Source organism: Mesocricetus auratus, unplaced genomic scaffold, assembly GCF_017639785.1.
Source record: "Mesocricetus auratus isolate SY011 unplaced genomic scaffold, BCM_Maur_2.0 Super-Scaffold_100004, whole genome shotgun sequence".
In the NCBI taxonomy this organism is placed as follows: domain Eukaryota; kingdom Metazoa; phylum Chordata; class Mammalia; order Rodentia; family Cricetidae; genus Mesocricetus; species Mesocricetus auratus.
In genome coordinates this window covers 2,763,164-2,981,446 of record NW_024429189.1, presented here as the reverse complement: position 1 = coordinate 2,981,446, position 218,283 = coordinate 2,763,164, and the positions used below count along the sequence as shown (strand labels likewise).

At 48.8% G+C, this 218,283-nt stretch overlaps 4 protein-coding genes and 2 long non-coding RNA genes across 10 annotated transcripts in view; 4 read left to right on the top strand and 2 right to left on the bottom strand.

Moving 5' to 3' along the window:
• Nucleotides 1–24,999, top strand: part of Ddx31 (DEAD-box helicase 31) — a 70,719-nt gene extending 45,720 nt beyond the window's left edge. The window contains exons 18-20 of one of the 3 annotated variants that reach the window (XM_040745125.1): nt 4,383–4,494; nt 10,041–10,206; nt 23,153–24,999. In XM_040745125.1, the coding sequence (XP_040601059.1) occupies nt 4,383–4,494; nt 10,041–10,206; nt 23,153–23,321 (447 nt within the window). In that variant the 3' untranslated portion in view covers nt 23,322–24,999. Of the gene's footprint in view, nt 1–4,382; nt 4,495–10,040; nt 10,207–23,152 lie in introns of those variants that run through there. The other 2 variants (XM_040745126.1, XR_005877088.1) reach the window with 2 other exon arrangements.
• Nucleotides 25,000–27,256: 2,257 nt separating this feature from the next.
• Nucleotides 27,257–34,011, bottom strand: Barhl1 (BarH like homeobox 1). The gene is made up of 3 exons (XM_013124709.3): nt 33,517–34,011; nt 29,621–29,843; nt 27,257–28,234 (listed from the first exon to the last, which is right to left on the bottom strand). The coding sequence occupies exons 1-3, from the start codon at nt 33,980–33,982 to the stop codon at nt 27,940–27,942; spliced, it is 984 nt and encodes a 327-aa protein (XP_012980163.1). The 5' UTR covers nt 33,983–34,011; the 3' UTR covers nt 27,257–27,939.
• An 11,160-nt stretch (nt 34,012–45,171) lies between these two features.
• On the bottom strand, nt 45,172–166,140 carry Cfap77 (cilia and flagella associated protein 77). The gene is made up of 6 exons (XM_005085431.4): nt 165,724–166,140; nt 98,005–98,104; nt 96,834–97,059; nt 73,828–73,933; nt 69,615–69,716; nt 45,172–45,677 (listed from the first exon to the last, which is right to left on the bottom strand). The coding sequence occupies exons 1-6, from the start codon at nt 165,916–165,918 to the stop codon at nt 45,555–45,557; spliced, it is 852 nt and encodes a 283-aa protein (XP_005085488.1). The 5' UTR covers nt 165,919–166,140; the 3' UTR covers nt 45,172–45,554.
• LOC121140311 lies at nt 96,395–108,444 on the top strand. The gene is made up of 2 exons (XR_005877087.1): nt 96,395–96,490; nt 108,098–108,444. It is a non-coding gene; the product is annotated as an uncharacterized LOC121140311 (long non-coding RNA).
• On the top strand, nt 109,867–116,350 carry LOC121140310. Its single transcript, XR_005877086.1, has 4 exons — nt 109,867–110,752; nt 111,410–111,562; nt 114,299–114,395; nt 115,578–116,350. It is a non-coding gene; the product is annotated as an uncharacterized LOC121140310 (long non-coding RNA).
• A 6,603-nt stretch (nt 166,141–172,743) lies between the features above and the next one.
• Nucleotides 172,744–198,482, top strand: Ttf1 (transcription termination factor 1). Of its 3 annotated transcripts, XM_013124753.3 has the most exons (12): nt 172,744–172,820; nt 177,935–179,308; nt 180,373–180,599; nt 182,193–182,378; nt 183,490–183,568; nt 186,058–186,188; nt 186,939–187,173; nt 190,800–190,889; nt 191,917–191,982; nt 193,611–193,696; nt 194,804–194,981; nt 197,140–198,482. In XM_013124753.3, the coding sequence occupies exons 2-12, from the start codon at nt 177,942–177,944 to the stop codon at nt 197,156–197,158; spliced, it is 2,664 nt and encodes an 887-aa protein (XP_012980207.1). In that variant the 5' UTR covers nt 172,744–172,820; nt 177,935–177,941; the 3' UTR covers nt 197,159–198,482. The 3 variants fall into 3 exon arrangements, 2 of the variants coding, with proteins under 2 accessions (XP_012980207.1, XP_021091787.2); XM_021236128.2 differs by lacking the exon at nt 172,744–172,820 and having other exon boundaries at nt 179,092–179,308; nt 180,378–180,599; XR_001197427.3 differs by lacking the exons at nt 194,804–194,981; nt 197,140–198,482 and having other exon boundaries at nt 186,939–187,166; nt 193,611–193,682.
• The last annotated feature ends 19,801 nt before the right edge of the window (nt 198,483–218,283 follow it).

Sequence of the window (218,283 nt, the reverse complement as noted above, 5' to 3'; positions counted from 1 at the left end):
TGTTTGTAATGTTCCTGTAACTACTTCCCACTACTTCTTGAGGCTCCAGCTTAGCTCCACAGTGTCAGCAGGGAGTTTGGGAGCTATGGAGGGTGTCCTGTTGAGAGTGGGTGAAGAGCTTCTCAGCTGATGCCTCTGGCCAAGTCTGGTCCTTTGCAAGCCTCAGTTTCTTCATGTGTAAAGTTGAGGTGTAGCTATTCTAAGGAGAGTAGAGGGCAATGTGGGAAGCAGTCTTAAAATACCAAGCATACTATGAAGTAGGGAAGGCTACAGTGTAGTTGCCACACTTTCCTGGCAGTGCTGCATAAATAGATAAGCATCTGCCTGCCGTCCAGAAATGAGAACTGACTAGAAAGTGACAACATGAGATCCTAAAAGTCAATCAAACTTAACCTTCTGTAGACTGTTTCTGGGAGCAGCTTTGGTTTGAGTCTTTTCTCCAGGGAGGTGATGGTTCTGTCTATCTGAATGGTGCGCCCCCCCCCCCCAGGGAAGGGACAGAGCAGCTGCATTTCCCTTTGCCTTTCAGCTGGCTGTGACATTTTTTTTAAAGATTTATTTATTTATTACATATACAGTGTTCTGCCTACATGTCATAAGAGGGCATCAGATTGAATTGTAGATGGTTGTGAGCCACCATGTGGTTGCTGGGAATTGAACTCAGGACCTCTGGAAGATCAGTCAGTGCTCTTAACCTCTGAGCCACCTCTCCAGCCCATGGCTGTGACATTTTTAACATCTGCCCTTGTGTGATCTTGCAGCATCAGTTTCTTCTCCTCAAGCCTTTCCTGACCAGCCTCAAAGTCGTCCTGAGCCTAAAGTCATTGTCAAGGCCTGGGCGAGAGTCAAGCCAGCCTGGACTCTATCCTTGCCTCACAGCTGGTACCTCTGTGACATTGGGAGATTTTCTATCTCCTGAACTCAGTCTTCCTGTCTGTAGAAGGAGAGTGAGAGTGCCCATATTTGAGGGTTGCCTGAGGCCTTAAGGAAATGAGGTAGAAAGATCTTGGTGTACTTCCAAACCATGTGAGTTCTCTAGAGCAGAGACCATCTCCCCAGCTCGCCCAGGCTTCCACCTTTTGGTAGGAATGAGTTGTATGCTTTTATAGTTTTACAGTTTGCTGCTGCTTATTTGAGGGGGAATGCTAAGTAAGATTGAGTTTTCACTGATGTTGCCAGATATGATTAACTTGGAAAAATAAATTCATCGCACTGAACTTCCTGCTGGTTGAGACTAGCTTTTAGGATCAAGTTTCAATTTGACTCAAAAGAATGAATGCTTGGTGTAAGTTGCTATATTGTTAATCACATAGATACCTTGCCTGGAAGGGTGCAGTGGGTGCTGGGTCCAGCTTCTGTTATGTATCTCATGAAAACCATCCCTGTCCTGGCTGTCCCTCCCTGCAATGCAGCAGGTGCACAGGTGGCCAGCATACAGATGGTGCACCTCGTTACCACGCCCGTCTTCTTCACCAGCTCCGCTCAGGCCCATGGTAAATGTCCCTTTGGCACACACAGTTTTGGGCTTCTGTGAACAGAAGGAGAGCGAATGAAGCATCTGTAAAATGTATATTTCATATTTAGGTGTATGAAATATATATACAGCTGCGTCTGGGTGTGAGTGTTCACCTTCCTACAAAGAGAATAAATTTGATCTTTCAGCTTGACTGGGAGGCATTCAGAAGGTTCTGGGGACCATGGGGTGAAGCTTAGCTTGTCAGGAAAGTGATTAAAACAAAATTCTTCCATTTAGTTAAATATATTTTGGAAGTTGGCTGTTCAGCACAATGCTTCCACTGTGTCCACCTCCCTGCCCACCACTGCCATCACCTAAAACTTTTCACAGACAGAGTGGTCCCGCCTAGTTTTCTCCAAGGCATCTGTTTCCTGGCTGCTGGGGATTGTGAAGTTTCCATGCAGGGTGTGCACCCTTCCAGCATGTTTTTCTCCCAAGTTTTTTTTTTTTTTTTTGTCCTGTGAGCTCTGCTTGTAAAATTCCCCAAACTGTCGCTGGCATTGGGAAGTGTTAAAATCAGATCAGAGCCTCTAGCTCATCCTTTCTTCATGGTCTTTTGTCTCCAGGATCAGTGGGGTGTTACAGACGGAGACACACCAAGAGCCAGTAGAGGGCTGGAAGCATGTTTTTCTCAACTGCCCGTGGTCGGCTAGCTGCAGGTTGGCTTCATTAACCAGTAGCCAGCTTGTGTCTGTGAGGGTGGGAGAGGCAGTGCTGCCTGCTCCTAAGCCTCGGGGCTCTGACCCACTCTCATTACAGGAGCGTTTACCTGTCTAGGGCTGAGGTGGCTCTGCCGAACTCTGCCCCATTCTGTCTTCAGTTTAAATTTAGACTGTCCTCCCCACAACCAAAATTACCTCATGCATTCTCAGGAAAGTATTTCTGGAATTGGGGGTAAAACATGTTTTTCCTAAATGTATTGTTTTCTGTCATTAACTTTTTCTTATGTTCACTACAACTGACCTCATCATTTTAACTGTGTAAGCCTGATTTTTATCATTTTTCTACACATTTCACTTGTATATACACTCACATTATATATATGTGTAATTTTTTTTTGGTTGGGAAGAAAAGATGCCTCATTTTAAAACCTAAAGGGGGGAATAAGAAAAGCCCTTTGTAATATATTGCCATATTATCACTAAATCCCCTGACAGTTGTGACACAGAAGCAAGTCACCTGTCACTTAAGCTTGAGGTCTCTTTAATTTTCTCCTGGAATTCGCACCAGGCTGTCTTTAATTTGAGGCCTTTATTGGAATTCTGAAACCTCTCTGCCTCCCTGGCTCTCAGATCTATTCTGAGAGCTGTTACAGAATGTATACAATAACCAACAGAGGGATTCAGAGAGGGCTGCAGCTCTGTTTATTTAACACTCTAGAGGGATTTTTGTGCTTATTCGGTCCTGGCTGCCCGGCTTTCAATATCGCTTTGACAACCATTCTGCCCTTCTCATTAATTTTAAACAGTTAAAACACAGGAAAAAGAGGGAAAAGTTTTCATTATTAAAGTGCTTTACTTTTTAATAACAGAGGATTCTGTCCGCCAGGGGAAAGGGCATCCTCACTAATTTCACATTCATATTAAAAAAAAAATGCAGGCAAGGTGACAGTTGTGCTGCTGAGGTGGCTTAATGAAAGCAGGGCAGCGGAAAGTTTGCGTTTCACATCAGTGAAGAGGTGAAAAAACCCTCGCTAATGACAACAGCAAATGTCCACTTTGGTAGTGCGGCTTCTCAGTGGCGCTTCTGCTGACATTGTAGTGGATAAAACCCTTAGGGGTACCGTGTACTGTGAAATCAGCTAGACTGTCATCAGCCAAACAGGTAGCAGGATGATATGACTACACCAAAAAACATTTTCATGTTGTTAAGTCTCTATTAATGCAGAGAAGAGTGTCTATCCAAAAAGAGCTTTTCTCTCCTCTCCCTTTTGTTCTTCCTCTTCCAGTCGTAAAAGTAAAGGAGGGAGACATGAACCAGACACAGTGTTCACACCTGTCCTCTGAGGGTGGAGAGGGGCCTGGGTTCTACACAGGAGGGTGGAGTCTGGGGCTCAGTAGCCCCTTTACATGAGTAGCTGCACTTGGGTGACCTGCCTCCCTAGGCTACAGAGTCTCCTCGTTCTGTGTTTGTTGTAAGATAAAGGAAATAAAAATCACTACTTTCTAGAAGGAATTTTTAAAAGACATCTTTTCTCTGGGACTTTTAAAAGATGAAAATGGTCTTATATATTATTAATAGTTTTCAGTGGCTACAGTAGTGTTCCTGGCTGCAGGGACTCAGGCAGCCTTTGAATGTGGCTTACTGAAAAGCTGCCTTCTTAATAGGCCTCAGAACTCAGCTTGGTGGTGACAGGCTTCTGGAGCAAACCTGAAACACTGGCAACCAACTTCCAGGAAAGGGAAGCAAGCTCAAGACTCAGGGATGGACATAAAGCCTTGTAAGGCTGAATTTTAAAAAATGCCTTTTCCACTGAGAGCAGGGATAAGGGAGAAAAGTCTAAGGGGAAAAGAGTTATTTAAAAACAGCGTATGTTCACTGTTTAAAATGCCAGAATTAGGCTTGGAAAACTCCAGAGTACCTCTAAAGGTCTTTCACTTTGAACATGAGTGATAACAGGTCATGAAGGAAAGTAGGCAAACAAATAAATAGACTTGGTCTGCTCCCTCTTCATGTTGTCCTCATCTTTGCTTGACTTTAACATCTTTATAGCTCCCTTCTTTCCCTAGTAATATTGAAAGGATTACCCTCGTTGGCCCCTGGGTGGTTACCGTGTGATTTTACTGTTATTAAATCTATTATAAACTGCTTCATTATTCCTGACTTCAACTTTGTCTCTCCTTTAATCCTTCCGTCACCCTCCCAGAAGTCCCATGCCACTGACTCCCAGGAAATCCGAGAGCGAGCAACAGTATTGCAGACAGTATTTGAAGATTACGTGCACTCCAGTGAGAGGATGGTCTCTTGGGCAAAAAAAGGTCAGTGGAATTCTCAAGAGATTGGGGGTGGGGTAGCCCCACGAGGCGCTGGCTTCACCCCTCACCACACACATGGTTGAGAGGACGTCCAGGGACCTCTGTGTACCAATCAAAGCCTTCATTCTGCAGTAATTCTGCAGGGTTTGGAATCGGGCTCGGAAGGATTTAAAGTGATATTAAATGCTAATTTCATACATCTCCATCTTTTGCACAAATGAGGCTTTATCTTGGCTTATGTCAGGACTAGAGCTCTGACCCAACAGCTTGGATCTTGGGGATCTGTTTTTCTCTGTCTTTGAACACCAGGCAGCAGAGATGTTGGCAGAAATAGTTGTAGGGATGGAAATTGATCATCAGGGCTGGAAGCAGTAGATCTAAGGAGTTCCTGTGTGAAGGTACAAATGAAAATGAGGATGGTTGTGAGGACAGGCTGTAGACCATGAACCTGGGTGCTTTCACAGAAGTGATGTTGATGTAGTTCTTCAGACCCTTTGTAGAATAAATTAGCTCTTGGGATGCTCACGTTAAAGGTGGAATTGACAGTTCACCTTGAGCAGTGGGAGTGGTTGTAACCGCCTACTCTTTTTCCTAGTGGAATGTTCCTGTTGCTCATTTGTGCTAATAAGACCCAAGTTGGAGCCAGGCAGTGGAGGTACATACTTTTAATCCCAGCACCAGGAAGCAGAGACAGACAGATCTCTGTGAGTTCAAGGCCAGCCTGGACTGTTATACAGAGAAACTCTGCCTCAAAATCAAATAAACAAAAAGACCCATGTTGGAGGAGTACATAGTACTTTCTGGGAGTTCCTTGAGATTTTTTAGAAAAAATGAATCTTTTTTTAAAAACAGGAAGTCCTTCTATAGAGCAGGTTGGCCTCAAACTCATAAGCAGTCTCCTGCCAGCTGAGTGCCGGGATTGAAGGTGAGGCAGGGTTGTGCTACAACCAGGTGTTAAGCTTGGGATCCTTCTGCTGTTTGTAGTCTCCCAAGTGCTGGGACCACAAGCATATACCACTACTCCCAGCTAGAAGTATCTCTTAAAAAAATAATGTACTTGGCAGTGTCACTAGAATTTGGCACTCTTCCGGATGCTTCAGTGCATGACGAGGTGGGTGGAAAGTATCCTCTGCTTTGTAAACTAATGTCTTAAAAGGAGCAGCTGTGAGATAAGGAACACAGTAAATGAGTGTTTTGGATAGTGGTACGGACTGCAGAAAGGACAGCAGGAGGAGGCAGGTGTGATGAGTGGGATGTAGTTAGTAAGAGGTCAGAGTAAGCCCCACCGGGAGGGTGATACTTCAGCAAAGCCAAGTGGGATAAGTGTCCATATTCTGAAGGAAGGGAGCTGGTATAGGCATGAGGGTGGTTAGCGAGGGCAGAACCCTGTAGGACTGGAGGCTGCTCTGAGGTCTGTAGAGTTATCCTGAGTGGGTTTGAACTAAGGTGTAGTGGTTCAGTGGGCCAAAGGGGTTTGGCTGTTTGGCTAATTTTTTGGTTTGGTTTTGGTTTTGTTTAGGGAGAGGGGTAGTTGAGACTGGGTTTCTTTGTCTGGCTATCCTGGAACTCACTCTCCACCTGCCACTGCCTCCCGCGTGCTGGAATTAAAGGCGTGCACCATCATGCCTAGTTTGACCATAGGTTTTAAAAGATCGCCTGACTGCTATGTGAGAATTGACCCTGGGGTAAGAGTGACAGCTGGAGAGTGGACTCCAGTGAGTAAGCAGTAGATGAGGAAAATAGCAGCAGGACTGGAGATGCAGCTCAGTAGTTGAGCACTTGCACAAGGCTCCCAAGCTCTGTCCCCAGCACTAACAGCAGTATCAAAAAAACAAACATGTTTTCAGATAGCTATTATTAACCCTCAGCACAGGATTTGGTTGTCAAAACACTTCAAACAGAGCTACATGTAATGGAAGTCTATCATTGCCAGCCATATAAAACTCGTATATGTCCTTCTAGTCATTTCTCAAATAATAACCTTGTCTTCAGCATTTTCTGAAAGTGAATTCAGCAATCCTCCATAGTTCCCAAGAACCTCCCTGTAGAGGAGCCAAAGATAGTCACTGTGATTGTGACCATTGGAGGAAGGCAGCTGACGCAGCTGAATTTGAGTTGATACTGACTTTGCTATGAACAGAAAGACGTCTGCCCACACCATCCACTTTGTGTCAGTGGTATTCCCATACCTTGGCACGACTGCCCTATGTAGGTACCTGGACAGTCCCAACTGCAACAAGCAGTTGGTCAGAGATTGTGATTGAGGTATTGTCTGTCATCAACAGTCTGTTGAAGCTATAGGAGCAGAGCTGCTTCCCATGTTTTGGTGATATTTCCATACGAGAAGAAAATGTGTAGATTATTTCTCTGGTTTGCCAACTGATTTTCACTCCAGGTTTGTAAGGGCTGGAACCACCTGCCTCACCCCTTAGACCTTAGTCACCTACCCAGGGACACAAAAACCTTCACTCCTGTTACTTAGGTTTGTGACTGGGAGGTTTGGGAGAATGTGTCTGCATCTGCTGCTCTAAAGGAATTGACCCATGACGCATGAAAAGCCATTGTACCCTTTAAATTGACACTACGTTTTGCATATCAGTTTACATATACAAATTCCTCAACCAGCTTGCTTTCCTTTTGTGACATTGCAGAACCTGCCTCGTGAATAATTAACAATGCAGCTGGCCTTGCCTTTGTGGTAAAAAAAACCAGGTAGAAACTGGGCCAAGTATGCATTTGTTGCCTTTTGCATTTTTTTATCCCATCGTCATTAGTAGTCAGCTAATTGTCGCCAGTCTCTACAACAGTCACTTCTTTTCCTCCTCTGTGTGTCACTTAGCTAGGGACTCAGGCTGCAGAAGCAGTTGTAATGTATTCTCAGTCTAGACTCTGAAGGAAGTTTTGGAGAGCAGAGTGTTCTGCCTACACATGTCCCTGTTCCTGTTGCCTGTCATCCTCATCTTCTGGCCTCGCTGCAGAGTAGGGATTATGTGTGGCCCTTATACCTGTGCTTGGGGGGGATACTTATTAGTGGTAATACTTTTACCTCCTCACTTCAGTGGGATGGCATTGGCCGGGCATGTTGCCAAGTGATGTGTCTTTTAAGAGAACCTCATCAAGGCATTTCTTTTCTCACATCCTTTGGCTAATGTGCCTATTGGTCTAGGTCTGTATACCTTTGTGGTGGACCAGATGGGACTTAAGATGGGAGGCAAGAGGAGTGTCTCCAGCCTGCAGTATTGTTCCTCTGCCTTCTTACCCTAGGAGCCATCTGTACGACATTCCCATTCCTGATCCATATGCCCAGGGTGTCCAAGTGCATTATTTTCGACAGATTCCCTCTAATTCATACACCTTAAATAACTCCCTGGAAATACGAGCCGGCAACTAAAATGCTCAACTTTCATTGCCTGTAGCTCCATCCGTCACTCCAAATAAACGTCTCCTAGTTCTCCACTTTCTGCTGTGCTGGTCCCACAGCCCTATTCCTTCTGTACATTCTAGACACTGCCAGCATGAACCACTTCCTGCCCCTGCTGTCTCAGAGTTAGCCAAACATGGAAGTCCATGAAAGTGTTCAGGGACAGCCAGCTGTCTCTGTCACCAGTGGCACTAGAACCTGGAGAACACAAAGGCTTAATTAAAATATGCAGTGTGAAATGCTGCCTGGGCTGATGTCTGGGCGGAAGCATTTCCTGCCATTGCTCAGCAACTTGTTATCCCTGTAAAGCCTCTAGATGGGCACCTGCATCTCTTGGGACAGTTTTCTATGTTCTTGCTTCCTGGAAGTGTGTGCTATGGAGGAGGAGGAGGGTTGTGAGCCAGACAAAGACCCAGGGCTCAGCTGCTTATGTGAAAGAGTAGCAGGAAGTGAAATATGGGCTGACTTTGGGGTGACCCAGGCTCTTGGATTGGCTTGGCTTGGTGGGATGTTTTAGAGGTAAATATTGGGATTGTTGGAAGAAAGGGAAGTAGAGGAGTTGGGTCTTGGTGGTCACTGCAGTGCCAGCAAGTTGCTCTCTGAGAATGTGAGTAGCTGTGGGTGGGGCCAGTGTGGGAACCCTCCAGATATTGCAGACCATTTGAAGTGTTAACGATGCTCTTTGAAAAAGCTGGTCCCTGGTTATTGGAAGGGAAGTGAGCACAGATTTAAGAGAGAGGTGCAGAGGAGTTGCTGTGCTTATTATTTCTCATCGATTGGGAAAAGGAGTTCACTTTGCTCAGTAAATAGAGCTTTGATGGATTCCCAGGATCCTTCCAGGAGATGATCTGCTAAAATGACACTTTTTATTACTGTTCATAAACGGCAATCTCCAGGTGCTGCTGGGATATTACACTTAAGCTGTGGGCAAACTTGCCAGTCCAGTGGCTCAGCCACCCAGGTGAGGGAGGCTGGTGCTTGATGGTACAGGACTGGTTCCAACCGTCCTGTAGAGGAGCTGGGTGTGAAAGTAAAACAGTAGTGATGGGCAGAGTACACTGCAGGTCATCCCTCTGCTGGAGAGAGGGGAGGCAGGATGCTCACTTTCTCTTACTGTGAGATACTCAAGGAGCCAGATACAGTAAAGTCTGTCCTCACGTGGGATGCCTGGCTAAGGCACATGAGCCCCACCAAAGATCTAGCACCTAGGAATGGAGCCCAGATCTTCTCTAGCCTGAGCTGGGATCTAGAACAAGGGACCCATTCCTCCTGATTTTGAAGTGGGGCTGCAGCTTTGCAGCTGAGCTTCCCAGACTGGCGGAAGTACCCAGGACAACTGTTACCTACACTATTTCAGTTTTTATGATGCCCTTTCTCCTTGGCATGTTTGTGTGCACTAACTATTCAGAAATTACTGATTTTTCCCTAATGTAAGTATCTAAGAATTTTCATAAGAAAATGTTGATCACTTAGTTTGTACATTCATTCTACTATATTTAACAAACATATCAGGTACATGCTACATGCCAGGCACTGTGATAGGCCTTGACACTGTGTGTGACAAAAGAGAAAATGGGCCCTGCCCTGTTGGACTATTGCAAACTCTTCAGTAAAGGCAAGTTTAATAGGTTTTTTTATTTTAATTTTTAAATTTAAATTAGAAACAAGGTTGCTTCACATATCAATTCCGGGTCCCTCTCCCTTTCCCTCCCCTCCTTCTATGCCCTCCCACCATTTAATAGGATTTGAGTGATAATTTTGGCTATAATTTTTTGCTTAGGGATTTTTTAAACTTTTATTGTTTTAATTATGTGTATGCATGTATTGTATCTGTGCACGGTATGCATAAGTGAGTGCAGTTGCCTAGGGAGGTATCAGATCCCTTCAGAGCTAGAGTTACAGGCTGCTAAGAGCTGTCCAATCTGGGTGCTGGGACCCAAACCAGTGAGCATCTCCCCAGCCCTTTAGAGATTTTTAAGAACATAACACAGGTGTGGCTTCAGGTTGCCTGTGTGGATGTCCTGGTTCTGTTCTCTTTCTTGGCAAGATAGAGTAGGGTAACATAGGGGTTAGATAGCTCTGAAGCTTCAGAACCCCATCCCTACTTTCTCCTCCCCCTTTGTTCTAGCTCTGCAGTCCTTCATCCGCGCCTATGCGACCTACCCCAGGGAGTTGAAGCCCATTTTCCATGTCAGATCCCTACACCTTGGGCATGTGGCTAAGAGTTTTGGACTAAGAGATGCTCCTAGAAACCTCAGTGTCTCCACTGTGAAGAAGAAGGCAAGCTTGAAAAGGTAAGATGGGAGTTAACTATGTGCAGCTCTGTTTACATTAGCAGGTGAGGTCATCTGGAAGGCTGATGCCAGCTCTTCTGTCGTGTGGAAAGGGGTCACTTGAACAAGGGGAAAAATCATCCCTAATCTTGAAAAAAATTCAGTTAGACACAAATGCAATGGGGATTATTGAGCAGAAAGATATGTCTGTTGAGTTGTACTCATGTCCCAGTAGAGTAACTTAGGAGGCTTCTGGTGTGTTCCATATCATTAGCTCTGGTAACAACAGTTTCTGTCCTTGAAAGCTATGGGATGGGATGGGATGGGCCTGGGGACTTAGAAGAGCAGCCTCTACCCTACCTGTGCTGATGCACCTCAGGTGCCAAGTCTTATAGATGCAAAAGCCAGACACCTGGTCTTTCCTCAAAAGCATAATTGCTTTGTCCAAAGAACCTAGGTGGAAGGAATGTCAGGGTGAGCAGAACTGACTTCAGGTCAGTTGTCGCTGGAGTCAGGGACTAGACTTGTCTCCAAGTCTAGCCCCACAGTGCTGAGCTGACTTAACTAAGATTGCTTTCAGATTGTCCCTGTTGTCCCCTTTCCTCCTTGAGGAATGGTGTTCTTTCAGCAGCAAGCCCAGCCTCACACCATAGCCACAGCACTGGAGACCCTGAGAGTGCTCTGTAGGGGGTCTTGAGATAGGGGGCACCTCTGTTGGATGACCTGTGTGGGGAAAACACAGTGAATAAGTAAATGTTGGAGAATAGAAACTTTTCTTCCCTGGCCCGGGCTTTGGTGTAGAGAATGCTCTGGGTACTTACTGCATTGTCTTAGGTACAAATGCTATCATATTTCTGCCCTGACTTAGGCAGCCTCATGCTTTGCCGGGAAAAGTCTGTCCCAATCTTTTCACCAGAAAGCACTCATTTCCTCACGGCTTGGTCAGCACCTGGCTTCAGAGGGAGGCTACCCAGTGTAGGATAGTGGTCTTAGAGTTGAAGGACTTAGACTTCACTTCCAGCTCTGTTCTCATGGGGTCTTGGGAAGTAAATGACTCAGTGGCAGCGTTGACCTTACCTTGAGAAGCCACAGGGGAGAGGGTGACTGCCCCCTCATGTCTCAGCTGACCCTAGCTGGCAGATGGGCACCAAGACCACTACACCCTGTGAGCAGCTGATTGAGTAGAGCTTTATTCGGGGAAGAATGGACTGATTAGCTGCTAAAGAGCATGTAAGATGGTATGGGGCAGCCTTTGATGTCTGGCTGGCGCAGCAGGGGGCCAGGCAGTGAGTGACAGCAGTGTGTCACAGGATTACTCTGAGTGGCTAGGCTGCTCTCTGTTCTTACCGTGTCACCACTCTGTAACAGCCCTTTCTTTTGAAGGCCTTTCTCACCATGCACCCCGCCCCTGACTTTCCAACACAGACGGGCACCGAAGAGACAGTAGGTACCTTTTTGTATTTGGGAAAGTGTTGTCACTCCTGGAAGAGGAATGACTTTGCAGCTAATCTGCACATGAACCGTGTAATTGTGGCCAGGGTGAGTGGCAGATAGAACCTGACAGATTGCCCACACTTCTCCGTCAGGACTCAAGCAAATGCCAGTTGCTGCCTTTTGAGGACTGGAAAGAAAAGTCCATTAAACCCCACAAGTTGCAAAGAATTGGGCCTGCTATGGCCATGATTATTGTTCTGAGATGAAGGTCTTCTGAAATCTGCCTGTCAAGAAAAAGTGGGCTCTTTCTGTCACGTGCAGATGAGTGCAGTGTGGCACTAAGTCCTCAAGTGCTCTGCTTCCCAGCTTCTGTGTTCACTGCCAGAAAGAATAATTACATGGTATGCACAAACCCATGATGTCTGCTAGCAAAGTCCAGCCGGCTGTGAATCCATCATCCATCCTCAAACAGGAAACGCAGGTGCCGGTCAAGTGAGAGCAAGGCAGGGCAGGGGACTAAATCCCATGCAATGTCAAAGGGATTTTGTCTTTCATGTACATGAACTCTTTCCCTCTTCACACACATCTACTTTTCAGAACAAGAAAATAAGTAACATCTCCAATGAGATCTCAATATTCAGGTCTCTGTCAGCTTCTCCGCCCTCAGTTCTGAAAGGGAACAGTAAACATCTCTCTACACATGGAAATACAGTCATACTCACAAAACCATTCCTGGCACCTACACACAAACCTGTCAAAACAGCCCCCACCCCAAACATCTACATAGACATGTACACAGGAGCTCTTGGTAAAATATTGAATGGCTCCTTAGCAACATTCATCACAAAAACAGCAGTTCCCGGGAAGCAAAAGTGGTAACATAGTCCTCTAAAATTGCCATCTTCCCTGGAGACATGGAGACTGGGACCTGTCTGCTGTGCAAGGACAGTTGGACTATTGGCTAGGGTGTCTGTCTAGGCACACGGGAGTGAGGTGAGTCCAGGGACATGCTTGTTGGGGCTGGTGTCACTGACAGTGTGGGAATGTGAATGTGCAGTTTCTAAGTCACCCACCGCAGTGAATTATCCCATACACCCAGCACCGCTTTGCCACAACAGCCCTTCCAGCTTCTTCTGTCCCCTCCAGTGTGGTCATCAGAATCCAATCTCTGTCCCTGCTCTCAGCTCATCGCCTTTACAATTAATAGAGGAATGGCAGTTTCAACATGGTTAGCTGTTACTTACATAATTTTATTTTACTTGTATCAGTTCTCTCAGTCCATCCTAGCCAAGGTGTTACCTAGGAGTTCCCATTTTATCAAATAAGGTGAGCATTCTAAAACCTTTTTGGTCCTCCTGGATATGGCTGTGCTTGGTCAGGGAGAAGAGCTTGCTGAGGGCTGGCTCTACTAGGCCAGCCCAGCACAGCTAAGCATTTCCTTAACTTTTATACTTCTAAGGCCCTGTAAATCTTTCATGTCTCAAGTAAACATCCGGATGGAAATTACACATGGCAGGCAATTCCTTGTAGAGAGACTTGCCCCTACCCAAATTAGCACAAATGTCTCATCATTGGAGCTCACACTGAAGACTTCACAATTTTTGGTGTGTGGCACTATTCCTATTAACAGCTTTCACTGTGCTGGTGTGTCATTGTAAGCGACCAGTAAGTGGTCACCCTATGCAACTGTACGTGAGCTTGAGACATTGGCTCTGTTTGTTTTCCACTAGCTGTTTCCCCTGCCCTCCCCTAGCTTATTAAATTTATCAGAGTGTCCCCCTACAGGTTGGCTAAGTCACTTGCGTGCTTGTGTGCCTTTGGGCAAGCAACACTCTCTCTGCACCTCGTTTCGTTTGCCTCCTGAAGGCAGGCGCTTGAGCTTCATAGTATCATGGTGGAGGCAAACCGGATGCTGAGTCTGGAACATGGCTTCAATGTCTGTGTGAAAAACATACATTTGCCATTAGGACAATACCGTGACTATCTAGCCCTTTTGCTGGCCTCCAGTATCAGAGTATTCCTGTGACTGAGGACCAGCGTGTGTGTGGAAGTAGCTACAACCTTCCAGCACTCTGGAACAACCTTGAAAGCAGAATCAGGTCCCCTGAAGATGAGCACTAAGAAGCTGCAGCTGCATCACCCTGGGAAGCAATCCTCATCATTAGTAGCAGCCTGCTGCCAATTTTTACGTGGCATTTACAACCTCCCTAATATCACTTAATTAGCTGAAGGAAAACCTGGAATCCTGCCCATTGTAAAATTTTTCTCAATTTCTTTGAGCCAGTTATTCTGCAAAAAAACAGATTGACCAAATGTGAGATGAGAGGCTGGGCACAGCCACACTTGGAAGCACAAGCTTTTCTCCATGTATGTCTGCTACACCTGAGTTAGTGCTCTCCTGGTCTGTCCTGCAACACACAACCTTGGTCCCTTGGGTCTCTTCTCTTGACTTCCAAAACTCTGTGTTCATGAGGATCAGCTCTTGACTTCTGAGCCCCTGGATAGAACCTTTCCATGCCCCCTGTGCCACCGCTGTGCAGGCAGCCCACTCGTGCCCTTAAACCTTCCCTTTTGTTACATCCTGGTCCTTTGCACCACTTCCCCGATGGTCCCTGGTGGCCTCTCAGCCTCAACTGATATTCTGCTGTCACTTTCGGGACCTGGGCCTGGGCTCTCTCCCTTTCCTCTCAGACAGATGTCCTCACTTGTTCTGACACAATGATGCCGTCATCTATGTGTGTGGTGAATGTCTCTTGAAGCGCCTCAGCAGAAACCACATCAGGTTCATGTTCACCGTATGCCCAACACACTTCTGTCACATGGTAGGTACAGAGGACATCCTTTGGATTTAATGAGGGGAATCATTCTAGAACTCTGAGGGAAGAGAACAGGAATTCTTCTACTGTGAAGGGGGGTGAGCTCAGTTATTATTTAGTGAACTGTGAAGATGACCAACCCTACTTGGAAAAGCAATTTCCTCAGAGAGCTTTGCAGACAGATGGACATAAATGGGAAAACAGAATCTATTCCTAAAGTCTGCTGAGGAGCACTGTGGAAAACCCAGGATCCTAGGTCCCACCCCAAAGACCACAGTTTGTCGTAGATGTGACTACAGACGTAACTTGGGGACTGGAAAGGGTGTCCTTAACAGTGTAACAGGTGGGGCTCTAGTCCGTTTGCCATAGAACTGACAGCAGAACTGCTATGCAAAGGGCCTTTGGCCAGGCAGTAAACTTGGAAGAACAGGCTGGGTGCTCCAGGCAGTAAACTTGGAAGAACAGGCTGGGTGCTCTAGAGCGCTTGTCCTGAGGTCGTCAAGAAGGTGGCTGAGGTACTGGAGAGATGGTTCAGCAGTTAAACACTGTTCTTCTAGAGGACCCAGGTTCAATTCCCAGCACCTACATGGCAGCTCACAACCATCTGTAACTCCATTTCCAAGGGACCTGAAACCCAAGGCAGAGCACTGATGTACATAAAATTTAAAAAAGAAGAAGGTGGCCGAATGAGTGACTGGGCTCTTCTAGACAGAGAACTAACTGCACAGGGCACTGAACCTATCTGTTAGAAGCTCACAGTATGTTCACAGGCTTGTCCAAATGGACTGGCTGCGTGGGCCCTCTTCTCTGCAGCTCTGTACTGTATGCCCTGCTGCCCTGGACTCTGGGGTAATTATGGTTCTGCACACACAACCTTTACATCTGCCCTTTTGTTTCTACCACATTTTTTCTATCTGGCATTGTGCAATTACCAGCTTTCTGCCTCCTTGTGGAACAAGCACACCCTCATCCCCACCCGGCTAATGAGGCGATTAGAGGGATTCACGGTGACCTTGAGCTTCCTCCACACCTGAGTCACCTGCAGACAGCAGGAGCCATAGGGTATGCTTTCTGTCACACAGTCAGGCCTGACAACAAAGAGTAGGAGCCCAGTCAGCTTCTCCTGGGAGGATGGTGGAGATGGTGATGTTTGCTGTTGGAGTCATCCATGCACTGGAATTAGAAGCTGCAAACTAGACATACCAGACAAGACAGCATGCTGCAGGGGAGTAGTTCTCATTAAACTGTACCTCCTCTGGCCTACCTAGCTCCCGTCATTTGGAAAGTCAAGAGAGAACATGGTAGCCCCCAGCTCTCCCCTGCTACTCACGGTGTAGTTCTCCTCACCCTAAAACCTTCCTGTAAGAACTGATTTCCTTAAGCCAGCCCTACTCCTACTGAGCCACCTCTGCAGTAGGAGGGGGAATGTTCCAGCCTTCCCTCAGTCTATTCTCTAGAGGTCAAGGCCTTCCCCTCTGGTCTTGACCTGTATGGAATATCTCCAAGTCCAAGTTTTTTCAGATGTCACCTTTATTCTGGCCCTCAACTCCTATAAGTAACAGTCCAAAAAATAAGACTAGCACTGGGCGTTGGTGGCGTGCACCTTTAATCCCAGCACTTAGGAGGCAGAGGCAGACGGATCTTGTGAGTTTGAGGCCAGCCTGGGCTACAGAGCAAGTGCCGGGATAGGCTCCAAAGCCACACAGAGAAACCCTGTCCGGAAAAATAAATAAATAAATAAACAGCAACTAAAAAGATTAGCTTGTTGAACATCAAGAAGAGGGGTGCTGCTGGGTGCAGGGGAGCGTGCCTTTAGTCCTAGCAGAGGGTGATAGATATCTCGAGTTCATGGATAGCCAGGGCTATGCAGAGAGAGCCTGTCATGAAGGGGAAGAAGGGCATTGAGAACCAGCCCCCCAGATCACCAGTGTGCTGCACCCAGCATGTGAAATGTGAGTTCTTTGACAACCGCAGTTGTCCTCTCGTGAGGACTCATGCTCTCTGCCAAGTCTATTCTGTCGTATACATTATCCTATGGAGACCCCACCAGACACTGACCAAATGAGAAATGGAACCCAAGCTAAGCTATTCCCCTCTGTATTTTTACGTGTTCTGCTGGATAGAGTCATTCTTGTAACAAGTGTGTAGCCCTGTAAAAGGGACTATGCTTTTTTCTCTTACTGTGTGTGTGTGTGTGTGTGTGTGTGTGTGCGCGCGCGCGCGGTCGTGGAAGTCAAAAGACATCTCTGTGATGTCAGTTCTCCTCTCACTGTGTGTGGGTTCGGGGCAGTGATTCAGACTCAGGTCAGCACAGCAAGAACCTTTACCCAGAAAGCCATCTTCCCAGCCCAAGGAGATTTTTGTTTTATGTGAGATCATTCTTTGTGTAACCAAAGAAATGGACTTAGAGCAGGAGACAGGTTGTATATAGAAAAATGGAGTTTCACACTAAGCATTGAACCCTAGGGTGGGCTTTATGGCTCTGCTTGTGGGGAAGCCGGCAGTAGGCTTGTAAAGAGATACTTGTGGGTGAGTTCTGGCTCTGAAGTGGTGTCAGTTTCTCTGGGTCCAGAAGTGGATAATACCATTGAAAAGGCCTGGTTCTGGAGTTGGTCCTTCCTGAGTAGTCCCAACTTGGTGACAGCTTCTATAAAGTGGGAAGGACAGAAGATTATTGCCTAGTGTGGGGAGAATTGTGAATGCCTGGCCTCTAGGGCAATGCAAAGTGGCCGGGAAATTATTTCTTCTCTTCCCCCATCCCACCCTGATTCCACCCTGGCCTGGCCTTCCTCTCTTTCTTCTGATGAGTGGGTATGGCCTATGTGACAGTAAGCCCTATGTCTCAGTGGCTTGCCACTTTCAAGAATGCCCACTCCCTAGTGGCCTTGGCACACCATTAGAGCTCCTGAAAATAGGCCAGGATTTCCACCAGTGGATCTCAGTGAGACTCCAATGTTGTGTTTGCACTATTTGCATACAGAAACATGAGGTGCTGGTGTCCCTAATCAGCCAATCCTTGGTCCACATGAGGTCAGATATCAGGTGGTGGCCCCTTATCTCCTCCCCTTCCTACTTTCCCATATTATTCCCACTAATAATAGTCACACTTACTCATCTGGTTCATGAAAACCATTCGCACATACAGTAGAGACTGCCTAGGTGTACTTCTGGTGTATGGTCCGTGGTAAATGTCTGTAGGAACCGTGGCTCTATGTCCACCCACAGCCAAGCACTGGCCCTCTGCCACAAGCGGTCTGTTTTCACCTTCTTGAGGTTGCCCGAAGCTGCACTGCTCCCAACATGGTAGAGCTGGAACCCATCCTAGGCCTTCCAAGTCCAGGTCAAATCTGACCAGCTTAAGGGTTCCTTCCCCCGTGCTGGGCGGTGGTGGCACACACTTTAGTCCCAGCACTTGGGAGGCAGAGGCAGGTACATCTCGGTGAGTTCCAGCACAGCCAGGGATGCACAGAGAGAGAGGGAGAGAGAGAGGGAGAGGGAGAGAGGAGAGAAGAGAGAGGAGAGGAGAGAGGAGTTGCTTTCCTCCTACTCTCAGGGTCAGGGTCTCATAACTGCCCTACTTGAAGGTCATTTTGTGAACCCATCCTTTTGGCCCAGTAGAGAATTGTAGGTATGCTGTCGTCTGTAAATGCAGTAAGTAGACTGAGGTTATCACTCAGGACACAGAAGTGTTAGACAGGAGAGACCCAGAGGATGGGCCCTGGGTTTGGCCCAAGATGCTCCCTAAACTGCTTAATCTTGATATTCCCAGAATCTCACCTTAGCAGTTTTATATATGCTTATTTTCCAGGTATGCCTACTTCTTATCAATAATCCTTAATTTTTTTTTGTTTGTTTTGTTTTGTTTTTCGAGACAGGGTTTCTCTGTATTGTTTTAGAGGCTGTCCTGGAACTCGCTCTGTAGACCAGGCTGGCCTCGAACTCACAGAGATCCGCCTGCCTCTGCCTCCTGAGTGCTGGGATTAAAGGCATGCGCCACCAACGCCTGGCAATCCTTAATATTTTTATGGAGAACTGAAATAACACCAGTACTCTTCCATGTTCCTGCTGCTTGTTCTCTATGCTCAGGCCCTTTCTGAACTCGCAGCTCTGACTTCAGGGCATCAGCTAGGTGAGTGCCAGAGCTGGGTTCCAACCACTGCCGGCAGGTTCTACTCTACCCACTCCTCAGCATGGTCACCTGGACTAAGTAAGCTCAGCGTTCCTACCGCTGAAGGATTCTTTCTGGTCCAGCTCTTCCCCTGAGTCACCAAGTAGGACCTCTCTCCTCTCCCACATGGTACATGAGTCCTGGCATCAGCAGACATTTACCAGTCCCCCAGGTGACACTCTTAACATTGTACCTGCCCCTAGCTAAGGACTCCAAGTTCTGGTCATTCCTCGGTAGTCTTATTCTTTGATGAATGCCAAATGTTCATGTGTCTTAGATATCTTTTGCTGTGATAAACCTATGACCAAAAGCAGCTTTCAGTAGAGAGAGTTTATTTCAGCTTACAACTTGTATGTAGTCCATCCCTAAGGGATGTCAGAGCAGGAACTCAAAGCAAAAGTCTAGCCACGGAGTGAAACAGAAACCATGGAGGGCGCTGCTTCCTGACTTGCTTCTCATGACTCGCTCAGCCTGCTTTCTCATACTGCCCAGGGCAGCACCATTGTGGCCTGGGCCTTTCCACATCAATCCGGGTGATTCTAACCTTCATCAAGTTGACACAATACTAACCAGCACTCCGTGCTTAGGACCAGCTTCTGCTCTCATGCCTGCTACTGCAGCAGGGCTCACTAAGACCGAAGCTCAACTTAGATGGATCCTGAGAACCAACGATGAAACCTTGGGTAGCTAGCCTGCCAGTCAACATCTCTGCCCAAATAACCCAAAGCTGGACCCAGATATGTTGCCTTCCTTCCCATCAGGTCGGATATTAGACGACATGCTCTCCTTTAAGAGGCAAGGTGGTCCTCCCACACTGGCTACTGCTTCACCTGAGCTTCATGCTGTTCTAGGGGGAGGTGCTCCCTTCTCTTTCTGTCATCTGAAAGCCAGCAGAATCCTTGATATGATATTCTGCCATTTCCTCCTCAGTTTAGCCAGGCACTGATAGAGAAATGTGCAGTCAGCCTGAGGTCATCACTGCCGTCTGGATTGTATGCTTTCACTCAGAATCTCCCAGATTAGAAAGCAGTTGGAAAGGAAGAATTGATCCTTTGAGCTATCTTAATTACAGTGCAATAGAACAAGACTTGAGAAACCAACTAAGGCCAAAAGGCAGTGACGTTTTTTATAAATAGAAAACCAAATACTTTGAGATTTGAGCATAGGACAAACCACACTATTTCCTGTAAAGAGAATATACTGATTTCCCCCCTCATTATTAAAAATATATATATATATATACCCATTTTAAAACCAGAAAGTAGAAGCCAGAAGTTACTCAAAAAGTCAGTCTAAGATTAGCTTGGATTTACTCTTGAATGTTATGGGTGACTCTTGGGAAGAAATAGTTGTATTCACACCTTAAAGCAGCATAAAACCAAGGTGGAGTTCAAGCATTATCCATCAAGGAGAAGGTATATTGGATGGTTTTAAAGACTTTGCTGTTCATGGCCGTAAAGGTATTTAAAAATAATAATGATGGGGGCTAGAGAGATGGCTCAGCGGTTGAGAACACTGGCTGCTCTTCCAGAGGACCCGAGTTCAATTCCCAGCACCCACATGGCAGCTCACAATTATTTGTAACTTCAGTTCAAACCAATACACATAAAAAATAAAGTTAAATAAATTAAAAAAATGATGATGATGATGATAAAATAGTGATAGGTTTGAAGCACACCTTTTCCTGTCCTGAGCCAGATATGGTGGTGCATATCTTTAATCCCAGCACTCAGGGGGCAGAGGTAGGTGGATCTCTGAATTTGAGGCCCTGCTGATCTATACAGTGAGCTTCGGGACAGCCAGTGCTACACAGAGAAACCTTGTGTCTCAAAAAATAAATGAAAGAATGGATGAATAAATGAAAATAATAAATCCTGTCCTGCAAAAGAGTGCTGTGAGCAAAGCCCTGGGTTAAATTGCTTTTTACCTAGGGAACTGCCTGTTGAGTTTACAGGTGACATGGAGAGAGGGCTCTGCAGTCCCCCTTCAGGGTCTTGGTGCAGTGGGATGATAACTACTTAGGTTGACTGCCTTACTAGCAGTGTAGTGGCGCCTGCTTGTCCTGCTGAGTAATCCAGCCTGGAGAACAGGGTCTTCAGCCTTCACTGTGAGGGAGTTCCCTGCAGTTAGATAAACTGATCTGTTGCTTGGTAACCATGAGATTTCCACAGTGGATGCTCAGGAAGCCTGAGTCAGAGGGTCCAGGTATTTGGAGGGCAAGAATTTGGCAGGATCCTGGGAGAAGAGCAGCTTATCAGAAGGCATGAATGCTGGATGCATGCTTGAATTTAGAGGGTTTCACCTTCCCATCTGTAGTGTACCTTCTGGGCTTTGGACCTAAGAACAGAGGAGGAAATTGGGAGCTGACCATGGGAGAAGTGCATCTTGTTGGCATGGCTTTTGTGACAACAGTGAGGCCCTGCAGGGTTGCTTACCTTAGGTACCTGTTTGTTTGCTGTGTGAGAGGGCTGCTGGGTTTGCCTGAGACAGCCAGATACGTGAAGATGAGCGGGATAACCTACCTGTTAAGCATGCAGTGCCACTGAGCCTACCCAGCCCGAGACACACTTTCTAGAGGCGGCCTGTCATTGTAGTCCCAGGGCTTACCTCCTACTGCCCCATCCAGCTCTACCTGTGAACAGACAGATCTGGGACACTGCCGGGGGCCCTTGGTGTTGTCGATGGAGGTATCTGCACTGGGCAGCTGGAGGCATGGGTATGATGCTCTGGGCTGCTTCCCACAGCCAGCACTTGCTCTGCAGGCAGTTCATGTATCAGTCACCAGATAAGACTCTGGTTACTACTGTTTTCGGTGATGGCAGGACCAACTATTTCTTTGCTGGGGAGAATATTTTGAAATTTTGCATATCTTGAAACTCAGGTTATTACATTTAAAAATTATACGAATTGTGAGCAACTGCTTCAAACAAGAGGGAAGAAAAAGCGTTCCTTCCTGTCAGAACCTTTTGCTCTGTCTGCCATGTAACCTGACTAAAAATAAACTATAAGCACAGGAAGTTGCAACCTTTGCTGTGGATTAAGTCAGTACCCCACAACCACAGTCTGTCTACGTGCACAGGCCTGGAAACCCAGCCCTGGCCAGGGACATGGCAGTTCGTGAGAAGTCAGGGTCAACAGTACTGCTCATGGGGGTCGGAGGGTGGGCTGTAAGTAGAACCTGCCTCCACCCCAAGCAGACCTGGCAGCAGTTTTCAGTCTGCAGGCCTCAGTTTCCCCTGTATAACTCTGATTGTGATTCCCACAATAGTCTCTGAATGGCTGGCTGGCACTTAATACCTCTATCTAACATCTATGTGGCATTAGCAAGGTCTCACCCTGCAGTTAACAGTGCTTCCCTGTGTGATGCTAGTGGTCTTGAGCCCTGCCCCAGCACACTTACTGAATAAACTTCCAGCCCTAAATATGCTAACATACCTTTCCCTCAAATCTTTTTACTTAGCAAGGTTAACTCTTCCTCATTCAGGGGGAAAAACAGGATCTTCCAACTTCAGCCCTATGCTCTGGATGAGATTATAAACGGCTTCATCTTCATTATAATGGTATCTTCACAGTTCCTAATAATGTTAATAGCACAGTGCAGGCTGTGTCTAATTCTTGGATTTTAAAGGACTTCTGTTTATTTTGTCCAGTCTCTGACTACCACAGTACAGAACATGCTGTCGGATCAGAGAGCAGCCAGAGACCCTTCTGGAGCTCCTTACACTAAGTTTTCCTGGGTCTCTGTCATGTGGGGTGCTGAAGGACTTGCCAGAAAGCCAGTATGAACTTAATTGGTCATTGCCTCCAAGTTGATGCGTTTTATTCTTATGGTTCCATTTTCACTCTTCAGTGTACGATTGAATTTCTGCAAGTTTCCTCTTCTGATCAGGTGGTTATCTTTCCTGAAGTTTCTGAGCTTATGTACTGAAGCTGATGTCAGGTTTTGGCATCTTGTGGGTCAAGACAGGTTTGCATTCCTTCCAGCCCAGATCTGTGCAGTGGCTGTGCTCATGGCATTTGGGCTTGGGATTTGAAGGATCAGGGTGGTGTCTGCTGTCTAGTGAGTGCTGCGAAGTCTGCGTAGATACCCTGCCTTCGAGGCTGGCCTAGCAGGGCACTGTGCCCACAGTCTGCCAGACCACAAGGGTTCAACCCTGACGCCCTGAACATGGAAGCTTTGCAGCTGTTTTGCGCTGTCGAGTTTCTGTGGGCTTTCCCATCCACGGGCAAACTGCTGTCTCATACACCTCGTTTGTCATCAGAGCGTGAGAGTGTGCATTTCTTCTCTCTCCCCACCCTCATGAAAACAACAGAGAACAAAGCCTCACTTTTAAAAATGCCATGATATTTTGCCACCGTTATGAAAATCTGTCAGCACCGTATCTAATCTTCTGGTGCATAGAATATCAAAACAAGTGCTACTGAAGAGATTGCTCTTCTGCTAATACAAAAATGTCAGCCTCCTGGTCTCACAGCCAGCTGCTGTCAGCCTCCCTCCAAATGGGAAGGAAAAACACTAAAGTCTCCTTCTGCTGTTACTGTTCCTTAGGCCTGACCCTCGGAGGAAGACCCGGAATAGGCACCAGTTTGTGCTCGCTGAAGTCCTGCAGTCAGAATACTCAAGTGGTCTGGAGGCCAGCAGCATGAAGGGTGGAAAGCAAGGCAAACAGCGGGGCTTTCAGGTGGCACCCAGCAAGCCAGCACCAGGGAGAGAATGAAGCTGCTCCTACACCCATCCAGAAGGCTCACCACCAGCAAGCAAGCTTCTTTTGGTTGTTGTTAATCTCTACAGGTCAGGGTGGATCACCAGGCCCCCTGGCTTTAGATTGGTGTCCTGATCTTATCAGGGAAGCTTCCTGCACCTTTCCCTGAACACAGACCCTCACCTGTTGGAGGAGGAACCCTGATGGAAGCCAGCAGGAAACCTGCCTTTGCTCAAGCCTCTTGCAAGATTGTGCATAGGGACAGCAAAGCATCTCATGAGTCAGCCTGAAAGTGTGGCTCCTGGTGAGTTTGCCAGATGAAGCTGCCACACACGTATTGCATGAGTTTTGTAAGGTGGACTGTTAAAAATTTGCACAAAAGGATAAAGTCTTTGTTGAATAACCTTTTTCTTAGTGTCCACATATTCTGTCAGGAAGGGCTGAGAGAGCTTTCGCTTTGGGTCACAAACTCAAATGTTTTGACAGCAACGCTTGTGTCTTCCATAAGCACGGCATATCGCCATGTGCATTGCCTCCCCTTTCATGTCCACAGAAGACTCACTCTCTGGCTAATTGACTTACTGTTGCCTTTTTATTATTGCCTTTGAAGTCAAAAGGCACCAGCACCCGAGCTTGCTTTTTCCCATCGGAGCCTGTCTTCTCTTCAAGGTCTGAGGTCTTTGTGTTATGACCTAGACCCAGAACCCCCACGCGCCATTGTGTTTCCGGGAGGTTTGAAAGAGGACCCCTGGAGTGTATTGATTTCCTAATAAATGTAAGATTTGGACATTACAGAGGACTCACGAGAGAAAGGGTTAAGCTCAATGTGCTCTGTTCGGACACCATTCTGTGCCTGCTTTCCTCCGGGTTCCTGTGTGCCCAGGCCATTTGAAGCCCCAGGGCAAGTGTTGTAGTACCACTTTGCCCCTCTTCTGAAGGCAGGCAGGGTGGAGGCTGTCTCAGGGAGGAAGATCAGTTAACACCCACACTAGGAAAAAACCCTGTGCAGGGGAGCACAGCCTGGCCAGGACTGGCCGCCACAGACTCGGAGCCTGTGGACGCCGTTTGGAAGGAAGCTGCAGCAGGTGTGGAACTGACTGGACAACTTGGACACCTTTCTTGGATTTGCAGTGACTCACATGCTTTTGATGGGAAATGAGGGATCAGATTATGAAGAGTCAACCAGCTGTGTGAAAACAGGATTAGTGCCTGTAATCAGGGATGGCCACGCAACAATCTGTGTCTGCCTCCCAGCAACAGGCCCTAAGGGCTCAGCTGCAGGGCTGTGAGGTGTGCTGGGACCTTACTGAAGTAGCAATAACTCTAACCCTAAACTTGGAATTCATACATGCAGTTTTCCAGCCAGTAGGGGTGTCCTCAGAGGTGTTGGTGACATCTGCTTAGGTAGATTTGCTACATCGGCAACATATTACCCCGTCATCAGGAAACAAACTCAGGAATTTACGGTTAATGTTCTCTAAATTTAAACAACCTTAAAATGAATCCCTTATGGATTTTGATAGGATGTACATCCCAGGTATAAGTTGGACACAATGTTAGCCTAATTCCAGTGTACATGGTCTGATTTTGTGTATATTTTTAACCATACCTTTGTCTAAGGTCCCCGGTTTGGCATTTTCCTCACATCATCTCGCTTACCATATTAAAGTCTCAGGAGATTCAGATACCAAAAGGGAGTGCGGTGGTTGTAGAGTGCTTGTTTTGGGGTCCAAAGCCTTCCCTGGTTGCATCCCATGACGAGGGCAGCGAGCTCTGGAGCAGCTGTCTGCAGTGAGACATCATGGATATCCTCCACTGGCACAGAAACCAGGGCCAAGCAGAGCCCCGCTGAGGACTGTTCTGATAGAGGACTGCTTTGATTCCTCTACTCCCTGACGGGAGAAGAGGGGAGTGAGCCTCCAAGTGCACAGCGCGAATGATTCTGCTCTGCCAGTGCCTGAGTCCAGCATTTCACACAGCCAGCCGAAGCCAGTCCCAGAGATGGGAACTTCAGGCCTTTCCAGTGACAAGTTTCCCTGACTGAGAAGTGATTAACGGGCCTTTCCAGTTTGCCTCCATGACTATCAAACTTTCTTAGTCTGCTAGACCATAATAAAATATAAAGCTAAGTTGTTGGGGTAGCGCCCCCAATTAAAAAAAAAAAAGCAGTCTAGTTTCCAGAAGCCTTGCAGCTGAGGGCCAGCTGGAAAGGCTAACCTCTTAAACTTGGTTGCCCCCACCGTTTGGATTTAGTCCAGATTTAGAAGGGTCTGCGTTTCAGAGCCTGCCTTTTGTTTGGTCTGCTGGTGGGTCCCTCATGGTTTTTTTTTTTTTTTTTTTTCTGTTTTAAATGAGGGCACCCAGCCCCTGGGTTAGGAACAGAGAAACCAAGTTAGCCTTCTAAATGGATGGGAAGCGCAAGCCCACCTCACTGCAGAGGTTGTGGAGTTATTATTGCAGATGGGATGTGCAGGACAATTTAAAATATTGTAATTATAAACTTGTAGGGAAGCCTTGTTCTTCATTAATGTAAGATATGAAATGGCCTCTGCGGTACAAGGACAATTACATAGTCAGAATGTGTCTGCGGTTTACACTGCACTGTGTAAATGTGAGGGTGGCTGCTCCAGCCTGCCTCCTCCACTCTCTCAAAATGAAAAGCACACCACCGCAAGTTGTCCTTTGATAGATTTTTAATATGATTTTAAAGAGTTTTGTTTGGTCTCATTCTTATTCAATGAGATTAATTTAAAGCACTTATCCCCTGGGTTTAAGTCAATCCGTGTAGGATTTGGGCAGGGTTTGTTGCTTGGGGGGTTTTGTTTGCAGGAGGCTATGAGAGACTCCTTTCCCACTTCATTAACCCTGAGTTGGGGACAGTCCCCCCTCACACCCCACCACAGCCAGATCGAGGGATTTACCAACCCGCATTCACATGCAAAAGAACTTGAAAGCCGAGGGGCTCCTTGACTTAATTAGCTGCTGTGCATTTTGCAAAATTAGAATACTACCCCCACCATCCCAGAAAAGAAAAGCCTGGGTGTGAGGATCCTGGGAGGTGGGGAGGAAACAGTAGCCGAGCTGGCTGTGGTTGGGGCAGAGGGGAATGCTTTCTGAATACGCCCCCCTCCTTTCACTGCCAGGTTCTCTCCCGGAACAGTTGGGCCAGGAATGCTGGGAGGGTACTTTGCTTGCAAGCATCCAAACTCCTCCGCATGTCCATCTTGTAGGTCAGTGTGCTGCAGGTGGTGTGGGGGAGGGCAACACCTGCGCCCATATCCCGGGAGACCGAACGGTGTCAGGAGATGACCTTGACCCTTTGAACGTGATCTGGAGTCTGACTCCCCAGAGATGTAAGAGAGGCGGCTGGTGCGATCTGCCCACTTCCCCGCTCCTATTTGTTCCAGGGTAAGGGCGGGGCGGGGAGGGGTGTTAGAGGTTGGAGAGCAAAAGGTTGCCCGAGGTGGTATCAAGCTTTCGAAGGCCCGTGGGGTCCTACCAGGCATTAGAGACTAGGAGCTGCGGGTAGCTAGAGCGGAGGGCGCGGGGCCGCGGAGGGTGGGGCAACAGGGAACAGCCTCGGAGTCCATCTGTCTGCCCCGCGCCTGCAGGGCCGGTCACCAGCTGCCGGCGCCCTGGTCTGAGCCAGATGAGTCGGCTCAGTGAGTGCCTCGTGGCCTGACACGCAGCAGAGGGAGGCCAGGAGCAAGCCTTGCCCGTGGTCCCCGTGTGGAAGCGGGACGAATCAGATGGAGAGGCTGAGACCTACAGACTCGCCTCTATGTGGAAACCAGGAGGCCCCTGGAAGTCCAGTCGGGGTCTCCTGCGCATGACCCCAGCACCAAGGAACCGGGGAGCAGGGCAAGAGGGAGACAAAACTTTTTGCGAATGTAGTGTAAGATGCCGTAGTTGCTTATGAAGAAAGGGGTGGGAGAGGGCCAGGCGCCTGGTCATTTGTAAGAAGTTTATTTCCACTTTTAAAAAAGAGAACCCAAGAGGCCTGGTTGCCCCGGGACCTGGGTGGAGGGGTGGGGCGGGGGGCCCGGATGCATGGGCAAGCCCTCTCGACCACTTCTGCCCCACCTGGCACTGGGAGGGCACAGGCCACAGACTCACTGATTTACAGACACTGTCACGGGCTCATGGGTCACGAATAAATAACTTCATATACACTTTGCACACCGTTATGTACAGCTCTGCCGCTAGCCCGGGGCTCGGAGATTAAAGGAGATGGGAGGGAAGCTCCGTACAGCACTCCCACCCTGTCCCACAGAGGTGCGGGAAGAAGGGTGGACCCAGGGCTGGGGCACCGGAGAGAGCCGCTCTGTCGCTGGCGTCCCCTTACCTGCTGCTGAGGGACAGGGGCCACGTAGGGAAGCCCGCAAGGACTTGGGGTTGGGTGGGAGGTGGGCAGGGGCGCGTATGTACATCCGGCAGGTGGAAGTGCCTCTGGGGTTGAGCCGCCGGGAGAGAGGACGCCACGGAGGGGTAGCCTCAGTGGATTTATCCCCCTCGGGGACACTGGGCTGCGGCGCTGCGGGGAGCCGGGGAGCCCTGCCCCGGGGCGACGGGAGGGACCCGCGCCCAGCCTGAGCTGGGAGTCCCGGAGCATGGCGCGGGGCGAGAGGACGCCTCACCGAGGCTGCGCGGCGCGTGGGAGGACGCCGGGCAGCGGAGGCAGCGGCGGAGGAGGCTCGTTGGCGCCTTGGAGTCCGTGGATGAGGATTCGGGGCACCAGAGGTCTCTGCAGGGCAGGCGGCGGTGCGCTGGGGCCTCTGTACAGATAGAGAGCGGCACCCGGGTCCAGGTTGGAAACGAGACTCTGTGGGTAGAAATAAGGCGACGGGAACATTCTCTGGAGCGCCGAGTAATTGCCTGCCTCCGCCAGCAGCTCCAGCCCCACGGCTGTCTGTCGCTTCCATTTAGTCCTGGAAACCGAAATCAAGGCAGAGGAAGGCGTCAGGATTAGGACACTCCACAAACCTTGCCCCTTCCTAGTGACTGGCACAGAGAGCCATAGGGTGGCCAACAGGGAGCGTGCTAATTTGGTAATAAATAACGGAGTGCCCAAGGCAAATGCCTCATGCCTCATCCCCTCTTCCACTGGCTTTCCTTGACTGTTGTCCCCATTTTACAGATTAAAACCTTGAGGTGTGAGCCAATTTTCATGATGGTCTGCAAGTGGCAGGCAGAGCCCCTACTCCAAGCCAGATTGTCTGCCTCCAAGATGCACATACAAGCTCACAGGTCCGGGTACCCTCTGGATATGCTTCCCCCGGGGAGGCTAATGAAAGTGGAGCGACAGAGTGGTGAAGCTGGGCTACGGGGTAGCCAACCCTTCCCAGGGCTAGCCCCAGAAGCCTGGGGGACTCCAAGCAGCGATTTCTCTCTAAGAACGCACACACTTTCTCTCCCAGCTCTGCCTACACTCAGGCCACCTAGGTTTGAGGCCTGGGGCCAGCTAGTCCCAAATCCCTCTGACCCAGAAGTTGGGAGGCCTAGGGCAAAGCAGATGTGAGGAAGTTAAAACCAAGGCCTCTGCACTCACCTGGGGGTGAGGCTGGGTATGCTTGTCTGGGTTCCATGAGGTGGGCTCAGGCACACTAGACCTGTTTCCCTCTCTGAATAATTCCTCATTGTCATAATTGTGTAATTACTGCAACGAGTCTTAATTATTGATGCCTGAAGCCTTAATCGGTATTTATTATTAATGGGGCTGTGTGTTCTGAGGCTTGTTTATGGAAGGCACCATTCCTGCCTCTGCTGAGTTTGTGAGGGAGTGTGTCACTATGCAGACTGACATGTCTGTGCATGTATCTTACCGGTATATTTAAGTCCTGTGGATGTCCAAGAAGGAGATTAAGAAGCAAGTTCAAGACCAGTGTCCTAATAATAATTTCCTTGTCTCTCCCAGAGGAACTGGGGTGAGGAAAACCCTTTCCTGGCTGTAAATGTTTGAAGGCCAATGGCCCCTAGGACAACAACCTCAGGACCTTTCTGCTTTCTGGAGACTTGGGCTGCCACTCTCCCCCTCATGATGTAGGCTTTCCATCCGAGGAGCCCAGAGGTCCCAAAGCCTAGTTTAGGCCTGGTTTCTTGCGGACTTGGACTGGGGTGGAGCCGGGCTTGAATCTCTATTAGCCTCTGTGCCGATTCACCTGCTCTTGGATGCCAGTCTGGTCCTTTCTGTCCCTCACTGTGGAATTTAAGGCAAGGTCTTTTCTCAAAGACTCGGTTTCGCTACTTTTACAGAATGGGAGAGACCCAAGGTTCCAGGAGTCCACTCCGCACCCCGCCCTGCAGCGAAACCTCACCTGCGGTTCTGGTACCAGGTCTTGACCTGCGTGTCAGTGAGGTTGAGCGAGGCGGCCAGCTCCATGCGGTCTTGCACACTCAGGTATTTCTGCCGCTCGAAGCTACGCTCCAGTTGCGCCAGCTGATGGTCGGTGAAGGCGGTGCGCGCTTTTCGTGGCTTTTTCAGGCGCACGGGGGGACTGTCCCTAGAGCTGGAGATCTCGCGGTCGCCCTCCTCCTTCACTGCGGAGACACAGAGGGCATGTGAGGGCTCGGTAGTGCTTGCGCCCTAGCATCCTACTCCCCACTCGACAAGACGCAGACCTCTGAGGTCCCGAAGCACCAAGCGCTATCGGTGCCAGGATTCCCTGCCCTCAGTAGGGTGTGAACTGTGGATGAGAAGGAAATGGTGTTAGGAAGTACCAGGGGCAGAGCCGCTGGCAGCTCCCTGAAGAAACTTAACCACCATCACACACACACACACACACACACACACACACACGCACACGCACACACGCACGCACACACACACGCACACACGCACACACACATGCACACACGCACACACACACACGCACACACGCGCACACACACACACACACCAGGAGAGAGAAAGCCAGCCTCGGACAGACTGGCCTAGTCTGCCACTGGCTGAGAACTGGTTTCTGGGTGGTTGCCTCCTCCGCCGCGTTTGGAAGCAAAACCCTCACAGAGGAACAAAACCCTTTTCGCTCCTCAGTACCCCCACCATCTCGAAGAGCATATAATTGTGCCCACATCTATCCGACTCTGGTTTGGCCAGGAATCTGTAGCAGTTGATTCCTAGGCCACTTCCGAAGTATGCATGAGGAAGGCTAGGGTCCGGGCTTCTGTGAGCGCTGGGAGAAATACTCATCGTCCCTGAGCATGAAGTACTGCGTGTATCACAGAGGTCGGGGCTTCCTTGTGCCCACTGCGGCTCCCACCCCACCTGTGTACTGATCCTGTGACAGTCCTCAGTCAGGAAAACAGCCATCTACTCCTCAGCACTGAGGTCCACCGTGGACCAGACAGAACCAGAACGGGATTAGTTCATTTTCCTCTCCTTTCGTTGGGGTTGACTTAACAGAAAACACATTTAATCGGAAGAGCCTGGCATTCCCATCACCTCCTCTTAAGGTGAGACTGGAACGGAATAGTCCACTTCTCCCAATAACATTTTAGGCTGGGGCTTCCGCCCACCCTACCCCCTGCTTTCCTTATTTTCTTTTATAGTGAGTTTCATTGTGCGTGGCATTTGTCATGACAGGGTTCAGCTGAATGCGAGGTGATTTCTCTCGGTAGGAAACAATAATCCGGTTAATTGAGCCACTGGGGAGGGAGGCTTTTCAGCCGGAGAGGCTGGACTTCCAGGCAGGGAGGGAGCCTGGAGCCCGAGCACCCGTGCACTTAGGAGTCCTGGAATAACTCTGCCCTCAGTGACAAAGATGACTTTTCTCCCCAGAAAGCCTAAAGCTTATCCTTGTTCAAGCCTCAAACTTGATATCAAAGAAATCTTACTTTACCTCTCCCGCCCCTTTAATTACTTGGACTACTTATAACAATCCCTCACCCCGGTGAGATGGCCAGCCACTTTTTATTTTCTTTTAACTTTAGTCCTTTCCTGTCTCTGTCTACCTTGTGTCCATTTCACAAACTGACCTGCATCCCATCAGTCTAGGGCTAACGATCTTTCCTGTGTGGAGTAAAGCCCTGGCTTGCTTTCTCCGAGAGCCTGGGCTCCAGCCAGTGTACTGCTGCCACCTGTCTTACTTCCAAAACCCCGTTCTGTTGAAGAAACCTTTCAGGGCAGAACCTTGTGATGGGACTGGCCTGTTCCCCACCCCTGCCTCATTCCGTCCTTGAAGGAAATGACTCAGTATTCTGTGGCTAGGTGGTGATGGGCTTAAATGCATCTACCTGGTTCCTGTGTCTGTCTCTCAAACCAGCTCCCTAACTCTGCAAAAGTCACTCCTGATTGAGAAATGTGCCAGGCCTAGCTTTGCTCTGCCAATGTGCCCCACCCCACCACACACACACACACACACACACACACACACACTTCACTTCACAGAGTCTTAAGTGCAAAAGCAGCAGCCTGTGCCTAGAAGTGGCTGCAACTTTCTGCAGCAGCGTCCTGTGCTCCAAACCTGTTTAAGTGATAAGAAGACAGCCGGCTCTCTGCCCTCTCGTCATCTCCCTGCTCAGATATCATCAGGGACAGGAGAAGAAAACTGATATTCCAATTATCTTAAACGAAATGGAATCTCTCCTCAAAATCCTGCTTAGGGGCAGAAACATAAAAGGAGGCAATTGTTCATACAGGCAGGGCTAGACCCGATTGCTCTTTGCTCTAACCATGAAGCTATGTAGAGCTGGTTGCAAATTGTAAGGAATGAAACACACACACACACACACACACACACACACACACACACCAGATACATTTTATCTGCCTTTCACTCATACCCCTTTCTCCAAGGTGAATTCTCTTTGCTTCTCTAAACAGGTGGGGAGGGGAGGCCTTCTGGGGCCAAGTTTCCCAAATGCCTTTAGACCTCTAGACCTCTTCCTGAGTGCTGTGGTTGAAACTGCCAGCTTTCTGGAGATGATGGGTCCATGCCCTGGTTGAAGGAGACCTAGCCATTTCCACTGGGGGGAAGAAGAAATGAGATGTGGACTAGAACCCCTGAGGGGCTTCAGTTTGGAGTGCAGGTCTACCCTCAAAGGAGTTCTCGGTTGGGAGGAAGAATTAAGTGACTAAATAGTTGTGTAATTTAGCACAAATGGATACCAGGAGATGCAGGCAGCAATGAAGCCGACTTTATAACAAAGTATTGATTCAAAGAAGGGGTTTGGGGTATTAATTGTAATAGTTGCAAAGCCAGGAGCAGTCTCCACCAGGCCCTAGTTTTCTGCTGGTTGGCATAGAGCTCATCCCCTGCTCCCTCTGACACCCAGGGCCTCTGCACTTAACTTCTTCCTGGAAAGAACATTGTGCCCTGGACCTTATAAACAGCTAAAGTCAGGATGGAGCTTAAATATAAGAAACAAAACTAAAGAATGTTCTCTTTCTTTCCTCTCTCCCTCTCTTCATTTTTTCTTTCTTTTCATCTTTCCCCTTTCTTTTTAATCCCATCTCAGCTCCTTAGTTAAAACAGAATGAAAAGGGAGTCACCTCAAAGGTCCCCAAAGTGAAAATGGGAGTGATGGGACCTGTCAGTTGGGCATCTCTACGTCTGAATGCAGCCTGGTGATCACGACTTAAGACCTGATTCAGAGAGAGCTGCTGTGTGGAAGGACGTGGGGGGCCTTCCCCTCAGAACCAGCCAGCTCCCCAGGCTGCTTGTTCCTTCTTCAAACCGATCTCTTCACATGCAGGATCGAAAGGCCTCAGACTACACTCCCCAGTGGGTGGGAAGACCCACTTTCTCTTCTTGTTGGGAAACTGAGACTAAGGGCCAGACGACTATTGCTGTAGTAAGGGCTCTGGCAGGGATTTTCTGCCAGGCTCTCACTCCAACAAAACAGCACCCTCCAAGCTTTGCACTGGGGCAGGCCCTCCTCCCCGGGAACTTCAGAAGTGAGGCTCCTGTCCGCCAGCACAACTGGTGGAGGAGTTATGGCCCCGGCTGGGAATTTAGAAAGTTTGCCTGGTACATCTGGTGAGGCTTGCTCTCCCTTACACCCAATATCCCCCTCAGCTTCTCCCTGCCACACACACTGAATTCTTTGTTGCTCCAGGGTCCAACCTTAGGGCTGGCGACTAGACCAACTCTCAGCCTGGGCCTTGGGAACCCCTGAGGTGACTGTGTGCCTTTCTCCAAGTGTGTGCTCTCCAGTTCTAAGTGTCAAGTTTTAGAAACACCCGTCTCCCGTTTTCACCTTGTTTTCTTACCTTTGTACTCAGAGTCCGACGAGGCGCTGCTGACACTTTTGTCCAGTTTGTCGCGAAAGTCCTCCCCGGCCTTGGCTGCAAGGCGGCCCCCAGGCTCAGGGGCTGCAGGCTGCCCGCTGCTAGAATAGGGTGCACACGCCGCGAGAGGTTTGCAGTCGGCAAGGATGTCCCTGATCAGAAAGGAGGAGGTGACGGTTCTGGACTGGGCTGGGGCTGAAAGCTGCCCTGGTTGCAGGTGAGAGTCCAAACCTGGGCCAGATGCTGCACTGGGTCTCGAGGTACTGGTCTCCAGGCAGTCTCTTCCGGGCGAGGCTGGAGAAGAGCAGTCGCTGCTGCTCTCTGAGCGTGGACTCAGCTCCAGGGGTGAACGGCAGTCCCCAAGCAAGGGGTCCCCCTTGGGAAGGGCGGGGCTGCTCGCTCGGTGGGAGAGAATGGAGTCAATCCCAAAGCCATTGGAACCTTCCATAGCCAAACTGCGACCTGTCCTCCCCAAAAGCTCCCCACCCACCCCCAACCCCAGCCGCCGCTGCCCCCTGCCCCTAGCTGCGGGCTGGCATGGGGAAGGCGGGCAGGGAGCCTGTGAGCACCTTGGATGGAGTTCAGCCTTGGGGGAGCCCGGGAGCTCTGGGCCAACCTCCTCTGCGCATTACATCCAAAAGGGTTCAACGCGTCTTCTGCAGCACCGCACCGAGCCGCCGAGCCGAGGGGGGTGGTGGTGGGAGTGTCAGGGAGGAATGGGAGGAGGGCGCACCAAGTTGGGGAGAGCCAAAAGGTAGAAGACGGCCCGAGGGCCCCTTTGGCACAGAAGAAATGCGAGGCTGTTGGAATCTGAATCAAGATCGTTTTTTTAAAAAAAGCAAAATCCAAACGGCACGTTTCCTCCAGGCAAATGGTAGCCTACGGCAGGGGTCAGCAGGGCGTCTAGCAGTGGGCCCCGGCCGCGCTACTGGCAGGCAGAACAGAGCGCACCTGGAGGCCTCAGCACCGCGGACAGCGGCCGCGGCCTGCGGATCATGAAGCTCCACCTGGCCTCGGAGATCTTGCGTGTGCGCTCGGCCCCGCCAGGACCCGTCAGCACCGTGGACAGCGCCCTGCAGCTCCCACGGCAGCTCTCACCTGTCCTCGGCGCCGGCTTTCGCCGCCCCCCCTTTGCTTTAAAAAAAAAAAAATCGAACTTGTGTCACTTTTACTTTGGGGCTGGCTGGCTTTTTTTTTGTTGTTTCTCTCTCTCGCTTTTTTTTCGTTGTGTTGTGTTTTTTTTTTTTAAGGGAACTCACCCACGTGTCCCCGGAGTGATGACGCTGATTGGCTCCGGCCGATTTTGGGGGTGATGTCACGGCTCCACAAGCCACGGCCCGATTCTTTCCCAGTTTGATTAAAAGAGACACTGAATTAATTACAGCACAGACCTAACTGTTTACCGGCGGTTTCCACACAGTTTGCTTTCATTAGGTCGGCGATGACGCCCCTAATGAAGATGATTAGTCGGGGGGGGGGGGCAGGGGCCGGTGGGAGGATGGCCAGCACGGTTGCGTGGCCTGTAGTTGGGATGCGCGGCCTTGAAAGCCTTCTCCAAAGCCTGTCCATAATTATTCAAGCTACTCGACTGTACCGCGGTCGGTCGGAGATCCCTTTCCTGTCTCCCATTTTTCTTCCTAATGGGGAAAAGACCTGTGTGTGTAGGGAATCCCTTTCCTAGTAAGAGAAAGAATTTAAAATTTTGTTTTCGGGATGTTTTGCTTGGGTTCTAGATCTCTTTTTCTTACACACACACACACACACACACACACACACACACACACACACACGATATGACAATCCTCTCCTGGCCTCTGGGCCTGCTGTCCTGGAGCAGAAGGTTAAGCCTGATGTCTTTCAGAAAAGAGTCCGAGCGCTGCAAGAGTTGAGCCGTGGGAAAGATCAAATTTAGAATGTTAAGGGGACCCATAGATATGACTGTGGCCCGAAGAAACAAAGAAGGCGGCGACCTCTTCATCCCCAGCCGGTGGCCTCCCTGGGGCTCGTGTGTGTGTGTGTGTGTGTGTGTGTGTGTGTGTGTTGTACCTCTAGACACAACAATGCAAGTTTTGAGCTGACAGGAACATGACGAAGATGTCTAAGGCCAGCTTGGTAGTCAGCGCTCAGACGTGGCTAGCCTGGGTTCTATTTTCAAGGCAGTGCTGACAATGAAATTACGGTCTTTCCCCTCCTTATCTCCCAGACTCTTCTACCGCGCTCTCGTTCCCCGCCTTTCTTGGGTCAGCCTCTGGTAGTGTCAGGGGCCTAAGACGGCAAAGTAGCTGCAACGGGTGAGGGCCTGGGTTCTCTACCCTCAGCCTCAGGATCGACTGTACCCTCGTCTGCGAGGAAGCAGACGAGGAAGCAGACGAGGAAGCACCTGAGCAGCAGGGGCCCAGCCGCCAGAGTGGCCTGCCCAGCAGCTAGCGGGGAGCCCCGACTTTCCCCTTAGGCGCACTCCTACCCCTCGCCCTGGGCCCCTGGGAAACTACTGGAGACTCGGCGTCCAAGGCTGCCGTGGAATCATCGTGGAATCGTTAAGCGCCGCATCCCGCAAATGCGATCTCCGGCCGGCAGTGGCCCCTCGCAGCGCGCAGAACGGAAACTTTGTTCTCTCCCGGGCTGGGCCGGCGGTGGCCTCGTGCCCCGCTCCCGCGCGTTCCCTCTGCTCCTGCCGGCAGATTGGAAGCGGCCTCGCCGCCGGCCGGGCTGGGAGCGAGGACCCGCTGCTCCCGGGGGACGGCGGAGGGCCAGGCTCGGCTGCAAGCTGTCGGGGAGGCGGGAGGGCGGGGGCCCCTGCACTGGGTGCCTCCCGCCAGGCCTTGCTTGTCTTTCTTTTCAGTTTGGTGGATGGGGGTGAGAGTCATAAATCACCGTGAGCCGGTGTCTCGGGGGCCTTCCTTGCCAGCCTCTAGCTTGGGCTTCTCTCCTGCTTCAGGCGGGTCCCTCCTCGGTCGCCGGTCGCCTACACCTCCGCTGATTCTCCCCTTAGGAAGACTCTCATCTTTCGTAGCACCTAAGTCCACATGAGTCGCAGACATCCCTCTCTTTCGGAGTCTGTGAACCTTGCTGATGCAGCCAGCAAAGAGCCGCGGTTTCTTAGATATGCCTCCGGCCTCGTCTGTCTCAAGGGCTCCTAGCAGCTCCTTCTAAGTGAGACTTAGGACCCAGCAAAAAGTGAAACCTAGAGCTCACAGATCAGAGCGCAAGCAGGCAGAGAGGAAAGTCCGATCTTCTTAGGGCAAAGGGAAAAATAAACAGGTCAAGATTAAAGCTCTTGAAGCCCTTGCCAGCCTCTTTATACTTCTCGGAGGCCCAAGAACATTTAACAACCAGTTAACATAACGTCATTAGTATTGAATTATAATCTATAGCAACATAAACCATGCTGCGTGGACTGCTTCATTTGGAATTTAGGGTCTCTTTCACCTGCCTGCTTCTTTCCAACTCAGGGTGTTGACCAGAGGGGTACCCCTCCTTCTCTATCATCTATCTGGGAAGCAGCCTGAAGAAGATAGAGGGAATCTTTACCAAGAGGCCCAGAGAACCTGGATCCAGTGCACTCTCAAACATGGAAGCCTGCTTGGCAGGGATGGGTGGCAGGACTTTGGGTCCTAAGTGGTTGGTGTAAGCATCTGTAAGTTTCCCAGTCTCTGAGCCCCCAGCACACAGTAGGAAGTTGACCTGCTTCCCAGACACCTAGTCTCCAACAGTTCTTGGCCCCCTCCCTGAAACTCAGGAACCTCGAAGGAAGGAAATGGAGTGATTTGATGTGTATTTCTATGGGAGCAGTCACTGTTCCTCCAGGACCCAGACTGTCACCCCAGCATCTAAATCTCTTCTTTCAGGCTTCCCACTCTGGACTCCAGATCTTTTCTCTCAGCCCCCCACTTCCTCTAGCAGTTCCTTGTTTCAAATTCAGGTCCTCACGTGCTCCCCCCCACCATGTGTGAGATTGCCTCTCATAAATTCTGAGACCCTCAAAACCCAAGACAGCCGTATCAGAGAGGTGGGGCCAGGACAGGCAGGGGTAAGGACAGAGCTTCAGAGGCTAGGTCCCCCGCCTGCCTCTGAACTTTGTCTCTCTTGCTAGGAGCTCCTGTTTCCCTTTATACAAAGGTACACCCAGAGTCTTCTCCTAAGACTGGAGGGTGGGAGAGGCCTGTGGGTGTTATGAGGCAGCCTGACTGTAGATTCCGGCCTTCTCCATCAAGGGCCTCAGATCTAGGCTTGGCTTTGGGTCAGGGTGAGACCTGGATGCTTCCCTTGCCTATTCCCACCTCCATCCCCCTCCCTCTCTCTTCTCCCTCCCTCTTTCCCCAGCACCATTCATCCCTGGGATTGGACACAGGATTGTTTCTGCTCTTTTTGCTTACCTGGCTCTGCAGGCTGAGCCATGAAGAGATGTTTCATGTGTCTTCCAAATGCCCCTGAGGTCTGTGCTAATATATATATAAACAGCAGTCATTCAAGCTTTGGAGTTGCTGAAGAAAGGGGCCGGATGATTTTGAAAACTGACTCAAGAACAGGCCAGAGGGATTGGAATCCTAACTCCAAATCTCAGACTGGGACCTAGTGACCCAGGCAAATCCTCATTTAAAATGTTTATTTTATCCATCCTGAGTTTTAAATTTTATTTTAAGTGATTGCACTTTAAATATTGTCTTGGTTGCTGAGTTATTTTGGCATTCTCTTAAAATCTGCAGGCGCTCTATTCTGGGACCCTGAGAAAAGTCACTTTTCAAAAGGAAGGCAGATTGCTTTCTGAGCCTCATTTGTTTGGTTTTCTGACTTTCATTTTGTTTAGTCTTTCATCTATAAAACGAGGCCAATGACACCCCACTTTCTAGGGTTCTTCTGAGACATCTTCGCACTTCGTTCTGATCCATTCATAGTTATACATCTAATCACAGCGAGAGCTGCTCCTGCGGGCAGACTAGGGCCCCAGGCTCGGCTCCCCAGCCCCAGGAGACATCCGTTCACTCCTTTCCCCAGGACTCCCTACCAAAGCCAGTTCTTAGGGCGGAGGATTGGGGGTGTACTTTCGTTCGGCCTGGGGGTGTCTCTGTGCTCCCAGGCAGATGGGTCTGAAAGGCTCTGGACAAACAGAAGCCTTGAGGCCAGACTGTCCTCAACCCTTTGTGTTTGTTTAGGTCAAAGCCCCGGGAGCCCCTGAAAGCAGAAGGAGAACACATTCCTTCCTTTCTCCCTCCCTCCATTCCCACCAAGTCTGTGCTTCATGCCAGATGCCGGCAAGTCACAGAGGGACCCATTCTTGTATGGTCTATCTAAATCCCCACTGAGCTGGGGCTCCGTGGTAATGAATTTGCCTAATATGTGTGAGGCCCTGGATTCCATGCCTAGCATGAAAAAGACAAAAATGCTTTGCAGATTTCTCACCTATAGGTTCAAGTTTGTCACTTCCCTGCATCCAATGTGAGGAACCAAAATCAAAAGCCAACCTGGGGCTGGAGACATAGCTCAGTGGTAGAGCACTTTCCTCTCATGGGCAAGCCTCCGGGTGGGGTTTTCAGGGAGCTAGCTTAGGTTTCCCATTTGCTTGTCCGCACGCACATACATACAGCACATACATCCACCATATGTGTTTTCTTTCCCTTTATTGAAAGCCCAAAGCATCAAAGGGTTTTCCCAGGGAAAGGAAAGGAAGAAAGCAGGATGTTTTGGCTCACAAGGAAAAGTGAGAGAGAAGGTGAGAGAGAAGGTTCTAGGCTAACAACACGGGGCAGCATGGTCACAGTGCAGGCCCATCTCAGCACCAGAGCAGGGGTTTGCTGGCTGCTATGGGGCAGGGGTCTGTTTACACCCCTCTGTCTGTGTTTTCCAAGCCAGCACTTAGTTGGGGTTCTGGGATGAGAAGACTAAGGGCTGGGTGGAGAGGTAGATGCCTGTTGTCTGGGCGTGTTGGGGGTGGAGGACAGCAAGTCCAAAAACATCAACCCGGGCTTCTCAGGGAAACCTTATCTAGGAAAAAAATATACTCAGTGGCTTTTGAGACAGAAAAATATACTCAGGATATGGCCTTGAACTCAGGCAGATCCACCTGCATCTGCCTCCTGAGTGCTGGGGTTAAAGGTGTGACAAGCTCGGTTTTTCACGTTGTGTATTTTTAAATGCATGATACCTGGGATTGAACCCAGGGTCTCAGGAACGTCGGGTCAGGCAAGTGACAGACATCCCACTGACCACAGTGCTATAGAAGTTATATTTCAGAAACAGAAGAGTGTTGTCTGGGGATGGGGGCTGCAGTTCAGTTGGTACAGTGTTTGCTTAGTGTGCTTGAAACCCTGGGGTTTGATCTGCAGCACCCGGTAAAACCTACCGAGTAAGGTGGCACATGTCTGTGATCCCAGCACTTGGAAGTGGAGGCAGGAGGACCCGGGGTTCAGGGTTAACTCCTGGCTAAACAGAGGGTCAAGGCCAGCCTGGGTAAATGAGACCATAGGCTACAAAAGAAAACTATTATCTAGTTATTCCAGAGGGGGAGATGTGGGGGGAGGTGTTCCGGGGTCAGCATAAGAGGAGATGGGGTCTCCCCACGATAGAAGCTTGTTCTGGTCTTGCTGCTGAGTGACAGTCCAACCCCCACAGCTCCTCCTGATGTCCCCAGGCGTTCTTCAGGACTCTGCATTCTTTGTGAGCCCTTCTTCCGGGGCCCCATCTCAAGGCTCCTGTCCTACGGGCCCAAGCCTTCTGCCCTTCCTGCTAGGTGTACATCTGTTTGGCACTACCTGCCCACCTCAGAAGGCAAGCCAGAATTTTCTAAGAGTCCAGGTTGGATCCAGACCTCATGTCTCCCTGTGGCTCCTAGAGACAGTGTGTATACACCAGGGCCAAGAAGCCAACTGGGAGGAAGAATGCTCCCAAATTCTAAGGAGGGATAGCCAAAACAGGGGCTCAAGGCATACCTTCAGGACACCCACCCTGACACAGAATTGTTGAAGGATCTGGTATGGAAAGCTAAGTTCTCCCATTTTTATATATCCCTAGTTGAGAAGCCATTTTAGAGGCAGATTTTAGGATGATATGTTGACCTCCCTTATTAAGTGAGCTCTAGTTTCTGTGTGTGTGTGTGTGTGTGTGTGTGTGTGTGTGTGTGTGAGAGAGAGAGAGAGAGAGAGAGAGAGAGAGGAGAGGAGAGAGAAGGTGTGTGTACCTGTGTGCTGGGAGGGAATAGGTCAAAAATTAACCCCAGATGTCAGTTATTTGGGAACCACCCACCTTGTTTTTTGAGACCTAGCCAAGTAGGCTTGACTGTTTGGCCTGCAAGCTCTACTGGGGATCCACTTGGATCCATCTTGTCAACTCTGGGGTTAGAGGATAGCAGGCCCATGGGCTGGGTGTGGTGGCATACACACCTTTAATTCCAGCACTTGGAAGTCGTTGGTCAGATGGCTGTGAGTTTGAGGCCAGCCTGATCTACATATCAAGTTCAGGACAGAGCTACATAGTGTGACTGTCAAGGAGCAAACAATTTTCTGACTATGCCATCTCCCTGGCCCTGGGTTCTAGTGTCTTTTGATCATGAATTTGCCACGTGTGAGATTGTTGGAGGGACTGCGGTAGAGAGAGGTTAATGAAGTCAACAAAACAAATTCCCAGCCCCTGCAAGCTAGAGCCTTCAGGGCCTCTTTCCCAGATCAGCAGGCGCAGGCATCTGCATGCCGACCCCAAGCCAGGCCCAAGTGGGCACAGGGCTTTGGCTAATGTGGCAGGATACTTGAAGCAGTGGGATCAGACCAAAGCCAGACACGGAGCTCTGCGCACAGGCTTAAATAAGTGGAGTCCACGATGCTGGCCGGGAAGCTCTACAGACTCTGCCTCTGGATCTCCAGTGGGTGGCGCTGTAGGACAAGTAGCTGAGGGTCTTCATTGAGTTCACTGAGCTCCAGCCCTGATCCTGAGCACGGCCCATGGGGACAGCACCCAGGCATCGCCACAGGCCCCACAAGTGGCACAGTGTGCAGAGCAAACAGTAGCTGAATAAAGGAAACACTTAAACACGTCAGTGGGCGCTGGCTTAGTCCAACCGTTACCTCAGTGAGGTCCTGGGGAAAGCCACCTTGGCACTGCCAGCTACTCTCTCAATGCTCAGTAAGGCTAACCCCACCCTTAATAGGCCAAAGCCCATTTTTTTGGAGGGGGGAGAAGGAAATGCTTTGGAAAATTATCTGGTTTCCTATACAGCTGCTTCTCTTGTTGGAAGCTGACTCGATCCCAGCTATCCTTTCCTTGTCTTTTGAACATGGGCTCATCCTACATCCAGCATCACAGGACTTACCCCGTGTGTTTTAGTGCAAGAAAACAGAAACTCATGTTCATCCACAGTTTGTCGTGTTTCCACATCCTACACGTTCTTTAAGGGCCTACTGTCTAACTGGGGCGGGGGTGGAGCAGCGTCCTGCCTCGCACTCAGGCTCAGAGGTTAGCACACTCACTCCAGATCATGCCGGCTGTGTGTTCTTAGCCACAGCGGCCCGGATTTGCTGGCTCCATGGCTGACCCCATCTCTGGCTCACTCCTGCATCTCCATCCAGCTGGGGCACTCAGGATAGCTTTAGCCAAGTGAGTCAGGAGACTAATTTCCCTCTGGGAGTGAGAACAGAGTTCGAGCTCATAGGTGGGGTAGGGTCCTTCACAGCCTTCCTGTACCATGCTCCCAAGGGGATCAGGATGTGGCCGCCAGTGAGCTGCAGCATAGGGGTGTATGTGTGTGTGTTGCATGCGAGTATATATGTGCATGCATGTGTACTGCATGTATATGTGTGTATGTGGTGTATGTACCAATGTGGAAGCCTACTCAGATCCCCTCCAGGCCCAGGGAATCTCCGATCAGTGGCCACTGTGCAGACAGCCCTGAACACCTATCCGGTGCCTGGCCCATGGGATTTGGCTCTGGCATCTGAGATCCCCGATGGCGGTGGTGTGGACTCTCTGGAGGGAAGACAGCGGTGAGCCACTAAAGCAGCTGGAGTGGGGTTGTGTGCTGCAGACATTCACACAGACCAGTGTGAATTTACCTGGGGCTGTGGGAGCAGGGACTCGGTGAGATCTGACAGACAAGGAAGAGGCAGGTGACGGTGCGGTGCGGACCTCAGGTGCAGCAGCCAGAGAAGAAAAGGAGCATTATGCCTGAGGCGGAAGTGAGCAGGTGGGGGGGGGGGAGACCGAGGAGGAGGGGCCAGAGGTGGGAGGAGACTCAGGCAGGGAGTGAGTGAGTCAGTGATGGGCCTGGGGATGTCCCACCTGGACCTTGGCTTTGCCTTCAGAAGCCACAGAACTTGAAAGCCTGCTCTAGAGCAAGGCTTCTGAGGAGCTGGGAGGGGGGGCAGCTAGGAGCTTTCTGAACTTCTCTGAGTTGGGGTGCAACTCAGAGGGAGGGGTGGAGCTGGAGGGAGAGAAGGCTGCTGGGCTTCAGCTTTGTAGACATCCACAGGATCCAGGGGAACCACACCACATAGTTTCCTTTCCTTTCTTTCTCTCTTTTTCCTGTATTTGTTTTGTTGCTGTTGTTTTGGTTTGTCCAGACAGGGTTTCTCTGTGTAACAGTCCTGGATGTCCTGGAACTCACAGAGATCAGCCTGCCTCTGCCTCTCTAGTGCTGGGATTAAAGGCGTGCGCCACTATGCCCAGCTTTTCTTTCTGTCTTTTGCTGGGGGTGTTATTTAAAAGCTGCCTGAGAGAGAAAGACACCATGCAACAGAGCTCACATGGAGAGGTTTTTTATTAGGGGAAAGGGAATAGGAAAAGGGGGAGGGAGGGTGGGAGACTGGTCTCTGGGGACAGGGGCAGCAGAAGAGAAAGGGGAGATGATAGAAAGGGAGGAAGGGAGAAAGAGCGATGGGAAGTGGGCGGGGCCCCTTTAAAAGGGAACGCGGTGATTGTGCTCAGGGGGTGCTCCTAGCGGCTGCAGCTGAGGATGTGTCCTGTCAGAACATCAAGGCAGGCCAGTACAGATGCCTGAGTACTAACAGGGAGTGTTTTTGTTTTGAGACAGGGTTTCTCTGTGTAGCCCCAGCTATCCTGGAACTCACTCTGTAGACCAGGCTGACCTCGAGCTCACAGGATCCTCCTGCCTCTGCCTCCCAAGTGCTGGGATTAAAGGCGTGCGCCACCACCTCCCAGCTTCTTCTCTTTTTCTAAGACCTTGTTCCAAATAGCCCAGGTTGGCCTTGAATTTACTATGTGACTTTGATTCTCATGCCTCTGTGTCCCGAGAGCTGGGATTACAGGTGTGTGCCTCTATACCCATTTTATCCCAAGCTGGGGATGGACTTCAGGACTTTTATCCCAAGCTGGGGATGGACTTCAGGACTTTTATCCCAAGCTGGGGATGGACTTCAGGACTTTTATCCCAAGCTGAACAAGCACTGTCCCAACTGTCCTACACCCCAGAATCTCTCGGTGCATTAGACATGAGAGATGAAGGGACCCGAGCAAAGCGAAGTCTGAGCCTTACAGCTGGGTGCCTGGTGTCACTGATGGCGTGTGAAGACAGAGGAGGAAGCAGTGAGTCCTGAGAACTCCCAGTTGCCTGGGGCTGGGGGAAGGGTGAGTGGGAATGGCTCATAGATTAGAATGCTTGGTCACTAAGGAGTGGTGCTACTTGGCAAATATTAGGAGGTGTGGCCTTGGAAGAAATGTGTCACTGGGGGTGGGTTTCGGGGTTTCAAGTACTCAAGTCACACTCAGTGTCTTTCTTCCTGCTGCCTGCAGATTCGGATATAGAACTCTTAGCTACATCTCCAGCACCATGTCTGCCTGCATGCCACCATGGTTCCCGCCATGTCATCAGTGGGCTGAACTCCTGAACTGTAAGCCAACCCCAATTAAATATTTCCCTTTATAAGAGTTGTTGTGGGCCTTTAATCCCAGCACTCCGAGGCAGAGGCAGGCAGATCTCTGTGAGTTTGAAGCCAGCCTGGTCTATAGATAAAGTACCAGGACAGGTCATGGTGTCTCTTCCCAGCAATACAACACCGACTATAACAGGCTCTTAGCACCTCAAAACCTGGCCTGTCTGAGGGAGGGATCTGTGGGCTTGGTGTAGAGGTTGGCATGCCTTGAAAGTCTCTGTGTAGCAACATCCATATCCGAAGTTAGTTCCCTTCCCTTTGCAGTTTGCTTTCAAATAAAGGTTTAAGGCGAAGAGGGCAAGTCATCTTTTATATTTAAAATAAATTCGTTTGTATTTGTGGGGAGAAGCCAAAGACACTGGGGAAAGATGGGATTCTGATACCAAGATATTCCACCCCTGGAGTCCCCCAGTACATCCCCTCCCCGCCCCCCCCCCCATACACAAGGTGCTCTCCTTTGGAAGGGTGAGCGACATCCAGGTAGTCTTAAGACCATGCTGGTCTGTGTGATTGACAGGTCCATAGCACTAAAGGTGGGGGCTGGCCCTGAGTAATGAACACAGGCTCTTCCTGCTGTCGGGGGTCCCAGAGAGAGAATCGCGCCATGTCGAGACCCCAGACATCCCCAGAAGGGCAATTAAAACTCATGTTTGGAATATGAAATGAGGGCTTTCAAAGCCTGCGGGGGGTCACTCTTTCTGTAGGAAATACACAGGTTGTTCTTGGTACCTGGTAGACAGGACTGTGAAATTGACTCATAGCCTGAATTTATTTATTTATTTTAATACTTCCTTGTAATTTTGGTTTATCTTGTAAAGTAAGGCTTGTAAAGAGGCAGAGTGGGTCTCCTGGAAAAGGAGGAGGGGGTCACAATGGAATGAGGAAGGGGAAAAGAGGAGAGGAGAGTGAGGAGGAGAGTCAGGAGGAGTATGGTGGCTCCCTAGGCAGAGGGAAATGGGGAAAGACAAGACAGAAAGGATGGGGGCTCGGGGTTCTTATAAAAAATAAGTAACCTAAGAATCTGAGGTCCCTGTGTCAAAGAGCTGTGTCAGAATATGGGAGTGTCTTCCTGGAGTTTGGGGGTGAGAAATGAATTCTTTGGGGGATTTTTCTACTGCATCAAGAAGGCTCCCTCTGTAGGGAAGGCTAGGGGTGGGTGTAGTTGCCCATCCTCAGGGTTCCCTGGCGCACGGCGTACTCTTCCTGGTGGGCCTTAAGAGCTCGCTGGCGATCAGCCTCGGTGGGGAATGTAGCAAGATGGGGACCCACCTGTGGACAGAGGGAATGACAGGTGCTTCAGGCTCAGTCAACTGAGAGGGTCCTGTGCTCCCACATCCCTCCCAAGCCTCAGCCCAGAGCAATAATGAAAGTAGCTGTGACCGGGGAGGGCAGGACAGTACCAGCCCTAGCTCTGGGCCTGAAGGAGACAGGGCACAGGTACCAGGGACAGTGGCTGCCAGGTGGTAGCTCTTAGGTTCTTTCTAGCTCATTGCTAGGGAGGATATATGTCTAATAGATGTCACCCAACAGTGACTGGAGCTGACATTCACTAGGGCCCGGCAACCTTCACCTGGTGACTTTCTACCATTTAAAACACTGCTCCAAAAAGGGCCAGAGAGGCTCAGGGAGTAAAGACACTTGCTGCCAAGCAAGCCTGCATTCCACCCCAAGGAGGCACAGAATGGGAGATGAGAATTGGCTCCAGCAAGCTCCTCCACAGATGCACTATTCTCTCTCTCTCTCTCTCTCTCTCTCTCTCTCTCTCTCTCTCTCTCTCTCTCTCTCTCTCTCTCTCTCTCTCTCACACACACAGATCATTCTTTCCCCAAGAGGACAGTCTAATTTGTCCTCTTCTATGTGTCCAACAAGACTCCCAAGAGTGCCAGAGCCAGAGCACAGGACATGTTGCCTTGCAGTGCAGCAGAAAAACGGCAAACAGAAGCATGAGGGAGCACTGGGCATGAGGTTCAGTACCTGCCTAGCGTTTCAAGATCACCTTCAGCTACACAATGAGTTTAAAGCTAGCCTGGGCTACATGACATGGTGTGTGGTCTCAGAGCAAAGCAAAACAAAACAAAATGTAGGAGGGAGACAAATTCCCAAAGTGACAATTTCTGTACTTAAGACCCCGTCATGGGACACTGGGAAGTAACTCAGGCAGAGTGTTGGCTTGATTGCAAGGCCCTGGGTTCATAACCAGCACACAAAGTGCAAAACTTTAAAAGGGAAGGAGGCACTGAAGAGAGGGCTGAGTAGTTAAGAGTACTGGCTGCTCTTGCTAGGTCCTGAGTTCAGTTCCCAGCACCACATGTTAGTTTACAATTGTAACTCCAATCCTAGGGAATCCAACACCCTCTTCTGGCCTTCTTGGATTCCAGGCACTCATGTGCTGCATAGGCATACATGCAGGCAAACACTCATACACATAAAAACAAAACATTTAGCCAGGTGATGGTGGCCCATGCCTTTAATCCCAGCAGTCAGGAAACAGAGGCAGGTGAATCTCTGGGAGTTTGAGGCCACCTTGGTCTACAGAGTGAGTTCCAGGACAGCCGGGGCTGCACAGAGAAACCCTGTCTTGAAAACAAAAACAAACAAACAAAAATAATAATGAGTTGAAATAAAAAATATAATTTAAATCTACAACCAAAAAGACGCAGGATTTTAGGCCATCAGCTGCTCAGCTTGCTCTCCCCTCTCCAGAAGCAGTGGCAGCTGCCCTTGGACTAGTTAGTTCAAATGCAGGGAGACCCCACCCAGGGGTGCAGCATCCCCAACCTGGCATTCCTCCTTGGGATACCCCCAGGGCAGGAAGAGTAGGCTCCAGCTGTCCACTGATAACGTCCATCCGCGTGTTTTCTCCCTCTTTCACACATCCGAGTCTGTAGAGCACAGCTCTGGGGCAGACACACTCAGGTCTGCCCTTCTGGAACTGACGGCCCTGCGGGGGAGCAAGTGTCTCCCAACAACTTCCAGGTGAATGCAGCGATAACAGCCTGAACCCGAGGCTTGGTGAGCTCAGAGGAGAGGGCCTGGAGAGACGACTTGGTGGAGCTGGAAGGATGTGCAGGGCTTTCCTAGGCAAAGTGAGGGTGTTCCCACCTCCCCAGCTCAGTTACTTCTCAAGTTCAAGATGGGATGGAGTGGCTGGAGTAGAAGGCCAACATGGCTTTGTTCTGTCAGGAGCACTTGTGGTGTCAGGCTAATGCAGGGCCTCAGACATGAGGTCCTCATCAAGGACCCAGGCCAGGTAGGTGTGTGTCTGGATTAGAAGTCTCTCTCTCTCTCTCTCTCTATCTCTGTTTCTGTCTGTCCGTCCGTCTCCTCGTGTGTGTGTGTGTGTGTGTGTGTGTGTGTGTGTGTGTGTGTGTGTGTGTGTGTGTGTGTGTTCCACTACGGGCTGGTGCTTGCAGAAGCCAGAGGAGTTTGTCGGATCCCCTGGATCTGGAGTTACAGGTAACTGTGAGTTGCTGGGAATTGAACTTGGATCTCTTAAAGAACAGCAAGCTCTCTTAACTGCTGAGTCATCTCTCCCTCTCCAGCCCCGCCACCTTATTTTTTGTGACAAGAGACACGGCCTGCCACTGCACCTAGAGCTCACCAATTATCTAGAGCAGGGGTCTGCCTGCTTCTGAAGCCCCCCCCGCCAGAGGCTCGGGTGACACCCGTGCACCACCCCACGGTGGCTGGCTCTGGTCCGCATGCTTGGCCACAGGCGCTTTACCCACTGAGTCATGTCCTCAGGATCATCTCACAGCCTTCGTGCGGCAAATGGTGCGTGAGGGAAGGAGGATGAAATACCAGACAGAAGGAAGGAGAAGAAAGAATGTCGTGGGAGGCTCTGGCTTGATGCCCAACATTCAAGGAAACCAGTCCTCGGAGCAGAGCCGGGGCCAAGGAACTGATGGCAGAGAAACCCTTCGCTTCCGAAAGACAGCTAAGCATCTCAGGAGAGCTGAGGGGTCATCCTGTGGCTCATTCTTAGGTCCCCCAGCCTTTAGGAGCTCTGTCCCTAGTGACTGTTATCAGTCCATTTTGCCCTTTAAAATATAAGCATTTTATTCCTAAGTGTGTTTCCATAATAGTAATAACTTATGCACAGTTTTACAAACTGCTTAACATTATGCAAAATAACTTTCCATGTTGTTATATGGAAATGTTATAATGTCACTGTAAAAATAATTTTCCTTCTACCAAGAAGGAAATCCCAGCTGTTGGGCAAACTGAGCTAGAAGGAGTACAGACCTGAAGCCAGCTGGGAAAATTAATGAACCCTTGTTTAATTATTATTAATGTTAAATATTTATTTACTCTTATTTTATGAGTGCCTTGCTTGCATGGATGTGCATCATGTGCATGTGGTACCTATGGAGGCCAGAAGAGGGCGTCAGATCCCCTTGAACTCAAGCTATAGGCAGCTGTGAGCTGCCATGTGGGTGCTGGGAATTGAAGCCTGGCCCTCTGCAAGAGCAGCAAGTACTTTTACATGTTTAAATTAGTACTTATTTATGTGGGGGGGTTGCCTACATGTATATCTGTGCACAACATGCATGTGCCTGGCGCCCTTAGCCATCAGAAGAGGGCGCTGGATCCCCTGGAACTGGAGTTATAGAGCTGCCGTGTGGGTTCTGGGAATTGACCTTGGGTCCTCTTTAATCACCGAGCCATCTCTCCAGCCCTGCAGCAATTGCTCTCACCCGCTGAGCCATCTCTCCGACGCCTGATCTGTGTTTTAAAATAAATACATATGGATGCTGAGATGGGTAAGGGGTAAAGGCACTTGCCGCCGAGCCTGGTGACCTGAGTTCCAACCTGGGTCCCCGCAGAGAGGTGAGAGGAGAGAACCAGCCTCACAAAGTTGGCCTCCACTCATCTCCATCACACACATACACACAATAATAAAGCCACATGTGACTTTATAACACCGGAAAATAAAAGATATTTTTGAAAGAAAAAAAAAGTAGGCGTGGCTGGGCACATCTAACCCCAGCACTCAGGTGGCAGTGTCAGGAGGATAGAGTTCAAAGCCAGCCATGACAGGAGATGGCTTCCCCAATTGTGCTCCAACATAGTTCTTGAGACAGGCTCTCTCACTGACCCTGGAGCTCACCGTTTCAGCTAGGCGGGCTGTCTAGGGAGCTCGGGGGACCCACCTGTCTCCACCTCCTCAGCAACGGGATGTCAAGTACCTGATGCCACACCTGGCTTCTTCATGTGTGTCCAAGGATTCAAACGTGGTACTCAGGCTTGTTGAGCAAGTAATTTAGCCACTGAGACATCTATCTCCCCAGCCCAGAATAGTATTTCTGTTTGCTGGTTGGTTTTTACAGTGTGTGTGTGTGTGTGTGTGTGTGTGTGTGTGTGTGATGTTCCTGTGGGTACAGGTGTATATGGTGTGTGTGTGTGTGTGTGTGTGTGTATGTGATGTTCCTGTGGGTACAGGTGTATATGGTGTGTGTGTGTGTGTGTGTGTGTGTGTGTATGTGATGTTCCTGTGGGTACAGGTGCACGTGTGGTGTGAGGGTGGAGATGGAGGTGACAGGATTGCCTGAGTGTGGGTGCTTAGGTGCTTCCCGCGTTTTGTTTGATGCAGGGTGTCACTGCCCTGGAAGTTCCCCCATAGAGGCCAGGCCAGCTGACTCCAGCTTCCAGGGGTCTGCTCGTCTCTACCTGCTTACTATCACCTGGCTTTTATACACAGGTTCTGAAGGTCTGAGGCAAACTATCTTTCCTAGCTGAGCCGTTTCCTCATGCCTGACAAGAAGACACAGAGGCCTAGATGGAGTAGAATTTGTAATGCTGGACCTTGGCCCAGAAATGCCAGGGGCCACAGAGCCTAGAGGAAGAGGCAGGATGGGCCCTCCCCTGGAACCTCTGGAAGAAGTCCGTAGCTTGCCTTTGGAGCTTGGTTTGGTTTGTTATAGGATCCTCAGGATTCCTCAAGGCATGGCCTTCTTTCAGCATGAGACCTGGTCCTGGAGAAGTGTTTAAACAGGGTGGACCCAATAAAGAGAGGAATGTGTGGCCTCAGGTGGCTAGTGAAGGTGGATCTGGGAGTATTGGGATGGGAAGGTCGGCTCTAGAAGGGAAGTAGTGTCAGCAGAAGGAAGAGTTAATGTAAACCACCTGGGCTTGGACCCGCCTGAGGAGAGAGGCTCAAGGGACCTACTTAATGGTCAGCCTGGTGGCTCGGAAACCAACTCAAGTAAACAAGCCTCTAGAAAGAGAAGGGGGACTAAGGGTGTGGCTGAGCTGGTAGAGTGCTTTCCTAGCATGCATGAGGTTCCCCTTAACATTGTATACACTGGGCATGGTGGCACACTCCTGTAAATCCTAGCACTGGGAGGCAGAGGCAGGAGGATCAGAGGCTCAAGGTAGGCTTCAGGGTTAAGCTCATGTCTTTTTCAATGGCTCCCCTTACACAGAGCCACTCGTCACCCTGGAGGATTCCATTAAGCAGCAGCCTGGGAGCCCCTGCACGGTCATGACCCTGAGGCCCCGTGTGGTCAATGATGAAGAACAGTGGAGTCAGGAATTCCTTCTGAGATGCTTCTAAATTAAGCCATCTGCAGTCTGTCTCTGCCTGGAGCTAAGAAACTGTAATGGCTTTGGCAGGAGACAGCTTTGCTGAGTGGAGCTCTGAGCCACTCTGAGGTCAATGCAGGTAAATAAGAAGCATTGCCACGGTTCGCTAGCAATATGGGGAGCGGCAAAATGGTCAGCAAGGGTGTGGCCCTGCTTAAAGGCAGGGTACAACACAGATCTAAACATTTGTTCAGAGATGGACCCGAGAGTCTGCAGCACAGTGCGCATAGAGGAAGACAGGACAAGCCTTGCCTGCACTGCCCAGGGGCACAGTTGCCAAGCACACATTGCTGATTACAGTTTACACCAGGAGACAGGAGAATCTAACTTTAAGGGGTTAGGCAGGGTCTCTAAAGAGGATGACGAACATCGGCCAGGGGAAGGAAGGAGAAAAATGTCCCAGACAGGAGGGGTTAACCTAAGGTCTAAGGTGGGAGGAATTTGGGCAAATTAAGGAAAATGAAAGCAAACACGTGTGGCCTGGATCAGTGAGCCCAAGCAGGGAGCTGATGGCAGACGCCAGGGCAGATTTGTCCCCAGTGTGTGTAGGGGTCACCATCCCCTCACAAGCAATGCCTTTGTTCTGTGCAGCTAAGTCGAATAAAAGAGTCTCAGAAATTTAGGGCTGGTGGAGACTTCGGGACTACCGTACTCTGCAGGTGCAGAACTCCTGGCCCAGAAGCAGAAAGCAGGTTTCTGAGTCTCCGGTGAGCCTGGGGAGAGCTGGGACCAGAGCCAGGTTCCCTGTGCTCTCTGGTCTCCACCGCGCCCTGCTTCCCCTGGGCTCCGCCTACCCCTGCTTCCCCTGGGCTCCGCCTACCCCTGCTTCCCCTGGGCTCCGCCTACCCCTGCTTCCCCTGGGCTCCGCCTACCCCTGCTTCCCCTGGGCTCCACCAGGTCCTGCTTCCCCTGGGCTCTGCCTGTCCCTGCTTCCCCTGGGCTCCGCCTGCAGGCCACTGTACTCTTCTCACAGGCTCTGGGGAGCAGGTTCCACCCTGGGTGCCTGCCTCCCTTGTGCTGTTGATGTTTCCGTAATTTTTCCCTTGGCTTCACTGTTTTCATTTTGCCTGCTTCTGGCACTTAGCAGTCACCCTTGCCCCAGTTCCTACAGCTGTCTGCTTGGACAACTATCCTGCCATCTGAATGTTTTTCTACTGTCAGCACCCCGCCAGCATCATCGGTAATTCCTGTCTAGATCTCTTTTAGCTCCTCTTGTAAACTGGCTATTTTTTACCATCCCCTCATTCATTCATTCATTCACTCATTCATTCTGTTTCACTTTTACATCCCGATCACTGTTTCCCCTCTGTCCCCTCCGCCCTTTCTCTTCAGAAGAGGACGGGCCTCCCATGGATAGCCACCAGCCATGATATATTGAGTTGCAGTGAGACTAGCACCTCCTCTCCTATTAAGACTGGATGAGGCAACCTGGGAGGAGGAAACTGTCCCCAAAGCAGGCAACAGAGTCAGAGACAGCCCCTGCTCCCACTTTTAGGAGTCCCACAGTCAGAAGACCAAGCTACGCAACTATAGCATACGTACCATTTCCTTCCAGAAAATGTTTTCTGAGACTATAATTGCATCCTCTCCTCCTTGTCATTCTCTTTTAAACCCTGCCCCCAATATCTAGCCAGGGAAAGGTCTGTGTTCCCTGTGGCCATGGGAGAACGGGCGGGAGAAATGAGCAAGAGGCTGCCGGAGTAGAGGCCTCCGTGGCCAGCGGACCTGGGGACATGGGACTTGGATGTGATAGATGGCAAGAGGAGCTGCAATAGCAGTGTCTGATATTAAACACAGGGATGTTTGCTGCTTGGTGGCAGTGAATACCACCTGCAGTCCCAGCAACTGGGAAGCAGAGACGTACCGAAGGTTTGATACCAGCCCATGCTACCTAGTGAGACCTCATCACAACTAACGTGGGAGGTTGACCAGATGGTGCAGTCAGTAGAGTGCTTGCTGCCCAAGCAGGGGGACCTGGATTCAGGTTCCCAACAGCCACATGAAAGCCAGATGTGATGGCGCTCACTAGCCAATCAGTCTAACTGGAATGGTGAGCTCTGGGTTCAAGGACAGACATCTCAAAAATAAGGTGAAAAGCCACAGACCTCCATACAAGAGCACACACAGACACAGGCAAGTGTGCCCCCCACACACAAACTTTCTTCTGCTAGTGGTTGGTGAGTTGGGGCCTCTTTGGGAGGTGTTGGGACTCTATGGTAGGACTTGTTCACACCCTGTGAGTCTAGACAGACTCTTCAGAGTGTCCACTAAGAGTTATATATCAGCACTCGGGAGGCAGAGGCAGGCGGATCTCTGTGAGTTCAAGGCCAGCCTGGTCTACAGAGAGATTCCAGGACAGCCTCCAAAACAATACAGAGAAACACTGTCTCGAAAAACCAAAAAAAAAAAAAAAAGTTATATGAGGCAGCTTCATAGTGACATGGGATGAACACTGGAACCCAGAGCACCCCCCCCCCATGGGGATCAGGTCAATGGAGCCTGACAGACTGAGGCAGTAGATACCCTATCTGCCTAAGTGAACGCTGCAGAGGGTCTCTCCAGTACGCAACCCCTCAACCCATACAGCTGCTTAAATCCCAGTGAACCAAATCAAATGAACTCATGCATTCAAGTCACCAGTGTCTCCGCCCACACTGCACAGGCTGGGTGTCCACATGGCCAGTAGCCACTGCAGTAGATAGGACTCTATAGAACAGCCCCTTCCAGATTTATCTGAATCAACTTGTAGAAACTTCAGAGCCACGAGGTTGTATGAAAATCATCACAGAAAATGGCTACAGACTAGGACACAAGCATGATGCCATTTAAAGATCTATTTTTAGTTTATGTGTATGGGTTTTTTTAAATTACATGTGTATCTGTGCATTCAGGGTTGGCAGAGGCCAGAAGAAAGTATCAGATCCCTGGAATTAGAATTGTGAGCCACCATGTGGGTGCTGGGAATTGAACCCAGGTTCTCTGGAAGAGCAACCAGTGCTATTAAAGGCTAAGCCATCTCTCTAGCCTCACTTTTATATGAAAAATGGAAGACGTATAAAGACATGCAGTGTCAGCTAAGTACATACGATCTTTAGCTGCCTGGATGCACCTGCTCAAGGTCAAGGGAAGATAGCATTTTGCTTTCTCCTTCTCCTGCCTACTTCATATTTTTTTTAGGCTGAGCCTCTGTTACAGATGGGAAGTTTGAGCAATCACAGCGGGATTCCTCTGGGGACCAGGGCAAGCAGGATTGGCCATAAGCACCAAAATGTTGTCTTACAGCTGCTTAGACAACTGTGCCAGAGACGAAGGGGCTGTGGTGGGTTTGTGGTGGTGGTGGTGGTGTGTGTGCGCGCGCGCGTGTGTGTGCGCGCGCCTGCCCCTCCCATGCTTACAATGGTCAGGAAAACTCAAGCCCACAAACATTTCCACTGAGCCCACTAGACTCCCAGGCTCTGACCCATACCCATTGTTGGGCCCCCTGACACTTGGCTCCTCTCCTTAGCCAGACACAGACTCCAATTGGATACCAAGTTTTCCAGGGACAGGTCTGAAGCCTAATAAGGCAAACAGAGGCTTGAAGGAAACAGCCAGAGTAGGAAAAGAGAAAGAAAGAGAATCTGTTGAAGAATTCCGGGTGGGGTTGGGGGTGGGGGGGGTGACAGCCACCAAGGTTTAGTTGAGTTTTTTAAGTGACAACTGCTCAGGTGACTGGGAGAGAGATCCTGCCGTAAAGATTGAGGGGCTGTCTGCTCTAATGAGAGGCACTTGAAAATTATGGATCAGTCCCAGGCCAGTAATTTCTGTCAAGTTCAGGGCAGCTGGAGGTCAGAGGCCCCAGCAGAACACTAGTCTGGGCAAGACCTCTGTGTCGAGCAGGCTAGAGCCTCCCCTGTGATGTAGCAGGTTGTGGTTTAAGTAATTAATGAGGAGAACAATCTCTCCTGAGACATCTGGTCCCCTAAATTGTTATTCTGCTACTGGCTCCAAAAATAGATGGAGCAAGGACATAGAATCCGACCCTCCCTGCTGACACATGCTGAGGTTTCAAAGAACATCCGACCAGGCTGTGCAAGCAAGCTTCCTGCCTCCCGACAAGGGCTCTGTTTACTTCTGAACCACACTAGTCTTGACTCACAAGTGGAGGTGGGTTGAGAGAGGACCACCCTCACTCCACAGAAGAGAGGGACCAGCCTGCAGAGGTCCCGCCACTAAGTGTCAAAGTCAGAACAGAAAGGCAGGTCTGTCTCGGTGTCTGCTGATTTTCCAGGCCAGGAGAAATCCTGGGCAATTGTGCCTTTGCAAATGAGACTCTGGAGTCAAGGAGGGGATTCAATGAGACTTGAATTCGATCCCCAGCACCCACACATGAGTTGGGTGTGGCAACACTCCCCTGTAATCCCAGCACTGGGGAGGCAGAGATAGGCTGCCAGGCCTAGGATTAGCTAAGGCCAGTCTGCAGCAGATAAAAACAAAATTGCACAGCAAAGGTGTTAGCTGTTGCTGGCAGATAAATACTTTGACAGCCTCGATCACAAGTAGCAGTCTATGTCTAGACTTGCCTCGGACTTTCAGGTCAGGTCCTGCTGCCAGTCCGGCACATGAGGCCTGCTATGTAAGTGAGCTCTGAGGGCACACCGGGCTCCTATAATCACAGGTCAACCAACACCCTGCTCTGGCTTCCACAGGATAGAGTCTGCACAACAGTTGCTCTTCAGTCTCAAGGGAACTGTTTGTTTCAAGAGACTTTTGAAGGGCTTGGAAAATAGCTTAGACTCCAGCTCACTCCCCCAAACCCATGGTTTTAGTTTTGGGGTTTGTGTTGTTGTTACCCTTATTTTTGTTTTTTAAGAAAGTGGTACACGTTCTTATGATCTAAGGAATGGGGAAGCAGAGACAGGTATATCCCTGGAACTTGCTTGCAAATCTAGCCAAATGTGCAGGTTCTAGGCCAATGAGAGATGCTGCTTTGAAACAATGAGAAAAGAAAAGAAAGGGAGTCAGTGTCTGAGGAACAACACCCATAGCCGCCCTCTGCCCTCTCCGGGCCCCTGTGCACACGCCCTCTGCCCTCTCTGGGCACCTGTGCACACGTGTGTGCACAGCCCCTCACAGATGTGCACACACATGCATAAGAGGGAGAGGCTAGAGACCTGACTATTCAAGCAGTTCAAGTGTAGAAATCAATTATTTTGACCTATTGTAGGTTATAAACCAGTCTTATTCTCTTCCCACCCCCAAAGACACACCTGGCCCAATAGTAGTCACCCCCCCCCCAGCCTCTGCAGTCACCATCAGCTTCCTGTCCCTATGGACTGGTATGGTTTGAAGTTTGTCCACCTGTGGTTATTAGTGGTGGTGTTTTTATCTCCTGGCATGAATTTTCAAAGTCTGCCCAGGTTGGAGGATGGACATACTTCATTTCTCATGGTTGAGTCATACGTCTTTGCATAGACAGGCCGTGTTTCCTTTACTTGTGTATTAACAGATGGATGCTTGTGTTATTTCCATTATCTACTGATCTATGTATTTACTATCATGGATGCTGTTAGGAATCCCTGTGTACAAGTCTTTGTGTGACTGTATCTTTTTATACCTCTTTGGTATACATAAGAAGATAACTGCTGTGCCCTATGGGACTCTGTTTAAGGGTCTAGCAAACTGCCTAAGTATTTTTGCAAGGTGGGGCGGGGCATTTTTTTTTATTTCTACCTGTAACACGTGGTTGCTCTGGTTTCTTCCCTGTCTTGTCAGCACTTATATTGCCTCATTCATTATAGCCATGCTTATGGGTGCAAGGGCAGCTCATTGAGACCCTGACCCACATCTCCCTACTGGCCAGGGATGCTGGGAATCTTGTGTGCTGATTGGCAGTCTGGATGGCATCTTCAGACAGTGTTTGTTCAGGTCTTGTTGAATTTGCGGCATTTATGTCTTTATTATTGAGATGCCATATATCCTCATCTATCCATGGGTGCAAGTCTCAGGGAAGACATGATTTACCTGCCCTTAACTCACCACATAGTCAAGGATGACCATGAACTTCTGACCTCCAGTGTGGATTCACAGGTGTGTACTACCAAGCCCAATTTTCCTTTCATTGTCCTGTTAGTGATATTTGAATGATAACATTTTTTTTTCAATTTTGGTGAAGTTCAGTTTATCTGTTTTTTTTTTAGACACACACACACACACACATATTGTGGTTTTTTATTTTATTTTGTTTTTTCTTTGTTTTGCTTTTCTCAAGACAGTGTTTCTCTATGTAGTCTTGGCTGTCCTGGAACTTGCTCTGTAGACCAGGCTGGCCTCAAACTGACAGAGATCCACCTGCCTCTGACCCCCAAGGACTGGGATTAAAGCCCTGGTGTAGTGAGTTATATTTTATTTCCTTTTGCATGAAGAATCATCTTGATGGGACATTAAAAGAAAGAATTTAGGAGTACAACTAGTTAACAGATGTATTTAAATGGCTCCTCACAGCACCCTCTCAAGGCAACAAAAACGGATGCAGACCTCTCCTTAAGTAGCTTCAAGTCACCTGTCCCTGGGACAGCCATTGTGTGTGGCGGGCGGGGTGCTCATCCCTCCTTGGCAGGATGGAACATAATGATTCAAGAGGCAGTAGGAGGCCAGCAGGGCTTGCCAAAGGCATGGATATGGACTCCCCAAGCCTTGTTAGTTACAGAACAGTCTTAGTTGGTATGGGTGCCAGAATAAAATCAGGACCAATGAATGCTTCCATAAATTTCTTAAAGGAAAGTGTTGTGAGCCATTAAAAAATATATATCTGCCTCTAAAACTGTCACAGTCAAGCTGGGTGGTGGCGCACGCCGTTAATCCCAGCACTCGGGAAGCAGAGGCAGGTGGATCTCTGTGAGTTAGGGACCAGTCTGGTCTACAAAAGCTAGTTCTAGGACAGCCTCCAAAGCCACAGAGAAACCAAAAACAAACAAACAAACAAACAAACAACAACAACCACAAACCTGTCACAGTCTTGAGCAGACTGTGGAGCAGGGGTGGAGAAGCTGTGACCATGCCCTTGTGAGGAAAGACTGAGGTCCCCTCACAAGGTGGTCCTGCGCACATCCTCCAGCTATCCTCATGGTCTTGCCACCCAGCATCTACTTTCTCTGATGCCTCCACCATGGCCTCCCTCCACGGGAACCCCAGAAACATCCATCATCTTGGCCTTGCATCTTCTCTGCTCTTTGAAACACCTCAGCCCAGTAAGAATGTCACACTGGAAGATGCCACTTGAGTGGGGGATAAACATGACACACAGAGAGGTCCCTTTCTGTCCCCATTTCTGTCTCCACCTCAAGCCCCCCATCTAACACACTCATGCGCGCGTACACACACACACACACACACACTAGCATACATGCTTGCACACACACCCTGGGATGCAAATGATAACCACCCACCCATCACTGTGAAGCTTGACAGAAAATAATGAGAAACACTAAATCTTTTATAAGGTCAACACTCGCCTTAGCCGAGCAGCTGTCAAACAAGAAAAGAATTTAGCGCTGGAGCCACGAAACTTCCATCGGCTCATTAAACCCAACAGGGCCCGGGCCTGGCGTGGCGGAGGAGACGAGGGGCCTTCCGTTTTGTGTCAGTAATTTGCGGTGGAGGAGGCAGAAGAAACAGCCAGCGCCAAAGGGGCCTGGGGGGCGACTGGGGAATCGTTAGCGCGCCAGGATCGGCCGCAGCTCCTAATTGGAAGCATTGGGCATTATCAACGGAGGATTTGCCTCAGCTCCCTGACAGCTCGTGGGCCCAAAATGATCGCCCACTTGTCAGCGTAAAAGACCATTAAAAACAAACCGTTTTGATTTAATTGGAGGCGGTGCACTGTGGGACCAGGTGAGGAGGCTCAGCAATCGGCTCACCGGGCTACACCCCTTCTCCCTCTGCGAGCTGGGCCAGGCCCAGGAGCCAATGTGGGTTGTGTGTGAGTGTGTATGTGTGTGTGTGCAGACTTTTCGTCTTTCAAAAACTGTCTGAGAAAGGAGTGAATGGGAGACAGGGAGAGCTTCACAGCAGCAGGGGGGGTCTCTTTTCAATGGGCCTGTCAATAAACACAGTGACAAGCTGAGTCTCTGAGAAGTGGAGGGGGTGTCCCGCTTTTCAGAGGCCGCATGGGTAGGAGTCTGTTGATTCTATTCTTTTGAGGGGGAGTGTCCCCAGGCCTCCAGACACGGGGGCTTAGCCAACCAGCAAGCAGTGGGATATCCCAGTGGGCACTCCAAATTCAGCTGTAGCTTGCCCACCCCTTCAGAATATCAGAACATAGAAGGTCATGTTGGCTTACCAGTGATAGCAAGGCTTTAGCTCTGTCAGTTCAAGAAAGTTAGGGTGTTAGGACAGGAGATGGCCTGGAAGAGACCTTTCTGAGGGCCTCTGTAAGTGGGACAGCCCCCAGGGAATTGGGCTATCTCAGCACCATCTCCTTGGGAAAGAGCATGATCATTGGTCAACAATCTTACTTGGTCCCTGTAAGCCGCCACTCATAGAAATAATTGCCTAAGCACTGGTTGGATTCTCTGACCAATGAAAGTACCTCCAAGCACACAGAGCATTTGTTAGGATAGAATCTGGCAGTGGAGTCACCCCGAAGTCAGGGCCCATGGGCACAGTGTGTTGCCTCTCAAAACCACTCACACCACGGGTACTCCATAAACACTAACTGGCTCTTGTTAGTCCTCAAAGATGAGAGGGGCAGTCATCTCACTCCATCTCACAAAGCACTCATCTTATTTATTGCCCATAGCGTCTTTGACAAGACAACGCATGCAGGCCCATGCAGTGCTGGAGAGGTGTGCTAGGGAGAGCCAGGGAGGCTCACAGCCGATCCCTTCCCAGACAACCATTCATTTTGAGAAAGGATCAAATGGGAGGAGACACTGGATCCCTGGTGAGCTTCAAACTGCAGAGCTCCAAATTTTGCTGCTGAATTTGGCCAATGGGGATTCCTTAATTACTTTCTCTGGAAATTTCCTTGGTAGTGCTTTCTCGGGTGGTTATCTGAGCGCTCGGTTCCTCGGTTGACAGAGTCTTTGATTTTGTACTGTAAATTAAGTCCTTTGCTGTCCTGCTCATATGGCACCTTCCTACACCTCATTGAGTATTCATATAGGCTGTTGAGCAGCTCCTGCAATGCTTCTAGGGCAGCCACGGCCACACTCAGACGGTCAGTGCCTCAGCCTGGGGATATTAGGCTTGATGTCACTACTTCTCATACTGGAGTGATGATCAGGAAGACATTCTTCCGGTGTCTTTGAAGAAGAACTTTTCCATGGTCAATTATGTTAACAATGTCAAATCACAAGGAGGAACATCAGAGCAAGTGTCTCAGCTAGGTAGGAAGGAGGTAAACACCATATTCTGGACAGTGTCCTGAGGAAATGTCGGCAGGTGGGACTCTGCTGAGGGTAACTTTGCCACTAAGTGTGTTCAGTAGACATCTAACTAATGTTTGCGAAAGGACAGATGATGGACAAATGGATGGAAAGATGCATGTATGGGAAGATGGATGGACACATGAATGCATGGGTGAATGGATGCCTGGGTTCACGCATGCATGGATGGATGAATGGATTAGGAACCTGCAGAGCCCTTAAAAATTCATCTTCTTGAGCTGAAGAGATGGCTCAGCTCCTAAGAATACTGCCTGTTCTTCCTAAAGATCCAGGTTCAAATCCCAGCACCCATATGGCTCCTCACAACTGTCTGCAACTTCCAGTTCCACCCTCTTTCTGGTCTTCCTGGGCACCAGACGTGCATGAGGAGCACGGCCAGACATGCAGATAAGACGCCCACATGCATCCCACACCCACACACTGGAAAAATCCATCTGCTCTCCTCAACTTAAATTCCAAGTGCAAGCATTTCATTTTCTCCAAGATCTGTACCCTGGTCTCCTTCCCGGGGATTTGAAAGTACCCAATCAGTTTGCATTTGAGGGGAAATAAGTAGAGCCATCCCGGAGTGAAATTCAGATGTTCTGGGGCCCCTGAGTTAAACAATTTATAACTCTTGTTCAGGGTCTGCTACACGTCAGCCACACTTCCACAGCAGGAAACCCGGCGCTAGCATACCGTGTGGAGGAATGTAGCACGGAGACAGACAGCTGACTTCCAGCCTGGGCCCTATCACTGTCCAGCTGTGTGACCAGGAGCCTGTTTCTCACAGACAAAGTCAGTGTCTCGTGGTCCATCCATCCTGTGGGGTCACTGTTAGGCTCATGACTTGGCCCCCGGCACCTGGCCCTGGCATCGGAGACAGGGTGGCTGCTCCTATTGTGACGATGAAGTCACACACAGATCCAGCAGCCTCTCCTGAGCGCGCTCCAGCGGGAGCTTTCCCCACAGGGAAGTCGGGGCGTGAGACAAGCATCTGCAACCACAGCGTGTTCAGAAATGTGTAGAAGTACAGTTTCAGCCGACAGTTGCAGCAAGGGGTAAAGGCAGAGAAGACATTGCTGAAGGCCAGAGGTCACAGTCTGGGTGGTCCCCTATTGTTCCAAGGCAGGACTCTGCTTTCCACACTCAGAGCTCTGCCCCCAAGAGCAGTCAAGAACCTGGCAGCTGTGGAAAAAGTAACTGCCTTGGGAAATTTGCAAAGCTGTCATGTTCAAGGGGGAGCCAGGGATTCAGGGGGCTTCAGAAGCCAGAAATATAACCAGGAGGTGGGAGGCAGAAGGAGACAGATTTGCACTGAACTTGAGAAAGAAGTTGCCAAGGACTGATGGGCCCCTTCAAGCCTCAGTGAAAGCACTGGGGGGGGGGGGGGGGGGGATGGTATTGGAGGCAGGGCCTCGGGGAGGTGATTGGGGTTAGATGAGGTCATGAACAGGAGCTCCAGTGATGACGCGGATGGCCATCTAAGGACCCCCCTGCTTCTGCCCCCCACACCATATTTCTTATATTTGGGCACAGTAAGAAGGTGTGCTCGTTGAAACCTGCATGCGCTGCAGACTGAATTTCTAGCCTCCAGTGCCAGCTACAACTGTTACTGAGTCTGCCCAGCCTGGGGTACTCTGTGATAGCAGCCTGAGAAGGCTGGCCCCTGGGCCTGGTTCCCTTTGGAGGACCCAGCTTGCTGCTTACCACACCCACCCAGCCTAGTAAATACATAGCTCAAACTACATTGACCTTGACCGAGGGTGCTTTGATAACTGCTTGCCAAAACTACAAGTCTGGAGGTTGTCTCACATCTGCCGGATCGGGTCCTGGAATATTTATTTGACCCCAGGTGGAACTAGGGTAGAGAGCTATGGGAGGGAATGACCAGGCCTAGTACAGACCAGAGGTCTGTGTGACCATCCCCTAACCCAGCTTGGTGTGCACACATTCCTCCTGATGGCTGTGCTCATATAGCAGTGAGGGTGGCAGCCATGAGGCAAGCTGGACTATAGAGCCGGCTTGTGGTTCTCAGCCTGCAAATTTAGCCATTTCCCATAGTTGGTCTGCTTCCCACTTGTAACAAAGCATCCTGAGTCTGGCATCAATGGCCTCTTTCCTCTTTAGCCTTAGGGCCAAGCTGCAATTTAAAAGATGTCAGAGGTTTTTATCAAAGCCCTTGGCTTTCAGGGCAGTGGGAGGTATGGTTTACAGCAAGGGTTTAAATCAGCCAAAGCAGGACTGGCCACGACCCTCTGGACACCCATCAAAGTCTTACTGCTGTGCCTTCCCCTCCCTGACCCCCAGACCCTGCAGTTAGCACCACTGACCCCTGACCTCAGCTTCAGGCCCTCAGCCCTCCTCAGCTCTTGCAGAGCCTGACCCTGGAGGCTACCAGTCAAAGTCCAAGTCTCTGCTGGTACCTTGCTGGCTGTTAACGTGGGCATGTGAGCGTAAGCCTGTGAGCGTAAGCCTGTGAGCCTTAGGTTCCCCATCACCAAGGCACGGGACTCTTTCATGCCACAGGGTAACTGAGAGATGGCCATGAGACGGGACAATTCGCAGACGCACCCAGGCTGGTCCCTCGGTGGGCCAGGGACGCGGCTGTCACTGCATCCGTCAGGGAACTTGATCTTTACTCCCTGTGTTCCACTCTGCTTCCACCCACACATCGGTTAAACCTCCCGCAATTGATTGCGCTGCTCTAAAACGCCATTTCCCGGGATGCCTTTGAGCAGAGCAAGGGAGGAGGCCCTGGTCTCCCCTCTTCTCCATAGGAAGCCGGTGAAGGCGTGTTTGCTCTGGTAACAGTTGTGTACACCCCACAGCTTTTCCGCAACACCAGCTTCATCCCCCTAAATCACTGAACCCCATTGATTTGCTAGAACCCGCCATGGGCAACAGGCAACCTTAGGGTCCATTTTACCAACCACTTTGGTGCTCCCTGGCGGGAGGTGACAAGTGGGACATGAGGGAAGACATTTCAGAAAGGGCAGGCCCCTCCTTGTATCACAGGATCCTTCCTGAGTTCCCCTTAGCTTAGGGAAGGTTTATTCCCTTGGAGATAAGCTAAATGAAGACATTGGGAAACTAAAAAAAACCTCCCTCATTCCCAAAAGTCAGCAAGAGACTCTCAGCATCATTGGTGCTTAGAGATCTGCAGCAGCTGGGCTGAATGGGAAGCTCAGTTTGCCTGGCACAAATGAGGTCATGGGTTCAAGCCCCAGCACTGCGTCCCTGGCAGGGTGGGGCAAACCTGTAATCCCAAGGCTCAGGAAGTGGAGGCAGGAGGATCAAGAGTTCAAGCCCAGCGGCCAGAGAGATGTTTCCAGCAGTTGAGAGCACATACTGCTCTTGTTGGAAGCCCAAGTTCAGTTCTCAGTACACGTCTGGCTCACACCTGCTTCACTGCAGCTATGGGGATCTGCTGCCTCTAGTCTCCGCAGGCACTTGTACTCTCATTTACACACATAATCACACAGACATGCATATCATTAAAAGTAAGTGTGCAAGGTCTGCCTTGGCTACATAGTGAGTCTGAGGCCAGCCTGGGATGCATGAGTCCCTGTCTCAAGAAAAAAGAAAAGGAACATAAACATACACTAATAATGTTAAATACGCTATCTGCATTTTGGTTTGGTTTTTTTCTCTTCTTTTCTCTTCCTTTCTTTTTTTCTAAGACAGGGTCTCACCATGTACTTCTAGCTGTCTTGGAACTCACTCTGTAGACCAGGCTGACCTTGAACTCACAGAGATTTTCCTGCCTCTGCCTCCTGAGCCCTGAGACTAGAGGTACGTGCCACCATGCCCAGCTTCTGGTTGGTTTTCAACATAAAATATTTTCACAGCCAGTAGGGAAGAAGAACCTTCTGGATTAAGCTGAAAACCCCCAGGCGCTGGCAGGATTCAGGCAGCTGGGCCGTCAAGTAACAGGACAGGGCCTGTGAGATGCCAGCCTCAGATTCCTCTTGGTGAATTTTCTCCAGCAATAAAGTGGCAGGCACTCCACACTTCTTTGCTGCTCCAGGTACCTGGCCACCACTCCCTCCTCTGCCCCAGCCCAGCTCTGTCCTTCCTTTCCTGCCCCAGATCTTCAGCTGTGGCTGTTCGTGAACATCAGTGTCACCCCCTGAGCAGGAAACCCCAGAAAGTGTCCGATTATGTAAAGTCCCCGCTCCAATCCCCTCCAGGCAGCTCCTCTGCCTGAATCTGTTTATAATGGGACAGCTGTTTGTAGGGAGGGTGGCAACTGCACCAGGCCTCCATGTCACTCTCCCTTCTCCTGATGCCACCTGTGAATGTCCCCTACCTGCCCTCGGTGCCCTTCTAGATGACATTGCATGACTCTTACTCCAACTCAAGAGTGACGGGATTCTTAAAATATGCCAGTGTGAGGCTCAGGGAGGGGCTACAGGTCTGGTTTCTGTCCTTCCTGCTTGGGTCTGGGAAATATGATGCCTAGGTTGGGCATCCACTGGTCCCTCTTTGTGTTAAGTTCTTTGAGGAGGTGAAGGCAGTAGGGTGGACTGGGTTGGAGATGCTCTGGGGTTTAACAGAGAGTTAACTTTGCAGCCAGCTATGATTTGTAGGAGAGCTTAAAGGTGGCAGAGAAAATCCTTCTCTTACATTCAGCAGCCTCTCCTAATCGGCTGCTTCTCCGGGTGGCCCTGCTTGGCTGACTGCAGATGCATTTTCTTCCCTTCATCCAGAGACCCAGGAGACCCAAGACAGGGTTAGTCTTCCACAGAAAGAGGAGGCTGATCCCAGCGTCCAGAGCACAGGAGCTTGTAAATCAAACTGTTAGCTTAATGGCTTGGGCCATTATTCTAAAGCAGTGGGGCTGAAACCAAAAGCCAAATGAAAATATAGTCAATTTGTTCATACTTTAGTGACCGAAAGACTATGTGATGTTGGTGGGGATCAGCACTGCAGACAGGCCAGGACTAGCAGGGAGGATGGAGTGGCCAGAGACAGGGCTGGGATGTGCCTTGAGCAAAGCCCCCTTTCTTTGTGTGTGTGTGGGGGGGGTAGGTGTGTGTGTGTGTGATGTGCGTGGTGGATGTATGTGTGTAGTTGCTTGGATAATACAGTTGTCACTATAGGAATGTCACTGCCTCCCAAATACGGGGCTGCTAAGTGAACACTGTGTAACTGGGGATACGACCTCTCCACACCTCCCCTGCTTGTCTGTGTATCTTCCCATTTGTCGGTCTTGACACCTCTCTGCCCATCTTGTGCCAATTCAATGACTGGTAACTCCACAGCAGCAGCGGTGACCAAAGTTATTTTGGTTCAGTCACCACCATGTCCTCAGATCCTGAGCAGGACCTGGTCTGAAGATATTCAAGGGGGAAATTTGTGAATGAATGAGTGAATGAGTAGATGAACAAATGAACTGATAGGTGAGTAAGTGAGCAGATGGATGAACAAATGAATGAATGAATGAATGAATGAATGATCGCCTCCGTCCTCAGGGCATGTAAGGCCGGCTTACCGTGAGCCAGGAGCTCTGCTTAAGTCTACACTCACGTCCTGCCAGAGAAGTTCCTTAGCACATTTTACAGAAAAGAATGTGAGTCTTAGATAGGCAAAGCTATTTGGCAGAACAAGGTACCATTCCATTTGACTGCTGGACACTGGATGCTCTCTTACACACACAGATATCATACTAGGCCATTCTCAGCCCCCTGTCACTGACCTCCGTCCTCCTCTGCTGTCCCCAGAATGCACTGCAGACAGCACGAGAGTCCCCATAACACTGGGAACAGAGAGCATCAGCCTAGTGGCTTTTCCCTTAATGGGGGGGGGGGTGATGACTCCATGTCCCCCATAGGAGAACTCAAGGAAGAGTCTGAGCTATTCTCCCAATGATCCGGGGTCTTTCACTTCCAAGAATCCTCACTCGGCCTCCCACATGCTCCATGGTAAGAGGAAACCATGGAGTCAGTCCTGAACAGGCCTCCCAGGCCTGAGCCCACTCTCTCCTTTTTCAGTGTGGAGACTGAGGCTCCAAACTCCCAGCCTCTCAAACTCCAGCCTCACGGCATGAACATCCCGGCTGGCACTGCCACCTCCACCAGCTGCAGGACACAGAGACCAACCAGAAAGAAGCCGCGGGGGGCGGGGGCACCAGAGGCCCCGCCCGCCGGGGGGATGTACCACTGCCTGGCTTGGCCTCACCTTGTGGTCCAGAGGTCTGCCCCGCTTCCCTGGGGCTGGCTGAGAGGCAGCAGAAAGCAGCCTGTCTGACCCGGTGACCCAGCCGCGGGGTGGCTGCCCCACCCTGCCTGCTGCTTCTGCGTGTGAAAGGTGTTTAATTATTTCTGACAGAGTTCAGCCTCGACATCTGTTCGTGAGCGGGGAGGGTCCATTTAGGTTATCCATCACCGTGACAGGTTCAACTTTTTTGGAAGTGCATTTTCCCATCATAATGGAGCCAGGGTGGGGGCGGCAGATCAGCAGTGACATGCGACCCGGACAAAGACCCTCCTGGGGCTTCGTGTACCGTGAAACGTCAGCAGCCCCGGCATGCTTTCCAAGCACAGGCCCTGCGCTGGCAGCGGGCACATGTGGCAGTGCTGGGGCATCTGTGCGGGTAGGAGGGTGTCATTGTGCCTGAGGGTGGCTTGGAAAATCTTTGGTCATTCTGGGCTGGTCAATCATTCATTCATTCATTCACCCACTCATTCATTCATTCATTCCAAGAGTTACTCACCACCTTCTCTGCGCCAGGCACCCTGCTTAGCTCTGGGGATATGACTAGGGCCTTGACGCCTGGTGTTTGTGGACTTACACATTAAGAAGGAAGATGAAAGTCTGTCTACTTAATCACCTGACTGCCAAGTTGCTAAGTTCTTCAAAGGGAAGCAGCGAGGCCTGAGGTGTCCCTTGGTGATGAGGGGGCCCCTGGTGGGGTTGCCGCAGAAGCAGGAAGGAGTCTCAGGAGCCCCTGGATTAAGGCAGGCATCCTTGGCATCCACACTGGTGCACTGGTACCTACAAAATTGTGCTCAACCAACACTTGGTGCTGCAGGCTCAGTCAATATTGCTATATTGTCCTATAACGGCAGCTCCCAGGGGTTTAAGAGTCTCTGCTGGGCAGATAATGCAACTGAGAGTCCTACTCAAAGAACCTGGCACATATGCTATGTTCCAGGGCCTGTGTTATGGGTGACTGAGGCACTAACTTGCAAGGATCCCAAGGGTGTCCTTGGAAGACACAGAGGGGAGGCTTGGGGCTCACCCCTGCCCTTCTGTCTCAACTAGTTAGTGTGTTACCAGCATGGGCACGAGGCCGCCATCCAAGGATCCAGGCTAACCCCTCTAGGGAGTCTGGAGATGCACGGGACCCACTTCACCTGCAAGGCACAGTTGGGGTGTTTGTTCTGCGGATAAAATAACATTGTCTATACCACATTAGCCACACAAGACACCTGCCATCAGAAAGAGTTGTCACTGTCCGGTCACTACTTCTCCTAACAGTACCTCAGAAGTCCTAATGAGTAGCAGAGCTCTTCAGACCCCGAGACAAACTCTCTCTCGTGCAAACAGAAACACTGAATTATTTCTACCCTGGAGCTCCTGTCAGGGCCAGCTACTGTAAAAATAGAGGCCACCTGGAGGGCATCTTATGCCTTTGGGAGCTGGGGGTCCTGGTGCCCCTCTGGCAATGTCACCCAGGTGCCTACATGCATTTGGTCACTGGCATAATAGGAAAAAGGGAGCCAAGGAGGAAATGAAACAGAGGCGGGTGGGGGGGGGAGGGGGGAGGGAGGAGGCTGTGAACAACTGAAGGCGGTAGCGAGATCCGTGAGAGAGACGGAGCAACGGGAGGGAGGTTTTGCTGTTGAGGCTCCTCACTGACAGGCGCTAAGAAGTGGCAGTGTGTCGGTGACTCCTGCCACCCCCTGATCAGTGTCTGGTCATGTTCTTTCAGTGACATTTGCTGTGAGCTCAGCAGAGGCCTGGGCTGATGGGCAGCGGGGCACATGGCCACTGACATGTGTCGGCGGAGGCCACTTGGGCAGGACGCGAAAGGCCACATTCAGCAGGCCACGGCAGCCTTTCCGCCGAAGCTCAACAGCTTGTTCAAGTGCATTAGGCTCAGGAAGGCAGCAGCCCCTGCACTGGCTAACTCGCAGTTTTAGGCAGCACAGCCGGGCTGGCTGGCTGGCTGGGAATATTGCTTGTGCAGCTGTCTAGGGCAGGAACGTCCCTCATGACCTTCAGAGAAGACTCCTTCTGCCTGGGTTGGGTACACGCAGCCTATGCAGCCTCTTTCTTGTCCTGGGCCCAGCATTTTCCCTTAGTCTGTACAATGCTACTCCCCCCAGCCCTCCACACACCCACTGTCCTTGTCTTGCTAAAAACTGCTGAACATGCGTCTCTGTCTGGGTATTGCAAGACCGCATGGGTGAAAGAAGCCAGCTCTAGAGTCAGAGCATATCCTGGCCCCTGCATCATGATTCATCTTCACTCAGCACCCACCCGAGGGGGGGGCGCACCTGAGGTCATCTCCTGTCAACAGGGTGCCATCATTCAGGTGGATTAGCAGTGAAGACACAAGCTTGTTTCCCATCTGGGCACGTCTTCCCCTTACAAGATACATTAGGACCCTGTCACTAGAGCTATGCTTCTACTCAAGACAGCCTCTGCTTCCGGGTAGCCAGCATCACATGCTGAGATGACCTGAGATCTCCCAAGACTCTTCCCCTTCCCAGCATTCTCCATGTTTCCTGTCTAGAAAACAGGCCAGTATCAGCAGGCTACCCATGGGAGCTTATCAAGAGTCTTAGCTGAGGGCTGACGGGGTGGAGAAGTAGAGACAGGAGGCTATCCAGAAGCTGTGGGCCGGTTAGCCTTCCGTACGACCAACATGAGAGAGTCCACCAGGCTTCAGGTGAGCGACAAGGAGTGACACCACGCAGGCTGTCCTCATCGTAGACATCTACACTCGCGCACACACACACACACACACACATGTGCACACTGCCCTATCCCTGGTCACACACCAAACACACATTTAGAAAAACAGAATCTGCTGAGCTATGTGGTCTCCGAACCTGGATGGAGGGAAAGTTCACAGATGTGGGGTACCACCTGCTGCTGTGTTCTGGGCATCAATGGTCGGGAACCCACAGAACTCTCTGACAACGGAGCCTCAGCTAGCCCAGCTTTGGTGCAGAAGGGGGCGGGTGAAAGGGCCACTGACCTTCTGGAAGTGAGGCATGTGCCAGAGAGCATCCAGCTTCACGGGAGGCTTGTACTTCCTCAACTGACTGCTCCTTGTTTCGTACAGCTTTCCCAGGATCACCTGCAGGCCAGAAAGGCAGGCATAAGATGCTCGCCGTGCCACCTGGAGGCTTTAGAATCGCCATGGAAACAAACCCTGTGCACGTGTCTGTGGAGTAGTGTCTAGATTGGGCTAATCGAGGAGAGAAGACTCACATTGAGGTGAGCACTACCATCACACAGCCTGGGGTCCTGGACCCAATGGGAAAAGTGAGCTGAGCGAAGACATCCGTCTCTCCCTGCTTGCTGGCTGCTGAGATGTAACTCCACCCCCACGCCCTCTCCACCATGATATGTAGACGTATCTTCAAACAGTGAGCCAAAAGAAACCCTTCCCACTCTAAGTTATTTTTGTCATGCATGTCATAGCAACAATACAACTAAAACACCAGGGCAATGACCAAGGAGCTCTGGGGCAGCAGCTGTGATGGGTGACAGACTCGAGGGTCACTTTCCTCCAGGCTTTTCTCTTAGGCCATGTCACAGCCCGGTCCCACTGCCCCTGCCCCTGTGCACAGTTCATGGTTGCTTTGATTTCTGGATCCCTCGAGCAGTAGCTGTGAGGGAGTTGCCCTTAACCCCTCCTACCCTGAAACTAACACAGTCCCTGTGGTTCACACAGAACCCTAGTATCTGTGTAAAGAAATGTATGACTCAACAGGGTGTCACTGTCCCATGGAGCAGGTCCTTATGATGGCCCTCCCAGGAGGAGGACGGAGGGTGAGTGTCTTGAGAGGAGCATAGCTTCCAAAAGTGGGGGAAGCCCATCCCTTCTGAACACTGATTCCATGCCCACTAACAGGTATCAGCAGGTCCACAACCAGTCCTGTAGTTCATGGTGTCTGTCCAGAACTAAGGTGTGTCCCTTCTAAACTCAGATGGTACAGTTGGTCTTAACCCTTGTAGCATTGCATGGAGATGAAGCTCATTAAGTGTTGTTTTCAACTCAACACAGCTAGAGCTCTTAGAACAATAATTGTTTTGGGTTTTGTTTTGTTTTGTTTGTTTGGTTTTTGGTTTTTCGAGACAGGGTTTCTCTGTATTGTTTTAGAGGCTGTCCTGGAACTCACTCTGTAGACCATGCTGGTCTTTAACTCGCAGAGATCTGCCTGCCTCTGCCTCCCAAGTGCTGGGATTAAAGGCGTGTGCCACCACCACCCAGGTTTTAACTAGAGCCCCTAGAACAAGGGAGTGGGTGATAAGTGTTCTACCTCCAACATGTTAAGACACAGTGGAATGTGGCCACCTGTAGCCCAGCAGTGAGACCTCAGCAGACGTCAGTCCAGTGGGAACCTTAAACTTGGAGTCACAGAGCTGGGAGATGCTAGAGCCATACCTGGGGTAGTGAGGTGGGGGATGGGGAGGCACAGGCACCCAGTGGGTTCCAGCCTCTCTAGAAGGGCCTCCTTGGCCTGCCCATCTGTCTCCTTCCCGCAGTCTTTGTTGTGGTAGTTCCCTGGGGGACATGCATGGGGGTAGGCTAGGGGTCGAAGCTTGGTGGCCTACATCTGAATTCTGCATGTTTCTATACATGTGTCACCATTTGTGGCATATGAGCCCAAGGTGTAAAGGGACCTTCTCTCTGTTCCTAGAACTCTTCCAGCTGTTTCAGCCCCAAAGCGTAGAACCCTAGGCCACGGCTTAAAGTGACCTAGGTGGAAACAAATGTCTGTGACAAGCTGAGAACTAGAGGAAGGGACAATGGCTTTGTCTCCACAAATTCATATAGTGGAACCGTACTACGAATGTAATGTCCACAAGTAACTTCCAAGCCTTAGGCTGGATATTCACTCTGCATTCACAAGGTTGACCTTAAGTCAAGGCAGAGAAGCTGTCTAATCAGGGGACCAAGCTGGGCTTAAGAATACAACAGACAGCCCTATGCTCTTTCCAATGCTCCATTTCCCTGACTAAAGAGGTGTGCCAATGCTTGACCAGCACGGTTCTTGTAGGAGCTGCTCATGGGTGCTTTGAGCAGAGTAGCTAGCCCAAAGATCGTTAGTCACCAACTTCATTAGGGGGTCATTGCTGTCCAAGATTCAGAGTCCCTTCAGCAGCATGCTGGCTGATGGCAGAGTCAGGCTTCCTCTGGGATGTGGGTAGTTTTGGCCTTGAAAATGGATCTTTTCAAGCTTTGTAAATTGTGATCAGCTCAGACAGCGGCCCCAGCACCTGGCAGCGTCACAGAATATGCAAGACAACAAGATACCTACAAAGACTTGGAGCAGGGTGCTGGGGACACAGTTCAGTGGGTAAAGTGCTTGCCAGGCAAGTGTGAAGACCTGAATTCAGATCCCTAGCTCTCACATAAAAAGCTAGGTGTGGTGGTATGTGTCTGTAACCTCAGCTTTGGGGAGGTGGAGCTAGGCAGATGCAGGGCACTTGACAGGCAGATAGTCTGGATGAACCAGTGAGCTCCAGGTTTAGTTAGAAATTGTCTCAAATGTATGTCTGTACACCTTAATGTGTGTGCAACACATGCACACACACACACACAAAAGAAGAGAATTCTGAGGCTGGCTTTCTGTTTTCTGAGTGCCTTCTGTGTGGTAGGGCATAGGACTCAGGACATTATACTCCACAAACTACTACCTCAGCCTCTCAAAAAGACATCCCAGGAAGTTCTTCCATCGCTTCATCCTGGAGGTGGGACCTGCATCCTACGAAGGAGGCTCTGCCCTCTGTCACAGGGCCCTGAGACCCCTGGAGGCCTGCTTTCCTACAGGTGGAAGGGACCACCTTGTCTCAGAAAATGCAGGGCACAGAGGAGAATCCGAACACTGTTACCTGGCAGGGTCACCATCTGATCATATTCTGCCTCCTCCTTTTTCCCGGGGCCATCCACCACCACCTCAAACCCAATACAAAATGCACAGGCCTGTTTCTTTCTTTTTTCTTTTTTTTTTTTTTTTAGTTTTTCGAGACAGGGTTTCTCTGTATTGTTTTGGAGGCTGTCCTGGAACTTGCTCTGTAGACTAGGCTGGCCTCAAACTCACAGAGATCCGCCTGCCTCTGCCTACCGAGTGCTGAGATTAAAGGGTGAGCGCCACCAATCCCGGCACAGGCCCATTTCTTAAGGTTTTCACTTCTTCACGATGAGTCCTGAGCCAGGGGGAGTTTTTAATCCACATGTTTTTTTCCTGACCATTTGACATTTTTTAAATATTTTGATTCATACACACACACACACACACACACACACACACACACACACGCACACACGCACACATGCGCACACACACACACGGGCATGTATACATGTAAGCCACCAGACACGGGTCCTCTGGGAAGGCAGTCTGTTTGCTTAGCCCCTGTGCCATCGCTCCAGCCCTCTACCTCAGCTATGGGAAACCACTTCTACACAATCTGTTAAAGACCTGGCGAGAGACCTGCCTCCTCACTTGATCCAGAACTGTGACTGCCAAGTCAGATCTTGTGCTTTTTAGATTTCCCTGAAATAGAGCACCAGCCAGGTATGGTCTCTCAAAGTCTGGAAGAGCCTTTGAGTGCTTTAAAATGCACAGGGCAGCATAGAGAAAAGCAGGGAACATTTCTTTTTCCGGCAAAATCTCACCAAAGCGACTTCCTGCCCATTGCTAATGACTCACATTAGTAGCAACTGGAGGATTTGGGGTGCAACAGGGACCCTGGCTCCCACTTCCCTGTGCTGCCCTGGCTTCTCCACATGGCTTTCCCTGACTAGAATGTAGAATAAGGATGCCTCCTGGGAGCCAGTATGAGAAGATGTGTTCCTCATGAAAGGATTTCTCACTACTTAGCAAAAAATGCTTTCCTGCTGTTTAAGAAATCATGTTCTTTAACCACCCTTGTAGAAGTGGGTTCCTACCCTGTCATACTAGCCACTGTGGGAAACATGTCTGTCTAGGCTAGTGGAATTACAGCCTAGCTGCCCGGGGGCGGGGGGTGACAGGGCCTGCTGACTGGTGTCCAGCCATCTTTTACACAATCCTGAATCAGTGGAAGCTGACCGTCACTGAGACTGGTCCAGGTCTGAATTTCATTGCATCAGGATGAGCCTGGACCCCAGGCTCCTGCCCCAACCACATACACTGATGCTGACTCTTCTCTTCTCTCCCTGAGCTTCAGCCCCTCAGAAGTGGGGGCAGGGCTACCTTCTGTTTCTTCTCCATTTTGATGGCTTGCTGAGTGGCCTTCTGCTCCTGTACCCACAGCTGCTGGTACCGATGTTGTAAAAGGTCAAAGAAAGGTGTGGACGGCCTGCGGAGAGAGGGTTACATAGAGCCTGAGGCCTGGGGAAGACCAGGACACCCACATACAGAACAGACACCTCCCTCTCCACAGGACACAGGTCACCAGCTGCAGGCCACACCACCTTCCCCAGGGCCAGAAAAGTCTTCCTATAGCACCCAGAAACCACAGAGAATTGGATCCCATCACAAACAGCTCTGCAAACATGGGGAGCCTCCCTTACCCGGATGGGATAAAGGTTCTGTCCTTGGATTGATGTTGAATAGGGGTCATAGGTTCCCTGGATCTCTTTCTGCTGTTCCTCACCCACCCTGAGCTTGGGTTCACAGGTTCCCCGGGTCCCTTTCTGCTGTGTCTCATCCCCCCTGGGCTCTGCCGTCAGTCTGCTGAGGCTAGTCTTGCAGAAGACTCCTTCCAAGCAGGTGGTCTAACCTCAGTGTGTGACTTCCCTGAGAAATGCTCAGCCTTGGTGTCTCATTGTTCTGGTCCACCTCAGCAAGAATGATGCCATCAGATGTGCAATATGCTCTCCACCTTTGGGGGTCTCTTCTCACTCAAATTCTATCCCTGCCCTGGAGACTTTGTCTCCACATTTGTTAGTCCCACTGGCCTGGTGGAACCAATCTCAACTTTGCACAAGGGCCCATCTCTTTCTGAAGAAGCACTAGATGTCTTCATCACTTGCATCTTGGAACACTGAGCCGGTCCTGAGTGCTCTACAGGTACTGTCTGTTAGGTACCATCCTTTGTCATCTCGGCTGTGAGGAGGAGAGGTTGGTCCCGGAGCAGTGTGGGGCAGCACTCCAAGTGAGGTTGGTTGAGCCACAAACCTCAAAGCTAACATAGATCTAAGTCCTCCCAGGATGGATGGGGAACCAATCCCAGGTTGTGGCTGAGCTCTAAACAGCTTGCAAGACAGAGTGTGCAGGCGCCCTGTATAAGAAGGTCGTAAAGAAAGGAGACTGTGGTGCAGCCATTTCTTTTGCCTTCCAACTCTGTGCCCCTTGCAGAGCTTCCAACAGCCCCAAGTTGGACCAGAGTATTTGGAAGTTTACCACCTCGGTGGTTTGTCGTAGCCACTATGAGGAGAGCCAGGGAAAGAAATTGCCATTTTTGGTGGAAAACACGTGACAGTTACTGGCTGTGATGACTGTGTACTGTGGGTATGAATTGACTGCTCCCTTCTTTATAATAAGGCACAGAGTGAAGATTATTTAAGAGATGTGATCTGAAAGTCGGATTAAACTCTTGAACTCTTATTACTAAATAAAATTGTAAATAAACTAAAAAAGAAAAAGTGTGCAAATGTGTATGGTAAAAGGGCCAGCCAAAGAACCCCCCCAACCCTGAAACCAGTGCCAAAGAAACACACGTAGGCCCTAGAATCAGAGCCAGTAGAAGAAATATGCCCTGGCCCTAAAATTAGAACCAAAAAGCTAAATAAGGCCAGTGAAAGAAACACACTTGGGTTCTGAAACCAGAACCAAATCAGCACCTGATCAACTAAGCAGAAAACCAACCAGTTCTGAGCAGGAAAACCAACCAATCCCTGAGCACAAGATCTAGCCAATCTGAGCTCAAGGGACTGAAATCTGACCAATCCCCACCCTGGAAATCGCCTTCAGGAAAAACTCCACCCCTAAAAAGCCCTATTTAAGTCCTATACCTGCTCAGTTTGCTGCTGCCTTTTTCCACCCTGGCAGAGGGCAGTCACTCTCCTGGATTCTTCCCTCCCAATAAATCTCTTGAATGAGGTTTGGGTGAGACCTTTCACCTGAGCAGAGACTGAGCCTGGGCAGAGTGCACCAAGGCTGTAACACTTTGGCCGGAGAAACCTTCCACTAGTGAGCAGAGTTGCTACACTATACTTGGAAGGACCAGAGCTGTACTGTAACAACTTGGCTAGGGGAACCTCCCTGCTGGAGCAGAGCTGTTACACTGGGGAAGCCTTTCCCTGGAGCAGGGCTGTAAACTGCTACGCTTACTGTGGCCTGTGGTATTCCTTAGCTCCCAGTTGCCAGAATAATTTTCCATTGGAGCTGTAACACTTAGTATTCCTTGGCTCCCGACTGCCAGGATCCCTTTCTATCCAAGCTGCAATGCTTACAAAATGGACAGTGATACCCAAGTTCAGTACCTCCTCAAGAGGCAGGCCTATTGTTTATACCACCTAACCTGGAAACCAACCTACACTACCTATGGTGATTGAACAGGAAACCATCCCACTCTATTAAACCTGCAGAAAATAAAGCTATACACTCCCATAACCCCAGAACTCATGAGGTGGAGGCAGGAGAATCACAATTTCAAGGTCACCTTCTGCTATGTGAGTTTAAGGCTAGCATGGGTTACATAAAACCCCATCTCAACCTCCCTACCCTCCAAGAGTTAATTTTAAAAATTTATTTAACAATAATACTCAAGTTGGGTGCAATGAGGAGGACTGCATGGGCTAGATACTGAGACCCTGTCTCTAAAAATATGTGATAATAAGGGCTGGAGAGAAGGCTTAGCAGTTAAGAGCACTGAGTACTCTTGCAGAAGATCCAAGTTCTGTTCCCAGCACCCACATGGCTGCTCACAAAATATATGTAACTTCAATTCCAGATTGTATATCTTCTCTGGCTTTCAAGGGCACCAGGCACTCACTTGGTACATAGTCGTACATGCAGGTGACATACCCATACACATACATAAAAATGTTAATGTGTAACAATAATTAATTAGAATAATCGACAGCGGAGTGGGTGATGCTCATTAGTGGTGGCTGAAATGGCTAGAAGGCTAATAGGAGATGTGTGGTGGATGCTCACTTCATCCTCAGTTCAGAATAGCCCGCCCTGCTGCTATTATTTTACCACTGTGGCAAACAGCCACAGCATGGGAGTGCTCATCTGGGCTAGGGAAATTTCAGTGATGGGTTGCTTGCCTAGATTGTATGAGGTCCTGGATTTGAGCCCCAGCACGGCAAACCAAATAAATGATCATTTTAACCTTGCTAGCAGTGGCCAGCAGAGGCTATTCCAGAAGCCTTGCTCTGGGAGGTATGCTGAATCTTCTGTGTGGAGAAAGGTGACCGGCACTCTCCAGTAGAATCACCACACAGAATGCAAGCTAGAGTTTCCTGGGGCCACGGATGGGGAGAGGGGACATCTCAGGGGACTTCAGCCTCCAAAGCTGGGAGAACCTGAGCCCATGTTGTTCACCCCTCCCATTTTCTTCCCTAACCTCCTTTGCCCCTCTTTGTGGCAACTTTCCAAGGAAGCCCCAGGATGCTACAGGAACTGTGTTCTGGGCCTGAATTGAAATCAGTGCCAGAAACACTATAGACAGTAATGTAGGGGCTCTCAGGATACTGTGACAGTCACTTCTGAGCTGCGTACAGACAGCCATCTGGATGGTCGTAGCGCTGATAGTTTTCCAACGCAGCCAGAGAGGGTTTCAGGAGCCGCTCAAACCCGAGACACGTAGTAGAGGCACAAGAGAAGCAAGCCCCCATGTTTGCCCAGTAAGGTCCAGAGGCTGCAAACCTCTGCCCCTGAATTTGTTGGATCTGGTCTGTATGGTAGCCCCAAAAGTCTGAAATCATTGCCAACACCTAGAAATATAGATGGTTGGGCCTGGGTTGATGCTCAGACTATTTATGTTTCTATGAAAGCATGAGGACCTGACTCCAATCCCCAGAATCTCTGTAAAAATAACCCAATGTGATGGAGTGCACTGGTGATCCCAGCATCGTGCGGTGGGGCAGGGGGGAGACCAGCATGTCCCTGGGGCTCCTTGGCCAGACAGCCTAGTCTACTTGACAAGCACTAGGCCAGTGAGAGACCCTGTCTCAAAAAAAACAAGGTAGACCTCTGAAGAATGACACCCACAGTTGACCTCTGACCTCCCCATGCATACCTCCCCATACGCAAATAGGATAGCCAATATTTCAAAACAACTTTTTAGATTATTGTGAACGTGTGTAAATTCTGACCACATAGGCTCTAATTCCCAGGTGGTGTAATTGGCTGGCACTGAGTCCCAGCTGCCATTAGCCCCAGTTCTGTCTTCCCCGCTGCCCTGGCACTGGTAAGCTGTAATCCCTAGCAGACCCCTTCAATGAGTAAGATTGTATGGCCGCAGAGACAACCAGATAGTCAGCCGGGACCCTAAACATCCACCCACTTCCCAGCCTATTGTACCTTGGCATGAGGGCACAAGCGGACCTGGGAGCCTATCTAAGTTGGATTCTATCTGAGAAGCAGTCCAAGGCTTTGATTCGCAGAGACAGACAGTGACTCTTTGTTCCTGCCTTCCGTACCCCTGTGGTGACTTTTATTACTTAATTATTACATGCCCCATGCCTGTGAGCAGCCTAATTTATAGCCATGCTTTCTAACGACACCGTGTGCGTAATCTGGAAATATCTACCCCAAGAGGCTGCTCCCAGCGAACAGCCCTCTTCCCCAAAGCCCCACTGAATCCATCACTTCACACCAGCTCTTCAGCCCTCCCCCAGCCTGGCTGACCGACTCAGCGTCCTGCTCTGGCCAGCCCTGCAATTCTTATTCTCTGAGATGAGGCAGTGGGGGCTGCGCCAAGGGGAACCTATGATGCCGTGAGTTATGGCCAGCAGCTCTGGCCTGGGTCCTCCATGGCCACCCACAAGCTGGCTAGTTTCTGTTCTGGCTCATTAACATGGATAAACAGGTGCAGAGGCTGGCCTGGTGTGGAGAAAACTCAGGCCATAAATTGGATGTTACCGCCCCTGCATGGTCTCCCGTTTCCGAGCTAAGCCTGGACTCACAGCCGTGGTCCACTAGGCTCAGCTCCTCTTCGACTCCTGACCCTCACTGCACCCTGCACGGCCTCCCTAGACTTCTGGGTGGAGTCCTCCTCCTGGCCAGCACATGCGCACACATGCACGCCCCCCCCCCCCCCGCATGTCATCTCTCCTTTGCGAATGGGCCTCAGCTGTGGGGTTGCCTCCTCCGAGGGCCAGGTGTCCTTCCACCTGAGCAAAAGCCCGTTTCTCCCTCCTCTGGCCCCAGAGGATCTCAACCATTGACTGGCAGCCAGGGCCGGAGGGCAGAAACAATTCTGTGCCTGTTGTGGGCTGACAGGGCCCCACCTTGTATAGACACGTGGGAGGGGAGCTCTGTCGGTAAAGACCCCAGTTAAATCCCAGAGCCCATGTTAAAACAAAACAAAGCTGGGTGTGGCAGTGCACACTTTTCGACCCGGCGCTGAGAAGGCCCAGGATGGCCAGAGAGTCTAACTGAATGAGCAAGCTCCAGGCCACTGAGACCACTCAGAAACACGGTGGGACAGCACCGAGGATAACGACTGAGCTTAACCTCTGTCTTCCACACACATGTGCACACACGGATTGCATGGACACACACACACACACACACACACACACACACACGGTGGTGGGGAGCAGGAAGAATGGAAGGCAGGTAAGAAAAGAAAGGGAAAATAAATCTTAGGCAACTTTTGACAGTTACACTTTCCTCCGTTTGCTCGGTACAAATTAAGCTGCATGTCTTATAGCAAGCTAACAGATTAAACTGTTGGAATTGGCCTTCAGGGAGGACGCCACCTTCTCACGGGTGAGTGGTGCCAGATGCTGAGCATCTCAGAGCAGCTACCAAGACAAACCCAAGTTCCTCCGCTGAAGTCCCACACCTCCAAAGAGAGTGCACAAGTGGGTATCAGTTTAAGTATGGAGCAAACGCAGGAGAACACCTCTGAGATTTAGGGCGAGGTAAAGCTATTTATTCATCTAGGATTTTGAGACAGAGCCTCTTGTAGATAGGCTTCCTCAAACGCATCCTATAGATGAGGGTGACTTTGAACTTCCGACCCTCCATCTCTTAAGCACTGGGCATGCCTGTAAAGGAATGAAGCACCATGGTGGGTTTGAGCAGAGCTGAGGCATCAAGCCCAGGACTTCCTGCATGCTAGGCAAGCACTCTACCCACTAAACCACAGGCCCTGCAAACCCCTCCCACCCCCCCACCCCCGCTGCCCTGTTCTTGACCTTTCCAGGAGGAGGTGTTAGGAACCAGTTACCACCTATTTTTTCTCTGAATCCATTATTGTTGCCATGTTACAGCTCTCCTATTTGTTTGCCTGTGTGTGTGTGTGTGTTTGAAGTTCTGTTTTTTATTGTAGAACTTTCTAACTCCAACATGAATGATTTTGCCACAGGCTGAGGCCCCTGAGGTAACAATTACAGTTGCCCTTCCTGCACACCTCTCTTTTGAGTAGCAGAAAGGGTTCACACAGAAAAGCTTAATTATTTATCCTCACTAAATGTGCACAGGAAAGGGCGGTATCGGGGAAGCTGATGCCCAGAGAGGTCAAACGGCTTGCCCAGGGTCACACAGCACACACAAGCAGTGGAGCTTGGACTCCCAGCCTTCCAGCTACAGATGCCACAGCCCAGCAAATTCTAACCAGCTTTCATCAAGGGCAGTTGTTAAGGATGAATGAGGCTGGCCAACCAGCTACACCTGGAGGCCAGGTCCAGGGAGTCTAGCTACTTTCACAGGAAACCCTTGTTTTCTGTCACCAGACACTGTGTCTCCTGGTCCCCGCCAACCCCACCCAGGAGCTGAGGTTTTAGGGGAGATTCTCAGCTGTCCCCAGCTGACACCCATAACTTCCGGCTGCCCTCAGGATGCACTGCCCCTTTTCCTAAGGCATCCTCTCAGCTGACCCCTGTTTTCCTGATTCCCAAAGGGCTCCCTGCATGTCCTCATCCTCTTCTTCCCAGGAGTCCCCCTTTTTTGTCTGGCACCCCTAGACCTTAGGCTGTCATCATGGCCTGTATACTACACAGGGTGGTTTGGTGCCATTCCCAATGGTGGGGGCAATGTCCTCCTTTTCCACCCTGCTCTAGTCAGCTTTCCCAGGTCACTCTCTGGGAGTCTCCAGACTGGAGTTGTACTCTGTCCAAGAGGATCTAGTTTGCAGCTCAGGGTAGCTACGAGTTCAGCCCAATACAAAATCCTAAGCTTACTTAAAACCTGAAGGGTTCATGTAGCCCAGGCTAGCCTAAAACTCACTATGTGGCCGAGGAAGACCTTGAACTTCTGATCCTCCTGCCTCTACTTCCCAAGTGCTGGGATTGCAGATGTGGCTGGGGATTGAACCCAGGACCTTCTGCATTCTAGGTCTGCACTCTATCACCCTCAGCCCTTAATTAGTTTTTGAAGTGTGTGTGTGTGTGTGTGTGTGTGTGTGTGTGTGTGTGTAACTGAGTTTTTGTCATTGGTTTGCCAAATGTGTAGGCTGCAGGCGGACAGCCCTGTGTAGGTCCAGATAATTCTTTATCCAACAACATTCTCAGATAAACACTAAGTATCCATGGAGGCTTTTGAACTCTCTGGAGTGCAGTTTCCCGGTCCACCTGCAGAGCCCAGGAAGGGGCTGTGGGAGAAGTGAGCCTCTTCTCAGACAATCCCATAACAGGATTGCTATTCTTAGACAGGGTGCAGGGTCTCGGGACAAGTATTGATGTCTCACCCGTGAAATCCTCATGACAGCAGAATCTTGGGTCTCTCTACCTCTGGAGGCTGGCCATGCCTTCCTGAGCATCAGTCATGGGCTGGAGTCATGGACACCTGTGGCTCCCAGCCTCATATTAGATCTTGAAAAGCGTGCCCCCAAGTCACCTGGGTGGGCTGTTCAAATCTGTGCCTCCAAGAAGCTGGAGGTCCCAAGTTCAGGGGTTGAGACGGCAGGGATGGCAGTCGGGGGAGAGCAGGACAGCCCTCGGGATGGCAGGGTCTGCCCAGTTACGCAGATATATGAAACTCTTCTGAATGCAGAGAGAGAAGAGGCAGAGGGGGTAGGGGATGGTGTACACAGGTCTGGGAGGGGCAGGAAGAACTGAGCCAGGTCCACTTCAGACTTGGGGAGCTTAGTGAGACCTGGGGTCCTCCAGAAAGGGGAAGAGATGGATTGCAAGGAGATGTTGGGGCTTTCAGGGAAAGAAAATATGCTCTATTTTCACTGCATATCAAGGCTTATAAATGTACTGATTAATACTGGGGCGCACGCACTGGGCCCTGCTGCTTCCCCTGGCTCTGAAGTCAGCTGGGGACCACCAGACCATGGATTCTCACGCAGCATCTGCTGTGGTGGCCGAGCCACTGCTAAGCGTTCTGACAAATCCTTTGCTCTAACCTGGAAGGAACCTTCAGAGACGTTCCTTCTGGCCCCATTGCTCCACTCTCAGCCACACCATGTCACAATTAAGTCTAATGGTGCAGAAAGTGGGCAGTAAATGAAACGAAAATCAGCTCTGGCTCCAGGTGTGCCTTGAGAAAGTTCCGATTCGCCCCATCAAATCCATCTTCAAAGCTTTGAGGTTGATACCCCAGACCGAGGCTTGATCTCCAATGAAGGCTCCGGGTGAGCACACAAGGGAGACGGAGGGGATCATTTGCAAATGTTAGGTTGACATGGGTGCAGTGTGGTGCGGGGTGGGCACAAATGAGGGCTGACAGCTCTGATTTGCCCGCCGCCTCCGTGCGAGAGCTCTGTGGATCAGAGGGGCCTTCTCATAGAAACTCATCTTCATCCGAGATGCTCATTAAAACTTTGCCGAGCCCAGAACTTGGCGGGAGCCAGGAAAGTGAAGACGCCTTCTGAGGGACTTTAGGTACACATTTGTTGAAAGGTGTTTAAGAAGGAGATTCGGGTCTGACAAACTGGATTCAGTGCAGCGCTCCGTTCACAGCGGGCTAAAATAATTGGTCATCAGTGACTACTAATTCCGTTTAGTAGCCAGAGGCGATTTTTTTCTTCCTAGAAAATCAATGACAGCACGGAGGCCTGTTCAATGTGATTCCACTCCAGATGGGCCCTTCTTTCACGCTTGACGCCTCTTCCAGTGGAGACAGCTATTTTGTTAAGATAAAATTAAAATCTGTCCCTAATACGCCAGCGGCTTGCTGCTCCTGCGGAGCCAGGAGCTGTTGGCGTGGGCATTCACGCAGCCTCAAGGGGACGAAAGAGTGGACAATGTGCCAAGTGTGGTGGCTCATGCTTGGAAATCCAGCGACCGGGAAGATGAGGCAGGGGGATTGATGCAAATTTGAGGCTAGTCTGGTCTACATACGGAGCTTGAGACTAGTCCACATAGCATAGATCCTGTTTCAAAAATAATTTGAAAAAGAAAACTGGACAGTGTCCTCCATCTGGGCCCTGTACAGTCCACAGCCCTGACTGTGAGTCACGCACTTGCCCTCCCTCACTCCTGGAACTCATCCCAGACCCAGGTATGGGCCGTGGTGCCTTTCTCCTCTTCACATCTGAGGCTACAGCAGCTCATGGCGTGGCTCCCCAGGGACTGTAAGGGGATGTTCACTGAGGACTTAGCTTGTGTTTAAAACTCTGGCAATCAAGCCTTCCCCTGCAATAGTCTTCAATTTCTTCCTTTGTAACTTGTCTCAAGGTCTGGGGAGCTGGCTCAGTCAGTGACATCATGAGGACCCAGGTTTGGTCCCCGAAACCATGTGGAAACCATGGTGGCACATACGTGTCATCACATCACTGAGGAGGTAGAGATAAGACTATTCCTGGAGCTCAAGGGCCAGCACTCTCTCTCTCTCTCTCTCACACACACACACACACACACACACACACCATACAGAGATGCTCCTCAGACACAATATTCACACATACACACACTCACACACATTCTCTCTCACACACACATACACACACATATACTCACATTCACAACACACACATACAAACACATACACATATATTGTCCAGTCCAGCCAACTTATCCAGCCCGTGCTTGAAAGGGGGACTGAGGACTGAGGAAAGAGATAGACAAGAAACAGAAGACAGAGTCGGAAAGACATCCAGTGAATACCGTGATCCACCTCAAGTTTATTGCTCCAAGTTCTTATATCCTGCGGTCAAAGGGGGGCAAGGCAAAAGACATCCTTACCATGCGACAAGAAACAAACAAATGCAATTACCCCCTTGAAACCCGAAACATCAAGTAAACACACTCTCAACCAAATATCCTGTTATTTAGGTAAGACATACGTTAGCTACACTTTATGCCAAATATTGTTGTCTAGGCAAGGCATACAGTAGCCACAGCTTAGGCCAAACATACTGTGGTTTAACCATGAAAGAGCAATAATAGGCTCAAACTCTCTGACCTTAAGTCCAGATGGAACGAAGCCACTTCTACAGGCCTCCACAATATATGAACACACACACACACACACACACACACACACGAATTTCCATCAAGATAAGTGCAGCACCCTTGCAGTATTAAGATTTAACACAGACTCCATCCTGAACATTCCTAGCCCAGCTTTCCCTGACCATAATATCTTGCAACCCTGTAGCAAAACATCACACCCAGGATGGTGGCATTGCTATGGCCCACTGGCATTATTTGAGTTTTATTGATTTTTTACCTGTACATTCTTTTTTTGTTGTTGTTGTTTTGTTTTTTTAAGACAGGGTTTCTCTGTGGCTTTGGAGGCTGTCCTGGAACTAGCACTTGTAGACCAGGCTGGTCTCAAACTCACAGAGATCCACCTGCCTCTGCCTCCCGAGTGCTGGGATTAAAGGCACACACCACCACCACCCGGCTTTACCTGCACATTCTTATCTGCAGGTTCTACCTCTCTGTAGGTTCAATTGATCATAAACCAAAAATACACTTTTTTTTTTCTGTTTGACATTCCCACATGTCAGTATGTGTCTGAGGTGTAGAGCAAGAGCCTTGGCAGGAGAGCATAGTTCAAGACCTGAGCAGTACAGTAAGACCATTGCTCTCATTAAAAAAAATTATCTGGTACTGTTGTTAGGTGACGCATGAGCTTGAGTTTGGCACAGTCTCCACTACTCCCTATCACTGTACCCAAGGCTAGCTTCCACCATTCATCTGCAACATCATGGCCTTATAACCTGGGTCTCTGCCTCTTATACAACATAAATACTTCATGTCGCTATCTTCTCAAAAGCTCGAAGAACGATTTAGAGGTGAATTCACATCTGTGTTTCTGATGTGTGCAGAGGCTGCATTAGTCACACTGAGAGATGCAGAATCAGGACCCATGGGGTTAAGCAATGGACACAGGAGCAGAGGATTCAGTGCTGTTAGGAGTTTTTGAGTGCTGAGAGAGGTTTCCATCATTTGTAATGGTTTAAGTGTGTATACACAGTTCTCTTGTTGAAAACTTGATCCCCAGAGCTGGAGAGGTGGCTCAGCCATTAAGAGCACACATGGGTGTCAGTCATCCTCCAGATGATTGCTCTCCCAGAGGACCACGGTTCAATTCCCAGCACCCACACTTGGCAATTCACACCTTTCTGTACCACCAGTTCCAGGGTCTGACACCCTCATACAGGCGTAAATTCAGGAAAAACGCCAATGCACATAAATTTAAAAAAAAGAAAAAGAAAACTTGACCCCCAAATTCACAGATTGATGACGTTTGAAGGTGGGTTCTTAAGGTTAAATAAGGTCCTGAGGTGACCCCAGAGATGGCGCCAATAGCTGTAAAGGAAGCCAGAGCCAATGCTGCCTTGTCTCATGTGGGAAGCCCTTAGCTCCCTGATATGGAAGGAGGGGCCTTTGCACATGCTGGCACCATGCGCAGCTCAAGCCCCGTGCTGTTCACAGGGCCCCACCTCAGCCACCATAGAGCAGGCACTGGAGTAGGGGAAGGATGGAGAGCCCTTAGAGGTGGCTAAGCAGGATGAGGTAGTCCGTGTGTCTGTCTGGCGCAGGAGGTGAGTTGCAAAGTCCCAACACACTTTCAGGAACCCATGAAATGTTTTGTTTTTCATTTAAAAATCAGCCTGGAATCTATCTCCCCCTGCCCCAGCAGAACCAGAAAATATGATCACAGGCTTATGTGAATGGGAGAACGGCTCTGGAAGGCTCTGGAATGTCCTGGGACCCACAAAAGCCCTCCCATAGGACTGAGAAAGAGGGTGGCCACTACTCATTCCTCCAACACATGCCAGCCCACGTCATCACCTCACTTCTGCTGCCCAAACCGGTGACTGTCAGGGAATGTGAAGTGGGCAGAGAGAAGGTGGCCCTGGAGGACGACTGAGGCCGTCAAGTCTCGTAAGAGCCAGGACCTGAAACAGGGCAGTGGGCGCACACCCTTAATCCCAGCACTCGGGAGCAGAGGCAGGCGGATCTCTGTGTGTTCCAGGCCAGCCTGGTCTACAGAGCGAGTTCCAGAAGGGGCTCCAAAGCTGCACAGAGAAACCCTGTCTCGAAAAACCAAAAAAAAAAAAAAAAAAAAAAAAAAAAAAGAAAAAGAAAGAAAAGGGCAAAGGGCTTGGACCTGAATTTGAGTTAGAGTTCAAGTAAAAGAGCCAAGTGTTGGGCTTGTGGGGCTCACACTTTATCCCAGTACCAGGGGAAGTAGAAACAGCAGATCTTTCAGGCTCCATAGCCAGCCAGTTTAACCTACTCAGCCAGTGAAAGGCACTACCTCAAGAAAACAAGGTGGGCCGGGCGGTGGTGGCAGAGGCAGGTGGCATCTCTGTGAGTTCGAGGCCAGGCTGGACCGACAGCCTCCAAAACAGAGAAACCCTGTCTCGTAAAAAAAAAAAAAAAAAAAAAAAAAAAAAAGAAAACAAGGTGGATGGTGCCTGCAGAATGACCCCTGGCCTCCACAGGCGCGCGCACATACACACACACACACACACACACACACACACACACACACACTCACTCACACACACGCATGCAGAGATACCTGTGTCTCGGGTGGGACATTCCAACTTTCTAGCCTGGACAGAGCCAAGGAATCTCCAATTTCCCAGGGTGCACTCCACCCCTAGACCTATGATTCTGTGCAGGTTTTGACTCTGAGTGATTCCCTGCGGAGGACTCAAACCCTGCTGGCCATCTGCCTTTTGAAGGAACTGAGGAGGGCTGGTCAGCCCCCATCCTCCTGCCTTACACCTTGACTTTCTGTTGTACGACGGGAAGGGTGGTGACCAGGCCCTGGCAGGACTCAGAGCTAATTAGATGCCAAGATCTCTGGGCTCCCAGATTACTTCTTAATTGTTTGCCGGTTTAACATAAAAGCTAATGATGGAGGGGGGAGGCACCGTCACAGCATAGTCCCGGACTTCTAGATTGTCTAGGGGGTCATTTGCAACTCGTTAACATTCGTCATCAGCAACTCCCTGGCACAGGTGCCCCCCCCCCCCCGTGTGGCAGGGGCCTTGGGCTGAAGTGGGAAGGAAGGTGGCTAAGAAGCACGTTCTCCAGAGGGCTGGGAAATTCAACGGCCGGGACTCCCGGGGGGCAAGAGGAGAAGCAACTGGCCACCCCTACAGGAAGGGTGGGAACGGTAGAAAGAGCAGTGTGCTGGGAAACGGGAACTGGCCTCACCAAAAGCGTGCGCTCACGGCAGTATGGCTTCTCTGGTCCGTGTTACGGGGGGGCCCAGTCCACCAGGCCCCAGCAGCCTCTGCACGGTACGGAGAGTAGGATGCTGCAGAGGGAGGTGAGGCCAGCAGCTGGGAGATTGGTCCCTAGCCCGCTTTGCGCTGGCCTCCAGCTCTCAGTGAAGCCTAACTGGGGAGACCTGGAGCAGAGCTGGCAGCAGTGGGGAGCCCCCGGAGGAAGCAGCCAGCCTTGTTAGCGCTGACCTTGGCACCCAACCGCTCCTGATGGATGGGGTTCGGCCTGGACAGGCCCCGTGGGAGCCGCAGACGATCCATTACAGGCCCCCTGTTCCCCATACTGCAAGCAGCAAGCTGGGGATAAATCTCTGTCTGGGCAGCCAAAGAGTCAAAGGGGAAACAGCACAGTATGAAAAATGCCTCTGTCCTGGCCCAAGCTACAAAGCCCATGAAAAAGGAGAGGAGGGAGCACCCCAAAAGAGGCAGGAACCTCAAGGGTTACCTTATCTCAGGCCACTGCTCAGGCCCTGGAAATCCAGATTCATGGAAGCCTGCAACCCTGAGGACAAGGACTCCTGCCCCTGCGGGGCGGCTGGACGGATCCAGATGCTGCCAGAACCACCACCTCTGCGATCCCCTTCAGCTTCTGCAAGGACCCTGGCTGAGCCCTCAGCCTTCCACTAGGTAAACCTGTGACCTTCCACGGGAGAATAGACCTCGGTGCCTCAGTTTCCAGCACTCACTACAGGAGCTGCCCAGAGTGTCACTACCTTTGCTCCAGAGAAAGCTGAGTCCTCAGAACTGAGCACCAGGGCCACGCTCAGAACTGAGCACCAGGGCCACGCTGAGAACTGCAACCCACTATCCCAAGCGCAGCTGGCTGTTGGGGTCGCACAACTGCATCAGGCCACTCCCAACACCCAGCCACGCTCACACGAGGAGCTATGTTCTCTCCCAGGGTCTTGCTCTGCCTCCCGGAAACCTGTGTGTACAGTCATCGTGGAGGGAGGCTGGTTTAAGCCTGGGATCGCCACCAGCTAGCTCTGTGGCCTCGGTCGGTTTCCCCACTGACAGGATAGGGAGGTTAGTTCCCATTCACTGTGAGTAGTTAGTGAGACGGTGTATAAGGGGGTGCTCACTGCTGCACCCAAGGGTCATGTAGGGAAGACAGTGGGAATACCAGCAGGGCTGAGGCCCCCAGACCCAGGGGTCCTCCTGTAGGTCTCTGAAGCCCCTCCGTTGTCTTTGTCGTGGCCTCGGGGAGTTGAGTTGCGGCCAGATGTGGTGTCTCCTCTGCATCTCTTCCCAGTCAACAGCAGGACTCCATTCTTGGTACTCCCTCCCTGTCCCACACCCATCCTGGCAGCTCCCCTCTGGCTACTGTCCTGTTAGGGGGCTCTAAACTTATAGTGCCATCATCTTCTACTTCCTTCTCCTCCTCCTCCTCTTCCTTCTCACTCCCTCTCTTCTTCTTTGCTTTTGAGAAAGGGTCTCATATAGCCCAGGCAGGCCTTGAACTCCTTATGTAGCTGAAGATGATCTTGAGCTTCTCATCCCCCGGCCTCCACCTCCCAAGTGCTAGGGTTACAGCCATGTATCTCCACCATGCCTGGTTTACCCAGTGTTGGGGGTGATCAAACCCAGGACTTTGCCCATGTCGGGAAGCAAACTAACATTGAACCATTGTCCCCAGTTCTGCCTGGCGTTTTTGACGTGAGGCTCCAGGTATGAGCCGAGCAGCAAGTGAGTCACCCTTGTTTTTCTAATTTCTTCCTCTACTAATGCAGCCAAGGGACGCAGTGTCCGAGCCACACCGTACTGCTCACCCATCAGCAGAGCCTGTGAGTGACACAGGAATGCCTGGCCATTCTGTCCCTTCTCGAGTCTCAGGCCGGCTAAACTTTCAGTCACTGTCTTGAAGCCTGAAACAGACCTGGACCTCGTTTTTTTCCTCCAACAACAACTTAGCCAGGACCTGTGTGTGCTAGACAGAGACTAAGGCTCTGATGTCATCTTTCTTTATTTGCTGTGTTGGGGATGGAACCCAGGTGTCATTCACAATAGGCCCGTGTTCCCCAGCCTAACAATGACCGTGAGTGATGAAACTGAGACTGTCTCAGTGCTCTTGCGCCTGAGCAACCAGAAGGGAAAGTCTGCCCGAAGCCGAGGTGCAGTTCCTGTGATGTGAGGCACAGGATCCCAGAGAAGGACCCGCAGTAAAAGCTCCTCCCAGCTCCCAGCTGGGCCTTCCCAGATCTCTTGGCTCCCCCTTGTGGTCAGCCAGGCCCCTCGACAGCCACAGGACCCTGCCTATGACAGCTAAGCATCTCCTCCCCTCCCTGGACTTTGGGTATCTGGCTTGGATTTGGGTATTGGTTTCAGTAGAAGCAAAATAAGGCAGTGTGATTGATGGGCCCACCATAATTTTGATAAATAAATCAGCTTGGCAGGGAGATTCACAAGGCCTGTCAGGCGGGAAACATTTATTTAACTGCCTATGAAACTTCTCCCATTCTTCACTCTTGTCTCCTCAGGCTGGTGATGCCTGAGAACAGGGTGGACGGCACCCGCAGAAAGTCAAGGTAACAGTCCCTGCTTCTCATTCCTCCACCCCCCCCCAAAACTCTCAGCCCCCCGATCTGTCTGTCCAGATCAAACTAGCTGGGTGAGCCCAGACCTCTGTGGAAGGAGTGCATTGCTACAGGCTGGATACTTGGATCTCAGTGTGGTCCTCTGATCATGCATTCACTCAGCCAACAGCTAAGAGCCTCTAGTCAGAGCTGGAGAGAGTGAAATGGGCAGGGGCAGGCCTGGAGCAGCCAGTGTGGGGAAGCCTTGGAATGTCCCCCTCACAGAGTGAGACTGTTGGATGTGGGAGTCACAGAAACAGGAAGGGGAAGGAATGACGTGTGTGGTGTGGTCCCTAGCCTAGGACTGAGCTGGAAGGTAGAGAGCTTTTAAAAGGTAGAGCCTAGCTGCGGTGGTGGCGCATGCCTTTAATCCCAGCACTCGGGAGGCAGAGGCAGGCGGATCTCTGTGAGTTCGAGGCCAACCTGGTTTACAAAGGGAATTCCAGGACAGCCAGGGCTGTTACACAGAGAAACCATGTCTCAAATACATAAATAAATAAATAGATAAATAAATAAAATGTAGACCCTAATTGGATTCCAAATATACCTCTCCCCCTCCCAAGCTGGTTAGCAGGTGATGTGCCACACTGGGGGTTGAAGGGACCTCACTTGAGCTCCGATACATTTAAATGGAGTTCAAGGACTTTCAAGAAATGCAACCTACTGTCCTGATTCCAGGGGAAATCCCAGCATCATCCTCAGTCACGTTACCTCTACCTGGTGTGTGTTAGTGCCTCTGTCCCTCTCATGGGCATTCAGAGGACACCAATTCCCAGTCCCACTGCAGAGCGGCCACAGGCAAGCTAGTCTGCCATTCTGACCCTCTGTCTCCTCTCTGAAAACACAAGACTATAAAGATTCTAAACACACACACACATACACACACAGGGTGAGGATGCAGATAAGGGTTTCCAATATGGAACAGTGACAGTGACAGACAGGTGTGTGTACAGTTCATCTGGGCTATGATCGGGTACCCTTTGCTCACTGAGGGATGAACCTCCCACTGGTGACTGTCCCTGAGGCTGGCATGAGGCAGAGCGGTAGGAGAGCCTCAGCTGCCTGGACTCTACCAGCTCCGGCTCAGACTGTTCCCTGGCTCCACGTCTCTAACTAGCTGTTACTGAGAACACAGGACCAATTAGCAGCCGGAACAATTAAGATATGCGAGGGCATGGGCACCCCCTCCCCGCAAGCCCTTATTAAAATGCATCAATAATTAAGCATGCCTTTAATAGCTACATTTCTGCCTACAGACATGTCTCTGTGCAGGCCTCAGATGCAGCATGCTTTGAGCTCTGTGTTACGGCCTTCTGTACTGGTGATGAGGTTTGACAGTCCCACCCTACTGGAATGCTGGCTTGGGACAGTGAAGGGGAGCTGGAGAATTCCCAGGGTTTCACGGCTGTCTGGCCGCAGAGGTGAAGCCTTCCCAGCTGGGGCCAGACCCTGTACAAACCCTCATGTTCCTCTTTGAGACAAGGCCTGACCCTCCCTCTCAAGGCCGCGGGGTGTATAGGCTGACCCTGCCACAGTAGTTAGCTTTGTGCATAAAAACATCCTTGATGTCTAAGTGTTGCTTCAAAGGACAAGAAAGAATCGTGAGCTAAGAGATCAAGGGTAGAGATGGATGGTGGGACAGCTGTGATGTCTGCACTGGGTGCGGGGGGAGGTGGGAGGCAGGAGGATCAGATGTTCAAAGCCATCCTTGGCTTCATAGCAAGTTCAAGGCCAGCCTGGGACACATGTGATGCTATCTCAAAAAATAAAGCAACTGTGGGGTCTTCGCCAGCAGGTCCAAGCTCTGATGCCAGAACAAGACACGTAAGACAGACCTGAGAGAGGCCAGGCTAGCAAGGATGGGATACGTGGAGGGCATGGGTTCCATCCAAAGCACAGCCAGTGGGCTGGTGAGACCCCACTGTCCAGGCCTCTGTTTGTCTAGAAGGGCAGGAAGTCCAGTCTTTATGTGCAGTCCTGCCTTCTTTCCTTTTAATGAAGAAACCCATTCAAACTTTAAAAACTGTGTGTGAGATGTGTGTATGTGGGGTGTGTGTGTGATGTGGGTGTATGATGTGTGTGATGTGTGGTGTGTGTGTGTGATGTGTGGTGTGTGTTTGTGATGTGTGTAGGTATGATGTGGGTATGTGATGTGTGTGTGCAATGTGGGTATATGATATGTATGTGTGATGTTGGTATATGATGGTGTGTGTGTGTGAGATGTGTGTATGTGTGGTGTGTGTGTGATGTGGGTGTATGATGTGTGTGTGTGTGATGTGGTGTGTGTGTGATGTGTGTAGGTATGATGTGGGTATGTGATGTGTGTGTGCAATGTGGGTATATGATATGTATGTGTGATGTTGGTATATGATGGTGTGTGTGTGTGAGATGTGTGACGTGGGTGCTCACTGAAAATGTCATGGCACAACGTGGAGGTCTGAAGACACCCTCAGGTGTTGGTCCTTGCCTTCACCTTGTTTGAGAGATTATCTTGCTTGCCACTGCCTGTATCAGGTTAGCACACCCTGGAGCACGTCAGTTTCCTCCCCTCCCTGTGGAGTGCCGCAGGTACAGATGCTTGTCTGGTTTACATGGGTTCTAGGGTCCAAATTCAGGTCTTCACTCTTTCCTAGCAATTCCTGAGCCATCTCTCCAGCCCTCCCTCCTTTTTAAAAATTGTTACACGAGACAAGGACACCCCTCTGCCTTGTCCCCTGTCTCTCCTCCACTTATGCCCATGGGTCATGTGACCCCGTCTTCCAGATGCCTGCTCAGAGCTCTGCTTTTTTTGGGGGGGAGGGGTGGGTAGCTGCTCCAAGACTGGTGATTGCAAGGCTCCTCTCCTGCTTAGATGTAGGAATCTCGCCACCAAGAAAGTAACTGAGGGATCCCAAAGCTGGGCTTTCTTGGGGGCCTCTGGAAAAGGGGGACACACCCCTGGGAAACAGAAGGTGGGGTCATATTCCGCCTTTGCACTCTCCAGGATCCCTTGCGGTTGCCTTAGCTTAGCGCCCTATTTCCCACGTGGCTTGTGCGTGTATAGTCTGTCTGAGACGTTATTTTAACACATCTTAGAGGAATGTAGGTGCTGCTCATTTACTTCATTATTTATTTATTGGACCAAATCACTGCAACAATTCTTGTGCGTCGAGTGTAATCTGATTTGGTTTTCAACATGCTTTTAAAGTAAAGAAATAAATACAGGGGAGGCCTGTTAAAGGTGCTCACCAGGGAATGGGCCTTGAACCCATAACTTTAAAGTAATAGCCCCATTACAGGGTGGGGCGATGGGTTTTTAACTGTTCCCAAGCATCTAAGTCAGAAGGGTGAGGTGCTCACCACACAGTCTGGGCAGCTCCAAGCCCTTCCCGAGGCCATTTAACCTCCATTTACAAAGAAATAAAGCGAAATTGATGCTGATCAGGCTGGCTAGGGGATATTTCTGATCCATAAAAGCCCTCTGCCTGCAATTTGTGGAGTGGCCCTGTCACATGGGAAAGGCCTCACTGATAAAGATGGAGCTTTATGGCCCAATACTCACGGCTAACAGCAACCTAATGCCACATTTTCATTTCTGTGCAATTAATGTTAATGTCGACTACGAAATTGTCATTAAATACCATTTTAAAATCCATTCAATTTGCATATGCAAAGCTCATTTACCATCACAGGAGATGCAGCCAGCCCTTCATCACGCCCTTGGCCTGGAATTGTGGCCACTCTGTTTTATAGCAACTTAAGAGTTTTATATTGGGATCTTATGATAATGCATGGCCTTTTTGAGCCCAGCTGACTTGAAGGATGGAAAGCCGAAGTTCCCCAGGGACCAGAGGTTCTGTGTGTCTGAGACAAACCTACATTAGAAAGCGGGGACCCCTAGGGAGGAGCCTCAAATAAGGAGCCTGCCACCTGACTGTAGGCCTGGCTCCGTTAGCAGCAATGCTGTGTGACCTTGGGGCGCTCTTCTCACCTCTCTGAACTTTTCCTCTCCTGTTTTCAATAAGATCTCCCAGCCAAGTGATTGCTTATATATGTTCTAATAGTAAATGTTTCAAAATAGAAGAATTTTACTTAAGAATCTGGGCCAGCCAGGCGGTGGTGGTGGTGGTGGTGGCGGCTCACGACTTTAATCCCAGCACTTGGGAGGCAGAGCCAGAGGGATCTCTGTGAGTTCAAGGCTAGCTTTGTCCACAAAGCAAGTTCCAGGACAGCCAGGGCTGTTACACAGAGAAACCATGTCTCAAAAAACCAACAACAAAAAGAATCTGGGCCAGGCTCTGACTTGCATGAATTTGGGGAGGTCAGTTAACCCCTCCCAGCTTCCTGTGGGTAGATAGGACCCCTAGTAGTCTCCAGTGAATATCTAATGAAGATTTACAGAAAAAAATGGGGAGAGAGAATGAGGTCACTGGTATGGCTCCCCTATTATGCAGGAGGAGGAAACAGAATTCCCAAGTGAAAAAGATTGTCAAAACTCAAGGCCCAACAATCACATTCTAGAAGCCCGTATATAAAACAGGAGAAAGTAGGAAGAAGTTCAGAGAGGTAAAGAGAACTTCCAAGGTCACACAGCAGATGGCTCACTGAGCTGCGCTCAATCAGGCTGGCAAGCTGCCTGCCTAGTGCTCCCTCCTTTGGGGAATTGGGAACAGACACAGAACCGAAGCTGACTCTTGACCCAGACTTCCCCTGATACCAAACTGTCTCGAGGACTCCAGGATGGGCTGCTGCAGGAATTCTGTCACAGCTCGGCTGACCAATTCTGAGGGACCCCTTGGCCCAAGGGCTGGAGTTAGAGAAGAAGATATGTGACCCGAATACCCAAATAAAAGACCTAAAAGGCCTGAGCAGGGCAAAGGTCACGCTCTTGGACCTGTGGGGAGCTTGCTGAAGTCAGGGCTTGGTGACCTTCCCCAGACCTTCCTGATTGCCACTGGGGATGAGAGGAGAGGCGGCCTTGCAGCCTCGTTCTGTGTTGTGAGTGCACTGCACTGTCTGCACCTGTTAATAAGCCTAACTTGATTCCAGAATTCCACCCCTCGTCAGTGGGCTATCGTGGAGACTCTACGGTCTGCAGGGACAAGGTGAGGAGGGCACCTTTGCGAGAAGCTGAACTGTTGTGATCCGGAACCCAGGTGACCGGTCAACTCTCTCACGAGCCTCACCACCACCACACCCCAGGCTTTAAGGGTGCTGTGCACAGAAACGCACTTCCAGTGGGCCATGGTGGGCCAGTGAAAAGGGGCTGCCAGACTGGACTCTGAAGAATTGAAGCATTTTCCCCAGCAAGATGGTGTGACCTGTTAAAGCTGCTCCGGGTGTTAGATATTCTACAAGGCTGACTGACTGACCTTCGAGACGGCAGAGGAGTAGGATGTCGCAGGCCCAGAGACAGGCTATCTTGGGCTAGCGTTAGCCTCATTGCCCACCAGTGTCTGAGCTAACCTCCTTTCGTAAGGTCCACACAGACACCCCAAAGCCTAAGGATATCATCAGATGGCATCTGAGGCTGAGCAGAGTCTCCCCTGTGAGGAAGCTGGTGGGCTTTGGGGAGCTGGGTTTCAGTTTGGGAATTAAACAACTGGAAGGATGGTGGCTGAGAGTGACAGAAATGTGCCCATCCCCTCTGGTTAAAGGGATAGGCCTGGTATTGAGGATTTTACCACAATAAACACATGAGAGAAAGAAAAGGATTCTCACCAACCAGCAGACAAGCAACAGGAGTGGGGTAGCACATTGCTGGGGGCCGAGGAATCAGGCTCCCTGAATGACCAAGCTTGATCCAATAGTCCTGTTTGGAGTCAGGGTGGAATGAGTACCCATCATGCACATGGGCTGATGTAGGAAAAAAAATATGGAGAGAGACATATGATGGAGGCCAGCATGAGTGCGTAGAACTAGGGAGGGGGCTAGTCCTGAAAACAGTGAGCAGCCAGCAGGCCTGGTACCGTGGGAAACGGGGGCTCCCTTGGTGACTGATCTGGGCTCCAGACTGACCGTTCTTTGCCGTAGAGACCATGGCACTGGCATTGGCAGGGACCCATGTGATCTATGTGGTCACAGGACCAGAGAGCTCACTTCTCAGCGTAACCCGTGCTTCTGTGGTACGAGCTAGATTTTCTACATTTATCTGATGGTTTGTGACAGGACATCTTTCATTTCATAAGCTAATAATACAGCTTACCACAAAGGTTTATTTTTGTTTATGTGTGTGGGTGTTTGCCTGCATGTGTGTATGTGCACTACAGAGACCAGAAAGGTGTCAGGTCCCCTGGAACTAGGGTTATACATGGTTGTAAGTCCCATGTAGGTGCTGGGAACTAAACCCGACTCTTGCAAAAGCAACAAGTGCTCTTAACCGTTGCTGAGCCATCTCTCCAGCCCCTAATCTCCTCACTCTTTTTGAATTGCAGCATCTTAACTACCAACACAGCTCATGTATGCTGATCCAGCTCCTACTAAAAAAAAGTCTTCAATGAAGTGAAGACTTGAAACCTCTTAGCAAGGAGGCAGCAGGGTAAGGTTCCTGGCTAACCACAGTCCAGACTCAAGTCCTCCTGCTTTTGCAGCAGGCACTGGCTTTAAGGCAGTGTCTTATGTAGCCCAGGCTGGCTTCACACTTGTAGGCAATATAGACAAGAATGACTGTGAATTCCTAACCTCCTGCCCGTGCCTACAAAGTACTGTGACCATAGGCATGTGCTATCACACCTGACCAATGACCTTGAATAAGGAAAATCTTTGGCCAGTGTTCCTGCTTCCCACTACAGCCTGGCTTCAGCCACTCCAGTGCTCTGCTTCTGGCCTGCAGTTCCCTCGTTAGCCAAAGAGAAGGTGGGAGCCGGGTTCCCTGACCTTACCGTGAACGGATCCCAAAGGTCACATTGGGAGGAGCAGAGGGTGGCTCCTTCTGTCGCCGGTCTTCCTGATCGCTGATTCGGATGTCATTAAGTTCGCGATAGAGCATATTTTCCCTGGCAGTCACCAAGCCAGCTTTGACAGCCCCACGGTTCATGGCAATATAGTTCCGGGTCAGCTCGTGGGGGCAGGTGGGTTGCTGCTTAAACACATTCCAGTGCCCAATGGCTGCAGGCAAGGAGATAACGGGGGGGGGGGGGAGGGGGGGAATCAGTGGGAGGAGAGGGCACAGGGCTCCCATTGCCCTCATCACAGGGGCCAGCACTGCCTGGCCTGGCCGGCAAACCACCTGAAGGGAGGAACAGGTCTCCTGGAGATCCCAAAGGGGGTGCATGATGATCAGCTTTAACTGTCAGCTTAGTTTCAACAAGAGATTGTCTGTGAGAGGTTGCTCAACTAAGTTAGTTGATGGGGGGGGGACCCAGTCCACTGTGGGCGGCACCATTCTTAGGCAGCACCACTGTAAGAGTAGAGAAGTCAAGCTGATCACAGGCAAGCTTGTGAGCAGGTAGGTGTACATTCATCCCCTCTGCTCTCGACGGAGGATGCAATGTGTCTATGCTTCTGTCACCGACTCCCCTGCAGTGACCTGGGACTGTGAGCTAAATAAGGCCCCCTCTGCCCTGAACTGCTTGTTGTCAGAGTTCCCCCCACCCTCCAGACAGGGCTTCTCTGTGTAGCCCTGGCTATCTTGGAACTCACTCTGCAGACCAGGCTGGCCTCAAACTCAGAGATTCTCCTGCCTGTTCCACTACTGCCTGGCTTTGTTGTCAGAATATTTTATCAGGAAAAAAAACCAAACTAGTTGGCTTTGACTTCTACTGGGAAGGACCTCAGGAGGTTGGCCCTGAGACTGTTCAGTGTCTGCTTCATGGTAAAGGATGAGGACAGCCACACTTGGGGTATCTCTGATGGTTCCCTACTGCTCACTCCTGGGCCCCTCATTGCTCTCCTTTTTGCCTGTGTTCTTACCACTGGGATACCAGCTCTTTCCCTCTTATTTTCCCTCTGTCCCCGCCAAGCGGCTTTATACAAGCTGGCTAAGAGTGGGAAGGAGATGTAAATCCTTCATCCACCTCTGGAATCTCTGTGCTCCCAAAGACACCCACTCACCTTCAGGGACTCCTCCATCTAGCCCCCGGATGTAGAGTCCATAATTAAAGTTGATGCCAGGCAGGCTGCAGCTTCTCTCCCGGGGCTTGCCAAGCTCTGCCTGTTGGGGGAAGAGGGCCGAAGTAAGGAGAGGAGCTTAGCAGGGCTGAGCACCATCTCCCATGACAGCAGGGTGCAGTTGGCAGCAAGCACTTTTACCTGCTAAGCCCTCCTTCTTGTCCAGTATTTGTCTTTTCTCAATGGTGAATATGCATAGAATTATCTCTACTTTTTACCCCCTCCCCCCCCCCCCGCTTATTTTAAAGCTTTTCGGACACGTGAGCTTCGTCACATTTGTAGACTGTTAAGCAAACTTGGCTACTAATAATTTTTTACTTGCTGGGCAGTTGTGGCGCACGCCTTTAATCCCCAGCCCTTGGAAGGCAGAGGCAGGCAGATCTCTGTGAGTTCGAGGCCAGTCTGGTCTACAGAGTGAGTTCCAGGATGGCCAGGACTGTTACACAGAGAAACCCTGTTTTGAAATACAATAATAAATTTTGACTGTAATCTTCTAGTGTGGGTGGGGATAGCTTGGCTGGCAGGTGTCTGCAGGGCTCAGTGTTTCTGGTTTTTCTCTATGTGGGCAGTTCTGTCTTGACAATGGACCATTCTGTGCATTTTCTACACCTAGGACTGGCTTCTTTCTTAATCTCCACATCTCTCTAGAATGGAAGTTCCCTGAGGCTAAGACCATCAGAAAACACATTTATATTATGATTTATGACAGCAAAATTACAGTTATGAAGTAGCAACCCATCCCAACACAAGGAACTTTGTATTAGAGGGTCACAATGTTAGGAAGGTTGAGAACCACTAATCTAGGGGCTCAGGGCTCATTGCCCCCACTTTTCAGATGGAGAGAGTGAGGTGGCATCCACGTGGCCGTGGGTAGGAGGGGTGGAGTCAGTGGGAATCCCAGTTTTTTGTCTTCACCCCATGGGCTGAGTAAATGTCAGAGCCAAGGGGCTTTCTGGTGCTGTCAGCCTGTGGGCTGTGGACACACTCTTGCGGGTGTGTCCATGGTCACAGGCTGAGAGTACCCCCTGGTGGCTGGGGTTATGTCCCCCAGGATCTGCCCCGTTGGGTCATTCTGAGGATCTGGCAGCTCCCGGCTTACAAGATGTTCCATGGTGTGTGAAGGAGCAGAACTCAGGGAGGACCTTCAGAACTGCTCACAGCTCTGGCAGGACCTCGCCGGCAGCCCTTGCTGTCTCTGCAACGTTGGCAGCTCAGTATCAGACTGAGGCAGAGTAGACCCACCATCGGCTGATGGATCAATAGGTGTCCCAGCTCCGTCTCCTATACTCTCTGCTGCCACACCCTCACTCCCAAACTCAAAGTGGCCCCGCCTTCATCTGAGTGTTTATATTTTTCTGAGCTGGAGTCTTATGTGACATAAACTGGCCTCAAACTCACTGAGTCAAGGATGATCTTGAATTTCTTTTCCTCCTGCCTTTACCTCCCAAGCACTGGGATTCAGGCTTGAGTTGTCACACCCAGTTTGTGTGGTGCATGCTAGGCTGTGTTATTATTACATCCTGTTCCACTCACTTGGGGCTTGGAAGTACCCTTCTTCATTGCCAAGAACACACATACTAGGCCCTCTTGCATGGGGGTCATACAGTGTCTGAGGCTCCTCTTCTTGGTGACTTATGGCAGGTGTGCAATAAGTGCCTACGATAAAAAGCCTCTTAGGGGTGGAGTGATAGCTGGGTGCTTAGGATTATGTACTGCTCTTGTAGAGGTCCCAACCAATGTTGGGAGGCTTGTGACTGCTTGTAATTCCAGAATCTGATGCCCCCTTCTGGTCTCTATGAGTACTACACTCAGGTGCACTTTCCCCAAACACAGACACATACAGTCACATAAATAAAAACAAATAGCTTTGGTTTGTTTCTTTTTTTGAGAGAGGGTCTCACTATGTGGCCCTGTCAGGTCTGGAACTCACTATGCAGACTAAGCTAGCTTTGAATTCACAGAAGTCTGTCTGCCTCTGTGATGGGATTATAGGTGTGTACCACCATACTTGGCTAAAAATAATCTGTTAAACCCTCTTCGGAGAAGACTCTGGGATGGTAGTCTGGATAGGTTCCTTGTTGCCTTTCAAGGTCCATAAAAGTATCTGCCACAGCGTACTGGGCCTTGACAGCATGGCTCTTCAAAGGCAGACATAGAGGGCCACAAGGGTCCACCATGTGAATGCCCAGAACAGGCAGGAAGGTGTGAGGCTCCTGGGTCAGGAGTGGATGGTGAGTGAGGGATGGCGAGGCTATCTAAGGGACAGTTCCCTGGGAGGGAGAAAACCATCCTACTGCCCATGGTGTCAGTTGTTTGACACTGGTTAGCCTAAGGGTCGGTACATCTTACACAGCGAGAACAGGTGAACTGGGTGGTATGATGATTATATCTCAAACAAGCTGTGGGCAAAGTGTGAAGAAAAGTAGTTAAGTTAGCAATTGTCTGATGTTTGGCTAGCTCCACCCCAGCTCCTGGAGGCTGTGTCCTCTGGGGGCAGTGGTGCTCCACCCCAGCTCCTGGAGGCTGTGTCCTTTGTGGGGGAGTGGTCCAGTATGTGAGTATGGGTGGGGGAATGCATGCATGTATGTGCTTGTATGTTCATATGCATGGAGGTCAGGGGACAACCCTAGGTATCGTTCTCCAGGTGCTTTCTGCCTTGTTTTATGTAACAGAGTCTCACTGCCAGTAGGCCGGCCATCGGGTTGAGCCTGGGCAGCCTCCTGCTGTCCCTTCCCCCCTCAGTGGGTCCCAAAGGTGTCCCACCACATTCTCTTTCTGCATGGATTCTGGGGTCAGCTCAGGTCCTTGCACTCGGAGGGCAAGCACTTCACCAACCGAGTCATGCGCCCAGCCCTGTTTGTTTTAATAGTCACTTACCATTTTTAGAACAATACACATGGATTTTTAAGAAATAATCGTTATCTTAATATGACTTGAAGTGCGTGATCATGTATTTTAAGGTTATATTTGGTTTCCCCCAGTACCCAGCAATACAGTAGATGCTAACAAACATGCTTGAATGGGGGAATGAACTAACTAGGCCTTTGGTAAACCAGGTGTTAACAAATTCACTACACAGCAAATCATGACACAGAGGCTCTTTATTAACTATGAAAGCTCAGCCTTAGTTAGGCTTGTTTCTAACTAGCTCTTATCACTTAAATTAACCCATTTCTATTCACTAAGTGCTGCCGCGTGACTCTGGACTTTCACCTCTCCTGCAGCTCCTGATTCCTCTTCATCGGGCCGGTGACTCCCCTTTCTTCTTCCCTGAGACCTCTCTGTCCCCAGAAGTCCCACCCAACCTCTTCCTGCCTAACTATTGGCCATTCAGCCCTTTATTAAACCGATCACAGTGACACAGTGTAAGGAATATTCCGCCTCAACACACTGGATGGCATAAACATCATCAGTTCTTTCCAGATGTTCAAAGGCTGGGAAGCCCATCAGGTCTGGGGAGGGCCTGCCTGCCCGGCCAGCGAATGGCTACCCTTCACTTGAAGCCCCATGGGATGGAGAACCCTGAAACTCTCCTGTGCTTCCTAGAAGGTCCCACGGTGAGACCGCCAGCCCCAGCCCAGAAGCAGCCTCCTGTTCTCCCCACAGGCAACTGGCCATTCCTCTCTGTCTTCTTTCACTTCTCAAATCCCAGACCCCAGTCTCCCTAGAGAGCTGGGGGTTCTGGGTTCTAGGCAGGTACTCTGCTGTGTGGTTTGGTTTTAAATTCCTTCCACATAGCTCACTCTGTGCTACAGATGATGCTCTGGCCTCTCGTTTGTTTATGAAAACTGGTATCGCCAATGACTGCTGGGAAGTTAATTAAAACATGGCTTCTCTGCATGGCCCTGCCTCCCTCAGGGTAGGTGCAGGTGGGCCAACTTCCAGCTGGAAGAGGAACAATGGACAGACTCAAGAGCTGAATGTCATCTTCAGCAAGGGACAGGTGCCTCAGTCTCTGTGTTCTGCACACCTGTTGCCTGGGATTTAGGAAAGAGGGAAGACACTGTCCATCAGAAATCCACTTTGGGGAGGAGTTTGCTTTTATTTATTCCACAGATCTTGAGTTTGTCCCTCTTTTGCACTGAGCCCTGTGCTGTGAGTTCTGAGATGAAAGAGTCACACGGCCTTGCTCTTAAGAAGTGAACAGTAGAACCGGATGGTGGTGGCGCACGCCTTTAGTTCCAGCACTCAGGAGGCAGAGGCAGGCGGATCTCTGTGAGTTCGAGGCCAGCCTGCTCTACAAAGCAAGTGCCAGGAAAGGCGCCAAAGCTACACAGAGAAACCCTGTCTTGGAAGAAAACAAAAGGAAAGCATGTCTATAGAAAAATGAGCAAAAGACTTAAATTAAGATTTCTGAGGCCGGGCGTTGGTGGCGTACGCCTTTAATCCCAGCACTTGGGAGGCAGAGGCAGGTGGATCTCTGTGAGTTTGAGGCCAGCCTGGTCTACAGAGCGAGTTCCAGGACAGCCTCCAAAACAATACAGAGAAACCCTGTCTTGAAAAACAAAAAAGATGAAGAAGAAGAAGAAGAAGAAGAAGAAGAAGAAGAAGAAGAAGAAGAAGAAGAAGAAGAAGAAGAAGAAGAAGAAGAAGAAGAAGAAGATTCCTGAGTAGCCAAGGTCCACCCATCAAGGCATTTGACCTTGGCAAAGCACAAAACAAAATAAAAATAAAACAAAATAAAAATAAAAGTTCAATGGCACTTTCAAGATCTGACGCAATCAGAACACTTATGATCTGTGGGATTGTGAGCTGGTACAGCCGTAGGAAGACTGGTATCAACTTCTAGCCACGAGGGACACTGTCCTGTGGGCTGCAGTCCCAAACTGAATAAGAAGGAGGGAGTTAGTTTGGCTTCTGACTCAGCTTCTGACTGCAGATGCCATGTGACCAGCCGCCTCACGCTCCTGTCACTATACCTTCCCCACCGTCATGGACTGTGCCCTCAAGCCAGGAGCCAGGATAAACCCTGCCTCTTCTAAGTTGGTTTTTCTCAGAGCATTTGGTTACAGCAACAGGAAAAACAGCAAACACAACACTGAAGAAGTACATATGTGTACACACCCCCAAAACATCTGTAAATGATACTAACAGTTCACTCAGGATAGCGCCAGAAACCCCACCCCACACTCACCCAGGCCAGCTATCTCAGGACAGTAGTTAGTTGGCTTTTTCTTTTTCCTTCCTTCCTTCCTTCCTTCCTTCCTTCCTTCCTTCCTTCCTTCCTTCCTTCCTTCCTGTCTTCCTTCCTTCCTTTCTTTCTTTCTCTGTGTGTGGTTCTGTGTCTGTGTATGTCTGTTGTGAGGTAGACTTTCTCTGTGTAGCCCTGGCTGTCCTGGAGCTCTCTATGTTCCAGGAACCGGCTGGCCTCCAACTTTTAGAGATCTGGCTGCCTCTGCCTCCCAACCATTACCAGCTGTGCACAGGATGGTTAAGTCTTACAGAGTCTGGCAAAGTAGCCAGGAAAAGAGAGACACATGTCTCAATCCAGCAGGCATCCAGGGAGGGCAGGGGAGCCCAGGGCAATGCAGGGGTTTCCTGGAAGGAGAGGGTCCAGCCAGTGCTCTGCAGCTCTCCAGAGGCTGAGGAGAGAAGCAGCCTGGCAGAGGGGGCTCTGGGTCCCTCCCTGAGTTGTGTGACAGGTGTGTGCTCAGGGGAGCCCCTGGCCTTGAATTCCAGGTGAGGACAAACTGGTGATGACAGGTGTCTGAGACCAGCTGCCGCTGTGCTGCAAGGAGACTTGAGGACTGGTGGTCGCCTGCTCTTCCACGGCAACCTCACTCTGGTGTCTGTGGAGCCCATGCTACTCAGTCACAAATCTCAGCTTTGATGAGTCACATGGGTCCCCAAACAGCCTGCCTCTCATATTAGGAAAGGACAAGAGATGGTGACTTGCAAGGCTGGAGAGATGGCTCAGAGGTTAAGAGCACTGGCTGCTCTTTCAAAGGTCCTGAGTTCAATTCCCAGCAACCACATGGTGGCTCACAACTCATTTGTAATGGGTTCTTAGAGCCCTCTTCTAGCCTACAGGGATATGTGCAGACAGAACACTGTGTATAATAAATAAGTAAATAAATCTGAGAGAGAGAGAGAGAGAGAGAGAGAGAGAGAGAGAGAGAGAGAGAGAGAGAGAGAGAGAGAGAGAGAGAGAGATGCCAACTTGCAAAAGGGATCTCTGGGCTAGCAGTGAGGTTGAGCTGTGAAAAGGTCTTGAGGCTGGTAGCATGGCAGGTTATTGGACCTTGTGGATGTTGGGAACACCCTCCCCAAACAAAGAACTGACATGCTGTCTTTAGTGAAGGAGAAACAAAGAAAAGGAAAAACATCTCCTGTGTGCAAGTCATGCATGGCACCCTGTGACTTCTTTTTATGATACTATGGTTAGCTTTTTATTCTTCTCCCTGAACTCCAAGAATGCCTTAGGTGGGGTTTCTCTTCCCATTTTACAGATGGGCAAACTGAAACTTAAAGAAGTCTGTACTAGGAGCTGGAGAAATGATTCAGTGCTTTAGAGTGCTTGCTGCTCTTGCACAAGACCTGGGTTCAGTTCCCAGCACCCGCACCAGGCAGCTCACAATTGCCTGAAATCCCAACTATAGAGGATCTGTCACCCTCCTCTGGCCTCCTGGGGTACTGCATACATGTAGCTACACTTACACATAGACACACATACACATAAATAAAAAAAAATCTTGAAAAAAAGTACAAGTCTATACCTGATCCATTCTAAGAGCAAGGGAGGTTAAAAATCACCTCCCTTGGCTTGGCATTGGTGGCGCACGCCTTTAGTCCCAGCACTTGGGAGGCAGCGGCAGGCGGATCTCTGTGAGTTTGAGGACAGCCTGGTCTACAGAGCGAGTTCCAGGACAGATCCCAAAGCTATATAGAGAAACCCTGTCTCGAAAAACAAAACAAACACCACCACCTCCTTTGGAGGTCAGCCCTTCGTCCTAGCCCACACAGCCTCTCACCCTTGTAAGGGAGGCTATAGCATTCTCATTGGACAGATGCGAGACAGAGGGTCAGGAAGGAAGAAAAACTAATAAAGTCCTATCAGCCTTCAAATCCTGCATTCCTCATTCTTACAGCTGATTCTTAAGACAGTTCACCCAAGTCCTCGAGGTCTGCAAGAGGCAGGCCTTGGTTTTGCACATCAGGGAGCTGTGAACTATTAGAAGTCATTTAAGATGACTCCCTAGCCTGAATCCCTTATCCCAGGGGTGTTCAGCTGCAGAGAGCGGGGTCCCAGCTCCAGGCTGGCCACCCCACCCTCCCCAGCCGCCTTGAAAGCACTCTCTCCCGGAGTTTTCCTCTGTCACTGAGTGGCTTGGCTGGAACACAGCTCTGGGTGACAGCTGTCCCCATCAGCAGACAGCTTCATTAAACCTTATTAACATGTCATCCCTCTCTGCCTTAGTCCCATCCTCTCTGCTCTAATTAAAACCATCTCTCTCCTCGTCCCAGGGGGTCCTGGGATTCTCCCAGTTCCTTCTACAACAGCGGCTTCCTCCTACTCCTCAACACGAGGATTGGAGCTCTGAAAAACCACCCCCAGCAAGGGTGGCTCAGCAGCCCTGGAACTGCCTAAGGCTGGTGGCCCTGTGACAACCACAGATACAGGTGACAACATTTCCTAAGGGCAACTGCCTTGCTCTGAAGTTCCCTGGGACCCAAAAAGATGCCGCCTTGAAGTCCAGACTGCCTTCTACCTCATACCCTTCTGTATCCTCAGTGAAAACAGGTGCTGTTGGCCAGCGTTGGCCCTTGGGTTGTCCAAACTGAACTTGCTCCAGACAGATGAGGAGATGTGTTCATTTCTAAAATGGCAGGTTTTGTGCTGGGGAGCTAGATGCCAGAGTTCCAGGCCCACCTTAGGTGTCCACTCCAAGAGAGCCAGCCCCACCCCAAGGCGTCGGCTGCTCCTGCTTCCTGGTCGCCACGCACGCATAACCTATTAGCTCCCTAGCCGGCATCTAAACAAAACAGATGCTTGGTCTGCAACTGTAAAGCCTCCCCTCCCTATCCTGCACCCTATTAGAACAGAGAGAGGTGAAATCCCAGTTATTGCCCAGTAGTTATTAAGTAAATATCTGCATACCATCCCACTTCTGCATACAAATGCACACATACCCTGTGCCTGTACTCAGGGTAGTTCATTACTGTAAAACAACTTAAGATTTCCCAATGAAAAGCACAATATAAATGCAAATTGTGATCGCTATTAGCATAGGGATATTTATTTATTTCCATAATGAGAGCCTCAGATAAACAATCTGGGGAATCGAGGCGCATGATGCGTCAAAGGACCCAGGCAGCCCGGGCTTTGAGGAGTGTGCATTGTCTGAACGTTGTGTAATGATACCAAAAGCCACACGCCGGAAGAACACATCCACATATGATCAAAGGTGTGTAAAATAGCATCAAACAACAAAAAAAAAAAGACTCAGCAGGACTCAAAATTTTACATATATCACCACCATGCAGAGATGTTTCTGTTATTTTCTTAATGCTCTTTAAAAAAAATACAGGGAGGAACAGAGAAGCACAAATGCTGTGTGACCGTATGTGGTTATAGATGTCACTTTTATCATTAGAAAAAAGAAAAGGCAGCTCAGTTGGAAGAGTGCTTGTGTAACAGGCACAAGGCCCTGGGCCCCATCCCCTCAAGAAGCACCTATGGCCCACATTACTTGATCCCAGCACCGAGAGGGCGGGGGGGAAAAAAGGCAGGAGCAGCACTTTAAGTCCAATTCGATCTACAGGATACTCTCTCAAGATAACAGCACTTTTAAAAGGAAGAAAAGCAGGGTTGCTTTATGTATATTGCTATTTTATATAATAAACTTATATTTTAGTCCAGGTAAGACTCTGGTTGCATCACCACACTGCAGCCCAGGATGGGAGGACCGAGGTGGCCTAAGTGGGTGCCATGTCCCTGAAGTTGTCAGTGCCTCCCCGCACATCTTCACCCATCAAGCCTCAGCAGAGAGGTTCCTGGACAGAGCCCAGAGGCAGGCTCAGGCAGCAGCGATGGCCTTCCCTCATGACTAGCACTCCACAGGGCCTCTCCAGCCTGGGTCATGATGAGCAAACCCCTAGGACCAGCCCTACCACTCCATTCCAGCCTTAGACTATTTCTCTTGGCCCTGGGCTACCTGGACCCACAGCCTGCCTACCTGGCTGCCTGGCTGTTCCCCAGGGCAGGCAGCCTCCCTCTGTGAGCCCCGCAGCTCAGGTCTTGCTTCTGATGTATGGCCCTCGCCCCCAGAGGCGGTCACAGTGACAGAGCCCTGGTGCTCTCTCCCCTCCCCCCCTCGACAGCTTGAAATCAGGTCTTTCATTTGCATTTACATGATCTCGCTGTGCAGCTTATGAGATCGAGAGATTTATTTGCTACTTAGCTCGATGCTTGATTACACTCAGGAAGGCGGCGGCTGGAGGGTGTATAGATGCATCTGCCCAGAGCCACAGCCTCTGGGGGCCGGTAACTCAACAGCAGGTTTAGGTGCATGAGGGGGGGCACAGCATTTGGGGGGGAAGTGCTAACGGGAGACAGTGGAAGGAGCTATCTCCATAGTTTTTAGAGCTTTTTCTTTAAGTAATGAAAATGGCTAGATGTCACTTGAGATTATGAAGAGACCCAGCCGTTCCTATGAGGTCTTTCATTGTCTTGGGGAATGGATTTCTAGAAACTTCTCTCCCAGGAGGAACAGGAAGCTCTAGAAAGAGGCATATATAGATATAAGGAGGCAATGAGCAGGTCCACTGCTCACATCAGCTCATAGGAATGAGACCAGCAACTCCCTAGCCATACCTATATGGCTATGGCATGGTCACAACACAGACCCAGGGAGACACACGGTAACAGCGATGCAATTCTGGGCAACAGGCTCACACACACACACACACACACACACACACACACACACACACGCACGCACGCACGCACGTGCGTGCACATGGGTGTGTTTGTGGGGTGTTATGAACAAGTTGGGTGAATTCTAGTTCCTAACAGGCACGTTCCTGCTGTCCACAGCTGGGCGTACTCAAGGCAGGAAGACTCATTTTCCTGGCAGTCTGTGCCTGGCATGGTGAGGATGGAGTTCACGGCTGCCAGCCCATCACCCGTCACAGCATCCAGATCCAAGAGGAAATCATCTGGCAAGTTCTTGGGACACGACAGTTTAGTGATTGAGAATGAACTGAGGCCAAACCACCCGAGGTGCAGCTCTGGCTGCCTGTCTCCCTGTGACCTTGACCAAGTTAACCTCCAAGTCATCAGAGTCCATCATGAAGTGGGCTCTGGAGCTGGGGGTGCTTTCCAAGCCCATCGAGTTCTTAGCAGAGGGCATGGTGGGTCCTGAATAAAAAGTCTTATTTGCACTGGGTGGTGGTGGCACAAACCTTTAATCCCAGAACTCGGGAGGAAGGGCAGAGTCATGTAGATCTCTGGGTTCAAGGACAGCCTGGTCTACAGAGTGAATTCTAGGACACAGGGCTACACAGAGAAACCCTGTCTCAAAAAAAAAAAAAAAAACAAACAACAAAAAGGCTTCTGGAAGTAATCAACCAATATCTAATTTGACTTAAGACCCACTTCACAAGAGAGAACCCATATCGTTATATATGGTGTATGATATTTCATATCTAACATTGCTTGGGTGACCAAGAGCCTGAGACTAGATAGCCCAGAAACCAAGAGTAAACCCAAATACTATTGTTCTAAAGAAGAAGGAGGAGGAGAAGGAATAAAATGACTCCTAATGACAATCCGCTGTACTCCTAGGTCAGTACCTTGCACAGTCATCACAGAGACCCACAGCCAGACATTATGAAGACAGAGAGAGAGCTTGGAACACTCAGCCCTAAGTGGGATGTCTCCATCAAATTCTTCCCTTCAGGGCACAAGAAACACTGTGGAAGAGGAGGTGGAAAGAATGTAGGAGCCAGAAGAGATGAAGACAAGGAAGGAAACAAGGCCTTCTAAACAAACCTGGGCAATGCGCAGACGAACCCACGGAGACTGAAGCATCACGCACAGGGCATGCACCAGTTTGCACTGGTCTGCACCGGTCTGCACCGGTTGGGGTCCAACTGAAAGGAGAAGTGGACACATGCTCCCGTTCTTAACCCAGAATCAGTCTTCAATTAATAACCACTTACAAATGACAATTTAGTTTCCTCCAAGATAGTCTCCCTGGAGAAACAAACTGCTTTTTTTTTTTTTTTTTTTTTTTTTTTGGTTTTTACGAGACAGGGTTTCTCTGTATTGTTTTGGAGGCTATCGGTCCAGCCCGGCCTCGAACTCACAGAGATCTGCCTGCCTCTGCCTCCCGAGTTCTGGGATTAAAGGCGTGCGCCACTACCACCCGGCACAAACTGCTTTCAGATAGGCTGCATGCCCAGTAGTGGATGGCCAACAGAGAACAAACTTAATAGGATTCTTGGAGGCTCTTTGTCTTAGAATGTTGTATCAGGGCTCTTCTGTTTAAGAAAACAATACTATCTTTTTTTATTAATATTTTTTCTTCCCTCTTTTTACCCTACAGGTTCTTTGTGTACATATTATGTGTCCTAGTTTGGATTTCTTTTGCTGTGAAAAGACACCATGACCATGGCTACTGTTTTTTGTTTTGTTTGGTTTGGTTGGTTGGGTTTTTTTTTTTGGTTTTTTATTGTTGTTGTTGTTTTTGAAACAGGGCTTCTCTATGTAGCTTTGTAGAATAGGCTGGCCTGGAACTCACAGAGATCTGCCTGCCTCTTCCTCCAGATTGCTGGGACTAAAGGCGTGTGCCACCACCACCTGGCTCATGGCTACTCTTATAAAGGAGAAGCATTTAATTGGGGAGGCTTCATTTTCAAAGGTTTAGTCCATTTCATCATAGTCTGGCATGGTGGTTTGCAGGCAGACATGGTGCTGGAAAAGAAACTGAGTGTCCCACATCTTGGCTTGCAGGCAACAGTGAATTGAGACACTGTGTGTGGTTTCAGCATACATGAGACCTCAAAGCCCACCTCCACAGTGACACACTTCCTCCAACAAGGCCACACCCACTCTAACAAAGCCACACCTCCTAATAGTGCACTCCCTTTGGGGGCTGTTTTCTTTCAAACCACTACATTATGGCTTCCAGTTGAGTGTTTTTATGGGATCCCTGAGTATGCAGATGAGCAGGTCTCTGTTTCTTGTGTCTTCTCTTGGGATCTTTTCCTTCTGTTTGTTTTTGGTTTTTGTCCAATGCCAATGCGTTAGTTTTATTTTATCATTATATTACGTTGTATTATTATCTCGTAGAAACCTGTTTGTTTTCTTTTCTTTTCTCTGTGTATCCCTGGATGTCCTGGATGGAATTCACTATGTGGAAGGCTGGCCACCATAAGCGTGGAGTCATCAGTACAGTCTTATCCCCATAGCACCCCAGACACTGGAGCTGAGTGACTTCTCAGAGGGCTTCCATCCCTTGTGGCTCAGAGGGAGTTTAGGCGTAACTCAGTGGATAATGAAGAGAGAAGACATGGAGGAGGGAGAGTCCCTCATGATGAAGCCCCTCATCCTGACCCAGCCAGGAATGCTCTGCAAGTGACAGTCTCCAAGCCAGACTCCGCTGGAAGGCCTTCAAAAAAAGTGAATCGATACATGTGGGTGTGGTGACACATACCTGTAATCCCCACACTCAGCAGCCTGAAGGTGGTGAGTTCAAGCCTGAGCTACATGGGGATAACCTGTCCTAGAAAGCCAAGGGCTGGAGAAGGAGACCAGGGTTAGGGCTCTTGTCGGCCCCGGGCTCCACATTCCATCCCCACTACTCAGAAGGGAAGAAAGGGGAAGGAAAGGGAGAGGAGGGGAAAGCAGAAAGGGAAACAAGAGAAAAGGATGGAGAGATCCTGGCTGGAAAATACTGAGAGGTTTATAGCACACAGTAGGTACACAGAAGCCATTAGGTGGGGTCCCTCGGTGTCCTTCCACTTCAGTGAGATACTGTTTTCGCAGAAGGAAGAAGCCCTGGGAGGTGGCTTTGATGTGAAGGCTGATGTGGAGAGGTGTCCGTTGAGGAAGCATGGCCAGAGTGAGGGCCGATAAAGCTACGCCTGGCATTTGGTCAGTTTGGCCACCAAGGGTCAAAGCTGGAGGACCCAGGAAAGATCAGATTTTAGAAAGAGACTCCCTATAAAAAGAAAGGTGGGGAGTGGAAAGATAGAAAGAAAGAAAAAAAAGAGCCAAGAATGATCTATGTACATTTCAAAACTTAAAACAGAAATCAAAGGGGAAGTGGGCTGTTTTAAGTTTTGACAGCTGCAGGGATCACCCTGTTTGGACACTGTATTTATGTTTGCGCTTTCTTTATAGATTCATTGAAAATCGCATCATGTAATCGGGAAGGAAAATGTTCGGTGTTCCCCCCCCTCCCCAAAGCCTTGTTCCTTCTCTAGAACAGATGAAACCACCAGCTCTGCCTGCCGCCTCCTGCTTTGATGTATATTTCATAAGAGCTCATTGATTGTAAGTTTTATTTCCATGTCAATAAAAAAGTGGTATTGTAATGAATGAGAAGGAGTTTAAGACGGCAGCTGACCCGTTCCCAGAGTGCAGTGGGGTCCAGGAAGGGGAGAAAGGGTTGGCTAATAAGGCAGGGACAGTGAGGGGGAGGAGGAGGGGGATGGACCAGGGATAGGGACAGACACGATGCACCTGTGGTGGCTGGTTTTAGCCCAAGCTGGGGAGGCTCAGAGGCCAGAGGCCTGCACCCTTCTTTGCAGCCTGTGAGATTGTTTTATGATGGGCTCCTCCAGGGATGATGAGTAGCCCCAAGGAGTGTAATGGAGGCAGAGACAGCCACCACAGAGGTCACCTGGGGGTAGGGCAGCTTCTAAGACACCTCCTGAGTACTTGGATGGGGGGTGTGGGAATGAGTTCCAGGATTTGAAGGCTGATCCAAGAAAAATTATGCTCACACTGCAAGAGTCATTGCATGGAAAGGGGGGCCCCTCCTAGCTTACGCTGGTCAATATTGAGTGAACTTCTGTCCACTAATGTGGGGAGCAAGTACCCCCGGTGAGAGGGGCTCAGACAGGCTGTGTATCTACTGTTGTGTCAGGGAGTTGCTGAGCCTCAGAATTCCCAGGAGTGTTGGTAGTTAGGGCCTTACAATCTCATAAGAATTGGGCCGAGGCTATAGCTCAGTTGGTAGAGAGCTTGCCTAGCATGCAAACGGCCCCAGCTCTTCATAGACACAACCTGTGTTCCCAGCACTTGGAAGGTAGAGGCAGGAGGAGCAGAAATTCAAGGTCATCCTCAGTTACTTAGTGACTTTGAGGCTAGCCTGGGCTATATGAGACCCTGTCTCAGAAAACAAAATAAGTAAACAAAATAACCAAAAGAAAAAACTAGAGACAAGCAGGGTAGTGGTGGCTCGTGCCTTTAATTCCAGCACTTGGGAGGCAGAGGCAAGTGGATCGCTGTGAGTTTGAGGCTAGCCTGGTCTACAGAATGAGTTCCAGGACCACCAAGGCTACACAGAGAAGCCCTGTCTCAGAACAAACCAACCAACCAATCAACCAACCAACAAACAAAAAACCCTAGAGTCAAACCTGAGGCCTTAACCTACAGGGCTGCACCTACCATGCCAGTTTCTGACAGTAGACTCATGTGCAAGTTCTGAATGGCTAAATTCTGCTTGCTTGAGCAGCTTTTAAAATAATTGTATGTGTAAAACTTTGAGTTTGGTGCCTGAAGGCTTTTCAGTTACTGAATCTCAGTGAAGAATAAACCACAAGGAACCAAAAGACAGTGGCGCTTCTTACAGCGCAGCCAGGCACTCAGGATCTGTGGGAGGCTCCACTCCACTGCCCAGGTCCTCTCATGCTCCTCCAGCCATGCCTCTGATTCTTTCGTCGGAAAGCTTGAACCAAGTAAAGTCTGTCGCTCTCATTCGCCCCTGGGGCTCCAGAATGCCTTAGTCGAATACGCGGTCCAGGGAGAGACAGCCCAACCTTTAAAAGGGCTTGCTCTCGCAGGGCCAGTGCCCAGCACCCACCCAGTTGCTCACAACCATCCATAACTCAGTTCTTGGGGATCTGATGCCTCCTCTGACCTCCTTGGACACTTCATGCCTGTAGTGCACATGTATCCATGCAGCCAGGCACTCATACACATAAAAATTAAATTAAAAATAAATAAATGAAAACTTTGCCGGGCGGTGGTGGCGCACGCCTTTAATCCCAGCACTCGAGAGGCAGAGGCAGGCGGATCTCTGTGAGTTCAAGGCCAGGCTGGACCGACAGCCTCGAAAACAATACAGAGAAACCCTGTCTCGAAAAACCAAAAAAAAAAAAAAACCAACAAAAAACTTTAGATATCACCACCAGGGAGTGACTCCTGGACTCTGCCCCCTACACTGTGCCATGCCCCAGTATCCCCCACTCGCCAGTCTCTTGGGCTTGGGCAGTGGTTTCTGCTGCAGGAGTATAGGGCAAGCCCATTTCCCCACCACAGGGTCCTAGAGCCTGGCACACAGTAGGTATTCAACAGCCTTTCTGGAGTACTGGAGTGACTGAGGGACACACTCAGTGCCTTGGCTAAGATTTCGGAAGCTAGTGGACAGAGCCCACCGCCTCCCAGGTCCAGATTTTCTAAAATAAGGTGTGTTCTTCAGGTCACTAGGGAGTTAAGCTTGCTTCACCCTCTTCACAGGTTCTCATGTAACACAGGCTGGCCTCCAACTCCATATGGCAACGATGGCCTTGAAACTCCTGATCCTCCTGCCTCCATCTCCTGAGGGACAATAAAGGTTTCTGGGCAGAGAAAGAGCAGCACTGGCATCTTCTTGCCTTGACAAAGTTGGGTGTGCGTGTGTGTGTGTGTGTGTGTACGTGTATGAGGAGTGTGGGTGTGGGGACATCTAATAGGAAGGTTAGCTCAGGAAGGCATTTACATGGGCTGCCTTACCTGTCTTTTGGCCTCAGACTTCCATCATTAAATGGTAAAATATAAAACTTCCAGCTAAGGGCTGGAGAGAAGGCTCAGGGGCTAAGAGTGCTGACTGCTCTTCCAGAGGTCCTGAGTTCAATTCCCAGCAACCACATGGTGGCTCACAGCCATCTGTAATAATGCCCTCTTCTGGCCTGCAGGCATACGTGCAGACAGAACACTGTATACATAACAAATAAATAAATAAATCTTTAAAAACTTCCAGCTAATCTCCAGCACCTCATGAACTCCGTCATCCTCTTTCTGCAGCTTACCTGGACCCCCGTGATCTAGAGTCCCATCTCTTGGGTCTCTGTCACCTTGAACCACATCACCTGCTTCAGGAATTCTGAGTTGCACTGTGTTTGTGAGTAGCCAGATCTGGGTCTTATGTCCACTTCCCCACCTCTTAGTTGGCAGGTATTTTAACATAGCCACAGACCTTAGCATTGTCCAGGCTGTCTCACAGATCCACATACTCATGTCTGGGACTCCAGCTGTTACCTGGTGGTGCCAGCCCATCATGGTTGGGACGAAAACACAAACCATGCAAGAAAAGATCCAAGTTCCCCAAATACGCTCAGGGTGATGGAGCCACAGGAACTCAGGACAAGGCCTAACAGGTGGCTTTTCGTTGTTGCAAAATAGAGGTAAAGACTTCAACTGTGTACCCTGACTATTCTGTGTGAAAGCTGTTGGCCTGGAGCTTTCTGTCCTGAAAATGACCAGGCTCTGTGTTGTTCTACAATTGACCAGGAAAGACTTGAGAATGAAGTCCCCACCCACCCTAATATGGTAAAAGATTCCAGTGGCGGCCTTGAGCCAACTTATAAACAGACAGGTTGGTGCCACCGAATAATTTTCCTCTTCCCTGCACCAAATCAGGGATGCTAATCAGACTCTCCGGCTGGAGTGAGGGCTAAAAACGGGCGGAGACCAGCCTGTAATTACCAAAATAGAAAAAAGAACAGCATTTTGTAATGAATGACAAGCGGCTGAGTGGAAATCTAATTTGGTCTAATTAAGCAGCCTTTTGTGAGGATTTGTCTTTAGATGAAAAGAGGGAGTGAGGAGATCTAAATGCAAATGAAGCCCTTCTTTGGGTTTTAAAGGGCCAGTGAAATGAGCAGCTAGCTCTGGCTTGGCTTCTCCATCAGGCTGGAGGTCTTTCCACCACACCTCAGGTCCATAGTGGACCTGCCTCGGTGGGACCTGGTATTCTTTTGTATCTTTTCACACAGGACACCTTGGCAAGGCTATCAGGGAGCTTCCTCTATTCAGTAGCAAGTTTCATTTTGCCCAAAGAACCAGAATCCAGGGATTTGGGTGATGAAAGGAGTCTGCCCTGCTCTATAGAAGCCCAAAGGGCTCAGCACACACTCAGAGCCATGGGAGATCACTGAGGGAAAACCAAGTCACCTCCTACTGTCTCACCCTCAGTGAAGAGACCAGCTGTCACCCAGGGTTCCCCGGGGACTTCCAGAGTGTCCCCTTCCTTAGCTGATCTCTGGCTGGTCATCTGACCCAGGCTGTTCTTGTCTCACTGGAGGTAACAGAACACAAGACCCAGAGGAGATGCTGGAACGAGCCCTCCGGACATGCCACACCGTCAAGATGAGCTGAGACATGCGATGGGGGAAACTGTCATTCAAACACAAGACGGTCTTCAGCTCTGACAATGCATAAGATTGACCCACTGAACGCAGAAAAGCCACTGTATGTGAAGCTATGCTCTGCCATACTAAGACGAGAATCAGCCACAGAAAAGGCATCCAGGGACCACCAGCAGTGGCTTCACCCAGTGGGCCAAGTAGCATTTCCTTTGACCAGCAGTGGGTGACAGCATGCACAGGATTGCCCCCCCAGGGAAGATGACCTGAGCCTTGGAGTCCAGGATCTTTGTACGTGTGGTATGCATTCACACACCACACACGTGTGCATGGACACATTTGTACATACATGTGGAGGTCGGAAGTTGACATCAGATGTCCTCCTCTATCGCTCTCCACATAATTTTTTTCTGACAGGGTCTTTCACTGAACCTGAAGTTCATTGATTGGGCTGTTTTGTGTGGCTAGCGAGCCCAGGATCTCCATGCCTCTACCTTTCCTGTATTGGGGTTGCAGGTGTGAATGATGCCAGGCACATGTTTGCTGGGGGCGGATTCAAGCCCTCGTGTTTATGCAGCAAACACTTTACTTCTAGTCTCAGAATCTGAGATTTTAAAAACTAGTATTTCACTTTGGACTCCCATCCAACAATGTGAGATGCACTCTCACCCTGAACTCTTGGGGGAGGGTCTAGGCCCTGCCCTATATGAAATGACAGACTATGGACCCCCCCCATGGAGGGCCTCACCCTCCCTGGGGAAATGAGGGGATAATGGGGGGGTTGGGGGAAGGGCACGGGAGGAGGGGAGGGAAAGGGAGAGGGACCTGGAACTGACTTGTGAAGCAACCTTGTTTCTTATCTAAATTTAAACTGAAAAATAAATTAAAAAAAAAACTAGTATTTCTCTTTATTTGTGTGTGCCTGTGTGTGTCCGTGTGTGTGCCACCTGTATGTGGGCCTGTGGAAGCCAAGAGGTACAAGATGCCCTGGAGTTGGAGTTATAGGCAGTTGTGAGCTGCCTGACCTGGGTGCTGGGGATTGAATTCAGCTCCTCTGGAAGAGCAGAAAGGGCTCTGAACCACTGAGCCATCTCTTCCTGCCCCAGAACCCAGAATATTTTTTTATCATTATTAAAAACTAGTACCCAGACATGGCTGGCCCCTTATGAGGCTGAACTTTGATTCTGGCCATCCAAAGGTTAGCTGATATTATGTGGTCCAAAGCCTCCTCTATAAATTGCACTGCTAGCCTGGACCAGCTAGTGTGAATACAGACCTTTAAGTTAGGTGGGACGAGAGGCCACCACCCAACAGCTGGGTCAGAGCTTTATTGGGAATGTCAGCGTGCTGCCGACAAAGGCCTGCTAGGTTAACCCAGAGTACAGCGCCTCAGGTAGACGTAGAAGAAGGGCAATACTGACTGGCCTGGCCCCTCGCCCTCACCCCGTCTCCATCCAAAAGCTTGTCAAGAAAAAGTGCAGCTGGGGATTTATTGTCGTGTTCTGGGCTAGGACAAGTTGAATGACTGTGACAGTGAGTGGCTGTTGTACTGACCCCAGCTTGGCCACAGCTTCTCCTTCATAATATGAGATTAGAGTTCCCTCTCTAGCCTGCCCAGAACAGTCCCTCCTCTTCCTTTTCCTCATCCTCCTCTTCCCCTTCTCCTCCTCCCTTCCCTCCTCCTCTTCTCCTCATCCTTTTGTCTTGAGTTTCAGGTAGACCAGGCTAGCCTTGAACTCGCTTAGGGTCAACCGAGGATGCCACTGAATTTCTGAACCTCTCACCTCCATCTGCCAAGCTCTGGGATTACAGGCATGCACCACTGCCCCTGGTTTATGCAGCGCTGGGGACAGAATTGGAACTTCACGAATGCCAAGCAAAGAGCGCCAGGCCCAGCCCCAGCCCCGGCCCCAGGCTTCCTCCTTCTGTCTGTCTGCATTGTTCTTGCTTTCCCCCTGTCTGCCTGGCCTGCAAAGGACCCTAAAGAGGGAGCTGGGAGCAGGGCCCAAGCTGAATGTGGGGCAAAAGAGCACTTACAGAAAAAAACACTCAAGCATATCTGTGCTACTTCAAAGTCAGCAGTCTACCCAAGGCGTTAGCTTTAAGGTTCCTTCCCTACCTCCCTGCCAGCATCCCTCAGCCCTCAGCTTCTGACCATACCATAACTCCAGTGTCTGCCCGTCTTATGTGGCTCTACCCCAGAGTGTATGTCTTAAGTCTCACTTTCTTTCCCTATCAGGTCACCTTAGATGGGGTGTGGTATCCTAAGAACTTTAACCTATGACATCTGTAAAGACTCCCTCTATCAATAAGGTCCTATTCACAGAGGCTGGAATTAGGATGTGGATATATCTTCTGGGAGGACACTATTCAACTCCTACATCTCCAACCACTTGGCGCCACAACCCGTAACCCTACTACCATTCAGAGGAGCCTGCTACGGTCTGAGTAGGGACAGCAACTCCATGGACCCTGCCAGTGCAGTGACCAACCAAGAGGGGTTCTGACCTCCTCAGAAATGTTCCCTGTAGAGAAGCTGCCAGCCCTGTTTCATGTGAATTCTTTATTCTTCCTGATCCTCAGTGGTGGATGCTCTACCCCCTTCTGTCTCGTGCTCCTGGTGCTCTCCTTGGCAGAGCACACTCAGATCATAACACACAGAGGGAAATCCAGACAGGGTTATCGGATAGTGTGACTTTGGACTTCCAGGAGCCCTGCATTCCCTGATGCCAAGTGACCTCAGTGGTGGGATCAAGAATGAAGCCGGGGGAGACTGGAGAGATGGCCCAGTGGTTAAGAACACTGACTGCTCTTCCAGAGGACCTGGGTTCAATTCCTAGCACCCACATGGCAGCTCACAACTGTCTGTAACTCCAGTTCTATGGGACCTGACACCCATGGCAAAACACCAATGTATACAAAATAAAAATAAATTAATTTAAAAAAAAAGAATGAAGTCGGCAGTTCTGACCCAGAGACTGGCTTCCCAGATGCTAACCATTCCTCCCTGTCCTGCAGTTGCCTGGGGAATCCTGTCCCTTGCTGGATGCCTGGGAGGTATGGTTTCCAAGGCCGGGAGTGAGGCTTTAAAGGACCACGCCACTTTGCTAGTGAGTCAAAATGAGTTCCTCCTTCCTTGAGGACCTCAGGCTCCAATGATGTCACCCACAGGAGAAAAACACCTGGGTCAACTCTATTCAAACAATAAAATAATGAAAAGTTTCGTTGTTTTTTTTTTAATCTAAGATGACATCACCTTCCTGTGAATCAACCTGGGGAGGTCTATGCATTTTACAATTCTACAGCCCAGAATTCCCACAAGAAATCAAATATAAGCTCTTTAAGAAGCCTTAAATCATTTTGAGCTTTCTTATTGACTTATTAAAATGCAGCTTAGAACACGCCTTCACACGATCCTTTTACAAGGGTCAGGGATATAACAGTTGAAGGAACATGATTAGAAGGTCGGTGGGAGAGGCAGAAGCAGTCCCACCCAGTTTTGCCTACCTATTTCAGAGATAACGGCCCTGGTATTTCTGGTAAACCCTGTCAACCTGCTCTGAGCTGCAAGGCTGGCTCTGCCTGAGTTAGCTCCTCAAACCCACTTGTCACCAACTTGATAGCCTGCTAACCATTGTCTGTGCAGAAATATCTCCTGCTGAGACCCCTCTCTGCTCCCTTTGCAACTGGACCCCAGCGGCTTCATCTGTGAACAGCCCTCTGGTTCTAAGGATAGGACTTTCTACAACGCCTTTGTTACCAGCTTCAAAGGGCTTGGAACATTCCAGGGCCAGCCTTTGATCCCCCCCCCCCCCCCCCCGCATACTTGAGTGACATGAACCAGCCGGGAAATGCCAGGCCATGTTTATCCCATTTCCCTCCAGTGTGTGGATCCTCCCTGAGGTGAAGGGGATCCAGGACCACAGCTGAGGTGTGACAGACTGAGTGAGTGAACGAGTTGGGTGCACAAGGCTTTCATGACAGTGACGACTGCGAAACAGAGTCTAGAGAACTGGGGAGCCACCCTCTTCAAGGCAAGGCATCTACCACATTCCACTTATTCCTCCTCAAACCAAAGATGAGATCTGGGGGTGGGGGCTCTATTCTGCCTCAGCTGAATAACCTTGACAAAGTCATCAGGGGTAAATGAGGGATGCCAAAGGGAAAATGCCTCTGAGGTTTCCCTAAGACTCAGATGAGGGAGTGCCTGCCAAGAATGAGACTGAGCTTGCGGATTATATGGGCCCAAACGGGAAAATCGGGCTATAAGCCTGCCATGTTAGCGGTGGCATCTGTGCACTGTGACCACACATGCCTACTATCTGGACTCGCTATAGCACCTGTCATGCCATTGCCTGTGCTGCAGATTGGCCTTTTCATCCCACAACAAAGAGCCCGGCGAGCATCTGCTGAAGGGAGTTGCCCATCCCCCCACAGAGGCCTCCTGTGGGACCCCGGGGACGCACACTTCACAGATAGCCCTGGGTCACCTGTGGATAGTAAAGGCAATATGGAAGCGAGAGACATGATTCCAGGTCCCCAAAACTTGTGATTTCCTGAAGGAAAAAGAAGAAGACTGTGGTCACAGAACAGAGACTGACCACTGTTCTGGGGCTCTGCTTGTGGGTCTACCAACGCTCGTGAAATGCTTGAAGCATGGTTGCCTGGGAAATGGCCCGTGCCACCATGGCACCTTCCTCCTCTTCCTTCTCTCTCTCTCTCTCTCTTTCTCTTCTCTCCCCTCCTCCTCTTGGCTATTGGAGACAAGATTTCCAACAACCCAGACCAGCCTCAATATGCCAGGAAGAACAATGAACTCCCAGAACCCTAATCCTCCTGCCTCCACTTCCCTAGTGCTGAGATTACGGGCACATGCTGGCTTTTGTCCCTGTGTTGTGTGTGTGTGTATGTGTGTGAGCGCATGCACGCGTGCATGTGCACACACTCCTCACAGAGAACAAGTCTCTCAGATTTCAGGTCACCCTCTCACAGAGAGGACACCAAGAACATAAAGGTATAAGAACAACCAACTGGTCACCTCCGGGTGGTCAACTCAGCTTTCAAGACCCATGTCTCTTTCCAGCACTTATCAATAAGGGATCTGAGTAAGAGGCTACCCCAGAGAACCCCAGTGTCCTCATCTGCAAGTGGGACCCAAGGGCACCTCCTTGCTGGGCCGTTCAGTGTGTCCTTGGTGCTCACTAACTTACACTGGGACCATGGCTCCCGAACACTGGGTGTTTCTGAAACACTTCCTTAAAATGATGGAGCAAATGGCAGAATGAAAGTCAGGCCTGTGGCTAGACCACATCATTCTCCCAGCTTTGTGACTCCCTTAGCTATTAAACTGTCACCTCTGGGGGTGACTCGGGGGGCTTCTCAGGCCTTCTCTCTAAAATCTTTGCAATTTCATTGGAATCTCTAATTATTTCAAAACCAGAAAAACATTTTTTTAAAAGATGGGCCGGTGAAACTCCCTACATACAGAAAAGAGCGTGCAGATGTGCAGATAACTCATATTCTCCAGGAGCTCCAGGAGCCTCTGTCGCCCCCACCCCACCCCTGTTCGGCTGCCTTGGTATTTTCCTTCATTATGCCAGCGCCTCAGAAGTAAACCTCTCTAATTTCCTACACCACAGCTATTTATTTAAATGCTAACTCGCATTATGAAGTGATAATCCACACGCGCAGGAGATAATTTATGAAGCATTTAAATTAAGAGCAGCAGCTAATTGGGAGCATGTGTCTTATAAGCCTTGCTAACACCAGAAAACTACAAATTAGGGGGAACGGAGGGCGCTTTTATCTTGCCTTCACCTCCTTTTGTAAGGTGCTGTGGGCTGGGGGCAGGGGTGCAAATATCTCAGATCACACAAGCTGATCCCCCTGCCCCTCTGGTGGCTGTGCCCCTGCTCCGTCCTGAAGAGTATGTGCTCATCCTTGACTGCTCTGGCTAACACAGCATCACTGTGCGTTTTTAGGAAGCCTCTCAGCTCCACTGCAGAGACATGCGTGGCGAGGTCTGGTGCGGTTAGCTGGGCACCATGATGCATGTCAACATGAGAGGCAGAGGTAGGAGGACCGTGTGAGTCCAGGGGTTCAACATCAGCTTAGGTAGCAAGATGACACCCTTTGGGCTTTGGGTTTAGGTTGGGGGTGTCGAGAGGTGGCTTTTTAGACTTTGGACCTATTCAAGGAAAAGAGGCGAGAGATTCTGGGGACTAGAGAATCAAAAACAGCAATGGGTTATGCAACATTTTATTACATTTATTTACTTATTTATACTTTATACTCATGTATAAAGGAGACGAGGGGGACATGCACCTGCCATGGTTTGCTTGCGCAGGGAGGCCAGAGGACAACCCTTGGGAGTTCAGTTGTCTCCTTCTACCAAGTGGGCCCAGGGATGAAACTCAGGTAGTCAGGCTTGGCAGGAAGCCCCACTACTCACTGAACCGTCTTGTAGGTCCCCATGATGAATTTTTTAGTTTTCAAGACAGGGTTTCTCTGTGTAGTCCTGATTGTCCTGGAATTCACTCTGAAGACCAGGCTGGCCTCAAACTCAAAGATCCGCCTGCCTCTGCCTCCCTAGTTACTGGGATTAAAGTGTGTGCCACCACTACCACCCAGTTTAAGATTAATTTTTTTAAAAAAGAGGAATTTACTTTTATGTGTATGAATGTTTTACCTGCATAAATGTCTGTGCTCCATGTGCATGCTGGAGCCTGTGGAGGACAGAAGAGGGTGTTGGAGCCCTTAGAATTGGAGTTACAGATGGTTGTGAGCTACCATGTACATCCTGGGACTGGACCCAGGTCCTCTGCAAAAGTAGCCAGTGCCCATCTCTTCAGTTCTCCTACTTTTAATTCTTCATTTGACACAATGCTGCCTAGGTTTGTGTATCCGGGTGAGGGGTCAACATGAGCATAGGGTTCTGTGTGTGATACGGGCACTTGCTCATAAAGCACATGTGTGTGTTCATTGGTTTATCTTTTCAAAATCCATCAGATGAGCAGCTACTCTGGGAGTACTAGGTATAGAACAGTAAGCAGGAGAGACAGCTCAGGGATCTGGGAAGACGGCCCAGTGGATGAGCGTGCTTGTTGCTCAAACGCAAGGACCTGAGTTCAAATCCTCAGCATCCATGTAAAAAGCTAGGCATTCACTTGTAAGCTCCACACTGTGGGGGCAAACACAGAAAGATCCTTAGGGTTTGCTGGACACCACCCTAGCTCCAGGTTAAGTGAAGACCCTGTCTCAAGGGAATAAAGAGGAATGTAACAGAACCCACATCTGATGTCTTCCTCTGCCTCGTCACATGACCTCAAACAGCCCTTTTTAAGGGGGAATTCTGGAGACCAAACACAGATCTTCGTGTTCGCATGGCAAGCACTTTGCCAGCTGAGTCGTAATTTTATACTGACTAAACCCTGGAGAAGTGCAGTCCTAGATACAATGAGTTCACTGCTTTGGAAATTAACATCACATGTTTCTTTCTTCCTTGGACATTTCACAGCACCTATGTGGCTCATTTTCTGTAAGCAGGGTACAGTTTCCTCCAGAGCCGTTCATCCCCTCCTGGAAGGCAGTAAGAATACCACAGCCTTGAAGACAGGCGCATCTGAGCTGAACTTCCTGTCCTGTCTTGTCCTGGCTTGCACTTGGAGCCACTTAACCTGCCTCTGTCTCAGCTTTCTCGTTTGAAAAATAGGAGACTCTGGGAAACCATCTGCAAAGACACTCAGCCTGATCTGGATCCATGCTATATAGTATGACATGCTACCTGCCTATTGGTTGGACAATGAGCATATTTCCCTTATTTATTTTATTTAGTTTTGTTTTCTTTGAGACAGGGTTTCTCTGTGTAGCCCTGGCTATCCTGGAACTCATTTTGTAGATCAGGCTGGCCTAGAACTCAGAGATCCACCTATCTCTGCCTCCTGAGTGCTGGGATTAAAGGTATGAGACACCATGCCTGGCTTTATGTTTTCTTTAAATGTGAAAGTAGCGATGTTGTGCTCATTTTAGATACAATTTCCTAAAGAAGAATGGACTTTTGTCATCAATGGATGGAAACCCATCTTACTTAAGGAAAGGCTCAGGAGAGGTGAAGCAGGCTGAGCCAGCACACAGGCGAGTTTCCTTCTGTCCAGCTTCAGCTGAGGTCAGGAACTCAAGGCCATTCCCAACAAAGGTTTCCTTGTGGTTAGAGTAATGTGCTTAGGACGCCTATGTGTACAGAGTACAGTTTAGAGCCTTCTAGATTACATCATGTGGATTTCTGCCTCTTCCTAGGCTCAGTTTGTAGGTGCCAGGTACTCTGGGGCCTGACATCTGTCACGGGCTTAATTTATCTCTTGACTCCAGGCCCAGGCCTGCTTCCAGAAGCTCCCAGGCTGGGTGTGGGGAATGCCATGGGGCTGCCTCCAGCAGGGCATGCCTTCACCCCTGTGCCACTGTCGCCAACTTCCGTCAATTAGGTCGTTGCTTCCTTTCTCTCTGTGTCCCTGGGATGTGGGGACTGTCTTCTATTACAGTCAGATTTTCCTGCAGCTGGAGTGATTTCAATAGGTGGTAGGGTCCTGAGCAAGCCTGCCTCCTCCAGATATCCAGCTGGGTGGCCTAGAGGGACAGCAGCACGCATCCCGTCCTCCTTCTGAGAGTGAGCAGGTAAAGATGGCCTAGGTCTTTCACTCCGGCATTAGTTTGATGCCTGCAGGTAAGGTAGTACATGTGTACAGGATCCCTAATGGGCTTGCTGCTGTCAAGCACCTTCCCTGAGTCCAGTGGCCCCAGCACTTGGCAGGGGACTGAGCAGGGGGACAGATGGGGAGGTAGGAGAATGCAAAGGAAGCCCAGAGGAAGGGTACAAGGCTGGCGTGGGAGGGCAGGTGGCCATGGGATTGAAAGTCAGCTGACCCGTGCCAAGGGTCATTCTTTCCCCTGCCCCTTTCAAGACAGGGTTTCTCTGTGTAGCTCTGGCTGCCCTGGAACTCTCTCTGTAGACCAGGCCAGCCTTGAACTCACAGAGACCCGCCTGCCTCTGCCTCCTGAGTGCTGGGATTAAACGTGTGCGCCACTACCACCCAGAGCCAAGGATCATTCTCAATACGTTCATACTACCTTAAAACATGGGCACTCTGGGGATGGAGAGATGGCTCAGTGGTTAAGAGCACCGACGACTCTTCCAGGGGAACCCACGTTCAATTCCCAACACCCACATGGCAGCTTGCAACTGTCTAATTCCAGCTGCAGGGGACCCGATACCCATGGCAAAACACCAATGCACATAAAATTAAATAAATTTTAAAACAAACAAAAAAAGCATGGGTACTATGTGGCCCAGTGGCTCCCCTATTTAGACTGCACCGATGTGTGGACAAGGAGTGATATAACCCTGAGGACCTGGAATTGACATATGCAAACGCCATTGACGAGCTGTCTGACGGCATATCCCAGGAACGGGTGAGTCAAAGCCATTCAAGAAGAGAAGAATGGGAGCTGGAGAGGTTGTGCAGTGGTTCCGAGCATTACTGCTCTTGCAGAGGACCCAAGTTCAGTTCCCAGTACCCACAGGGCAGCTCACATCCATCCATAACTCCAGTTCCAGGGGATCTGGCACCCTCTTCTGACCTCTGTGCACGCCAGACATGTATGCAAAACACCACACGTAAAATCAAATAAGTCAGTCTAAAAAGGAGGAAGAGGGAGCTACGCATGTTGGGGTACACCTGTCATTTCAGCACTTGGGAGGCTGAGACAGGAGGATGGGGAGTTTGAGGCCAACCCAGACTACATAGCAAGACCCTATCTAAGAAAAATGTGCTTTCCATGTAAATATGAGGACTTGGGTTTGCATTCCCCAGCACGTATATAAAATGCTAGGCATAACAATGAGTTCCGATAATTCCAGTGCAAGGGAGGTGGAGCTTAGGGGGAGCTCTGGCTCTTAACAGCCAGGAAGGGTTGCCTAACCAGCGAGCTCCAGGTTTAGCAAGACACTCTGTCTCAAAAACAAAGGTGGAGAGCAATAGAGGAAGACTTCAACCCCTGGCCTCCTCACACAAATGCACGCACACGTGTATACACACACACACACACACACAAACATGGCAAGAATAGATATGTCTGCTATGACATGATACCAGTTTGTAGAAAAATAAAGCAAACACACCCAGAAAGAGATAGGAGCACTTGCATATACTTAAGAGTTTTCTGGAGTAACTCAGAAAGTACCCCCTGCCTGTCACCCCTGGGAAATGGGACTGGGTTTCCTCCCTCTGTCCCAGGGGAGCCCTCTCCCTTTTTGCTGCTCCAACTCGGAGCTCTATAAACAAGGACAGACACTGAAACATGGACTCACACTGGGAATTGGGAGGCCGGCTGTGTGACAGTTACTAATCGCTCCCTCTCTGGGCCTCTTTCTTCTTCCCTATAAAATGAAGGAGCTGGGATGTTCAGTAAATAGATATTAGGAACCTGCCGTGTACAAGGGCCCACAGAGCCCTCTCTGCGTTTCCTTGATTTCTCTTCCTCTTTAACATTTGCAGAGGAGACTGGAAAGGACCCTTGGGGCTTTTAAAAAATGCTTGCTGCATTCTCAAGGACGCGGGCTCTAGCGCAGCCAAGGGAGGGTTCCCAGTCGCTACTCTGTGCGGCAGATGAAGCCTCACAACAAAGGCCGTCATGGCACATGCAGGAAGCCTGTCTGTCTTTAAGAAAGCATTGCCCGTGCACAGCAGTAATTGCCTTGTTACGGCCATCGGTGTCATCGTTCATCGGCCGGTCCCCAGAAGGACCCAGGGGAACAGTTCTGCCTCTGCTAAACCAATATTCCCTACAACAGCCCCCTGCAGTTCCCGGTAGAATGAATCCTCTGTCGCTCTTTGCTGAATGATCATGAAGTCATGATTAAACCTTGAGATTTATAGCTTGCTTGGGCTTGAGGATGCAAGCTGCTCCCGCTGCTAAGGCATGCCCCCCTCGGCTACTGGGGACAAGGCAGGAGGGAAAGCATGGTCCTCAAGCTAAGGGAAGCCTGCTGAGGTGGTTACCATGTATACATTAGCCAAATTGCAGCTGGTGTCATGAGGGCAGGTGAGAGAAGAATCTTGCACACACATTGTGTCTGGTATGGGTTTTTGTCTAACCTAGAATTCTGTCCCATCTTGGAGCATCTCTTGGTAGCTCTCTGAGCGCCACTCAGACCTGTGGGGCCTGAACATCATGAGAGATGACTACAGTCAGAAGCAAAGGTTGCCATGACCACACGTCACCCCGTCACAATGTCCCGGGCACTGTGCCAAGGGCTTCATGTTAGTGAATGTTCATGTTATTTAATTCATTCAAATTTTATTTAGTTAGGAAATTGCAAAATGTAAAATTGACCCATGTGCATATGTGTTCATACATGCCTGCTCATGTAAGGGGCATGTGTGTGCACACATGAGGGTGGGTCAAAAGGCAACCTCTGGGAAGGAGTTAATTCCTCGAGCGCCTTCCACCGTTTGTTTTGGTTTTGAGACAGGGTCTCTCATGGGCTGGAGTTTGCCAAGTAGGCTGGACCAGCCAGCTAGTAAGTTCCTAGGGCCGCTGGTCTCCACCTCTCTAGCACTGGGATTAATGTGCATAATCCACCACACTCAATTTTTTTCCTTTACGTGGATTCCAGAAATCATACTCAAGTCCTCACGCTTCCAACGCAAGCACTTCACGGGCTGAGCCATCTCTCCTGCCTCAAAACTAACCTTTTAAAATGTACTCTTCAGTGGCATTTAGGACATGCACAGTGATTACGTCTCTATAATGCCAACACTTCTTTCCTTTTTTTTCCATCATCCTCGAGGGAAATCCTATATCCATTAAGCAGTCACTTGTTCCCTGAGGCCCAGAAGCCACTCATCTATTTTCAGGATGGATTTACTTGTTCCAGATATTTCTTACAAATGACATCATCTTGCACATGGCTTTGTCTTGTGTCCTTGCTTTTGTGGGGACGTCTCTGAGGCTCACTTTTGCTGTGGTGTTGATCACTGTCCCAGGCCTTTTCAGTGCCGAATTCTATTCCTTAGTGTGGATGGACCACACTTGTGTCCAGTCCAGAGGGTAGACTTCCAACCGTTTTGGAGGCAGTCCCCACTATTGTCTCCACTCCAAGGAGGTTTTGGATAATCACATCATTTTCCCCAAGGCCCTCTACCAGGTGGAAAAAGCCCAACTACTGTGCTTTCAAGGATTGGTGCAGGAGTTGAGGTCACAGCCACGTAGGGGGCTAGAGCATGAAACGGGCACAGGGGTTTTTTTCTGCCACACCCAACGGGTGCAGCCAGAGAAGTCCTGTGACTTCTGTGGGTGAGTGGTGAACCCCTCTGGCTATGAGGTCCTCTCAGGGTGGACATCAGAAGGCCTGGAAAATCAGAAGTTTCTTCATGGGTTTTACAAGTATACACACTTGCACATCCCCATGGTATACACACACACACACACACTCACCCTATCCCTTTGGCTGGATTAGACAGACACACAGGGATAATCTAGGTGACTCTGGGCTGTAAACTGAGCAACCACACGGAAAGGAAGATATATTTATATGGACTATCTGCTAATTTTTGCCCTAGGGAGGTTTCCTTCCCAGATCTGGTCTGGTTATCAAGTCTGCTCAAATTGTCACCCCCGGCTGTAGTTGGAAGACAATGTGACTTCAAAAGGGCTCAGCTGTTTCATGGTTTTCCTCCTTGCTTTTATCTTCTATACACACCTCTGTTCCCCAGTGCTGCCTAAGAGATACTGGCTGCCAATCTAACAAAAAGACGCAGCAGAGATTGGCCTCTTCATCTTCCAGAGGGCCTGAGTCTGTGTCACCTGGTGTGACAGCCACTTAGGTGCTCCCAGACAGCTTTCAGGTGCTCAGTCAGTACCCCTGTGTGGTAGCCCCTTGAGACAGAGGAAAGTACGTAGCAGCCCAGAAAGTTCTCTTTTGCTGAGCAGAGATCATTGTTGGGGGAGTGGGGGAGATGGTTCAGTGGTTAAGATCACTTGCTGCTCTTCTAGAGGACTAGAGGTCAATTCCCAGTACTTACATCAAGTGACTTACAACTAACTGCCTGTCACACCAGCTCCTAGGAATCCCATGCCCTCTTCTGGACTGTGTGGGCACTTGCACTTACACATGCACATACACACCACTCCCAACACACACACACACACACACACACTCACGTACGTGCACACAAAATAAAACATTTTTAAAAAGAAACTATTAGGATTGGAAAGATCTGGGGAGACAGCTGAAATTTCCGGTGGTGTGGCAAGGAGGGGAGGAGGGGTGCCGAGCCTCCCTCCACCCTGCAGGGAGACACAGCTGGAGAGGCTGGTAGGAGAGAAGAACTCAGCTTATCTCTGCAATTGTTGACAGCACTATCCAGTATCAGTAACTCCATTCCTCCCCCACCCCCCACCCCCACCAGGTCTTTGAGACGAGACCATGCATGGATCCCATGTGAGGGAAGCTTCTGACTTAGGGCCTGATGGCATTTTCATGACCTTACCCTGGATGTCACACAGGAGGTAATGACTTTACCTTGAGTCAAGCAGAGACTCATCTCAAGCTCCTCTACTGTTCTGAGCTCTGGGGAAAATGGAACCTTAAACCACCAGGAGAGAAGGCTCCTACTTTTGGAAAGGAGAGACCCTGCTGTGAGACTTCTAACTGTGCTTTCAAGAGGCAGCCCTGTGGTCTGGGATGCCAGATTAGTTGGGTCCAACTTGAAGGCACAGGCAGACACCAGGAAGGCAGAGGAATTTTAGGAGCTGGCTTTTGTCCAAGGAGGCTTGTCCACATACACACCACACACACACCAACACACCATATACATACACACCACACACATACAAAAACACACAGACACACAAACCACATACCACATACACACACAGAGACACACCACATGCCAACCACACACACACACACACACACACACACACACCACATACATACCACATATATACACAGACACACGCCATACACACAAACACATACTGTATCATATACTACACACGCACCATACACATACCACATACATACACACCACACCATACACACAAACACATACCACACACTACACACCACACCATACACATACACATACCACACATTACACGCACACCACACACACCACATACACACACACCACAAACCATACACTACACACCACACCATACACACAAACACATACCACACATTACACGCACATCACACACACGTGTACACCATACACACACATGCACATCACACACATACCACATACACACACACCACAAACCATACACTATACACCATACCATACACACAAACACATACCACACATTACATGCACACCACACACCACACACACACACCACACACACACACACACACACACACACACACACTTCTGCAATGCCTTCCCTTCCTTTTCTCTCTGCTTCCTCGAGAAGCCAGCAGTTTGTTTTCAACTGCTGGAGGAGACTTGAAATATGACGAAGGTGGCACACGGGACGCTCCCTCCGGCCCTGCCCCGATGGCACACGCACAGACATAAAAAGCAAACACCATCAGTAACCTGTCGCTGGAACCCGGCAACGAGGCGGGAGTTTTTCTCCCTGCCGGGGCTGTTAGCGGCAATGTATCTCTCCCTGCACTAAGCAGCATCTTTCCCAAGGCTGCATTATAGTGATTTATAAACCCCATTTCTGGGGAAAACGAATAGATCAAAGTGAGGAGAAAAGAAAAGGCGACATGAGCAGCTGGAAGAAGATATTGAGGCATGAAACAAAAACACAAATGAAAAACCAGGCAGTGACACGATCCCGCCATTCTGTGCCGCACTTTTATCAGAAAGATATCATAGCAGAATCTCAATTTTAATCCTTTTTTCTTTCTACCTTCATGAGATGGGGCCTCTTGTCAGTCGCTGGGGTTTGGTATCGACTCGGGAGTGTGTGTGTGGAAATAGGACTGTCAAGATTCCACTGCTCGTTGTGGGGTGGAGGCTTCTGCCAGGAGTGTGCACCGGCCTTGGCATCATCTTCCTCACTTACCAGGGACGAGCTGGCCCATGTCAGAGGCTCAATCGGCTCCCAACTGCATAAGCCCATAGTTGCTTTCACAGTGGGGTCCAAGCAAGGGTTTTCATGAGGAGCTTCCTGGGACCTGGGTAAAATCTGTGGCTAGATCAGTGGTCATTTCCCACTGCCTGGTCACTGACCACCCACGTGGAGCTGATAGGACCTGGGGAGAAGGCTCAGGCCAGTACCTGAGCTCAAAATTCAAAACTCACAGGAAAAAAATCAATCCTGATAGCACATACTAGCAATCCCTACACAGCTGGGATGAACCCTGGGACTTACCAGTTAGCCTAACCTTCTTGGTAAGCTCAGACCACTGAGACACCCTATCTCAAAAAAAAAAACGAAGTGGACTGTGCCCAAGAAATGACACCTGAGGCTGTCCTCAAGCCTCATCTTGCACATGCCTATTTGTATATGTGCACACACAAACTGCACACATACAAACTTGTACATACACACAACAACATGTACGCATGCACGCACTCACACACACACACACACACACACACACACATGCATCTGAGAAAGAAGAGTCAGATTCAAGGCGAAACTGAGCAGGGCTCACTGGGAATGACTTGCTCTAGAAGTCTTAATGGTGATACTTGGGTCCGAGAGTGAAAACAGACAGCTCAGGGCCAGGGCTCTGCACAGGAGAAAAGACATGGCGTATGCATGGTTTCTTTGGGGGGTTTGGTGGAAGGCATCTCTAGAGCCTGGCAGGATGCTCAGGAACAGAGGTGCCCTAGGGAATCTTCAGGGCCAGTGAATCCGCCCCCGGGAAGGGAAAGAGAAATGAGAACACACTGAGGGCACATGAGGCTGGCAGGGCTAGGTAGGATAAGAGGCAAACCAGGTTCGTATACCCAGCTGGAGATGACCTTCCCTGCTCCTGACCAGCCAGTCAGTAAAAGTATGTTATCTGGTAGTTATTCATTTGCTGTCTGTCTCCCCTCTTCCCCATTCAAATATAAGCACAGAATGGCACCCTGTCTGCCCCATTCATCCCATCCCCCAGACCAAGACAGCGCCGGACACACAGTAGGTGCTTAACAGAAACTCAGTGAGTGAGTAAACTGATGCATGCATACCAGGCACTATGTTCACACCTGCCTTTGAATATCCCTATAGCAACACTCTGAGGAACACTGGATTGGTCCTGTTCACAGATGGACAAGCCTAAAAGGGTTTAGCAACCTGCTTATGGGCCACAGACAGTAAGTGGGTTAGTTTGGGTGAGGACAGGCCTGTGGACCTCTGGCCCCTACATTCGAGGGCCTCCCTACATCCCAGAGTTAGAGCCTAGTGTTTCATGCTGGGGACTGCATTTGGGGACTGAGTGGAGAGAGCCCCGTGTGCTCTGGTGTCTTCTAGGATAACAACCCCACGAACTGCAAAGCACTAGTGGGTTCTCCTGTGAAGACATCACCAGGAGCAAAGCTGCATCCATAATGAGACCCTGGCAAACGTCCTGGCCAAGCCTGCAAGGAGAGAGTGAGGAAGCTGGCCTGTCTGCGCAGCTGCAGCCGTCCCTAGTCTACTCTACACGCTGGAGTTTTCTGAGCAGTCTCGTTTATCTGCTTCACTTTTAAAGGTCAGCCCAATAAAACAAAATCTATACCTGGTTGTAACTAGGCAGAATTTGCATGTGGGGTCGTGACGTTTTTGTGGTGTCTCACTTTAGGTGACCCTGGAATGTTAGAAGTGATCACTCATTTTTTGATTCAAAGGGACTCTAAAAGAAGTGCCAGGCACATGGCTGGGGGCAGGAGCTGGCTCAGCTCAGGGACTGAAGCCCACATGATCAGTTAGCAGCAGAGTCACCAAGAGGCTGACCCATCTGTCCTCTCTGTGATAAAAGCAACAATGAATCTTGGCTGAACCTATAGGTGTCTCTCTCTCTCTCTCTCTCTCTCTCTCTCTCTCTCTCTCTCTCTCTCTCTCTCTCTCTCTCTCTCTCTCTGAATTTTATCTTTATTTTCATTTTTATTTATGCGTATGTATGTGTAGGATGTCACCTATGTTTGTATACCCATAAAAAGGGCATTGTATCCCCTTGGACTAGAGTTACAGGCGTTTTGTGAGTGGCCTCATGTGAGTATTAGGAACTGAACTCAGGACCTCCGCAAAGAGCAGCAAGTACTCTTAACCACTGAGCCATCTCTCCAGTCCCAATGTCTGTCACTTTCTTTTTAGTTTTATTTTATGAGCATTGGTGTTTTTGCTGCATATATGTCTGTGTGAGGGTGTCAGATCTTGGAGTTACAGACAGTTGTGAGCTGTCATGTGGATGCTGGGAATTGAACCCAGGTCCTCTGCAAAAGCAGTCAGTACTCTTAACCACTGAGTCATCTCTCCAGCCCCTGTCTGTCACTTTCTTAAAGACTACCAGGACAGCTGTAGAATCAGGATTGTTCATCTGCCCTGCCAAAGTCTTCAGGGCTAGGGAGATGCTCAGAAAGTGCAATGCTAGCTTTGTAAGAATAAGGACCCAAGTTCGATCCCCAGGACCCTCAGAACAAGGGACAGATCTCTGGAGCTGGTTGGCCAGCCAGCCTAGCCTAAGCATCAAGTTCCAATTGACCAGTGAGAGGCATCCCTCCCAAAAAAGATAAATGATGACTCTCGAGGAATGAAGCCCAAGGTTGCCTCTGTTCTATTACACACACACACACACACACACACACACACACACACACACACACACATACACACACACACTCCACTTCTACAAACAGATATGCCTTCCAGCACTGTTGCAAAGAGTGTCCTATCAGCCGATCGATCAATCCATAGACAATGGGATTTGTTGATGGATTTTCCAGAACACACTTGCCGCTAAGCAAACTCAGAGATTTCAACTCCAGCAGCTGCCCTTCAGCTTGCAGGCAGGAACCTTGGCAATATCCCGGTGCATCTGATGCAAAGGGAATCTTAATTCTACTCTATTCACACAGAAAAGCAGAGCCAAAGCTTCACCCTGAAAGCAGAAGGAAAAGAGCCGTCACGCTGCTGCTTTAATATTATAGAAAACGTCCAGGTCCTAGGAGGACACACTACTTGCCACGTTCGGAGTCTTATCTGACTTTTGAAAGATGAATTACAAATCTCCTGAGAGTTGGAGTTTATAATTGAAATATTGATAAACTCTTTCCCATAAAGCAGCTACTAGATTCTGCATTAGTAACTTGGAAATACACACAAAAATATATATTATAATAATGTTTTTCTCTGTTTAGCCAAGAAATACAACAGCAGAGATTATTGCTTACAAAATAGAAATGCCTTTCCTCAAATTGGATAGGAAAAAAATGAGCCCTGATAAATTACGATGCCCCTAAATTCCAAAGAATGGGCATCAATTGTTGGGGGTGTTGTCACCATCCCTCTGGCCAGCGGCTGATTGGGACTGTAATTTATAATTATTGTATTCTGGTGAAGATACGAGGGCTGACAAAATGCAAATCTATTAGCAGAAACATCTTCCTTTCTCTGACCCAGAAAGGGACAATGATTCCAAAAGAGACTGCCATAAATTACTAAAGGAAACGGTTCTGCTATGCTCACAAGTCAACATCAAAAGGTAATTAAGAAAAGAAATGCCTACCCCCCACCCAGGCCTTCTGCACCTTGCCACAGAGACTATGAATTGTTACAAAGGCAGCTGAGAAGGCATAAGATTGGGATCTATACTTTGTGTTCTGGCCGCTGCATGCTGTAGCCTTTTTGTGAAAGCTTGAGTGTGAGTATACACGCACGCACACGTGTCCACACACACACATGTGGGGGAATACCTTTGGGAGCCAGAAGAAAGTGTTGGATCCTGTGGAACTGGAGTTTCAGGGCAGTTGTGAACCACTTGACATGGGTACTAGGAACTGAACTCAGATCCTCTGCAAGAGCAGCAAGCACTCTTTTTATTTTTATTTTTTTATGCATTGATGTTTTGTCTGCATATATATCTGTGCAAGGATGCCAGATCCCCTAGAACTGGAGTTACAGACAGTTGTGAGGTGCCATGTGGGTGCTGGGAATTGAACCCTGGTCCTCTGGAAGAGCAGTCAGTGCTCTTTAACACTGAGCCACCCCCACCACCCCATGTCATTGTAAACAATAACTCTTCCATTTCTATTTTGGTCAACATATTTCAAGCAACTCCTCCTGCTTCAATATGAATTGCGTTGGTATTTTAGAAGCTGATAGTTACATTTGAGAATGGTTTGAGGGAGACTAGGTTACTTCCTTTTTGAACGGAAGAAAATGAGACATGCTGAGGCTTGGGTCAAGGCCAAGGCAAGCTCTCAGCCTAATCTAGCCCCATGGCCTTGACTCTTGGCAGAGAGAAGCTGATCGACTCACCGTGTGCCCCGTATTCAGTACTACAGAGTTCCTAGCAGATATGTTCTTATCGGGAACAGAGCTAATGCTTATAGTCCAAGAATTTGGGGAGGGTCGTCGGGTCTTCCTTCCCTTGTGCTCCCTGAGTGTTGTGAAGTCCAACACTTTCTGGGCTGGAGTTAGCTCTGGGCGGGACCCCTGCACAGCATGAGGCACTGTCCCACTGATGGGCATGTCACACCCATGAGTGTCTCCACGGCATATCCAGCTGGATAGTCAGTCCACCAGGAACGAGTCCCAGGCTTCAGCTCCCTGCACATTCCTGACCCCTGGTGGAGGAGTTGGTGTTGGTAGCAGCTGAACAAATGATTCTTTTGGAAGCAAAACAGAGAAGATGGCTTCTTAGGAACAGAAACTCCTGACTAGATTCAACTCTGGCTTTTCTTTTCCTTCACCTGGGCCACCCCAGTCTGGCCTCTGGAGTGCTCCCCTCCCCTCCCCATCAGGCCCCCAGCAATCCAGATGACCAGAATGCAAACAGGGTGCTCCTTACACAACAGGACCAGGGATGTATGCTGCCTGTCCCAAATACCTCAGCTCTCACCAGCACGTGCCACTGTGGGGCTGTCTTGGGAGCAGGTTTCATCTACCTTAGGAAGACCCCCAGAAGAGTCTGTCACAGCCCCTTCCCTGCAGCTCAGAGCAGACTGGAGGAGAAATGTACATACGCCCAGCCTTGAAGACCTGGGGGACCCTAACAAGCCTGAAGTGGAGGACTGGAAACAGACCAGTGACTCCTGTGGAGTGTGGGGACTGGGGCAGGTGGAGAGACATAGGAAGCAATTATGGGTATCCCAGGTACAGAGCAGAGGCCCTGACTTTTACCGGAAGCAGGGAGATGGTGCAGAGGGTCAGGAAGATGGGAGGAGAAAACCACAGAGGGGACATATGCACACATACAGTCACACACACATGCACACACATACACATAGACAATTTACAAATACATATACACATGCAGACATCCACACAGATACATACATGTGCACATTGGCACTCACACACACACACACACACACACACACGTTTGCATACACACACCCCTCACAGTGCACAATAAGTAAATCTGTCCACAAAACTATAACTCTCAAAAAGACCTTGGCTCTCCCACTTGGCCGTTAAAGCCTCCAGCACGCGAGAGTACCATTCTGGCAGACCCGCTCACTGACCGCCGGCACGCAGAACCCTGACTACTGCGCTGACAGGCTCCAAACGGGATTCTCCCTCTATGCTGCTGTTGACATAACCCTGCCTTGCACCCTCCACTCTTTCCCCAGCACCCCTGCCCACCCAGGCTACTCAAGCCCACCCCGTGCTCTACCTCTCCATCAGAGTCACTCTGTAGCCGTGGGGTCTCGCAGAACGTCACATCAGCTCATTTCACACCCCCCACTTAACCCCTTCAGAAGTATCCCCAACCCACAGAGTCTAAACAAGATGTCCTAGCAGGTGTGTATGGTGTGCTGGGCACAGTCGTGGGCTACCAGACCACTAGAGGACACTCATTATCTGTGTGTTTATCTGTTACTGACCCATGCCTCAGCTTTCCTGTCTCTAAAAGGGGATAACAGGCCTCCCTGTAGAAGCCTGGTGCCTGAGTACAGGTTTTAATGAGTTCCGGCTGCCCTCACTGTTTTTATTACTTACGGTCCTCACCTCCTCTTCAACACAATTGCAGTGCACCTGTGTTTCTCACGCAGGCTGAGCAGCCTTCCTGTTCCCCGTTTCTCCATGACATATTTCCACTGCCAGGAATGTCCTTCCCACTGCGTTTGCCTACCAAGCTCCTAGTCACCCTCCAATGCAAAACTCAAGCACCAAGTTAAAAAGGACTGACAATTGCAAGCATTGGAGGGATTATAGGGCACCTGGAACTCTCCCACATTCAAGTGGAAAACAGTGAGACAAACTGTGGAGTTAAACTAACAAGTTACTATGTGACCCAGGACTCTCCCCTGCCCTCTCTTTACCTAATGGATGTGAAAGCGCTTGCCCACAAACGTCTATGTGGAAAGTCTCCAAGTCATTGTTCACAACTGTCCCTAGTGGTAGCAAGTCAGACACCCCTTGCCTGGATGAATGGAAAAGCAAACTGTGGTATGTCCACACAAAAGACAACTACTCAGAAAAAAAAAAAGTACTAATAACATCAAATGCCAATGGAAGACGCCAAACACAAGATAGCACATGCACTGTTTCCATTTATGGAAGGTTCTAGAAGAGGCAAAACTGTAGTGATAGCAAGTAATTCTATATCATCTGATGTGGTGTCATGGGCTTACAAAATTACCCAAATTAAGAAAAATATATCCTCCCCGGGCAGTGGTGGCACACACCATTAATCCCAGCACTCGGGAGGCAGAGGCAGACAGATCTCTGTGAGTTCGAGGCCAGCCTGGTCTACAGAGCAAGTTCCAGGACAGGCTCCAAAGCTACACAGAGAAACCCTGTCTCAAAAAATGAAACCAAAACAAAACAAAATGAAAATAAAACTATATCCTCACTGTAGTTGGAAATTTTTTGCATGAAAATAACACCTTAAATTAGGAGGGAGACATTTGGAATTCACCCTCCAGACTGTTGTTCTGATTCATGTCTAGGAAACCCCATCTTTGTCACACCCAGGTGTCAAACTTCACCTACAATTTTCCCACAAGACGTGTGGAGCTTGGGTAGTGGTATGGTGGTCCTAGAGGAAAGCCCTCCACTCCACTGTACTAACAGCAGCCTTTACTAGCAGGGCACTGAGTATCTCCTCATTCCCTCCTCAGAGCCACCCCAAGAGATGTGGGTCACTATCCCCGCTTTATGTGAAGATTCAGAGCTAGGGCACAGCGGTCGAGTCTCGGGCCTTGGATTCATCTCAGCTTCCGGAGAAGACTGAAGGCGGAGAGACATTAGAGGGACATCTGCTGGCATCAGACAGCTAGGAGCGGGGTTGAGAAGACAAGTCTGCCAGTCTGAATGACGGTGAGGACTGTCCGGACCTAACACGCCATGGGAGCTCTCCTTTCTGTACTGAGAAGACAAGTCTGCCAGTCTGAATGACGGTGAGGACCTAACACGCCATGGGAGCTCTCCTTTCCTCTCTCTTCGTCCAAGGCCACCACCTTTCCCAAGATTTTAACTAAAGACGTGTGACATACATGTGCTGTGTGTGTACATGTACACGTCTGTATGTTCTCCTCTCCATAACCTCTTTCCCCATTTCCAAACTAAACAAAAAAGCTAAATTACTCTTTGGCCCAGAAGACCAGGGCTGTGCTGCACACACATAGCACCTCTGAGTTGTCATCTAATTAAGCCATGCTCCCAGACACGTAACAGTGTCACGACTCCTGCAACAGCTCCTGCTGCAGAGTACAGCTCAGCTCACTGCAAAACAAATACCATCGCTGTTGGGTAAACAGCGTGCCTAAGCAGGCCTTCCCCTCAGCAGGTGACCTTTGAAAGTTGCTGCATGGCTTCATAAAGGAATATTCTAGGGTGGGTCCGAGAAGCAGCCTCATGCTGATTCTTTAATCAACCCAGTTTTCTCCCTTTTGGCAGTCTAGAACGTCCCTTTCCAAGCTTGGGGCGTAGCTCAGTTGATAAAGTGTTTGCCTTGCAAGCACAAGGATTCAAGTTCAGCCTCCAGAATCCACATTATCAGGCATGGGAGACTGGAGAGATGGCTCAGTGGTTAAAGGTACTTGCTGCTCTTCCAGAGGACCTGATTCTGGTTTCCAGCCTCCCTGTCTATAACTCCAACTCCGAGGGATCCTTTGCCTTTGACCTCTGTGGATGCCTGCACTCACATTCAGTAACTTACACACACACACACACACATACACACACACACACACACAATTCAATAATAACAATATGAGCCAGGTATGGGGCTACATGTTTCTAATCTCAGAGCTGGGGAAACAGACAGGTAGATTCCCAGGCTATTTGATGAGTTCCAGGTCAGTGAGAAGACCCCTCTCTCTCCCAAAAATAAAAATAAATTGGTAAAGGTGGCTGGTACCTGCCTGAGACTGTCCTCTCGCATCCACACACATGGGACAATATGTGGCATGTGAAGCCCAACTCCCTAAACCTTTAATGCAAAGGATGTCATAGAAAGGGATGGAGTGTGGGCAGGAACAAAAGAAAGGAGAAAAAGTTTACTAATTCTGACATTGTTATGTAGCCTTTGTGGAAAACACGGTATTAGTTTGCCCAAAAATTAAAGATAAAGTTACCTACCATAGGACCCAGTATCTTAGTCAATGTTCTATTGCTATGAAGAGACACCATGACCACAACAGCTCTAGTAAAGGAAAATATTTAACTGGGGTTGGCTTACAGTTTCTGAGGTTTAGTCTATTACATAGCGGCATGCAGGTAGACGAGGTGCTGAGAGTTCTACAGCCAGATATGCAGGCAGCAGGAAGTCAGGGAGACACTGGGCCTAACTTGAGCATCTGAAACCCCAAAGCCCACATGCAGTGACACGCTTCCTCCAACAAGGCTGTCGGTTCTAACCCTTTCAAACAGTACCACTCCCTGTGAGCCTATTGGGGTCATTTTCATTCACACCTAGCAACCCCCTTTTGGAATCTCTCCAAAGACAAAATCCGTAAGCAAGACATTTGTGCTTCCGTGATTCTTCCAGGGTTAGTTACAAGATATCTCCAGGATACGGAAGCAACTTAAGTGCCAATTGGATGAAGACTGGGTGTGCACACAGGGAGCATCATCATTCAGCCTTAGCAAAGGAAGAGGTCATTTGCAGCAACATCTTGCTAAGGGAAATAAATGTGATGAAGAAAGGTCAACACAGTCTTACATTGGTTTTAATTGTCAACTTGACATAATCTAGAATCACCTAGGAAGACCCTAGGTCAAGGATTTTCTAAATCAAGTTGGCTTGTGGGCACAGCTGTGGAATGCTGTCTTAAATGTGATAGTTGATGTGGGAAGATCCAGCCCACTGTGGGCAGTGCCATTCCCTAGGCAGGGGATCCAGGACTGAGTGAGTACAGAGAAGGGGCTGAGCACTAACAAGTAGGCACAAGTGGATGACATGACAAGCGGCTTCAAGTCCCTTCTTGGCATCTCTGCAATGACTGAAACCTGGAGGTGAGAGCTAAGATAAACCCTTTCTCCACTAAAAATTCCTTCTGTCAGGGTATTTTATCGCAGTAACAGAAACACAGCCGGGACAGACATGATCTAACTTAAAAAATGGATTTTTTTTTTTGGTGATAAGGTTTCACTGTGTAGCCCTAGCTTTCCTGGAACTCACTCTGTAAACCAGGCTGGCCTCAAACTCACTGAGATCTGCCTGCCTCTGCCTCCTGAGTGCTGGGATTAAAGGAAATGTGGGATCTTAAAAGGTCAGACTCATAGCATTAGAGAATAGAGGGTGGCACTCGGGGCAGAAACCAGAGTTCGTCAAAAGATACAAAATCTCAATTATATGTAACAGTATTTCTGGGTGGCCGGTGGCTGGCTACAGCTAATGATATGGCACCTGCCTTGGTTGTCATTCATTTTGTGGTGTTGGAGATTGAATGTAGGGCCTCACTCATGTTAGGCAAGTGTTCCATCACCGAGCTACACGTGTGCCTGTGTGGGGATATGAGTCCAGAAGAAGGTGTCAGAGCCCCTGGAGCTGGAGTTACACACAGTCAGTCATGAGCTGCCTATGCTTTCTTACCCACTGAGCCGTCTCCCCAGCCTCTCGTGTCGTTGTTGCTTTATTCTTTTCAATTTTGTGTGTGCATGTGACTGTGTGCGCGTATGTAGATGAGTGTGGTACATGTGTATGTTGTGTGATGTGTGGTGCAGTGCATGCAGGTGTGTGGGCAAAGACCAGTAGAGAGTGTCCAGCGTCCCTCTGTAAAACTCTTTGACAAGGTCTCTCACCGAACCTGGAGTTAGGCTGGCAGCAAGCAATGGCGCCACAGGCACATGTGTGGCCATGCCTGGATTTTTATCTGGGTGCTGGGATCAAAACTCAGATCCTCACTGGGCAGTGGTGGCGCACACCTTTAACCCCAGCACTCAGGAGGCACAGGCAGGTAGACCTGTGAGTGAAAGCCAGCGTGGTCTACAGAGTGAGTTCCAGAACAGCCAGGGCTACACAGAGAAACCCTGTCTCAAAAACCTGGGAACCATCTCTCCAGCGCCTCTCCATCTCACCTTTGCCAACTCCTAACTGCCTAGCACATGTGTGTGTGTGTGTGTGTGTGTGTGTGTCTACATCTCACCTTTGCCAACTCCTAACTGCCTAGCACATGTGTGTGTGTGTGTGTGTGTGTGTGTGTGTCTACATCTCACCTTTGCCAACTCCTAACTGCCGAACACGTGTGTGTGTGCGTGTGTGTGCATGAGAGCTTTGTCCGCATGTCTGTTCACCTCTTGAATGCCTGGTGCCTACAAATGCCGTAAGAGGGCATCAGGTCCCCTGGAACTGGAGTTACAGACAACTGTGAGCTGCCATGCGCGTACTGGGAATTGAATCCAGGGCCTCTGGAAGAACAGCTAGTATTTTTAACTGCTGAGCCATCCTCCAGCCCTCTCGGTGCCTAAAGTTTTAGGGATCTCTTCTCTGCTTGCTTTTCATCATCGACTACCTAACAGGTAAGTCCCTCTGCATTCGCAGCACCTGAGAGCACAGCAGGGGCTTAAAGAGAATCCTGCTCATACCCCCCCAGGATGACACAATGAGAACGAAGCCAAAGACCAGCACAACCCAACCGACAGGCCCCAGAGAGTGGGACCTGATGCCCCCAGCTGTGTCTAGAGCCCCTCCTCCTCTGAGAGCACCCCCAAAACACAGGGGTAGGTAAAAGGGATGAACCTGGCAAAGGTTTTCAAAACAAACCAGTAACATGGACACTCATGTCTAGGGACCCGTCGTTAGCAGGAGCAGGAAGGCAGGAGCAACTGTTCATTGGTGGATAGCGGATGTTCTGACACACGCTACAATCTCTATTTTTTTGTGAGATGGAAAAAGTCCTGGAGATTTGCAGTGGGGATGGCTACACCATATAAACACATTTGCTGCCATTGAACTGTACATAGAAAAATGGTTAAGGTGGAAATTAATTTCTTTTTGCCATAAGCTTTCAGTCCAGGCTGGCCTTGAACTGTGGATTCTCCTGCCTCTGTCTCCCCCAGGGCTGGAAACACAAGCATGCACCACCAAGTCCAACTGAAAGACCCCTACCCAGGACCCCCCTAGGAAAAGAAAAGCAAGGCCAGGCCGTTGCCTAATGAAAGAAACCCAGACCAGGTGCCTCGCCCAGCTGGCAGGATGTCAAACAGGATCTGTGGTCACCAGAGCAGTCATGGGACCTGGATAATAATTGCTGAAGCGTGCCAGGGTCTTTTATGTGGCAATACCAGGACACCTAGTCCTTGGCAACTACCCTTGCCCCCAGTTGTGTCTATGATCACCATAGTAGTCATGGGACCCTGATAATAATTGCTGAAGCGTGCCGGGGTCTTTCATGAAGTAATACCAGGAAACTTAGTCCGTGGGAACTACCCCTGCCCCCAAGATGAGCCAATGAAATGCCTGTTACTTATGTAACCATTAAAACTCTATAAATATTGTACTCCCTGAAAGCCCAGTATGCTCTGCACCCGAGTTGCAGTAGCATCCGCAGGCGCCTGTGTACTCAATAAATCACCTCTTGCATTTGCAGCCAGTGGTCTGGCCCCGGTTCTTGGGCAGAGGGTTCGGTTCAGTGCCCGGCGCTTTGATGCCCAGGTCTTTCACAACAACACAGCAGATTCTATGTCCAGGGCATTTTACTGAAATTCTTTTTTAAATTAAAGTGAGCTGAGGAGTTGGCTCAGTCTGTAAAGTACTTCTCCCATAAGCATGAGGACCTGGGTTCGGATTCCCAGTGACCAAGTAAAACAAACAAACAAACAAATGTTTTGCAAAAGGCAGACAGGTAGCTCACACCTGTAATCCCAGCACTAGGGAGCAAAGGAGGTCCCCGAGCCTCACTGGCCAGGCAGCCTAGCCAAATCAGTGAGATGCGGTTCAGTGAGAGATCCCGTTTCAAAAAGTAAAGAAGATGCCCATTGTTGGGATCTGGCTTACACACATACACACATGCGTGCTCACCTGGATGCACAAGCACACACATGAACTATCTTAAGGGGGTAAGGCCAATAAGCTAAGGAACTAGTATTTCCCACCCAGTTACAGCAGTGACACCTCACTGACATGAACCCTGCGAGACTTCAGATGACATGGCAAGGCCCTCGACCAGCCCACAGGGCTCCTCACCCTCACCAGCTCTCCTGAACCTGACCTCGAGTCCTCGCGGACTCTATGCTAACCTGGAAACAGATCCCACGCTTGCTGTGACATGGATGCGTCCAGAGCATGTCTGCTTCTTTACTCTGTTCGCTTCTCTTTTCTGGCAAGGATCCAGCCCATAATTAGGCAGCTTCCCAGAGGAGACAGAGTACTTCCTGCCCAAATGACAAGCTGTGGATTATGCAGATCTTTCCAGATGTGGCATTTGTCTCCCTGGCAATGCTGCAGGTGGCTCTAAGTTTGCTTGGCTGGAGAGTTCCATCTGATGCTTCATCCGCACAAATACCTCCCTCCATCGCATCTGCTAATGCCCAGGACTTCCGCTGGCAAACTGGCTTTCCTCCGTGCTAGAAGGTTCCCCCGGGTAGGAAGCAGCAAGGGGAAGGATGTTTTTGAAAGAGGTGGCAGGCTGAGCCCTTCCCCCTCAGCTAAGCTCTCATCTCCGGGATGTCCGAGCACCTGCTTCCAATGCCCTGGAGGCCCTCCACCACCTCCCCAGAGCCCAGTGCAAAGTTGACAATAAGTGGCTGGTGAGTGAACTCAACGGTTGATTGGATGAAATGGGCAATCAGCCCCGAGCTGCTGCTGATTCCATGAAGCAACATGGGTACAAAATGCACGCTTTGCAAACCAAACGAGCCGTTCTTGAGTGCCAATATCTGCTATTTCAGTGTATCTGGGAGTTCATGCATGACACGTGGAGGTCTGTTTTCAAGGTGACACTCTGATTTCACAGCACACTGTTTTCCCTTCTCAGAAACTGGTTTACTGAGTTCTGGGTGAACATGGGAAAACTGTTACACACATACAACTAAACGATAAAACTGACATCTTGACAATTCAGCAATCTAAACTGAGTCTTGTTGCTTCCTGAAGGGATGATTCACCAAGAAACTCTCTTTCGCACGTGAGAGGCTCTCAGTTATTTTAAATTGAAACAAAACTGAATGAGCATGAATTTCATTGGTAAATGAATGAATGGTGTTATAATTAAATTTTAAATGTCTATTTATTTTGTGTGTATGTGTGTGCACACGCACAAGTCACAGTACACATGTGGCGGTCAGAGGACAACCTTCAAGAGTCACTCACCTCCCACCACACAGGTCCTAGGGATTGACCAGGTGTCATCGGGCTTGGTTACAAGCCCCTTTACATGCTGAGCCATCTCAGCAGCCCCCAAAATTGTAAAAATAAAATTTGAAAAGGGCTGAGGAGCTGGCTTAGCACTTCTGAGCACTGATTGCTCTTGCAGAGGACCTGAGTTCGGCTCCCAGCACCACACTGTTGCTCACAACTATAACTGCAGCCCCAAAGAATCTGATCCCTACTTCCCACCTTGGAGAGCACCAGACACACACATGGTGCTCAGACACACGTGCAGGTAAAACACTCATGCACATAAAATTAAGTAAATAAATCTAAAAAAATAATTTAAAGGAAAAGGACAGAAGTAAAGGATTAATACACACTGCCCATGCCGAGCAAGGAAACCCAAAACAAAGGGCTAATTGTGTAGTGTGCAAATTCCATTTCCTCCTAATAAACTGGTCAAGATTGCCCCTCTATATAAAGTAACTATGAAACCCAGGTCCAGTGGCACACGCCTTCAATCCCTGCACTCAGGAGGCAAAGGCAGATAGATCTCTGTGAGTGCAAGGTCAGCCTGGTTCACAGAGTGAATTTCAGGCCAGCCAGGGCTCTACAGTGAGACCCTGTCTAAAACAAGCAAACAAACAAACCAAAACCAAATGGAATCTATGAGATAAGGATTATATGACTGGAAAGTGATGCAGGACAGATGATAACAACACAACTGTGCTTCCTCTTTGTATAAATGCCACCAGGATACTAATATCACTCTGCCCAGGAGACGAATACCACTACACACCCCAGATCCCACTTGACTGTGTGGCTTCCCTGAAGGTTCGAAGACCCCCCTGAAGAGGGTACAGGCTTTGTTAGTCTTATTCCCTGTGTTCCTAGTACCCAGACATCCCCAGGTGCCAAATAGGTAAACGGTTATCACCCGCCTAGTGTCATTAATCCTGAGCAAGGGGTAGAGTCTGGTGCTAGCCCCATGCTTCTGAACTTGATTACACTTGAGGCTTTACTGGATGTGGGCTAAGAAGTCATGTTTCTAACAGGACTCAGGGTGTGTAAGCCACTGTCCCAGTCCCGATGTCTACCCTTGAAGGAGCAAACACCAGGCATGACGGACCGCCCCCCTCCCAGCCTTGTTTTTAAAACAAACAACAGCTTTCCAAAATGCTCTGAGCTTTTGAACCTGGTGTTTTGTCTCCCTCTAAGTCTCTGCTCGCTCCCTCCTCCCACGGAGGCCGACTAAGCTCTTCTTGTTGTTTCCTGGAGATGGCTGATTAAGGTAATTGGCAACTTTTTCCCGTGATTCCAAGGTAAGCTGTCATTTCAAGGAGAAGCCGTCCACTCCAATTCAGAACACCCATTTTTCGATGTTTTCTTCTCTGCGGCGGGAGAAGAGAGGAGAGGGAATCTGTGGCCCCCCAAAGAAACACACTCTTCGTATCCCTTTGTGTTTCTGAGCGTGTAAACTCAGCTGGAATCACAGCTAATAAATAGGTCATCTTGTACTTTCAAAATAAAAACACACTGTATTTCAGTGGAATAGCGGCTGTACGTTAAAAAGCTGTCAACTTCACTACAATTTCCCTGAACCCTGCACTGCAGAGAGATACCTTGTCACTCAGAGCCCAGCGCATTTCTACTGAAATATCTCCTTGACTGCGTAAATAATGAGCAGAACTGCACGGAAATATCTAGGCCCACAGCCACCTTTCTCCGTTCTCCCAAAGAAACCAAATGCAAATGACAGGTGGAGGGGCCCTGCTTCTCAACAGTTCACTTTGAAAGCAAAGGTGGGCTTGTCCCACCACCCCTGGTATTTCGGATGCAGCGGGGAGGGGTGAAGAGACAGAGTGAGGGAAACAGTGGTCTCTGCAAGTTTCCAATCAAGGAGGCTGGGCTGCCATTCAACAGCCATCCCGAACGGAACACACAGGGGCTGTGGCAAAAAAAAAAAAAAAGTAAAAGCCATGGGATATATCTGCTAAGAATGGCCCATACCCCTGGAGGTGTTTATGACAACAGGCAGTCCACACACCTGCAGGACTCAAGATGCAGGCTTAAGAATCACTATAGGCTCTTCTCCTGGTGCAGTCTTGCTTAGGTGAATGTACTGTTGAGATAACCTCCTACATCAACTTCGCAGTGGACGTCCTGCTCCTCTGGCTCTTGGAATCTTTCTGCCTCTTAGGCAATGCTCCCTGAGCCTTACGTGTTGGGCTGTGTTGTAGACTTATCAGTTATTTTTGTTTGTTTGTTTGTTTGTTTGTTTGTTTGTTTGTTTGAGACATGGTTTCTCTGTGTAACAGCCCTGGCTGTCCTATAACTCATTCTGTAGACCAAGCAGGCCTCAAACTCACACAGATCTACCTGCTTCTGCTTCCACGTGCTGGGATTAAAGGCGTGCGCCACCACCACCTGGCTTGTTCTTGGCATTTTTACCAGTTGTAAATTACGGTTGATATGCCATCATGGATAGGAAAAAAAAAATCCCACAAAGTCCTGCTGGTAGATAAAGAGCTACAGGCCTTCAATGGCTTCAGAGAGAGGGCGATAAAGTTTTCTCCAGGGACAAGGCCCAGGGTCTTCTGCGTTCATTTCAATCCCTTACCTCCCCCTAGAATCCCAGATGATGGCAGCTAAGATCATCACCACCCACTACGCACTGGACAAGGGACAGAAAGGAAGGGTGGGTTTGTGCGGATCCCCCGGTGCGGATCTTCTGCAAGCAAGCCAGAGTCTCCCCGGGTCGGGAGGGCATGTTAGTTACTCTTCTTATTGCTGTAACCAAACACTTGGCAAGAAGTAACTTCAAGAAGGGAGAGAGCAGGAACATGAGGCAGCTTGTCACACCTCAGCCATGGTAACAGCGGAAGGTAACAGGAAGTGGGGCGGAGAATGGGCAGCACGTGAGGATGGCTAGCAAAACTTAAGGCCCACCCCAGCGGCTCATTTCCTTCAGCAAGGCCTCACCCCTAAACGTTTCGCAACCTTTCAAAGCAGCACCCCCAGCTGGGGCCTATGTGCTCAGACACATGGGCCTTTGTGCCATTCCACATTCAAACCTCATTAGAGGGCAGGCGTACTGGGGCTAGTGGGTGTTTTCCCAAGTCGAACCAAGGGTGTGAAGTGAATTAGGTTATGGTTTGCTGGGCGCATTTACACACCTCTCTTTCTGTGTCCCCCTACTCCCTTTCAAATTAGCGACAGCTTCTTCTTTTGTTGTCGTCATGTGTGTACAAATCCACCCCTTGTTCCTTTCCCTTGTCCTGCATAGTGGGTGGTGATGACATCATTAGCCAAAGTCATTCAGAATTTTGAGGGCAAGGTAAGAGGTGGAAATAAACACAGAAGACCCTGGATTCCACTCAGGGGATTGAAGGAGGTGGTTAAATCCATATTAACTGCACTCTTGTCATCTTTCCTGTCAGAACCAAATGCTGAAGAGGGCCTCCCATCTTACCGGAGTCCTTCCGGTAGACAGACATCCCGACCTGCCCGGCCAGCCATGAGGATTTAGCAAGGCGAATAACAGGAAAGGATCCGATGACTTTCATTCGGTTTGCTATGAACAAGGGCTCTGCTAGAGCCCCCACAACTGCCGTGCTAGGCAAGCCATGACACAGCAGGGGTCACTAGTGATGGGCTTGTGCTCTGCAGGCCAGTGACGAAGGGGACCAGGCTTGAAATTTATCTATCAGGGCCCCCCAAACGCAAGTTATGACATTAAGTGAACAGGAAAGTGGGTGAGTGGCAGAGACATTTTCATTAGCCGCTCACTTTCCGTCTCATGAGCCTTCAGCGGGAGAGAAAGGATTGTTTTAATTAGCCGGGTTGAAAAGTCCTGCACTGGTGGCCATCCCTCCTGCTGTTCCCAGGATTACCCTGTCGGTTTATCAGTACAATGACAGAGCATCATAGCCCAAGATACCACCTGGGAGGCGACAGAAGCAAGGGGGCCCTCCCGGTCCATGTTAAGCGCCTTCAAACACTGTTCTTTCTTTGGGCATTCAAGTCTGATTAACACACAATATTGGGCTTTATCAAACATCTCAATATCCTGACACAAAAGATCCCAGTCTTCTTGAGACCAGATATGTGTCCTCCTGAGTCTCCTTTTGTGTCCTGGGTTGTTTAGGCAAAGCAGGCATTGTTTAGGCAAAGTAGGCATCTGATGGGTGACCGTGATCATGGTTTCAAAGTCCTCACTTGGCTTTGCTTGTTAAAAGTTCAGCTAGCAAGGCGGGCCCCTGCCTGTACACACCTCCACTGTCCCCAGGCGCTGAGTGGCTAAGAGCACAGTGTCCTTGATGTGAATTGTGCATCAATGGCACAGAATTATATGTGTCTCAGTGAGGCCAAATGCAAATACATAGCTTCCACCCACCTGTGTGCAGAGATGACTGTGCCTTCCTTCACATAGAACCTTTGTTTAAGTCTTAAAGGACCTTAAGTTTGAGTTGAAAATAAATCTAGACATTTCTAGGAATGCCAAAGCTACTGTTTATCAGGAAACAGTCTCCCAGGTACTCATTAAACCATCTGTTTATTCACTCATTCTGTATTTATTGAGCACCTACTTTATACCAAGCACTGTGGGCACTGGGGCTGCAAAGACCAAGAAGACCCAGCTTCTGCCAACAAGAAAACCGCAAAGCAAACCTTTAATGTGATGGAGAGGGCAATAAGAGAAATGCATGTTAAAACATTATGGTTGCAGATATCAGGGGTGCGTAAAACATCTCAGAGCAAGGATGGGGTGCCCAAAGACGTCCAGAAGAGAGGACTCTGAGATGGCTTTCACAAAATGACTGGAGAATGGCACCTAGAGCCCTAGCGGGCACAGTGGTGAGCAAAGAAGCCACATCAGGTAGGGACAGCAACCTGCTCACTGGCAGGTGATTTGCTCGTGACAACTGAGTATCTATCTTTATAGTGGTGTCAAGGTTTAAAGTCCTGCAACCGTGGAATGCTGGAAAGAGAAAGAACTCTGCCTCCTCCATCCACGGGTTCTGTAGTCATGGATTTAACCACTCGGTGATAGAAAATATTAGGGCCTGCTGTGAACATGCATAGACATCTTTTTCTTATCATTATGCCTTAAACAACTGTCTACTTAGCATTTACACTGTATTAATGATTATAATTAGTCTAGATACGGAAGGTCTAAGTATGTAGTTAGTTGGCAGGATATTTGCTTAGCACTCACTAAGCGTGGATTCCATTCCCAGCACCACATAAACTAGGCATGGTGGCCATGCCTGCCCAGAATCCAACACTCAGGAGGTGGAGGCAGGAGGATGAGAAGTTCAAGATCATCTTCTGCTACATAGGGAGTTCAAAGCCAGTCTGAGCCACATGGGACCATGTCTAAATAAATAAGTGGAAATGACAAACCACCACCATAGCCTCCTTGGCAGGAGATGCAGGCGGGCCCAGAGGCCTCAGGGCCCAGAACTATGACAGGACATGAGATAGCACTGTTTCTGCCTCTCCTTGCCATGCTTGGAAGGAACCTTGATATCAGGGTCATCATCAGTGTCCCCACTTTCTTATAGTCCTAACTCTCAGCATCTGGGGGCCAGGAGTCAACAGAAACTGGCCCTCTGGCCACCAGAACCACGAAGTCACCAATGTCTGAAGATTTGTTTATTTGTAAAGGCATATGCCACATGCATGAAGTTCTCAGAGAGGCCAGAAGAGCATGCAATGAACAAGCACACATGCAGGCAAAACACTCATGCACATACAATGAGGAAAAATGAAGAAAAACAGAGAAAGCAAACAGCAAATATGGGATGGGATGCAGGGAAAGGGAGTGCCCAGGGAGTCCTGAGGGCCCAAATGGGCTTGGGGCTGGAATGGCACTAGCAGGCAGAGGTAAGTGAAAAGACGAGAAGGCAATGGCTCAAACTCAGAGAGGTCCTAACACAAAGGGAGCAATGGGAGCTGGGAGACAGCCAGCTGGTTTCGTACTTGCTGCATGAACCTGAGGGCTTGGGGGCGAATCCACAGCACCACATCGATGCTGAGCTCGCATGGCAGCCGCCCATGATCCCAGCACTCCTGGGAAGCCAACTGCACTAGGAGACTGTCTGCATAGCTAGACTGGCAGAAATAAGCTCTGGGTTCAGCAAAGGACCCTACCTCAGTAAATATAGAGGAGAGTGATTGAGGTGGCCCACCTGCATTCCCCAACGCACTCTGCAACCTGCAACGCCTGGAAATAACTCCGCGGCAGGCTTTTTATATCGATGGATTTTCCCATTATTAGCCAGCACCTTGTTTCTATTTAGATTAGTAATGATCGCCTTTGCTGATTTAGATGGTGTCATTTTAAGAAATTATGGGTCTATCCATCTCCTGTTTCCCCTTTCCCTCTGCCCTCCCGGAATTATTCCCGAAGAAGAAACCAATTAATAGCAGCTTGACTGCTCCAACGAGCCCTCTGTACAGTGTAGCGATGCCTAATGGAGTTTTAATTTCCCCATGGTGAGTCAATATTTACTTTAAGAAAGAAAAATGTCACCATAAACCACTGCCCCCAATGAATTTGGTAACACAAAGGGTGAGCAGATTTTTTTTTCTTTTTCGGCAAACGGGGAGGGAGACCTGCAGGAGGCTGGGAGCGGGGATGGGGTGGAGGTGAGGGGGAATCACTTGAACAAACACAGCAGTGGGAAGGACGTGGTTATTAAATATTTTGCTTTGCAAATGTAGATGACTGTGGGGAAGTCAACCACAGTTTAAAGGACCTGAAACAAAGTCATTACAATACAGAAGAGCAACAATTTATTCCAGCCGAGACAACTTGTGGGGAGCCAAGAGGGAGCTGTATTTCAGGCATTCCCCACTTGAAGCCATTATGGCTGTTTCCCACTTTGCCCCAACCAGGCTTGCGTTGAAACCTAATCCTACTTTTTACAAAAACTCATTAAGACTTTTCAGGACTGTTCCAGGATATAAAGTTCCAAGATACTCTCTAGTAGTTAATCTGCCTAGAAACGATGTAGCTCACTGCACTGAAAGACAGTTTCATTTCCCAACTCAAACACTCTATGAAGAATCTCCCTTGCCAAATGAAAGTTGTATACGGAACTTGTCACAATCCTTTCTCCTGATACAAATAAAAGATAACATTGGCTGGCAAGCATGTAAAACAGCTATGACAAGGTAGCAAGGGGAGACAAAGAAACACACTGATTTTGATTCTGGTTTAGAAGCTGAGGGGAGGAAGGGGCCCTTTGCAGAGTGACTGACCAGCCTGCGAATGTTCCAGGTAACAACAAAACAAGCCACTTTCATGTAGACTTTTCAGTGACATAGTGACCCCGCTTCTAATTAGCCAAAACATGACAAAAATCTCAAGTTTTACAGCAGTAAAAGCTGCCAGGGAGAAGATAACCCAAGTGACAAGGTTCTTCATTCAAAAGTTTGCAGGCGCCCAGGGTGGCTGTGCTTATGAGTTCTAACACGGTGGGAGATTATTCTGAGTGTATTTAAAAATAAACGAGGTAAAGGATCACCCTTTCATTAGATTTGCACTCAACTCATGTCAGTGACTTTCCCCCTATTAAAATTGTTGATTGAAGGCTGTTATCTGTTTATCATCCTAAAATTACATTTCTGTTCTCCTAGGGGCTGTAGCCTTTTCAAAAAAAATCACATTTGGTGTCTAGTTTGTAACAAGAAAAGACTCCTAAAACTGCAATTTCAGAGGGAAAAAAAAGCCACAAGCAAGAACCCCAGATTGTACCTCCAAGTCCCCAAAGGCATCACGCTTCTTTGTTCTGCTAAGAAAAATTAACCTCAATCTCAGCTCAGGGTCCCCAGGTTGATTACCATAGTCATTTAAATACTGTAATCTCATTTTCATCCTGGGGATAAGGGGAGGGGGGAGTGCTGAGAAGGGATTGGGGAGCGAGGCTGAAGAGAGAAAGAGAGCCAGGGAGGGGAGAAGCCGGAATAAATTTATCTGACAAAGGGATCGTGCCTTTCCGCATACAGAACCTATTTCGGATCCTTCCACTTGATTGGAAAAGTTGATGAAGTTTAAATGAAGCAGAATTAGAACCTCAGGCTGCCCGAGTATTGATGGGGGAGCTTCGCAAGAATGTGCAATTCAATAGCCACGGCTTGCGCAGAAGACAAGGGAGAGGCCTAAATGGTATAATCTTCAATCGCATCGAACATCCACACTGACAAGGCAGGGTAATGAGTTAGGCCAGATCAGGCCTGTTGGTTAAAGAAATTAATCCCTCCCGCTGCCCAGAGACAGGCTTTGATGCCTATTGTGTGGCCCGGCCCAGCCTATCTAAATGGAAACTAACGGCAAGGGCCAGCACCCGCTTTTCATTGCTAAGACTAATCTGATAACAATTTGCTTTCTCTGATTAGGGAGGTAGAGAGAAGAAGGGACCATGTGTGGGAGAAGAGAAACAGGGCACCATGTCTTTGAAAGGGTGAGACCATTCCCAGAGGCCTGGATAGAGCTGTGACTACAGACATCTCAGCTCCAGGGCCAGCGGATACACACTCTTCAAATGACCCGCAGGCCCAGGCTTTCCTGGGAAACCAAAAAGCCATGCTGTTTTTGGTGATGCCTCTTAAAATAAGAGTGGTGTCACTCCAGTACACATCCTGAAGGTGTTTCTGACATGACCCCACTGTCCTTTGCCCAGGTGACTGCTGCCCTCTGGTGCCTTCGTTATGGCATGCATGTCTCCCTTCCCAGGGTGCCCACACTCATGAAACTCAGCTCCTCCTCTGGACTGGCCACATTTCCTATGGAAAACGACCATCACAGCCATCCTCTGAGTCCCTCTGGATACCTGGGTACCAGCCTTCTCCCTCTTCCTAACTCTTGAATCCTGTGCAGTCACCTCAAAATCCATCTGTGCTGGTCCTACTTATCTGGCCAGCTAGATCTAACTCTTATGAGAACAGATAAGGCCTCCATAGATAAGCCTGCCTCTGTAGACAGATCCAGATGTAGATGATGTAGATAGACCTGCTAGATCCTTCTGTCCCATCAGGACAAAGTTGTTTTCTCAGGTAACAGGCAGTATCACACCTGACAAGCTGTGAACTCATTCTAGCTACAAATGCCAACCCTGCCATTTGCCCTCTGTGTGACCTTGGGGACCTCCCAGAGCAGAGATGACATAAATATGAAAAATATGGCTCTGATGGGATCCATGTGCAGCTCAGTGGTAGAACGCTTACCTAGCATGGGGACACCCTGAGCTCTGTTCCCAACATGTATAAAGAAGGAAAAACAGGGAAGGCCATGAGTTTGGGTACATCTGGATGGGAAACATACATAAAGAAGGCAGCCACCTGGCAAGAGATCCTAGGACTGTGTTAGTAGTCTACCTTTGAAATGTGTATGTGGGTGCACGCACACACGCATGTGCGTGTGTATGCATGAGTGCAGAACATGCATGTGTATGAATGTCAGAGACAACTTGAAGGAATCAGTCCTCTCTTTCTATCATGTGAGACTTGGGGATTGAACTCAAGCTGTCAGGCTTGGTGGCAAGCACCTTTACCCATCGCAATACCCAACAGCCCTTGGTGGTAACCCCTCAGAGTCTTCACAAGCATGGCAGGGAAGGAGGATGGAAGAGAGGCAGGGAGGGAGAGGAAGGGAGGGAATGGCTTGACACTTGAGAGGTTCCTGATGAATGGCAGCCATTGCTGTCACTACATTCTTCTGATTTGGTTTGTACATTGGTTCTGACCTGACACTTCAGAGTCCCCTCTGGGCTTGACTGGTTCCTCTGGCTGGCTTCAGACAAGTTGTGTGAACTCAAGGCCTCATCTTCATAGCTGTAAACTGGGGACAGTAGTGCTTCTGTCTTTTAGGGTTGTTGCAAAGGCATAAGGGACACGATATGTCAGAAGGGCCATTTGGCTCAGCATGGAGTATTCTGCTGGGAAGTCGCCAGGTCCAATGGGTCTCCAGTCAAGAGTGCAAGGCTCTGGGCTCAACCCCGTTCTTGAATTCCTGCTCTGGAAGAAGTCAAACCCAGGGCTGCTGAAGAAGGCCTGGGCTCTCAGGTACGTGGGTTAGATGCTTGCTTTCGTTTTGGAAGAGGAGTTCCTAAAAGATTTACTTAAGCCTCTGAGTTCATGCCCACTGGTGCCTCCAGAGCAAGCAAAATCTTCAGTGACAGTTTATGAAGCTTTTGGAAGCAACCATGGCATTCAGTCCAAAGCAACCTTCAGAACCTCTCCTGGAGGTTTTCTCAAACAGCTGGTGACATTAGGAGCATTTCAGACTCGGGATTGTTCAATTTGCAAAAGGTAAACAAACTCAAGTTTCTAACCCTAAACCATCAGTGAGCCACATGTCCTGCCATCATCCAGCCTGAAAAGACATCAGGATGAAACCAAAACGCATACTTCAGCAGTCACGCACAGTGACCTGTACATGTCCCTAGTTGACCGACCCCCCATCATTGCAGGAGTGACACAGTGGCTGGGACAGTTGTTGATTTCTGGACCTGGTTCTGGGGCCTTTGGAGTCTGTGTCCTTTATTCCTTAGCTTTGGGCTCTTCAAGTCTTTCCAGGCCAGACTTCCTACACAGCCCTTCCTGTCCCCACAGGCCCATGGTGACCACCCTGTCCTCCTCCTTCTCCAGAGCTCCAGATTATCCCTGAATCTGCTTCCACAAAACCTCTTACTTTGCCTGGAATAACCTCCTCTCAACAGCTACCAAACACAACACAAATACTCCTCCACTCTTCTGAAAAGGTCAGGCTTAAAAGCCAAGAAGTGGGTCTAGCCTCTGGTAGCAGGTCCCTTGGCAACCTTACCCTAAAGAACGCTGTTCTCCAAAGCCTGTGTGCTGTAGGGACAAAGGCTTCCTTGCCCGATGAGGTGCACCTGGTGGACAGACAGCCAGGCACAGTACAGACATTCGGCATAATACTGTAACCCTTGGCAATGGCTAAGTGTGCAGAGTTAGTGTGGACTCAGGGTGGCTGCAAGAGGAGGGGGAATTCAGGGTCCAGGAAACAAGACTGAAGGACTTGAGAGATGATGATACACCACGTAGACCATGAGGTCATCACTATGGTCCCAGGGCTGGGCACACCTGATTCAGAGGACATGTGTGACACAGTAAATGAATGAGTGAATGCATAAATAGCCAGGAGAGGGACAAAGGACTCTCGAGTGTAGCTTCCAGTGCACCCTCCACCCCACCCCACCACACAAACTATCCCTCTCCTGGAACACTTTTCTCCCTGAGTCAAGGTTGACTTACCCGGTGACAATGAAGTACCAACTTCAGGCTCATTCGCTAGCACAGGGATTCTTCCAAACTCCTGAACGTGATTTCTGGAGCTATTCGGGATTTTGTATTCTGACAGTGTATCTCACTTTGTAGAGTGCTTGCCTAGCATGCACAACGTCCCAAGTTCAGTTCCCCACCCAGATAAAACCAAGCTTTGTAGCACATGGCTGTAATCCAACCCTCAGGAGGTGGAGACAATGAATCAGGAATTCAAAGCTATCCCTGACTACATAGTGAATTCGAGACCAGTCTTGGCTACATGAGACCATCTCAAAAGAGGGATCCTAAAACTTCCAAGCGTCACGATCTGATTCTGTTCTCAACCTCTCTGGCTCCCTGCACACACCTTCTGATCTTCCTGCAAGACCTTGCCTTCCCTTCCTGCTGCCCACAACCCTCAGCAGGGACCCCCATCCTGACGGCCACTGCTATGTCTTCTAAGCCTTTGTTATTGTTTCTTTTCTGTCTTCTGCCTACTGGATCGTGAGCTCCATGAAAGCAATGCCCAGATATGCACCCAGCCCTGCACCAGATGCATAAGGCATGCTCAGAAAGAAAGAGTTGGCTGAAGCAGCAAGTGAATGAAAGTGTCATTTTCTGCAGCTTCCCTTATAGCACTCAGAGTCAGAGTGGAGGCTCCGTCCTTCTCCCTGGGGACACCGGTACATGATGACTGTTGTGCAACCTCTGCCCAGTCCACACTCTCTCCAACTGTCCCGCCCCCATCCACACCCAAGTCAAGTCCAACTCACTTAGCAACCCCAGCCCAGCTGGACAGTCCTTTCTGCTCCTTCCTCAGCTTCTGACTGTGGTGCCTTGACCTTCCTCTCCTCTCCTTCTACCCTCAATAACTTGGTTCCAATCTTCAAGGACTGGTGATTCCCCAGTCAAGACCATTAGCCCACTGAACACAAGTCTTTAAATCCCCTGTGTTTCCAGTCATGCCTCCCCATCATAGGGCGATAAACATTTGCTCACTCGATGATGTGCTCATTAACAATTTCAAACGCCTACCACAACCAAACCGAACAACAAGCAAAACTAACCTCTTCTGTTGTGTTGTTCTGTTTATTTTTGCAGTGCTAGGAGTGGAACCCAGTGTCTCACCAGCTAAACAAGTGTTCAAGCCTGAGCAGACCCCAGCCCTCAGCTTCTGTATTCTTAAAAGAGCTGCTAGGAGGCAGGGGGAAAATGGAAATACAATTCTACAAAATTCAAGCAATGGCACCTTGAGGTGGTGACATGGCCTAATTTCTGGTCCACTGATGAAGCTAGTGACAAACTTTCTATTGGCTCACTAGAAATGCCACAGCTTCTCTGCATGCCCGACATTGTGACAGGCTGTGACACCCAGGCATCTGCAAACTGGTGCAGTGGTTCAGTGTAGACGATGCTCTGTGGTCACGTGCAAATAGCCAGCCACCTGGCAGCAGTGTGGCCATCCATACCTTGAAATCAAAGAGCTTCTAAGAGTGTGCTTTTATTCTCTCAGACAAAGCACAAAGGGTGCTGCTGGTCAACCCAAAGACCCTTAGCTTGCATGGTTCTGAGTTCACCGGCCTCCCGCATATATATTGTTTGGTCCCCATAAAAAGATTAAAACTCCCTCTTTTTGAGTCATTACGTATTTTCTGCAGTCCTTTTGATGGACCCTTCCCCTTCTGGGTGTTGCCTGTGCTGAACTTTGGGCTCACTGACCCGTGTCTGTTTCTTGACCCATCCCCCGTGCCTTCAAATTATTGGGTGGACCATTACAGCTGTTTTCCTTTTGAAGCTTGTTCCTGCTTCCCTGAAATGTGGTGTCGAGTGCCACAGTGAAAGTGTGAAGTCTGTCGTGGGGCGCTGGCTCACTATGAGCTTAATTTTTCTACACTGCATCAATCCTACGTTTGAAATCTTGGCTCATGTAGAGTGAAACAGGGCCCTGGGAGTATGTAGGGAGGGGACACAAAGCTCACACACCACTCAGTGATTGCTCAACAAACCAGTCTCTCTGCTAATGAGTTTACTTAATGAGTTATTGAGCCAGGCCATAAGATGGCTGGAAAAAAATTTTTCTTAAATTGCAATGTGGGCAGAGATAGAGGCAGACAGACATCACTAAGGGGAAGAAAATGGATTAAAGAGGGGATTTAAAACAGCATGAACCATCAGGGAGGAGAGACAGAAGCGAGCAATGAGAGAAGCAGTTCAGACCAACCATTTGGCTTACGTTAGGTTTCCAGGAGGCTGTGGTGAGCTACCAACAATCCCCCTTTTGTTTATGGCTTCTAGTTCAGGGTCTCTTGGCCTCAAAACTGTCGACATTTGGAGACTGGTTCCTTGTTGCAGGTGGGAGGGGCTTGTTTCACATCATGACAAATTGAACAGCACCCATGACCTCTGCCCACTACTCCCCAGCTCCACTAACCAAAGACAGTGCTTCTAGAAGTAAGTTCCTTGGAGTCCATTGATCTCCAAAGTAGGTAAAACTGCCCCCCTTCAGTTTAGAACAATCAACGCCATTCAAATGTTTCCATATTTTCTATGATGCAGTTTCCCACTTACACCAGTCTTCATTAGAACCTGGACACATGGGTACAGTTAAGTCCCAGCAGCACTTTTCATCAAGCTTAACAAGAGTGTGCTGTCAGCTCTAGAGCTGGTAGGGTAAGAAAGTTTGGGTTGAGTGACAGTGTTGCAGTTACAGCACACACTAGGGTAAGCATAAGCATTTGGTAAACATGTCTCAGTATAAGTTCACTATGTTTAGAATCAGAATTATTTTTAGATTAAAAGAAATGATGTGTGTGTACCTATGTGAGTTTATGTGTACCACATATCTGTAGGTGCCTGAGGAAATCAGAAGAGGAAGTTAGATCCCTTGGAGCTAGAGCTACAGGTGGTTGTAAGCCACGCCACATGGGTGCTGGGGACCGAAACTTGGTCCTCTGCGAGTTCCCAGTAAGGTTTTCTTAACTGCTGAGCCATCCCTCCAGCCCTTAACATTTACCCAGCATCAACAGCCGAGAACACAAGGGTTGCCTTAAGGAACAAAGTATTTGAGATGAGGAACATAGAAAGCGAAATCAAATGCTTTTAAAGTACCCTCTGGGGGATCCCATGGTTAGCCAAGGCCTGGTGATCCCATGGAATCATCATTACTCTCCCATGACCAGGTACTAACTCTGGCCTCCTCACTGATGGAAGAAACTGAGTCACGAAGATAACCCTCCCACCCTGGCAGGCAGAACAAACAAATGGCTGGGATCTGTTGGTTCCAGAACCACTCTGCTGGCCTTCCTCTCCATAAGAGAGCTGCAGTTTCATACCTGCCCAAAAAGTTTGGATTGTGTCCTAATTTGCATTGCTGAACCAACATGAAAGAGGAACCAGGGGACATTTGTGTTTAAAGCTGAGTTGTAGCCAGCAGTCAGCAGTTGCTTGGAAGGTTACTTTCTGTGGTATTTGTTTGTTTGAGGCAAACAATGGGAGGCACAGCACAGTTGCTGTGTTTGTTAAAACCTGGGGGGGCACACACCTTTAATCCCAGCACTCGGGAGGCAGAGGCAGGCGGATCTCTATGAGTTCGAGGCCAGCCTGGTCTACAAAAGCGAGTTCCAGGACAGCCTCCAAAAAACAATACAGAGAAACCCTGTCTGGAAAAACCAAAAGAAAAAAACGTGAGGGAGGCTGCACATTTTTGGTGCTATGCTCCCCTTAGTTTTGCCCACCACCCTGAAGGTCACCAGGCAGGAGGGAAGAGTCCTGCAGGCCCATTGCTGGGTTTAACACAGCCAGGTCTCAAGACTAGGACAAAGTTCTGTGGCACTTTCCTGCAACAATGTAAAGTCTCAGATTGGGAAAGGCCCAGTCTTCCCTAGCTGAGACATATTTACAAGTCTCCCAATCAGGAATGCAAAGCTAACAGTCCAGAACTAGACCTCAAAGTACAGCTACAGTATGGAGAGCCCATGTGAGGGTTTCATGCTGAATGCATTTAATGATATTTGTTTTCTTCTTAAGCTTTTAAAATAAGGATGTGGGCCTGGAGAGATGGCACAGAGGTTAAGAGCACTGGCTGGTCTTCTGCAGGTCCTGAGTTCAGTTCCCAGCAACCACATGGTGTCTCACAACCATCTGTAATGAGATCTGGTGCCCTCTGCTGGCAAAAGGTAGTATATAAGGATACTTTGAGTGACTGATTAGTGTCTATTTTGTGTTACCGGGTAGGGGTGGAGTGTAGGGATTCACACACGCTAGGCACAACTAGATTTAAAAATAGGATCAATGTTTTTATGAGATCTCCATAGCTTCTAGAACCCCTAGAATGGGTTGAAAAATCACTGCAATAGAAAACAGGGTTTGAAGCCAGAGAGATGGATCAGCTGGTTAAACTTACTGTGTGGTTAAGAACATTGGCTGCTCTTCCAGAGGACCTGGGTTCAATTCCCAGGACCCACATGGAAGTTTACAACTGTCTGTAATTCCTGTTCCAGGGAATCCAACAACCATCACACAGACACACATGCGGGCAAAATATCAATACATATTTTTAAAAAACTTACTGTGCAACCACGATAGAACTGAGTTCTATCTCTGAAACCCACATGGGAAAGACAGAACTGGCTGTGAAAGGCGCCCTCTGATCACCACACAAAGAAATTAAAGATGAAAGAGCCTGACTTACATAGCAATCAACACTGTGTCTAGAATGCTCTGAAAGGTATGGGAATGACTGCCAACTCGTCCACCAAGGTCTCAGAGTTCTTCCTGAAGGAACAGCCTTCCCTTCAAGCTCCAGCAGTGTTCTGAGGATCACATGACCAGAGGTCGGCTGGATTCAGTAAGAAGAATCCCAGTTCTGAGGTCTTGTGTGCTAAAAGACAAAGCAGGAAGGTGGCCCTGAAGCTAGGCGGGGCAGCTGTCCTGGGGACTGCAGTGAGACGCCAACCGAGGGGCAACTCTTCTCTCTGGAATGGCCACAGACCAGGGCAGTGGGATTTGCTCATCGTTTTATCTGCTGCCCCCGAAGGATGAGCCATCTCTCTGGCTTCAAACCCTGATTTAAACGGAGAAAGGGGACAGGCATTTTTTTTTAAAAAAGCTGGACAAGGTGGCTCTTGATTGTAATCCCAGCTCTTGGGAGGTGGAGATGGGTGGGATCCCTGGGGCTCCCTGGCCAGCCGGCTTAGCCTACATGATGAGTTCCAGGCTAATGAGATCCTGTCTCAAAAACCAAGGTGGATGGCTTCTGAAAAACAGCACTTCGAAGTTGACCTCTGTCCTCTACACACATACACACGCAAACACGCACATGGGTGTGCACACACACACACGCAAACACGCACACGGGTGTGCACAAACACGCATACACAAGAAGAATGAGGAAGAGGGAGAAAAAGGAGAGGGAGGAGGAGACAGGGGGAGGAGGGAAAAGAGGGAGAGAAGGGGCAGGGAAGAGGAGAGGAGGGGGAAGGGATGAGGAGGGTGAGGAGGGGAGGGGAAGAAGGAACTGAGAGAACGAGGATAGATGGACCCACAGCAGTGCGTCAGGCCCAGACTGAGTCACAGGATGGCTTTTAATTCCTCACCACCATTTCATTTCCTCCTATTACACTGTAATTGAATGTAAAGGACCGCGCGATCACAGCCGTGTTCTCTTCCGCAGACAAACCACACGCAATATTTCCCCACCATGTAATGAAAACATTGGTATCTTTGTGCAACCGGGCTTTGGACAGCCTGCCTTCCTAATGCCCATCTCTGTCTCTGTGTTTATGTTCGCCAGCATTAATATTTATTAGAGACGTTAGGCTATTAGTGGGCCTGGTGTGCTTGCCTGGCTTTGTAGAGCATCCAATTTGAACATACTTGCTCTGGATAAACACTTCCTTGTGCTGGTAATGATAGCAACTCAGTGCAGCTCGGAGTCTTATGAACTAGAACTTGAGTTGGTGTGAAGAGCCCTAATGCTTGAAAGCTAAGGAAGAGGGGATCGCTTTGCACAGAGGCTGGCTTTTCAGGCTCCCCATCCCTGACACGGACCTTTCCCCCAAACTGAGTGCCCTGGGCTTGTAAGTTCGCTGGAAAACTCAGTGGAGGTGACCTGTAACATTGCCAACTTACCTTGGGGTGTGTGTGTGTGTGTGTGTGTGTGTGTGTCCATGTTTGTATCTGTATGTGCCTATATGCCTGTACATGTGATTCTGTGGGTGCTTGTGTATCTGTTTGGGTACATCTCATTTCTCCAGGTAAACCCTACATGTTTTGTTTTGGTTTCATTTTTTGAGACAGTGTTTCTCTGTGTAGCTTTGGAGCCTGTCCTGGAACTTGCTCTGTAGACCAGGCTGGCCTCGAACTCACAGAGATTTGTCTGCCTCTGCCTCCCGAGTGCTGGGATTAAAGGCGTGTGCCACCAACGCCCAGCTGGGTCAGATTCATTTATGAGCACTTCCAACTGCCTGTTCTACAGGATGTGACACACCTAGGTTGCGCTTGATTAATTAGTCATGGCTCGGGCCAAAATAGCATGAGGTTGTCATTCAGAAGACTGGATCTTCCTCCCACTTCCGATACCAGGCCACAGTAGTACCCCAGGGTGAGCATCTTCCCCTGGCCTCCCTAAGCTCCCTAAAGGAGATACATTTGATGCCAGCAAACTTCCTTCTAACCTCCAACACTTTAGTCTATTACTTTATTTTACAAATGTATGCTTTTCTTATTTGTGACATAAACCCCCACAGGAAAAAAAAACAAAGTCAGTAATAAATTATGAAAAAAATCAGGCGCCCTGATCATTTCTACTTTCTGAGGGTGCTGGATTCAATCAATCCCAGCCCTGTACAGCAACCTGCCTCTCCGGGGCGACGGAAGACTCAAAGCTGTCAGTGGAGCAAACCGCACAGTCTCTCCCCGTAATTGTATTGACAGGATATCAGCCAAGTTGCCGTGGTGGGAGGGTACACCCTGACAGGTTTTGTGAGGGAGGCTGGAAGGCTACTGTGGCAGGATTCTATGTTGAGTCTCTGGATTCTAGGGAAATGAGAATCAAGCAGGGTGAAGCTAGACTCTTTCTCAATTTAATTTTATGTTTCCCACAGAGTCACACAGAAAGGAAAGCTGGCTGGCTTCACATCACTTGACAATAGAGAAGCCCTTGCCGATGGAAACTATTTACATTATTCTTGTGGTTGCATAAAACACCATCTTGACTCAATTAACTGCCATTAAGCAAGCAATTTACTTGGGTTTCAGCGAGGTGACCAGCTGGTGAGTGTGTACAGATAAAAACACCTGCTTGCAAATCTGAGGTTTTCCCTTTTCCGCTGGTTGCTTTGGCATCTTGAAGACATTTTTGAATAACTGGTGCAGATATGTTTTGGTAAATTCCATGGATGGGAAATACCAGGGTTGTATTTATTCAGCAGCATTTGAAGTGGGAAAAAAAAGAGAAGAAAAGAAAAGAAACAAACAAAAAATATGCTGAACCTATCCATGAGGGGAAATGATGTGAGTGACAGCCTCCCCATGTGGTGAAATAAATATTTCCAGGGTGCTGTATTCCTCCGATAGAGACACACTTCAGACTCAAGAAGAGACAAAGCTAAAATACAACTCAGTTCCCATTATCCCCAAAGACATCAGAGTCAAGCGCACTCATACAATGAGGAAGCATTCACCCCAACACTGGGGCCAGCAAAATTATCGAATCCCCTAAAGGAACCTATAAGTCAAGCCCAGTAGAAAGGATAGAACTGTTTTTGTTTTTAATGTTCTGGAACCCTAACTGCTTCTAATATTTCCATTTTCTTTACAGCCCAAACTCCCAATGTTTCAGAATTCCAAATTTACATAGAGAAAAGTGGGCTGGGACTCAGTGGTGTGGCTTTTAAGCCAGTTCTGGCAGAGCCTCAAGTCAAAAGCCTTGCAGACATTTCCCCATGCCCTGGTTTATAGGGAGCTTTTGCAACGCGGAGCAGCCCAGCTTCCTCTACACATTCTCTCTCTGTCAACTTTTATGCAGGCTGGATTTTGAAGGAAGATCTTACGGGAAGGGGTAAATATTGAATGTGGACATCATCATCTTAAATGCTACCAGTGATTCAAAAATCCAAGGACGGAATTGGGAGCAAAGACTGCCCCCTGCTGCTACTTGTATGAAAGCATCCCAGGCTTTGTCACCAAAAACCGCCAGGACATGGCCTCTGCAGGTGGTGCTCACCAGAGACCAGGACAGCCTGAAAACAGAACCCCATTGTGAATCAATCATCACCAATACTTTTTTTTAATGATCATTCCTAAACTCCAGCTCCAGAAACAAGGATGGAATGCATCCTGAAGGCTGTTAAGCTGGTGCCACCTACAGGCCAAATGCTGCCCTTGACACAGCCAGGAGGAGAAAGCAAAGGGGAAGCGAGGGGTGTTTCACATATAGTATTTACACGCACTGTAGTTTACACACTTATGTACAAATGATAAATACATGGTATGCTGTATATATAACACATGTTTGCTATACATGTATGCAGATATACATATACATGTATCACTTAGAATGAACGTTACAAAAGAATTCACTGTGGAAGTGACTCTGTAATGCCCTTCACCTCATATTTAAATGGGAAAGAGCTGCACACTAGTGACAGCTGATTAAAGCAATGACGGGACATCAGAGCAGCCACTGACAGGTGGCACTTGATTCTGTCCTTAGCCCACGACAGTGAGTCCCAACTGTCTGTCCCACGTGTCTGCTGAATCCAAGAAGTAAGCAAAGTATCTGTTCCACTGTGGGGGCATCTCAGGGGGCGGTGCTAAGGATGCTGCTGCACCCTAACCCGTATCTAACTCTGTCCTCCTGGGAACATTAATTAAGCTCAGAGAGGTCCAGGAGGGTCAGTGTCTCCCCAGGAGTCAAAGAAGGCAGCCAGTTCTAGCACAATCAAGAGAACCCAGGTTTCCTTCATAAAAGGAAAGGCAGGAGGGAGTTGGAGGGAGAGAGGGAACTAAAAGAAGGGAGAAAGGAAGAAGAAAGAGAAAAGAAGGGAGGGAAGAAAAGGAAAGGAAGACGGACAGGAAGGAAGGAAGGAAGGAAGGAAGGAAGGAAGGAAGGAAGGAAGGAAGGAAGGAAGGAAGGAAGGTCAAACACCACCACTCTGAGTTTTAATCAGCGCCTGGAGTCAGAGAAATCGCGATTGCTGGCTGAATCCATGGTTACCATCAGCGCGCCCATGCCCATCACCTTCCACATCCGAACCTGGGAAATTGAGAGCATTCTTAGAAACACACTGCCCTCTAGGGGCGAAAGGTAAATTTGCTCCATGACGACCTTGACAACTACTAAACTTCAACTTGACTTTTCCTGTCTCCCGCATTTAAACTCCACTTCCAAGTGGAGTTTTCAGCCTGGCGGGAAAACAGACTAAAAGTAAAGAGCCGGCACTGAAAGGGAAGGCGATCTAGCTGCAAACACTGCTCGCATGCGAGTGCCGGCCAGACCTCATCATAGAGTGTTTGTACCTCTCCCCCAACACACACTTAGGGTTTGCACGAAAGCCCAGGAATACCTGCTACACAGTAAACCAGAGATGCTAGGTAAAGTGGGTCTTTGGGGGGTGGCGAGGGCATGAAAGGGTGCCTGAGACCTGTCTGTCAGCCTCTGAGTTCTTCAAGCCCCTCAGGGGTTGCCCTATCCATAGTCTTTCCCAGTCTCTTCCGCTAATGTGTGCCACTTAAGGACACTGAGGCTCAGGCCTGTCCCGCCTAGAGCTGATTTCCGACCCTGCGCCTGGACCCCGGACCCTGAGGCCGGAGGTTCTCAGCAGCTGGAACCCATTGGCAGCGTCGGCGCCTGGGGAGGGGGACGAGCGCGCCCGAGCGCTCACCTTGACGATGAGCGGGTTCTGAAACATGGAGTCACGCACGACCCCCAGCCTCTGGTTCTCCATGCCCGGGCGGATGTCGGCCACCGTCAGCGGCCGTCGGGGCGGCGGGCAGATCTGGCTGACCGTGCGGCGCACAGGCTGCTTCTTCTTCTTCCATCGCGTGAAGTCTTGCCGGGACTTCCCGGAACCAGGCATCCTGGGGACCGCTGAGATCAGACCCTGGGTGCAAGCCCACAGAGTTCTGCCCTGTCAGGGGACCCTCGCCCCACTCGCGCCGCTCCGGGCTGCACCACGCGCACCCGGGGGTGTACCCCGCGGCCAAGGCTTGCTCGGGAGCGGAACGCGCCCACCTGAGGAGCCCCCGCCCGAGCGCGTAAACCCCGCCAATTGTTCAGAGTGATGTAGGCACTTTGTGGCGGACTGAAAGAGGGGAGATTATTTAGACAACCCCTTGAGAAGAAATGGAATAGCCCGTCTCCTTGGCCACGGGACGCCAACGGCTCAGGAGCTTCCGGTTTCCTTTCTTGAAATTCTTTTTTTTGGGGGGGGGGGGTTGTTCGCCTCGAGACGGAGTTTCTCCGTGAGGCTTTGGAGCCTGTCCTGGAACTTGCTCTGTAGACCAGGCTGGCCTCGAACTCACAGAGATCTGCCTGCCTCTGTTTCCTGAGCGCTGGGATTAAAGGTATGTGCCACAACCGTCCAGCCTTTCTTGAAATTCTTGGCAACCAATGAGACCTTTTAGAATTTTCTCAAGTCGACAAAGGAAACCCCAAGAATCAAATCTAAGTTGTGTTAAAGGCGAAAAGGTTCCAGAGGGCCATTTATCCTTAGCCTCTGCCCTCTCTCTACCCATCCTAATCTACTCAATTCCCTCCCAAGCTTTCTCCAAGCTTTCTCTCTCTCTCTCTCTCTCTCTCTCTCTCTCTCTCTCTCTCTCTCTCTCTCTCTCTCTCTCTCTCTCTCTCTCTCTGTCTGTCTCTCTCTCTCTGTCTCTCTCTCTCTCTCTCTCTCTCTGTCTCTCCCCCCCCCCCCCCGGATATTGCACCAACATGATCATGTTGAAATAGAAATAAGCATCCTAGCCAGGTGTTGGTGGCGCACGCCTTTAATCCCAGCACTCAGGAGGGAGGCAGAGGCAGGCGGATCTCTGTGAGTCTGAAGTCAGCCTGGTCTACAGAGTGAGTTCCAGGACAGGCTCCAAAGCCACAGAGAAACCCTGTCTCAGAAAAAACGAGGAGGAGGAAGATGAGGAGGAGGAGGAGGAGGGAGAGAGAGATGGATTAGACACTGGTTGCTCTTCCAGAAGTCCTGAGTTCAATTCCCAGCAACCATGTACAATGGGATCTGATGCCCTCTTCTGGTGTGCAGGTGTACAGGAAGACAGAGCACTCATACATGAGTAAATCTTGAAGAAAAGAAAGAACTTCTAAAAATGGGATCAGAGAGATGGCTGAAGATGCCAAGCCTAACAGCCAGTTTGATTCTCAGGACCCATATGGTGGAAGGCCACACCTCCTTATCCCCTGACTTCCACACAAATACTGTGGCACACATGTATACACACACCCCAAATATTAAGTAAATTTCAAACATAAGACCATCTGGAAATGTCATCTGAGAGTATCCCCCCCCCCAGAGTATTCTTAAAGATCTACCAACCCTACATCATTTGTTTAAAAAAGTCAAACCTACTAGAAAGTTAAAAATTGAAAAAGAAAACAAAAAGCTGGAGTACTGGCTCAGCAGTTAAGAAGTCTTACTCTTCTTGCTGAGGGCCTGGGTTCAATTCCAAGTATCCACTTAGTGACTCAAAACAGTAATTCCAGTTACAAGGGATCTGACACCATCTTCTGGCCCCCTCAGACACCAAATACACAAATGGCATGCAAACACGTATGAAGGAAAAATCTCATACCCGTATTTTTTTAATTGTAGACAATGAGTTCAATGGAAACCTGAGGACCTCACTGGATTTGCAAGCCTTTTTAGCTGTCACATTGCCACTCCTTTGAGTAGGCTCACATACACACGCATAAACACATGGCTGAATTGCTTGAAGATATCAAACAATATTATATCCTGTATTTGTAGAGAGAAGCCTTTTCCTCGTCAGCCGCTTTGGGTTTTCCCCACCAGTTGCCTGGGCTCTGCCACGTTGTAGTCCCCAAATGAACACACAGGACGCTGTATTAATTATGAAGCTGTTGGCTGTTTGCTTGCTTCTTACTGGCTATCTTTGACTTAAGTATTTAACCCATTTAAGAATTTCTCTTACCGGATGGACATCTTACTTCTCTGGTGGGCTACATGATGACTCTCTGTGTTTCTCCTACCCAGAGTCCTCCTGGATTCCTAGTCCCAACTATCTTGCATCCCTATTGGCCAACAGTGCTTTATTGACATATACACAGGACTTCCCCATCGTGTATTAGTGCCTGTTCTGTTGATGGGATAAAACACCACGACAAGGAGCAACTTAGAGAAGCAAGAGTTTGTTTTGTGCTTATGGTTCTAAAGGGATAAAGGGTCCACTGTGGCAGGCATGGTTGCTGGAAGAAGTTGCTGAGACCTCACATCCAGAATCCCAATCATGCAGGAGAGAGGGGGAGGGAAAGAGAGAGGGGATGAGAGAGATGGAGATGGAGAGAGAGAGAGAGAGAGAGAGAGAGAGAGAGAGAGAGAGAGAAGCAGGCAGGCACTGGGAATGGCAGGAGGCTTTGAAACCCCAGAGACCTACTTCCTCCACTAAGGCCACACCTTCTAGACCTCCCCAAACAGTGCCACCAACTGGAAACAAAGTATTTAAATAGATGTGACAATTATCATTCAAACCACTGCAGACCCTAAAGATGTAATCCTGTATCAATGACATTTTCTTTGGGGGGCATTTTTAAAAACTTACTTTGCAATTTCACACATACATACATATAATACACTTTGATCATATTGCCCTCATGTCCCTCTTTCAATTTGCTGAACCCCTCTTCTCACCAACAAAACCTTCTTCTGCTTTCATGTCTAATTCTGTGCCCCACTGAATTTAATTAGTGTTGCTTGCCTGAGCAAAGGTGGGATTTAATTAAAAGCCATTGCCTGTGACTGTACAATAAGGCATAGACACCCCCCCAGCAGCCATTAGCTGTCAAGGGCACTTTTATACATGACCATCTCCTTACCATGTCTACTGATAATGAAAGGCTGTGATGGCTGTTCTTGGTTTTCAGCTTGACTATATCTAGAATGAACTACAATCCAGAAGTGCAGGGCACACCTGTAATCCAGATCCTGAGGCTGGGAGGCACACCTTTACCCTGGGCCACACCTTCTGCTGGAAGCATGTGTAAGACAATGGAAGAAGGGAGTTTGTTCTTAGCCTGCTTGCCCTTGTCAGCACATCCACTCTTCACTGGCACTGGTGTAAGCGTTTCGTCGGGATGGGTCAGGACAGGATGGAACAGGAGTGGGTCAGGTATTCTGGCACTCGGGAGTCACCGAATACCCAGTGTTACACAGCTCAGGTGGAAAGGTATCCTGGAGCTCGGGAGCCAAGGATACTGAGTGTTACACAGCTCAGGTAGAAAGGTATCCTGGAGCTCGGGAGCCAAGGACCACCACAGGTTGCAGTAAGCTTAGCAGCTTACAGCCTTGCCTCAGAGAAAGGCTTCTCCTTTGTGTCAGCTCCACTCCGGCAGGACAGGGTCTTCCAGCTGGGGATGTTCGCCTAGTGTAGCAGTTTTGCTCCGCAGGAGGTTTCTCGGGCGAAGTTGCTACAGTTCAGCTCTGCTCCTGGAGAGCCGAGCGGAGAGCAGGGAGCCGGGCGGGAGCAGAGTGTAACAACTCCGCTCTGCCAAGGAAGGTTTCCCGGGCAAGTGTTACAGCGCTGCTCGCTCTGCTCTGCTCTGCTCTGCTCTGCTCTGCTCTGCTCTGCTCTGCTCTGCCCAGGGTCGCCTTTGCTCTGTCGCAGCCGCAAAAGAAGATCTTCACCCGAAGCTCATCCAAAGGGGTTTATTGGAAGACAGCTGGACCAGCCAAGCTGAACATACACAGGGTTTATATAGGGGTTCCTGGGGTTGGGGAAGTTTTTCCAGGGTAGGGATTGGTCCGATTTCAGTGCTGAGCTCAGATTGGCTAGAGCTCTGCTCCGGGATTGGTTACTTTTTTACACAGGATTAGGGTCAGATTTGGCTCTGGTTTCAGGGCCAAAGTGTGTTTCTTTCTCTGGTCCTTTTTAGCCTTTTGCCTCCAATTTTAGGGCCAGGGTACATTTCTTTCACTGACTCAGATTCCAGGGACAAAGTGTGTTCCTTTGGCACTGGTTTTAGGGTCAGGGTACATTTCTTTGGTTGTGGTTGCAGGGCCAAAGTGTGTTTCTTTGGCTCTGCTCAGGGTGTGTTTCTTTGACTGGTCCCTTTTCCCTACAACTGGAGCCTACTCCTTTGGGATCCCAGCATCTATAGAAGACCAGCTGATACTGTCAGCTATGTGGGACTGAGCAACTACTAAATTCTTGGACTTTCCATTCACAACTAGCCATTGTTGGACTGCAGCCTGTAAGTCATTCCAATAAGTTCATATGCATGTATATACAGAGAGATTCATTCCATAAGTTCTGCAATTCTAGAGAACCCTGACTAATACATATATCACTGGATAGCCCTGGCTGACCTGGAACTCACGATGTAGGCCAGGCTGGTCTGGAACTCAGAGAGACCTGTTGCCTCTGGTGCCTGGTTGTTGGAATTAAAGGCATTCGTAATGATGCTTAGCATGTCCACAGATACTTATAAAAGCTTTTTAAGAATGTGTGTGTAGGGCTGGAGAGATGGCTCAGCGGTTAAGAATGTGTGTGTATGAGTGTTTTGCCTGCATATGTATTTGTGCACCCTATGCATGCGTGATGCTTGCAGAGGTCAGAAGAGGATGTTGGAGGCCCTGGATATCAGTGGTTGTGAGCTACCATATGGGTGCTAGGCCCTCTGCAAGGGCATCAAGTATTCTTTTTTAAAAATATTTTTATTTATTTATTGTTTATACAGTCTTCTGCCTGCATGTCAGCGGAGGGCACCAGATCTCATTCAAGGTGGTTGTGAGCCACCATGTGGTTGCCAGGAATTGAACTCAGGACCTCTGGAAGAGCAGTCACTGCTCTTAACCGCTGAGCCATCTCTCCAGCCCTGGCATCAAGTATTCTTAACCAATGAGTCATCTCTTCAGCTCCATGTCCATGGATCTTAATGTGGTGCATTAATGGTGTCTAATAAATGTATCCCATATGCAAAGTTAGTAATTCTTTTTTTTTTAATACTATATTTTATGTGCGTGGGCATTTTGCCTACATGAATATCTGTGCGCCACATACATGCAGTACACACAGTGGCCAGAAGAGGGCACCAGATGCCCTGGAACTGGAGTTTTGGACAGTTTTGAGCAGTCTTTGGGTACTGAGAATCAAAACTGGGTTCTCTGGAAGAGCAGCCAATGCTCTTAACCTCTGAGCCACCTCTCCAGCTTCCTGGATGGTTTGGAACCACTAACCTGAAGTCTAAGCTCACTGCCAGTATCAGTCTTTTGTAAGTTCATCGGTCCACCCTCAGCATCTTCATTACATGTGAAAATATCCACTTCCACGAGGCCCTGAGTTTGCCATGGAGCAAGCTGCATGGACAACCAATCTGAACTTCAAGGCTTTACAGTGGACACCGTCAATTATCAAAGCAGACAACACAAACATTCAGCTGCCTAGGCAAGGCTCAACAAAGACTTGATCTGCCTCCTGAGTGCTGGAATTAAAGGCGTGTGCCACCACCATCCAGCTACATTGTGCATTTTTAAAGGATTTATGAGTATCAATGTTGTGTCTGCATGTGATATATATGTGTACCATGTGTGTGCCTGGTGCCTGAGGTCAGAAGAGGGTGTTGGATCCCCTGGAACTGGAGTTATGGACACCTATAAGCTACCACGGTAATGGGAAGTGAACTTGGGTCCTCTGTACAATCAGTAAGTGTTCTTAACCACTAAACTATCTCCCCAGCCCTTTAAAACAAAGGCGTTTAGCAGCTCTCACAGAGGAAGTCACAGCAGTTTAGAGAAAAGTAGAATAGTAGAGGGAGAAAGCATAGATTGGAACCCCGGTCCAAGTAAGTCATCTTGTCAACTTACAAAAAAGCCTCAGTTTTCTCATTACAAGATGGTAATGCCCAATAATTTTAACTACAACATAGGGCAGTTTTAAGAGTAAATGAAAGTCCGATGGCGGTGGTGGTACACGTCTTTAATCCTAGCACTCTGGGCTGCAGAGGCAGGCGGATCTCTTGAGTTCAAGGTCAGCCAGAGTTGTTACACAGAGAGAGAGTAAATGAGAAAACTTACAGCTTTTAGGCTGGTGTGTAGCTCCACTGTTAAAGTGCTTGTCCGGCCCTGAGATCAGTTCCCAGCACTATACGTACCTGGTAGGAACTCACAGAGATCCTCTGCCTCCTAAGCGCTGGGATTAAAGGCAAGCTCCACCACTGCTTGGCTCTCTGTTCCCCACACACCCGATTCGCTTTTTCTTTCTTTCTTTTTTTCTTTCTCTCTTTTTTGTTTTGTTTTGTTTTTCGAGACAGGGTTTCTCTGTAGCTTTGGAGGCTGTCCTGGAACTCGCTCTGTAGACCAGGCTGGCCTCGAACTCACAGAGATCCGCCTGCTTCTGCCTCCCAAGTGCTGGGATTAAAGGCGTGCCCCACCAATGCCCGGCTTTGCTTTTTCTTATAAGCTAAGTTTTTCGGGGTTTGGTTTGGCTTAGTTTTTTAATTTTTTTTGCAACAGGGTCTCACTATGTAATCTGGCCTCAAACTCACTATGTAGATCAGGCTTGCTTCGAACTCACATATACCAGCCTCTGCTTCTGGGGGCCGGGATTTGCCCGGCCGCTTAATTAGAGGGGCCCAACTTCAATGCTTTCCCTCATAGACAGGCAACTACGCATGCGTTCAATCCTTGTATGCAACCATGTTACTATGGCAGCCGGATGCGGAGCGGGCCGGAAGTCATTACAGTACTTCCGCTTCCACAATACTTCCGGGTTGGAAGACTTGGGGCTACGTTGTCGCCGGGTAGGTTGGATGAACTTTCTTTCGTTGTTTGAGCTTCTGGTTTGCGAATGTGGCGGGTGGCGGCCCTACGGCCTCGTCTTGTGCGGGGCCGCGGCCTGAGGCGGATCTGGCCGTTCCTCGCCGCCCGGGGGATGGGGGACCCGGGACCCATGCGGCGGCCTGCGCGATCTTTGCAGCCTGGCCCTCGGGTCGCTGCCCCGGGTCAGAGCAGGGTCAGTCCCAGTCCACGGGTGGTGAGAGTAGTGCGCGCGGGCCCGGAAGTGGGGATTAGTTCATTTCCGCTCGTTAGATGAGACGGAGCACGTCTCGGCTCTGGATAGTGCGCCTCGGGAAGGTGGCCCGGGGAGTCTGTGCGCAGAAAGGAGCGTGGAACCCAGCTAGGAGTCAGTGAAGGCACCTTGATAAAGTGGCTGGCACACTGAGGCCGATCACCGGGCATTGAGGCGTCGCGTGGTCCCGAGGAGGAAATCTGAGCATAGTGCCTTCCAAGGACAGAGGATTGCCCTGGGGGCCTGAAACCAAGGCAGAAATGCGAGGCATGGGCTAGATCACGTCATGAGCAACAGAAGGCCCTGGGGGTCTGGAAGGATGTTATTTTATCCGAAGAATAACGAGAGCAGCCAAAGAGAAAGCATTAACTCACACCAAAATAAATAAATAAATAAATAAATAAATAAATAAATTACTGTGCAGAACCAGATAATTTGTGAGGTGCTGAGGCTACAGTGATTACATGTAAGACTGTCTGCTAAACCCTGAATAGCATTTGTGCACTCCTACTGTGTGTCAGCTGAGCCCTCCAAAAGTCTCTGAAAGGGCCCCCTGCGTCTCTAGGTGGCACTTCCCCAGCTGGGTGACCTTGGAGAGGAAGGTCTAAAGCAGAGGACCTGCCTTGTATGTGAGAATTAAACTGGTTTTTCTTGGCACCTTCTCTCTCCAGAACACAGACCTTACAGCTGCCATTTACTACCCAGGATAAATGAGGTGCCTTCTGTAGGAAAGGTTGCTGCAGTGGTGGAGCACACCTTTAATCCTAGGACTTGGGAGGCAGAGGCAGGCAGATCTCTGTGAGTTCGAGTGCAGCCTGGTCTTCACAGAGGAAACCCTATCTTGGGCGGTAGGAGAAACAGGACTACACGCTTATTGCAGAGAGAGAAATCTAGAGTCTGCTAGTAAAAACAAGCTACAGGTCAGAACGTGGAGATAATGAGAAATAAGTGTAGGCATTTTGACAGCTCAGAAGGGATGGACAGGGGTGGATTATGGCACTCAGGAGCCAAAGAATACTGAGTGTTACATCTTGGATGGAAAGATATTCTGGCCCTAGGGAGCCAAAGAATACTGAGTGTTATAGCTTGGATGGAAAGATATTCTGGCATTCGGGAGCCAGGCAATACCACAGGTCACAGTAAGCATAGCAGCTTACAGCCCTGCTTCAGTTATCAGCTCTGCTCCAGCAGGAGAGGGCTTCCCTGTCGAAGTTGTTACAGTTCAGCTTCAGTCCCCATGAGAGCAGATGTAACAACTTCACTTCACCGGGGAAGGTTTCCCCAGTGAAAACTTACAGTCCTGCTCTGCGTACTCCCCTCCCCTCCGCCCAGGGTCGTCTCTGCTCCATGGAAAGGTCTCACCCAAACCTCATTCAAGAGATTTATTGGGAGGAAAGAATCCAGGAGAGTGGCTTCCCTCTGCCAGGGTGGCATAGGACAGCCAGGCAGCCTGAACAGCCAAAAGTGGAGCAGGCACAGGTTTTATATAGGGATTCTAAGAGGATGTTTTTTCCAGGGTGAGGATTGGTCAGATTTCAATCCCTGAGCTTAAGATTGGCTAGATCTCCTGCTTAGGGGTTGGTTAGTTTTTTGCACAGGTTTAGCGTCAGGGTGCATTTCTTTGGTTCTGGTTGCAGGGCCAAAGTGTGTTTCTTTGGCTGTTCCTTTTCCCCTACAATATGAGCACACAGTTTTAGGCTGGGTGTACTGGCACACACCTTTAATACTAGCATTCTGGAGACAGAGGCAGGCAGATCTCTGAGTTCAAGGCCAGTCTAGTCTACAAAGTGAGTTCAGGATACTCAGGGCCATATAGAGAGACCCTGTCTCAAAAAAAGAAAAGAAAAAAGTACACTATTTTGAACCATCTAAGTATGTTACCTAGCCATCAAAGATAAATTCTAAATATTTGAGCGCAGAAGTAATTCATATTGAGAAGAAGAATATAAAATGCATGTATATAATCCTTTTTTTTTAAATTTTAACTTTGTTTTATTGTGCATTGGTGTGAGGGTGTCATATCCCTTGACACTGGAGTTAAAGACAGCTGTGAGCTGCCATGTGGGTACTGATTTGAACTTCCTCTGGAAGGACAGCCAGTGCTCTTAATTGATGAGCCATCTCTCCAGCCCATGTATGTGACTCTTTATGCACTAGAGAGGAGAGGAGGGTCTGAGGCAGGGTCTCAGTATCCCAGGCTGTCCTCAAACTTACTGTGTGTCTGAGAAGGACCTTGAACTTCTGACCCTACTGCCTCTACTTCTCAGTGCTGGGTTACACTACGTGCTACTATAGAGATTTATGAAATGCTAGGGATTGAAGCCAGGACTTGGTGTGTGCTGGGTAAACACTTTACCAGTGGAACTACATCTCTACCCCATTAGTATATTTATTCCAAAATTCGTATACCCTGTATGTCTGTATTAACACAAAATTTGGCGCTTAAATACTGTGGAGTTTCCTTGTTTTGCTGGTTACTAACAAGGCACATCCATCCTCTTTGTTAAAGGCTAGTGGCTCTGCATTAGGTCTGTGGATGCTTAGTGATGCCAGCACAAAGCTCACTTCACTCTAATGGTGGGCTGGGTCATGGCTTTGAGGTAGTAGAAATAGAGGGAGCAAGACACAAACTGCCTCCCTGTGTGGGATCTGTGTACTAGCAGAGGACTTAGGTGTTGAATGACAGAGTGGCTCATTGCTAATTTCTATAATTACAAGTGCTACGAAAGAAGCACAGATTGCTGTGAAATAATGAGGAAAGGAAGCTTTTTTTTAAAATACTTTTTTTTTTCAAGACAGGGTTTCTCTGTGTAGCCTTAGCTGTCCTGAACTCACTCTGTAGACCAGGCTGGCTTTGCACTCTCAGGGATCCGCCTGCCTCTGCCTCCCGAGCTCTAGGACTAAGGGTATGCTCCACCACTGCCCAGCCTTCAGTATAATACTTCCTTGAAAATGTTGTAATTCTTTGAGAAATTCAGTTTGATCATATTCATCCCCACTACTTCCCCAGCGCCTAGATCCACCCCCACTCCCTCCCAATTTCATAGCCTTTGTTTTCTTTTTAAAAAATAACCCATCCAGTCGAGTTTGTGCTACCATATACTCTGGGTGTGGGGCCATCTACTGGAGCCATGCCAGCCTACCAGGGACCACACCCTTAGAGAAAACGGCCTCTCTCTTCCCCAGAAGTCCGTGTCACCTCAGTTCGGAGTGGGAGCTCGCTAGCTCCTCCCCCTCAGTGTTTGAATGTTGACCGGCTTGATCTTGTATAGGCAGCTATACACAGCTGCTGTGAGTTGTGAGTGCAGTCATGTCAGTCCAGAAGACGCTGTTTCCCTCTGGTTCTCCTCAGCCTAGGCTCTCGGGGTCTTTCCCCTTTTCTGAAAGGGTGGGCAAGAGATATAGGTGTCCCATTACTCCACTAGCAAGAGATACAGATGTCCCGTTACTCCACTAGCAAGAGATACAGGTGTCCCGTTACTCCACTAGCAAGAGATACAGGTGTCCCGTTACTCCACTAGCAAGAGATACAGGTGTCCCGTTACTCCACTAGCACTTATTCTCTGCACCTTTTTGTTGGTATGTGTTGTTTTGTTTGGTTTTTCCGAACGGGTCTCCCTGTGTAGTCCTGGCTATCCTGGATTTCACTTTGCAGACCAGGTGGGCTCAATGCAAGATCACCTGTGTGCACCACTGCAGCCCGGCTTTATTCTCTGTAGCTTGACTGGTTGTGAATTTCTGCGTTAACTGCTGTCCACAGCACAAAAGAACTTCTCTGATGAGCTGAGAGATTGATGTATGGGTAGAGAGGTACAAACGTAGAGGTAGTTTGATGCTATGTCTGCTTAGCAGAATGATAGTGGTAGATTCACTGCCGGGTGGTGGTGGTGCACGCCATTAATCCCAGAATACAGGAGGCAGAGGCAGGCGGATATCTGTGAGTTCCGGGACAGTCAAGACTACACAGAAAAACCAAAAGGAAAACAAACAAAAAAATAGTAGTAGATTCACCCTTGGGGCCTGTGAGCTCTCTAACCATGGACTCTTGGCCAGATTTCAGTACCAAGCAGGCCTTAAAACCACCTAGAAAGCAGTTTGCTACCCTCAAAACATTCATGCCACTGTTGCCCCCCACAACTTGCCATGCCTCTCATTGTCATTCACAGGGCTCATAGCTGGGTGTGGTTGTGGTGATCTTCCACTCAGCAACCACATAGCACCTCTGGTACTGTGAGAGCTAGCCAGGAAAGAGGCTTCCTGGTCAGCTTGATGTAAGAGGAAGCTTTCTTAAAGGAGTCACCTTCCAGCTGGTGCTGTGATCCTGCCTGTAGTCCTAGGACTGAAGAGACAGAAATGGATGGACTGCCCCAATTGTGGGGGCCAACATAGCAAAACCTTGTCTCAAAAAAATCCAGAACCAAGATAAAGCAAAGCAGTCTTCTAGCCAAACTCACAGACAGGCAAGGGATCAGCAGTAGCAGCCAGGAGAGTAGGAGGCAGCAGAGATCCCAGGGAGAGCCAGGAAAGGAAGGGCGTGTTGAGAGAACCATAACAAGTGCATATACACAGAAGATGAGTCTGTGAGTGGCGTGTGGTCTAGGGTGTTACTGCCTGTGAGCTGGGGGTTGGGGGTTGTGTGTATGTGTGCTTTCTTGAATGTGTATCATAAAGGCAAAGCTGATCACAGTGAGCTTCCTATATATTTTGAATAATATAAAATTTATAGTCAAGACTACAGACTTGTCATTTGTCATACAGCTTCGTTTGACTGTGCTATATCACCCCTGCATCCAAACTTACATTTAAAATGCCAAAATAAACCATTTTTGTCACATTTTTCTAAAGGAATACGATGGAACGAAACACCAGGAGATCTAAAACTCACACTGCAGTTTTTTACAAGAAAAAGAAACAGTCCTCTGTGTCTGAGGAAAGACCCCAGACACAATCCCCTGAGAACTTAGAGAGTAAACATCTTTGGGTATCCAAGCTGAGGAAGAGGAGGAAAGAGTCCCAGACACCAGCCTCTGAGAGCTCAGAGAGTGAGCAGCCTCACATACCCAAGAGGAAGAAGAGGAGGAAGGAGTCCCAGACACCAGTCCCTGAGAGCTTGGAGAATGAGCATCCTTGGATGTCCAAGCTGGGGAAGAAGAGGAAGAAGTCCCAGACACCGGCTCCTGAGAGCTCAGAGAGTGAGCAGCCTCTCATAGCCAAGAAGAAAAAGAGGAGGAAGGAGTCCCAGACACCGGCCCCTGAGAGCTCAGAGGGTGAGCAGCCTCACATAACCAAGAGGAAAAAGAAGAGGAAGCAGTCCCAGACACCGGCCCCTGAGAGCTCAGAGGGTAAGCAGCCTCACATAGCCAAGAGGAAGGAGTCCCAGACACCAGCCCATGAGAGCTTGGAGAGTGAGCATTCTCACATAACTAAGAGGAAGAAAAGGAAGGAGCCCCAGCAACTTACTTCTTCCCTTCTGAAAAATTCAGAAACCTTCCATAAAGCCAAAAAGACCACTTCTACCCATAAAAAGAAAAAGAAAAGTTGTGCTTGGGAAGTGGATATGGAAACAGGGATCATCCTTGTAAATAAAGAAAACGTGGAGAACCTGCTAGAGAGTTCTAGGAAAGATGTGGATATTGTCTATGTAGATGTAAGCCAGGGACAGAAGTCAGCAGAAGCGGACAAAGCAGAGAACCAGAAACACGACTGTCAAGAGCTACCCAGTGATGGTCAGAGCAAAAAGAATCAAAAGCATCCGAAGAGAGTTGCATCCTGGAATGCAGTACAGGGAAGCCAGCCTGAGAGCATCACCCTGCCCCACTCAGATTCCTTGTCTTCTGTGCATCTAGAAGGCAGAAGCCCAGAACTATCGGTGTCTCATAAAAGAGTGTCCAAGGAAAAAGTGTCCAGGAACCAGGAATCGGGGGCCACGCCTGAGAGTCTTGATAGTGTACACCCTGGAGGAGAGTTTGGGACTGGAGATGGTGAGAGGGTCAAAGGATCCGAAAGTATCAGGAAAAAGTCTAAGAAAGGGAAGTGTGCGTCTGTTGCTATTGCTACCTCCAGTGACAGCGCCACGCGGCTGGACAGCTGTGCTGAGAATGCCCTCGTGGATTCATTAGAAGGCGCTGATGCTTTGAGGGAAGAGAATGTGGACTGCAGACCAAGGAAGGCAGAAACCCAGGCGTGTTCCAGCGAGAAGCCTGCAGAAGGGATGCAGGGGTGAGCTGGGGATAGGGTGTATCTTCTGTGTGCATATGAAATGGCAGAAATCATAGTAATGTGTACATTTAACTGAGCCGTCTCAGCAGATAGCTAAATCTATACATGTGTAAAAGAAGGTAGTTAAGTTAGATTTTCACCAAGGTCTGTTCTACCTAATGCTGTACATTTGAGCCATTTTAAGATTCCCAAGCCATGTAGCTTGTCTGGGAGTGTGTTGAGGATGCTGCAAAGCAGCAAAACCTTGAATCTCTTGCATTGAATCTCACACAAGGAATGTAGCTACTGTTACTCTAATGGTATGCAAGTACCCTGTCTAGTGGACTGATGGAGGGAGTTTTCCCCACCTATACATTCTAGACTGGGGACAGATTTTCTCTTCCCATTTTCATTCAGTAACTTTCGTGTTTGTTTGGTAGTCTGACTTAGAATAGTTTCCCATGAGTTAAATGGGAGTATTGTTAAATGCCACATGGAGTGGTAATGATAACAGGTGTGGGCCATTCACATTGTCCTTTGTACTGTCTTAACTGGGAACATTGTCAGAGCACTGGTCACGAGGCAAGAACATGCTAGGGCTGTAGCTCTAGCTTTCCTTGGCTCTATGAAAGTCACTAACTTGCTAACAGGTAAACAAGATGGTTTAGTCCCCAGTCTGACAGACACACTGATGCCTGAACATACTAAGAGCAGACAGATTCTGACATCTGGTCAAGAACTGGCGAAAGCAATTGAGATGGGTACTTAAAAAACTAAGGAGGAAATAAGGCCCATAGCCCGTGCAGCAGGAACAGCCACAGTTGGATAACCCTGAACACTGAGTTAACTAAGTTAATTGTAAGGGCTGGGAGAAGTATCTGATCCTCAGTAGAGATAAAGAGGGCTTTACTTATTAGGACCCAGGGTGAGAAGCAGCACATAACAAAAAGTGGTGAAATGGAGTTCCCTTCTGTCCATATGTACCCATATAATGTAACCAGGTTTGCAAAAACTGTTGGAGGGACTGAATGACTCCAAGGTGCAGTCTGAAAAGATGACCGGTGGTAACCCAGTTTCTCCCTTAGGGTAGAATCTACCCGTGAAGAAGAAAGCAGTTTGGAATCAGCCAGCAATTCCGCAACAAGATATGTTTCTGAAGATGGGAGAGATTCTGATGAATCGGATGTGGACTTGGGCTCTGCAGTGAAGCAGCTCCAAGAGTTCATTCCTGATATTCAGGAAAGGGCAGCCACCACAATCAGACGCATGTATCGGGATGATCTGGGGCGCTTCAGAGAATTTAAGGCACAAGGTAAGCTTTGCAATGCGCAGAGCAGGCAGCAGCTGCTTTTGTGAGTAACTTGGATTGATGGGTCCAAGCAGTGGTGGCGTTAGCCTTTAATCCCAGTACTCAGGAAGCAGAGGCAGGTGGATCTCTGTGAGTTACAGGCCAACCTGGTCCACAGAGTGAGTTTCAGGACACAGAGAAACCCTATCTCGAAAAAAGAAAGTTTCTTCATTGCATGCATTTATTATGCATGAGAGTGTGTGGCATGAGGACTCTTTCACACAGGTGTGCACTATGCTTCTGACTTTGGGAGCCAAGGTGGTTGAAGAGAGTAGAAACCAAGAGGCTAAGCACACATACCTAAGAACCTCATGTGGACACAGTTACAGAGAAGTGTCTTGGTGTCCCCTTTGTGTATTCTGTGTTGAATCATGAGGTAGTCCAGGCTCAGCTCAAACTCAGTCCTCCTGCCTCAGCTTCCCAAGTGCTGGAATTAGCAGATGTGAATCACCATGCCTGGCTACACATGTAAATGACTAGGCTACTTATTTATTTTGTTGTATGTATGTATGTATGTATAATAAACCTAAAACCAGGGCTGAAGTTAATAGCTCAGTTGGTAGAGTGCTTGCCTAGCATGCACCTAGTACTAGGTTTGATTCCCAGCATCCACATAAATTGAATGTGCTGGTGCATGTCTGTAATCCCAGCACTCAGGAGGTGAGAGCAGGAGAATCAGAAATTCAAGCCCATTCATAGCTGCATAGGGAGTTTGAGACTTGCCTGAGCTACATGAGACCCCTGTCACAACACAAAACATCTAAAACCAGACAGGTAAAAACTCTGAGTCTCCAGGTCTGCAAAAAGAAAGAACAATGCCCTATTCACACGATTGATCAGGAGTTCACTGTAAACTGTATTACGTTTCGTCAGCCCTAGCCCTGACGCTTGTGTTGATTCAGCAGGCTCCTGCTAGTCCTTGGAACAGCACTTTCAGGGAGTTCAGTGGCATGTGCTGTGGGGGTGGGGGTGGGGCTTCTTTTATATTCTTCAATATAAAGGAAGTAAGCAAGTCACTGTGGGAAAAGATGTTTGGACGTGGGGAGAAGAACTATACCTTAGACCAGACTTGATAATGGGGACTGGGGAGCCACTCAGTGCTAAAGATACCAGTGGGCTGCTCCCAGCAGGCTGGTCCTGCTGGCCCTGGTATTTTGAGTATAGTAGGTTTCCATTTAGGCTCTGGAGATGCTCACTCAATAAAGTGCTTGTTGGGCAAACATGATTGATGACCTGAATCCAGGTCCCAGAATCCATGTAAAAAAGCTGACCATGGTGGTGTGTGCTTGTAACCCTAACAGTGGGGAGGCAGAGACAGAAAGATCGTTGGGGCTTGCTGGTGGGCCAGCCTGGCCTACTTAGTCAACAGGAGAACCTACCACTAAAAAAAGGTGGATCTAAGGCTCAACAGCTGAGTGAGGTTGACCGATAATCACCAAACATGTCTCTGCACATACACACCCTACACCACACCATAGAAAAGAAACGAATGTGGTAGGTTTGTTTTATTCATTATTGATAGTACTCACTTTCTCTCCTCACTCCCCCCTACCCTAGGTGTTGCTATTAGATTTGGCAAATTTTCTGCTAAAGAAAATGAACAAATAGAGAAAAATGTGCAAGAATTCCTGTCCCTTACTGGAATTGAGAGTGCAGACAAGCTACTGTACACAGACCGATATCCAGAGGAAAAGTCTCTGATCACCAACTTAAAACGGAAGCATGCATTCAGACTGCACATTGGTAAGTGGAGGAACAAACTCAAGCAACCTTGGCCTTCCCACACTGCCTCAGTAGGGTGTGAGTCTGTGTGTCTCTCCGTGGTGATGAATACTTATTATGAATCCCATGGAATTTACAGTGTGTCTGTGTCTCTCAAACTAGTGCTTCTATGGATTTAATGGAAAAGTAAGTGATCGTCTACCTTGTCTACTTGGCAGTAATTATGACTTCAGTTTCTTGTCGTGGTCTTCTAAGTACCATGCTTTGAGCTAGATCCCTCCTGGTGGGTATTGCTGAGAAAGTTAGAAGGTCAATAAGTCCTTCGAGAGCGGCTCCACACCCAGAAGTTTATGGACAGCACGAATTTGAGACCAGGCTGTTAAAAGCAAAGAAGATTACACACAGTTGGGGGCAAAGAGAGGAGGAGGTGGATCTTAGAGGACTTAGGGAAAGGGAGTTGGGGGTGAATATGATCAAAATATAGTGTATGAAATTCTCAACAAATTAATTTGAAATATTGTTTGTTTATTTTATTTTTATTTCTTCATCGTTTCAAGAAAGGGTTTCTCTGTGTAGCCCTAGCTGTCCTGTAACTCACTCTGTAGACTAGGATGGCCTCAAATTCAGAGATCCACCAGCCTATGCCTCCCCAGTGCTGGGATTAAGCCACCATGTCTGGCAAAAAAATACATTAAAAGAAAAAAGATCAATAAGTGGCATCAGGTTCCTCATGAAAGAACCTTTTTTGAATCTGAAGCTGGTAATTTCATACCAGCTTTCATATAGTTCTGAACTATACACAGGGAGGGAGGATGATGGCCCCTGGAGAGAGGGAGATGGGAAAGGCTTGGCTGGGGAGAGGGCTGGTCCTCTCTAGTGCTGCTCTAAAGTCATGCTGAAATGGCAATCCAGTGAGGGTCTTGAGTGGATCTTATTTTGTTTTGTTTTGTTTTGCTTTGTTTTTCAAAACAGGGTTTCTCTGTAGTTTTGATGGCTGTCTTGGAACTCACTCTATAGACCATACTGGCTTCGAACTCATAGACATCCACCTGTCTCTGCCTCCCCAAGTGCTGGAATCAAAGGCGTGAGCCACTACCACCCAGCTCTGACTCTGTCTTCTAACTATCTATAGGGAAAGGCATCGCTCGGCCCTGGAAGCTTGTGTACTATCGTGCAAAGAAGATATTTGATGTGAATAATTACAAAGGCAGGTAAGAAAATCTTACCACTTGGGCCAGAATGGATCCTGATGTCAAGAATCCACAGCTGTGGTGAAGATCACAAAGATCTCTGCATTGAAACTTAGCTGGGGATTGGTTAAATATATGCCTTGAAGATTCATTTCCATTCCCACTTACCGAATAAGCCCTCTAGAATCTTCTCTACTCAGTGTCCTCTTTTTCTTTGTGCCTGGCTTCAGCCCTGGGCATCTCCTGCCTCTAACCTGGCTTCTGTTTGCTCTGCTCTCTGCTACATAGTAAACTCCAAGTGCTGGAGCTTCTCTCACGGTGGTGGTCTCTGTGCCTTGGCGCATTCAGTTGGGTTTCCTGTAAATGTCTGCAGATGCAGGTTAGACCACATGGTGCAGTTCTGTGGTGCGTGCAGAATGCTCACGTGGTTCATACTCTCCTCTCTTTCCCAAATAAAGTCCCCAACTTCCATTTTTGGAATGTGTCCAACATTCTACATTAGTTTTTAATTACACTTCATTTTTCTTTTGTGTGCATGCTTTTTTAAGTGAGGGATTTGAACTGAGGCATTCATTCTGACTTGGGGAGCATGGTACCTACCGAGTCAGCCTGTTGCATCCCTCTCTCCCATTCCCATTGCCCACTGTATACTTATACTCTCACCCACAATTTTTTAATCTAAAAATATGTATTTTGTATGTATGTGTGTGTACCACATACAGGCAGGAATCTGCATAGGTCAGAGGAAGTGTCAGATCACCTATAACTGGGGTTTCGGACTGTTGTGAGCCACCATGTGGGTGCTGGGTTCTGAACCTGGGATCTCTACAAGAGCAGTAAGTGTAGCACACATTTAATCCCAGCAGTTGGGAAGCAGAGGCAGGAGCGGAGGATCTCTGAGTTCAAGGCCATCCTGGTCTACGTAGCAAATTCCAGGACAACCAGGGCTACAAAGAGAGATCTTGTCTCAAAAGAAAGAAAGGAAGGAAGGAAGGAAGGAAGGAAGGAAGGAAGGAAGAAAGAAAGAAAGAAAGAAAGAAAGAAAGAAAGAAAGAAAGAAAGAAAGAAAGAAAAAGAGCCGGGCGTTGGTGGCGCACACCTTTAATCCCAGCACTCGGGAGGCAGAGGCAGGCGGATCTCTGTGAGTTCGAGACCAGCCTGGACTACCAAGCGAGTTCCAGGACAGCCTCCAAAGCCACAGAGAAACCCTGTCTCGAAAAACCAAAAAAAAAAAAAGAAAGAAAGAACAGAAGAATAGTAAGTGCTATCTGTCCAGCCTTTACCCACAGTTCTTTTTTTTTTTTTGGTTTTTTCGAGACAGGGTTTTTCTGTATTTTTTGGAGCCTGTCCTGGAACTTGCTCTGTAGACCAGGCTTGGACTCGCCTGCCTCTGCCTCCCGAGTGCTGGGATTAAAGGCATGCCCAGCTTACCCACAATTCTTGTCCTTTTGGTTGTGAGTCTATCCTTTTACCACTGAGTGGCGGTGCAGCCCACCTCCCATAAGTCTTAATGTCTTGTGTTTTCCATAGTCCCTGTTTGTGAGTGCAGTTTCTGCAGACACTGGAACACTACTGTGCTAGAGAAGTTCCAAGTCAGAGGTTGTCACTGTTCTACCAGACCCTTGTCTGACATAAACCACTGCTCTCTCCACCCCCACCTTGGGTTAAGATTTAGAAATCTGCTGGGCATGGTGGCACATGCCTTTAATCCCAGCACTCTGGAGGCAGAGGCAGGTGGATCTCTGTGAGTTCCCAGACAGCCAGGCGACAAGGCCCCTTCCTCGTGGGCCTTGCCTCCCAGCTTTGCCATCTCCTGTACGGCCACTGGCCACAAAGAATTAACCCATATTGCCACGTGTGGTGAGAGCAGATACTGTGCTGGGTTTCGAATGGAAGTCATGAGTGCCTTCTGACACTGACTCCTGGAGGTGTTGTGTCATGCATTTAGGTGGAGCCTGGGCCTTGTGCTTCCCAGAATGGGAAACTTGTTCCCATGTTAACCTTACTAATACTACGTGAAGTGAATTCTTCCTTGTGGGGAAGTGAAGCATAGCTGGGTGGCTTCCATGATGTTTTGGTTGACAGCAGTCAGCACTGGTCTAGAGGAAGTAGTGTGGTCCAGGGGTCCATAGGTACAAATGGCAGGCCTAGGACAGTGCAGGGAAAGCTCCGAGGGGCCTCGGCCAGCTGGCCAGTGCAGTGCTCCCTGCAGGGCACCCTCCAGGTGGCCACCGGTGGGTGGCGAGAGCCATATCCAAGCCAGCACGGAGGCTCTGGGGCAAGGACAGGCTCAGGTGGCTTGCTGTGGCCTCTGAGAGAGTCAAGCCTCTGGCTCTGGCCAGCCGTGTCTGAGGACATGACCACTGCTAGAATGCCGACACAGGCAGTGAGGGACTCCAGTCATTGGAAGGAGGAGCATGGCTTCCTGTCAGTGCTGCCTTTTCCAAAGAAGTGCCATGAGGTGCCCTTTCTAGTCTTGGACGTCATTAAACAGCCATTTGCCTTCTCAGGTACAATGAAGAAGATACTAAGAAGCTGAAGGCATACCATTCCCTCCATGGAAATGACTGGAAAAAGATCGGGGCAATGGTGGCCCGAAGCAGCCTCTCTGTGGCCCTGAAGTTCTCTCAGATTGGTGGTCGTAAGTGGCGTGTCTCTGTGAACTAAGCCAATGACTGCGCGAGTGTGCAGAGGTGTCTGTGGGCCCGTTCTTATGCATGTTCTCTAATGTTAGCTCGTTTGGCTTCTTCACGTGCTCAGTGAAACTGTAGCTTTTATTAGCTGGGCCCACAGACCTGCGTCAGTCCCATACACAGGAGCATGAATCCATCTGGTTCTGCTGGTCCTCCAGAAACTGGCCAGGTGGAGCCTCTGGGAGGGAGATAATGCAGTCAATCACTTTGCCCCAGAATGTTGGAGCTTAAACCAGGTAGGGTGGTACACCCTTTAATCCCAGTACTTGAGAGTCAGGGGCAGGCTGATCTTTGTAAGTTTGAGGCCAGCCTAGTCTACATAATGAGTTCCAGGACAGCCAGAGCTACATGGAGAGACCTTGTCTCAAAAAAACAAAAGGAACTGTTGTCAGTTGTTTTAGGTAGCTTTGATTGAGCATTTGCCCACTGTTTTTTGGAAAGGGCCTGATTTATCAAAGTTTATCTTATCTATTTATTGAGTGGGTGGGGGCAGTTTTTCGAGACAGTTTCTCTGTGTAACCCTGGCTGTCTTGGAACTCACTCTGTAGACCAGGCTGCCCTCAGAATCACAGAGATTAGCCTGTCTCTCCCAAGTGTTGGGATTAAAGGTGTGCACCACCAAGCCCGGCCAGCATCTTTTTAACGTGCTTAAAAGCAAATAGATAAACAGCTACGAAATCATCCTTTTATGTCTGCAGATAGAAACCACGGTGCTTGGAGTAAGACAGAAACCCAGAGACTAATCAAGGCTGTGGAGGATGTGATCCTAAAGAAAATGTCTCCCCAAGAGTTAAGAGAACTGGATTCTAGACTCCAGGAAGACCCTGAAGGTCGCCTGTCGATTGTTCGGGAAAAACTGTACAAGGGCATATCGTGGGTGGAAGTGGAAGCGAAAGTGGAGACCAGAAACTGGATGCAGTGCAAAAGTAAGTGGTAAGTGAGGGCTCCCTGTCCTCTGGTGGGCTCTCCTCTTCTGCCCTGCGGAACGCTGTGCACAACACGGTGTCAAGAGTGCTCCAGCCCCTGCTGCACCTGCTTCAGTCAGCGCCTAAATGTGCCTTGATTCACAGCATGCAGGTGTGGAACAACTTCTGTGCAGGGGTTTAGTTCTTCCTCATATAGAACTTAAAGACAGGCTTTGTGGTGTACACTTGTGAATCCAGTACTCAGGAGGTTGAGGCAGGAGGATCTCACATTTGGAGCTAGCCTGAGCAGTAGACTGAGATGGACTTGTGTCTCTTTTTGTTGTTGTTTGGATTTTGGTGTTTTGAGATGGGGTTTCTCTGTGTAACAGCCTTGACTGCCCTGGAACTCACTCTGCAGACCAGGCTGTCCTCAAATTCACAGAGATCTGCCTGCCTCTACATCCAGAGTGCTGGAATTAAAGGCATGCACTGCCACTTGTTGTAACTCTTGACTATATCTTTCTATGAAATAACAATTTTTTTTAAAGAGTCTCTCTGCATGTCTGCCTGCAGGCCATAAGAGGGCACCAGATCTCATTACAGATGGTTGTGAGCCACTATGTGGTTGCTGGGAATTGAACTCAGGACCTCTGGAAGAGCAGCCAGTGCTCTTAACCACTGAGTCATCTCTCCAGCCCTAGTAGCCACCTATTTATGTAGGTGTTAGCAGAGACAGATAAGGGTGTTGTTCCCTTAGAACTGGAGTTACAGGGCTGGAGAGATGGCTCAGAGGTTAAGAGCACTGACTGCTCTTCCAGAGGTCTTGAGTTCAATTCCCAGCAACCACATGGTGGCTGACAACCATCTACAATTCAGTCTGGTGTATATGTAATAAATAAATAAATCTTAAAAAAAAAAAGAACTGGAGTTACAGACAGTTGTGAGCAACCATGTGAGTGCTGGGAACCGAACTCATGTCCTCTGGAACGGCAGTCAGTACTTTTTTTATATGTATATATAAATTTATTCATTACATATAGTGTTCTGCATGCCAGAAGAGGGCGCCAGATCTCATTACCGATGACTATGAGCCAACATATGGTTGCTGGGAATTGAACTCAGGACTTCAAGAGGAGCAGCAGCCAGTGCTCTTAACCTCTGAGCCATCCCTCCAGCCCCCTATAGCCACCTATTTATAAACAACCACAAAGAACATTTGTAACTGGGTGGTAATAGTGCACACACCTGTAATCCTAGTACTCTGGAGGCAGAGACAGGCAGATCTCTGTGAGTGAGTTCCAGGACAGACAGACAGGGCTACCTAGAGAAACTGTCTAAAAAAAAAAAGAGCATTTGAATAGTTTTGTTCGGCACATGTGAATAGGCTTATTCCTTTTCTCTCAAACACCTCCTTTATGGGACTGAGGAGATGTCCCAGTGGGTAAAGCATTAGAACCTGAGTTCAGGGTCCCAGCACCATGTAAAAGCCAAGTGCTGTAACCCCAACACTGGTACGGGGTGAGGGCTGGAGACCGATGATCCCTGGAGCTCGTTGGTAGCACTGCCACTGCCAGTGAGTTCCAGGTTGAGTAGCAGCCCTGTGACAGAAATAAAATGAAGAGCACTAGAGGAGCACAGCCAGTGTTAACCTCCGGCCTCCACATACTCAGGCGCACACACTCACAAAATTTCCAGAGCCACATGATGGATATTGTTTAACAGTATCTTTACAATGAAAGTCATCTACTCTATGGGAGGAATAACAGTTCCAGGCTTAATGTTGGCTCTGTTACTAGCATAGTTGACCCATACCAGGCCCACTAACTCTACAAACCCTGTTTTAGCTGAAGTGGGTTCTCTCCAGTGTTCCCCCTGCTGCAAAGCTTACAACACAGATGTCCTCTTCTCGGTTCCCTGCTGTAGAAGCTGCACTTCCTTCAACACCAGTAGTTTGGAAGGTTCTGATTAATCCATGGTTAATTGGGTCTCAAAAAGTCTTATTTCCACTAATATGATATCACAAAATACAGCCAGTGACTCAGCAAAGGACTGAAGAGAAGACATGGAGGTGATGAGAGCTCACCGTCCAGCCCTGGCCTGTGTAACTTACACTTGATGTGGACTCCATTGTACTGCAGTTAAGCCAGCTGCTGCATTGAGAAAACACTATTCATAAGTATACTGTGCACCGGGCGTTGGTGGCGCACGCCTTTAATCCCAGCACTCGGGAGGCAGAGGCAGGCGGATCTCTGTGAGTTCGAGGCCAGCCTGGTCTACAAAGTGAGTTCCAGGACAGCCTCCAAAGCCACAGAGAAACCCTGTCTCGAAAAACCAAAAAAATAAAATAAAATAAGTATACTGTGCTTCACAATTGAAGTGTTTCACCTTTATAGAACTGGTTTTATGCATAAAACCAAAAATTGTCATTCATCATTTGAAAAAAAATCCCCTTATACAGATTTCATACCACAAAATAGACCCTCTCTTTCCCATTATCTACACTAAACGGTCATGGCCATTCTGTCCATTTATTTACTCCTGCCCAGTGAATGGAGCAGTTGATATGCTAAAGATATAGTGATTCCCCTGCAGACTTTACAGAAGGAAGGGGAAAAAATGATCCACTAAGAGAAAAGAATGAAGCTCAGCTCAGCCCGACTTTATTTTAACTGACACTGAGCCCGGTCTTAAGAGTCTGGCCCAGGGCTGGAGAGATGGCTCAGAAGTTAAGAGCATGGACTGCTCTTCCAGAGGTCCTGAGTTCAATTCCCAGCAACCACATGGTGGTTTACAACCATCCATAATGAGATCTGGTGCCCTCTTCTGGTGTGCAAGCATACATGGAGGCAGGATGTTGTATTCACAATAAATAAATAAATCTTTAAAAAAAAAAAAAGAGTCTGGCCCAGATCATCTTACTTTAATAACATTTGAGCACAGAAGTATTCAGATAAAAATTAACTCTGTCCCCAAGTGAACAGCAATATAAAACAGGTTTACACTGAGATTCCTTACAAAGTACTTCTGGCTTCTTTCACAAGAATGGGTGCTGTTGACCCAGAGATAGTGGCCAAGATTTAGGGTCTAGGGAGCTTGACTGAGGTAAACATAACGCCTGTGTGTTTGGGACTGGACTGGCCCTAAGATAACATGGAACTCACTTAGGATGTTGGAAAGCACGAGCGACCTCACTCAAGAGTAGGGTTTATGGCCTAAAAGCAGTGCTCAAGATTTAGGGGGGGCCGGGCGTTGGTGGCTCACACCTTTAATCCCAGCACTCGGGAGGCAGAGGCAGGCGGATCGCTGTGAGTTTGAGGCCAGGCTGGATCGACAGCCTCCAAAACAATACAGAGAAACCCTGTCTCATAAAACCAAAAAAAAAAAAAAAAAGTCTTGGATAAGTAAAAACATAAATTCTGGAAGTTAAGGCAGAGCCTGTCTCATCGCACAGCAAAGGATCACCAGGTTGTAAAAGAACACCATCCCTAGAAGAGCAGCCAGCACCGCATTCTGTTGAAGATGTGAGCTGTGGGTTTAACTTCCCTGGCTTCTCCAGTGTTTATCTGTGTGTATAAGGCCTTTTGCTCTCTATACTAAAAATATAGGAACTTTTCCTTTTAAACTAAAAGTAAACTACATTCTTTTTCTTAACAGGACAGAAATTCTCACCAAAAGGATGACCCATGGTGGATTCGTGTATCGTGGGGTCAATGCTCTGCAGGCCAAAATCACCCTTATAGAAAGGTACTGAAATAGGAGTGGGTGTTGTATAAACCACACATTGTTAATCCAGAGCTCAGGATGCCGTGGCTTGCACTCACCTCCCCCATGTGTCACAGAGGGTGTGTGGCCTGCCTTTCTGAGCTTGTTGACGAGTTCTGAATGAGGCTGATAAAGAGAAGTTACCTGTTTCCTAGTATTCATGGAAGTATGAGGGACAATGCATGGTGGCCATACTGAGTACACAGTTAAGGTTGTTAGCTCAGTCTGTAGAGCTGTTCTTATGAGTGTGCTGTTCCTGTCCATTGGGAATTGATGACGGGAAAGTTAGACAGCCCTGGTAACACTGCAGTGACACAGTTGGTGCAACCGTTGCTTGGTTTTGTCCTGAGTTTCTTGTCTATGCAGAGTCCTCAACACAGTAGTCCCAAGGGAAGTGGAGGCATGAGACTATGACACTGGTGAGTCTGGCAGGTGTAGGCTTATGTTGGAGTAGTAGCAAGAGCAGCAGAGGCCCTTGGTTGTGGCCATCCTGTCCAGCTTCTTTGTCCCAGCCCTCCGCCATGCTTCCTGTGTTACCCAGGCTGCCTTTACCTCACCCTTCATTCTGCAAGAGAGACAGAGTAGCAGATCTGAGGAGATTTCTCAGGTCAAGCAGAACTGGGGTTCTGGGTCTCACCTTAGGTAGTCATGACAAATTGAGTCGGTGGCCCAGGCCCTCAGCTCCGTTTACTTAACTGTAGAATGGGGCTGATGCCCCGCCCTCCACCATGGCACTGAGAATTACTGTGCATGAGTAGTGCACATATGATGCTAACAGTGTCTTGAGTAGTAGGCTTGAGAACAGTGTACAGTTCCTGAGAGGCTGTTGAGTGGAGAGATGCTTTTCAGCTCATCTCCATAGCTTACTCTCTGACCTTCAATAACCTTGGGCTAGACTGGACAGTGTACTTGGGGGCACTGGAATAAGATGGGAGCCCTTGGCCTTTCAGCTCTTGGTAGTTTGTGAGTCTGTGGAGGTGGACTTTACTTGAATTTTTTTTTCTTACAGGTTGTATGAATTAAACGTGAATGATGCTAATGAAATAGATTGGGAAGATCTTGCTAGTGCCATAGGGTAAGACTGTTTACTGAACATTAAGCTTATTCAGTGGTAGAAAGTTTTAAAAATATTTTTTCTTTATTGTGTGTGTATGTATGAGTGTGCATGTGTATGAGTGTGCATGTGTATGAGTGTGCATGTGTATGGTGCACACATGACGATCAGAAGACTCGTTGACACTCAGTTCTCTCCTGTCAGCACGTGGGTTGTGGAGACTAGACTCAGATTATCAGGCTTTATGGCAAGCACCAAGAGATGACTTTAATACCGACTGCCTATCACATTTCCACAGGCCTAAAGTTCATGTTGTGTGTGGAATCTTGTATGAGTGCAGAGAGGTGGGTGGAGAGATAACTCAGTCTATAAAGTGCTTGCCACTGAGCACAAGGATTCCCATCCAGTCTCACCTCATGTCAGAGCTGGACAGGGTGCTGGGACGGGGATGCCCTGAGCTCCAGGCTGCAGAAGATAAGATGTATAGAGATAGAGGAAGACACTGGCTTCAACCCTCAGCCTCCCCACACACCACCAGCTCACACTAGAGCATCTCTGAGCCGTGGGCTTCACCTGGCTTTGCTTTTGCTGTGTTGCCAGACTGGTTTCAAACTCGCCCTCTTCCTGCCTTCAACTCCAAGAACTGGAGAGCTAGCAGTACCACATCCAGCAGCAATGGAATGAATGGTGTTACCTGGCTGCCAAGTTTTACATTCCCTGGTAGTTCTCACCTGCATCCACCCATCATCCATCCCTCTATCCATCCACCCATCCATCTATCCCTGTATCCATCCACCCATCATCCATCCCTCTATCCATCCACCCATCCATCTATCCCTCTATCCATTTTTCTCTTTCACTCAACCTTCTCTCAATCTCTGTCTCACATGGTCTGACCACCTATCTCAAGCAGCCTTGACGTTGATGGTCCTCCTCCTTCTGCCCCTTCTCTGCTGTTCTTCTGTTTCTCTTTGAGTTTGTTTTTCAGCTTCTTGAGAATTCTTTTCTAATAAGCTCTTTTTCCTCCACACTGCTTTATCAGCAATGCCTAGTAGTTTTTAACGCTTTACCAGAAGTTTAGACAGATAAAGAACAGATGGACCTCATACACCTTACCCTGCTCTTCAGAAAGTGGTCGCATCTCACCGCCTAACTGCACTGCTTTGTCCGCCTCCTCTGATGGTGTCTTTTTTAGGAAGTTATATCTGCTTTGTAGCCTTCAGCATTTGAAAAGTCCCTTTAAGTAATTCCATTTGGAAATCAGTAATTCTGTTTCTAGAAGTACATTCTGCAGAATCAACTCTCAGTGTGCATGGAACTAGTTACATACAGAAGAACCCACTGAGCTAGTAGTGTGCCCAAAAGTAGTCACATGCAGAATGACCCTGTGTGGAGAGGAGCTGAGGTGCAGCTCAGCTGGCCTAGTGCTGCTTGGCACACCCAAAGCCCTGGGTTCTGTCCCCAGCACCACATAAACTCAGGTGTGCTGCACCCCTGTAATGCCAGCATTGGGGTGAAGGCAAGAGGATCGATCGGGAGTCATCCTTGACTATACAGTGCGCTCTAGACCAGTGTGGAATGCATGAAACTCTCACAAAAAGAGAACTGATGACATTTTCACTTTTTTCCCCCACTTTTCCTTTCTAAAGGGATGTCCCTCCACCTTTTGTTCAGGCAAAATTTTATAAGCTGAAAGCTGCCTGTGTTCCTTTTTGGCAGAAAAAGACTTTTCCAGGTCAGTATTACAAATCCTTGTCTAGTTAAGAGTATGGTGTTGCCGGGCGTTGGTGGCATACGCCTTTAATCCCAGCACTTGGGAGGCAGAGGTAGGCGGATCTCTGTGAGTTCGAGACCAGCCTGGTCTACCAAGCGAGTTCCAGGACAACCTCCAAAGCCACAGAGAAACCCTGTCTCAAAAAACAAAAAAAAAAAAAAGAGTATGGTGTTGTCCTAGTGTGGTGATCCTAGCAATAGGGAAGCAGAGGCCAGGGAGTCTCTGCGAGTTGGAGGCCAGCCTCTGCTACACAGCAAGGTTACGTGGGCCACATGAGACCCTGTCTCAAAAAATAATGATAAAATAAAATAAAGGGAGGTTCCTGAGTTTCCCCCCTCCTCTTCAGGCAGTCTGCTGCCTCACAACAGTGTTGTGCCTGAGCCACAGGGCAGGACACTTCCCTGAAGAGTGTTCTAATATATTTTGCAGACATTACTGCCCAGCTCACCTCCTTGTTGAGTCCATGACTTCAGCAACTTTGTTAATGCCTTCGGGTCTCAGTTTCCTCATTGGAAGGATGGATCAGAGGGAGTTGGGGATTATCTCAGTAAAGTGTTTACTACACAGCCTTTTGTTCACCTGGGCTTAAATCACCAGCAAGCACATATGAAGCTGGGCAGTGGCAGTGCACACCTATAATTCCAGTTCTGGAGACACAGAGACCAGAGGATCCTAGCGCTCCCTGACTGGCCACTCTTGCCAAATCTACAAAGCTAAAAGCTATAGCTTACAGGTTCAGTGGGACCCTGCCTTAAGAAATGAGGTAGAGAGCAATTGAGACATCAGCCTCTTACCTCCACATGTGTGCACATGTATGTATATCTGTACACATGTGCTCACAGAGACATGTACACATACGTACACCAGAGAGAGTACCCTGTGCCTAAATAAATAAGGATAGAATAATATCTACCTCATAGGATTTTCTCTAAGATTGCATAAGGGACTGCACCAGCTAAATTGGATCTTACATGTGGCAATGGTGCCGGGCATTATTGTTAAGGTCCTGTGTCCTTTGGCCTTAATTGGAGGCTTATACAAATAATTCCAAAATGACCTTTTCTGCAGAGATCATTGACTACTTATATGAGACCAGTCTGCCTCTGCTGAAGGAAAAGCTAGAAAAGAAGATGGAGAAAAACAAGAGCCAGATCCAGACGCCCTCAGCTCCCAAACAAGACTTCCTGTTCAGAGACATCTTCTATTGTGATGATGACAGCGACGGGGAGGGCTCGGAGGAGCCCAGGTGCGTGCAGTTCTTTTCCCATTCCTTTAGTTCGGCCATGCTTGTGCACATAGTCAGTCAGCCTTTGCTGTAGCTGAGCACCTGAGTGGCTTGCCTCAGAAAGAGGAAGTTCACTTTGGCTTTTTCTTTAGAAGTTCCGGTCCATGCCCCACTGGTGCTGTTACTCTGGGCCTATGGAGGCAGTGCATTGCGGTTAAAACATGTGACAGCAAAGTCATTTGCCTCATAGCCAGGAAGCAAAAGAGAATAAGGGGATCCCACAGTCCCTCTCAAGCCTCCCCGCTCCCCAGCCCCCAGTTGCCTAAAGAACTACCAGGAGGAATCACTGTGCCCCCCGACACTGCCCTGGGGACCTTGCCTTTAACATGTAAGCCTGGGGGGCGGGGTCCAGATCTGCCCAGGCAGGAAGATCTTCAGTCGTAATGTCTGGTAAAAATGAGCCAGGTGTGATGGTGCATGCCCTTAATCCCAGCACTGAGGAGGCAGAGGCAGATGATCTCTGAGTTCATTACAGGCCTGGTCTACAGAGTGATTTCCAGGACAGCCAGGTATACACAGACAAACCCTTGGGGGGTGGGTATGATAGGTAGATGAACATCAAAACGCATTGTGATGAATGAATAAGCATTAAAACAAACTAGGGAGGGGCTGGAGAGATGGCTCAGCAGTTAAGAGCACTGGCTACTCTTCTAGAGGAGCAGTGTTCAGTTCCCAACACCCACATAGCAGCTGACAACTGTCTGTACCTCCTGTTTCAGAGGATCCAACACCCTCACACAGACACATACAGTCAAAACACCAATGCACATAAAAGAAAAAATAATAAATTTGGGGAGAAAACTTGGCCAGTGGAGTGCTTATTTACAAGTGTAAGAACCTGAGTTGGAGCCAGGCGTTGGTGGCGTACGACTTTAATCCCAGCATTCAGGAGGCAGAGGCAGAGGCATGCGGATCTCTGAGTTCAAGGCCAGCATGGTCTACAGAGAGAGTTCCAGGACAGCCTCCAAAACAATACAGAGAAGCCCTGTCTTGAAAAAAAAAGAACCTGAGTTGGATCCCCAGCACTCACATAAGAAGCTGAGCCCAGACATGGTGGCATATGCCTGTCACCTATGCTTGGGCACGGGAACAGAAGGCTCTTGAGGGCTGGTGGCCAATTTAGACTAATCAGCAAGTCACAGGGCCCAGTAAAAGAGCTTACCCGAGAAACAACACCAAAGATTGCACTCTGTCTTCTTCATGTACATACTAAACACGTGCACATCTCTTAAAGTCTTAGTATTCACATTAACGTCTATGTGTTGGGCCACTGAGGTCCTTATAGTTACAGAGAAGCACTAAGAGAACTAGGAATGCTAATCATGCAGGCTTACCTCCTCAATGGAGGAGATAAAATCCCGCATTTCATCCAGAAAACTGATAGTGGAGGTTGTTGATGACCTGGTGACCTTTTTGCTGTCTGTGGAGGCAGACCTCACCCTAATTCCTCAGAATGATTATCCCAGACTCTTCCCTCCCTACACCATTTCCCATCCTTAGGGGGATGTCACATGTACTTTGTAAATGAGTCTCTTTGTAGTATGTCTAGAATTGAATTGATTGGACTGATTGTTGTCTGGAAACCTTTTCCCAAATTGTGCTGTGTTTTAAATATACTGACAATGAACTGCCTGGCAGGCTGGAGAGATGGCTCAGAGGTTAAGAGCACTGGCTGTTCTTCCAGAGGTCCTGCGTTCAATTCCCAGCAACCACATGGTGGCTCACAACCATCTGTAATGAGATCTGGTGCATCTTCTGGCCTGTGGGCACACATGCAGGCAGAACACTGTATACATAATAAATATAAATAAATCTTTAAAAAAAAAATGAACCGCCTGGCATTAGATTCCCCGAAGTGTGATCCAGGTTGAAAAAGTCAGTCTGTACCAGGTTTCGCTTCCCTGTGTGACACCTGCAAGGACCCCTCGTGTGTGTGTCTGTGAGAAGTGTAAGCTGATTGAATGAATACCTCTGTACCGTTGTATTAAAACAGTTACGCCACTGGCCCCATTAAAGCAAAGCAGCCCCTGACCCAGCATTGTTGCAGAGAGCACGCTATGCCCAGAAAAATGAGAATTGCTGTCCTTTCCTGACAGATGTCGCTCTCCTTTCTTTCCAGTGCCCCTGGTGTGCCGTGACTATGGATCTCCTCCTCCTCGGATTTCTCTCTGTTCCCTTGGACTTCTTGCTGTGTATCTCCTCTTCTAGGTGGACTGCTGGTGGCCATATCTTCCGGCACACCTGTGTTCTAGCTGTTAGTTTTGGAAGAGTTGTATCAGGCTGGGGTACAGCTCCCACTGGAGTCTCAGGACAGGGTGAAAGGGGGGCTCTTCCATCAATCAGGAAAGCAAAACCAATGTAGGTGTTCTAGAGAGAGAACTTTCTCCAGGGGTTAGGTCACAAAAAAATTTCTACAAGATCTATGCATGGTGGGGCACTGTGGTGATTGGCAGAGGCCAACCTGGGCTCCATAGTGACACCTTGTCTCAAGCATACACACATACAAATTGTTAAGCAGATGCTGGAGCCAGCAGGAGGAGTGCGTTGCCCAGAGAGCAGGCAGCACTGCAGAGAAGCTGTGTAGCCCTGCAGACCACCCCAGTTTCCCCATGTCCTACCGGCTACTCCCCATACCCCAGGGTGTCCTCTGCTGCTGCTGTCCTGCAGTGGCCTGTGTCCCTCCACCAGCACATCTGTCTGCAGAGACATGTGTCCATGTGTAACCTTAGCAGAACACTTCTGCAAAAGAGTCTGGACACCAGGTGTTCAGAGTTCTATCCCATCTGTGCTGAGGAGCACAGAGAAAGGAAAGTGTGGCAAATTACAGCATGCTCCCACACGTGCCCCTCAGCAACTGATTGACCCCTACAGCTCTCAGATGTCCTTTCTGTGGCACTGTTAGATTAGAAGGTGGCTAGACCAGCCACAGGAGAAGGAAGCACACAGATAGGGGGATTTTTGCTTGCCACTGTACACCAGCACTTTGCATAGACATGCAAATAACACTGAGTAGCCTGGTGATGCACACACGTATCCAGGACTCAGGTGGGGGCACATGGTGTTCCTTGTGAAACAGCAGGTTCTAAGCCCACCTGGACTACAGAAAACCCTGTCTCAAACACAAACATTGAGTAAATGATGTCTTAGTACATGCTTCTCTACCTAAATTCCTCTGTCCCTCAGACACTCTAGTCTCAGCTGACAGGACTAACTTATTCCTACAGAAATAGTAGTATTAATGTATAAACCAATGCTATGTTTGTAATAGAGAAAAAAGAAACAATCAAATATTCTTTAATAAGAAGTATGTTAAGCTATGGTATGGTCCTAGAATGAAATATTATATGGTAAATGAAAATGATAATAGATATGATTGACATAAAAGTATATTTTTGTGAAATACTTCAAAGGAATATATATTTTCTCAATTTTGTAAAACTTAAAAATAAAATGGGTTGTTTATACGGTTGTGTGTGGAATGACCTCATGGCGGTGGCACACTGCACAGTTCACAAACTAGAGCGCAGCCGGGCGTTGGTGGCACACGCCTTTAATCCCAGCACTTGGGAGGCAGAGGCAGGCAGATCTCTGTGAGTTCGAGACCAACCTGGTCTACAAGAGCTAGTTCAGAGAAACCCTGTCTTGAAAAACCAAAAAAAAAAAAGAAAAAGAAAAAGGAAGAAGAAACCACCCATAGAGTGGATCATGACTAGAGCAGTGATGTTGCCCAGGAAGCTTGTGTGCTCTGTAAATGTTTGATTCTTCAAACCTTTTCCTTGCCTTTCTCCAATACTGCCACCCACTGCAAAGGAAGCTACATAGATCTTTCCTTTACCACCAGCTTCTCCTTTGCAGTAACAAGGGCTTTGGAGAAAAATCGGCCTCTGTGTGTGTGTGTGTGTGTGTGTGTGTGTGTGTGTGTGTGTGTGTGTGTGTGTGTGTGTGTTAGGGCAGGGAGGTTTGGGGGTAGGTTTGAACAGACCCCTGTCTGTGATAAAGAGTGGACAGAAAGAGCCTCACTCAGGAGCTGGTTTAGTTGCTCAGGCCATGAAGATTCTATGACAGCCCCAGTGTGGAGCAAGCAAGTGCGGAGGATGAAATGTCAAGTCCAGAGGAAGTAAAGAGTAAGTGAAAGTGAGCCTCGGTGCCAGATCAGTTACCACCCCTAGGGAGCCAGAGTAACAGGCCTAGAGAGCCTTCTCTGTCATCTTCCTGGTCTTCTCAGCTGTTGTCAACACAGCTTCCATGGACCTGCAGACTGCAGAACCAAGTCTCTGAGCCTGGGATACCTGGCTGCCATACCACATTGCCACCAGCAGGAGTCTGAAGGCCTGAGAGTTACGTGTGGTGCCCAATTACATAGAGGGACACATCCGTGCCACATCGTTTATTTCCTGAAATACCTTCCAGCCTCTCTTCATTCAACCTTTTGAGTCCCTTTGCCTGCTCCCAGCCTAAAACTGCTGTTGGTGACCTGTGGCTAGTCTCCCACTTTCTCAACACGTCCTAATGCTCTCCCCCAGTGTCCCTCACTGTTCAGACTCCTGTCTTCCTCCTTCCTGTACCCCAGGAGCTGGGTATCTTGGAAGACTACCTCAGCTGCTGTTTCACTGCAGTGATGTCAGCAAGTCTCCAGCAGATACAAGGCATTCCTGAAGACTCTGCTATGACTCTGGCAGATTTCAGTTAGCACTACTATCATAGATCTAGCCCTTCTACACCCTCTCTTGTGCTGAGTTAATCAGCCATTAACTCCCACTTTCCTCCAGGGACCAAGATGATCTCCATCTAATCCTGGGCAGATCTCCATACCCAAGCCTGCCCACACCCTCATAGTCTCGGAGTTTGATCCTATGATGCTCTATTTCGAAAATGCCAGAACACTGACCATGGTCGCACTGTAAACATGCTCTGTTATCAGTTAATGCACACATACACACATGTACACATAGTCAACTCTGCATGGAATCAGCTAGGAATATCTACTACACCCCTCTGGACTACATTCAGCTATGAAATGAGTTCTACGGGTCTCACTTGGGAGTCTCCCCACACCTCTAAATAGCACTGTATCCTCATGGTTGGATTTGCCCCTGAACCTTAGTTCACATGTTTGCTACCTCCATTCCAGAATCTCCCCCACCCCCACCGGAGTGCCTCCCATTTATTGGGTATGTGTCACAGCTCACAGGTGGAGGGCAAAGGAAAACGTGAAGGAGTTGGTTGGTCTGCTTTCTATGGTGTAGATCCCAGAGGTCAAATTCAGGTCATCAGGATTTGTGGCAAGCCCCACTGAATACTGAGCCATCTCATGAGCCCTCCACTTTGGATTCTCTACATCTCGAACCTAACACCACAGACCTCCTGATGCATACATCCCCATTCATGTCCCAGCCTCAAGCTTCCTCGTTTTTTGCCAGTGACATGGTTCCTGTCAGGATTAGGAACCTGGAAGTCATCTTTGTTCCATCCTCCCCTAGTCCCTCCTCAGTCCGTCAGGGAGCACATCCCTGGAGCCTACCCCTTTCCTGCCACCTGTCTTTGCAGCTGCCCTTTCTTAGAACACTGATGTTCTCCTTTCCTTTCTGTCGTAATGACAAAATACGCTGATCAAATGCAACTTGGAGCCAGCCATGGTGGCACACACTTTTGATGCCAGTACTCAGAAGTCAGAGGCAGGTGGGTCTGAAGAGTTCCGGGCCAGCAAGGGCTACATAATGAGACCTTGTCTCAAGGGGGAAAAAGCGACTCAGGGGAGGGAAGGGTTTCTTTGGATTACACTTCCAGGTCACAGTCTATCACTGAAGGAAGTCAGGGAGGAACTCAAAGCAGAAACCGTGGAGGAATGTCCCTTGCTGCTTCATCCACAAGTATTGTGGAATATCAAGCTACACAAGGTATGCAGGGAAGGGATGTCATATGATACTTTATCAGGGACAAGTCACTTACATGAGATGCCAAGAACCTGAAGTCAGAGCTCTGCTGGTCTCCGAGACTTGACCGGAACCCCAAGAGAGCACACGTGTCCTTTCTCCCATCTCTTAGCTCCCGTCCCTACTAGGTACCTGTGACCATACCTAAACCAGTGTGGTCAGCGATTCAGATGCCTAAAATCTCTCCCTACACACAAGCCAATGCTCAGCTAGCTTTCTGATTAACCCAGGACAGAGGAGTTAGTAAGGGGGTGGGCAATCAGGAAAATGACCAGACCTGGGAAGGAACTAAGCTTCCCGCACAACACCTGGAGTGCCCTTTTAACACGGCCATCAATTGGGGGCTGGAGAGATGGCTCAGTGGTTAAGAGCATTGACTGCTCTTCCAGAGGACCCAGGTTCAATTCCCAGCATCCACATGGCAGCTAACAACTGTCTGACACCCTCACACAGACACACATGCAGGTCAAACACCAATTAAAAAAACAAAAACAAGTCCGTCAACCAGGGACATTCTCTGGACAGTGACATGGTTTTTCTATTTCTATCCAACAGTAGCATCCATTTGGGGATATTTTCTGTCTGGGCCAAGAAAATGAAATGAAATGGGAGGGGATCAAAGGAAGAAATGGTCCTAGGAACCTTTGAAGAGACCAGCTCAGAGACCACTTGGCAGTCTGCCAGCTTTTCGCTATTGTTGCAGGAATCTTTCTAACACAAACACTGCGGTGCCAATAAAAGTGAAAGAGAGATGTCACTGGTGGCCAAGCTAGGACGGCTCCTGGAAGGACTTGGTGTCCCGTCCAGTTTGCACTCTAACGCAAGGTGGGGCCAACTGCAAGCAAGATTTCACAGAAGCCTATGTGGCAGTCAGTCGGTGGCTGAGGGATTGTTTCAGCTGTTTCTCCGGGCCATTGTGTTCCAGGTATCGAGTGAAGTCATGCTTGGCGAGTAGTACGAGCAGTGCCTTACGTAAATACCTAAGTAAGTCAATGAATCTAATAGTCAGCCCTTTTTAATCTTTTTCTGCTTTACTACTTGATTCCTGCTTCAGTGAACTGGTTTCCACCTTTTCTGAGTTTTTACTTCTTTCCCCTCTGATTTCTTTGTTCATTTAGCTTACACCCCCTCAACAGGACTACTGCCTAGGGACGGTGCTGCCCACAGTAGGCCAGGCCCTCCCATGATAATTAACAATGAAGAGAATCAGTAATTACAGATAGGTCCACAGGCAGTCCTTGATTGAGATTCTTTCTTGGGTACTCTACATTGTATCAAGTTGACAAAGTTAACCAGGAAAGGGGCTCTCCTTAATTGGGCCCCTTAATTGGGTTTCCACAGAATTGAAGCCAAGTTCAAGCCCACCCACAGGACTTGCTGTTACTCTGCTTTATTTTATGTTCACAACATTCTATGTGGATCCCTGATTTTGTTCTGTTACTCACTGTGAGACTCCTGCCTAGAGCTAAGTTCTGAGGAGATAGGCTCACCTGGGCTGCATCCAAGCACCTGAATGGTGTCTAGGTTGAATGAATGTGTGTGCGGGGATGAATTGATAGAACCATGTTGGCAAACAAAATACCGCAGCCGTGATGAATGCCACAAAGAATCATAGAGGCTATCCTTGTAGGGCAGGTGAATGAAGGACTGATGTTGCTTTGCTTTGTTTTGGTTTGGTTTTTATTCTTTTTTTTTTTTTCTTTTGCTTTTCGAGGATTTCTCTGTGTAGCCCTGGCTGTCCTGGAACTAGATCTGCAGACAAGGCTGGTCTTTAGCTCAGAGATCCACCTGCCTCTGCCTTCCTCCCAAAATCTGGGATTAAAGGCCACCACCTGGCTTCTTGTCACCTGGCAGGATGCACTCAGACAGTACCCTGGTCAGCCCAGACTTCCATGGCTATGTAGTCTGCAAACAGGTGCAAAGGACCCCTTTAAGAGACTCCCCCAACCCCGCAGAATTCTGCTTTCTTTCCCACTGTTCCCCTGGGGCAGACAGGACTTTTCCTGTCTCCCTCTTCTCTTCTGTCCTCTGTCTGTGTCTCTACCTCCTTTCTCTTTCCTTCCCCCTTCCTTTTCTTTCTAATAAAACGTCTCATTTAAGCCCCGTCTACCTGCCATGTTTGTCCCTTGCTGCCATGAATCCACTAAGGTCCCCCTTCCCCCCCCCCCCCCCCGTGTGCTTTTTTCCTAACACCCACCCCCTCTCCTCACAGCACTTGCTGACACAAAGCATTGTGGAGAGCAGGAACCCAGACTTCCCAAAACGGGAGAGTCAGGACAGATGGTCACCATGTACAGCCTTGCTGTGCTGGCCACCCAAGGTAAGCCGGTAATCAGTGCAGGGCACTGGTGAAGACAGAGCTTTGTGGGGTTGAGCTGGCTACCAGGCACACTACCTCTCTGCAGACCAGCTTGCCAGGAGACTGAATTGGGGGCAGTATCCACAGGAGACGGCAGGCGGGAAGCGAAGGCCCTTCCTCACTCAGTTGCCTAGCATTAATGTGCTTTTAGGTTCTGCAGGTCTCAAGAATAAAGAAGATCATTTCCTCAAGCTATTTTTTTTTTTTTTTTTTTGGTTTTTCGAGACAGGGTTTCTCTGTGGCTTTGGGCTGTCCTGGAACTCGCTTGGTAGTCCAGGCTGGTCTCGAACTCACAGAGATCCGCCTGCCTCTGCCTCCCGAGTGCTGGGATTAAAGGGGTGCGCCACCAACGCCCGGCCGCTCAAGCTATTCTTGAGGCTGGCTTGCCTCTGCGTGGCTCCTGGTATATTGCGTAACAGTCGGAAGGGAGGGGAGGGCACAGCTGCCCCAGAGGCCCTCAAACTCAAGAAGACAATCACCAGGGAAGGTTAAACAGCTGTCTGTGAGAGTGATACAATTCTAATCAAACTAGCAAAAGACAAAATAGAGTTGGACATAGTGGCATCTGGGCTACGTGGGACCTTGTCTCAAAGATGTACATTGGGAGCCTCCAACTCAACCTCTGCATGATCCTGAAAGTTCCATTCCTGTTTCTCTCTCCAAATCCCTGCTCACCCAGAGGGTCTCTGAACAAAAGAAAGGTGCCAAAAAGCCCAGTTGTGCATGTTTGGTGGCTACTGCAGCTTCCTCCCCAGAAGCTGCCAGCCCCCAAGTCCCCACCTAAAGCACTCAGCTTTCAATCATACTTGGGCACAAACTCAGCTAGTGGCTGACAAGTCATCACCAATTGCCTACAACCTATAAAGTCTCCCTGCTTTCATTTGTGGGAGCAGCTTCAACGGCCCAGTCTCTGGGACTGAAGAACCCACCTGTGAGTTGTTTTGCTCAAATAAACCTGTTATACTTTTTCAATTCAGCTTGATCTAGCTTACTGCGTTGGTAGAGAATCCTATGTGGAGGAGGAGCAGAAAACCTATTTAAAAACCACCCCAACAAAAAATATCTCAAAAAAAAATATTGATCTGAGGCAAGAGGCTCTTGAATGCAAGGACAGCCTGGACCACATAGCAAGACTTTGATCTAAGAAAAGAAAAATTAGCCTGGGACGGTGACACATTCCTGTGATACCAGCACTGAAGGAAGTTGAAGCAGTAAGACCAGGAGTTCAAGTTCATCCTTGGCTGCATATCAAGCCCAAGGTCAGTTTCAGCTATATGAGATGCTATCTTTTATTTTTATTTTTTTAAAGATTTATTTATTTATTACATATACACCAGATTGAATTATAGATGGTTGTGAGCCACCATGTGGTTGCTGGGAATTGAACTCAAGACCTCTAGAACAGTTAGTGCTCTTAACCTCTGAGCCATCTCTCCAGCCCGAGATGCTATCTTTTAAAGATCAAACAAAATAATTGAGGATCATCCAGAGCCATGGAGGGGCTGGACAGGAGGCTCAATAGTTCATGCCCTGGCCACATAACATGATGACTTAGAACTTGTCAGAAAGAACTCAGGTAAAAATACATAGCTGCCTATAATTCCAGCATTCAGATGGCAGAGGAGGACAACCCCTGGGGCCATCTGGCTAGCAAGACCAGCTGGAATTGGTAAGCTCTGGATTCATTGAAAAGGCCTGCCTCAGCAAATAAAGTGGAGAGCAACACACCTAGCCACCAAACACACAAACATGCACACACATGCACACACCACATGTAGATGACAAAATAGAAAGGAGGACTGGAGAGATGGCTCAGTGGTTAAGCACTCGTGTTCTTGCAAAGGACCTGGAGTCAGATCTCAGCACCCACATCATGATCACAACCTCCAGCTCCAGGGCATTCTATGCGCTCTTCTGGCCTTGCTGGGCGCTGCATGCATAATGGTACACAGACATAATACGCAGGCCAACATTCATATACATAAAAGTAAATAAACCTTAAAAGCAAATAAAATAAAACGGTAATCTAGAATAGAATCCTTAACAAAAGTGAAGGCAGTAGTGGAAGAATTGAGCAGAACTGGCTGTGTGTGTCAGTGCACACACCTTTAATGCCACAGCACTCAGGAGGCAGAGGCAAGCAGAGCTATGTGAGTTCGAGGCCGGCCTGGTCTACATAGTAAGTTCTAATCTATGTTAAATAGTGAGAACCTGTGTCAAAAAACAAAAAAAGTGAGCCAGCCATGTCTACAGAGCTACTTCCAGGACTGTTACATAGTGAAACTGTGTTTCAAACCAACCAACCAAACAAACAAACAAAAAATCAGCAGACCTTATTAATAATTACATTAAATTTAAATAGATTAAGCTCTTGAGCTATAAAATATAAATTGGCAGATTTGATTATAAAACCATTGTGCATTATTTATGAGAAATGTCTTGCAATATACCTGAGTCTAGCGTCAGATGTCATGATGTCATGATGTCATGATGAGTGACTTCCTGATGCAGGTTTTAAGTACAATGCCACCTTTCTTGTTCCACTTGTGCTCGGCACTGGGTGGTAAGGTGGCAGATACTAAATAGTCACCAAAGGTTAACCTGAGACAGTGCCTCTGAGTCCATTGTCTCACGCCAAGGGAAACTAAGGGCACAGACTCGAGGCAGCAAGCAGAATCAAGGCCAGCATTGCTAAGACTTACAGAGAAGTAAGATTAAGGAGTAGAGAGAGAGGATTCCTGAATGGGAAGGGTTTCTAAGAGAGGAAAAAAAATCATCAAATTACTTTTAATTTTTTTTTAATGGGACCATGGCAGAAACTGGACGAAAGCTGAGGTAGTCTCTCTCTGCTGAGACCAACTAATTCTCTGGCTTTCATGGGGAGAGTCAATGGCAGACCCACAGTGTGGGAGTGACTCAGTCAGGGAGATGATTTGCAGCGTTCATGCACTGCCTACACAGTTAGGAGTGGTTGAAGCCCCCCTCTGCCCGTCTCTGACTCCGGCTCTGACCTTGATGGTGAGCTAGCTGCTAGTCACTTGGCCAGCTTTGTCACTCTCTGACCTTGCAGGTGTCTCAAATGCTGTTAATTACAATAAGTGCTCTTTGTTCTCACACTTAACTGATCTGCTTGTAGCTTTACAAGGAAAGAGTTTAACTCTATCCCAGCCTTCAAGGTGCAACTGCCTCATATTTAGCTCCTTTCTGTAAGGTGGTCTGGTGTGGTCTCTCAAGGGCTTGTGGGATGTGGGGGGGGCGTTGCTGGCCTGCAGCGCTGCCCCTCCTCTGATCTGTCTAGTTTGGTTATCTCATTAGCCCTCCTAACCATCTTCCCCCATGCTCTGGGCCTTGCTGTGTTAAGCCCTAGCCTTTGTTCTCGCTGTGGCGTATGTGAGAGCAGCTTGAGAAATGTGTGGTTGTCCTAGTTTGTTTTCTGCAGCTGTGATAAAACACTGACAAAAACCAACTTGTGGGGTTGGGTACTTCAGCTTACTGTGTACAGTTTCTCATCAAAGGAAGCTAAGGCAAGAGCTGAGGCAGAGGCCGTGGAGGAACATACTTACTGGCCTGCTTTTCCTGGCTTGCTCAGTTATTGTTTTTAATACAACCCAGGCCCACTTGTCCAGGGATGACACTGCTCATAGTGGACTGGGCTCTCTTACATCAATCAGCAGTCAAGAAAAAGCCCCATAGACATGCTCCCAAGCCAAGCTCATGGAAGCAATTCCTCAACTGAGGTTCCATCTTCCCAGGTGTGTCTAGGTTTGAATCAAGTTGACAAAAACTATGAGTGTTTTAGTACTTGGCAACCTGGACATCTCTTGATTGATGGGTTTTTGTTTACTGAATCAGTCCCTCTGGTCAACTGCCTTGAGGATTCTCTCTCTCTTCTCCATTGAGTTTTGACAGTTTCTGTTTCAAGGATTTTGTTCATCTAGGTCTCTTGTTGTGTTGGCATTTAATTTGCTTCTGTGGGATCTTTCCCTTGTATAGGAAATAAAACCAGAACTAGCTCTTCAGTAAAAACTGAAAGCTTATTGCAGAGAGGAAGTGCAGGCCACTGTTGTAAAGACAGAGGAAGACAGAGGGGGCAAGGTTAGAAGGCAGGAAACAGTGGGTAGGTCAAAGGCAGAACAGCCCTGGGATCTGCCCTAACAGCCTCCTTCTGGTCAGACCTCCCTGATGTCATCACTTTGAGAGGAGGTTCACTGAAGTGTGTGAGGGCAACTTTCTCTGGGGAGAGGTGAACAAAGATCGTCCCCCTAGGTGGGGCACCCACAATAGTGCAAAGGAAGGGTTCCATCCAGGTCCAGCTTAGTGAGCCATAGAGCTTCTTAGTGTCACATACAGAAGTGTGGGTGGGAGTTACAGGGAATTTGATGCGTTCTTCTGGCCTCCTCATGTGTACACACATGTGATGCATAAGCATACATGAAGGCTAAACACTCTTACACAAAAAGTAAATAAATCTTTAAAAAGAAAATTAAACAACAGTTAAAAAAAAAGTGAGCTCACATTTAAATGTTAGGCTCTGCCGGGCGTTGGTGGCGCACGCCTTTAATCCCAGCACTCGAGAGGCAGAGGCAGGTGGATCTCTGTGAGTTCGAGGTCAGCCTGGTCTACAGAGCGAGTTCCAGGACAGCCTCCAAACAATACAGAGAAACCCTATCTTGAAAAACCAAAAAAAATAAAAAATAAAAAATAAATGTTAGGCTCTATCTCAAAAGAATAAGGTAGAGGGACTGGAGAGACGGCTTGGTAGTTAAGAGTACTGTTTGTTTTGCAGAGGACCTGGGTTTAATTCCCAGTACACACGTGGCAGCTCACAACGGTTTGTAATTTCAGTTCCGGGGCATCTGGTGTCCTCTCCTGGATTTTTCAGGCGCTGCACTCATGTGTACATAGCTATGTGCAGGCAAAACACTACTACACAAAAAATGATGAAATAAGCTGTGTGGTGGTGGTGCATACCTTTAATCCCAGCACTAGGGAGGCAGAGACAGGCCAATCTCTGTGGGTTTGAGGCCAGCCTGGTCTACAGAGCGAGTTCCAGGACAGGCTCCAAAGCAATACAGAGAAACTCTTTGAAAAAAAAAAAGAGGAAGAAGAAAGGTAGAGAGTGACTGAGGAAAATGTTCCAGCTCGGTTTGCATACACACACACACACACACACACACACACACACACACACACACACACACACACAGTTTACTATTGGACAAGGTCTTTTTAGTTCATGTGACCTAGTTTATAAAAAAATCCAGGTTCCTGGGCTGGAGAGGTGGCTCAGAAGTTAAGAGCACTGGTTGTTCTTCCAGAGGTCCTGAGTTCAATTCCCAGCAACCACATGGTGACTCACTACCACCTGCAACAAGATCTGGTGGCAACTTCTGGCTTTCAAGGATACAGTTGAGCAGAACATTGTATAAATAATAAATAAATCTTTTAAAAAATTCAGACTGGGCGTTGGTGGCGCACGCCTTTAGTCCCAGCACTCGGGAGGCAGAGGCAGGCGGATCTTTGTGAGTTCGAGGCCGGGCTGGACCTCCAAAACAATACAGAGAAACCCTGTCTCATAAAAACCAAAAAAAAAAAAAAAATATTCAGGTTCCCCCTTAAAGTGGAATAGAGGCACAGGTACAACACACCTAAAATGTTTATGGAACCTCAGGAGGCCAAGCACTTTCAAACCTACAGTCTACAGCTTGGTTCAGGATAGATGTGCCTCATTCTTTTTATTTTGGTTTTTTGAGACAGGGTTTCCCGTGTAGTTTTGGAGGCTGTCCTAGAACTCACTCTGTAGACCAGGCTGGCCTCGAACTCACAGAGATCTGCCTGCTTCTGCCTCCCGAGTGCTGTGATTAAAAGCATGTGCCACCAACGCCCAGCTGCCTCATTCATTTTAACTGTGGGAACTTTACTAATTTAAATGGATACCACCTAGGGATGTTTGGTGCTGGGCACTCATTGGTTACTAGAAGTCAACCTGTGACAGTTGGTGTTTATCTTCATTGGGTCATGCCAACGGTGACTAAGGAGGTGGACAACACTGCCACCGGCCACCCCAGCTGGGTATGGGGTCCCTGGGATGAGGGTTCTTGAAGACTAGGTAAGGTATCTGGTGGTGACAAACAGAAACAAACAGAGGCAGAGGCAGTTTGAATATGAGTGTATTTTGCAACTTTCTAGCAAGGCTTTCTATCCAGAATAAATCATGCCTTCTTAGAGTTTGTGTTCAGTGAAGCAGACAAATGACATTATTGTTACTCGGCATTGTAACACACAATTTTTCCAAGGCTATTAAATTGATAAATCGAAAAAACCATTCAAGGCTAACTGTAGCTAACCACCTATTTCTAAGATCAGGCTAATAAATTTTTATAGTTAGTTATTGTTTGACATCTGTTACCTAGTCACAGTTGTTTGACTTGGCTCCCTAGTTCTTGTGACTCTTTGAAATAGAGCAATTTTAACTTTTTTTCTTATCAAAAAGCTTTCTTTACCAAAAATTAAAACCACTCTCGATCACACAAGTACAGCCATATGAAATTTTATTGTTGGGAAATTTTTATTAATGCTATTACTATTTACTTATATGAATGACATGAATGATTCAAAAAGTACTGGTTTTCCAGGAGACGAGGTCATGGTCAGTGACCATGTCTCAGGGGACGGTTTCTCATTCATTTCTTTTGTTTAAAATGTCAGCATAGGCTTTCAGGAACATTTCGTTACTATCAGAAAAGAATAGAAGAACAGAGATTGCCATGAGAACTATGGCTCAATATTTTTCTCCGGCCGAGAGTTCCACAACCGTTTCCAGGAGGCCTCCTTCTTTTGAAGTTATCGACTCAGTCTGTGGAACTTGTCACATGGAATCTACTGGATTTGGTGTGGCACAACACAGAAGTAAGCAAACTAAACAAAGCAAGTTTTATTGAGAATTAAAGACGTGGGAAAGTAAGGAAAAGTGGGGGAAGTTGAAAGGGAACCCAAAAGGCAGAAAATCACTGACCTGTTTGCCAAGGAGATTTGTTGTTGTTGTTGTTAATTCTCTTAACATACCGGGGGACAAGCCAGTTGGAGGAGTGACACACTCAGTGCACATTCTTCCAGCCCCACCATTTGCATGTGACTCTCCGAGTGGGGGTGATTGGAACCCCTTGGCACTGGCACTGTCCGTTCTACCCCCAGACTGTGCTGTCTTGTCTTGTCAGCATGCTTGTCTTGTCAGCTCCAGGTTTTTATCATAGGCCTTTGCCTTTGTACATACAGGGAGCTAGCTTCCACCTCTGTTTATTGAATCTGCCTTCCAAGGGGTCCAGTGCCCTCTCTGTTCTTTCCATGTGACACAATACTTTCTCATAAGCCCCTTTTTAGTTTAAAAAAAAATGTTGATAGGCATAGTGGCACACGCTGTTGTGCTCAAACTCTGGACCTCAAAATCACCAAGTGACCCAATCAGATGCAAAAGCAAAGAATCTATCAATTTTTCGAGTTAACTTGGTTCCCTCGTCCAAGGACCTCAAGCAGCAGTAGGGCAGGGACTATGTTAGGGCAGAGCAAGGAGCGTGTCTGCAGGTCTGAGAGTTGTAAAGCAACAGTCTCGGGATTGGTGCACTTCCGGGCTTGGGCAACCTGTCCTGTGTTGATTGATCAGCAGCAGCTGCAGAAAGGTTGTTATGCCGAGGGCGGTTGCTACACTCTGCTTTCCACTGTTATCAGTAAAGCAATTCCAGAGCCTGTCAGCAAACTTCTGATTGGTTCCTTGCCATGTGGAGGGCAAGTTCTGGCAAGATTGAGAGCTCAGCACATGTTGCTGAGTCAGGGGCCTACATCCTGCTGGGTCTTTTCTGCAGCCTGTCATGGCTGCCAAAGCAGGGGGCTGGGGGAGGGTCTGGGCCCTTCAAGACCTTTAATCCCAGCACTCAGGAGGCAGAGGCAGGTGTGAGTTCCAGACTAGCAAGGTCTACAAAATGAGTTCCAGGTCAGCCAGAAATACACTGAGAAACCCTGTTTTGAAAAATCAAAACCAAAATAAACAAACAAAAAAACCTCTATAAAATCAGTAGACTATCTCTCCCCACCCCCTGCCTTTTTAAGATATTTTATGAATATGGGTGTTTTTGTGTTGTTTTCCTTCAAGACATGGTTTCTCTGTGTAGCCTTGGCTATCCTGAACTCATTCTGGAGACCAAGCTGGAAGTCATGAATGGAAACCCTAATTCCCATAGAATGGTATTAGGTGGACCTCTGAGAACTAAGCCTCAATGCAACTGTTACTCTTGGAATAAAGGGCTTGTCTTCTCCTCTGTGTAGGCACACAACCAGATGGGGTCACCTAAGACCCAGAAGAAGTGGCCTCATTGCCCCACTTCCCAGACTCCAGAACTCTGGACTCCAGACATTGGCCTCTGAGGACACCATGTGGCACACAGCCATATATACATGCAGACAAAACACCCTTACAAACTGGGTAGTGATGGTTCATGCCTTTAATCTCAGCACTCGGGAGGCAGAGGCAGGCGGATCTCTGTGAGTTGGAGGCAGCTCTGGTCTACAGAGTGAGTTCCAGGACAGCCTCCAAAACAATACAGAGAAACCCTGTTTCGAAAAAATTTTTAAAAATAAAAATGACCAATGGACTCATGCAGAGGGAAGGAGACATTTGTTGACAACAGGACATTCTGAATTGCAGGTTACCAGGAAAGGAAAGGATTTGAGGTGAGTTTCTTTCTTCCTTTTTTTTTTTTTTTTGAGACAACGTTTCTCTCTGTGGCCTTGGCTGTCTTGGGATTCCCTCTGTAAACCTGGCTGGCCTCCACCTGCCTCTGCCTCCCAGAATCCTGAGATCAAAGGCATGCGCCACCACACCCAGCTTAGGAGTTTTCCTCATCTTTAGAATGAATAATTGTGACAAGATTTACAACAGGAAGTGGTGACAAGGCTGCACAACCAGGAGCACACACTCATAACAGTGCCTAAGACTCAGAAAGGATAAAACCTCTTAAAATGACTTGATAATGTCTATGCAAAAACACAGCTCTCTCCTCAAAGGGATAAGAGATAATTTATTCTGGAACCAAATATGAACGGCTATAGAGATCAGTAACAGATGGCTTTTACATTACCCCAGTTCCATATTCCAACATTGAAGCAATTTCATGAAGCTTTTGTCGTAACAAAACAAAGAGTGGTAAATTAAAGCAATTTTAAAACACATTGGCAGAAACGTTAAGAAGGCAGTTACAGCAGAGAGGCCCCTGAGGTAGGTCTCTGGGTTGGTGTAAAGTAGGGCTTTGTTAAGTTAATGCATTCCAAGGGTTTTCAATCTGTTAGTCACAGGATGTTAGGTCTGTGTGGGGGTTCAAGATGTCTCAAGATAAATTCTAATTAGTCTCTAGACATGGCATTCCAACCTCTTCACAGTCACTGACATTCTAATCAGTAAGTGTATCAGTTTCACAGAAGGTTCAATTTGAAGGTGTTGCTGCTTTCTGGGAACTTTCTGTTTTCTTCTAGACAGGTTTCCTTGCTATCCAGGAGCTCTGAAGACCAGGCTGGCCTGGAACTCAAAAGGATCCACCAGCTTTTGCCTTTCAAATACTGAGATTAAAGACATGAGGCCCCAACTGTGGCTTCCTGGGAATTTCTGTCATTGTCAAGTTTCCAACCCAGGACAATAGGCTGAGGTACCTATTTAACATTTCAAAGCAGAGCTGGCCTCAGGTTCTCCCAGCAACCCTCAGTCTTTACCTTTTGCAGGATATGGCTGGCATATGCCACCATCTACCCTGAACTAGCTGGGCTGCCCTGTCTCCGGGGGCTCTTCCCTATATAATCCAGACATTTTGGTTACCCACCCCTTTGTACCTTTGGCCTTTAGGCTGCTGCACCTGGTTTCCTCTCTCCCTTCTCCCTTTCCATTCCCCTCTCCCATATGGCCCATCTCAGCCTGGTAATGTCCACTTTGGACTCTCCCAGATGTCCCCGTCCCTACAATAAACTTTCTGCTCCACCATGCTTAGAAGCTGTCATGCCCTTTCTTTTCCTTTATATTCCTTTTTTTTTCAGTCAACAATAGTTTCCTATTTGTTTGGTGCCTCTATCCTGCAATCAAACCAGTACATCATAGGTATTTATCTAAGATCAATAAAAACATAGGGTTCCTTAAAATACTTTTTCACTACTCTTCATGGTGGTTTCTTTTTTTTAAAACAAGGCTTAGCTTTCTTTTATGTGTATGAATATTTGTCCTGCATAGAATATGCACACCATGTACATGAGGTGCCCACTGAGGTTGAAGGCTTCAGATCCCTGGAACTGGAGTTACACACCATGCGTGACTGGGAACAGAACTTATGTCCTTTGCAAGAACAGCAGGTACTTTTTTTTTCTTTTTTTCTTTTTTTTGGTTTTTCGAGACAGGGTTTCTCTGTGGCTTTGGAGGCTGTCCTGGAACTCGCTTGGTAGTCCAGGCTGGTCTCGAACTCACAGAGATCCGCCTGCCTCTGCCTCCCGAGTGCTGGGATTAAAGACGTGCGCTGCCAACACCCGGCGAGAAACCCTGTCTTCAACAACAACAACAACAACAAAGTCTCTTGCTCTAAATGCTCAGGGCTACACTTGGGTACCTAAACACCTGAGTGTAACAAAAACTTTCAATTCGATATAACTGTGTCTGTGTGGTCATCTCTGGTGGGCTCCCTATAACAAGAGGTGCATGCCTTTAATCCCAGCACTTGGGAGGCAAAGGCAGGCAGATCTCTGTGAGTTCAAGACCAGCCTGGTTTACAAGAGCTAGTTTTAGGACAGCCTCCAAAGCCACAGAGAAACCTTGTCTCAAAAAACTAAAAAAAATCAAATTGTGGTACATTCTTTATTGAAATTGACAATGGAAATGAATGACTGATACATTGACATCTATTATGCTCATGTACTCTGTTGAATGGTGACAAACACAAGAAGACACAACATAAACTCCTAGGATGTGGAATTCTAACATAGGCTGGGCAACTCCGGTGAGAGAAGTAGTGGAGGCCATCTGAGCTGCAGTTAGGAAGTGTGGAGAATGTAGGCTACAAGATGGCTCCGGGGCATCCTCTGGGATTTCAATTTTTTCTCTCTCTTTTGGTTTTTAGAGATAGGATTTCTCTGTGTAGCCTTGGCTGTCCTGGAACTCACTCTATAGACTGTGCTAGCCTCAAACTCAAAAGATTCACCTGTCTCTGCCTCCAGAGTGTTGGGATTAAGGTGTGCACCACCACCATCTGGCTTTATAATATTTTAAGATCTTTTTTTTTTGGTTTTTCGAGACAGAGTTTCTCTGTATTGTTTTGGAGACTGTCCTGGAACTCGCTTTGTAGACCAGGCTGGCCTCGAACTCACAGAGATCCGCCTGCCTCTGCCTCCTGAGTGCTGGGATTAAAGGCATGCGCCACCACCGCCCGGCCTATTTTAAGATCTTAATCGGAGACAGTCACACAGAAGAATGCAGTTGAAATGTATCAAATCAGAAATCCACATATTTCATTTACATACAAATCAATACAGAGGATACTAAAATATACTCGTAAATTTGACGACAGTGAAAGTAATATGAAACAGAAGGAAAATAGTAAGGCTATGGATAGAAATTATTGTTGCAAAATACACAGTAATTCCTTTAGAGGGAAGCATTTCAAATAGAAGCAGTGGCTTTTATATTCCCTGTTATAATGCAAAGAATGTAGAGTTCAGTCCCCTGACCTGATATGTAAAATCACCAAACTTTTGGTGTTTTCTTCGTGTGTGTGTGTGTGTGTGTGTGTGTGTGTGTGTGTGATTTTTTTGTTTGTTTTTTGAGACAGGGTATAGTCCTTGCTGGCCTGGAACTTTTTTGCAGACCAGGATGGCCTTGAATTCATTGGGTTGTTTTGCTTTGTTTTGCTTTCCAAAGAAAATACTGACACATAAAACTCACAATATGGGAGCTGGAGAGATGGCCCAGACTGCTCCTCCAGAGACACTGGCTTGACTCCCAGCACCCACAGTGTGGCAGGACAAGGAGATGCAGAGGCTCCTCCATCTTGAGTTCTTGCTGAGGCCACTTCTGGTTTAGCTAGAATTTTATCTCTTTGATGGTGAATTTGATGGGAATTTGATCCCTTGGAAAGGTACCCACCTCTATTCTAGGGGACCTAAGGTCAAGATGCCCCACCTAACTTAGTTTCTTGTGCAGAACCTTGTCTGGCTCACCGATTATCTTAGTGTCTGTTAATCTGTCTGCTAGTGCAAACATCACCTCTCCTGCCCCCTCCCAAGTTCCACAGTTAGATACCAGGATGTGGCTTTTGCCTTTGAAAACCTCTTGGTGTTGATATCCTGGCATTATGCTGACCATGTCCCCTGACAACTGGCAGGGTATGCATTCAAGCAGATATTTAGACAGCTCTAAGGGCTCTGTGTTGCATGGCTATGTCATGAGTTACAAGGCTGAATAAGGACTCTGTATGCATATGCAAACTTGCAAACTTTCTCTTTTAAGCAAGCACCTCCCACCTGTTCTCCCACTTTGTTCTCTGTTCCCCATTGGCCAACACCCACTCCTCCCTTTGCTCCCTTTCCCCAATAAACTCCATGTGGGTTTTGTAGAGTTTTGTGGTTTGTGTTTCACTGCCCACAGCTGCAGCAAACAACACTTGGTCTACCAGGGTGATGATAGTGCATGCTTTTATAATCCCAGGACTTGGGAAGCAGAGGTGAGCAGATCTCTGTGAAATGGAGGTCAGCCTGATCTACACCTCGAGTTCCAGGACAGCTAAGGACTACACAGAGAAACCCAGTCTGGAAAACCCAAAACAAACAATAATAAAAACAAAACAAAACAAAACAAAAACCCTCTTGATCTAAATGTCTGGGGCTACACTTTGGTATGGAATACCTAAATCTGGTCCCAGCTGGTTGGAATACAGATTTTCAGTTGGTTATAAACTGTGTTTAAATGGTCATTTCTCATGGGCTCCATGTAATAATATAGTGGCTCACAACCATCTGTAACTCCAGTTCCAGGGAATCTAAAGCCCTCCTCTGGGCATTGTACACAGTCATACATGAGGGCACACACACACATATAAAACAAAAACAATAACAACAACCCCCCCAATAATATGCACCTAAAAATGAGAACTCAGGGCTGATCATGTAGCTCAATTGGTAGAGTTTGTTCCTAGAATGAGTCAGGCCCTAGACTTGATCTCCAACACCAAATAAACCAGGCAGGGTGATACATTCCTGTAATCCCAGCTCTTGGGAGGTGGAGGAAGTTTTCCTCTGATACATAACAAGTTCTAGCAAGATCATAGCAGCATCTACCCGCCAGCAGCTGTCCAGGTACCTCTTTGGACTGGTTTTCTCCAAGCCCTTTGCTGCATAGTGGTGATGGATGATGGTGGGCAAGGGCAAGAAGCAACCTTAATGGGAGCTCCAGGGAAGGCAGGCTGGGACAGGGTGATTGCTGAGAGTTCAAGGCCAGTGGAAGCTATGTATTGAGGGCTCAAGCCAGTCACCAAACAAACAATTTTCTATTCACAAATTTATTGTTGTACTTCGGTTGTGATGAACCAGCTTGGGCTTCAAAGCTATCTTTTTTCACAGAGATCCACCTGCTTGTTTCCTGAGTGCTGGGATTAAAGGCATGCACTAGGGCTGGAGAGATGGCTCAGAGGTTAAGAGCACTGACTGCTCTTCCAGAGGTCCTGAGTTCAATTCCCAGCAACCACATGGTGGCTGACAACCATCTACAATTCAATTTGGTGTATATATAATAAATAAATAAATCTTTAAAAAAAAATAAAGGCATGCACTACCAAAGCCCGGCTCTCCTTGCATCTTTGGGATTAGCATTTGTACATGGTTTGGGCTCTTCAACTCCTTAGGATTAGCTGTATTTAGCTAAAAAATAATATATTTTATTCTTCAAGAGATTTACATATTAACGCATATTGATATTTCTTCCTCCAGCTCCCCTAGTGCTCCCTCTCCCAGCTTCAAATCCTCTTTATTTCCACTTGTTGCTATCAATCATCCCCTGAGTCCAGTTAGAGTTGCCCACATGCAGGAGACACATTCCCCCAAAGGGGAGTGACCCTTCCTTCCTTCAACTGACATCAACTGCCAGTAGCTTATCTGATATGGGCAGGGCCTTGGGCTCCTTCCCCTCCCCCACCCAGTGCTGGAATTTTGATTGGCTTGATGTTGTACTGGTGACCACAAACGCTGTGATTTCATGTGTGCCTCTCACAGCTTTCCTTCCCGCCTGCTGGTTCTTACATTCTCTCTGCCTTCTTTGAGCCTTGGCTGGTGGGAGGTCCATGTACATGACCTCCTACATCTGAGACACTGGCACTTTGGTCAGTTATGAGTCTCTGCATTAACTGCTGCCCGCTGCAAGAAGACGCTTCTCTGGCCAAGGCTGAGAGCAGCATGAATCGTCTCCACGGGACTGGGGCATCTGGCTATCTCCAAACTCCTATTTGGTTTTTTAAGATATGGTCTCACTCTGCATCCTACCTGGCTTGGAATTCACTTTACAGCCCCCGATTTTCAGGAACATCTTGGAGATCCTCCTGCCTCCATCTCCCAAGTGCTACGACTGAGGGTAAAATCCAACTATCCAATGTTAAACGTTTGTTAGATTTATATTGTTTATAGATAAACAAGGGTGGGAAGATTATAGTCACAGAGGCTTCAGAGATATTTTGTGGGCTGCATGAAATATTTGCCTTCATTTTCATCCACAAAAGTAGTAGTAAAAATCGTGTTTTTGATTGCTGTGATTGCTGGTATAGGGACAAATATACTGTTACATGGAAACCATTTTTTTTTTCTTCATGACAGGGTTTTTCTTTTTTTTTTTTCTTTTTTTTTTTGGTTTTTCGAGACAGGGTTTCTCTGTGGCTTTGGAGGCTGTCCTGGAACTCACTTGGTAGTC

What these genes read in the sequence shown, in the direction of transcription:
- Barhl1 (XM_013124709.3), bottom strand. Translation starts at nt 33,982, where the DNA reads ATGGAAGGTTCCAATGGCTTTGGGATTGACTCCATTCTCTCCCACCGA. An exon ending in GTCGGACTCTGAGTACAAAG is followed by an intron (nt 29,844 to 33,516) that starts GTAAGAAAACAA and finishes GTGTCTCCGCAG; the next exon opens with TGAAGGAGGAGGGCGACCGC. An exon ending in ACCTGGTACCAGAACCGCAG is followed by an intron (nt 28,235 to 29,620) that starts GTGAGGTTTCGC and finishes TTCGGTTTCCAG; the next exon opens with GACTAAATGGAAGCGACAGA.
- Cfap77 (XM_005085431.4), bottom strand. Translation starts at nt 165,918, where the DNA reads ATGCCTGGTTCCGGGAAGTCCCGGCAAGACTTCACGCGATGGAAGAAG. An exon ending in AGAACCCGCTCATCGTCAAG is followed by an intron (nt 98,105 to 165,723) that starts GTGAGCGCTCGG and finishes TTCCCCCAACAG; the next exon opens with GCAGAGCTTGGCAAGCCCCG. An exon ending in AAATGGAGAAGAAACAGAAG is followed by an intron (nt 69,717 to 73,827) that starts GTAGCCCTGCCC and finishes TCTGGCCTGCAG; the next exon opens with GTGATCCTGGGAAAGCTGTA.
- Ttf1 (XM_013124753.3), top strand. Translation starts at nt 177,942, where the DNA reads ATGGAACGAAACACCAGGAGATCTAAAACTCACACTGCAGTTTTTTAC. An exon ending in CAGAGAATTTAAGGCACAAG is followed by an intron (nt 180,600 to 182,192) that starts GTAAGCTTTGCA and finishes CCCCTACCCTAG; the next exon opens with GTGTTGCTATTAGATTTGGC. An exon ending in TGCATTCAGACTGCACATTG is followed by an intron (nt 182,379 to 183,489) that starts GTAAGTGGAGGA and finishes AACTATCTATAG; the next exon opens with GGAAAGGCATCGCTCGGCCC.